The sequence below is a fragment of the Neoarius graeffei genome, chromosome 3, assembly GCF_027579695.1.
Source record: "Neoarius graeffei isolate fNeoGra1 chromosome 3, fNeoGra1.pri, whole genome shotgun sequence".
NCBI classification, from domain to species: Eukaryota; Metazoa; Chordata; class Actinopteri; order Siluriformes; family Ariidae; genus Neoarius; species Neoarius graeffei.
This window is the reverse complement of record NC_083571.1, coordinates 82,693,092-82,976,387: the sequence shown is the minus strand read 5'-3', so window position 1 is coordinate 82,976,387 and position 283,296 is coordinate 82,693,092. Positions and strand designations below refer to the sequence as shown.

Sequence of the window (283,296 nt, the reverse complement as noted above, 5' to 3'; positions counted from 1 at the left end):
CTGCGCTTCTGGATCGTGTTTAGATACGGCTTCTTCTTTGAACTATAGAGTTTTAGCTGGCAACGGCGGATGGCACGGTGAATTGTGCTCACAGATGATGTTCTCTGGAAATATTCCTGAGCCTATTTTGTGATTTCCAATACAGAAGCATGCCTGTATGTGATGCAGTGCCGTCTAAGGGCCCGAAGATCACGGGCACCCAGTATGGTTTTCCGGCCTTGACCCTTACGCACAGAGATTCTTCCAGATTCTCTGAATCTTTTGATGATATTATGCACTGTAGATGATTATGTTCAAACTCTTTGCAATTTTACACTGTCGAACTCCTTTCTGATATTGCTCCACTATTTGTCGGCGCAGAATTAGGGGGATTGGTGATCCTCTTCCCATCTTTACTTCTGAGAGCCGCTGCCACTCCAAGATGCTCTTTTTATACCCAGTCATGTTAATGACCTATTGCCAATTGACCTAATGAGTTGCAGTTTGGTCCTCCAGCTGTTCCTTTTTTGTACCTTTAACTTTTCCAGCCTCTTATTGCCCCTGTCCCAACTTTTTTGAGATGTGTTGCTGTCATGAAGTTTCAAATGAGCCAATATTTGGCATGAAATTTCAAAATGTCTCACTTTCGACATTTGATATGTTGTCTATGTTCTATTGTGAATACAATATCAGTTTTTGAGATTTGTAAATTATTGCATTCCATTTTTATTTACAATTTGTACTTTGTCCCAACTTTTTTGGAATCGAGGTTGTATACACACACACACACACACACACACACACACACACACGTGTGTGTGTGTGTGTGTGTGTGTGTGTACAGTGGGGCAAAAAAGTATTTAGTCAGCCACCAATTGTGCAAGTTCTCCCACTTAAAAAGATGAGAGAGGCCTGTAATTTTCATCATAGGTACACTTCAACTATGAGAGACAGAATGGGGGGAAAGAATCCAGGAAATCACATTGTAGGATTTTTAATGAATTAATTGGTAAATTCCTCGGTAAAATAAGTATTTGGTCACCTACAAACAAGCAAGATTTCTGGCTCTCACAGACCTGTAACAACTTCTTTAAGAGGCTCCTCTGTCCTCCACTCGTTACCTGTATTAATGGCACCTGTTTGAACTCGTTATCAGTATAAAAGACACCTGTCCACAACCTCAAACAGTCACACACCAAACTCCACTATGGCCAAGACCAAAGAGCTGTCAAAGGACACCAGAAACAAAATTGTAGACCTGCACCAGGCTGGGAAGACTGAATCTGCAATAGGTAAGCAGCTTGGTGTGAAGATATCAATTGTGGGAGCAATTATTAGAAAATGGAAGACATACAAGACCACTGATAATCTCCCTCCATCTGGGGCTCCACGCAAGATCTCACCCCGTGGGGTCAAAATGATCACAAGAACGGTGAGCAAAAATCCCAGAACCACATGGAGGGGACCTAGTGAATGACCTGCAGAGAGCTGGGACCAAAGTAACAAAGGCTACCATCAGTAACACACTACGCCGCCAGGGACTCAAATCCTGCAGTGCCCCCTGCTTAAGCCAGTACATGTCCAGGCCCGTCTGAAGTTTGCTAGAGAGCATTTGGATGATCCAGAAGAGGATTGGGAGAATGTCATATGGTCAGATGAAACCAAAATAGAACTTTTTGGTAAAAACTCAACTTGTCATGTTTGGAGGAGAAAGAATGCTGAGTTGCATCCAAAGAACACCATCCCTACTGTGAAGCATGGGGGTGGAAACATCATACTTTGGGGCTGTTTTTCTGCAAAGGGACCAGGACGACTGATCCATGTAAAGGAAAGAATGAATGGGGCCATGTATCGTGAGATTTTGAGTGAAAACCTCCTTCCATCAGCAAGGGCATTGAAGATGAAACGTGGCTGGGTCTTTCAGCATGACACTGATCCCAAACACACCGCCCGGGCAACGAAGGAGTGGCTTCGTAAGAAGCATTACAAGGTCCTGGAGTGGGCTAGCCAGTCTCCAGGTCTCAACCCCATAGAAAATCTTTGGAGGGAGTTGAAAGTCCGTGTTGCCCAGCGACAGCCCCAAAACGTCACTGCTCTAGAGGAGATCTGCATGGAGGAATGGGCCAAAATACCAGCAACAGTGTGTGAAAACCTTGTGAAGACTTACAGAAAACGTTTGACCTCTGTCACTGCCAACAAAGGGTATATAACAAAGTATTGAGATGAACTTTTGTTATTGACCAAATACTTATTTTCCACCATAATTTGCAAATAAATTCTTTAAAAATCAGACAGTGAGATTTTCTGGATTTTTTTTTCCTCATTTTGTCTCTCATAGTTGAAGTGTACCTATGATGAAAATTACAGGCCTCTCTCATCTTTTTAAGTGGGAGAACTTGCACAATTGGTGACTGACTAAATACTTTTTTACCCCACTGTATATATACACGTGTGTGTATGTTTTTATTTATTTATATATATATATATATATATATATATATATATATATATATACACTTTATTTGATTCCACATTACAAGTTAATATCAATAGGAACCAAGTATAATGAATAATCCTAACACTAAAAACATCCTGTTATGGCGATGCAGTCTCAGGGATACAGGAAGCATCTTCTCTTCCAGATGAACATGCTCCCTATAACTATTGACATGGAGCAGTATTTAGCTAGCTGTCTGGCACTTCTTTTACTTAATCCACTGATGTTAAGTCCACTGACCACCAGCCTATGTACATGGCCTAGACTCCCAAAGACAAGCACAATGAGCAAGCATTTGTAACCATAGCTCTCAATGGCAGATACTAGAGGCTGGTATTTTAGTTTTTTTGTACAGTAAGATTCCTCCATGAACAGGTCAAAAGCACAAGCTACTTCAAAGAGTCTGACTGTTTTGTTGTCATGTGACAAGCAAATGATATCCGGTGTATTTGCTATTCCTGAGAAAGGGTTTGTGGATGAGTTGAACCAATGTGGCTTTACAGAGGTGTGTTTGTAGATCTGTTCCTGTGGAGTACGGGGAATCTGGACAGCGATGAGGTCCACCAGTCTGTCATGTCTGGCAGTATACAGTCCTTTATATAATGAACAACTGTTCATAATGTGGGCTACTGACTCCAAATGTTGTGGATGATCGTGTAGTATACAGAAAGGGGAATGGGTAGAGGGGAGCCACAGAAAGAGATTATATTTAGTGGGGAGAACCTGTAAGCGAGCCTTCACACAGAAGGTGATGATCTCGTCGCTGATAGTTATTGTTGTATATGGCATATGATACAGAGTGGTCTGCACAGGTGAGTTTAGCCAGCTTTCCCTGGAGCTTCAGGCTGGACCAATACTCCATGTTGCGCTCCCTTTGAATGGACAAAAGGGTTTGCCTTGATGTTTTAGGCAGCAGGAGATAGGTAATGTTATAATGCAGCCTGGCTTGAACCATGATTCCATGGTGGTGGGTCATCCACCAGTGCATCGGTGACCTCTACAGGTTGATGGTGGGAGGTCCATTTTAATTCAGTGCCTGTTCTCCAGCACAAGTCATTTAAGTCAGGCCAGTCTCATGACGCGCCAAATCCCTGTGCCCTGGTATCCAGGACACATAGGATTAAACACATAGCGTTTATTTATATATATATATATATATATATATATATATATATATATATATATATATATATATATATATATATCCAATCAGAGCACCTGATTGCTCATATCCCAGTAAATGTGGATATAAAATTATATATAAAACACATGCACAGTAGTTAATTTTTGAAAACTATGATGAGTCACTTGCTCTGTGGCTGTGTTCTGTTTGGTGTATAATGCACTATGTCTACAATGTCATTATGTTTAAGCTTATGTAGTGAACCAAGGACCACAATGGAAACAAGCGCTGTGCGCTTTATTATGTTATCCTGGTATGATTGTTATTTTACATGTTTATACCGAATAAATATATATATATATATATATATATATATATATATATATATATATATATATATATACACACTAAGTAACTTTAAAAACGCACAATGGAATTCAACATGATATCACTTTAGATCCATGCATATATTTGAAATTTATGATATTGTATGTAATGCACACACATCTTGAAACATCGATAAAGGACATTTATTGTCAAACTCAAGAATTAATTCACAATAAAAAAAATTCAAAGTGACAGTTGGTCCATGTTCGGACCGTCATGCTGGAGATTCTGGGTCTGTGTCGTCCAGGGGTCTCAGCAGCAGTGACTGAGGGTGTCAGGAATCTGTCACGGAGGTGAGCTAGCCTGATGTGCTGATCCTGAACTGGCGTCGTGACTCGAGGCTGACCAGGGCGTGGACGATCCCTGGTGCTCCCTGTCTGTCTGTAACGCTGACTCAAATGGGAAATGGTCGAATGATGAACACCGAAGTGCCGGGCGACCTCTGTCTGTGTACTTCCGGCACGCAACATCTCGATGGCCTGTTCACGTTGATTTTGGCTTAGGTGTGGCATCTTCAATAATGACAATTTTCCCATCAGTTCCCCCGGGTATTTATAGGCAAGATTGTGTGTGTACAGTGTATGCAAAATTTGTCTGAAAATTAAAGCCTGTCCATGTCATTGACTACCCGAGTCATATTGTACGTTATTGAGTACAACTCCCTTAAATTCTGATTTGAGCACAGATTTGGAACTTATTCGGGCGGAACAAAGTTATTTTTCCATTGTGATATATTTCTTTTCTTCTTGAGATAAACTCAGCACGAATTCAGCAAGTTTTATCAATGTGCGTTTTTAAAGTTACTTAGTGTGTGTGTGTGTGTGTATATATATATATATATATATATATATATATATATATATATATATATATATGTGTGTGTGTATATATATATATATATATATATACACAACACACAAACAATACACACATATTGGGGGAGAGACAAACAAATAACTATATTCTTTTAGCTATTTCTGTTTCTTTTAAATATCTGATAATTTTTTGGGTTTTGTTTTCAAGTAGAGTTTTTATTTCCTCCTCGTTTGGTTCAGCAACACTGTCCGCCATTTTGTTTTTCTCTACTCACAGTATATGAGCTGATATCCTAGTAGTAGAGTAGCCAATCAGAGCACCTGATTGCTCATATCCCAGTAAATGTGGATATAAAATTATATATAAAACACACGCACAGTAGTTAATTTTTGAAAACTATGATGAGTCACTTGCTCTGTGGCTGTGTTCTGTTTGGTGTATAATGCATTATGTCTACAATGTCATTATGTTTAAGCTTATGTAGTGAACATCTATTAGTGGGTTTATTATAAGTATTAAATACATCAACTATTTCTGTTAAACAGCTTTACAGTGCATCTATTCACTGTTGAATATTGACTGTTGAAATGTTGAGCTAACATTGGTACCATTGGTACATTTGATCAGAGTCAGAGATCACACTTTTTTTTTCTTCATTCTGATGTTTAATGTGAAAATTGTGTTTGACCTGTATCTGCATGATTTTTTTTTTTTTTTTTACATTGTGCTACTGCACCACAACTGGTTGATTCGATAACTGCATAAATGTGCAGGTGTACAGATTTTCCTAATAAAATGGCCAGAGAATGTATATATGTGAGTGCTGTCACCTTTGAAATTTTTGTTTTATTGCTCACCAGATGATGCATATATTTGCCAGTGAATCAGACCACTTTCCTCCAATCAAAGCCCTGTTTGAGCTGGTCACCTCCGTCACCCTCACCATCTTCCAGCAAGGTACGCTTTACAGAGTTGCACTTTTCTCATTCAGTGCTGAAGTTGCAGTCCATTTTTACTTACCTTTTTTCCTAATGAACACAAACTTCACACATTTCTAACAGGTACACTTTATTACTTTCAGTGGCAGGTTGATCAGAAGAGTCCAAGATTATTTTTTTAACCTAATTTGCGAATCTCAGTTGATACAAATAAAATGAATCCTGTAAAGTTCCACACACTTCATCCTGTGTAACACGCTTGTTTGACATGCTGTTTTTCCCAGATAATGGCTGTTCATCTTCTCCTGCACCCGTCTTCTCCTCGTCTCCTTAATTGTCCTTTCAATTTTTGTTTTTGCCTCTCTGTTCACTGAGTAACATCATGTTTTTGTGCTGTTAACCGTCTGATCTCCAGCAGGTCCTTTAACTGTGGCTCTGAGAACCTGCCATGGCCTGTTTTCCTTTGACTTTTTGGGGTTTTTTTCGGGAGTGTTTCTGGACAGATCGGGGAGGGCTGTGATTGGGGGTCTTGTTTGGAGTGTGGGAACAGCTAGGGGAAGGGAGTTTTGGGTCTAGGTGTTACCCCACCCTCTCAAGCTTTTCAGTGAACCCTGGGGTGGGGCATTTGGGAAAGCATGGCTGATTTTAAGAAAAGACCACCAAGTTTTAAAAAAGAGAAACCAAAAAAGGAGAAGGAAATGTCACAGTAGCAGGTGCCTCCTGGGTTCCCACTCCAAACCCACTTTGGTTCTTTTAGGTTTGTTCTTTTTATTCTTTCTCGTTATTTCTATTTTCAGTTAGTTCTTTATCCTGACTCATAACTTTTTCTGGTTTTTTCAATTTTTTTTCCTTTCTGGAGACTGCCTTTAAAGCCTTACATGCTTCTCGTCTCCTCGTCTCCCTCTTTTTCTCACGTGCAATTATTTCAATGAGATCCTTTCTGTTGCCTTTTCTTTCCACATGACTGTTCAATCTGTTTCGTTGCTGTTTGTATATATTCTTATTATTCTTATTCTTATTATTATTCTTATTATTTCTTAAGTTACATCTTTATTATATTTTAGGGCCCAGGGATCATCCTGATATTGTTGATTCATTTATGCAACTCCAAGCTCAGGTGTGTTTTTGGTTTCTTATTTCATTCACTTTGGGTTTCTCTCTCTCTCTCTCTCTCTCTCTCTCTCTCTCTCTCTCTCTTTCTCTCTCTCACACACACACTTTTATTCTTTCTCTCCCTTCCCTTTCTTTCTGCCCTGTGATTTCGGGTCTGTGGTGACCCTTTCTTTGCTTAATCCGACAAAGGAGCACTTTTGGATGATTGACACAGTCTCTCCTTCAAAAGTCTTGGTTCTGACGAGCCTGGTCAGCCCCTCAGAAATGTGATTGGTCATTTCAGAGGAGGAATACCACCCTTACAGCGTTAGCATGCTGTGTGTGATCGGACCGTTCATGTACAGCAAACTGGGTGAACTGTGAGTTGGGGCTCTTTTGAAACGTCACTATGGCCATAACTCCAGTACAGACTCCTCCTACAAAAATGTTTTCCAGTGTGAGTGCTGTAAGAGAGCAGAGAATTTTACGAAGTAAACTAATATTTGCTTACTTTTTTGTAGAGATATAATCAGTAATATTTTTGTATTTTATTATATGAATATGTAGGGCGTATATGAAGGTGCACTCATTGTTCATCTGGAACGTGCTATAATGGATGTTTTGAAGTAAATAATTTATAAGTCTAGTATATAATTATTTCTATAGTTTCAACCAACTTAAAGGGACTTGTCAGATGAACACAATTAGCAATAAGCAATTTTTAATGTTTTTTTTTGGCACATTAAGGTGTATAATTGTTTGTATAGTGACACTTCCTGTTTGTGTAGAATCCACATCATCGCTTTTAGGTCAAGTTGTTCCTTTAAGTTTCCTGATGTTTAGGGCAGAGAACCTTGCGCTTTTGTGGTTTGTCTGCAAGAGACAGAAAAAAGAGGCTTGTATAACTTCTGTAATGTCCAGTGGTGCTTGAAAGTTTGTGAACCATTTCTGTATTTCTGCATAAATATGACCTAAAACATCAGATTTTCACACATATCTTGAAAGTAGATGGAGAACCCAATTAAACAAACGAGACAAATATTATACTTGGTCATTTATTTATTGAGGGAAATTATCCAATATTGCATGTCTCTGTGTGACAAAAGTATGTGAACCTTTGCTTTCAGTATCTGGTGTGAACCCCTTGTGCAGCAATAACTGCAACTAGGTATTTGTGGTAACTGTTGATCAGTCCTGCACATCAGCTTGGAGGAATTCATGAACATTTATGAAAGGAGACCCCTCATGTTGATTCAAACAGGGTTAGTCTCTAAGACCCCTTCTCCCAGCATCATTCCAGTCCCAAAACCAGTTAAACTCTAATTAAATTACTATTCCTATTAATACTGTCAAATTGGCACCCTTTGCCTCACATATTTGGTTTACATTGTCAGTTCTCATTGCCTCCTCTCATTTCTGCCTTTGGCTGGACCTCAGGTCCATCTGTTTATTTCTCTTTCTCTCAGTCCTTCTGTCCCTCTCTGTCCCTCCCTTCCTTGGTATCTTCTCATCCTCAATGATTTCCTTAATGCATTAGTTGTCTTTATCCGTACATGTTACTTAGATTTTTGTTGCATACTCAATCCAGCAGAGGCCAGAAATGGAAGTTTAAAAGAAAGAAATGAGGAAGTTGCAAATCATACCACCTTTAGTTTGACTTAAGTTAAATTTCAGTATTTGATTTTTTTTGCTGTTTGTTTCTTACTTACCTGATCAGTTTGCATTAAAATAAGTTGATGTACATTTAGTTGTTTTTGTTAGTCGGAATAGAGTAAGCACACCTTAGAGGAGAGGAACATAATGTCTTTGGTAGGGGTATGGGTGGGCTCTGCACGGATCCAGAGGTGGAGCTATGCAGTGTGCCATGTTGACTGACTGTGTTTGATTTGTAGGCTCTCAAACGGAAGCCCGATTTATTTTTATCCGAGAATCTTGATGTTAAAGCGGTGTTCCACTGTGGTAAGTCATTCTTGAAGCCCAAAAGTGACATAATTATAATGATTTGTCTGTAAATCATAGTTGTAAATTTAGAAACTGACAATAAAATAAAAAGAATAAAAGGAACGTGTTGTAAATTTCCTTCCTGTAGGAGTCCTGTCCCTCAAATTTCCAGAGGCCCCTACTGTCAAGTCTACCTGCCTCTTCTTTGTAAGTTAGAGGATTTACGATGTTAACAAATCAGCCAAGAAGCCTTTATTTGTCTCATGTACACTCAAGCACAGACTTAAGCACACAGTGAAATTTAACCTCTGCATTTAACCCATCTCAAGCAGTGATCACACACATGCACACACAAGTGAGCAATGAGCACACACACACATACCCAGAGCAGTGGGCAACCTTTCTGATACTTGGTGTACTATCTGAAAATGTAGCATTCTTTAATAATTGATAAACTTGATTATTTGTATTGTGTAAGGGTAAGGATAAGATGGCACATGGGTATAAAATGGTTCTTTCTGTGTGTGTGTGTGTGTGTGTGTGTGTGTCCGTGTTGAATAGACGGAGCTGCTGCCGCACTGTGCAGACGTCCCTCCTGTGGGCCAAATTGTGCAGGAAGATGGCAAACTCCTGTTGCTGGCTGTGCTGGAGGTCAGTGACCGACCTTTAATGACTTTCCTTGATTCCATCCAGCTACAAAACAGTTCTGATATGATGATTCTTGTCTCTGTCGTTTCTTGTAGGCAATCGGTGGTCAGTCTTCACGCAGCTTGATGGACCAGTTTGCAGAAGTGTTGTTCTCCATGAATAAACATTGTTTCAGTCTGCTCACTGTGTGGCTGAAAGAGGCCCTGCAGTCTCCAGGCTTTCCCTCATCCCGAGTCTCTGACTTACAGAAAGACACATTCAGACAGCAGGTCCTTAGGTATTGCTCTCTCACAGCTTAATAATTAGTACATAGTTACTATTAACTAATACCATAGGTACTATGGTGAAGTGAATAATAACTGAGATGAATCAATTATTCACTGAGCCTGAGGTGGATAATCGTTTTAGTATAAATACACAGATTATTTTTTTTTAATCAGATTAAAAAAGTCGTTTATTTCACTCTTCAAAAGCAGCATGCAAATGTAATGTGTGCAGGCTTGTCACTTATCTATGCCGAGTCACATAAAATACTTTGTTTTGAAATAGATAAAATAAATCACAATTCCACCTTACCTTTGAATAGTTTTATACTAAACTTGATAGCATCTTTAGTGCTTTTAGGAACAGCATTTCTTTCATAATTTGTAATTCTTCCTCACTTACGGTGACAAAGCGATTGGCCACCATTTTGCGTAGTCGCTCGAAGTAATTATCGAAAAACAGTCTGAATCTCTCGGCCAATCAGCATACACAATTTCCTATAATCACCTCCGTATTTATACTAAATAATAATTATTTTTAGGTATTTGAAGAATCCTTGTATCATATTGAAATGTCCCTAAATATCCTTTTGCATTTTACCATTACCATAATCCATTTGCTTTGGATTTATTTATTTGTTTATATATTTAAAGTGTGACACCTTCTAGTTATTTTAGTTGGCAACCCAGCAAGGAATGGTCATTTTCAATTAATTTTGAGGTTTGTAGAAACATTTTAGGATAACTGGAAAAAATAGGTAGCTCATCTAACCAGGAGCTCTACATAAGTTAAGGCTGATACAGGTTTAACAAAAAAATGTGCTTACTTGTGATCAATATAAAATCTACCATCCTCAAGTAAATGAATCCCAAAGAGTGCTCTATATACAGTATACTTGTTATATAGGATATCATTTTTATGGTACAGAGTCATCCACAAAACCGAAAGTCTCATTTGTTTCCATGTATCAGACCTAGAAAATAAGGTTGTGAATTTTGATGAGGTGTTTACATAAGAAACTCAATTAACTGACATGGGTTTTGGGTTTTTTTTTTTTTTTTTTTTTCAAAAATACCCCTGCTTTTAAATGTTATCCACTCAAGCGGCTCTCTGTTATACATTCATTAATTGCTACTGTGCTCAGTGAATAATAAAAATACTTTGTGCCTTGTATATGCACTACAAATTTATTGTAATCTCTCTCTCTCTCTCAGGGAGCGAGTGAATAAGCGACGGGTGAAGGACATAGTGAAAGAGTTCACTTTGGTGTGTCGAGGGCTGCATGGCACAGAGTATGCAGCAGAGTACTGAGTGCTGAAGTCCAAAGTGATCCAATTCTTAGCAGACACCCCTCCACCCCGCCCCGAAACCCATACCTGAATAATAGCATAGTGAAAGCCTGACAAATGGATTTTGTTCAGAGCATGCACTGTAAGGACCTGACGAGGGCACTATCTTTAATACTTTTTTTTTTCTTTTTTTTTTTTTTCTTTCTCTTCCTGTGTCTTGCTCTCACCAGGCTGTTTGGACCCTCTTGGAAGTGGCCTGTACTGCTTTATCTAAGCAGTATTCATATATGTCTTTCTCTCCTTTTCTCCCCTCGCCACTATTTCAGCATGTGCGTTGTTAACTTTCACCACCCCTTCACAACCCTTCTCACATTCTTGATCTTCCGTGGCTCCTAGGCTGTTTCTTTGTGAATATTTGCAAAATTTATCAACAATGGAAAAGTGGTACTTAAATGTTTTATTTTGTAATTTAAAGATGCCAATATCTAACGTAAAAATACACACACATACATGCATACACACACACACACACACACACACACATATATATATATATATATATATATATATATATATATATATATATATATATATATATAACATAAACACACACTTGTATATCTATCAGATTGTGGGAGGTGTATGGATGCTGCTGCTGCTGCTGACCAAGAGAGGGACCAATAATTTTTCTGTGGCTTTATATATACATGTCTGTATAATCCAACTAGCCTCCGCTTGTTACATAATTCGTTGGGGGGGCTGTGAACTTTGTCAGGAGTCATAGTCTTTTTTTTTTTTTATTTGTTTTGAAAATGTATTATTTTAATATATAATATAACAGCAGTGTACATAAGACACACTTCCATTAAATTGTGAAAACATGAGACTGATCATAAAACAAGTCCTGATTTTAGTTTTCTGCCCTGTGTATGATGTCCTCGGGGGAAAGCTGCTGGGAAGCCCATAATGGCTGTGAAATACACCTGTAGATGTCCTTTTGTGTCTTTTTGGACAGAAAAAATATCCAGACCATTAGATAAAGAAAGGACAGCAGTTAACTGTGAGCTGTGCACACAACACTGTACAAGTGGTGGTGATCATTTATTTCAGTCGTGAACAGACACTATTTTGTGTGTATCTTTGTACACATGCATGTGTCATTGTACACTTGCTTTTCACAATTGCAGCTTCTGTACACTGTTGAGTGCACTTATCAAGGAACTGAACACAAGCTATACTACAAGTCCCCTTGTGTTTGACATTAGAGGCCCCTGAATAAGACACTGCGGTGGCTGGGTGTCTTTCTGTCCCTGTCTACTGCCCAGCTGCTGCCTGCAAACATGTAGCATGTGTGTTGTTTTTGGGCAGGGGAATCGGGCATTCAGCAACAGAATGTGTGCATTAGGCAGGATGGGATGCTTCCTCTTCCTGCCATTTTGTTTACCATTGATGAATATATATATTAGAGAAGGGGAGGAGAAAGATAAAAGAGGAGAACTGTACATGAGTTTGTGTTTTCTTTTGTACCTTGTTTTAATTTATTAAATATATCTAAGATGGTATCTCTTGTTTCTCTTGTGTCTTAAGTGGATGAGTCTTAGTACCTGGAAGGTCCTACAGAGATTTATGAAGATTGGTAAACTGCAGGTCTGTGGTGCTCCAGGACTGGAGTTTGATGTTCCTGCGCTTAAGGATGGAGTTAACTTGGCTTTAATATAAATGCGTCTTTAGAGGTGGAAGATTTTTAAAAATCTAAAAAAAAAAAAACATTAAATGTGCAATATTTAGCTTTGTGGCCTCAGTAAGTATGTTTGGCAAAAACATAAACCATAAACAAGTTTTTAAAATGCATGACTATTCAGAAGACTATAATTTACAGCCAAATAATTGTACCAAGATTTATGCAAAACCTCATGTTGGGAAATGAATGCTGTATATACATTACCTACACCATGATTCACCTCAGATTAACCAAACACAGAAGAAGAGCATGAGATAGAGATAACATTAAGGTGCTCGTATATGAAAAGAAGTTGAGACAAACACTGTTAAAGCTACACATCACTGTCAATTAAACAGCAGTGGATTTCAATGATGATTCCAAAAAAGTTGGGACAAAGTACAAATTGTAAATAAAAACGGAATGCATTAATTTACAAATCTCAAAAACTGAGATTGTATTCACAATAGAACATAGACAACATATCAAATGTCGAAAGTGAGACATTTTGAAATTTCATGCCAAATATCGGCTCGTTTGAAATTTCATGACAGCAACACATCTCAAAAAAGTTGGGACGGGGCAATAAGAGGCTGGAAAAGTTGAAGGTACAAAAAAGGAACAGCTGGAGGACCAAATTGCAACTCATTAGGTCAATTGGCAATAGGTCATTATGCAGACATCCCAACCTGCAGAAACTCATTTCAGGGACGTGTCGTGACACTCCCTGCTGATGGGGAAAAAAAGTCACACACACACACACACACCCCAATAAATACATAAATAAATAAAGATGTACATAACAGGGGGACGATGTAACTTCAACAAATTTTAATTAACTACTAGCATGTTACAGAGCAAGCCATATAAAACACTTATATTTCCTTTAATTTTTGCTTTTACATGAATAGAACACAACTTTTTCAGTAACTATTTACATAGGTTGGACATAGCCGGAATGTAGGCCTACTTCCATGTCTTTTCCATGTTAGGATCCAATTTCCTTTCATATCTTCACATGAATAGAACACTGTTTTTTAGCCTAAATGTAGGCCTATTCCTTTTCATGTGACTTTTGCAGGGTTTCATTGTATTTTGGTGCTGCTTGCTTTGCAGACTTGAGCAATTTCCCTGAAACTTCAAGCTCATAGCACTCTGTGTCAATGAATTTGTTGATTTTACAGGACATCAGGTTCACAGTTTGGTGAGACATCTGTCACCTGAATTCAGTTTTGATGTGACGCACCAAACTGAATGCTCTCTCCACATCACAATTGGAATTAGGCAGAACCAACAACACCTTCATTGACTGGCAGAGCTCCTTGAATCTGACCTGCCCTGAGCTTACTGATTTTACCTTGGACAGCTTCCCCCAGAACTCATCGATTGACAAATTCTTGTAATTTGGGACCAGTGCTTCCAAATTGGTAGAGGACTTCCAGAACTTCCAAGTGGAGTTGTTCTCTGGCATCTGCCTTCATCACATTAGGGAATCTCTCAGCCAAAGTCAAAATCTGCTCTGGTTTCATATCATCTTGGCTGTCTGGATTAACCACTGACATTTGTCAAGATTTGGTCTCTCATTGGGAACTTTTCCTTTACTTTTTGGAAGCTCCTGACATAGAATGCTCTGGCATCTTTGAAGAATTGCTTTGTCTTGGAAGGGGGGAGGGCTTCCTCACTTAGCAAGTGCCTCCTTGTCAAGAACCCAACAAAAAGCTCTTCATCTTCACAGTGGATTTCAGGGTTACTCACATCTATCTCCTGCACTTTCTGTTCTCTCAACACCTTTGGCACAATAAATCTGCTTGCTACGGTATGTCATGCAGGAGCTCTTCAACACTGTCGTTTAATTTGAAAAGAATGGGTGCCTTGTTTTGAAAAATCAAATTAAATTTGTCAAAACACTGTGAGACATTCAGTGCGTTTACATGCACATCAAATCGAGCTACTGTCGGTAATCGAGCTAAGGGTCCCAGCAGGGGTGCCAGAGAAATCCAATCCTACATGCACACAAGTTAATCGAGCTATTGTGTGAGGTACATTGTGCACCCGAGCCACAGGTGGCGCTACACGCCCCATCGTATTGATACTCTTCCGGTTGTCGTCATGAAGAGCTGTTCAAGAGTATAAACAAAGTTATCAGCAGTGTTGCCAGATACTGCTGACGTTTTCCAGCCCAAAACATGTTCAAATCCACCAAAATGCACTTAAAACAGCCCAATCTGGCAACACTGGCAGTTCTGTGTTCACAAGTTCCGTGTTCAAGCTGTTAGGCTTGCTCTAACAGAATGTATGGCTACAAACTGTCCTGCGCAGACCACTGTTTTGTAAGACAACATCTCATCTCATCTCTAGCCGCTTTATCCTTCTACAGGGTCGCAGGCAAGCTGGAGCCTATCCCAGCTGACTACGGGCGAAAGGCGGGGCACACCCTGGACAAGTTGCCAGGTCATCACAGGGCTGACACATAGACACAGACAACCATTCACACTCACATTCACACCTACGGTCAATTTAGAGTCACCAGTTAACCTAACCTGCATGTCTTTGGACTGTGGGGGAAACCGGAGCACCCGGAGGGAACCCACGCGGACACGGGGAGAACATGCAAACTCCACACAGAGAGGCCCTCGCCGGCCCCGGGGCTCGAACCCAGGACCTTCTTGCTGTGAGGCGACAGCGCTAACCACTACACCACCGTGCCGCCCTGTAAGACAACTTATTTTGCACAATTGTATATTTTTCTAAAGTCCATTTTTTGCTTACAAAAATTTTTTTTTCTAAAGTCCATTTTTTGCTTACAATTTAACTTGTGTCTTAATAAACACACAAAGTTCAATTGTTTTTGTTTTTATTGACATTCTTCAGATGTTGGACATCTATATATACACACACAAATACAGTGACTTGTTTATGTACACAATTCACAGCTATGCAACAGCTGTACAGATGTATTTGGTGATGCAGTAAGTGAGCTAAATTTTAACAGTGCAAACAATGCCACAAAAAGAACAGATTCATGCCGTTGTCATGCCGACCGAGGCTGTTGTGTTTCCCGCTTGTGGTCTCGTCACTCGTCACTTCCGGAAGGGGCAGTGCTGAAGTAAGTAGCTCGAATACGTAGCTCAATAGGGTATGCATGCACTAAGTAGCTCGGCAGAAATCTAGGTCGTGTAGCTCGATTCCGAGAAATCAAGTTCGGGTCAATTTCAGCCGAATTAAGGTGTATACATGGCATTTTGAACTTCGATTTCAGTCGAGCAATGGCAGAAATTCGATTCTCTCTATGTGCATGTAAACGCACTGAGTGTGGAGAAAGCAAGTGTAAATTTTCATAATTGGGTCTGTCAGCCTCTTCTGAATATCACAGGACTTCTGATTCTCACTATGTGATTCAAAATAAGAAGTAAAGGCAGGCCATTGCTTAAGTAAATGGTCCAAACATTTGCCCAAAGAAAGCAATCGTGTAGGGCAGTGCTTTTGTACTCTCTGCTGGGCTACATTACAGAAGTCCTGAAACTGTTTAAGTTCCTCTCTTCTTTTTGAATTTTTCTCAAAGTAGTAGTAGATGTCAATTAGCAATTCTTCAGGTGACATTGAGAGCTCTTTAGCAGCAGTTTTGGCACATATGTTAACCAAGTGACTAGGACAGCCAACACTGTATATATGTGGGGCCTGTGCTTTCACTCTTGATAAGGCAGAGTTGTTTTTGCCAATCATAACGTTGCAGTTGTCACTGCTGAATCCTATGCAATTAGACCACTCAAGGCCTTTTTCATGCATGGATGATGCAATGCAGTTGAATATATTTTCAGCTTTGGCATCATTGCACACTGGCATATCCACAAATCCACCTGTCACCTTATCCTGTACTTCACTGTAGTACCTGACTAAAATAGCGCATTCTTTCTCACACATGTTGTCATTGCTTTCATCAACCAAAATACTGTATGGCCTTTTTTTTGTCCGGATTAATTTGTACACATCCTCTGAACATTCAGGTTCCAGTGCCAGGTTCATCATCGCTGCTGTCTTAGTGGAGGAGCAGGCATAATTTCTTGCTATTTCCGAGTCTGGAAAAATTTTCCTAAATAACTTGCCAGTGTGCCTACGCACATGGAATAGCACATTATGTTCAACAACAAAAGATGTGAAAGACACCTCAGCTGTAGTAACCTTCTCAAAGAGACTCTGCTTTTCTGATGAAAAGAACTGAGATACACTATATTGCCAAAAGTATTTGCTCACCTGCCTTGACTCATATATGAGCTTAAGTGACATTCCTAATCCCTAGGGTTCAATATGACATTGGTCCACCCTTTGCAGTTAGAACAGCTTCAACTCTTCTGGGAAGGCTGTCCACAAGGTTTAGGAGTGTGTTTATGGGAATTTTTGACCATTCTTCCAGAAGCGCATTTGTGAGGTCACACACTGATGTTGGACGAGAAGGCCTGGCTCTCAGTCTCCGCTCTAATTCATCCCAAAGGTGTTCTATCGGGTTGAGGTCAGGACTCTATGCAGGCCAGTCAAGTTCATCCACACCAGACTCTGTCATCCATGTCTTTATGGACCTTGCTTTGTGCACTGGTGCACAGTCATGTTGGAAGAGGAAGGGGCCAGCTCCAAACTGTAAAAACAGTCTGCATGCCTAGGTGCTTGATTTTATACACCTGTGGCCATGGAAGCGATTGGAACACCTGATTCCGATAATTTGGATGGGTGAGCAAATACTTTTGGCAATATAGTGTATATTGGAGCAGCCTTCCCTGCGCTTAGCCTCCCTAATATGTTGTGCTCCCTAAAAGATCTCATCTCATTATCTCTAGCTGCTTTATCCTGTTCTACAGGGTCGCAGGCAAGCTGGAGCCTATCCCAGCTGACTACGGGCGGAAGGCGGGGTACACCCTGGAAAAGTCGCCAGGTCATCACAGGGCTGACACATAGACAACCATTCACACTCACATTCACACCTACGGTCAATTTAGAGTCACCAGTTAACCTAACCTGCATGTCTTTGGACTGTGGGGGAAACCGGAGCACCCGGAGGAAACCCACGCGGACACGGGGAGAACATGCAAACTCCACACAGAAGGGCCCTCACCGGCCCCGGGGCTCGAACCCGGACCTTCTTGCTGTGAGGCGACATCGCTAACCACTACACCACCGTGCCACCCCCTCCCTAAAAGATATGAAAGCATATTATAGAGCTGGGTGATAAATCGATTTTATCGATTAATTCGAATTTACAGTTAAAGACGATGTGTTTTTATGAAAATCGGTTTTCTCTCAGTTTTAACTTCCGCCACCGACGCTCCCCTCTGCGCATGTGCAGAACGGATCGGGCAGCAGGGACGGATCGGGCACTGACACTATCGCCCTCCTCGCGTGTGCTTGCCGTAGACCCACCAGGGGCATCACTAGGCCTTTTTTACTGGGGCACGCGCCCCAGTAAAAAATCAGCTGTGCCCCAGTAAGAAAATGTTGAAAGATTTTCGTAACAAACTAGTTTCTTTGGCAGATCATTTATCTACTGTAAGTTGTAGGACAGAGTGTGTTTCAAACTTCTATCGCCTCTTCTTTCTAACTAATTTTCTGATTGGTCTGGGAGATTCTCACTGTAAACATAGCGTGCGTGCGGCATGCCATGAGTCCATTTAGCCTACTGGAGAGATGAGTCTACTCTTTGGATGAGTCAGAGAACGGGCTCTGGATGAGTTAAGGTATCGCAAAGTTTTTGCAACAAAACTAAGCAAACCATATTCTAACAGGCGGCACGGTGGTGTAGTGGTTAGCGCTGTCACCTCACAGCAAGAAGGTCCGGGTTTGAGCCCCGTGGCCGGCGAGGGCCTTTCTGTGTGGAGTTTGCATGTTCTCCCCGTGTCCGCGTGGGTTTCCTCTGGGTGCTCCGGTTTCCCCCACAGTCCAAAGACATGCAGGTTAGGTTAACTGGTGACTCTAAATTGACCGTAGGTGTGAGTGTGAATGGTTGTCTATGTGTCAGCCCTGTGATGACCTGGCAACTTTTCCAGGGTGTACCCGGCCTTTCACCCGTAGTCAGCTGGGATAGGCTCCAGCTTGCCTGCGACCCTGTAGAACAGGATGAAGCGGCTAAAGATAATGAGATGAGATGTTCTAACAAACCCATTAAACTACATCGAATTAAACGATATTAAATTACTTTTCCAGATGGATATCAGACAATCCTTCTCACGAAGCAGAGACAGGGGCAGGGAAATAGTGACAGATGAGGAGGAGGGTGAGAGAGGCAAGATTAAGGTTGTAGGCTTACAATGGTGTAAGCCTACAACCTTACAAGCTTTGTCTATGTGTCATCACAGGGCTGACACATAGACATAAAGCTTTGACCACTTTTTCAGGAGTTGCTCCCAGCCACTGGTTCAGATATGTGGATGACACCTGGGTTAAAATCAAAACCCATGAGGTGGAAGCCTTCTCTAAGCACATCAATGCAGTGGATATTAACATCAACTTCACTCGGGAGAACGTCAGTGGGAATAATCTAGCTTTCTTGGATTGTGATGTACACATTAGACAAGACAGAAGCCTGAGCATCGAGGTCTACCGGAAACCCACACACACAGACCAGTACCTACTCTTCGACTCTCACCACCCACTGGAACACAAATTGGGGCTCATTAGGACCTTGCAACACAGGGCTCAGAATATCCCTACAATGATAGAGGGAAAAGAGAAAGAGCAAAATCACATCAAGAAAGCACTTCAGAACTGCGGGTATCCCAACTGGTCTTTCCTCAAGAGCAGAAAAAGGAACATAACTGACAAGGAGGATAACAGGAACAAACCCAAGAACATTGTCATTTCCTGCATTTCTGGTCTATCTGAGAAACTCAGGAGGATCTTCTACACACACAACATTCCGGTACATTTCAGACCCAGTAACACTCTGAAGCAGAAACTGGTCCACCCTAAGGACAGAATAGCCAGACACAAACAGGACAACATAGTGTATGCCATTCAGTGCAGTGAGGGATGCACAGACTCGTATATTGGAGAGACAAAACAACCGCTTCACAGGCGCATGGCTCAACACAGGAGAGCCAGTTCCTCAGGCCAGGACTCTGCTGTCTATCTTCATCTTAACAACAAAGGACACTCATTTCAGGATTGCAATGTACACATTTTAGCCAGAGAGGATCATTGGTATGAGCGAGGAGTTAAAGAAGCCATTTTTGTCAACCTGGAACGGCCATCACTGAACAGAGGTGGTGGTCTAATGGCCCTTTTCCACTACCCTTTTTCAGCTCACTTCAGCTCGCTTCAGCTCACTTCAGCCCGACACGGCTCGCGTTTCGACTACCAAAAACCAGCACGACTCAGCTCGCTTCAGCCCTGCTTAGCCCCTAAAACTCGCACCGTTTTGGAGTGGGGCTGAAGCGAGCCAAGCCGTGCCGAGTGAGGCTGGGGGCGTGAGCAGACACTCCCCTGTGCACTGATTGGTGAGGAGGAGTGTCCTCACACGCCCCGCGAGCGCGCTGGGATCTGTAAACACCGCAAACCCGGAAGAAGAATAATTATGAATTATGAGAATTTCTGAAGCCTTATGCGCCTCGCCTCATCTATACGCTCTTGCCAGTATCTGTCCGCGTTGTCGGTGACAACAAGCCACAGCACCAAGACCAGCAACACTAACGACTCCATGTCCTCCATGTTTATTGTTTACTATTTGGGTCGTGAGACTACCGCTTAAAAGGTCACTGAATCAGTGACATACAGAGCATCGTGGACGAGTTCGCGGAGCGCAAGGCTCGTCGTATGCCCTTCAAATAATGCGCGCAGTAGGCTATTGATGTTTTATTATGAGCCATGTACAGTATGTCACCTAATGTTTTTTTTGTTTCTGAGTTACATGTTCGTTTGAAGGACTTAATGTACAAAATAACATAGTTGCACCCCGTAGTGTTGAAATTGGTAAACACAGTGCATTCAGTGAGGTTTGCACCGCCCTCCTTTTATTTCTGACTCTTCCTGTTACCGTTGCAACCTCTGAGCGCTCATTCGTATGCCCTTCAAATAATGTGCGCAGTATAGGCTATTGATGTTTTATTATGAGCCATGTACAGTATCCTAATGTTTTTTGTTTCTGAGTTACATGTTCGTTTGAAGAACTTGATGTACTAAATAACATAGTTGCACCCGGTAGTGTTGAAATTGGTAAACACCGCAGTTGCGGACATTTTGTAGCCTAAAATGATGTTATGATAAGCTTTAATAAAGGGCCCAGTCATTTGCCCCGCCCCCGGCCCGGCTCTGACTTGTTCCGCCACTGTCACTGATGTCACTGTTTGCGCTGCTTAACGACATCACATGACGTCCACCCACTTTCGCTAACTCCACCCAATGTGTCCACCCACTTCCAGCCAGCACGGTTCAGCGCGGTTGTAGTCGAAATGCAACTCCAACAGCCCCGCTCAGCCCGACTCAGCTCGACTCGGCACGGCACGGCTCAGCCGCGTTTGTAGTGGAAAAGCGGCATAAGACACCATTTATCAGCCACCTACAATTCAGTCCTTGGCACACTTCCCAGACAACTGAGGCTACATCCACACGACAATGGCAACGAGATTTTATTTAAAAAAATATCGCGTCCACATGGGCAACGGATCAGTAAAATATCAGGTACATATGGCAACGCAACGCTTGCTGAAAACGATGCAATACACATGCCACACCTCTACGTGCGCTGTAAGACGGTCCCATCGGAGACACCACAACAATAGAAGTAGGACGCATGCGCATAAACCCCTTCTTCTACCCAGCGTGAAGCACTCACAGGAACAAGCACACAACAACAAGAAGAAGACGGGTGCGACTACGCGAGGAAATCGTGCCTTCTGTGTGTACAAATTAGTTTTATTAGTGTGCATAGTTTTATATAACTTAATTTTCTTATTGTGTGAACATTTTGAAAAGCATTTTTATATAATTTATATAACTTTTTATATTGTGTGTGAACATTTTGAAAAGCAGTCTTATCCAATAAAAAAAAGAAATTCAAGAAATGGTTCAGTTACTTGTTTATTTAAAAGAAAAGCTGCATACAAAAGTGAATGCAATGCAGTGGTTCATACAAAACAGCGAGAGTGCTGCTTGTTCTAGTCATGTGGTTGTGACATCATCGTAAACAAATCCGTTCTACTCATCCAGACGACTTCGCAACGGCGCCGTTGCCAGATTTTTCCACTCTGGAACCCGTTCTCAAAAAATATCGTTTTGGGGCACCCAAAACGCCGGTGCCGTGTGGACGCCAGGCCGAAACGATAAACAATTTTATCAGATTCACCTGAATCCGTTGCCGTGTGGACAGCCTCTGAATGCACACCAAAACCCAGCTGTTTTCAGTGACTCACAGGAGGACAGAGAGAATCAGCATTCCATTGATCACCCTAACGGGCAATCCATTGATCATCCTAACGACTCTCTAGGCCGTTCACACCCAGCCCCCAGTGACCCACACCAATAGGGTATAGACCCTTTTCAGTCACGTGACCTTCGTAAACGCGACCGCCATTTTGGACATGTAGTGGACTTCGGCTCGAATCAGTTTGAATGCGAGGAAGGCGACAAATGAAAAACATAAAAGAAAAAGGAGCAAGATGCAGAAAACACCTTCACTATCCAGCGACGTAGGGCATTTACAGGGCGAGCTAGATACAGGGAGAGATATTACAGGGAAAGATATTTGCAAAAATTGAGGTTAGCAGGCTTAGAGAACGACGTTTACCTGCTTCCACCAGGATTGTTCACTGACGTACGGAAGTACACGAAGCCCTCGTCTTTACCTGACTTCGGCCCACATGATCTGTATACCTATGTCATTAAAAACCCATTGCCATACACATACACGCCAACGTCCGAGGTTCCGGAGCGCGCGCCGGCTTGCTCTCCCTCAAATTAAGCAGCGCGCGCCGGCTTGCTCCCGGAGTGCTCCGGCCGAGGTTGCCCTCAAATTAAGCAGCGCGCGTCGGCTTGCTCCAGGAGTGCTCCGGCCGACGTTCCGGAGCGCGCTCCGGCTTGCTCCGGAGCAAGCCGGAGCGCGCTGCTTAATTTGAGGGCAACCTCGGCCGGAGTGTGCTCCGGAACCTCGGCCGGAGCACTCCTGGAGCAAGCCGGCGCGCGCTGCTTAATTTGAGGGGAACCTCGGCCGGAGCACTCCTGGAGCAAGCCGGAGCGCGCTGCTTAATTTGAGGGCAACCTCGGCCGGAGTGTGCTCCAGAACCTCGGCCGGAGCACTCCGGGAGCAAGCCGGCGCGCGCTGCTTAATTTGAGGGAGAGCAAGCCGGCGCGCGCTCCGGAACCTCGGACATTGGCTCCGGCAGCTATTTACACTGGATCCGGTGTAAATAGCTGCCGGATCATAATTACAGTAAACTAGTAAATACAGTAAAGGAAAACTTGAGACTGAAAGGTTTTAACAGTCATCCAAATGACTGAACGTAAACATTGCTACAGTAACATACCAGCTACTTGTTGACATTAGCTAGTCAACAATAGCTACTACAGAAGAACAAAGAGGTTACAATGGGTTATTTTAACCTATTTGGTTACACACTCGCCGCCACAAAATGTTAACAGCAATGTAATGCCTTTTCTGGCTAATTTTATTCGTCTTACCTCCAACAAAGTGGTCACTACACAAGCGTTGGTATGCCGAGGGCTGCCAATCTTTCCTGTTAATGGTCGCTATCCATCTTCTCTGTTGGGATCCGATAAAATGATAAACCTTGCCTTGTTTGTTGATGGTTACTACATCCAGGTGCACAACAATATAGTGGCATGATGGAAGTCTTGCTGAAAGTAAAAACTTTCTTTGCTGCCGTTCCTCAATGTTGGCTGTGGTAAACTACTGGTAGTACACGTCCAAAATGGCGGCCGCGTTTGTCGTGACGTCACGTGAAAAGGGTCCATACATGCACTAAATAGCTCGGCAGAAATCGCATAATCTAGGTCGTGTAGCTCGATTCTGAGAAATCAAGTTCGGTTCAATTTCAGCCGAATTAAGGTGTATACATGGCATTTTGAACTTTGATTTCAGTCGAGCAACGGCAGAAATTCTATTCTCTCTATGTGCATGTAAACGCACTGAGTGACACCTTAGATGAGCTTTTCATCTATGAGAGGATAAATACCTGATGCTCCCTACCAGTCAGACAGAACTGAAGAAGCCTTTCGGATGAGAGGTGAAACATCTTCAAGAATCTTCAAGCAAGTCCAGTTGCTCTCTTTTACCACCCACAGATTAAGGCTGTAGGCTATGTGCTAGTCAGTCATAACTAACCAGCTAAGTTCATGAATCGTGAGAGTTGAGGTTGCATAATAGAAAACTTCAATCAAATACATAACAAAATTAGTTAGATTATTCAGCTGTTTAGCTGTTCCATGAAATGTTTGGCAGGTTTACTGCATATGAAAGACAATAGAGTATGTTTAAATAAACATCTTAATGCATTCTTGAACAGACTCTCCCTTTTTAACTTTACCAGTAGATGTATATCAGGAACGTTAAGGTGCATGGGGGGGGCATTTTGTGTGTGTGTGTGTGTGTGTGTGTGTCGGGGGGAGGGGGGGGGGTTCAGTGCCCCAGTAAACCTTAATTCCTAGTGACGCCCCTGAGACACACACAAACAGCATGGCAGCGATTGAGGGAAAGCCGCAACTTGTGCCCAAGAGAGGAGTAACTTCCTCCGTGATCTGGAATTGGTTCGGTTTTGCGGCGTCGGATGCAGACCAAACAAGTCCTCGTTGTAAGGTGTGTTTGAAAACGGTTGCTTCCAAAGGAAGCAGCACGACAAATTTATTCCAACACCTTAAACAGAAGCACGCAGCGGAGCGGGAGAAGTGCTGCTCCCAGCGGAATGAACACAGCCGCAGCACGATCGCACCATCCGCAGCAAAGCAAGCAGCCGTCCCGGACACGTTTCCCACTGCGCGCCTGATGATCAGAATGCGGCGCGGTGGAAGCTATCACAGATGCTATCGCAATGTTTATTGCAAAAGACATGGTGCCCATACATACAGTGAAAAAGTTGGGATTTTTTCCCCAATTTTGTCAGTTTTATCGAAAAGGAGAATTTAAATTATTATTTATTTTTATTTTTTCGCGGTCCGAATCCTGCGCTCTGATTGGCTGGCGAGTGGGTCCGTATCCTACGATACGGACCCCGGTGTCACGGTCTGAATTTACCACCAGTCTGAATTTACCAGGTAAATTTATACTGTAGCAGCCACGGTCTGAATTTACCACAGTATAAATTTACCAACTTGGTATAATTGGGCCTAGTCTGAATTTACCAGCCTAATATGAGATTTATGTTCATACTTGAATTATTTACACTTTTTCTTGATGAATATTGATTTGTTTAAGTAAGACTCCTCATGATTATAATAATTTAGTTATTCTCTCAAATTTACCAACTTGGTATAATCAGACTGCTGTCATTGGGCCTAGTCAGAATTTACCAGCCCAATATGATAGGAGATTTATGATCACACTTGATCCACAAATAAATTATTTTCACTTTATCTTGATGAATATTGATTTGTTTGAGTGAGACTCATCATGATTATAATATAGTTATTCTGTCAAATTTACCAACCTGGCATAATTAGACTCCTGTCATTGGACCTAGTCAGAATTTACCAGCCCAATATGATATGGGATTTATGTTCATACTTGATCCACAAATAAATTATTTTCACTTTATCTTAATGAATGAATGAATGACCCGTGTTTTAGTTCCAGTTTATGCACTAAGTAGGCTGATCAGGACCAGCCAGCAGCCAGGAATGATGAACTTTATTTTCATGAATATTGATTTGTTTAAGTATATATGAAAGAACGAAGTCAGAATGTAAAGTGTTTTGAACAACTTTATTAACTTCATTTACACATATACTAATAAAATTCAATCCAAACCATTCTTGTCTACTGATAATCAAATCTCACAATTCGCGTTCTATTAGTCCACAAATGTGTTGAAATGCTCGGTACAAAATCACAGCAAGAAATGGTAAATTTAGACTTCCTGGAAGTTGACCGGGAAAAAATCGGTCTGTGCATGGTAAATTTATACCCGCGCACGATCAGACCACAACACCGGTTACGGACCTCTGGCGACTCGCTCGGTCACAACAACAACATACATAGTAGCATTTTTTTTGTCAACATTTATCTTTATCAAAAATCTTATACATTTTTGCCAGCATTTCTCAGGAGAATAGCATTAATTTTACAGCATGGATAGCGATGACGACAGTGTTCACACTGAAAGCGAGTTTTACTACCCTGGGGAAGAAGAAATAAAATAAAACCTTTTTTTAAGTGCTTTATTAACAAAAAAAAAACATATGTACATACATTCCATTATTACAAACAAGGGTTACAACAGTGAAAAGATCAGATAAAAAAAAAACAAAAGGAAAGACAGGAAAGAGGAGAATGCTAATTATCTGAATGGGGAATTGCAAAAACCTTATTGTAATGTTTCAGCATCGTAGATGCTTTATTATTGTCCAGAGATTTACAAGTTGTAATGATTGATTCAAATTCAGCACAAAAATGAGTAATATTTGGGGTGGCTGATGCACATTTTTGTTTGTGAATATAAAATTTAGTCATCAAAATAACAAGATTACAGATAAATTCAAGACTAGGATCTTCCTTATAATTACAAAAAACAATAACATCTTTCAGAGATATCTGAAGATCTGGATAATTCTTAGAAAACAAAGAACTCACAATATCATCCCATAGCTTAGATACCACAGGACAACTGTAAAACAGATGTGTCAAGGTTTCACTGTGTTTTTTACAAAATGTGCATAAGTCTTCTGCGTCAACATATTTTGAGATCCGAGAGTTAACAGGGTAGATGGTATGTAGTATTTTAAAGTGCACCTCCTTTACCTTGTTATTTATGCAATACTTAAAGGGGGTTAACCAACTTTCACACCAATTGATGGGCCCTATAATCGCCTCCCAGAAGAATTTCCCTCTGGGAGAAATCTTATTTCTTTCTTGCAGCATAAGGCGAATATGTTTGTTTGTACATTTCTTGTCAAATATTGGAATACCATTTAATGACAGTATAGGGGCTGCCACATTAGGAGTACTGTAGCAGAGGTGACCTTTAAACAGCTGTAGTAACCCAGCTGGGATAGCACTGGTAACTTTTCTGAATTCTTTAAAAATAAAACATTTCAGGACAAAGCTAAAACCTGTAACTTGCTAACACCGAGCAAAAACATGGCTGAATCCTGAATGACTCCTATTTGTATAAATAGGGGACTACATAGGCGGCAAAATGTAGTTTTTTTCCTGCCATGGAAGTGCACTTGTATACCGAGGAGGAAGCCATTTGCATTACAGCCGTGAATGAGGATTCAAAATGGCGTCTCGGCTCGGTTTTCCATTTCGGGCGCTCTTGTTTTCTGTTAGAATTTGGTAAAGAAAAAAATAAATATATTATTTACCAGCTTAAGGTCGGTCCGTATGGTGAAATACCGTGACCTCAGCCTTGAATATTGACCTCAGCCCAGAGAGCCTCGGTCAGTACTTTCAAGACCTCGGTCACGGTATTTCACCATATGGACCGACCTTAAGCTGGTAAATAATATATTTATTTTTTTCTTTACCAAATTCTAACAGAAAACGAGAGCGCCCGAAATGGAAAACCGAGCCGAGCCGCCATTTTGAATCCTCATTCACGGCTGTAATGCAAATGGCTTCCTCCTCGGTATAAAAGACGATGATAAAAGAGCGCATAACATTTACAAACGTACTGTACACCACAGAAAGCACAGACAGCCAGTAAAGAGTCTTATGAAATCGCGCGTTATCTTGTGGTAGCGAGACTTCGTTCCACTTTTGATCATGCGCACACCGCATTGCGAGAATCCCGCCAACCGGGAAGTAACATTTTGTTTGAAACGCGTATTTCCACCTGAGCGACTTTCACTAGCGACTGAAAAGATTCTGAATGGGCACTCCGGCAAGATCAACACAGACACTTGCTGTGACATGCAGCCTAGTGAGGTATTGGTGCAGAGTGCTAAAAAAGCTGTCATGGAGTACAATTCAGAACATTAGAGTGACACTTTGTGTTTTTGTCAAACATTGGAGCTTTGTATTCATTCTGAAGGTTTATTGTTATTAATATTGAATAAAAAGTAACTGGGATATATCATTGTTAATTATCATTCAAATTTTAGGTAAATTATTTTAATTTGCATCTTATAAGGATTTTATAAGGGAAATACAGATTTTGGAGGTTGGTTATACAGGTTTGATTGACCAAAGGTTGACATGTATGAATATGGATTGGATTGGATGTAGACTAGTGGACGTAGATAGTACATAGAATGTGCTGCATCAAAGTCCTTCTAAGGCTATAAAACACTACGTTCACATTGCAGGCTGAAGTGACTCAAATCCGATTTTTTCGCCCATATGTGACCTGTATCCTATCTTTTATTGACAATATGAACGACACAGATCCGATTTTTTCAAATCCGACCCAGGCCGTTTGGATATGTGGTCCTAATTCCGATTCCTATCCGATCTTTTCATATGCGACTTCAGTCTGAACCGCCAGGTCGCATTCATCCGACTTACACGTCATCAACAAGCCACAAACGTCACTATTCTGCACTGAAGTAGGCGGCGGGTCTCTCAAAAAAAGTTACAACAACATGGCTTTGATGTTCCTTTGAACGGAGGTTGCAGTCACTACCCCGCAGAACGCCTGAGCCAAAACCCTTGCCCTCTTCCTTCTCAACCTCCTCCTTAACATCAGGCTATTGTGCATGTTCTGGCTCCGTCGCAACAACAACTGCATCATCGCCAGGTACTCCATGCTGGCTACTGTCATACACAGGAAACTTTAGGTTACTTCCGTAAACACTGGCCATGCTCACTGCGTGTGACGTCGTCGTATCCTGCAATGCGCATGCGGAACACTTTTAGGTCGCTTTTCGTTCATACTGAGGATCACATACAAGTCGCATATATTTGTTAATGTGAACGACCTCACAAAAAAATCGGAATTGAGCATTAAGCCTTGCATTGTGAACGTCTCTGGCTGCATTCTCACACAGAACGTTGGTACGAAATATTTATAAACATCTGATAAAAACCCGCCGAACTAACGTCAAACCCGCCCAATTTTTTGTCAACCAGCCCAAGCCATTTTTAGCTCGCAAAGTAGAATTCAAAACCGTCCAATCTGGCAACACTGCTGAAAACTTCGGTCCTCGAGAAAAGAGATAAAAGCCCGCCCACACTGAAAGCTGATTGGCTTATTTTGCTGAGTAAACCAATCAGGATGCTCTTTGTCTAGGCATGCGCTACATGAACAGGTACACACGCAGTCTCTCTCGCTCACTCCGTCATATGCGCGATGCAGACAGTAATGTTTCGCTTGCACGCTCTTACTCGCTTGCTCTAGATTCCGGGAGATATTCTCCAATTTGCGGGCATCAGGGAGCCACAATCAATATGCGGGAGACTCCCGGAACTTCCGGGAGACTTGGGATGTCTGCATTATGACTGGGTATAAAAAGAGCATCTTGTGCTTACACGTACCCGGGTATGTATAGAAACGGATAACCCCGCCTCTCCGTTTTCAAAAATATCCACGATTACACCAGACCGTTCTCCAGAATATCTGCATTTACACGGATCCGCGGCTAAGCGCTATTATGAGCATGCCAAACATATAGTGGCAGTATAAGGAGAAATATAAAGCCATACTAGCCTATCAGAATCGTGAAAATACAAATGACGTGACGACGGCGACGTTGCTAAGCAGCAAGCCTTTGTCTTGGTGGGAGGAAAAGTGCCTGAAAAACTGCGACCCTACTCGCAGTCCTTCTCCTCTGCTCCTCATAAAGCAGTTGTAGTCCTATTTGCAAATGCAAACAAACCAAAAGTGTTTGCAAATATGTAAAAAGGACGACCACCCGTGTTGCATCCAAGACCATCAAACCAAAATATTGAGCGCCTGACGCAAATATTGTTCTGTGACGCATATAGTGACGTCGGGAAAACCTAAAACTCCGTTTTCCACTATTTACACGCAGGCATGAAAACATATCCGTCTTCAGTGACTGAAACCTCCGTTTACGTGTAAATGAGAGGTTGGAGTGGAAGCGGCTCTCAGAAGTAAAGATGGGAAGAGGATCACCAATCCCCCTAATTCTGCGCCAACAAATAGTGGAGCAACATCAGAAAGGAGTTCGGCAGTGTAAAATTGCAAAGAGTTTGAACATATCATCATCTACAGTGCATAATATCATCAAAAGATTCAGAGAATCTGGAGGAATCTCTGCGCGTAAGGGTCAAGGCCGGAAAACCATACTGGGTACCCGTGATCTTCGGGCCCTTAGACGGCACTGCATCACATACAGGCATGCTTCTGTATTGGAAATCACAAAATGGGCTCAGAAATATTTCCAGAGAACATTATCTGTGAACACAATTCACCGTGCCATCCGCCGTTGCCAGCTAAAACTCTATAGTTCAAAGAAGAAGCCGTATCTAAACACGATCCAGAAGCGCTGACGTCTTCTCTGGGCCAAGGCTCATTTAAAATGGACTGTGGCAAAGTGGAAAACTGTTCTGTGGTCAGACGAATCAAAATTTGAACTTTATGGAAATCAGGGACGTCGTGTCATTCGGACTAAAGAGGAGAAGGACGACCCAAGTTATCAGCGCTCAGTTCAGAAGCCTGCATCTCTGATGGTATGGGGTTGCATTAGTGCGTGTGGCATGGGCAGCTTACACATCTGGAAAGACACCATCAATGCTGAAAGGTATATCCAGGTTCTAGAGCAACCTATGCCACCATCCAGATGACGTCTCTTTCAGGGACGACCTTGCATTTTCCAACATGACAAAGCCAAACCACATATTGCATCAATTACAGCATCATGGCTGCGTAGAAGAAGGGTCCGGGTACTGAACTGGCCAGCCTGCAGTCCAGATCTTTCACCCATAGAAAACATTTGGCACATCATAAAACGGAAGACACGACAAAAAAGACCTAAGACAGTTGAGCAACTAGAATCCTACATTAGACAAGAATGGGTTAACATTCCTATCCCTAAACTTGAGCAACTTGTCTCCTCAGTCCCCAGACGTTTACAGACTGTTGTAAAGAGAAAGGGGATGTCTCACAGTGGTAAACATGGCCTTGTCCCAACTTTTTTGAGATGTGTTGTTGTCATGAAATTTAAAATCACCTAATTTTTCTCTTTAAATGATCCATTTTCTCAGTTTAAACATTTGATATGTCATCTATGTTCTATTCTGAATAAAATATGGAATTTTGAAACTTCCACATCATTGCATTCCGTTTTTATTTACAATTTGTACTTTGTCCCAACTTTTTTGGAATTGGGGTTGTGTGTATATATGTAGTGGTTTAAAAAAAATAAGGCAATAACTATAAGGGCCACAGATGCTGTTCCTCTTGAACAAATGGGGGGGCATAACTGCCATAACAATGTACAGAATTTGTGCTCTTACATGTAGATGGTGATATTTACTTATTAGAAGAGGTAGCTCTAATATGTGAGCATTTATGCACAAACTGTAACACTACATTTTGAGCTTTTGGTGATCCATCCAGATTATTCAATTGTCAATTGAACACCTAAATATTAAATAGCATTTTCTAATTTATAATAAAATAACAGCATTTCTTTGTTCTGACTCTTCAAATATGACAGTTAAGGTTACTGATGGGCGGCTGTTTTTACCTTCTTGTTGATATGATTAACTTGAAATAAACAAAGGAAACGCCACATAGCAAGTCCTTTCTCTTCATCAGGATTTCTGGGGTCAGTTTCATGTTTGATGCTGATCACACCCTTTTGTGCGCTCTCATGAATTAAATCATGTTATTTTTATCCAGTGCTTCTACTGCAAAGGCTTAGTAACAAAATGTTTTGACTTGCACTGATCAGCCCAGAAAGGAAATGCGGCTATGTTGTCCCAATTACTGTGTATATACTGCAATTCATCCTGTAATATTTAATAATAATAATAATAATTATTATTATTATATCTTCAGTTCATTTTACACCAGAGCCTTATGATAAATAGATTGGTACAGATTTTCATAATATGGTTTATATCTAAATGGATTGTGGTAGTAAAATACAACCCAAAATAAGGCAGTATGGAAAGTTGGGACAGTATTGAAAATGCAAATTAAAAAAAAGAAAGCAGTGATTTTGTAAATTTACTTTGACTTGTATTTCATTACAGACCGAATGAGTCCAATATATTTTATGTTTTGTCTGGTCAACTTCATTTCATTTATTCCTGTGTTTCGGGCCTGCAATACATTCCAAAAAAAAGTTGGGATGGGGGCAATTTAGGGCTAATAATGAGGTAAAACAATCAAATAATGATGTGATTTTCAACAGGTGATTGCAATCATGATTTGGTATAGAATCAGTATCCAGGAAAGGCCTAGACTTTGAGGAGGAAAGATGGGCCGAGGATCTCCAGTTTGTCAACACGTGCGAGGGAAAATTACTGAAATGTCTAAAAACAATGTTCCTCAAAGAAAGATATGAAGGGATTTGGATATTTAACCCTTTACAGTGTATATCATCATTAAACCATTCAAGGAATCTGAAGGAATTTCGGTGTATAAGGGGCAAGGACACAAGCCTAAGCTGAACACCTGTGATCTCCGATCCATCAGATGGCACTGCGTTAAGAACAGTCATTCATCTATAGCTGATATAACCACATGGGCTCAGGATTACTTTGGCAAACCTTTGTCAAGCACTATAATATGGAGTTACAACCAGAAATGCCAGTTAATACTTTACTGTGCCAAAAAGGAAGCCTTATGTTAACTGGGTCCAGAAGTGTCGTCGACTTCTCTGAGCTCAGAGGTATCTGGGATGGACCATCACAGTGGAAACGTATATTGTAGTCAGACGAATCAGTATTACAGGTCTTTTTTTGTAAGAAGTGGATACGGTGTGTTCTGAACCAGAGATGAAAAGGACCATCCAGACTATTACCAGCAACAAGTCCAAAAGCCAGGGTCTGTCATGGTATGGGGTTGTGTTAATGTCCTTGGTAAAGGTAACTTATGCTTCTCTGATGGCAGCATTAATACAGAAAAGTACATTGAGATTTTGGAGCAACTTATGCTGCCTTCAAGACGACATCTTTTCCAGGGTTATTTCAACAAGATGATGCAAAACCACATTCCTCACACATTACAAAGGCATGGCTGTGGAAGAAGGTGGCTGTCCCCTCTGTCCCCAATAGAGAATGTGTGGTGAATTTTGAGACAAAAAATATAACAGTGATAACCCTGTACTGTTGCACACCTTAAGCCCTGTTTGTAGGAAGAATGGGACAAAATACCACCTGAAACGCTTCATCACTTGGTGTCTTCAGTCCGTAAACATCTTTTAAGTGTTGTGAGAAAGAATGGCAACATTAAAAAATGATAAATGCTTGTCCATCCCAACTTTTTTTAATGTTTTGCAAGAACCAAAATTAGAATAAGTGTTTATTTTGAAGAGAAAATAAAATTAATGAGGTAAAACCTCAAATAATGTGCTATTGTATTGTTTTGAGTGCAATGCAGGTCAAATATTTGTAATCAATAATTGTTTTCAGTTTTAATTCCAACATACCATCCCAACTTTTTCTGATTTGGGGTTGTAAGTTTGTGTAGTGATCAAAGTTTTATTGTTGTTTGATACTCCATCCATCCTGGTATATCACTACAGTAACTTGGCCACTCTGACAGCTTCAGCCATCAAAGTGCCTAGGGAACATTACAGTAGTGGCTTCTCATTGCCTTCTATTGGATTATTATAGAGGTTTTCTTCTCTCAACCATTCACACCTATGGACAGTTTCAAGTCACCAATTAACCTACTGTAACTTGCATGCCTTTGGGGGAAACCCATGCAGACAAGGGGAGAACATGCAAACTCCATATAGAAAGGCCCCCATTGGCTGCTGGGCTTGAACCCCGAACCTTCTTGCTCAGAGGCGATAGCACTAATCACTTACACCACCATGTTTGACACTACCAATCTGAAAAAAAAGAATAAAATGATAATAAAATACAAAATAAATCCCCAAATGGAAGGGCTCCCAGGCTGCAAAGTACATTCCCCTCCAAAAGTGACAGAGATATTTGTTTGACTTGTTCTTGAAACTGGTACAGAGAGTTCTGATTGCTACTTGTTTTGGTTAAGTTAAATCCTTAAGATTCATCTTTGTTCGCACATTCTGCTCTCTGCTGAATGAAGGTTATGTTGACCAGTAATGTTTTTTTCTTTTCATAAGACTATGATCCAGACAGGTAATGTAATGGTACATAGTGTGTCTCTTTTTTCATATAGTAGTGTAGTCTAAACTAGTGATGTAATGCTTCATCACCCAATTACATTATACTTGGATAACATGGCTTTGTCAATTACAACCCCGATTCCAAAAAAGTTGGGACAAAGTACAAATTGTAAATAAAAACGGAATGCAATAATTTACAAATCTCAAAAACTGATATTGTATTCACAATAGAACATAGACAACATATCAAATGTCGAAAGTCAGACATTTTGAAATTTTATGCCAAATATTGGCTCATTTGAAATTTCATGACAGCAACACATCTCAGAAAAGTTGGGACAGGGGCAATAAAAGGCTGGAAAAGTTAAAGGTACAAAAAAGGAACAGCTGGAGGACCAAATTGCAACTCATTAGGTCAATTGGCGATAGGTCATTAACATGACTGGGTATAAAAAGAGCATCTTGGAGTGGCAGCAGCTCTCAGAAGTAAAGATGGGAAGAGGATCACCAATCCCCCTAATTCTGCGCCGACAAATAGTGGAGCAATATCAGAAAGGAGTTCGACAGTGTAAAATTGCAAAGAGTTTGAACATATCATCATCTACAGTGCATAATATCATCAAAAGATTCAGAGAATCTGAAAGAATCTCTGTGCGTAAGGGTCAAGGCCGGAAAACCATACTGGGTACCCGTGATCTTCGGGCCCTTAGACGGCACTGCATCACATACAGGCATGCTTCTGTATTGGAAATCACAAAATGGGCTCAGGAATATTTCCAGAGAACATTATCTGTGAACACAATTCACTGTGCCATCTGCCGTTGCCAGCTAAAACTCTATAGTTCAAAGAAGAAGCCGTATCTAAACATGATCCAAAAGCGCAGACGTCTTCTCTGGGCCAAGGCTCATTTAAAATGGACTGTGGCAAAGTGGGAAACTGTTCTGTGGTGAGACGAATCAAAATTTGAAGTTCTTTATGGAAATCAGGGACGCCGTGTCATTCGGACTAAAGAGGAGAAGGACGACCCAAGTTGTTATCAGCGCTCAGTTCAGAAGCCTGCATCTCTGATGGTATGGGGTTGCATTAGTGCGTGTGGCATGGGCAGCTTACACATCTGGAAAGACATCATCAATGCTGAAAGGTATATCCAGGTTCTAGAGCAACATGTGCTCCCATCCAGACAACGTCTCTTTCAGGGAAGACCTTGCATTTTCCAACATGACAATGCCAAACCACATACTGCATCAATTACAGCATCATGGCTGTGTAGAAGAAGGGTCCGGGTACTGAACTGGCCAATCTGCAGTCCAGATCTTTCACCCATAGAAAACATTTGGTGCATCATAAAACGGAAGATACGATAAAAAAGACCTAAGACAGTTGAGCAACTAGAATCCTACATTAGACAAGAATGGGTTAACATTCCTATCTCTAAACTTGAGCAACTTGTCTCCTCAGTCCCCAGACGTTTACAGACTGTTGTAAAGAGAAAAGGGGATGTCTCACAGTGGTAAACATGGCCTTGTCCCAACTTTTTTGAGATGTGTTGTTGTCATGAAATTTAAAATCACCTAATTTTTCTCTTTAAATGATCCATTTTCTCAGTTTAAACATTTGATATGTCATCTATGTTCTATTCTGAATAAAATATGGAATTTTGAAACTTCCACATCATTGCATTCCGTTTTTATTTACAATTTGTACTTTGCCCCAACTTTTTTGGAATAGGGGTTGTAAATCATCATCATCCAACCACATAGCTACAACATACTCTTGAATGTGAATATATACTCATTTGTCTGACAATAAACTGGGAAACATCTCTGAGCAGCTGTGTCAGTGACTGTTTGCTCCCAGATCTACAGTATCTGTGAGGCAGAATCTCTTAGGCTGCAGAGGTCAACCTTCCTAGATCATACTTTGTCAATTCAACCTCCTTCGCTACAGACAGCTCAAAACCTAACAAAGAGGTCATTGAAAAGTAGGTTGGAGCAACAAAGGTGCCATGTTTAACACATCTACATGTAAATATCAACAAATTAAAGCTGTAATTCAGATATCTCATCATCTCTAGCCACTTTATCCTGTTCTACAGGGTCACAGGCAAGCTGGAGCCTATCCCAGCTGACTACAGGTGAAAGGCAAGGTACACCCTGGACAAGTCACCAGGTCACCACAGGACTGACACATAGACACAGACAACCATTCACACCTACAGTCAATTTAGAGTCACCAGTTAACCTAACCTGCATGTCATTGGGGAAACCAGAGCACCTGGAGGAAACCCACAGGGAGGACATGCAAACTCCACACAGAAAGGCCCTCACCGGCCACAGGGCTTGAACCCGCACTTTCTTGCTGTGAGGCGATGATGCTAACCACTACACCGCCCTAATTCAGACGTATCTCTCATATTCATCTTTTGGTCTCAAGCTGAATTGTCTTACACCAGGGACTGTCTGGGTGAAATGGGCAGGTGTCCACATACTTTTGACCATATAGTGTATATTTGGGGTATCATGCTATTAATGAATACATCTGTTGTAATCGTGAGTTATAGTACTAGTAGAATGGTAACAAAAAAAAATTGTACAATAAGTTCCAAGCCTCCCCGTCGGGGAATCGAACCCCGGTCTTCCGCGTGACAGGCGGAGATACTGTCCACTATACTAACGAGGAGTTGAAGAAACTTGAAGGAGTTTTCCTTATCTATCATCACACATTCACCCAGCCACATAATTTATTTTCTAAGAAGGTCTTATAATTTGTACCAACAAGTAACAAACAAGTAAAACCACCTTCCGTGAAAACCGCAGCTACTGGCGCATCGATACCCAATTTTTAGCTCCATCACATGCGCCAAAACAAACCGCTTGCTCGAGTCTCCTTTTCCACTAGATGGCGCATTCAGCCTAAAGGCTTTGTACAAAATGTTAACCCTGCCCATTATCATGTTAGTCAAGAGGAAAGGTGTCAAACGTCAGTTTTAACTTCCATCTTTTTTTTCAGAGTTCTGACGTTTTTACAAGATCACATGACTCATACATTGTATGGCCTAAAATTTGTGAACACCTGACCATTTAAACCTGTATGTGCACCTAATTCAAACCTGTTCCTGTGTGACAATACCCTAAAGCAAAGTTCATAAACACAACAAGGTTTGTTTGGGTTTGCGTGGAGAAACTGGAGTGTCCTGCACAGAGCCCTGACCTCAGCCCTACTGAACACTTTTGGGATGAATCGAATACGAATGCAATTCATTCTCTATATCGCTTATCCATTGTAGGTCATGGATGAACTGGAGCCAATCTGAGCTGACATTGGGAGGGAGACGGGGTACACCCTGAACAGGTCACCAGTCTATCACGGGGCTAACACAGAGAGATAGACAGTCATTCACATCTATGGGCAATTTAGAGCAGCCAGTTGATCTAATCTTCATGTCTTTGGACTGTGGGAGGAAACCTGAGCACCTGTAGGAAACCCACACAGGCACAACATCAAAGCTCCAGTCAACTGGCAGCTTCAATCCTAGAACCTGCTTGTTGTGAGGTGACAGTACTAACTGCTAAGTAAACCTCTGATTGTAATCAAAACTGTCCGTCTCCATTCAATGAAACAACACAGACTGAGTACAAAAGACTGCAGGACCAGTTTTCCGTAGTTTCAGTGTGGGTTGAAGATGTACAGAATCGATTGTTATGTAAATAAGTACAACTTTATTCATCACACACTTGTGAAATTTCCTCTCTGTATTTAACCCATCTGAAGCAGTGAACACACACATGCACAGAGCAGTGGGCAGCCATGCTAACAGCACCCAGGGAGTAGCTGGGAGTTAGGTGCCTCACTCAAGGCCGTCCCATATTAAGCTAACCAGACATCTTTGAACTGTGGGGGAAACCAGAGCACGCCCATGCAGAACATGCAAACTCCACACAGAAAGGCCCCCCACCAGCCACTGGGCTCAAACCCAGAACCTTCTTGCTGTAAGGCAAACACACTAATCACTTACACCACTGTGCCACCCCTAAAGTAACATGTCTCCCCCTTGGGGACTCAAACCCCAGTCTTATGCGTAACAGGCAGAGATACTGTCCACTATACTAACAAGGAATCTTATACCATAATCTTATAATTATACTAATGTTAAATGGTGTTCCTAGGTAATGTACTACACTGATTTATAGGATCTTTGGTTAATTGAGTACTTTGTCTCAGAATTATGATTTCTTCAGTTATACTCACACACTCTTACTCTGATCAGGGTTGCTGCTGCCATATTTAGGGTAGGATAACGAGGAAATAATTCACGCTGAAACAGCATTTGAAAGAGGTAAAGAAACATGTTTGCACACCATTGGTTACATTGAACCAGAAGAAGAACATTTTTTCTTTTTCCTCATTCAAATCAGAAGACGTCCACATTCATGATATTATCAATATGAGACCAGTCGCAAACAAGCTGCCAACAGCCTGGAAAACTAGACATAAGGTGGGGATATACCCCGACTGGGAACACTATGCACACATATATTCAGAATTAGGGGTAATTTCTTTTAGACTGTCCACCTTCTGATATGTTTTTAGAGGAGGGAACAGGAGAACCTGGAGGAAACCAACACGGACACAGGGAGAACACACATACTGCATGTGCTTGGTGATTCCAGATTTAGTACTCCCTTTGCTGATAAAACAATCTCCACTCTTCTGCGAAGGCTTTCCACTAGATTTTGGAGCGTGGCTGTGGGGATTTGTGATCATTCAGGCACAAGAGCATTAGTGAAATCGGGTACTGATGTTGGTGAGGAGGTCTGGGGCGCAGTTGCAGTTTCAGTTCATCCCAAAGGTGTTCAGTGGGGTTGAGGTCAGGGATCTGAGCAGGACACTTGAAATCTTCTACTCCAACCTTGGTACATGATGTTTTCATGGAGCTTGCTTTGTGCACAGGTGCATTGTCGTGCTGGAACAGGTTCGATCCATTCGTTCCAGTGAAGGGAAATTGTAATGTTACAGCATACAAAGACATTCTATACAACTGTGTACTTTCAACTGTTTGGGGAAGAATCACGTATGAGTGTGATAGGCAGGTGTCCACATAATTTTGCCCACATAGGAAGAACTTCTTCAAGTAAAGATCACCTTGATAGCTTGTTGGGTGGAGTGTAGACCTGGACTGTTTTTTTTTTTAAGTTGAGAGACAATAATGCATACATTTTAAATACATCATAAGTGTTAAGATAACATGGTGGTGTAGTGGTTAGTGCTGTCGCCTCACAGCAAGAAGGTCCTGGGTTCGAGCCCCGGGGCCAGCAAGGGCCTTTCTGTGTGGAGTTTGCATGTTCTCCCTGTGTCTGCGTGGGTTTGCTCCGGTTTCCCCCACAGTCCAAAGACATGCAGGTTAGGTTAACTGGTGACTCTAAACTGACCGTAGGTGTGAATGGTTGTCTGTGTCTATGTGTCAGCCCTGTGATGACCTGGCGACTTGTCCAGGGTGTACCCCGCCTTTCGCCCGTAGTAGGCTGGGATAGGCTCCAGCTTGCCTTCGACCCTGTAGAAGGATAAAGCGGCTAGAGATAATGGGGATGAGAATGTTAAGATAACAGTTTATACACCTAGGTGTCATTTCTTTGCGCATGCGCAGAGGTGTGCGGAACAAACCTGTGGCCAGCGGAAAATGTTTGTAACCACTTGTTTATTTTCCCACTAGTATTCCGACAAGTCCCGCCTTCTTCTCTGGGATTGGCTACAAGCATGTAGCATTAAGTCGGCATCCAATTGGACAGCGCTTCCCGATACTAACAGCCAATCCCTGAACGCTGTTTGAATACGGGTGGTAAAAAGTATCAGACACGTGGGTTGAGTACAGGTCTGCCTGCACTGGTCAGGAGTTCTGCATACTGTATTATACTGATCTGATCTGTCAGCTTCATTTCATACTAACTCGCCCAAACACCTGGAAGGTAAGATGTTTGCATAATTTTATTATAGAGACATAAATAGAGTTGCTTGACGCTTTGTTTAGGGAATGAGCCATAACATTGTCTTTATTTTGACTTAATGATTAGAAAGTTTAGCTGCTTGACACTTTGTTAGCCTGTGTGTAACAGTGTAAACAATACTTGAGTTTATTCATTAAATTGTAAAGTGTCACGTGATCAAATACTACATCTCTTTAGGTTAGTGGAAAAGGCAAATTCTTTTGTACTTGCGTTAAACAGAGGTTTATCAGTGAACTCAACCCTTCTGATTGGTCTGTGCTTGATGTTCAGGCCGTGGTGCAACACCAAGGGCTGTCTGTTTGACCCTGAGTTCATCCTGATCTTCTACACTTCACAGACCCCTGTGTAGTTTATGGTGACAGCTCATATGATCATCTTCATAGCTGCACAAGACTGTGGCATTCCTTACTGTTCAGCCAAGCTACAACTTCTCTGCTCACTGTTTGTTGCACATCCATATGAAGCACTGATACGTGTACATACTGGAACTATAACAATACCGAAACCTTGAATATCAACTGATATTGATACTCCTCTGATATATTTTTCTTTACAGCTGCTAAGCTTTAAAGTTATGCACAGACCACAGATAGTTCAGGCCTTGCATTCTTCCAAAGACAGGGCAAAGTACATCACAGGAATCAATCATCAATTGGGCAAGGGTCCACAGGAATCAATGTGTATGGAAGCACAAGGAGTAATACCTGTGCATTGTAGATTCTGGGCATATTGATACACTGGCCAGGCGCATTGCTCATACTGAATGTGGAAGGATGCACAGCATATTTTTGTCAGTCTAATGGTTAATTCTCATCTCATTATCTCTAGCCGCTTTATCCTTCTACAGGGTCGCAGGCAAGCTGGAGCCTATCCCAGCTGACTACGGGCGAAAGGCGGGGTACACCCTGGACAAGTCGCCAGGTCATCACAGGGCTGACACATAGACACAGACAACCATTCACACTCACATTCAATTTAGAGTCACCAGTTAACCTAACCTGCATGTCTTTGGACTGTGGGGTAAACCAGAGCACCCGGAGGAAACCCACGCGGACACGGGGAGAACATGCAAACTCCACACAGAAAGGCCCTCGCCGGGCCCGGGGTTCGAACCCAGGACCTTCTTGCTGTGAGGCGACAGCGCTAACCACTACACTACCGTGCCGCCCTGATGGTTAATTCATTAATTTTTTATATATATATGTGTGTAACCGGGCGGCACGGTGGTGTAGTGCTGTCACCTCACAGCAAGAAGGTCCGGGTTCCAGCCCCGTGGCCGGCGAGGGCCTTTCTGTGTGGAGTTTGCATGTTCTCCCCCTGTCCTCGTGGGTTTCCTCCGGGTGCTCCGGTTTCCCCCACAGTCCAAAGACATGCAGGTTAGGGTAACTGGTGACTCTAAATTGACTGTAGGTGTGAGTGTGAATGGTTGTCTGTGTCTATGTGTCAGCCCTGTGATGACCTGGTGACTTGTCCAGGGTGTACCCCGCCTTTTGCTCGTAGTCAGCTGGGATAGGCTCCAGCTTGCCTGCGACCCTATAGGACAGGATAAAGCGGCTAGAGATAATGAGATGAGATGAGATATGTGTAACCTTGGGGCCAGCCATGGTCTGAAGTTTAGAGAAGCAGCTTTGGGCTCAAAGGGCCAATGGTTTGATTCCTGGGACCGGCAGGAAAAACGTGAGGGGAGTTGACCCTCCGTCTGTATCATGGCTGAAGTGCCCTTAAGCAAGGCACCTAACTCCCAACTGCTCCCTGGGTGCTGTAGCATTACCCACTACTCTGGGTATGTGTGTGTGCTCATTGCTTACTTGTGTGTGTGTGTGTGTGTTCACTGCTTCAGATGGGTTAAATGCAGAGGAGGAATTTTGCTGTGCTTGAGTGTACATGTGACAAAAATAAAGGCTTCTTCTTCCCTACCAATAAGGAACATTTCATTTTTCTCTTGTACCAAGGAAAAAAAAATCTAATCTGTAGGTTGTATGTCCTGTGTAATGTCTTCTGAGTTCTGTGTGCTGTTGTAAAAATTTGATGCGAGTGTCGTTTCTTCTCCTTCACTTTCTGAAAAGTTCCTCATGATGCTGAAACATTTACATAGAAGCAGTTTTGCTTATGCATCTCTGGGCAAGCATAAGAAACATAAGCTTGTCCATCTAGAAAAAATTGAATATGCAACCTTGATGGGACTATGACTATGGCGACAACTGATCACTAATAGGGACATTATCTTGTAAGATAGTTAAAATGAATGTATTGATTTAAATAATGAATATTTTTAGCTTCATTATCTTTTCAGTATTAGCAAAATCAGCACATGACTCAAGTTTTTTTTTTTTTTAAAGAATGCTGGATGCCAATAGCATGTATCAGTGGTAGGTGTGAATGTAGTTAGTTTGTAGTGGTTTGTTTTTTTTCTCTTAAAAACTCTCAAACTTGTCGGTCCTTGTCCCTCTAGTTTAATTTTATGTTGAGGCAGCACAATAGTGTCTCCTAATCCTGAGTAGTAACCACTTGCTGATCATGTTTTCAGGGACTGAGGCTTTCAAACTGTTTTAACTATGTGTCTGTGTTGTGCAACATGAAAACATTTACTTGAAACTTTGTGATACCCGCTGTTTAGTTTGTGTAAGCAAAATTTTAACTTTGTGTGTGTCATTGCCAGGATCATGTCAGTCTTGCAGTTCTACAGGAGGGCAGATGCTGAAGGTGGGCGGAGCCTGCAGAGGGTCATACAGCTCTATCCACACGTCACCATAACCACTGAACTCTGCTACAATGTGGAAGTGAACGGTGAGATGAAGAACAGGACAGGGTTGAGATTTGGGTGGTGGTGCAGGGAAATAGAAAAGGATGAAACGGTAAGAAAGACAATGGCCTCAGTTCATTGTACCCATGAAGCACCTCAAATGTTTTGTCTTAAAGGAACAGTCCACCGTACTTCCATAATGAAATATGCTCTTATCTGAATTGAGACGAGCTGCTCCGTACCTCTCCGAGCTTTGCGTGACCTCCCAGTCAGTCAGACGCAGTCAGACGCGCTGTCACTCCTGTTAGCGATGTAGCTAGGCTCAGTATGGCCAATGGTATTTTTTGGGGCTGTAGTTAGATGCGACCAAACTCTTCCGCGTTTTTCCTGTTTACATAGGTTTATATGACCAGTGATATGAAACAAGTTCAGTTACACAAATTGAAACGTAGCGATTTTCTATGCTATGGAAAGTCCGCACTATAATGACAGGCGTACTAACACCTTCTGCGCGCTTCGGCAGCGCATTGATATCTGAGCTCCGTATCAATGCGCTGCCGAAGCGCGCAGAAGGTGTTAGTACGCCTGTCATTATAGTGCGGACTTTCCATAGCATAGAAAATCGCTACGTTTCAATTTGTGTAACTGAACTTGTTTCATATCACTGGTCATATAAACCTATGTAAACAGGAAAAACGCGGAAGAGTTTGGTCGCATCTACACCCCAAAAAAATACCATTGGCCATACTGAGCCTAGCTACATTGCTAACAGGAGTGACAGCGCGTCTGACTGACTGGGAGGTCGCGCAAAGCTCGGAGAGGTACGGAGCAGCTCGTCTCAATTCAGATAAGAGCATATTTCATTATGGAAGTACGGTGGACTGTTCCTTTAAAGTTTACAGTGAGTGTACATGCTATGCAAATTGGAAACACTCATGTCTTTCTGTTATTGCAAATAGCTAGCTGGTTGGTTAGCTGCTAGCAAACTAGCTTAGATTTGCCACAGGTAGACATGGTAGATTTCTCTGGGTTGTTTGCTATATTCTCAGCTATTGATTCAAAAATATGCAATAACCGCCACAGTTTAGTTCATTAATACCATTTTTAGCTAGCGTAGCACGATTATAAAAGCTCCTGGGTTACTTTAATAATTCACGTTTGGGATGTCATGGAGCCTATTTGGTAAGATCCCTAAATACATGAAGATTCCTGAAATTTTTTTCTTTGTACAGACGTACTGAGAGAGTCTTTGTTTTAAAATATAAATTTAACACCATGTTAAAAATACCAATCTGCAATTTGAAATACTCATTCAGACAAGTTAACCAATTAAAATCCATGTTTTGCATGTACTTCCAAATGGAATAGCTGCCTTCTTTCTCTATGAGAGAAGGAGGACAAATCCTCTTTGCCCTTCACAACCATATCCTTTTTTTTCCCCCTATCTGTCTGTATCTCTGTCAGGTGTTGACTGTGTGAGTGCAGAGCAGAAAGATATCCTGCGCTGGTTATTTACCCCTCAGTCTTCAGAGCTGTCTGATGAGCCCACTCTCAGAGCGATTATGCCAGGAGAGAGCCTGGTGGAAATTGGCCCCAGGTATATCAACATTGTTTAATAACTGAATGTATTGTACAGATATGTTTCCTACATCAGTACTGTAGCCAGAGAAGTAGCAGCATAAATGCCGCAGTCCTCAGTATAGTCTTTGTAAACCTCATTTGTAGCTTTTTGCTGCTCCTTACAGGCTGAACTTCTCCACTGCGTGGTCCACAAATGCTGTGTCCATCTGCCAGAGTGCAGGCCTGCATCAGGTGACCAGGGTGGAACTATCTCGCAGGCACCTCATCAAGGTCTGCACAACTGCTGCACTCCCTGAGAACTTCATCACTACCAGCTCGCACTTGCACATTGTTGCATAATAAATATTATCATCTTGTACAGTTTTAAGAGAGAAAGGAAGTACACCCTCCTTCAATTCTTTGCTTTTATTTATCAGGGCCTAAATAACAATTGTGTGGTCTTCACCAGCTTCTGTAAACCAGAGGTGGATGATAAAGTACATTTACTTGAATACTGTACTTAAGTACACTTTGAGTATCTGTACTTTACTTGAGTATTTTTTTTTTGGGCAACTTATGACTTGAACTTCACTACATTTGAAAGACAAATATCATACTTTTCACTCCACTACATTTCTATCAAGGTCCTCGTTACTGTGAAGTGACGTTGAAAGTGGATGGCCTTTTCTTTTCTAAAATGTGATTGTTTGTTTTTTTCGCAGGTGACACTGAGACAGCCTATCAGTAATCACCTATCAGGGTCACGTCTCATCCATAGACCGTATAAAATCAAGTTCAGTGATTTCTCCGCAGCATTATTTAACATGATCATTTGATGGCAGAATGGAAGGAGGCGGTTCTTCTGGGAAATGCATGCACCTAGAACCCATGTTTCAGTTTTCTGCAAGGATTAAAGATTCGTTTCGTTTTAAATGTTTGCTCTGTTTACCTAAAACAAACCACATCAAGGCCTACAAAAACTTGCCGTCCAACCTGCGGAAGCATATTGAGGTCTGTAAACATTTTATTCAAGAGAAAGCTTGCAACGAAGTTGTCTGTGCTTTTAGAGCTAACGGTAACATTGCGATAGCTATGCAGTCTGGTTAGACAAATGACTTTCTATGGATTTGCCCACCAAGTTGCCATCGCCTTGTCCACGGCTAACGTTAACACATAGCTAGTTAACTTGGACACTGTTAGTTAGCATGTAAAAATGGAGTTACGCTAACATGAATAACGTTAACTTACCCAAAGTCCTTTCAGAAATGTTTTAGCATAATCTTGCCAAATAAACAAAATGTAGAAATCTTTCTTTTCTAGTAACATTAGCTACCTAATATGATGGAGTTTGAAAAGAATTTGCTAGCATGTCAGGTGGAGCTTCACTGACTAGCTAGCTTAACGTTAAACCACCATGATGCACAGCATACATTCATTTTAAGAATTCACAAAATAATCCAGTAGGTTGCTTCAGAGGCATGAGGTATTATAAGCGTTGTGGCAATAATACAACAATGTGTTGACAGAAAATGTACTTTTAATACTTAAGTATTTTTTTAAAAAATTGACTGGACAACTTTCACTAGTATCGGAGTAAGGTTTGACCAGTGGGATCTGTACTTTGACTTAAGTAATGAAGTTGGATACTTTGTCCACCTCTGCTGTAAACAAACAAATGACAACCCCCCCCCCCCCCCCCCCAATGCTTCAATACGTAGTGATTTTTTTTTTTCCCCCCCAAAAAAGTTAACCAACATTCAGAAACCAGGAGGGGAAAACATAAGTACATCGTATAACATGTAGATCCACCTTTAGAAACAATAAGTTGAAGTAAGTGTTTGCTGTAAGCGTTTGAGTCTCACATCATTTTGGTGAAATGTTGACTTTTTTTTTTTTGATTGTGCAAAACTAAGGTCATATCATAATCTTTTTGAAGAGAAGGCCTTTTTCCTAGCCACCCTTTCCTGAAAGCCATACTTGTTCAGTCTTTTTCTGAATGTGCTGTCATGAACATAAACACTTCACGTGCTTACAGAGGCCTGTAGGTCACATGATGTAGCCCTTGGGTTTTCTTTATATTTCTGAGCATTAAATGGTCCGATTTAAGTTTGCTGGAATGCCTACTCCTGGGAAGACTAGCAACTGCCTTGGAGGCTCTGTAAACAATTTAGAGTTTATGTTTATGCCATTTGGCAAGCACCCTCATCTAGAGTGACTTACCTTTATCTCATTTATACAACTGAGCAGTTGTGAGCAAAAAGCCTTACTCAAGGGCCCAGCAGTGGCAGCTTGGAAGTGCTGGGATTTAGACTAATGACCTGCTGATCAATAGTTCAATGCCTTAACCACTCTTATTACCACTGCCCAACAACTCTTCTCACTGTAGAATGGCGAATTTCAAATTATTTGGAAATGGTCTTATAACTCTTCCCACATTGACGAGCAATAACACTTGCTTCTCTGAGGTCGTGGCTGATGTCCTTTCTTCTTGGCATGATGTAGACACACACCTGAGTGCCCCAGAAAACCAAACAGCCAAAGTTCTGCTTTTATAGAGATACTCACACTTGATGATTTAACTAATCTTGTGCGTTTCACTAGTAACACCTGACTGCTAATTACTGTCTTAATGATTATGGAAGTAGGTGGAGCGTACTTATTTTTCCCACCTGGTTTCTGAATTTGGGTTTACTTTTTGGGGAAAAAAAAATCACTACATATTGGTTATTTGTTTGTTTATAGATGTTGGTGAGGACTACACAATTGTTATTTAGGCCCTAATAAATAAAAACACAAAGGTTAGCTACTTCAGTTATTAGTAACAAGCAGTATTGATGGAAAATGACAATTGTTAGTCAGTTTAAACACTTTGGCCTTATTACTGTCCATTTAAATGATCTTAATGTTGCTCTGTTTTGAGTAAACATGTAAATAACACACGTTTATTCTGTTGAAGGATGAGCTGCATGAGCTGAGGAAAGCTAAGGAGCTGGAGAAGTTAATCAGCCTCTTGTATGACAGCATGACAGAATGTGTCTACAATAAGCCCATTGAATCTTTCTTGGTGGATGTTCAGCCTCAGAAAGTATTCGAAGTTGACATTTTAGGAAAAGGTCGTGCTGCATTGGAGAGGGCCAATGATGAGCTTGGTGAGCGAGTGTTTTTATAAAGTGCAGTTATAATTTTGTCATCGTTACTAGAATATTCTCTCACCATTCGAAACAGCAATAAAGTCCTGATTGAGAGGATGCGGATTAGAGGCACATGATATTCAACATAATTAGAAGAAGTGTAGTTGTCACAGGATGAGAGGAGATGGAATGTATTGGGTCACAAGATACGTGTGTATGTGTTGGGGGCGATGGACATACGGACATGATGAGTGAATGTGAATGGAAAAAGTAGGCCATTGCAGTCTCAAAAGTGTAGCCATACTGTGTAGAAGAAGAAACCTTTACTTGTCACATGCACACTTCATCCTCTGCATTTAACCCATCTGAAGCAGCGAACATATGCACACAGCAGAGCGCCCGGGGAGCAGTCAGGGGTCAGGTACCTTGCTCAAGGGCACCTCAGCCCAAGGCCGCCCCACATTAACCTAACTGCACGTCTTTGGACTGTGGGGGAAACCAGAGCACCCGGAGGAAACCCACACAGACACGGGGAGAACATGCAAACTCCGCACAGAAAGGCCCTCGCCAGCCGCTGGGTTCGAACCTGGAACCTTCTTGCTGTGAGGCGACCGTGCTAACCACTACGCCACCGTGCCACAATATAGCTAGTGTTGCAGGCCTCTCTGGAATAGCACAATCAACAGTTGCAACAAAAATGAAAGTGTGTTAACATGTTAGAACATCTTGTGTTCTATTCACTAATCATAAAATAAACAAAATCTAACTTCATCTGAATAAAAATTTAGTGACCAAAATCGCTATATGAAATTGTTGTCCTCTGATTGTTCATATGACCCTGGATAATTGTTTGTGAGCAGGACTAGCCTTTGACTCCTGGGATCTGGACTACTACACAGCATTGTTCCAGAGGGTGAAGAGAAATCCAACCAGTGTTGAATGCTTTGACCTTGCCCAGTCCAACAGGTGTGTAGGTTTATGGTTGAAAATGGTCATTAATTTTTGCACGTTACTTTCTACTGAGAAAAAGGTGGAAACAACTGCCCTTAGACTTCCATTATTAATACGTTTTCATTAAAACATTTTCCCTTTTTTTCCTCCATACAGGGAAATTTATGTGCAATGAATACTTGTTTGTGGAAATCTCATATACAGTACACAACATTTAAAGATTTGTTTTTAAAAAGACTGGTTTATATCTGAAATTTGTAAAAGTAAATTTCCCCTCTGATATTCCCTACAGTGAGCACAGTCGCCACTGGTTCTTCCGAGGCCGGATGGTGATTGACGGAGAGGAGCAGAAAGACACTCTGTTCAGCCTCATCATGGGCACCCAGCAGCACAGCAATCAGAACAATGTCATCAAGTTCTGTGATAACAGCAGGTGAGGGAGTGAGAGTCAGTCAGTCAGTCAGCCAGCATGATAACCATCATGAGTCACTCTGAGTGCAGCAGCAGCTTCAGTGTGTGTGTGTGTGTGTGTGTGTGTGTCTGTGTGTATATGCATGTGTGTGTATGTGCATAGTGGTATTAAAGGCATGGAGTTGGAGTGCATGTTCCCCACTGACCCTGCACAGGCCAGCTGCTACAAGACCAAACACACCACCAGACACGTCATCTTCACTGCAGAAACACACAACTTCCCCACAGGTCAGAGCATGAGCACAATTTGTGCTTTATAAAGGTTGCATCATTATTGCTGTTTTTATTTTTTTAAAAAAAGAGTTGAGTAGTAATTCCAAAAGTGGGCTCCTGAAAATAAATTTTCAGCTTTTTACCCTGCACTATTAATTAATAATACAGTATAAATAAATAACTTGATGCTATAAATGTACAAAATAACCACTCTGTTTATCATGTTACACTGCTGCGCTATTTAAGGACGTAACAATTCTTTATATGCAAAGCGAAAAGAATTGTTTCTTAAACTGAGAGTGGACAGCATGATGTGGAAGTGCCTTGAAGGATGCAATATTTACAGCATTGTCAACCCTAGTAGCTTGCGAACCCCAGGCTGAATTGACCTTTCTGACCTGACATGCACCACTGATCTGACTCTAAACTAGCTGAGAGGGATTGGTTAGTCACATGCAACCTGCGACTCTGAAAGCGCTCTTTCACACACACCACAGGTCACAATGGAATTCATTATATTCAGATTTCATTAAAATATTTTTTTTAGCTTTAAAGGAAAAACACGTGCACGTCTTCATGTCATGCCAAGTCATCTGAAAGTGTCCGTTACAGCAAAAGAAAATGAGTACATTTAACCAAAGTATATTCAGCCTGCATCTCCTTGCTGTCTGTCTCACTGTTTATTTATTTATTTATTTATTTATTTATTTATGCCCCCGCTCCGAAGGAGGGGGGATAAAAAATTTTTTTACCTCCATCCGTATTTCCGTATGTCCAAAACGCCCTTTTTCTCAGCAACCACAAAACATAGCTACTTGGTACCAAACTTCAGCTTGTGGTTCTATAGCGTGTATACTATTTTAAGGTCTGTTGCACATCGACTTCCTGTTTACCGACTGAATGTATTTATGAAACAAACAGAGTGGATCTACAAAATTTTCGTAACACTTTTCTCAGCAACTACAAATCACAACTGCTTGATATTTGGTACTGAGCTTCAGCTAGGGGTTCTATATCGTGTATACCATTTTCAGGTCTATCACACATCGACTTCCTGTTTACCGACTGAATGTATTTATAAAACATATAGAGTGGATTTTAACACTATTTCAAGAAGGAAAATGCTATTTCAAAATGAATGCTATTTGAACTCCCTGGAGAACACTGCTCTTTACGTACTTGTTTCAGGGTTAATTATTTGTTAAAGTCAACATTCATAATAATGCCGCTTTTCCACTACAAACGCGGCTGAGTCGTGCCGTGCCGAGTCGAGCTGAGTCGAGCTGAGCGGGGCTGTTGGAGTTGCATTTCGACTACAACCGCGCTGAACCGTGCTGGCTGGAAGTGGGTGGACACATTGGGTGGAGTTAGTGAAAGTGGGTGGACGTCACGTGATGTCGTTAAGCAGCGCAAACAGTGACATCAGTGACAGTGGCGGAACAAGTCAGAGCCGGGCCGGGGGCGGGGCAAATGACCGGACCCTTTATTAAAGCTTATCATAACATCATTTTAGGCTACAAAATATCCGCAACTGCGGTGTTTACCAATTTCAACACTACCGGGTGCAACTATATGTTATTTAGTACATCAAGTCCTTCAAACGAACATGTAACTCAGAAACAAAAAACATTAGGATACTGTACATGGCTCATAATAAAATATCAATAGCCTATACTGCGCACATTATTTGAAGGGCATACGAATGAGCGCTCAGAGTGGTGACAGGAAGAGTCAGAAGTAAAAGGAGGGCGGTGCAAACCTCACTGAATGCACTGTGTTTACCAATTTCAACACTACGGGGTGCAACTATGTTATTTTGTACATTAAGTCCTTCAAACGAACATGTAACTCAGAAACAAAAAAACATTCGGCGACATACTGTACATGGCTCATAATAAAACATCAATAGCCTACTGCGCGCATTATTTGAAGGGCATACGACGAGCCTTGCGCTCCGCGAACTCGTCCACGATGCTCTGTATGTCACTGATTCAGTGAGCTTTTCAGCGGTAGTCTCACGACCCGGATAGTAAACAATAAACATGGAGGACATGGAGTCGTTAGTGTTGCTGGTCTTGGTGCTGTGCTGTGGCTTGTTGTCGGTGACAACGCCAACAGATACTGGCAAGAGCGTATAGATGAGGCGAGGCGCATAAGGCTTCAGAAATTCTCGTAATTCGTAATTATTCTCCTTCCGGGTTTGCAGTGTTTACAGATCCCAGCGCGCTCGCGGGGCGTGTGTGGGTATGTGAGGACACTCCTCCTCACCAATCAGTGCACAGGGGAGTGTCTGCTCACGCCTCCAGCCTCAGTCGGCACGGTTTGGCTCGCTTCAGCCCCACTCCAAAACGGTGCGAGTTTTAGGGGCTAAGCAGGGCTGAAACGAGCTGAGTCGTGCCGGTTTTTGGTAGTCGAAACGCGAGCCGTGTCGGGCTGAAGTGAGCTGAAGCGAGCTGAAGTGAGCTGAAAAAGGGTAGTGGAAAAGGGCCATAAGTGTCCTGTTCCTTCAATTGCTTGCATTCTGATATAAGCGAGAGCAGGGGGGATACGTAAGTGAGCAGCAGCTCACAGTTGATCTTGTTACCACTGCCCTGTCCAGTCAACAGCTCCCTACAGTGGTGACTAGTGTATACGCTCATCATCTAGTCGATACAACCCTCAGTGCTTCAGAGATGTAGCCAGATTTAGAGACATTCCATAACTACCCATATTTATTGCCTCCGTTTACATTGTGTCAGCATAACAATAGTTGTCCTTTTATTTCTTATGGTAAGCTGGGGAGTGACCATGAGTATACTTCACATGCATAGTGTGTGAGAAGATATGTTGCACAAAGGCACTTAAAGGCAGGGTAAGCAATTTTGGAGAAACCAGCGAGAGTAAGCTAGATTTTGAAAGTGAAAAATCACACCCCCTCCCTTCAAAGCCACTCCAAAACCCATGAACGTGCACTGCCTGATTACTGCTGGAGGACGAGTCCACTAGCAGTATGGCTATTGTTAGTGCTCACAGCTGTCAACTAGCTTGCTAACTTTTAGCAGTATGTCTGCCATATATTTGCCTCGCCTTGTAGAAGACTCCAGTCATGCGCAATGTATGCAGGGGCAGTGTGCGCACAGGTAGGCAGGTAGACAGGCAGGTAATCCATCCAAACGTTTCATTCGGACGACATAAAATGATTGGATGAGATTTTTGCAGCCCTGCGACTGACACAAATGACAGATTTATTTTCTTTTTATCGTCAGAGCATTTTATTTATTCATTGTTGTCAGGATGTAAAGAGAATATCAAGAAATATAACAAAAATGCTTCTTAAAAAAATTACCTCCTCTGCCTTTAAGAGAGCCCAGAATATAACGTGGAACAGGTAAACATTAACAAATTGATTTTGATTTTTATAATTTTTTTTTCACTAATATAAGGTAAAGAATTATTCTAGTATAAAAATATAATCGCATGCTTATTTCCATCTTTATTACAAACTGTTTTTGTTCTAATGCAAAAGATGAAGACACAAACTAGACTATTTTTCTTTTTACCTTGTGGATGTTAATGCTAATTGTATTTTTTATTTTTTATTTTTAATTTGAATTCTAGGTGTCGCTCCTTTCAGCGGTGCTACCACAGGTACTGGTGGGCGAATCAGGGATGTACAAAGTGCAGGTCGAGGTGGACATGTGATTGCAGGGACTGCTGGGTACTGCTTTGGTAACCTTCACATCCCAGGTGGGTCTGGTTTTCAGAATACGCCGTCATTGCACTTGGATTAACTAATATAAAATGTACATGAAGGTACTAAAACCTTGGGCATGAAATTAAAGTCCTTCTATCTTCTTGGTCTTATGTGACTGCAGGTTTTGCCCTTCCATGGGAGGAGGGTGGTTGGGAGTACCCTTCGAGTTTTGCCCCTCCTTTGCAGGTGGCTATTGAAGCCAGTGATGGTGCTTCAGACTACGGCAACAAGTTTGGAGAACCAGTGCTGGCAGGTATACTGTACTGTGGTGTCTTAGCTCTGTGCTGTGTTTAAGAAACCGACCAATTGGTGAGCAGTTTGTTTTCATTTCTAGCATAAATGTTTTTGCCTTCATGACTTAAGGCTTTGCCCGGTCCTTTGGAATGCGCTTGGCCAATGGTGAGCGTCGAGAATGGATTAAGCCAATAATGTTCAGCGGTGGACTGGGCTCCATTGAGGATAAGCATGTGAAGAAAGAGGAGGCAGAGTCAGGTAGGAAATTGTGGACGGTCATGAATCATGATGGTAAAATAAATTTATTAAGACTCCTGTCTTTTTATATGAAATATGAAAACGTGTGTATGTGTGAGATTTTGAAGTGAGATGCCTTTGAATGGGTACGCAGAGTTTGAAATGGCTCATTGTGTGCATCTCCTGTCCTTGCATTTTACATTTCTCTCTGGTATTAGGTATGGAGGTGGTGAAAATAGGAGGGCCTGTGTATAGGATTGGTGTAGGTGGAGGCGCTGCGTCCTCTGTGCAGGTAGATGTTGATGTTAATCTTATCAGGTTTGAGATTTAATTGTTTGACAGACATACGGTATCTGTATCTGGATGTTATGTACCACTTTGTTAAAAGTGGTAAGATGCAAGCAGAAATCTATTTGTTTGTGTATGTGTGTTGTAGGTACAGGGTGATAACTCCAGTGATCGTGATTTGGGTGCAGTACAAAGAGGAGATGCTGAAATGGAGCAGAAGATGAATCGGGCTCTGAGGGCCTGTTTGGAGAGAGCTGCAGGAAACCCCATCTGTAGTATCCATGACCAGGGCGCAGGAGGCAATGGTAATACGTAAATACAGTATTTCATGTGACCACTATTATTTTTATGCTGATTATAACAGTTACACCAATCAGCCATACTATAAATGACCACTGATGGGTGAAGTGAATAACACTGATTATTTCATTACAGTAGCACCTGTCGAGGGGTGGGATACATTAGGCAGCAAGAGAACAGTCAGTTCTTGAAGTGGAAAAAGTTAATGCTGAAAAAATTAATGCTGACACCTTTGTGTTTTAGCCAGCATTAACTTTTTCAGCAGTTTGTGCTACAGTAGCTCTTCTGTGGGATCAGACATGGACAAAGTACCCAACTTCATTACTTAAGTCAAAGTACAGATTCCACTGGTCGGATGTTACTCTGATACAAGTGAAAGCTGTCCAGTCAATTTTTTTACTTAAGTTAAAGTACTGAAATACTTGCTTTTAAAAATACTTGAGTATTAAAAGTACATTTTCTGTCAACACATTGTTGCCACAACGCTTATAATACCTCATGCCTCTGAAGCAACCGACTGGATTATTTTGTGAATTCTTAAAATGAATGTATGCTGTGCATTATGGTGGTTTAACGTTAAGCTAGCTAGTCAGTGAAGCTCCACCTGACATGCTAGCAAATTCTTTTCAAACTCCATCATATTGGGTAGCTAACGTTACTAGAAAAGAAATATTTCTACGTTTTGTTTATTTGGTAAGATTATGCTAAAACATATATTTCTGAAAGGACTTCGGGTAAGTTAACGTTATTCATGTTAGCGTAACTCCATTTTTACATGCTAACTAACAATGTCCAAGTTAACTAGCTATTAATGTTAGCTGTGGACAAGGCTATGGCAACTTGGCGGCCAAATCCATAGAAAGTCATTTGACTAACCAGACTACATAGCTATCGCAATGTTACCGCTAGCTCTAAAAGCACAGACAACTTCATTGCAAGCTTTCTCTTGGAATAAAACGTTTACAGACCTCAATATGCTTCCGCAGGTTGGACGGCAAGTTTTTGTAGGCCTTGATGTGGTTCGTTTTAGGTAAACAAAGCAAACGTTTAAAACAAAACGAATCTTTAATCCTTGCAGAAAACTGAAACATGGGTTCTAGGTGCATGCATTCCCCAGAAGAACTGCCTCCTTCCATTCTGCCATCAACTGATCATGTTAAATAATTCTGCGGAGAAATCATTGAACTTGATTTTATACAGTCTATGGATGTGACATGACCCTAGTGGTTACTGATAGGCTGTCTCAGTGTCACCTGCGAAAAAAACAATCATGTTTTAGAAAAAAAAAAAGAAAAGGCCATCCACTTTCAAAGCCACTTCATAGTAACAAGTAACGAGGACCTTGATAGCAGGGCTTTGAACCGGTTCAAGGAACGAAAACGAAAACCGGGAACTTTTTCTATTTCACATGGAACAGAAACGAAACCAGAAACTTTATTATTTTTTATGTTCCGGAACAGAAACGCTTATTAAAAATAATGGTAACCGGTTAATACCGGTTTTTATTTCGTTCCTCAAAGTTTCCGTAGCCTACAAATAAAAAAAGTCATTCTTCTCCTGCGCAAGTTTCTATGACCCGCTGGGGTTCACTTCCTGTGTGACGTTCGCTGACTGAATGGAGAGAGCGGGAGGGTGGACTGCTATTACGTCTCCATGTGATAATAAGTGAATTACTGAGCATCTAAGCAAAGAAGAGCCTGAACGTTGCAACCTCCCTATTGGCTGTTTGTAAAAATGTATCAGTTGTTGCCCTTCCCACGGGAATCATCGCAGGCTCGAGAGACGAGACCTGACGGGTTAGTTCATTGGTAGCAGAACAAAATGTCTGGACACAAATCGGGTTTTCAGAAAAGGAAAGAAAATAAACGGAGGGTTGAAAATACAAAAAAGGAGGCAGAAAATGCAAAACGAGTTTTAAGGTAGGACAAATGGTTACTTTTCTGAGGCAGCCCGCCGTGGCTGCAGGCTTTCAGTTGTCATTGAATGGTTACTTTTCTGAGGCAGCCCGCCGTGGCTGCCTGCAGCCTTATTTATTATAGCCCATTTAGTTAAAATAGTTGATATAAAATGTTTATAGTTATGTGATGGTTGTCCTGATTTAGACTGGTGTTTTTTTTTTGGGGGGGGGGGGGTTGCGCGATGTTGCACGATGTTGCACCCGGGTCCAGATTAGGGCAGAACCGGCCCTGGCTACATTTCAGGTGTAGTTTGTTTTATGTATGTATGTACTTGCATAGATGTGTACTTGGTCTTCCAATATGGCGCCTAACAAAATCTCGCGGCACGGTGACGTCATGCGGTAGCCCTCTATAGGGCCTGACTAGCCTTTGGTAACACACTAAACGAATTATCTTTCATTTTTGGCACTTTTTCTGTTTGTGTAGATGGGAAGACATACTGAGAATCCAAATCGCCAACATTTGAAATAATAATTGTTTTGAATTATTTCTTGTCTTATTTAATGAAGGTTGTAATAGAATTAGCCTACATTTGGCTTAAGCTGGATGAGACAGAGACATAATTTTATAGCCATTTGTTAAACAGCTGACAGGGAACGTAATTAACCGTTCCGGGAACGAAATTTTTTTGTTCTAACCGGTTCGGGAACGTCTATTTAATGGTGGAACCCAAAACCGGAAACGTTAAAATTCCGTTTCTGTTCAGAACGAACCAATAGGAAAAAAATTCTGGTTCAAAGCCCTGCTTGATAGAAATGTAGTGGAGTAAAAAGTATAATATTTGTCTTTCTTTCAAATGTAGTGAAGTTAAAATCACAAGTTGCCAAAAAAAAAACAATACTCAAGTAAAGTACAGATGCTCAAAGTGTACTTAAGTACAGTACTCAAGTAAATGTACTTTGTTACTGTCCACCTCTGTGTGGGATTGGACCATATGGGCTAGGCCTCGTGCCCCATGCAAATCAATGAGCCTTCGACGCCCATGATACTGTCACCGCTTCACCGGTTGTCCTTCCTTGGACCACTTTTGGTAGGTACTAACCACTGCATACCGGGAACACCCCACAGGATGCACCATTTTGGAGATGCTCAGACCTAGTCATCTAGCCATCACAATTTGGCCCTTGTCAAAGTCGCTCAGACCCTTACGCTTGCCCATTTTTCCTGCTTCCAACATGTCAACTTCAAGAACTGGCTGTTCTCTTTCTGCCTAATATATCCCACCCCTTGACAGGTGCCTTTGTAATGAGATAATCAAATGTTATTCACTTCACCTGTCAGTGGTCATAATGTTATGGCTGATCGGTGTATATATTTATACCACAGCACTGTTGATTGCTCAATTCTGATCGAATTGTGGGTTTATATTAGTACCTGCTGAGGAACGTTATTATTCGGAGACTCACCACTTGAACAGGGATTTGTATCCTAGAGCATAATCCTTGAAGTATTCTGTAAGATGTTTATGTAGAATATTTGGAAAGAGTCTCCAATATCAGTGCTTTGTAACAGACGGAGAAATTTTCCGACATGGGAAAATCTTCAGTACTGAGGGATTTTTTTTTTTGGTTTCTCAGTGCAATTTGTTGTCTTATTAACTTAAAAAGAAAAGAGAGGCTGGTAAGGGAATGATTGTTTATAGCTGCTATAATCTATGTGATTAAACAGTAACCAGTTTGTTTTGTGGCTATTCTGCAACATTAACACAATAAAGCTAAACTATACAAATTAAAGTATGATGTCATCTTTTAAGTAATAAAAACATTTAATTGTTGGTAAATCATTACACATCGGGTCATATCACTTTCATTTACTGATATTTTATGCTAGTGGTTAAACTGTATATAAATGGGAAGTTACTTTCCTAAAGAGGGTCTGAATGTGTTCTGTACTCTAGGAAATGTGTTGAAAGAGCTGAGTGAACCTGCTGGAGCTGTCATCTACACCAGCAAATTTAAAGTGAGCTTCAATTTACGAGCGCCATGTGTGAAATTTGTATATAAATATAAAAACTGATCATAGCAAAGTTTATTATAAATATTGATAAGTCTAATAATCCACTAATTCCTCCTGCAGAGAGGTGATCCCACCCTCAGTGTTCTGGAGTTGTGGGGGGCTGAGTATCAGGAGAGTAATGCTCTGTTGCTCCGCCCATCTGACCGGAGTTTTCTGGAGAGGGTGTGCCAGAGGGAGAAATGCCCTGTTGACTTTGTGGGCAACATTACAGGTGATCGTAAGGTGAGTGTATAAACTGTGCCCCTTTGAAAGTTTTGGAATGGCAAGATCACTTCTTTTGTTTTTGATATACACTTCCATTAGGGTCTGAGATCAAAAGATGAATATGAGACAGTAGATCAGAATTTCAGCTTTCATTTCCTGATGGATTTATTAAACAATATCTATCATCTAGATTTGTTAAACAACTTAGAACATGACACCTTTGGTGGCATTTTTAGGTGAGCAAAGTATAGGAACACAGAGTCTTAAAGTGCATATCCTGGACCAAATTTGTTTTTTTTATATGAAAGAATGTCCCTTTACACACTCATCCAGAAGGGTAATTTTGCACAAGGCCATCTGTCTACAGCAGAAAAAAATAAAATAACAAAACGCGTCTGGAAAAATCCCAAGGGAGTCTGGAGCCAGATTCGTGACGTCACCTGCGGAAGCGCCAGCAGGCTGCGAGAGCTTGCACGGTTTCAGTGCACAGCCTGTGTAGACCAAGTTTAGCAGCTAGCGATTTTGCATTGAAATATGGAATTGTCACCTGAGCGCAATGTGGGAAACGATGAGTACTAATCCCATCAAGATTGGTGTTGCTACACCCTCCTACGATACATCTGTTAACAATTTTAATAATTACGTGATAACGTTGAAGAAATTTGCAGAAAACCACCAGGTTGTTTTCTCATAAACAAACCAGCGCTGATGTACGGTTCAGAGGGAGGTGTCCCGCACGTGACGTCACGAAAATCAGTATTTGCCAGGAAATCCAAATGGTAAGTTCTTTCAGAGGCAGACCAATTTGCCTCAAATGGCTTGATTTCAACTGAATTTTTCTGGTATTGCACAAGGTAAAAAAAAATTGCACAAAATGTTACAGATATTTGACCAAAGTTTAATATAAAATAGAATTACATTGATCTTGCTTCTGAATTTACCCGTGATATGCACTTTAAAGTAAATGAAAGTAAATGTTTGCTTGCATAGCTATTATTTGCAATAATTGCGTCAAGCCAGTGGCCCACTTATATCACCAAATGTTTGCATTTATTGTGATACTTTTCCAGGCTTGTACCACAGATTATTTTAGTTTTTGTTTGTTTTGGGAGGTTTCTCCCTTCAGGCTCCTTTTCAGGAGGTGAAATGCTGCTCAGTTGGATTGAGGTCTGGTAATTGACTTGGCCAGCCTAAAACCTTCCACTTTTTCCCACTGATGAAGTCCTTCGTTTTGTTGGTGGTGTGTTTTGGGTCATTGTCTTCCTGCATGAGGTGTCCATATATAGCCACATCTAATTTCTGCATGTTTATTCCTTGTAGATTGTTCTTGTGGATGATTTCTCGAACCCTGGCAGTGCCGTGATTGGTGGGCGGAATCCGGTGGATTTGGAACTTGATTGGGTATTAGGAAAGATGCCTCAGAAGGTATGTGGAAGTTTGAAACCTTCTGGAAATATTCTCCAACTCTCCGAGGCCCATGATGGGTGCTCCATAAGGCAGTTGCTGGTAATGCTTCAGCCAGATAAAAAAAACAGTGCTCTTTTTTCCACTTTATGCATGATGATTATGCAGTAATATGTATAATAATGTTTGAAATACAAACCCCATTTCCAGAAAAGTTGGGATATTTTCCCAAATGCAATAAAAACACAAATCTGTGATTTGTTAATTCATGTGAACCTTTATTTAACTAACAAATGTACAAATAAAATATTTTCAATAGTTTTACTGACCAACTTAATTGTATTTTGTAAATATAAGCGAAGTTAGAATTTGATGCCTGCAACACACTCAAAAAAGTTGGGACAGAGGCATTATTACCATTGTATTACATCACCTTTCCTTTTAATAACACTTTAATTGTATGGGATCTGAGGATACTAATTGTTCCAGTTTTGCAATTGGACTTTTTGTCCATTCTTACTTTGATACAAGACTTCAACTGCTCAACAGTCTGTGGTTGCCCTTGTCTGATTTTTCTCTTAATGATGTGCCATACATTTTCAGTAGGAGACAGATCTGGACCGGCAGCAGGCCAGTCAAGCACACCCACTCTGTGTCTATGAAGCATCCAAAATGGTGTTACTTGACTATCCTATAAACTTTTCAGTCTTATTTTGTTTCTGTCCCAACTTTTTTGAGTGGGTTGCAAGCATCGAATTCTAACTTCATTTATATTTTAAAAAAATGCAATTAAGTTGGTCAGTAAAACTATTGAAAATATTTTCTTTGTACATTAGTTAAATAAATGTTCACATGAATTAACAAATCACATATTTTTGTTTTTATTGCATTTTGGAGAAAATCCCAACTTTTCTGGAAATGAGGTTTGTAAATGTACCAAAATAAATTTGATGAAATATAGTAAAAATATCTTTGTGTTATCTTTAAGTTATGAAAGTTATTGTGATTCAACACAAAATGTGAAATATGTTGTTCTATTGCCCATTCGTAATGATCTTTAATGTGTCTCTCTGACAGATTTGATGTCTCTCTCTCTCTCTCTCTCTAGGAGTTCAGGCTGGACTATGTGCCTTCCTGTCTGCAGCCTCTCTCTCTTCCTCCAGGGTTATCTGTTTTGCCTGCTCTTGAGAGAGTTCTTAAACTTCCTTCAGTGGCCAGCAAACGCTACCTCACTAACAAGGTCTCCTGTTTCCTCCAAGTGTCTGAATTAGTCCTTAAATACACTGTTTGTTAGAGTAATCAGTCGCTGCTTCTGAAACCAGCTGAAAAAAGATCACCACAAGTTAATGCAAATTATATTATGAGTTCAAATATGGGTCACATTTAAAAGTCTCATCTCATTATCTCTAGCCGCTTCATCCTTCTACAGGGTCGCAGGCAAGCTGGAGCCTATCCCAGCTGACTACGGGCGAAAGGCGGGGTACACCCTGGACAAGTCGCCAGGTCATCACAGGGCTGACACATAGACACAGACAACCATTCACACTCACATTCACACCTACGGTCAATTTAGAGTCACCAGTTAACCTAACCTGCATGTCTTTGGACTGTGGGGGAAACCGGAGCACCCGGAGGAAACCCACGCGGACACGGGGAGAACATGCAAACTCCACACAGAAAGGCCCTCGCCGGCCCCGGGGCTCGAACCCAGGACCTTCTTGCTGTGAGGCGACAGCGCTAACCACTACACCACCGTGCCACCACATTTAAAAGTAACATGTTTAAATAAATTTATACTGGCAGAAAAATTGAATATGCCAAATATAGAACTCCTCCATGCAGAATATTTTAAGCTCCTTTACATTCTTGTATATCCTCTTTTATATGAGGTTAGGTGGCAGTAAAGTGCAAGTGACGTGCAAATGACGTTATCAACAGTGCAAATGGAATATACAGCATAAAAATGGTACAAATGGCATGATGTATGCAAATGAGTCTGGAGACAGATTACAGTATGACAGGTGCAGTTCTAAAAGCTAAAAATACTTGGGGAAGGTCAGGTGCTGCCTTTTTTTAAAAACCTCTGCCAAGGAGGGTATGTTTTCAGTGCGGTTTCTTTATCTGTCTTGTCTGTCTGTTTGCAAAACCTAATGATCTGATTTCCATGAAACTTGGTGGAAAGGTGTAGCATGGGCCAAGGAAGAACCCACTAAAAATTTTGCTTGCCATGTATCTTACATTCCACTAGGTGGCATCAGAGCTCATTAGTGACAAAATCGCTACGTTCACACTGCAAGGCTTAATGCTCAATTCCGATTTTTTTGTGAAATCCGATTTTTTTGTGAGGTCGTTCACATTAACAAATATATGCGACTTGTATGTGATCCTCAGTATGAACGAAAAGCGACCTAAAAGTGTTCCGCATGCGCATTGCAGGATACGACGACGTCACACGCAGTGAGCATGGCCAGTGTTTACGGAAGTAAAACCGCCCGGTTGCGGTATGACCCATCCAATCTAGCTTGAATAGCTGCATCCCCCCAAATGGAAATCAGCTCCCTAACCTCTGCGTCCTTCCATTGAGAAGATTCAGAACCTTCACAGCCCGAAGCGTCCCTCGCATTGATGTCATGCGCAGGGGCGCAGATACGTTTTTTGAACTGGGAGGTACAAAAAACTGGGGGGGGGCAAAGCTGCCAGCAAACCAACCCCAATATGCCTGTCAAACTTGTTAGTAACCATAGCAACCAAGCTCGAGCTCGCAACCTGTGCAGTCTGCGCAGCTCAACCAACCGAATATCAGTCTTTGTTTTATGTGAGTTGTTGCAACTATGTATACACTGCTGTGCACCTCAATAAACCGAATGGTAATTAGTCTTTTGATTTTTCCGTGAGGTTTGCCTTATGCAAAGAAAGACAGCATAGACTTTTTTCCTCCCTATAAGTGGGGGGAACCGAACGAGGTGAATTTAAATCTGGGTGGGACGAATCCCACCCGTCCCCCCCTCTATCTGCGCCCGTGATTATGCGCCATGTTGTTGTAACTTTTTTTGAGAGACCCGCCGCCTACTTCAGCACAGAATAGTGACGTTTGTGGCTTGTTGATGACGTGTAAGTCGGATGAATGCGACCTGGCGGTTCAGACTGAAGTCGCATATGAAAAGATTGGATAGGAATCGGAATTAGGACCACATATCCAAACGGCCTGGGTCGGATTTGAAAAAATCGGATCTGTGTCGTTCATATTGTCAATAAAAGATCGGATACAGGTCACATATGGGCGAAAAGATCGGATTTGAGTCACTTCAGCCTGCAGTGTGAACGTAGCCAATGTAGCCAGTGTAGAAACACGATGACTCCATAATCACAATCCACATTTACAGGTACCAGTAATCCTCTGGGTTACACATGTAGGCACATCTCATCTCATCTCATTATCTCTAGCCGCTTTATCCTTCTACAGGGTCGTAGGCAAGCTGGAGCCCATCCCAGCTGACTACGGGCGAAAGGCGGGGTACACCCTGGACAAGTCGCCAGGTCATCACAGGGCTGACACATAGACACAGACAACCATTCACGCTCACATTCACACCTACGGTCAATTTAGAGTCACCAGTTAACCTAACCTGCATGTCTTTGGACTGTGGGGGAAACCAGAGCACCCGGAGGAAACCCACGCGGACACGGGGAGAACATGCAAACTCCACACACGTTGGCCACGGGGCTTGAACTTGGACCTTCTTGCTGTGAGGCGACAGCGCTAACCACTACACCACCGTGCCGCCCATGTAGGCACATAGTTCTAATACATTTAGAAATATATCCTGACATACAGAGTGCTTGAGATTGCAGATTTGCATATCATAGAGGAGCCGACTATTGTCTGTGGCGGTCTGCATTCTCCAAGTGCCCTTGGAGTTGTTGTGTGTGTTTTTTTTGGGGGGAGGGGGTGTTCTCTCAAGAAGAGAGAACCTTTTTGCAATGCTTTCAAAAAACATGATTTAACAGTTGATTTTTTTGAGATTTAACAGCCATAAGAATCAACTGGGCAATTCTAAAACAGTGATCTTTTGGGATATTTTTCCTCTCCTGATGCTTTTTGTTAGAACAAAAATAGTTTCTTCTTTTGTTTGAATTGAATATTATTTTATTTAATGTTTACTTTATAAAACTCATTTTCATGAAGCATGCCAATAATTCAGTCACAATATTGACTCCTTTGCATATTGTTCTTATATTAGGTGGATCGCTCTGTGACTGGATTGGTGGCACAGCAGCAGTGTGTAGGACCCCTCCACACCCCACTGGCTGATGTGGCTGTGGTTGCTCTATCACCCTTCAGCCTTCAGGGGGCTGCTACAGCGATTGGGGAGCAGCCAATTAAAGGCTTAGTTTCCCCAGCAGTTGGCGCGCGAATGGCTGTAGGCGAGGCTCTTACCAATCTGGTGTTTGCACGTGTTACTGCTCTCAAGGTAAAATGTGGCACTGGTGGGAAACAATTACTTTACCAGTCACTGTGGTTGGGTAATATTATGGCGCTGCTCATCCAAAGAGTGCATTATATAATTTTATTTATTGTGTCTCCTTGAGCTCTTCAAATAGTATATCTCAGTAATTTCATAAAAGGTTATTTTTATACAGTTTATTACCTCCACCAACTTAGTTGAAAAAAAAGCTGTGTGTGTGTATGTACTGTATATATACTCTTGGAAAAGGATTTTTTTTGGGTTTGGTTTTTTTTTTGGTATTTTGACACTCCAGGAGGTGTTCTTCTGTACTGTCGCCTTCTTAAACCATCTTTGTGAGTTGTACAGAGACCGCTTATCCTGTGTGAATCGATCATAATTACAAGTTATTTCTGGAAACTTTATTCATCATACTTTTTTTGATAATTTTGTGTGTTTCTCTCAGGATGTGAAATGCAGCGGTAACTGGATGTGGGCAGCGAAGTTGCCAGGTGAAGGGGCGTGTCTGTGGGAGGCGTGTCAAGCTATGTGCAAGGTCATGGGTCAGTTGGGCATTGCAGTCGATGGTGGAAAGGACTCCCTCAGCATGGCTGCTCGTGTTGGTGAAAAAACTGTCAAAGCACCAGGTGTGTGCGTGTGCGCATGCATGCGTGTGTGCATCTGTGTGTGAGCATGCTAATTGAACGAGGCTAACCTGTCTTCATTTTTCTTTCCTAGGTTCTTTGGTCATCTCTGTGTATGCGGTGTGTCCTGATATCACTGCTACTGTCACCCCTGACCTAGATAACCCAGAGGGCAAAGGTCAGTCTGCCCTGTCAAGCATATTTAAGACTGGGGCATGTAATTATTAACGTCAATGTTGTGGGGAAAATTGAATATCTGAGTGGGTCTCAGCCCATGTTTACATTAGACCGTATCAGCGGATCATCAGATTAACGTTTTTAAAACGATTAGTGTGCACACAGCAACACCAATACACGATTCGCCTGCACACAGCAACGCCAATATACGGATACGCTCGGCTCCGCAGGCATCCTGCACTCCAAATCACTCCGCCCTGAACAGCGAGTGCCCTCTGGAGGGTGCGCACTCCGGCCCTGCGCAGCTCACACAGCGCGCGAGTGAAGCGAACAAGCTGTGATTCGGGACTGAGCCGCTGTGTGTGTGATCCCAGCGCATTTCACTTACCACTTGCAAGTGGAAGGAAGGCAAGCCTAAAGACAATCATAACTACACAATGAGCAGTATTTGCAGTATTTTCATACTTTTATACTCTTTAATGAAAGGTGATACAAGGCGGAAGTCCGCGCCGTTTTTCAGCAGTCGCGTCACATGACCAATGCCAGCGAATCAGGAAGGTGGATGTCACAGTGACGTTGTCCAATGAGACGCCAGCTAGAGCTCAGCACAGCGTATCCGCGTATTCTGAATGTTTACACAGCACCGGAGCTGACACGATCTGGATTGAATACGTGGACGCTGGCGGATTCCCGTTTCCAGGCGTTTCCAGGCGGTTTAATGTAAACGGACAGTGCATCCGCGAAGAAAACGAGACAGATACGGTCTAATGTAAACGTAGCCTCAGGGTCTCTCTCTCTCTCTCTCTCTCTCTCTCTCTCGGTCAGGTGTATTGCTGTATGTTCCTGTGAGTGTGGGTAAATACAGGCTGGGTGGCTCTGCTCTTGCTCAGTGTTATGGTCAGCTGGGAGACTGCAGCCCAGACCTGGATTATCCTGACCTTCTTTCAGCCTGCTTCAACACCACCCAGACACTCGTTGAAGGTGAAAAATGTTTATTGTTATAGTTTTTTTTTGGTAAATCTTGAGATCAGGTTTGCTCCTTTTCTTAATGCTTTTGAGAGTTTAATTGTTTGTGTGTGTGTGTGAGGTAGATCGTCTGCTAAGTGCAGGGCATGATGTCAGTGATGGAGGACTAATTTCCTGTCTGTTGGAGATGGCCTTTGCAGGAAATCGTGGGATAGAAGTTGACTTGCCTTTTGATGGAGTTGGAGGTCAGAATAACATCTGAATGTCAAAAACTGTACACTTAAAGACACTCTTTAAGATCATTCTGGCTCTTTTTTTTCCCCCCTCAGTGATGGAGGCTTTGTTCTCGGAGGAGTTGGGTCTGGTGTTGGAGGTGTGTGAGAATGATGTGGAAAGCGTGCGTCAGCGGTACACACACGCTGGGCTGTGCTGCTACAAGATTGGCACTACCTGTGGCTTTGGACCTGACGCTATGGTGAGCTGTTCTATTTCAGAACTTCTCTGCACTAATGTCTGCCTGCCTTTTCCATTTTACTAAGATATGCAATCAAATTTCAGGATTTCAAAGTCATTCAAATGTTTTGCAGTTAATGTTTAACAAATCCTTCATTTTTGATGTGTTGTACAAATCATGTATCTGACTTATGAAAAGTGATGCATTTTGCCAGCAACAACTTGTGATGAGAGATTCTGATGGAAAAGGAAGACATTACTGCTGTATACTAGTGTTTCTCAATTGGTGGAGCCCTTTAAGATTGGGTCATGGACTGCTTGGAAGAAAGAAAAAAAAAGTTGCTAAATGCAAATGATAAAGCATAACGGAACAGAAAACCATAGAAAATATGACAGTAAAGCAAATGATTGTTTCAAAATAGTAAAAACGAATGCTCTATGTAGCTATTGAAAAATTTGGTCATGTCATGTGTGTCCAATAAAATTCTCTCAGTTTTGGCACTAAGTCGTCTGTAAACACTTGGTGCTAACATTTAATAGACAGAGTGAAATTCTCTCTTCCTGTATAAAAGCCTGGGGGGAAAAAAAACAAAACTATGCAACGTAAACAAAAATATGGCAAGCATGATTTGTGCAGACCACAATGTGTAGTTAGTTATAGTCTGTGGAAACCATTGAAATGCTTAAAGGAGATACGCAGAGCCATGGCCTCACTTTCATTTATAAACACCTTGAGGCTCAAGAATGGCACAGGAATAGTTTTAAGCATTAACAATAAATTTAATATAGTAGTTTTTACGATGGGCGGCACGGTGGTGTAGTGGTTAGCGCTGTCGCCTCACAGCAAGAAGGTCCTGGGTTCGAGCCCCGGGGCCGGCGAGGGCCTTTCTGTGTGGAGTTTGCATGTTCTCCCCGTGTCCGCGTGGGTTTCCTCCGGGTGCTCCGGTTTCCCCCACAGTCCAAAGACATGCAGGTTAGGTTAACTGGTGACTCTAAATTGACCGTAGGTGTGAATGTGAGTGTGAATGGTTGTCTGTGTCTATGTGTCAGCCCTGTGATGACCTGGCGACTTGTCCAGGGTGTACCCCGCCTTTCGCCCGTAGTCAGCTGGGATAGGCTCCAGCTTGCCTGCGACCCTGTAGAAGGATAAAGCGGCTAGAGATAATGAGATGAGATGAGTTTTTACGATTAAAGTGATTTATATAGGTAGCGGTCTGAGAGAATGACCTTGACGTCCGTAACGTCACAGCAGGAAGTCTATCGGTCTCATCGCCATTTCCGCTATACTAAAACACAGAGCTGACTGCAACTCCGATCCTCCATTTTGAGCTAATTTATCGCCATGCCATATAGATGTGTTGCTGGCCGGTGCAGCAACACGACAGAAGGTGGATTTATGTTGCATTCATGGCCCAAGAATGTTCAAACTGCAAAGATTTGGACGTGTTTTGCGAGAAGTTCACGGGCACATTGGGCACGTACGAAGTGGTCTCTCCTCTGCTCTGCACATTTTACTGAAGACTCGTACAAAACCTCTGATCTGTTGAGGAGCGTTGGCTATAAGCCCATATTGAAAGAGGGTGCAGTACCAACAATTACAGTGGTGCTTGAAAGTTTGTGAACCCTGTAGAATTTTCTATATTTCTGCATAAATATGACCTAAAACATCATCAGATTTTCACACAAGTCCTAAAAGTAGATAAAGAGAACCCAGTTAAACAAATGAGACAAAAGTATTATACTTGGTCATTTATTTACTGAGGAAAATGATCCAATATTACATATCTGTGAGTGGCAAAAGTATGTGAACCTCTAGGATTAGCAGTTAATTTGAAGGTGAAATTAGAGTCAGGTGTTTTCAAGCAATGGGATGACAATCAGGTGTGAGTGGGCACCCTGTTTTATTTAAAGAACAGGGATCTATCAAATCGAAATGTTGTGGAAGGACCTGAAGCGAGCAGTTCATGTGAGGAAACCCACCAATATCCCAGAGTTGAAGCTGTTCTGTACGGAGGAATGGGCTAAAATTCCTCCAAGCCGGCATGCAGGACTGACCAACAGTTACTGGAAATGTTTAGTTGCAGTTATTACTGCACAAGGGGGTCACACCAAGTACTGAAAGCAAAGGTTCACATACTTTTGCCACTCACAGATATGTAATATTGGATCATTTTCCTCAATAAATAAATGACCAAGTATAATATTTTTGTCTCATTTGTTTAACTGGGTTCTCTTTATCTACTTTTAGGACTTGTGTGAAAATCTGATGATGTTTTAGGTTATATTTATGCAGAAATATAGAAAATTCTAAAGGGTTCACAAACTTTCAAGCACCACTGTAAAGGAAAAGAAAACTACAAGAAAAGGAAAGTATTTATTTTTTAAACAAAAAAAGGAAAGTAAGTTCAGTTGCACCAGTCCTCCTGGAGTGTGAGCCAAGAGTTGTTGGTAAAACCCGGGACGTGACGTGACATATTATTGCTCGGGCAGTGACCTCCCCATTGATTGAAAACTGCAGGTTGTTGCTAAAACCGGTGACGTCCCATCCCGGGTTTTAGTAATTGCCTGAGCCGAGCAGTAATGGCAGAGTACTCCGTAATGGAGAAAATGGAGAATGAGTGGACCAGCTGTCTGATTTCTCCACTGGATATTGCTGCCATCTCTCCCTTACATGGAAGAAGCGAATGAACGGAGAACTGAACAAACAACTGAAAGTCAGATTGTTTCAAAAACAATCGGCCACAAGATCAGCCTTCAAGAAGTGAGAACACAGACGGGTAAGCTCCGACTCTCATTTGGATATAAAACAACACGTTGTTTACCTGCATTTAGATTAATACATGTAACTTGTATTGTGTGTTTAAGTTACCAGTATAAGATTATTTGATTTGCTTCAGAATGTGATTCTCAGTTCATCTGATTTATTTAATTAGCCTTTTACGTTTTATCAGTGAAAATGCATGCATGTACATGTATGTTGCATAAGTTGTAACACCCAACCTGTTTTAATGAGAGTCAACCCACAATCAATGAAGTCAGATCAGTCTTAGTTGAGCAAGTCGGTAACGATATTTCTTACTTTCACCATAAATTTTTATTTATATGACTTTGGTCTATAGCTGTCAAAGGCCTCGGCCTTAAAACCAGTTCCCGCTGTGACGTCATGCACTCGGGGCTGGCTGGCTCAGCGAGGCAGCTCGAATACCAACTTTGTGGTCGATTTTAACTCTCAAAAATATATATATTTTTATTCCCATTTATGCAGCATACATGTCCCAACAGCTAGCCGCTGTGTTCGGGGATCAGGTCGTCGAGGCCCCTGCCTTCGACTGCCACCCAATCCACACTGCACCAGCCCCTACTGCTACCTCTGTGGGTGGTGAACCCACAGGAGGTCGGGCCCACGTCACCTCTTCGGGCTGAGCCCGGCCGGGCCCCATGGGCAAAGGCCCGGCCACCAAGCGCTCGCATGCGAGCCCCAACCCCGGGCTTGGCTCCAGGGTGGGGCCCCGGCTGCGCCATACCGGGCGACGTCTCGGTCCTTGGTTGTTGCTCCATTAGGGGTTTTGGTGAACTGCTCTTGGTCTGGCCTGTCACCTAGGACCTGTCTGCCTTGGGAAACCCTGACAGGGGCATAATGCCCCCGACAACATAGCTCCTAGGATCATTCAAGCACACAAACCCCTCCACCACAATAAGGTGGCAGTTCTAGGAGGGGTAGTAAGTCAGACCTGTTCCCGGTGCATGTTGGACTCCGGCAGGGCTGCCCTTTGTCACCAGTTCTGTTCATAATTTTTATGGACAGAATTTCTAGGCGCAGCCAGGGGCCGGAAGGAATCCTGTTTGGGAACCACAGGATTTCATCTCTGCTTTTTGCGGATGATGTTGTCCTGTTGGCTTCTTCAAACCAGGACCTCCAGCATGCACTGGGGTGGTTTGCAGTCGAGTGTGAAGCGGCTGGGATGAGAATCAGCACCTCCAAGTCCGAGGCCATGGTTCTCGACCGGAAAAGGGTGGCTTGCCCTCTTCAGGTTGGTGGAGAAGTCCTGCCTCAAGTGGAGGAGTTTAAGTATCTCGGGATCTTGTTCACGAGTGAGGGAAGGATGGAGCGTGAGATCGACAGGTGGATTGGTGCAGCCTCCGCAGTGATGCGGTCGCTTTACCGGTCCGTCGTGGTGAAGAAGGAGCTGAGCCAAAAGGCGAAGCTCTCAATTTACCGGTCGATCTATGTTCCGACTCTCACCTATAGCCGTGAGCCTTGGGTAATGACCGAAAGAACAAGATTGCGGATACAAGCGGCCGAAATGAGTTTTCTTCGCAGGGTGGCTGGGCGCTCCCTTAGAGATAGGGTGAGAAGCACAGTCACTCGGGAAGAGCTTGGAGTAGAGCCGCTGCTCCTCCACATCGAGAGGAATCAGCTGAGGTGGCTCGGGCATCTTTTTCGGATGCCTCCTGGACGCCTCCCTGGGGAGGTGTTCCAGGCATGTCCCCCTGGGAAGAGGCCCCGGGGAAGACCCAGGACACGCTGGAGGGACTATGTCTCTCGGCTGGCCTGGGAACGCCTCGGTGTTCTTCCCGAGGAGCTGGCCGAGGTGTCTGGGGAAAGGGAAGTTTGGGCTTCCATGCTTAGACTGCTGCCTCTGCGACCCGGTCCTGGATAAAGCGGAAGAAGACAAGACGAGATGCAGCATACAAGAGACAATGATGGAGATACTATCCACTCAGAAATTATTTAAAAATAAAGGTTCTGTGTATATCCTTTAAAGTATTTAGTGACAAAACACTCAAGCTATAAAGACAAACCTGTTGACTTTTTCAAAAGAAAGCAACAGGATTTGGACACGGCTCAAAAAATGATCAAAAACATATACATTGTTCAAGAACAATTACTTTGCATCATAAAGCTCACTCATAACATTTCAAAATGCAAAAAGATCCATACAGTTTTACCTGCAGTTATCGACATGACCAGAGAGAACCTTGGCACAAATTTGCCACGAATCAGTTGGGGAAAAAAAAACAAAAAAACAATGACACCATATGGAGGAGTAAACAAGACATGACAAGACGTACAGGACATAAAGCAGCAGAAAATATGCATTAAGGCAAGAGAATATTATGCACTCTAACTGAATTAACAGATTTATCTGATCACGCCATCCTGATTTTGAGACACTTATCAACATGAAAAAACATCCTCAGGTTTCCCATTGATTTGCACATGCAAGAACAGGATTTTAGCTCTGTACTTGTTAGCTGCAGTTTAATCTCATTATTATGTTTATGCATTTAATAGTTGTACATATTTCATTTTCGTGTACAATTTGTAATTCTATTTGTCCCAATCTTTGTTTTATTTTTTAGACTAGGTAAATTGCACTTGCTCAGGATGATGTGTATGCATTTATATAGTGGCTCATTTTCATATTGTCATGTGAATAATTCATTTTGCACTTGATTTAAGCATATACGTTGCATTTATGAAAATATTTTCCACTTTATACTTAAGGTACAACATTAACAACTCATTATGTAAGTTGATTTATTTCCTATTATTGAAGATAGTAAATTGCTATTATCTAACTTTATTAGGCCTGTGTAACCAATAATAGCATTATTATGCAAAATTTAATATGCATTTCTTCATTTACTTCCATATGATAAATGACTTTAGTGTAATGTTGGGTCGTGACTTGATGCCCAACATAAAATGTGGGTCCTGAAGTAAAACTAGTTGAGAACCACTGCTGTAGGCTACTATCTAGTGAATAGGTAATTGTAAGCTGATGCTATACAATCATCCAGAATAATGATGAGCAGCTTGGTTTGAGAGGTTTTAGACATACCATTGTTAAACTATGTTCAATATAGCAGGTGTGTTTCCGTCACCATTAACCACAGTTGGCAAATTTCCAGCCCAACTACATCTCACAAACCTCTCAAAACAACTGAAACTAGCACAAAACATTCAGGCACTGAAAGAGGGAGACATGTTTTTCTCCTTTTTGTCAGCCGTTGCGTGAAAAACAAGGTCACAATGGTGCACATGCATTTCTGATATATGGACATCCACTCCCTAATGTATACCCTTTATCTCTCTCAATCTTTAGAGAGTAGAAATGCTTCTGTATAGCATAGATACACTGTCTGCATTTACGCTTTGCCTTTGTCTGAGAAAACCTTTGAGCTGTAATTCTGATTTTTGTTATAAAACAAGATCTTGGTGGCCGCAGAATATTTTTAAAACTAGCTCAAGTTGGCAATCATACCATTTTCTGTCTCTCCTGTAAGCATGGGGTAGTGTGATTCCCGCCCAATGGGTCTCCATTAGAGCTTGCTACAGTTCTTATTTTTGACCACTAGGTACAATAATAACTCTTTGGCGCTAAATGGAGCAGTGAGCATAAAAAGTGATGCCCCATGATTGCCCAGCATCTAGAAAGATGACCAAATCAGTGGAACATTGGCTTATGTCTTTTTCAATAGCAATTTGGTCTTTCAAAAGAGGTAAGTTTTATCAGAATTTAAAATGTATGGAGTTGTAAATGAGAACTTTACGAAGATATCATACAACCCCAATTCCAAAAAAAAGTTGGGATGCTCTGTAAACTGTAAATAAAATCAGAATGCAATGGTCAGCTAATCATGGAAACCCTATATTTCCTTGAAAATAGTACAGACAACATGTCAAATGTTGAAACTGAGAAATTTTATTGTTTTTTGAAAAATATATGCTCGGTTTGAATTTGCTGTCAGCAGCATGTTTCAAAAAATTTGGACAGGGGCATGGTTACCACTGTGTTCCATCACCTTTACTTTTAACAGCACTCTGTAAATGTTTGGGAACTGAGGAGACCAATTGCTGTAGTTTTGAAAGAGAAATGTTGTCCCATTCTTGCCTGATCTACAATTTCAGTTTTTAAATGGGAGACAAGTCCGGACTGCAGACAGGCCAGTTTAGCACTCGGAACTTTTACTATGGAGCCATGCAGTTTTGATATGTGCAGAAAGTGGTTTGGCATTGTCTTCCTGAAAGAAGGAAGGCTTTCCCTGAAAAAGATTTTGTCTGGATGGCAGCATGTTGCTCTGAAACATGTATATATCATTCAGCATTAATGATGCCTTCCCAAATGTACAAGCTACCCATGTCATGTGCACAAATGCATCCTCATACCATCACAGATGCTGGCTTTTGAACTGTGCACTGATAACAAGCCGGATGGTCCCTCTCCTCTTTAGCCTGGAGGATGTGGTGTCCATGATTTCTAAAAAGAATTCTACTTTTGATTTGTCAGACCTCGGGACAATTTTCCACTTTGCCTCAGTCCATCATAAAAGAGCTCGGGCCCAGAGAAGGTGGCAGTGTTTCTGGATATTGTTTATATCTGGTTTTAACTTGCATTTGTGGATGCAGTAATGAACTGTTTTCACAGACAATGGTTTTCTGAAGTGTTCCTGAGTTCATGCAGTGATTTCCACTACAGACACGTGTCTGCTTTTAATGCAGTGTCTCCTGAGGGCCTGAAGATCACAGGTATCCAATGTCAGTTTTCAGCCTTGTCTCTTGCATACAGAGATTTCTCCAGATTCCCTGAATCTTTAAATGATATTACGTACCATAGATGATTTGATTCCCAAATTCGTTGCAATTGTACATTGAGGAACATTATTCTTAAATTGTTGCACTGTTTGCCCATGCAGTCTTTCACAGAGCGGTGAACCCCTCTCCATCTTTACTTCTGAGAGACTCCGCCTCTCTGGGATGCTCTTTATACCCAATCAGGGTACTGACGTCTTTGCCAAGTAACCACATGAGGTGTTTTTTTTTTGTTTGTTTGTTTGTTTGTTTTTGTTTTTTTTAGCATTACACAACTTTTTTAGTCTTTTGTTGCCCCTGTCCCAACTTTTCTGAAATGTGTTGTTGACCTCAAATTCAAAATGAGCATATATTTTTCAAAAAACAAAATTTCTCTGTTTCACCATATGATATGTTGTCTTTGTATTATTTTCACTGAAATATAGAGTTTCCATGATTTGCAAATTATTCTATTTTTTATGTTTTACACAGTGCCCTAAATTTATGGAAGTGTGTGTGTGTGTGTGTGTGTATATGTATGAGAGGGGCTCTGCACCACTTGCCTCTATGGATGTGCCACAGCTGCATTTGTCATCCAAGGCTTTCTGAAGAATACAAAATTCACTAGCCAGGCATTTTGTTTCCCTGTGTAATTAATTATATATTATATTATTAATCGTATAAGGAGGAGAAGTAAGTCATGCCCATTTGTGCTTTAGTGACTTTTTTTATAACATGGTTTCGAATGACAAATAATTAAATAATTCTTGTTCTTCAGGTCAGGGTGAGCCTCTGTGGACAGGAAGTGCTGCATGAGCGTCTATCCACTCTCAGGGCATTATGGGAGAGCACAAGCTTCCAGCTGGAGTGTCTGCAGGCCAATCCACTGTGCGTACGGCAGGAAGAGCAGGGGTTATCCATTCGCACCCAGCCATACCTCAAACTGACATTTGACCCTGCTAAAACACAGATAGCAAAAGAACTAGGTTTGTCTAAAGCCTTAACATTTTTTTTTAAATAATGAAATAGATAGCTTGTGAACTTGCTGGAAGTCAAGACCACCTTGATATATATATTTTTTTATTAATTCACTGATTTACATGATGTCTTTGTATTGTAATTTTGCATAGCTGTGGGAAAGCCTCGTGTTGCAGTTATCCGTGAGGAAGGCAGCAATGGAGATCGAGAGATGTCCGTCTCTCTGTATATGGCCGGATTCGAGGTACACAAGTACACATGCAAAACACTTCAGGTTTTAGTTAATTAGCGATTAGGCATGTTACAGTTTGAAAGTATCTTTGAATATCCTTTAATATTTACAAAAAACCCTAAAAGGAAACAAAAAGATCAGTTCAGTTCAGCATGTCCTAGCCCTAAAGAGAGCCGTAGGAGTTTCCCTTGACAGCCAGTCTCCTACCATTCTCCATCCCACTTCTCCAACTTCTGATGTTGTCCACCCATTCTGAACGTCTCCTGCCTCTCTTTCCCTTTGCACAGATCTCTCTCTCAATAGTCGCAAGGACTAGACTGTCATCTCTCCTTTTCCAATGTTTATACTTTGAATAACCGTCCATCATGAGAAAGTAGAGGCTAAATTGTCAAAGGGTCGCCACTCCACTATCAACCTGCAATGCTCAACTTACTTGCGCAAGAAATTGCCAGCTGTTGTTCCTGACGGAAAATTCCATCTGCCACAAGTTCTCTATCTACCAGTGACTCGCTACAGAATTCCTATGCTGAATAGAAATACAGCTGTGTTGCAGTCCCACAGCTGCCTATTAATCCATAGGTGGAATCCCTAACCCTATTATCCAGGGAACAACTCAGTTTTATGGTGCCGACCAAACCACCAGTCATGGAATGAATACAAGCGGCCTTTTGTGCACTTTTTTTTATAGACTTTAGCTGGGACTTACTAAACCCACGCACGGCCTCTTCACTCCACCTGGAAGCAGTTTAACGTCATACCCAGGATGTAACAAAAAGATACAATCCCATAATTATTGCAGGATATGATTTCTGGATGTATGTCTGTTAAGTAATGTTGCTGGAAGACATCTGTAATAATGACGATCGAATCGGGCAGGAGAAGTAATCCTGTAAACCACACAGGTGGGAGTGTCTTCATTAAAATTCCCAAATGTACTACATGCACCTCATTTTAATAGACTATTTGACATATTTATTATTAACCCTTGTTGTAGGGTGCATGGCTACATAAGCAGCACTTCATTAATACATCATTAATAGTTTATTTGCCTACAGCATCTCTAGGAACTTAGCAAAAATTCCCAGAAATTTAAATTCTCTGGCAAGCCCTTTTAAATGTCCTCTATATTTAACTGTTCTGCATTTTAAAATCAGCCAGTACTTTTTTCCTTTTAATTTTCATGCAAGGTGATCAAAACATGTGCTTCTTGGATTGTCTCTGTCCAGAAAAAGCATACAAATTTCCCAGAAATATAGGATATGATGGAATCAGTAACAGAAGTACAATATTTCTCTAAAATCTCTTTGTCGGTATTTATGACATTATCATTAAAAAGAAAGTGGCTTTTTTGCTGACCCCCCCCAAAAAAGAGATGGAAATGTATTTTACTTTGCATTCTGATAAGGTTACTGGTAGAGTAGCTGTTCGATTATACACCGTGGCTAACTGTGACACTGTAACAACCCTATTAGAGACCTTCAATTAAATACCAAAAATTGCATAAATTCAAGTATTACAACACAAATAGTGATATATATATTTTAATGGACTTTATGTATAACCTCATAATGTTATACAGAATGTATTTTCTTTTATATTTGCTAGAAAAACGTGCTATCATGTTTGGTTTTGTTGTTTGAAGGTGTGGGATGTCACAATGCAGGACCTGTGCTCCGGCTCCACGACCCTTGACCCATTCCGAGCTGTTGTATTTGTAGGTGGCTTCAGTTATGCTGATGTGCTGGGGTCAGCCAAAGGTGAGCCTTACACACACACACACACACACACACACACACACATCACAAAGGATCCCACACGCATGTTCACTGAAATGATAAAGTAGCTGTGTTAAAATGCCTGCACAAAAAAGTTTTAACTATGAATTTCTAGCTGTGTTTCTAATTAGGAAGCTACTTTAATATTGGAGCAATGAATGAACTACTTTTGTTCCTGCTCTGTTGAGAACTTTTAAACATGCACTTTATACGATGTGCAAATGTTGTACAAAAAAAAAAAGGACATCTCATCTCTTTATCTGTAGCCGCTTTATCCTGTTCTACAGGGCCGCAGGCAAACTGGAGCCTATCCCAGCTGACTACGGGTGAAAGGCAGGGTACACCCTGGACAAGTCGCCAGGTCATCACAGGGCTGACACATAGACACAGACAACCATTCACACTCGCATTCACACCTACGGTCAATTTAGAGTCACCAGTTAACCTAACCTGCATGTCTTTGGACTGTGGGGGAAACCGGAGCACCCAGAGGAAACCCACACGGACACGGGGAGAACATGCAAACTCCACAGTTTGAAAGGCCCTTGCTGGCCATGGGGCTGGAACCCGGACCTTCTTGCTGTGAGGCGACAGCGCTAACCACTACACCACCGTGCTGCCCAATGCAAATGTTTGCGTGTATAAATTGTGTTTCTTTTGTGCTTAAGGGTGTCATAATATTTATATTCAATTGTTCTGATTGTCTTCTCAGGCTGGGCAGCTACTGCTACCTTTAACCCCAATGCCCGGGAGGAGTTTGAACGTTTCCGGCATCGTAATGACACACTTAGTCTCGGGGTGTGTAATGGCTGCCAGCTCCTGGCTCTGCTGGGTTGGGTAGGTGGAGCACAGGATGGAGGTGAGTGGTGGTCTTAAAAGAAGGTTGTATCCAAATGAAAGCCAAGCAATAGATGCATGTGGTCATTTTTTATTAGGTATACTGGAAGTTTGATGCATGTTATTTTCTATAATGACTGTGACATGTTTTAACTTTTTTTTTTTGCATCATGGGACATGTGTGGAGATTCATATCACTTTTCTTTCTAGCTTTGTGTCTTGCTTAATTTTTCAGTGCTTCTCTCTGCATCACTCTTTCATACTCTGTTGCACTTTCTGTTGTAGGCTCTGAGGTGGCCTTGACCCATAATAAGTCCGGTCGGTTTGAGTCTCGCTTTGTGAGTGTTGGCATTCTGCCTTCTCCAGCCATTATGCTGAAGGGCATGGAGGGATCTGCCCTGGGTGTTTGGGTTGCCCATGGAGAAGGTGAGACTGTCCGTATTAAGAATATCACAGTAGCATATATTTACCTGGATGGTGCGTCTTGGCATCTAGTCATCGACTCCTTTTTATGGCATACTTTTTAAAAATATATTCACTGTTTTTTATGAAGTTGGGAAGAGTAGTCAAATATATTACTTGAGTCAAAGTACTGCAAGATTAAAAGAAAAAGAAAAGTAGAAGTAAAAAAAACCATCTAAATAGATGTTCATATGTTCAGATCACATTCATCCAAACAGAGCACAAAATAATCTAGTGATTTTTATTTTTACGTCAGGTCAGGTTTAAATTTCAAAACAAGTACTAATGATGATGATCATGAGTGTACGTAAATATTTTACATAGCATTCTCTGTTTTCTAGCTGTAGTTGACATGGCATATTAAAATTTTGCCATATTATAGCCACAAAGACAACATTCTGCAATATACACTCACCAGCCACTGTATTAAGTACACCCATACACCTACAGTTATCTAATCAGCCAATCCCTTGACAGTAGCACAAGGCATAAAATCATGCAGATACAAATCGAGATCTTCAGTTAATGTTCACTTCAAACATCAGGATGGGAAAAATTGTGATCTCAAAGTGTGACTTACACTGTGGCATGGGTGTTGGTGCCAGATGGACTGGTTTGAATATTTCAGAAACTACTGATCTCCTGGGGTTTTCACACACAACAGTCTCTAGAGTTTACACAGAATGGTGCGAAAAACAAAAAACACTGAGTGAGTGACAGTTCTGTGGGTGGAAACGCTTTGTTGATAAGAGAGATCAGAGGAAAATGGCCAGATTGGTTCAATCTGCCAGGAAGGATATAATAACTCATATAATCACTCTTTACAACCGTGGTGAGCAGAAAGACAACACTGGGTTCCACTCCTGCAGCCAAGAACAGAAATCTTAGAATCAAGAACAAGTTCCTAATAATGTGGCTGGTTAGTGTATATTATCAAGGTGATGTTTTCTCACACATTTTGTGGCACAAAGTGATGCACATAATCAGTTGTTTGGGTTTAATGCCCAAACTGATAATCTGCATCATCAGTTTTTCTTTGGCTAATCAGACACAAGGTACCACTCTTGCCGGAGTGGTTGGGGTTTAGGTCTTAAGCCAGTCCTGCTGGTCCAGGGAATCAAACCAACAACCTTTTGGTCCCAAAGCGGTTTCTCTAACCATTAGGCTATGGCTTCCCCAGATGCGCCTAATGATAGATATTATATTTAAAAGTCTGGAGGGAAAAATTATTTTGTGTGGCCAACAATGACTTGCTTCTACTTAATTACTGGCTTCCTCCATAAATGAAAGGAAATAATCTTTAGTGGTGAAAACACTCAGAACATTTATCAAATAGAAAACTGAGGAAAACATTATTTTGGGAAGAACATGAATCTATATAATTGATAAATCTAATGAGGTAATTTTTTTTTTGTCTAATTGAGGTAGAATGAATATTTCCAACCTTCCCTATACTATTAACTACTTGTACAGTTTATTATAATCTATTTAAATACTGTATACCAATGTGAATATAAGGCATTATATAGCTCTACAATCTAATAGCTAACTTAAATGCCATATCAAAGAGTGCTACATTACTCACAATTCTTATTTATAGGCTATATATAGCCAGAAAGAAAAGAAAGAAAGCACAACTTTATTCATCACACACTTGTGAAATTTCCTCTCTGCATTTAACCCATCTGAAGCAGTGAACACACACATGCCCACACACACCCAGAGCAATGGGCAGCCATGCTAACAGCGCTCGGGGAGCAGTCGGGAGTTAGGTGCCTTGCTCAAGGGCACCTCAGCCCAAGGCCGTCCCATATTAACCTAACTGCATGTCTTTGGACTGTGGGGGAAACCGGAGCACCCGGAGGAAACCCACGCAGACACAGGGAGAACATGTAAACTCCACACAGAAAGGCCCTCGCCGGCCGCTGGGTTCGAACCCAGAGCCTTCTTGCTGTGAGGCAACAGTGCTAACCACTACACCACCGTGCTGCCCAAGCAGCCTATATTTAATTACATCTACACTGATCAGCAATAACATTAAAAATACTGACATGTGACATGAATAACATTTGATTATCTCATTACAATGGCATCTGTCAAGGGGTGGGATATATTAGGCAGCAAGAGAACAGTCAGTTATTCAAGTTGATGCATTGGAAGCAGGAAAAATAGACAAGTGCAAGGATCTGAGTGATTTTTGACAAAGAACAAATTGTGATGGCTAGACGACTGGGTCAGGCATCTACAAAATGGCAAATTTTGTGAGGTGTTCCAGTATGCAGTGATTAGTATCTACCAAAAGTGGTCCAAGGAAGCACAACCAGTGAACCAGCCCAGGGTCATGAGCACCCAAGGCTCATTGATATGCTTAGGGAGTGAAGGCTAGCCTGTATGTTTTGATCCCATAGAAGAGCTTCTATAGTACAAATTGCTGAAAGTGTTAACGCTAGCTATGATAGAAAGGTGTCGGAATACACACTGCATCACAGCTTGCTGCATATAGGGCTGTGAAGCCACAGACCAGTCAGTGTGCCCACGTTGACCCCCTGTCCTCTACCTACAAAGAGCATGTGAGCATCAGAACTGGAACATGGAGCAATAGAAGAAGGTGGCCTGGTCTGATGCATCACCATTTCTTTTACAATATGTGGATGTTGTAGGGATGAGCTGCCGTGCCATAGCCATATGAACCATCTTCTCCTTTTCACTGTACAGTGTTGAACACACCAATCCCTGTACTCGATGCCATGTTCTATCTCCGCCCATTCTTCTGACTCCCTGTAATGGTATTGGATACAGAGATGATACCGGATACCAAATACAGTGATGTCACAACTATGCTTTAAACCCGCAGCGGAATCAAAATTCTTTCTCTCTGGCGGTGGGTTTCCACGCGTGAAAGAGAGGCCGTTGCATCTGTGCTACAGAAGAACAAAGGACAAAGAATGAGCTATTGATACCGGCCCTTTAGCCAAAGTTCAATGTATTTGATCTTCGCGTAGTTGCAATAACAACTGAACCAGTTAGTTACTGCAGCCCACGCAGTATTTTAAAGAGAAAAGGCGACCGGATCCCTTTTTTCCCTTTCGCAATGTCGACGAACTACAAACAAAATTCCTTCCAGATCATCGAACAACCAACGGGACCCCGAAGATCTTCAGCTGACAAGCTGTAAAAGTGAAAGGAACAGAACTGTTTCCTCCCTGGACCTGTGCTCCGCGCTGGCTTCGGATAACAGACGGTGCACTTTCAGTCGCCAAACAAGAACGATCTCAAGTAAGGCTGGCATCTGGGCAATTGTTAGTCTTAGCTGTAGCTAGTTAATGTGAAGAGTGTTGTTTATTTGAATTCATTCATGGTTTAAATGTACGCATTTTGATTCACATGAAAGTCGGTCATAAGGGGTGTTCACACGGCAACTTTTACTCCGGTGTAGCACCGGGGCTGCCCCGGTAGAGCGTTCACACGGTACAAAGTTATACCGGTGTAGCCCCTGAAAGCTGCTTAAACCGGTGCAAATCTAACCCTGCTCGGGAGGTGGTTTAAGATATTTACTCCGGAGTAAATGCTAGTTTGCGGGGCAGCACCGATATAAAATGGGACGTCTGAACGCTACAGGGGTAGACTCGCTACGCGTGAGGAGAGTTGATTACATACGAGCATTGCATAATTTGCATCCTGGTATTTTGCGCTTCCAAAATGGCGAATATCAACAACAACAGAACTGCGTGTCTTCCAGTGTTGCCAGATTGGGCGGTTTTAAGTGCCTTTTGGCGGATTTGAACATGTTTTGGGCTGGAAAACGTCAGCAGTATCTGGCAACACTGGTGTCTTAATCCACGTTGTTTTCCCGGCGCTTGGTGATGCCATGACAACCGGGAAAAGGAAGTACATTTTCACGCATGCGCATATTTCATTTCCGCATTATTACTATCGTATAGCACGATCGCAAAAACTGCCGTGTGAACGCAAGTGGGGCTGCATCGGTGCTAACACGCTTCTCTCTAGTAAGCAGGTTTGTGACGTGTGAACGCTCCACAAAATTTACAGCGGTGTAAGATATCTCATCTCATCTCATTATCTCTAGCCGCTTTATCCTTCTACAGGGTCGCAGGCAAGCTGGAGCCTATCCCAGCTGACTACGGGTGAAAGGCGGGGTACACCCTGGACAAGTCACCAGGTCATCACAGGGCTGACACATAGACACAGACAACCATTCACACTCACATTCACACCTACGGTCAATTTAGAGTCACCAGTTAACCTAACCTGCATGTCTTTGGACTGTGGGGGAAACCGGAGCACCCGGAGGAAACCCACGCGGACACGGGGAGAACATGCAAACTCCACACAGAAAGGCCCTCGCCGGCCCCGGGGCTCGAACCCAGGACCTTCTTGCTGTGAGGTGACAGCGCTAACCACTACACCACCGTGCCGCCCCGGTGTAAGATATATCGCAACAAAATACATCGGTGCAGCATCGATGCAAATATGTGCCGTGTGAATACCCCTTTAGACCACGTGTTGTTTTTGTTACTTTTACTATCTGTATTTAGTTAGCTCATGCATGCGTTCTCACTCTCTCTTTTTAACTCCCTCCGTCACACTACACCCCTCAACATTGGGATTTCAGGAGTAGCTAAGGGTTGAGTAGAAGTTTGGGGTTTAAGGCCTAGCTGGACTAGTTTAAGCTACAGATTCCTTTGTTACTCTCCCGCGCGCGCCACCTCGTTCCCTCACTTCCCCCCCTCCTTGTTGTGCGCCTGCTCACGCTCTCTCTCTCCCTAGCTCCTCCTCATCCCGTTAGTGCGCAGCCGCGCACACACACACTCACTCACACTCTCTCTCTCTCTCTCTCTCTCTATCTATCTCTCTCTCTCTCACACACACACACACACACACACACACTCTTACACACACCTACTCATACACACGCTGTCACACAGACACACAAACACGTGATTTCCCTCTCGCATTTTAACATCCACTTGCCCCTACACTGTAACACTTGCATATAGCTTGTTACTTCTGATCACCATTAGTGCCTTAGTTATCATCATATACACTACTGATTATTACCTGTATACATTGTATCACCATTTATATTGAATTATTCCTTGGCTGCTATTGTTGCTATATCTGATCAGTATTAGTTTGCTAATTCATGTCAGCTATTTCAATAAATGGCATCTTTGGAATAAACTGTGTCCTGTCTATTGCTACAACATTCACTGAGTGCCAACCTCTGCCAAACAAGTATTCTAATTGCCTTCGTCCATTTGGTTGTTAAGCCTAGGTCACAACCGGACGTACGATTTTTTGGCCGTGTGATTTTTGGCGTTTCCCAAATCGCTGCGTTTTGTTTTTGTTTTTTTGTTCGTGGAGAAAGACGCACGTTGGCCGTAAGTTTGTCTTGCAACCTGAAAAAAACGTAAGCACCCGTAGAGTTTGTTTGACATGACAAAGAACCTCTGCAGCCGGTCTGCGGCCAGTCTACGGCTTGAAAAGCAGCACGTCACACGCGCACCCTCCGTGCGTTTCTTGCGTTTTTTGCACGTAGACCGGCTGTAGGAGCACGTACGGCCGGTTGTGACCTAGGCTTTATATGAATGTTGTAGATCTAGAGTAAACGTATTGCATTAGAGCTACAATACTCACTAAAACTATAGCAACATCACCACTAAGTTATTCCATTGATTTTAATAGTTTAGCTATAAACTACTAGAGACTTGAATTAATGATTAATGAATTTATGAGACTGATCCCTTTTTACATGAGACTGATTTGACAAGCCTATTGCACCTACAAATGTGCATTGCTTACCTGGGGAAGAGGTGGCACCAGGATGCACTATGGGAAAAAGACAAACTAGCGGAGGCAGTGTGATGCTCTGGGCAATGTTTTGCTGGGAAATCTTGGGTTCCGGCATTCATATGGATGTTACTTTGACGCATACCACCTACCGAAGCATTGTTGCAGACCAAGTACACCCCTTCATGGCAACAGTATTCCCTAATGGTAGTGGCCTCTTTCAGCAGGATAATGTGCTCTGCCACACTTCAAAAGTTGTTCAGGAATTTTTTAAGGAACATGACAGAGTTGAAGGTATTGACTTGGGCTCCAAATTCTCCAGATCTCAATCTGATCAAGTATCTGTGGGGTGTACTGAACAAGCAAGTCCGATCCTTGGAGGCCTTATATCACAACTTATAGGACTTAAAGGATCTGCTGCTAAAGTCTTGGTGCCAGATTCCACAGTACACCTTCAGAGGCCTTGTGGAATCCATGCCTTGATGGGTCAGAGCTGTTTTTGTGTTGCAGGGGGATCTACACAACATTAGGCAGGTGGTTTTAATGTCAAGACTGACTGGTATTTATAATATGTGATTTGTAATACTTTTCTCTTAAAGATTAAATGTAAAGTCCCTCTTCCAGGGACTGGGAGGGCTGATCTTATCTGCTTTGGATCTTTTGTTATTATAATTTCAAAAATTTAACTAAAATTTAATTCCAAAACCCAACTCAGGTAAACGCATTTAATCATGAATGTAGACGTTGTATTCTACAATATTTCTACAATTCTTGTTAATGACACAGAACTTCTGGCACAGGTCTGATGAAGTTCTGCTCCCCTGAAGCACAGCAGAAGCTGATTAGTGCATCTTTGGCACCCCTGCGCTATGTGGATGACTCCGGAGCCCCCACTGAGACCTACCCCATGAACCCAAATGGTTCTGCCCTGGGCATAGCGGGTATCTGCTCACCTGACGGGCGCCACCTGGCCATGATGCCCCACCCAGAGCGCACAGTGCTTGGCTGGCAGTGGGCCTGGGCACCTGCACCTCTCAGAGCCTCACTGCGTGCTTCACCTTGGCTCCGCATGTTCCACAATGCTGCCGTGTGGTGTCAGAGTGAGGGGGTGTCATCATAGTAATTATGGATATGTATGTCTACTGCACTGTTACATCTGTGAAAGTATCCTGAAAGCCAGTGGTTATTTGTATGGTAGATTGAGAAGAGGTAGATTTACATAGTTGTGTAAAAATTTAAACCTATAAAAACAATTTTATACAAACATAATTAACAAGAATCAAACTGAAGATGGCTGCATTCCAAGTAAAACACAAGATATTTGGCAATCTTGTCGCTAATCTGTGTTCTCAAAATGGTGCTAAGGAAATGTTTTTGCACATCCATGGTGGCAAGGGAGCAAAATTGGCCATGCTCTCTGGGTGGGAGGCGTGGTATACGCCCCCTCCCCTGTCAATCACAGCAACAATAGCCAATCATACGTGTCTATGAACTCATATATGTGGAAGAGGGCAGACAGCACTTTCCTCCGGGTGTGTTATGCTGCCCTGTGAAGAGGCATGACAAGCAGTTGATGTAGTGTTAGCCTTCACCCTCCTTGGTTGGTAGTTGTTGTATGATAGGGAAGCACTTTCTGGTGGATGGGAATTGACAGGTGATGAAATTGGGGAGAAAATGGGGTGAAATAAATAACATTTAAAAAGAAAAAAGATTTTCTGGCTACTGTTATATTTTGTTTATTTAACAGAAGCCAGCAACTAGGACCAAATTGTGCTACATGTAATTTTGATTGATTTAAAAATTTTATTAATATCAGTATTGTAAACTCTCAGTGATTTTTCAAAAAAGTGCAAGCTTTCATCTTTCAACTGTCTGTTTTTCTGGGCCATTTCTCATCTCATCTCATTATCTCTAGCCGCTTTATCCTTCTACAGGGTCGCAGGCAAGCTGGAGCCTATCCCAGCTGACTACGGGCGAAAGGCGGGGTACACCCTGGACAAGTCGCCAGGTCATCACAGGGCTGACACATAGACACAGACAACCATTCACACTCACACCTACGGTCAATTTAGAGTCACCAGTTAACCTAACCTGCATGTCTTTGGACTGTGGGGGAAACCGGAGCACCCAGAGGAAACCCACGCGGACACGGGGAGAACATGCAAACTCCGCACAGAAAGGCCCTCGCCGGCCCCGGGGCTCGAACCCAGGACCTTCTTGCTGTGAGGCGACAGCGCTAACCACTACACCACCGTGCCGCCTGGGCCATTTCTGTATAAGTGAATATACAGGGTTAGTCAAAATTATGTTAACACTAATGGATTATTTTTTTCCTGAATGTGTGGTGCGCCTTGACCACTGCTGGCGTAATTGGGCTCTACTTTTTGACACCCCAACAGTGATGTCAGACATCTACTTACAGATGGTGCAGCAGTATGCCATTGATGAACTTCCACTACCGATCTGATTGGCGGGGTATTTCCAACAGGATGGCGCACTGCCGCGTTTTGGCCGTACTGTTTCGTGTTTATCTCGACCACACATTTCCAGGTCAATAGATGGGTCACGGTGGACCATTGCCATGGCCTCCACACTCCCCTGATTTGACACCCTGTGATTTCTGATTATTGGGTATGATGAAAGAGCATGTGCATAGCAGGAAAGTTCATGATATCGATGACCTCAGGGACAGAATAAGGACTGTGGTATCATCTATTCCCTGCGAAATGTGTGTCCGGGCTTTAAATGGTACTGTTGCTCGCTGGTTTTTGTTTGTTGAACATGATGGTGAACAGGTTGAGACCATCCTGTAAATCATCTTGCACATATGATGTATGTTTTGTGAATAAATGGTTTCTACCATTTAAGTGTTAACATAATTTTGACGAACCCTGTATTTGTCCATCAGCGCATGTTTACAAATGAACTTTGAGGAGAGGACAGGCGATGTCAATAACAAGAAGCGTTGCTGTTATGCACAGAATGAGCTGCAGAGCCATGATGAGTAATTCTGTTTCATCGAGACTTTGTGCACCAAAACTGCTTAAAAAAGTTTTGTGATTTTGGTGATGTTTTATGTGTCTCCCAGTTATGTACTTCAAGTTTGATATTTCATTACACTACTTGAAAGATGAAACAATAAAGGAAACTTTTGATAAGAACTAAAGGACAGTTGTGTGTATAATCTGGTATGATCACATACTCGTTAAAAATTTTAGGATAATTGTTTGTGTGAGAGAGAGATGGTGGTTTAGCATCTTAAATATTCCATACTGTCTGCTACCGTAAAACACTGAAAGTACAAAAATACTTTATTATATTACAACAGAAGTGTATCAGTGAGGAAAAAGAGTTATAAACAGCTATTTGAACCAATAAATGAAAATGTAGCACACACAAGACCTTCACTAAGTCTACGTTGTGAGTAGGCTGAGAATGTTTTTTTATATTCACAATCACACACCTCTTAAGCATCACCCAGTGACTCTGGCCATTCCCAGTTCCTCTTTTCAGATCCATGTGTAACACTGATAGAAGGTATAATAACTGCTCTTAGAGTTTTTTTTTTTCCTGCTTAAACCCTGTTCACTATGTTTGCTGGGTGCTGGAGTCTGATGAAGAGGATGCAGGTAGTCCCCTGTTTTTATGTCCCTTTGTGCAAGAATTTCCTCATGGTGCTTCTTGGATATCCAGTGCCCACCATTTTACAACATGTCAGATAGTATACCATGTTCCACTGTGTATGGTCTGGTTGTCCTCTCTGGTACCATCTGTTGGTGGATGTTAATGATGGCGATGAGGAGGAGGAAGACTACCACTAGGTCATCTAAAAGCCCCAATGCCCTGCTGAAGTGTCCAGGCATAGCATCTAATGGGGACACAAAGGAAGCAGCCGCCCCGAATCCACACAGTGCCACTCGTAGCAGGAAGAGCCACACCAAACCACCCATGTTTCCCAAAGCCCGGAACAAAAGCAGCAAGAAGAAAGGAGCATCAAAGAGGTAGTCGCTTATCTGAGGAAGACAAAAGTAGAATGTAAAATTGATTTCAGCTATTATCAACAAAACAACATCTCATTGTTTCTCTGGTTTTATAGTTTCTACCAGTAACCATGAGTCATTCCTCAAAGTTACAGAGGAAAATGTGTGGTGTCATGAGATCAAGTAATGCAAAAGTATAGATCTAATGAGCTTAGAAGTTAAAAAAAATTGTTTCCCTAGAGACAGATTAGTGGAAAAACAAAACAGTGGAACTCACTTTTCGTGGTGCTCCGGAATAGCGTTTATTGTAGTCTCCAATGTGACCCAGTATCTCTCTCTCCTTCCTGTCTGACCTGCTCTCATGGAACAGATGATACATAACATTCACCTAGGTGGGACAAAACAACAAATCTGAAACAACCTATAGAATACATAAAAGGGCAATGTATGCAAACAAGGAAGGAATTTTATTTTCTAGTTTAAATTTTGTACTATTTGCCAGTATAGTTGAATTAGTACTCACAAAGGGGTGAGGTTCTACAGGTTACTCTACAGGTTCTTATAAATGACATTGGCTAGTTGTACTTGGGTGTGTTATTATGTGTTTAATACCTTTTGTCTGCACAAAGGACAGCTGATAGCCTCTAAACAACAGCTGTGTTTCCAGTACGATATAAGACAAGGAGCTAGAGAGAGAGCAAGACAGAGAGAGATTATTGTCTGGAATAAATAACCACAATAACCATAGAGAACAATTGCACCATGAAAATACAACCTGTTTTCATATTTATGCACTGATCTATATAATCAAGATGGTAGATTTAAACCTGTGTTTAATACCTATGCTCTGTTCAGGTCAACTTCTTTAAATAAAAGTGAAAAATTACTACAAATGCCCCCCCATATATATATTGTGTGTGTGTGTGTGTGTGTATGTATATATGTTATTTACCAGCTGGGAGGTCCGTATAGTGAAATACCGTGACCGAGGTCTTGAAAGTACTGAGCGAGGCCCTCTGGGCCAAGGTCAGTATTCAAGGCCGAGGTCACGGTATTTCACCATACGGACTAACCTTAAGCTGATAAATAATATATTTATTTTTTTCTTTACCAAATTCTAACAGAAAACGAGAGCGCCCGAAAGGGAAAACCGAGCCGAGCTGAGGCGAGCCGCCATTTTGAATCCTCATTCACGGCTGTAATGCAAATGGCTTCCTCCTCGGTCTACAAGTGCACTTCCATGGCAGGAAAAAAAACTACATTTTGCTGCTTATGTAGTTCCCTGTTTATACAAAATTGAGTCATTCAGGATTCAGCCATGTTTTTGCTCGGCGTTGGTTGCAGTTACAGGTTTTTAGCTTTCTCCTGAAATGTTTTCTTTTATTTCTTCTTCCTCAGGATAGTAAAACTCACTTTTGCTGTGAAGACTGTCGTTATCGCTATCCATGATGTAAAATTAATGCTATTCTCCTGAGAAATGCTGGCAAAAATTTATAAGATTTTTGATAATCTTATAAATAAATCTTATTAAAAAAAGATAAATGTTGACAAAAAATGCTACTATGTTTGTTGTTGTTGTGAATGAGCGAGTTGCCAGAAGTCCGTAACTGGGGTCCGTATCATAGGATACGGACCCGCTCGCCAGCCAATCAGAGCGCAGGATTTGATGGAAACCGGACCGCGAAAAAAATAAATTAGATATATTGCATATTTTTTGAGATGCACTGGATCACTAAATCTGGAAGGACTCACATTTATTCCAAGTAGTGAACAAATCATGACGTTGAAACCTGTGTTTGGGGTCAAGGCACCAGGACAAGGTTTTCACAAAATTTTATAGACATGAATGAAAGGCCAACAAGTTGACGGTCTCAAAGGCCAGTGCTGTATAGCTGCCATTGCTAAGGTTTTGTTTTATCAGTCTCTCTGGTTAAACAACTTATCACATATAGTAGAGGATTGGGATTAGGACAAGTTGCTACGGGTTCATGTTGACCTGATTGAGCAATGATTTTAAACCTTTTGAAACATTGGCTTTTCCTCCCAGACTCTTTCAAGTCAACTATAAAATATCTAGTTTAAGAGTACATTATTGGACTTTCACTTGCTGCAAATTAGAAGTAACAGGCTTTTTCAAGGTAAACCAAGTTTATTGTATCATACTAGCACCATAGTTTCATTGCTCTTTCAGTATAAATGAAGTTGACTTTTAGTGACACTGTGTGTGACGCAGTAAAGGGTTAACTGTAGCATGCCATCAAACATTTCAGCCTAGATTCATTACTGTAGACCCATTTGTGCTATAGTGTTTGAGACGAATAGGTTTATGTGCAAGTTAGAGCTCAGCTTTATCATTCCAATATCCTTAAATAGTTTCATTAGGAGAGTATGTGACCATCATAGTGCTATCTCTCTCTCTGTACATATGTGTGTGATCAATGTCACGTGGCTATGAAAACTATTGTTGCAAGGGCAGCAGTTAAATATTAAGCTCCACAACATGTGCTGAGTGTTCTGTTTGGTGACAATTCTGTTCCATACTAGCTTACTGTTCACACAACAGCTCTCTCACTCACTCCACCCACTCACCTGAGATCAGGTCATTTTAGAGCCTGTGCTGAATCAGAGTGAACTTTTCTGTAACTGACTCTAGAACTGCATGTTTCCTTCACAAATGCAACAAACCAAGGCCATCTGATCTTATGCTTTAACCTCCAACTAACTAGTTTCTATACAAGCTACAAGGCTACTGTCAAATACAACCCCAATTCCAAAAAAGTTTGGACACTGTCTAAAACATGAATAAAAACAGAATGTGAAGATTTGCAAATCATGGAAACCCTACATTTCATTGAAAATAGTACAAAGACAACATATCAAATATTGAAACTGAGAAATTTTATGTTTTTTTTTTGAAAAATATATGCTCATTTTAAATTTGATGTCAGCAACACGTTTCAAAAACGTTAGGACAGGGGCATGTTTACCACTGTGTTGCATCACCTCTACTTTTAACAACACTCTGTAAACGTTTAGGAACTGAGGAGACCAATTACTGTAGTTTTGAAAGAGAAATGTTGTCCCATTCTTGCTAGATATACAATTTCAGTTGCTCAACAGTTTGGGGTCTTCTTTGTCATATTTTGCGCTTCAAGACAGGTCTGGACTGCAGGCAGGCCAGTTTAGCATCTGGACTCTTTTACTACAGAGCCATGCAGTTTTAATATGTGCAGAAAGTGGTGTGGCATTGTCTTGCTGAAAGAAGGAAGGCCTTTCCTGAAAAAAGATTTTGTCTGGATGGCAGCATATTGCTATGAAATGTGTATATATCATTCAGCATTAATGATGCCTTCCCAGATGTACAAGCTCCCCATGTCATGTGCCCTAATGCCCCCTCATACCATCACAGATGCCAGCTTTTGAACTGTGCACTGACAACAAGCCAGATGGTCCCTCTCCTCTTTAGTCTGGAGGATGTTGCTGCACCGTCCCAACTTTTCTGAAACGTGTTGCTGACATCAAATTCAAAGTGAGTATATATTTTTCAAAAAACAATACAATTTCTCAGTTTCAACATTTGATATGTTGTCTTTGTACTATTTTCAATGAAATATAGGGTTTCTATGATTTGCAAATCTTCACATTCTGTTTTTATTTATGTTTTACACAGTATCCCAACTTTTTTGGAATTGGGGTTTATCCCCTTATTTCATCCTAACATATAGAAATAGATTCCCAACCCAATCTAGATTGGCGCCTGTACAATGAGATGACTTATTAAACTGTTGGTTAAACTTAATATCATCTGATATCTTCATTATTGGGGTGGCACGGTGGTGTAGTGGTTAGCACTGTCGCCTCACAGCAAGAAGGTCCTGGGTTCGAGCCCAGCGGCCAGCGAGGGCCTTTCTGTGTGGAGTTTGTATGCTCTCTCCGTGTCCACGTGGGTTTCCTCCAGGTGCTCTGGTTTCCCCCACAGTTCAAAGACATGCAGGTTAGGCTAATTGGTGGCTCTAAATTGATCGTAGGTGTGAATGTGAGCGTGAATGGTTGACTGTGTCTATGTGTTAGCCCTGCGATGACCTGGTGACTTGTCCAGGGTGTACCCCACCTCTCGCCCATAGTCAGCTGGGATAGGTTCCAGCTTGCCTGCGACCCTGTAGGACAGGATAAGCGGCTACAGATAATGGATGGATCTTGATTATTCCTATTTGGATCTAGATCAGATTACCCAGTATGACTAGAGGCCGACTGTGTGTAAAATGTTCTACTCACCACAGAACAGATGCCCACAGTTTGTCTTCACAGGAAAAATGGCTACATGTAAACATACTGGACAATGGAGGTCCATGCTACCTGCAGATATGCCTGATTGAGAGTCCTGAAAAATAGAATGATAAAAAAATGCCATATTTTGAAAAATATAAATGTCATATAAGCTATAACTGAGAATCTGTGAAGAAAAGCTAACATAAAGATTTATTTCCTTATTGGGTTATAGCAGTAAAAGAAGCGTCCCATTCTCCAGTAGAAGACATTCTCTATCAATCATGTGATTATATACAGGATGCAAGGTGAAGGACTATTAATAATTGTCAGACACTAATTGTTCTGACAATTATTTCCTGTCAGTTTCCACAGTCAGTCACACGCATGCTTGAAATCTGTATCCTCATGTTAAAATACACTTACACATGACTAAATAGTGAACCATCTATTACATTCCATTACAATCAAATATTATGTGAAACTAGTAGATCTGGCCAGAGTTTCCCAATGATCACAAAGATCATCATTAAATGGTAGAACGAGCAGCATAATGAATGTTCTCTCTCCTAGTTAAGAAGCTCGTAGCGTTAAGAGGATTTTGGGAAACCCACTGGTGGACTTTTAGCTTAATGTATGTCCTTTATTGGATAATAGATACATAATTCTAATGAGAGTATAGAGAGCTAGCTAGTAATTTAATTAAATGTGTTGTCTGGTGTGTGTTCACCTCACTATTGCTTGTGTACTGGCTTTGTAGCTGATGACCTCTGCTTTCTGAAATCATCAAAAACCTACAAAAGTGGGAAAAAAACAGCTAGATCAGTTAACTCATACACACGAGTAATATAAAGGAGATTGAGAATGTTATTATCAATGAAATATTGTGTAAAAAAACAACAACAACAAAACGGTCATGTTTCTGAATTCTGAATTTCCGACATTACTCACAGTATTGTTAAGGGCTACTTAAGAACTGACCCATATTGCATCATCCTCTTAATACGTAGATTTACCAGAACATTTAATGAAAAGGAAAAAAAAAGATTGATTTCCCTGAATAACCACCAAGTTAATCCTTGCTTTGTAACAAAACCCTTTATCAATTCAGGTCAAAATAACTGATCGTGTTATTCAGTGATAAATATTTGTATTTTCCATGCTTAAATTCCAACATGTTGCTTTAAATTTATAATTTAAAGCTTTTCAGTGCATTAGATCATATTTGTATGAATTTTCCACTCAATAAGTATTAAAGTTATTATTATTATTTTACTGTTTTCACTCTCTACAAAATCCTTGACGTGATGGGTTCAGCTGCCAAACCTTCTGCAATTCATATAGGTGTGTTCCTTATTGCCTCTACAAACTATTACACAGATTCGAGTACGTGTCTCTTGATAACAACACTAACATCCGGTTGCAGACCGTTCTGACCTGCATGTGAATATATAATGTAAATCACACAACATTTAGTTCAGTTAAAAAGCTTTAAAATGCTGAACTTGATTGTGGAGATATATCGCAAGATATAGTGTAAGCAAGAGGCTATGTTTGTGTACGTATTTTAAACAGTAGTGATTTAAAAAAAAATTTCACAAAATGTGATGTCTACCTGTAAAATGATGCATTAATGTTAGACCTCATACTGTGATAACAAAAGTCTTAATGTTTGTAACTGAACACATCAAAATATGTTTGGAAATTATAGGGTTAGATATAAAACAAATACTTCTTAAACCCATTTCATAAATAATAAATAAACGTGTCTCTTACCTATTATTGGAGTTGTGACGGTTGTGCATATTTGTGTGTATTCTGTCTTGCTGTGAGAAGAGACTGCAATGCTTTCTGACTGCATCAGCATACACAATAAATTTGACAGGCGGGTGAATAATTAACTAGAGGCCTTCAGAGTGCCCCTTTTGTATGCAAGATAGCTCAAGTGTGACCCAATCAAAAAAAAAAACAAAACCAAAAAACCCCTCCTCCCATTGGATTATATGTTATAGTGTTGGCACGTTGCATTAACTTTACAGTAAAAATCTGAAGAAAAACTACTATGAAGCTTTTTTGCATTTTGGAATCATAGTAATAAAGTACAGTTAGGTCCATACATATTTGTACAGAGGCAACATTTTTCTAATTTTGGTTCTGTACATTACCACAATGAATTGTGAACAAAACAATTCAGATGCAGTTGAAGTTCAGACTTTCAGCTTTAATTCAGTGGGTTGAACAAAATGATTGCATAAAAATGTGAGGAACTAAAGCATTTTTTAAACACAATCCCTTCATTTCAGGGGCTCAAAAGTAATTGGACTAATTAAATAATTGTAAATAAAAAGTTCATTTCTAATACTTGGTTGAAAACCCTTTGTTGGCAATGACTGCCTGAAGTCTTGAACTCATGGACATCACCAGACGCTGTGTTTCCTCCTTTTTAATGCTCTGCCAGGCCTTTACTGCAGTGGTTTTCAGTTGCTGTTTGTTTGTGGGCCTTTCTGTCTGAAGTTTAGTCTTTAACAAGTCAAATGCATGCTCAATTGGGTTGAGATCAGGTGACTGACTTGGCCATTCATGAATATGCCACTTCTTTGCTTTAATAAACTTCTGGGTTGCTTTGGCTTTATGTTTTGGGTCATTGTCCATCTGTATTATGAAACGCCGACCAATCAGTTTGGCTGGATTTGAGCACAGTATGTCTCTGAATACCTCAGAATTCATCCGGCTGCTTCTGTCCTGTATCACATCATCAGTAAACACTAGTGACCCAGTGCCACTGGCAGCCATGCATGCCCAAGCCATCACACTGCCTCCGCCATGTTTTACAGATGATGTGGTATGCTTTGGATCATGAGCTGTGCCATGCCTTCGCCATACTTTTTTCTTTCCATCATTCTGGTAGAGGTTGATCTTGGTTTCATCTGTCCACAGAATGTTCTTCCAGAACTGTGCTGGCTTTTTTAGATGTTTTTTAGCAAAGTCCAATCTAGCCTTTTTATTCTTGAAGCTTATGAGTGGCTTGCACCGTGCAGTGAACCCTCTGTATTTACTTTCATGCAGTCTTCTCTTTATGGTAGATTTGGATATTGATAGGCCTACCTCCTGGAGAGTGTTGTTCACTTGGTTGGCTGTTGTGAAGGGGTTTCTCTTCACCATGGAAATTATTCTGCGATCATCCACTACTGTTGTCTTCTGTGGGCATCCAGGTCTTTTTGCATTGATGAGTTCACCAGTGCTTGCTTTCTTTCTCAGGATGTACCAAACTGTAGATTTTGCCACTCCTAATATTGTAGCAATTTCTCGGATGTTTTTTTTCTGTTTTCGCAGCTTAAGGATGGCTTGTTTCACCTGCATGGAGAGCTCCTTTGACCGCATGTTTTCTTCACAGCAAAATCTTCCAAATGCAAGCATCACACCTCAAATCAACTCCAGGCCTTTTATCTGCTTAATTGAGAATGACATAACGAAGGATTTGCCCACACCTGCCCATGAAATAGCCTTTGAGTCAACTGTCCAATTACTTTTGGTCCCTTTAAAAACAGGGTGGCACATGTTAAGGACCTGAAACTCCTAAACCCTTCATCCAATTTTAATGTGGATACCCTCAAATGAAAGCTGAAAGTCTGGACTTTATGTCCATGCCCATTATATAACTATAACTTGAATATGTTTCAGTAAACAGGTAAAAAAACAAAATTTGTGTCAGTGTCCAAATATATATGGACCTAACTGTATATACTCCCCATCCCATCCTTTGCTACAAGACGCTTTATTTTGGTCATGGGACCACATAGCTTATACAAAGACAAGGAATCACACTCTCCTACTCACACGACAGTTTGGGCTTAATTAAGGTCAGCTTATAACTCACTAATAATACTTTTCCATGAGTTTACACAGTCACCCACACATGTGCTTGAAACACACCGGTATCTTTACATGCTTAAAAAATAGTGCTCCACTTTATATAGTCCATTCTTTTCAGATGTAAAATGTAATCCTATTTTCACCTTCTTTTCTTTAAGTACATTTTGTTCACACAGGGTAAAAGATTTATGTGTATTTGCCACTCAGAGACCAATACTGTATATTAATGATGTTTGTCTACCTTATGTTCACCTAGCTGAAGGTGCATATAATGTTCCTGTAGGGTGGTACACCAGTGACAACATTTGTACTTTAAAACTCCAGGCTGGTTCTTTTTCCCCTTACACTGTCTTGCAAAAGTATTCATCCCCCTTGGTGTTTGTCCTGTTTTATCGCACTACAAGCTGGAATTCAAATAGTTTTTTTTTTTTTGGGTGGGTGGGGGGGATTTAGCACCGTTTGATTTACACAGCATGCCTACCACTTTAAAGGTGCAAATTGTTCTTTTATTGTGACACAAACAATAATTAAGATGAAAAAACAGAAATCTGGAGTGTGCATAGGTATTCAAACAACCCCCCCCCCCCCCCCCCCCCAAAAAAGTCAATATTTTGTAGAGCCACCTTTTGCTGCAGTTACAGCTGCAAGTATCTTGGGGTATGTCTCTATTAGCTTAACACATCTAGCCACTGGGATTTTTGCCCATTCCTCAACGCAAAACTGCTCCAACTCCTTCAAGTTAGATGGGTTGCATTGGTGTACAGCGATCTTCAAGTTATGCCACAGATTCTCAATTGGATTGAGGTCTGGGCTTTGACTAGGCCATTCTAAGACATTTAAATGTTCCCCTTTAAACCATTCCAATGTTGCTTTAGCAGTATGTTTAGGGTCATTTTCCTGCTGGAACTCCAGCATTGCCCTGTATTTAGTGCCATCCAGCTTTACTTCAGTCCTGACCAGCTTTCCTGTCCCTGCAGATGAAAAATATCCCCACAGCATGATGCTGCTACCACCATGCTTCATTGTAGTAATGGTCTTCTCAGGGTGTTGGGCTTGGGCCACACATGGCATTTCCCATGATGGCCAAAAAGATTTTCGTCTCATTTGACCAGAGAATCATCTTCCACGTGTTTGGGGAGTCTGCCACATGCTTTTGGGCAAACTCTAAATGTGTTTTCTTAAGCAATGGCTTTTTCTGGCCACTCTTCCATAAAGCCCCGCTCTGTGGCGTGTACGGCTTCAAGTAGTTTTATGGACAGATACTCCCATCTCTGCTGTGGCTCTTTGCAGCTCCTTCAGTGTTATCTTTGGTGTCTTTTTTGTGTCTCTGATTAATGCCCTCCTTGCCCGGTCTGTGAGTTTTGGTGGGCGACCTTCTCTTGTCAGGTTTGTAGTGGTGCCATATTCTTTCCATTTTACTATAATGGATTTAATGGTGCTCTGTGGGATATTCAAAGTTTGGGATATTTTTTTATAACCCAACCCTGATCTATACTCCTCCACAACTTTGTCTCTGACCTGTTTGGAGGCTCCTTGGTTTTCATGTTGCTTGCTTAGTAGTGTTGCAGAGTCAGGGTCCTTCCAGAATAGGTTGATTTTTACAGACATTATGTGACAGATTATGTGTGACACTTTGATTGCACACAGGTGGAGCTTAATCAACTAATTATGTGACTTATGAAGTGAATTGGTTGGACCAGCTTTTATTTAGGGGTTTCATACAAAAGGGGGTGAATACCTATGCACACTCCAGGTTTCTGTTTTTTTTTAATCTTAATTATTGTTTGTGTCACAATAAAACAACAATTTTCACCTTTAAAGTTGTAGGCATGTTGTGTAAATCAAATGGTGCTAACCCCACAAAAATCCACTTTAATTCCATCTTGTAATGCAACAAAACAGGACAAACACCAAGGGGATGAATACTTTTGCAAGACACTGTACAGTACATCAAAACATTTCATTAGTACAGTATATGAGTTACAGAACAGATATACACTACTGATCAAAAATGTAAGTACACTTGATTAAAGCTAGAGTTTAAATGACTGTGTATAAGACTATAAGAAATTTTCCACCCCTTTGCATCATCCCATTCCATATCTATTTTGGGGCCTCTTAATGAAACTTTTCCCTGGCTAATATTTACCTTTTACTTTACTTGCCAAAATGTATAAAGTCATTTCGGCTAAAAATAGTAGTTATTGATCCAACAAGACCTTGACTGCGCGTGGGTTCTCAACCGCTGAATAAACAACTTGCCACATTATACTTTTGTGCGGGGTAAAATATGGCAAAAGTCCAGTGTTAATGTTCTTCAGGAGTGTCGCAGGTCTGCTCCACATTTCATCAGCTGCTGTGAATGCCAAGTCCATGTTAAGTTTACAGGTTATTTCAGCATGTCCTGACCTGAGCTTAGATATACAGTGGTGCTTGAAAGTTTGTGAACCCTTTAGAATTTTCTTTATTTCTGCATAAATATGACCTAAAACATCATCAGATTTTCACACAAGTCCTAAAAGTAGATAAAGAGAACCCAGTTAAACAAATGAGACAAAAATATTGTGCTTGGTCATTTATTTATTGAGGAAAATAGTCCAATATTACATATCTGTGAGTGGCAAAAGTATGTGAACCTCTAGGATTAGCAGTTCATTTGAAGGTGAAATTAGAGTCAGGTGTTTTCAATCAATGTGATGACAATCAGATGTGAGTGGGCACCCTGTTTTATTTAAAGAACAGGGATCTATCAAAGTCTGATCTTCACAACGCATGTTTGTGGAAGTGTATCATGGCACAAACAGAGGAGATTTCTGAAGACCTCAGAAAAAGTGTTGCTGATGCTCATCAGGCTAGAAAAGGTTACAAAACCATCTCTAAAGAGTTTGGACTCCACCAATCCACAGTCAGACAGATTGTGTACAAATGAAGGAAATTCAAGACCATTGTTACCCTCCCCAGGAGTGGTCGACCAACAAAAATCACTCCAAGAGCAAGGTGTGTAATAGTCAGCGAGGTCACAAAGGACTCCAGGGTAACTTCTAAGCAACTGAAGGCCTCTCTCACATTGGCTAATGTTAATGTTCATAAGTCCACCATCAGGAGAACACTGAACAACAATGGTGTGCATAGCAGGGTTGCAAGAAGAAAGCCACTGCTCTCCATAAAGAACATTGCTGCTCGTCTGCAGTTTGCTAAAGATCATGTGGACAAGCCAGAAGGCTATTTGAAAAATGTTTTGTGGACAGATGAAACCAAAATAGAACTTTTTGGTTTAAATGAGAAGCGTTATGTTTGGAGAAAGGAAAACACTGCATTCCAGCATAAGAACCTTATCCCATCTGTGAAACATGGTGGTGGTAGTATCATGGTTTGGGCCTGTTTTGCTGCATCTGGGCCAGGACGGCTTGCCATCATTGATGGAACAATGAATTCTGAATTATACCAGCGAATTCTAAAGGAAAATGTCAGGACATCTGTCCCTGAACTGAATCTCAAGAGAAGGTGGGTCATGCAGCAAGACAACGACCCTAAGCACAAAAGTTGTTCTACCAAAGAATGGTTAAAGAAGAATAAAGTTAATGTTTTGGAATGGCCAAGTCAAAGTCCTGACCTTAATCCAATCAAAATGTTGTGGAAGGACCTAAAGCGAGCAGTTCGTGTGAGGAAACCCACCAACATCCCAGAGTTGAAGCTGTTCTGTACGGAGGAATGGGCTAAAATTCCTCCAAGCTGGTGTGCAGGACTGATCAACAGTTACCGGAAACATTTAGTTGCAGTTATTGCTGCACAAGGGGGTCACACCAGACACTGAAAGCAAAGGTTCACATACTTTTGCCACTCACAGATATGTAATATTGGATCATTTTCCTCAACAAATAAATGACCAAGTATAATATATTTGTCTCATTTGTTTTACTGGGTTCTCTTTATCTACTTTTAGGACTTGTGTGAAAATCTGATGATGTTTTAGGTCATATTTATGCAGAAATATAGAAAATTCTAAAGGGTTCACAAACTTTCAAGCACCACTGTACAACAGTGTTCAATACAGGAAAACTACAATCATTTGTTTGAGTAGATTATTACAATAGAATACAATGACACAGTGGCTTCACTCTTTTCCAATACTATTACAGAAGAGTTCTTCTATAACAAATTGTCTTGGTTAAACATGGAAAATCATTTATATAAATTTAAAATCTGCTGACTGAGATTCAGTGGGCACAGGCTCACCAAAACTGGACAGTTAAAACCTGATTAAAAAAAAAAAAAAACATTACCTGGTCTTTTTTCAGTGAGCCTGTGCCTATGGCAGTCTCTGATAGCACAATGCTGCCACCACCATGCTTCATTATAGGAATGTTGTTCCTTGTGTAGCAAGGTATGCTATGACTTCTCTAGTTCATGTCATGTGGTGTCGGCTCCCAACCCCTTGTGGGTAATTAAGAGCTTATTGAGGTGTGGTGTATAAAAAGGGGCAGACAATGATACCTGGGAGCTATCATTACTAGTGACTGCCCTCTTGTCGCCGAACATGGCAAGGTACCTTGAGTCAACACTTGAAATGCATGCCGATAACTGGTGGAAATAGCTGGCTGTGATTGCATTTTTTCAGCTTATTGCTCTAGTTAACCCAAGTTCTCCGTGACCTAAGATGGTAATCCACAACGAGGTGCTAAGATATTGCAGAGTACCTAAGGTAGTGGAGTCTCACAGTGTGCTGTATTCCTATCACTGGGTGTTGTGGACCATCATCTGCACTACATTGTGGGTGTGTGCTTGCGGCCACGCGTGACTGGTCTTCTGGGACATTTGTCACTCTAGCCAGTGTGAGAGAGACGTGTCTGAGACATGTGAGGGTTGTTTTGTTTTTTGTCCTTTTTTCCTCTCATACCAGTTCCTTGTCTTTTATAGTCTCAATTAAGTCATCTGTTTTTATCATGTGATTTATGATCTGGATTAATAAAGTTGTTTATTTTTACAAGGAGCACATGTCTCGTGCTCCTTTGTAGAGTGAACGTGTGACCTGCTGGGATAATGATAATGGTATCAGGTAATATTTCTCTGGGTGATATTCTCAGAGTGGCATAGTCAACTTATTATTTTATAATTGCTAGTCCATTAGTTCTAGCAACCTATCATCACTAGTTTATCACACTTGGATAATAAACTGTCTTGTTTGTGGACCAAACATATCTTTTAGAACTATGCCCAAAAAGTTCCAGATTGGTCACACTTGACCATAAGACATTTAGCCAAAACTCTGGTGGGCTTGGATGTTTTTGTTTTGTGAGAAAGGGCCTCTGTCTAGCCACATTACCCCATAGTCCAGACATGTGAAGAATATGAGAGATTGTTGTCACATGCAGAAAGTAATCAGTACTTACCAGATATTTCTGCAGCTCCCTTAATATTGTCATACATCCCTTGGCAGCCTTCCTAAGTTTTCTTCTTGTCCTGTTGTCAATTTTTAAGGGATGTCCTGTTCTTGGTAATGTCACTGTGGTGTTCCATCTTCTCTGTTTGCTGATATCGTCCTTCTTGGTGTTCCATAGTACAGCTATGTACAGCATAGTACAGCAACTTGTTTTGTACCCCTCTCCTGATTGATACCTTTCCACAATGAGATCCTGTATATGATTTATAAGGTCTTTGGCTTCAGCAGTCAGATGAAACCAAGAAGATGCCTAGAAAATCCAACAGCAACAGTGGCTCTTTATTTGGGGTTAATCACACTCACTTTATTGATGACATATGTATCATAATTACTACTGAATATGGGTTTGAATGTGACTGTTCTCAGAATGAACCAATCAGATTCTACATTATAAAAGGGTGTGCAAACTTGTACAATTAGCTTATTGTAAGTTTTTTTTCTTTCTTTCCTCAATAAAAATTGTTTGGTTTTCACTTGAATTTTGTTGGGTGCTATATCACATTAAAGTTGGAGAAAGATCTGATATGATTTATCTTGGTTTAATTTTTTTTGCATCACAAAACCTAACAGATGTATGCAGACTTTATATTTTCTATTACCTGATTCCCCCCCATTTTATTAGCTCATCTGGCCAACAGGCGATGGGCTTATCCTATTAGGTGTTGTCTGGAGTCTGTCCAGCATTGTCCACATTTCACGAAAATCACTTCTTCCCTCTCAATTCTTCACTGATTTTTATTCTTTTTGTCAGGAAGGTAGATCTGCCTGGAGTGCATATAGCTTCTACTCATAATTGCAATTAATAATGAAGATATGGAGTAATTAAACCATAACAAGCAGTTTCCACACAAATTGCTTCTTCTCTGATTTTGATTCTTTCTGGCATGAAGGTAGGGGTACCTAGGGTGCATATAACTTCTACCCAGATATGCTTAATTACAATTATTAATGAAGTTATGGACTAATTAAGCCTTAATGAGCAGTTCAACAAAAATCACTTCTTCTCGGTCAATTCCTCACCATTTTGGATTCTTTCTGGCAAAAAGGTAGGTATTCTTAGGGTGTATATAGCTTCTATATATAGCTTGTATATATCTTGTAACATTTATTGCACAAGGTGGCCCACTTTAGATCGTTCCTTCTGGACTAGACAAGGCCGGAGTGAGCTACGCCGTCGCTGATGGTCTCGTTGTATTTTGCAATATTTTTCGACACCTTGAGTTATATATTCCATTTATGTTATCCACATTCACTGGATATGAGCAATTGTGTGCTCTGATTGGCTACACTACTACTAGGCTATCAGTTCATATACTGTGAGTAGAGAAAAACAAAATGGCGGAGTGTGTTGGTGAACCAACCGAGGATGAAATAAAAACTCTACTCAAAAACAAAACCCCATGTCACGCTCCCAGGCTCACCTAACACTCTGGATTCCACTTCCCACAATCCCACTCACACACCTGACGCTACCACGTGCAGTCCATCAGCCAACCCCGAGCCACTTCCTAGGAGTGGCTCCCCTGAGTTCTAATTGTCATCACCTGTACCTTTTTGTTTATGTCTGTATTTATACCCCTCTGTTTGTTTTGTTCATTGCACAGTATTGCCTTCACATTTCCATGAGCCTACTGAGCGTTTATATTTCTGATTGCGTTTCCGTGTATGACCCTTTTTGCCTTCTGGTTTCTTCCGGTTTCGCCTAGCCCTTGTGTTTATCTGCTCGTTTCTCTTGCTTCCTGGTTTCTCGATCTTCACCTGTTTCTCGACTCCGACTGGCCTAGCCCTTGTGTTTATCTGCTTGTTTCTCGATCTTCACCTGTTTCTCTACTCTGACTTGCCTAGCCCTTGTGTTTATCTTGCCTGTGTTTTCCTGATTTCCGGTTCTTGGACTATTGCCCATTTCATGACCTCGATTTGTTTAGCCCTCATTACTTTGTTGGATTTCCCGGTATTGACCTGGCCTGGTTATTGTACATTGTCTTCTCTCACTGTGTCTATTAAAACCTTGAGTTTATTCTTAATCCGCGAGCGTCTGGTTTGTCACAGCCACGTTACACCCCAAAAAATAAAAAAAAAAGCAAGCAACATAATATGGAATAAAAGTATTTGATTGTGAGAATTATTATAGCATTAATAATGGTTTGTGGAATAACTGTTAAATATTCTGTGAAGATTCTCAGTCATCCAGGTCATAGTAAACTGTGGGTGGTAAAAGAGAGCAACTGGACTTGCTTGAAGATTCTTGAAGACGTTTCACCTCTCATCTGAAAGGCTTCTTCAGTTCTATCTGACTAATAGGGAGTATGAGGAATTTATCCTCTCATGGATGAAAAGCAATCCTAAGGTGTCGTTGAGCCATCCTGTTGGTGTGGGTCACTGGGGGCTGGGTGTGAATGGCCTCGAGATTCGTTGGGGTGATCAATGGATTGCTGGTTCTCTCTGGCCAAGTTTACATTAGACTGTATCTGTCTCGTTTTCTTCGCGGATGCACTGTCCGTTTACATTAAACCGCCTGGAAACGCCGGGAAACGGGAATCCGCCAGGGTCCACGTATTCAATCCAGATCGTGTCTGGTCCGGTGCTGTGTAAACATTGAGAATACGCGGATACGCTGTGCTGAGCTCTAGCTGGCGTCGTCATTGGACAACGTCACTGTGACATCCACCTTCCTGATTCGCTGGTGTTGGTCATGTGACGCGACTGCTGAAAAACGGCGCGGACTTCCGCCTTGTATCACCTTTCATTAAAGAGTATAAAAGTATGAAAATACTGCAAATACTGATGCAAATACTGCCCATTGTGTAGTTATGATTGTCTTTAGGCTTGCCATCCTTCCACTTGCAAGTGGTAAGTGATATGCGCTGGGATCACACACACAGCGGCTCAGTCCCGAATCACAGCTTGTGCACTTCACTCGCGTGCTCTGTGAGCTGCGCAAGGCCGGAGTGCGCACCCTCCAGAGGGCACTCGCTGTTCAGGGCGGAGTGATTTGGAGCGCAGGATGCCTGCGGAGCCGAGCGTATCCATGTATTGGTGTTGCTGTGTGCACGCAAATCGTGTATTGGTGTTGCTGTGTGCACACTAATCGTTTTAAAAACGTTAATCTGATGATCCGCTGATACGGTCTAATGTAAACATGGGCTCTGTCCTCCTGTGAGTCACTACAGCTGTTTTCAGTGACTCACAGGAGGACAGAGAGAACCAGCAATCCATTGATCACCCCAACGACTCTCGAGGCCATTCACACCCAGCCCCCAGTGACCCACACCAACAGGATGGCTCAACGACACCTTAGGATTGCTTTTCATCCATGAGAGGATAAATTCCTCATACTCCCTATTAGTCAGACAGAACTGAAGAAGCCTTTTGGATGAGAGGTGAAACGTCTTCAAGAATCTTCAAGCAAGTCCAGTTGCTCTCTTTTACCACCCACAGTTTGTTAAACATTCCTCTTTACTCTTATCTTCAATTTATGTTTTTATAACTTATTAATTTACCAGGCTAGTAATAGTTAAATTATATAAATTCTACAGAAATTAATGAGGCGACACGGTGGTGTAGTGGTAAGCGCTGTCGCCTCACAGCAAGAAGGTCCGGGTTCGAGCCCCGTGGCCGGCGAGGGCCTTTCTGTGCGGAGTTTGCATGTTCTCCACGTGTCCGCGTGGGTTTCCTCTGGGTGCTCTGGTTTCCCCCACAGTCCAAAGACATGCAGGTTAGGTTAACTGGTGACTCTAAATTGACCGTAGGTGTGAGTGTGAATGGTTGTCTGTGTCTATGTGTCAGCCCTGTGATGACCTGGCGACTTGTCCAGGGTGTACCCCGCCTTTCGCCCGTAGTCAGCTGGGATAGGCTCCAGCTTGCCTGCGACCCTGTAGAACAGGATAAAGCGGCTAGAGATAATGAGATGAGATGAGAAATTAATGATTTATTATTATTATTATTACCACCTCACCCGGGACAGAGTCCACCAGGGGGCGAGGTATTGTTTTCGGTCTGGTTTCTTTGTTTTTTTTTGTTAACGATATTATGGGAAAACAGCTGGATCAATCTTCGTGCAACCTTCAGGATAGATGGCCATTGGTCTCAAATAGAGCCTCCAACATTTTGAGGGTCATCTGATCAAGGTCACCATAAAGATCAAAATTGTTTTTGTTGTGGCTACTGTCTCATATAGAGGCGCTAGCCACTATGTCATCATGCTATAAGAATGTAAGACTAACAATCATGCACTGCGAATGCGCATACACGTGTTCAGATTAAAATGGCTGGTGAGTGTATACAGTTCAGTTCACCATTCAAAATAAATGAATTAGACTAAAGAAATCCCTTTCAGACATCCATCCATTATCTGTAGCTGCTTATCCTGTTCTACAGGGTCGCAGGCAAGCTGGAGCCTCTCCCAGCTGACTATGGGTGAGACGCGGGGTACACCCTGGACAAGTCGCCAGGTCATCGCAGGGCACACACATAGAGACAAACAACCATTCACATTCACACCTACGGTCAATTTAGAGCCACCAGTTAGCCTAACCTGCATGCCTTTGGACTGTGGGGGAAACCGGAGCACCCAGTGGAAACCCACACAGACACGGGGAGAACATGCAAACTCCCCACAGAAAGGCCCTCTTCGGCTGCTGGGCTCGAACCCAGGACCTTCTTGCTGTGAGGCGAAAGTGCTGCTTTCAGACATGTTTATGCTTATTACAGAGGGAAAGTGTGTTCCACTGAGCTCTACTGCCAGGCCATTTCTGGGAAATAAGAGTTTCGGTCATGGCGACAGCGTGTGCATGTCAGCCTTGGTTCGGAGGTTTTAGTTTCGAAAACTGTAAGAGGTTTGTTTTATCTGTAACTGCTTATCCCATGCGGGGTCACAGGAGCCTATCCCAGCTGACCATGGGCAAGAGGCAGGGTACAAGTCGCCAGCTCATCACAGGGCTGACACACACATAGAGACACAAACAACCATTCACGGTCAATTTAGAGCCACCAATTAACCTAACCTGCATATCTTTGGACTGTGGGAGGAAACCCACACAGACAACATGCAAACTCCACACAGAAAGGCCCTCGTCGGCTGCTGGGTTCGAACCCAGAACTTTCTTGCAGTGAGGCGACAGTGTTAACCACTACACCACCATGTCACTGCTGTAAGAAAGAAGGAAAGAATAAGAAAGAAAGCACAACTTTATTCATTACACACTTGTGAAATTTCATCTCTGCATTTAACCCATCTGAAGCAGTGAACACACACATGCACACCCAGAGCAGTGGGCAGCCATGCTAACAGCACCTGGGGAGCAGTTGGGAGTTAGGTGCCTCGCTCAAGGGCACCTCAGCCCAAGGTCATCCCATATTAACCTAACTGCATGTTTTTGGACTGTGGGGGACACCAGAGCACCCGGAGGAAACCCACGCAGACACGGGGAGAACATGCAAACTCCACATAAAAAGGCCCTCGCCGGCCGCAAACCCAGAACGTTCTTGCTGTGAGGCGACTATGCTAACCACTACACCACCGTGCTGCCCAGAGTAGAATAATATAAAGTACAGATACTTGGTATATTTTACTTCTCCTATTTTTAAATTGTTCATTTTTATAGCTACTACCTCATAGAGTATATATATATATATATATATATATATATATATATATATATATACAGTGGCGTGCACAGATAGACACGAGGTGGTGCTCAAGCACCTGCCCCTCTGCCCTCTGTCCAAAAAAGTGCCCTTTTGAATTTTTTTTTTACAGTTTACTGAGGCCAATGTCGACATGATCTTTTAGAAAAGCCGCGGCATTAAAAGCGTGTGTGAAAATAATGTCCCGATGTGTGCCCCCTCCGCACACACACCGGACCTCTGCCTCTCTTGCTCTGTCACGTGAACAAGCGTGCAGTGCATTCAATGTGAGGTTGCAGCAGCATAGCGTCCTGGAAGCCACGGCCTTGCCGTAGCGCAGACAACACATCGGGCAGTCAGTCAGCTCTTCCCCTGCCCCACCAGCCAGGTAACACATGAATCGAGTGAAAATGTATTGTTTGCCCTCTAAGCCCAAGCTGTAATTATTTTGTTGTGAAGTAGCCCATCGCATACAGAAACAACTGCACATAAGTATTATATTTTTTGCTAGACCATTTTCAGATTTAGGAAAACAAAAATTTATTTTTCTATTTTGTTCAACTAGAGATTCCTGGCAAAGTCAAAAAGCCTTGATGTAATAAATTAACATTAAGTGGTTGTTTTACACCTTTAAAAACTAAAACGGGTCAGTGGCGACCCGAACACAAGAGGAGGGTTAAATCTCAGACTTTTATAATAAGGTGTTCCACATGCGCAAAAAAGTGCCCTTTTTTTCCCCCAGAGCACTTGCCCCCCAAAATGTCTGTGCACGCCACTATCTATCTCTCTCTCTCTCTCTCTCTCTCTCTCTCTCTCTATATATATATATATATATATATATATATATATATGTGTGTGTGTGTGTGTGTGTGTGTGTGTGTTATATTTACTGTATGGACATGGTATCAGAAAACAATTTTATTTATAAGCAGTAGCCACATGTACCCATAGGGTACCTATTTGTTTTTTCGTCATCTTCCTTCATATTCATCATAAGTGCTACCGGGCGAGGTTTGTTTTGCCTGGAAACACTTATTATTATTATTATTATTATTACTACCTTAATGTCAGGCTTTTTCGTGCCGCATTCTGATTGGCTGTTCTGTTTTCCTGAACTCAAGGCATCATTGGCTTTTCCCTCCTCCGTCCTGTGCTTTGATCCCGTCAATCCTCCAATCCGCATCAGCAGAGCGTGCGAGCGCTGCGCCGCTCCGATTCACGAACGCTTTACGGCAGAAACGGTGCGCACTCACAGTAGACTCGGACGTGGAGCGCTGCGCCGCCGACGGTCACATCCGCCTCCAGGTGAGGTCAAACGCAGCGGAAAAGGGAAGCGCAGTGTTGACAGGTGGAAAAAAAAAATATATATATGTTCGTACTGCGACGGTGGGAAAGATGGATTTGAACAAAACGGTGTTATGTGAGAGCCTGATTATTTGGGTAAGTTTAAATTCAGTGCTGTTTATTTATCGGCTCCCTCGGGTTATTTATGGAGCCTGACATCAATGACGATGTCGTTACCTGTCACAGGTAGTCGAATGTCGTGAACCATGTTTATTTTACTCTCTGGAGCAAGCATTATGATACAGTTATAGCTTCGTGAAGACATTCACATCACAGCAGACTGCTGCATGTTCTTCTGTAGCCCACACGCAAACGTGTATTATATTATAATATTATATTATATATTATATTATTATAACTCCTGCTCTTTAGCTCATGTTGCTCGGACAGTTTGGTTGCTAGCCAAGTTGCTAAGTGCTGCAGGTGTAAACATAAGAAAAAAAATAGTTACACAAAACATTTACAGTCTTATTTGGCTGTTAACTCCCAGGCTATTTGTGGAAGGTTTGTTGTTTCTGATGTTGTGTTAATAATAATAATAATAATAATACACTGTTGTCAAAAGTATCTGGACACCTGACCATCACACCCATTTGTTTGCCTTCCCCCAAACTGTTGCCACAAAGTTGGAAGTGCACAATTGTATATAATGCCTTTTGTAACCTGTAGTGTTACAGTTTCCCTTCACTGAAACAAAGAAGCCCAAACCTGTTCCAGCATGACAATAACTCTGTACAAAGCTGCTCCATGAAGACATGTTTACCAAAGTTGGAGTGGAAGAACTCCTCTGAGATGAAGTTGAACATCGCCATGAAGTTTCGGTCATGGCGACAGCGTGTGCATGTCAGCCTCGGTTCAGAGGTTTCAGTTTCGAAAACTGTAAGACGTTTGTTTTATCTGTAACCGCTTATCCTGTGCAGGGTTGCGGGGCAAGCTGGAGCCTATCCCAGCTGACCATGGACGAGAGGCAGGGTACACCCTGGACAAGTCACCAGCTCATCGCAGGGCTGACACACACACAGAGACACAAACAACCATTCACACTCACGGTCAATTTAGAGCCACCAGTTAACCTAGCCTGCATATTGCATATCTTTGGACTGTGGGAGGAAATCCACGCAGACAACATGCAGACTCCACACAGAAAGGCGCACGAAACATATTTACAGTCTTCTTTGGCTGTTAACTCCTAACTGTTTGTGGAAGGTTTGTTGTTTCTGATGTTGCGTGAATAACTTTTGAAAAGCATACACTGTTGTCAAAAGTATCTGGACACCTGACCATCACACCCATTTGTTTGCCTTCCCCCAAACTGTTGCCACAAAGTTGGAAGTACACAATTGTATACAACCCCGATTCCAAAAAAGTTGGGACAAAGTACGAATTGTAAATAAAAACGGAATGCAATAATTTACAAATCTCAAAAACTGATATTGTATTCACAGTAGAACATAGACAACATATCAAATGTCGAAAGTCAGACATTTTGAAATTTCATGCCAAATATTGGCTCATTTGAAATTTCATAACAGCAACACATCTCAAAAAAGTTGGGACAGGGGCAATAAGAGGCTGGAAAAGTTAAAGGTACAAAAAAGGAACAGCTGGAGGACCAAATTGCAACTCATTAGGTCAATTGGCAATAGGTCATTAACATGACTGGGTATAAAAAGAGCATCTTGGAGTGGCAGCGGCTCTCAGAAGTAAAGATGGGAAGAGGATCACCAATCCCCCTAATTCTGCGCCGACAAATAGTGGAGCAATATCAGAAAGGAGTTCGACAGTGTAAAATTGCAAAGAGTTTGAACATATCATCTACAGTGCATAATATCATCAAAAGATTCAGAGAATCTGGAAGAATCTCTGTGCGTAAGGGTCAAGGCCGGAAAACCATACTGGGTGCCCGTGATCTTCGGGCCCTTAGACGGCACTGCATCACATACAGGCATGCTTCTGTATTGGAAATCACAAAATGGGCTCAGGAATATTTCCAGAGAACATTATCTGTGAACACAATTCACCGTGCCATCCGCCATTGCCAGCTAAAATTCTATAGTTCAAAGAAGAAGCCGTATCTAAACATGATCCAGAAGCGCAGACGTCTTCTCTGGGCCAAGGCTCATTTAAAATTGACTGTGGCAAAGTGGAAAACTGTTCTGTGGTCAGACGAATCAAAATGTGAAGTTCTTTATGGAAATCAGGGACGCCGTGTCATTTGGACTAAAGAGGAGAAGGACGACCCAAGTTATCAGCGCTCAGTTCAGAAGCCTGCATCTCTGATGGTATGGGGTTGCATTAGTGCGTGTGGCATGGGCAGCTTACACATCTGGAAAGACACCATCAGTGCTGAAAGGTATATCCAGGTTCTAGAGCAACATATGCCCCCATCCAGACGACGTCTCTTTCAAGGAAGACCTTGCATTTTCCAACATGACAATGCCAAACCACATACTGCATCAATTACAGCATCATGGCTGCGTAGAAGAAGGGTCCGGGTACTGAACTGGCCAGCCTGCAGTCCAGATCTTTCACCCATAGAAAACATTTGGCGCATCATAAAACGGAAGATACGACAAAAAAGACCTAAGACAGTTGAGCAACTAGAGTCCTACATTAGACAAGAATGGGTTAACATTCCTATCCCTAAACTTGAGCAACTTGTCTCCTCAGTCCCCAGACGTTTACAGACTGTTGTAAAGAGAAAAGGGGATGTCTCACAGTGGTAAACATGGCCTTGTCCCAACATTTTCTCAGTTTAAACATTTGACATGTCATCTATGTTCTATTCTGAATAAAATATGGAATTTTGAAACTTCCACATCATTGCATTCCGTTTTTATTTACAATTTGTACTTTGTCCCAACTTTTTTGGAATCGGGGTTGTATAATGTCTTTTGTAACCTGTAGTGTTACAGTTTCGCTTCATTGAAACAAAGAAGCCCAAACCTGTTCCAGTATGACGATAACTCTGTACAAAGCTGCTCCATGAAGACATGTTTACCAAAGTTGGAGTGGAAGAACTCAAGGCTTCAACCCCAATGAACACCTCTGAGACGAAGTTGAACATCAACAACACACCAGACCTCCTCACCTGATGTCTTGTAGCTGAATGACTACAAATCCTCACAGCCATGCTCCAAAATCTAGTGGAAATCCTTCCTAGAAAAGTGGAGGTTATAATAACAGCAACATGGGACTCGATCAGGAATGCGATTACATTACAGGCATTTTAGCAGACTCTCTTACTCAGAGCAGCCCAGGGAGCAGTTGGGGGCTAGATGCTTTGCTCAAGGACACTTCAGCCATTTGTGCTGGTCGAGGGAATTGAACTGATGATCTCTTGGTCCCAAAGTTGCTTTTCTAACCATTAGGCCATGGGTTTTTCTTTGTGATAATCAGCAAGTACATACAGTGTGAGTGTGGTGTCCATAAAATCTTAGCCATATAATTTGTGCATTCTCTTTTGTTATTACAATAATAATTTAAAAGCAGCATGTTAACAGCCAGTCAATAAATTGTCCTTTATCAAATTAGATTGACGTGTTATCCCCTTCCCATAACCCAAGGTAAAAAAATATAGTTTTGGACACAGTGGGTACACATACTTATTTCTGTTGCTTATCTGGATATTGCCATGTTGAGGATGTTAAGGTTTGCGATGGGAGTGACAAGGTTGGACAGGATAAGGAACGAGCACATCAGAGGGACAGCACATGTGGAGAGCTTGGGAATTAAGCTAAGAGAGATGAGACTGAGATGGTATGGGCACATCCTGAGAAGAGATGCAGAGCATGTTGGAAGGAGAATGTTGAGGATGGAGCTGCCAGGCACACGAAAACGAGGAAGGCCAAAGAGGAGATACATGGATGTGGTGAGAGAGGACACAAAAGTGGCAGGTGTGGTAGAGAAGGATGTGGAAGACAGGGAGCAATGGAGACGAAAGATCCGCTGTGGCGACCCCTAATCGGGAACAGTCAAAAGAAGAAGAAGAATCTGGATATTATGTTATTTTTAATTTATTTAACCCACTTAAATGGAAATAGATTTGTATGCCATGACCAACATGCACTTTTGAAAGAAATGCATTTGATTCCAAAAGGAAACACAAGAGTTGTGTGTTAAATGTTACAGAGAAGACAAAACAGCTTGTGTGCACCATTCTCTGAGATTGCGTTGTGAATATGTGCATCTGTATTGGCTATGATTTTGTTTTTGACTTTATATAAAATAAAACCACCTTTACCGTGGTACAAACAGTTTGATACAAATGCAGTGATTCACAGCTCTATTTGTGACTTTTCCTGTGAATGTCAGGTTGATCTATAGGTTTAACACAAGTCGAGCAGTTTCTCCATTAGCAGGGCTTAAAGTTCCATTCCACCATTGGATGTATTCTTTGGCATAAAATACAATATATTTTATGACAACATGACTAGACAGAGAAATCTTTTAGCTTCAAAATGATATATCAAACATAATTTTTTGACAACGACAAGTATATTAATTTTGCGACCAAAGTCACCTACCCTTTTAATTTCCGCGCGGTAGTGAAACGTGATGTCATCGGCAGGTTCCCCTTCTTGTGTACCACGTGTCGGTCTATTTTTAGACCAGGAAACCCCCAAAGTGAGAGAGTCATTTCTCCTCGTATATGGGGGCCAAAAAAATTGGAAAAATTGAGTTAATCTTTCAGTTAGCTAGATTTATTGGTATTAGCTAGATTTATTGGTATTATTTTTATCGCGTTCTATCCGCCATTGCTGATAATATGTGCCACGTCACATGGTACACAAGAAGGGGAACCTGCCGATGACATCACGCGCGGAAATTAGAAGGGTAGGTGACTTTGGTCGCAAAATTAATATACTTGTCGTTGTCAAAAAATTATGTTTGATATATCATTTTGAAGCTAAAAGATTTCTCTATCTAGTGATACCATTTATATATGTTGTCAAAATATATTGTATTTTATGCCAAAGAATACATCCAATGGTGGAATGGCACTTTAAATGAACTACCACAGGTTCGTGGGTTTATTGAATCAGAGTGTTATAATTCAGTGCTGACACAATATGGCACAGGCTATACTACAGTGCAATATAAGCTACTGCATTCAGTTTATACTAGAAGAACTGGCACATTACTGGGAGTTTGCTTACACAAAACCATCTACAACAGACCATACAGGTTGTGGTGTTTTTTTTTTTTTAAATTTAATTTTTTTTATTTATTTATTTATTTTAAATAAACCCTGGGCATGGCTTCAAGCTTAACTTTCTCATTACATTCAACATTCTCATTTGTTGTGAAGACATGAAGAGAACACAAGTATCAAGAATGTTTGTTTGTTTTGTAAATTTCTATCTTTTGTAACTTTTGGTTTAGTGAAGCAAACCTTTTTACTTGACTATAGCACTCTGTGAAAGTGAGGGTGGGTACTATGTAATGCACTATGGGATTTTCTTTCTTGATGAAAAATAATCAGTGGTATAATATTTTGTATGTTTTTGTATATGCCTTCAGTTGCAAACCTTTAACACTCCAGCACCATGCAAGACAGTGGAGGATTTGACCACAGGTGCAGCCATGGCACAAGCTCTACACCAGATGTAAGTGTACCTTAGATTTCCATTTATCCTTGCCTGATTCACCCATTTTAATTTCAGCATTTCCCTTCCCTACTTCACAACACTCACTGAATTGTGAATGTTCTGCAGGGCCGTATTATTTGAGCATAGATGCGCTCCGTCTTAGAAATATTTTTATGCCTTTGTCACTAGGTGGTGGAGGCGGTATGTTTCCGGGTTGTATGTGTGTCTGTCTGAGATTCTTGTTAGCGCTATATCTCAGGAATGAGTGGTTGAATGTTTGCAGGATTGATGTGGAATTATGATTGTAACCAGCAAATAAACTGATTCAATTTTGGAATTGATCCAAACAGGATGAAGGTCTCAGCAAGGTCAAAATTTCTGAAATAGATTTCCTCAATATGCTTGTCAAACAGAAGAACAACTTTATTCATCACACGCTTGTGAAATTCCTCTCTGCATTTAACCCATCTGAAGCAGTGAACACACACATATCCAGAGCAGTGGGCAGCCATGCTAACAGCGCCCAGGGAGCAGTTGGGAGCCTCGCTCAAGGGCACCTCAACCCAAGGCCATCCCATATTAACCTAACGTGGAGGAAACCCATGCAGACACCATGCAAACTCCACTCAGAAAGGCCCCCGCCAGCTGCTGGGCTCGAACCCAGAACCTTCTTGCTGTGAGGCAACTGTGCTAACCACTTACACCACCATAATACACAGAGGTATTACCTATACGTTCATGTTCAGGGACTAATGCTACCTTTTAAGTTCTGGTGAAAATATCATTATTATAATACCAGATCAGAAAAAGTTGGGATGGTATTTTGAAATTAAAACTGAAAACAGTGATTTGTAAATGATGGCACATTATTTGATGTTTTACCTCATTAATTTTATTTATAAATTTTTTTAAATAAGCATTTCAGTTTTGATATTTGCAACACATTTAAAAAAAAAAGTTAGGATGGTAAAACATTTACCACTTTTATAATGTTGCTCTTCCTTCTCACAACACTTAAAAGATGTTTAGGGACTGAAGACTCCAAGTGATGAAGTGCTTTAGGTGTTATTTTGTTCCATTCTTCCTGCAAACAGGACTTAAGCTGTGCAACAGTACGGGGCTGTCGTCATATTTTTCATTTCAAAATTCTCTGCACGTTCTCTATTCTGTCTTCTGTATGTACTTTTCTGCATTGATGGTGCCATCACAGAAGTGCAAGTTACCTTTGTCAAGGGCATTGACACAACCCCATACCATGACAGACCCTGGCTTTTGAACTTGTTGCTGGTAACAGTCTGGATGGTCGTTTTCATCTTTGGCCCGGAGCACACGGCATCCATTTCTTTCAATAAAGGCCTGTAATACTGATTCATCTGACCACAATACATTTCCACTGTGTGATAGTCCATCCCAGATACATCGGAGTCCAGGGCTGTCAACAGCGCTTCTGGACCCAGTTAATATAAGGCTTTGTTTTTGCATAGTAAAGTTTTAACTGGCATTTGTGGATGTAACTCTGTATTGTAGTGTTTGACAAAGGTTTTCCAAAGTAATCCCAAGCCCCTGTGGTTATATCAGCTATAGATGAATGATGGTTCTTGATGCAGTGCCTTCTGAGGGGTCGGAGATAACGAGTGTTCCTTAGGCTTGTGCCCTTACCCTTTACACACTGAAATTCCAATTTAATAATATTCTCATGCATTTGTTGACAAACTGGAGATCCTCAGCCCATCTTTGCTCCTCAAAGACTAGGCCTTTCCTGGATGCTGATTTTGTACCAAATCATGATTACAATCACCTGTTGACATCATTGGTTTCAAATCATACCATTACTTAATTGTTTTACCTCATTACTAGCCCTAAATTGCCCCATCGTAATTTTTGGAATGTGCTGCAGACCTGAAATGTCGGAATGGATGTACATTTTCAAATGAAACAAAGTTGACCAGACAAAACATGAAATGTCTTGGGTTCATACTGTTTGTAATGAAATGCAAGTCAAAGTAAATTTAGAAATTGGTGCTTTTTTTTTTTTTTTTTTTTTTAAATTTGCATTTTCCATACCGTCCCACCTTTTTCAGATTTGGGGTTGTAGTTAAATGGCACCACAAAGTCATAATTACAACTCAGGAACTCCTTTTTCAATATTTTTCACATTTGCCTACAGCAGTTGGTAAGATTTAAGTGGTAACTTTGCATATTATTTGTTCAGTTCTTTTTCTTTCAGTTGCGCAAAATTAGCCTCATGTCATTGATGATACAAATAAAACAATCCATTTTTTCTGAGCAAAACCACTTGTTGTAACGTTACAACTTCTGCACTTGTACACACGAACTTCTGAGGAGGCAGTATATGATTTTGTTGCCTCAGTCCTTCTGTCAGTTTGTCAGTAGAAATTAAATGCAGGATTTGTCTAGTATTTATATTTGCTGCCACCTAATGAATTGACTACATTTTGGCTTTGGTCCAAGCATGCTCAAGGTCCATGCTAGATGTGCTTGGTGGATATTCTTGTCCCTTGGTGGATATCCTGTCACCAAAACATTATATACTGTACGCTGTACATTTAAGGCTGTTTGAGGCGTACAAGTTGGTAACAAGAAGGACTAGACTTGTTGGTGTCAGGTTCTGCTTGTTTTTGCATGGCATTTTGAATGTAATGACGTGGTATGTGTCACATCAATGGTTATTAGGGTTGGAGCACTATGGCGAGAGATTAGATTCATAATTATTGAAAATTATGACTCGCAGCAAGAAGGTTCTGGGTTCGAACCTCGCAGCCGACTGGGGCCTTTCTGTTTGGAGTTTGCATGTTCTCCCCGCCCTTTCATGGGTCTCCTCAGGGTCCTCCGGTCTCCTCCCACAAATCAAATGCAGGTGGATGAAGTTAACTGGCTACTCTAAATTGCCCTTAGATGTGAAATGTGAGCGTGAATAGCTGCTTGTCTTTCTGTGATAGATTAAAGGGTAAGATAGTAGATATAAAATAAGATACAAATAAAAATATATTTTTGCTAAGTAGTACTTTAAAAAAATAAATTGTGCATATCTGTACCAAGAGTTGAATATGTTCACCTTAAGATTAAGATATATATGTTATTTACCAGCTGGGAGGTCCGTATCGTGAAATACCGTGACCGAGGTCTTGAAAGTACTGGCCGAGGTCAGTATTCAAGGCCGAGGTCACGGTATTTCACCATACGGACCGACTTTAAGCTGGTAAATAATATATTAATTTTTTTCTTTACCAAATTCTAACAGAAAACGAGAGCGCCTGAAAGGGAAAACCGAGCTGAGCCGCCATTTTGAATCCTCATTCATGGCTGTAATGCAAATGGCTTCCTCCTCGGTATACAAGTGCACTTCCATGGCAGGAAAAAAAAAACTACATTTTGTTGCCTATGTAGTCCTCTATTAATACAAAATTGAGTCATTCAAGATTCAGCCATGTTTTTGCTCGGAGTTAGCAACAGTTACAGGTTTTTAGCTTTCTCTTGAAATGTTTTCTTTTATTTCTTCTTCCTCAGGATAGTAAAACTCGCTTTCGCTGTGAAGACTGTCATTGTCGCTATCCATGCTGTAAAATTAACGCTATTCTCCTGAGAAATGCAAAAATAAATGTTGACAAAAATTGCTACTATGTTGTTGTGAACGAGCAAGTCTCCAGAGGTCCGTAACCGGGGTCCATATTGTAGGATATGGATCTGCTCGCCAGCCAATCAGAGCACAGGTTTTGATGGAAACCAGACTGCGAAAAAAATAAATAACACTTATTTCACTACGAGTATAAACATTGACAGCTTTGAGACTTTTTTTTTTCTCCTCATGAAAATATTCGGTGCATGTAGCTTAGCATGTGGGAGTGTTGACTTTCACTGGTGCTGGTGCGAACCTTTCTAGGAGTCCATTATGAAGCTATGTCCATCCGGAAATGTTGATTATTTGTTTCATGACAGCAGGTAGCCCAGTGCTGATTCAATTACAGCAGAATTCTTCACACCCTATTGTTAACCTCCTCTTATTTAGAGATCCGTCCTGGTTCAGTGACAGCTGGCTGATGCGTATTAAGGAAGATGTTGGAGATAACCTGAGACTCAAGGTAAACTACTGTACCTTCTGCTGAATAGTTAATCCTATACCTTTTTGGTACAACATTTTGTGGCATTTTTCATTCCCCCCCCCATTTATGTTTTTCTGCAGTTGAACAACCTTAAAAAGATCTTGCAGATGATTGTTGATTACTATAATGAGGTAAGTTTTAAAACTATTTAAGAACCAATAAAAGATGGAGGCTTGTAACGTTGATGGATTTGTAAGCATAAAAAGAATTAACGTGTATTCAAATAGCAGAAATCTTTTCATCTGCCTTTATGCCAAAGTGCCTTTGATACATAAAGCTTTTCTATCCAGAGAGCAGCAAGCTTTTTATTTTTTTAAATTTTATTTTATTAATTAACCTCGGCCAAGTTTTTGCTGATACACCACATCTTTCTATCGCTCTTGTTGCCTCCTTCAATGTTATTCTTCTCCTCTATATTACTTGTGTGCGTGCGTGTGGCAGGTTCTGAATCAGCAGATGTCAGGCTTCCCCCTGCCTGATGTGATGCGTGTGGCTGAAATCTGTGACCCTGTGGAGCTCGGGCGTCTCCTGCAACTCCTCCTCGGCTGTGCAGTCAAATGTGATAGGAAACAAGGTACTTGTTCTACTCACTGGGCTAATCCCATTTCTACTAGTAGTGTATATGATTACATCATAATTTAACATGTTCAGTAAATCAGCACTTTATTCAACTGCAGCTGGTATCTTACCCCTACAGTTATATACTTGTAACCATCACTGGCATGGTCTTGTGTTTTTTTTTTTAAACAATATCTCCCTTTCAATAGAGTATATCCAGATCATAATGACTCTGGAGGAATCTGTGCAGCATGTAGTCATGACAGCCATTCAAGAGGTCAGTCTGGCTTAATTTTTGCTATTTTTAAAAAATGTTTTTATAGATACAGGATTGGACAAATCATACATTTGTTATTATGCAGAAGCTCCAGCATGCACGCCCAGTCTCATATTTTTGGTACCAGTCATCTAATTTCTTAGGCTGAAAAGTGGCAGCTAAACGCTACCAGTGGATTTATGTCAATTTGGTTTATTTGTATAGCGTTTTTAACAATAGACATTGTCGCAAAGCTGCTTCACAGAAACATATACAGTGGGGCAAAAAAGTATTTAGTCAGTCACCAATTGTGCAAGTTCTCCCACTTAAAAAGATGAGAGGCCTGTAATTTTCATCATAGGTATACCTCAACTATGAGAGACAGAATGGGGGGAAAGAATCCAGGAAATCACATTGTAGGATTTTTAATGAATTAATTGGTAAATTCCTCGGTAAAATAAGTATTTGGTCACCTACAAACAAGCAAGATTTCTGGCTCTCACAGACCTGTAACAACTTCTTTAAGAGGCTCCTCTGTCCTCCACTCGTTACCTGTATTAATGGCACCTGTTTGAACTCGTTATCAGTATAAAAGACACCTGTCCACAACCTGAAACAGTTACACTCCAAACTCCATTATGGCCAAGACCAAAGAGCTGTCAAAGGACACCAGAAACAAAATTGTAGACCTGCACCAGGCTGGGAAGACTGAATCTGCAATAGTTAAGCAGCTTGGTGTGAAGAAATCAACTGTGGGAGCAATTATTAGAAAATGGAAGACATACAAGACCACTGATAATCTCCCTCGATCTGGGGCTCCATGCAAGATCTCACCCCGTGGGGTCAAAATGATCACAAGAACGGTGAGCAAAAATCCCAGAACCACACGGGGGGACCTAGTGAATGGCCTGCAGGGAGCTGGGACCAAAGTAACAAAGGCTACCATCAGTAACACACTACGCTGCCAGGGACTCAAATCCTGCAGTGCCAGACGTGTCCCCCTGCTTAAGCCAGTACATGTCCAGGCCTGTCTGAAGTTTGCTAGAGAGCATTTGGATGATCCAGAAGAGAATTGGGAGAATGTCATATGGTCAAATGAAACCAAAATAGAACTTTTTGGTAAAAACTCAACTTGTCGCGTTTGGAGGAGAAAGAATGCTGAGTTGCATCCAAAGAACACCATACCTACTGTGAAGCATGGGGGTGGAAACATTATGCTTTGGGGCCGTTTTTCTGCAAAGGGACCAGGACGACTGATCCGTGTAAAGGAAAGAATGAATGGGGCCATGTATAGTGAGATTTTGAGTGAAAACCTCCTTCCATCAGCAAGGGCATTGAAGATGAAACGTGGCTGGGTCTTTCAGCATGACAATGATCCCAAACACACCGCCCGGGCAACGAAGGACTGGCTTCGTAAGAAGCATTTCAAGGTCCTGGAGTGGCCTAGCCAGTCTCCAGATCTCAACCCCATAGAAAATCTTTAGAGGGAGTTGAAAGTCCGTTTTGCCCAGCAACAGCCCCAAAACATCACTGCTCTAGAGATCTGCATGGAGGAATGGGCCAAAATACCAGCAACAGTGTGTGAAAACCTTGTGAAGACTTACAGAAAACGTTTGACCTCTGTCATTGCCAACAAAGCGTCTATAACAAAGTATTGAGATGAACTTTTGTTGTTGACCAAATACTTATTTTCCACCATAATTTGCAAATAAATTCTTTAAAAATCAGACAATGTGATTTTCTGGATTTTTTTTCTCATTCTGTCTCTCATATGCCGCTTTTCCACTACAAACGCGGCTGAGCCGTGCCGTGCTGAGTCGAGCTGAGTCGAGCTGAGCGGGGCTGTTGGAGTTGCATTTCGACTACAACCGCGCTGAACCGTGCTGGCTGGAAGTGGGTGGACACATTGGGTGGAGTTAGCGAAAGTGGGTGGACGTCACGTGATGTCGTTAAGCAGCGCAAACAGTGACATCAGTGACAGTGGCGGAACAAGTCAGAGCCGGGCCGGGGGCGGGGCAAATGACCGGGCCCTTTATTAAAGCTTATCATAACATCATTTTAGGCTACAAAATGTCTGCAACTGCGGTGTTTACCAATTTCAACACTACCGGGTGCAACTATGTTATTTAGTACATCAAATCCTTCAAACGAACATGTAACTCAGAAACAAAAAACATTAGGATACTGTACATGGCTCATAATAAAACATCAATAGCCTATACTGCGCACATTATTTGAAGGGCATACGAATGAGCGCTCAGAGGTTGCAACGGTGACAGGAAGAGTCAGAAATAAAAGGAGGGCGGTGCAAACCTCACTGAATGCACTGTGTTTACCAATTTCAACACTACGGGGTGCAACTATGTTATTTTGTACATTAAGTCCTTCAAACGAACATGTAACTCAGAAACAAAAAAAACATTAGGTGACATACTGTACATGGCTCATAATAAAACATCAATAGCCTACTGCGCGCATTATTTGAAGGGCATACGACGAGCCTTGCGCTCCGCGAACTCGTCCACGATGCTCTGTATGTCACTGATTCAGTGAGCTTTTAAGCGGTAGTCTCACGACCCGAATAGTAAACAATAAACATGGAGGACATGGAGTCGTTAGTGTTGCTGGTCTTGGTGCTGTGGCTTGTTGTCACCGACAACGCCAACAGATACTGGCAAGAGCGTATAGATGAGGCGAGGCGCATAAGGCTTCAGAAATTCTCGTAATTCGTAATTATTATTCTTCCGGGTTTGCGGTGTTTACAGATCCCAGCGCGCTCGCGGGGCGTGTGTGGGCATGTGAGGACACTCCTCCTCACCAATCAGTGCACAGGGGAGTGTCTGCTCACGCCCCTAGCCCCACTCGGCACGGTTTGGCTCGCTTCAGCCCCACTCCAAAACGGTGCGAGTTTTAGGGGCTAAGCAGGGCTGAAACGAGCTGAGTCATGCTGGTTTTTGGTAGTCGAAACGCGAGCTGTGTCGGGCTGAAGTGAGCTGAAGCGAGCTGAAGTGAGCTGAAAAAGGGTAGTGGAAAAGGGCCTATAGTTGAAGTGTACCTATGATGAAAATTACAGGCCTCTCTCATCTTTTTAAGTGGGAGAACTTGCACAATTGGTGACTGACTAAATACTTTTTTGCCCCACTGTAGACTTTATAGGATTCTCCCTGGGTTCTGAAAAATATTCTCCACTTTTTTCCTTGAAAAATAGTCAAAGAATATTCTTCACTTTCTCTTGGTCTGTTTTTTTTTTTTCTTAGTTACCGAATTATCAAAGTGGACTTAATACATGTTTATACCAACCAAACTGGCACAGTTCAAATATTTGTACAGATACAGCAAGGCCTCTCCATTACATATAAAATTTGGACTCCACTCCAGCATCTAATAAGAGAGACTTGATTTTGGGCACCCTGCGCACCGTCAAGCTAAAATAAACCTCTTTAGTTTGAGCTTATTTAAGGTTAATTTAGCATGGAATTATTCAAAAGAGGTATTAGGACTCCCTTTAGCCTTTACTTCAACACACACGTTGATTTACAATTGAACAGAGTCAAGAAGAGTCTTGGAACAACCAGCAGTGAAGGAATCCGAGTTTCCCGTCGATTTGCAAGCCGAACGCAGAATGACCCTGCGCTTTTCATCTCTTCACTGGGGTTGGAGTTTGGCAAAAGTAGGGGTTTGTGGAGGGATTTCTAGAAAAGATGACTTATGATAAAGATGACAAATACATTCATCACTGTGACGACTGCTAGTAATTTTCTCTGTCACTGATGGATTATGTTCGTCAATGATGAGTGTGACGAGCGCCAGCGGGAACCCTGATTTTAAACATATGAATTAATAAATGTATCCTTGTATTACTATGTGCAAAAATACAGTCTAATGGAAATTAATTGTTGAGAAGGGGATGACTGTGTAGCCATTAATCTTATCCAATCCTGATAAAGTTCATGATCTAGCATATTGTGTCGGTGCCCTCAACAAATATCACCAAGTAGCTCATACAGTAGGTTTGGCTATGAGTTGTAGCTTTCTCTCGCAAGTAAAACCATTTGAGTCCATGTAGCATCTTTTATTTTTTTCTCGGTATGTTTAACTGCATGCTACTGTCATGATGTTGTTCACCGAACAGCTACAAGTAGTCAAAATCTGCTCGTTCTATGTGTAATTGATGGAAAATCACACATCATTTTGCAGCTAATGAGCAAAGAGTCCATGACCCAATTTGGGACCGAGCCACAGGGGGATGTAGAACAACAGGTAAGAGATTTGAGTGAGTGATTATATGGTGGAAGATCCTTTGCTTGACTCTGGAATATATTTTGTAAGATTATGAAATGCTAACAGCATTGCTTGTGTTTGGTGGCAGTTGAAGAAAGCTCTGGAGAACTTGACCGAGCTGATGTCAGAGAAAGATGAGTTAGCTCAACGCTGCCAAGAGCTTGATATCCAGGTGAGGAATTTGAGTACAGGCACGGCTACAAAGACATAGGTTACAGCCGGATGAATACGTTTTTATTTTAAAATGCATCACTTTTTTGCTACGTTTTTAAGCCCCAAAATTGGAGACTTTTGGAAACACTGTTGGTCTCGTTTTAACTTGAAAACTCCAGGGTAGTGTTTTGGTTCAAATGGGCAAAAACTGAGACATTTGGAAACGATGCAGACACCCATGTTCGCTTCCTGGTTGGGTCTTATCAGTCACAATGTATCGTTCCATGATTAGTCACGCTTCTCTCATATGACCTTTTTCTGGAAGAAAACAAGTTGCGTCAGCTGTTTCTACGAGCATGCACATACCCACTGATCTGTGATTCCCCTTTTTATTGCATCCCTCCAATATAAATACAAAATCCAACAAAAATACATTAATAGTTTACAGGGTTGCTGGCTCCCTGAAATAACTACAAAGCTAAACATGAATGGTCATGTGATATGTTTTTAGGAGAACGCTCATTAGGACGGAGATCATGTTTGTTGTAAAACTAAAATGTATTAATGTGGACATGGCTATACACACGTGATGACCCTGGCAGGGTTTTTTTTTTAATACACAATTTATAGAAGAAAAGATAAACCCTTGGTGTTGATACCCAACAGATGTACAAACCTGCCCAAAAGCCATGTTGAAATACCTTAACCGTCACTGATCTTATTTGTGCCTCCTTTGCCATTTGGAAGCAGACTGACTGCTTTACAGGTCAGCACTTTTTATAAACAGAGTCCTGTCCTTCATACCGGTAGATGAAGTTTTGCTGTAGAATACTGATGGTGGTGGTTGTTCCTCTCTGACTCTTGGCTAAGCATTTTAAAAGCTGAAACCAGTACTGGTTCATTCCTACAATGTTTATATTATTAAGCAGGGTGTTACTTTTGGAATACATGCAACATTCCACTAAAATATACCTAGCTCGTCAGGTTTTGTTGGATTAAGTGCTCCTATAGTTAGTTGGCTAAGGAGTTGCTAAACATGAAGCCACATTTTAAGGTTTCATCTATTTAGAAATCTACTTGGAGCACAGTATCACCTGTTAAGTTATCTTCACCCTGTTGTAAACTGATCCACTGCTGGCACTGATTTTTGACAGATTGAGTATAAACCTGTCCTTGGTGACTGAGAGGTAAGTCCAAATGCATGGCTGTTGAGCCTAACCAAAGCCTTACTAAAGCCGCACCCTAACCAACCTAACGCTGGGGAAGTACTCACAAACCTGAGCTGCAGCTGTTTATTTTATTTTAAAAAATGTATGTATGTACAGTATGTATAAATCTAATATTAAACATTTTAAGATTAATTCTGTGGTTAACATGAGCTGATATCCATGCACTTTTTTTTCTATTTTTATGTACTAATGATCCTGTTGTGACAGCTATTATTAAAAATAATTCTACTGCTTCAAAACCTTTTCAGTGGTGTTTTATATTGATTAATAGTTTTCACAAGGTGAAAAAGTCTTTCGTGCCTATACTTTGCATGGGATGCACCCATTTATCTGAATAATACAACATTGCAGTTTTTCAGTGTTTAAGGATAACGATTGCTGTTTACAAGTGACACACACCAATAGGGATCGCAGTAAAGACTACAACAGTGACTCCATCTCAATAACAGCAATGTCTAATTACAAGATCCTTTAATAAACTATTATTTACACAGTCCATTTAACCTCTGACCCTGTAAACAGGTGGCAATTCTGCAGGAAGAGCGGAATAGCCTCCTGGCGGAGAACGATGTCCTGACGGATCGAGCCAGTCAGTTGGATTCCTTTGATGATCCCAACACTCCATCAGGGAAGAAACACGGTCAGCTCCAGCTGCAGCTAGAACAGCTCCAAGAGGAGAATTTCAGGTACTGTTCAACCACAGAGCCCACCCATACTTTACCACCATCTGTGCTATACTATACGAGTGTAAAGCTATACTAGCTTTTCAAACTGATAATTACAGTTCGGATAACTCATTTTTATATGTTTTGTTCCAGTTTATATTCCTATCGCTGTTGAATTCTCAATTCTGATCACTCAGAATATGTTGAAGTAGTACTGCAAGTCAAATCACACATTTATTTGAATGCACTCGTCATGGTTTCTCTAGTAACAGTTTATGCAGGGACTTGTTATGTAAATTCTCCAAGTAAATAGATTGTTAAAAATTTAACATTTTTTTACAGTCAGAGCCAAAGCTGCAATTGTATGTTGTTGGGTCGTTCCCCCCCCCCCCCCCCCCCCCCCCCGACATGGGAAAGTCTTCAAGACAGAGGGATTTGTGGTTATCTGTTTTCCTTTTTTCCAAGCTGCATTCTTTTTTTAATCTTCAAAAAAGAAAGCTCATAAAGCAACGACTGTTCATGCTATTATACTGTAAGTATAATAGGAACTGACTTGTTTTGCAGATGTTCTACAACTTTAAGCAAATAAAATGTATGTTTGTATTTCTAATTTAAAGAAGGTTAGCATAGGCAGATTGCTGTGGGATAAGAGGAATAAAACACTGGGATGGTCTGTTATTGGAAATGTTGCCCATCATACCATCCTGTTGTTAGTTATGTTCTGATAACAGCATGCCTCACTGTGTTTTTTATGTCTTTTCTTAATCACAATTCTTGAGGCCGACAAAAGTAAAATGATGCAGAATAGCAATTAAATAATTAATTTTTGTGGAATTTATTGACTGGTCCCACACAGATCCTCATATGATTCCTAAATAAATCAGTTAACCTCTTCGATAAAAGACTTAAAATATAGTATAAAAATTTACAAAGTATAAAGAAAGCATAAAACATAATTGTCATGTAACAGTGCCTAATTAGAGTGATAAATATTTAGACATTTTCTGATTAGATTAGATCTAGACAAAATAAAGCTAAATAAAGCCATTTCTAATGCTAATGTTCACTTATGCCAATTCCTAGATCAGATTTTCAAACTTGAGAGTATTTAAAACAATGTCATTTAAACGGAAATGCTAAAGTACAGGTTGTTCAAAAACATGTGACTAGCAGTGTATATGCAAGCTGAAAATGCATGCAAGGAAGTGATATTAATTTATTTTCCTGCTTCCTGTGTGTCTTTGTATGTGATTGTAAGACTGGAGGCGGCTAAAGACGACTACCGTATTCACTGTGAGGAACTGGAGAAGCAGCTGGTGGAGCTTCAGCATCGTAATGATGAACTCACCAGCCTGGCTGAGGAGTCTCGCTCACTGAAGGATGAGCTCGACATACTGAGGTGTGTCCACTGAGAGACATTTACATTACATTACAGGCATTTAGCGGACATTTATCCAGAGTGACGTGCAGTGAGCACATACATACCCAGCCCCTGGCTGTGTTAATAATTTGGCTGCTTTTGGCAGCTTTAATTGTTCTAATGTACTCACTGAAGGTGTGTGTGTTTTAATTTTTATTTATTTATTTATTTATTTATTTTTTCTCTCCTTCAGCAAAAAAAGTGACTTTGAGGGTTGCATTCAGTTCACTTGCTCCAAATTTCTGACTTCACAGTCAGAAACACAGCTTCTTATTTGTATTTTGTTATACCAGAGATGTATCAGAGAGGAGACAAACCACTTCAAGAATCATGAATAGAAATCTGTGGGAAAAGTCCGTAATGCCAAAGATGCAAAGTTGTATGCACATATCCCGATCCTCCCCCAAAAAGCCAGCTATTTGCTTTATGATGGCCAAACTGGTAAACATATAAAGCCAATGGCGTTGTTGCACTGATGCAAGTGCCCAGTTGAGGTTCACTGTTTCAGCTGTAGTGGTGGCAGGAAGAAACAAGTACACTACAGTCTTCTAATAAGTGTTATGGACTTTTCCCCATGGATTTCTATTCATGATTCTTGAAACGGTTTGTCTCTGCCTCTGCTCAAGTGCTCTGGAGGGATGAGGCATCACATCATGGCACTCTGGATTGAGCCACAAATGAAGTTGGTGTCATGAAACCTTGCGCATATGTAGTAGAGGTGTATAATCTGCAGAGGGGTGACATTTTTAAACCTTATTTTGGGGCAAAGTCACCAAACGTTTTAGCAGTTTTTCTCAGATTTGACTGCTGATTCTGTACATGTGGTTTTTAATGTCCTGGTGTCCATTGGCTCTGTCCACATTCATTTAGATAGGGGCCTGATCTTGTTCGCCTCAAAATAACTGCATAGGGATGTTACCAAGATGGCTGCCAAGTGGTGAGACTTGCCTGTAAGGACTTTGGTTATACCACATATTTGTCAGCTGTAGGTAGCTGTTTTGGGAGAAATATAACCTTACAGTTGGAGGGAATTATGTATCCAAAAATATCTTCTAGATTTTTGTGTATCCCCTTTCAGTAAAGAATATGATCTACACCAGGGGTCACCAAACTTTTTTCTCTGGGGGCCACATTGTCGTTCCTGACTGTGATGGGGGCCGGGGTCGGGTCAGCTATATCACATAGAATTGTATAACCCAGACAAATATGACCACCAGCAGGCCTCATTGTGTAGTAGAGATTACTAGCCTGGCACGGCCATATCCACACTACTATATCCCCACTACTATATCCACACGACTATATCCCCACTACTATATCCCCACTACTATATCCCCACTACTATATCCCCACACTACTATATCCACACTACTATATCAACACTTGATTCCTGGCACATATTTGTTTATCTTTACTAGTGGTTTGCAAAAGTAGTAATCAAGTCTTCACACTTTGTTTTAATTTGAAATACCACTGATATTCCATTTATTTATTTTCTAATAAAAATAATATCAAAGCTGTCAAGGTAAGAAACATCTGCCTAGTTGAGGTGATTGACGCTGGCAAAGGTCAGTGGAAAATTATAAATTGTAGGTAGGCCTGTTGATATTATTAATAATATTAATAATAATTGTATGCAGCACTTAATAAAGGTCAAATAAATAGGCCTATAAAATAAATACATTTTAAAAAACAGTGAAATTATAATAATATGAGCAATAGATCAATAGATCACAGCAGTTGTGCTGTGTCCTGCACGTCATTGCTCTCATCCATGGCCAAAGCAAAAAACTCGAATTCTGACGCTCTCTCATTCAGCTGGTCATACACGTTGTCCCCCAAATCTTCAGTTCGCCTGGTCATAGTAGGTGCGGAGAGACTCACCGCATTGAGCGCATCCTTCTTGTCGGGACACACCTCCTCGGCCACAGCAAGCATGCATACTTTAACAAAGTCCCCATCAGTAAACGGCTTTCCATGGGTAGCTAGTAGGTGAGCTACCTTATAGCTAGCTCAGACAGCAGCCTGGTTGATCTGGGTTTGGTGAAGGAATACATTCTGTTGTGCAGCCAGTCCGCATTTCATCCTCCGAATCCTGTCTTCTCTTGTTTGCCCTCGCAAACTAGCATACTCTTTGTGGCATAGTTCGAATTACGTGGGAGCCAATGGGAGCTGAGCTCCCATTCCCTCAGGCTCCCATGAAAGAAGCAAACTTAATTTTCTGTGGAAGTCTCTCAAATACGTCATATATCACCATAATAAGCTTGAATAGCCTATATCACCATATAAATAAAACTCATTTCATTTCCGATCACCATGCAGCCATAACTTTGTATTGAACGTGTTATTAAACCGCAACATGTACGGCTGTACTTCACCACCACACCACTATGCGCGCAAACTGAAATTTGCAGCCTGCGAAATTGAATGTGAAGTTAAGTCCGAAGAAGACTTGTCCTCTATCTCACAACGATCTTCCTTTGTTTAACAATATATATAATTTTATATATATATATATATATATATATATATATATATATATATATATATATATATATATATATACAATATATATATAATTTGTTTAACAATATATATATATATATATATATATATATATATATATATATTTTATATATATATATATATATATATATATATATATATATATATATATATATATATATATTGTTAAACAAATTATATATATATTGTATATATATATATATATATATATATATATATATATATATATATATATATATATATATATATATATATGCGCAACACCGTGTGTGTGTGTGTGCGTGCGTGCATGCGCGCGCCTGTGTGTGAAAGCTGTGCACTGCAGTGCGCAAAAGTGCGCTGGTCCAGGAGAGCGAGTATGCATTGCTTTTTTTTTTTTTTTTAAATAGAGACCCCCATAGGGTCAAATTTATAATTCGAACCCTGCTTTGTGGCGGGTTTCATAGTGACGACGCAGATTATATTCTTTGAAAACCGGCACACTTTCTTTACATACAAGACAAACTGCACGGTCCTTACACTGAACGAAAAAATAATCGGTGGTCCACTGTTCTTTAAAAACTCTGCACTCTCTGTCAGCTTTTCGCTGACCGCTAGCCATTTTGCTGTCCTGAACACTGACAGTTCTCTGCGCATGCGCTGCCTGTCACTGCTTGATCGCGAGCATATGACGAAAATTCGGAAAATATGAATAGTTCATTTTATAACTAAATATCAATTTTAATTGATAAAATCAACAAAATACAAGATGCAGACATGTTATTATTTGCCAAAAAGCAATTTAAAAAAATAGGCCATGACCACTTTTGGGGATTGCCTCATAGGGCCGGTTCAAGTGATGGGGGGCAGAGGGGCTGGGGGGCCGGTCAAAGGGGGGTGGCGGGCCGGATCTGGCCCGCGGGCCGTAGTTTGGTGACCCCTGATCTACACACTCTCTAAGAACATGCTGATTGGCATGATTTTGCCCACACACACTCCAGCACCCACTACTATACATCCTGTGTTATTTATGTAGGTGAGTGATGAGAAGTCATATGATCATTGAGTATGAAACTTTCATTATGTTCTTTTCAGGACAATTATGTTGCCTACATCCTTTTATTTCTTGTTAATGTCTCCATTTCTTGGGGGGGGGCTTTTATAAAATCTGGAGAACAACGTTCCACACGCCACATATATGCAAGAGGCTGTCTGAGAGACTTCTTCCAGATGTTTTAATTTATTTGGGAAGGATACAATGTTGTGTAAATGTCACTTCAAATGTGTTGAACAAAATTTAAAAAAACCATGAGAAAGCTGAGAAATTGCAAAATACAAAATTAAGTATATGTAATTGTATTCTCATTGGATCTTGACTTGTCGACATCCTGTTGGTTCAAACACGTATAAATAAAATACATTTTCACTGCTCTTTAATATGCGATTACAAATATTACAAGTAGTTTTGGGATTGATTCATGTAATGATTTAATAACACCAAGACACTAGTTTGCTTTTTTTTGGATTTTGTTCAACCACGACATTGTAAACTTTATGGTTAATAACTCAATCTGGTTACCTTGTACTCATAAACATTTATGGTTGGCTTCCAGAGTTCTTAGTACCTGGGTCGCTTTAAATCGTAACTAATTGTGTGTGTGTGTGTGTGTGTGTGTGTGTGTGTGTGTGTAGGAGCTGCTCTGACCGGGCAGTGAAGCTTGAAGCCTCTGTAGAGACATACAGGAAGAAGCTGGAGGATCTTGGTGACCTGAGACGACAGGTGAAGGCTCTGGAAGAGAAGAATATGACTTACATGCACAACACTGTTAGTCTCGAGGAGGAGCTCCGCAAGGCCAACGCTGCTCGTGCCCAGCTAGAAACTTACAAAAGACAGGTAACCAGCAGGCTTCATCTCATCAGCACATACTTTTCGTTTAAGCCATTATAGCATACAGTTCAGCTGAATTCCAGGTGGCTTCCTGTTTACTTAGATTTCCTCACTACCCAGTCTACAAAATAATATAATTTGAGAAACTCAGTGGTGCATTATGTGTCCAAATAGAACATCATTTCAAATTCAGCCACAGAAAAATTAATCCCAATAGTACCAGTGTTTTTATGCCTGGAGTATTTTAACTACTGACGGTTTGAATTTTTTTTATATTTCGTTTATAGACGGGATGTGCTTTCATTTTTTAAGAATTATCCTATGAATGCCATATCTTGATAGGCTTAACGGTGAGACATTATACCCCTTTTCCACAAATTGAGACAGTTCTCTGAGGTCAAAATGAAATGTCTGACATGCTTTGGTCAAAATCCCACAGGGACAAAGCCCCATAGCTTCCTTTTCACTCTGTCTCAACAGCCCTATTCAAAATGCCTGATTTAAGTGCCTTTTCCTTAAAATCATAATAAGCCACTGCTCACCCCACCCCCTTTTCCACCAGCCAATCATGTAGCACTTTCCTCATGAATATTCATTTGCACAGGCAGTTCTCAAGCTGTAAGTGAAGATGCTCAGATGAGGGGGGTGTTGTAATTCTAATGATTTCCCCTTGTGACCAAGAAAGGTGGGGCAAATTTGAATGGCTTGTTGAAGCACGTGTTTTTTTGAAATATGCAAAATAAAAGAAACTGACTTGGTTGGCTTATTTCAGAGTTTGTGGGTTGGTAGCACTCTAGATACCCAAATGTATGTGCACAAGCACTGAAAAAGTGAGTCTTTCATAACATGCCCCCTTTAAATTGCATCATGAACATTTTGTCTATCTGTTTTTTTGGGGGGTTCTTGAATATGTAAATAATATGGAAAATCTTACCCAGACACTGAAATTTATTCTGAAAGTCTACCGGTACACACAAACCCAAGTGTGCAGTCGGACACAAACGAGACATTTCCGTATTTTTAAATCAGGTCCAGGAACTTCACAGGAAGCTGTCTGATGAGACTCGCAGGGCTGATAATTTGGCCTTCGAGATGAAGGGGTTTGAGGAAAAGCATGAAGCCTTACTGAAGGAGAAAGAGGTAGAAACACATGTATTGGTTATAGATGTACAGAATATAGAATTCATACTTTTGTCTGTATTTGATTGTACTGTTTTTTTTATTTATTTATTATTTTTTTTTTAAATACCAAATCTACCAGAGAATCATTGTTGAGCGAGACTCTTTAAGAGAGACCAATGAGGAGCTTAGTTGTACACAGGCTCAGCAAGACCAGCTTCTGCAAGCAGGTATGTTATTCTATAAAGATAGTGTGGCAAAAAAGCACTGTATTTGCACTGGGGAATTATTTATTTATCTAGTTGTTTCATCTATTATACTGAACCGTTAACATGCAAAATTATTATAAATACACAAGAGTTGTAACTGACATTGTGGTCGTGTACGACAAGTGTGGTTTCTTCATAATCATGATATTTCTGACAGGACTTAATTCCAGTCATAGAAGCCCAAGTAGTCTGTTCCCAAAAACACCAGATCCAAATGAGGGGTTAACAATGAGCTCATGAGTGGAATCGGGTGTATTTGGAGCAGGAAAACTTTGAACTCTGAAGGCTGGTGAATCTTTAAGACTGGTGCTGAGAAATGTGCAACAACCTTATAAATCAAAGCACAGAAATTCATTCAACTTCCTGTCCTCCGGAATTAAGGAATTAAGCTGAATTCACGTGTGTTTTTGAATTACAGAAATGTATAAGACTGGGAGTCCAAGCCGGGACAACTTGGCAGCTGAGATGTTACCCATCGAGTACAGGTTAGTGTGGTGACTTGCCTTTTTTTTTTTTTTTTAAATCATGCTGCTGTTCATTGGCTTATAATTCATGATGTATATCCTGCCAGGATTGATATATTTGATATGTGCTTTATCTCTGTGTGTTTGTATTAAGGGAGAAGTTCATTCGTTTGCAGCATGAGAATAAGATGCTGCGAGTGCACCAGGAAGACTCGGAGAACGAGCGTATTGCTGAACTCCAGATGCAGCTGGAGGAGTCACGGCGTTTACGCAGCGAGCTAGACACTGAGAACAGGTACCACACTGCAACTTGTATACATCTCAGATCAACTACATTTACATACTGGACTGCTTTTACTGACAGTCAAAATGATAGAAATCCCTGAGTGAGTATACATAGTGTTAAACTATTTGCACTTGATGTCAAGTGTAAATAAGACACATTCAGATTATTGTGTGTCATGCAGGAACCTTGATTATGACCATAAACATGCAGTGGAGAAACACAAAGTGCTGTTCTCCTTCTCATACATATGCATCTGAAATAGGGCCGCACAGAAGTCAAAATTCAGTACAAAAAGTGGTGGAGAAATGGGCAGCGTGGCTGATTACGTATTCTGTTAGAGCTAATAAACTTTGAATAAATAGTATTTACAGTATTCAGTCTGCCTCTCAAAACTAGATCTAACGGAGCTGTGTAATTATTCTTGCTAATTGTGACACACACATACAGTACACACATAAAACACACACACACATAAAACACACACACACACACACACACACACACACACACACACACACAAAAAAAATGGAGAATGTTTTAAATTCATTGATGTGAAATAAAATCTATCAAAGTATATTTGACTTGGCTAATATTACACAATGTAGTTAACTCGGTTTTTTGTACTTATTGGGGATTTCGCTGAAACATTTCAGCTGAAATGACCAATAAAATGCCACTTTTTGGCTCAGGGACACATTTTTAGCCGGGGGGGATTAGATAGGCTTACACTGGAATGTAAAATTTAACACTGTACAAATAATTTTAACGCTAATCATTCACAGAGCAAATGTGTTCAAAAAACATGGTCAAACCCACTGAGGTACAAAGTAAAGTGTGAATATATACAGTGGGGCAAAAAAGTATTTAGTCAGTCACCAATTGTGCAAATTCTCCCACTTACTGTAAGATGAGAGAGGCCTGCAATTTTCATCATAGGTATACCTCAACTATGAGAGACAAAATGAGGAAAAAAAAATCCAGAAAATCACATTGTCTGATTTTTAAAGAATTTATTTGCAAATTATGGTGGAAAATAAGTATTTGGTCAATAACAAAAGTTCATCTCAATACTTTGTTATATACCCTTTGTTGGCAATGACAGAGGTCAAACATTTTCTGTAAGTCTTCACAAGGTTTCACACACTGTTGCTGGTATTTTGGCCCATTCCTCCATGCAGATCTCCTCTAGAGCAGTGATGTTTTGGGGCTGTCGCTGGGCAACACGGACTTTCAACTCCCTCCAAAGATTTTCTACGGGGTTGAGACCTGGAGACTGGCTAGGCCACTCCAGGACCTTGAAATGCTTCTTACGAAGCCACTCCTTCGTTGCCCGGGCGGTGTGTTTGGGAACATTGTCATGCTGAAAGACCCAGCCATGTTTCATCTTCAATGCCCTTGCTGATGGAAGGACGTTTTCACTCAAAATCTCACAATACATGGCCCCATTCATTCTTTCCTTTACATGGATCAGTCGTCCTGGTCCCTTTGCAGAAAAACAGCCCCAAAGCATGATGTTTCCACCCCCATGCTTCACAGTAGGTATGGTGTTCTTTGGCTGCAACTCAGCATTCTTTCTCCTCCAAACACGACAAGTTGAGTTTTTACCAAAAAGTTCTATTTTGGTTTCATTTGACCATATGACATTCTCCCAATTCTCTTCTGGATCATCCAAATGCTCTCTAGCAAACTTCAGACGGGCCTGGACATGTACTGGCTTAAGCAGGGGGACACGTCTGGCACTGCAGGATTTGAGTCCCTGGCGGCGTAGTGTGTTACTGATGGTAGCCTTTGTTACTTTGGTCCCAGCTCCCTGCAGGCCATTCACTAGGTCCCCCCCGTGTGGTTCTGGGATTTTTGCTCACCGTTCTTGTGATCATTTTGACCCCACGGGGTGAGATCTTGCATGGAGCCCCAGATCGAGGGAGATTATCAGTGGTCTTGTATGTCTTCCATTTTCTAATAATTGCTCCCACAGTTGATTTCTTCACACCAAGCTGCTTACCTATTGCAGATTCAGTCTTCCCAGCCTGGTGCAGGTCTACAATTTTGTTTCTGGTGTCCTTTGACAGCTCTTTGGTCTTGGCCATAGTGGAGTTTGGAGTGTAACTGTTTGAGGTTGTGGACAGGTGTCTTTTATACTGATAACGAGTTCAAACAGGTGCCATTAATACAGGTAACGAGTGGAGGACAGAGGAGCCTCTTAAAGAAGTTGTTACAGGTCTGTGAGAGCCAGAAATCTTGCTTGTTTGTAGGTGACCAAATACTTATTTTACCAATTAATTCATTAAAAATCCTACAATGTGATTTCCTGGATTCTTTCCCCCCATTCTGCCTCTCATAGTTGAAGTGTACCTATGATGAAAATTACAGGCCTCTGTCATCTTTTTAAGTGGGAGAACTTGCACAATTGGTGGCTGACTAAATACTTTTTAGCCCCACTGTAGGCTCTATTCTAACCACCAAGCACTTTGGAGAAAGCTGTCACTCATCTGTGTTAGTTGTGGTGTAGACAGCATAAATGTTTACATGTATAATTTCTTATTAATTGCTATACGTAACGTTTTTCCTAGAATAGAAGAAAGTTTCCTTCTGTAAACTTTTCTACTAGAGATTAAAACCTGTATAGCAACTGGTGTTTCCTGTAAAACGTGTGTTTTCCTGTAAAAAACACACACACACACACACACACACACACCCCAGTTTCTCCCTTTGCCAAGTGATTTGTGAAATGTTAATGAAAGGCCAAAATGCAAGAACCTTTTTTTTGGGGGGGGGTTATAAGTTATCAGGCTCCTGGTAGGGCTGTCATGACCAGCAAAACAGTTGCAGCTGTTTGCTAGCAAATAAAGTTTAACACATGTTAGCAAGTTAGCTATCATCATGAGCATTAAGATTTGGTTTCCAAGCACATAGTTTGTTAATGAATTCTCTGTGACACATTTACATAATTGCCTAATTTCCAAGAACATCTGCACTGCCTCATTGCATTTTGACTGTTTGTGCTACTTATAATTAGTAGTCCTACTTCCTTGTCTCCAGACCGCCAGATGGCGCAGTTTAGACTGTGTGTGAAACCCCTTGCACTAGCTGCATCTCTTGCCGAGAATTTATACCCAAGTTGTCAACTCGTGATGTATGACGTGCCCTAAATGATAAAACAGTAGCACGCACATCTATCATTGCCTTTCGCTTTCTCGCCGTTGTCGAGATCAGACGTGGATACAACACAGCTATCTTACGGAGTTGTCTCCAACAGCTGGCTCCACAGTTTTACCCTTTGGATCGGATTGAATATATCATCAGTGGATTCCAGTTTAGAAAAGCTAGTCTTAGAAGAAGGTGAGTTATCTTTGCTGTGCAGACCCACCACACCGGTCTAGCATGCTGACTAGCATTCGCAGCTAGGTACAGTCCGATGCCCACACCCCGGCATTGGAACACCGTACCATAATCACCTCACACTCTTGTCTGAACGTGTGCTAGCGCCCAGCCCCCGCGCAACACATTTTCTTAAACCATAACCGACGCCATCCCCGGCTCGGCATCGAGAGGTAAGTTCAGTTGCGTGGTGACAGACCTCTCCACTGGTCTAGCACAATCAGTAGCGCGCTAGCGCCCAGTCCCCGGTGCAGCAGCGCAATAGCGAAACGACCACTACCTGTCCCCATTCCCCGGCGCAGCGTAGCGAAACAATAAAGAGTACCTGTTTACCCATGCCTTTTTTCCGCTTCACAAGTGCAAGGTGCTCAGCCCCCAGCACTAAAACATTTTGTATGGCCTCAAGCTTACAGTGAATCAGATTGGATTACAGCACTGTTAACAAGCAGTTCTCTTGTAAGTTCTTTCCATTACATAACGTTAACTGATTGTGTGTTAATAGGCTACAATAATTAATACAATAACATTAACACAATTGGTAAGTATGGCCTGGTGTGTTCTGTGTGGTACACCAATGGAAGTGGAAGATCCACATGATCACTGCCCCAGCTGCCTGGGAATTAATCATCTCAGAGAGGCTATGACTGATCCATGTGTGCACTGTAGCCTGCTCTCCATACAACAACGGCAGGCATTGAGGGAAAAGAGGACTGCCTTCTCTCTTCTCCAGCTCAGGAGCGTGCAGGTAAGCGCCCAGTGGCTACGCACCCAGTAGCTTCGCATGCTCCCCCAAAAGTGAAAAAGCCCAAACGGTCACAGGAGCTGACACGCAGGGTAGATCAATTGACCAAGTGTGTTGCACAGATAAGAGAGATGCTTATTAGTATGCATTCACAACATGCGTCACAGCCTGGCTCTCAGACAGAGGATGAGGCCCCTCTGCCTGCTTCACAGCCAATCCTGCCTCCATCTCCCCTACACAGAGAGGAAGATACGATTTCTCTTGCTGCCACAGATAGCCTGTTTCCTTTGGGCAGAGATTTTTCATCCCCAGACGACCATGTTGCCTTCCACTCTCCTGCTACAGAGAGTGGCAAGGAGTCAGAGGACAAACCAGAATCATCAGTGGTCAATGCCACTCTAGCAGGAACCATTCGAATGGCCCTGGCAAAGCTTAACATAGAACCTCTTCCTCAGAGTCTGGTGCAGACAAACCGTCTTTGCTGCTTATCCACACACAGCAATAATCTCTTTGTCCCTCACTGTGAGGACTTTAAGATGTTTACTGAGGCACTAAAGGAGGCAAATACCAGCAGAATGGACCATCCCACTAGACTGTTGGCTTCTATGGCAAACCCAGGCTCTGCAGGCCTGGGCCCCATGCCACCGGTGGAGTCAGCGGTGGCGTCACTGGTTGCCCCACCTGATGAAGCCCTTCGTGCTGACCCATGGTGCCCTAGCCCAGAGTGCAGATGCACTGACAATTTGGTGTGTAGAGCTTATAACACTCAGGCTACAATGGGGTGGGTCCTGAATACCATGGCCCATCTACTACTTGCTTTGCAGACAACCCTACAGCCAACCTCAGATGTGGCTGCCTCTGAGTTGATAGACACTGCTCTTCAGGGCGTGGGGGCAATGACCTAAGCAGTGTGGTATGTCTATGGGACTGCTACTCCAAGCCCGCAGGCAGATCTGGGTAGCACAGTCCCCTCTTCCTGATGCAGCTAGGAATGTCTTGCGCCAACTACCCTTGGCCCCTGGGCAGGTGTTTGGCCCAGCAGCGCAAGAGGTTCTAAACCGCCGCCAACTTGCTTCTGAAACACGCTCCCAACATGTGAAACTGGGACCTGCTTTCAGATGACCTCAGGCAATGCCACCACATACCTTTCGCGGCGCCCCTTCCTACCGCTGCCATACAACAGCAGCCTTCCAGCAGCCTCAGCGGAGGTAAACAGAACATTGGTTTTCCCCAGCGCGGAACACGTGGCAGACCCCCTACCTCTTTTCCAAGGGCGACTCACAGCCATCCCCCCAAAGCTGCACACCGCCCACAGTCACGATACTGATGGTGCGTGGCCGGCGGCAGGGCGTTTTACTCCTCAACAGCTGGAGTACTGGGGCTCAACAACGCCAAACCTGTGGGTCCTGAACACCCTCAAAGGTGGCTATCGCCTTCAATTTCGCCGCCGGCCTCCTCTAAACTTAGGGCTACGTGTCACGCGTGCTCAAAGCCCGGAAACACGTTCTGCCCTACTATCGGAAACTCAGTCCCTCTTAAACAAAGATGCCATAGAAGAAATAGACCCCCAGACACGTCGGGGTGTGTTCTTCACCTACTTCGTCATACCCAAGAAAGATGGCGGGCTCCGGCCAATACTAGACCTACGCCATCTAAACACCTACCTCAAGCAGCTGCCCTTTTGTATGCTGCGTACTTTGGACGTGCTCCACTCAGTGGAGGCGGGAGACTGGTTCATTACAGTGGATCTACGAGACGCGTATTTTCACGTACCCATTCATCCTCAACACAGTCTCTTCCTTCATTTCCATTTCGAAGGTCACTCGTTCCAGTTCAAGGTGCTTCCTTTTGGGCTATCACTGGCCCCCCGGGTCTTTACCAGGCGCATGCGCGAGGCCCTGTCTCCATTACATCGCCAGGGCATTCGCGTCCTACCCTATCTGGATGACTGGCTGCTTTGTGCATGGTCCCCAGAGCAAGCGTGTGCGAATGCTCAGATACTACTCAATCATGTTTCAGCTCTCGGTTTGATGGTGAGCTTCAAGAAGAGCACACTGGAACCGACTCAGACCATCGACTTCATAGGCATTCACCTGAATGCAATCACGCTACAAGCGTGCCTGACTCAGGGAAGAATTCGCAACATACTGGGCCTGGCCACACGAATCCGGTCGAGTCAGACCGTCCGCTATGGCCTTGCAGGCATGTTGGCGGCTGCAACACCTGTTATTACATTAGGCAGGCTTCATCTCCGGCCTTTCCAATCATGGCTGAGGGCCAAGAGACTCTCAGCTCAGACCCAAAAGCGTGTGCTGGTGTCGATGACACCAGAGGGCATTGCCTCCCTGAAACAGTGGGCACTGAGATCTTTTCTTCTGAGGGGAATCACACTGGGACCACCCCCAGCTCAGAGGGAGGTCATCACCATGGATGCCAGTCAACATGGCTGGGGCGGAGTGTGGAATCACCAGGGGATTCATGGTGTGTGGCAGGACAGGTTCCGGTCCTGCCACATAAACTACCTGGAACTGCGGGCTGTCTGGCTGACGCTACAGCACTTCAGAGGGCAGCTGGAACACAAACATGTCTTTATTCGGTTGGACAACACTCCAACAGTATATCACATCAACCACCGGGGGGGACGAGGTCCTCCTTGCTGAACACCCTAACCAGGCAGATCTGGCTGTGGGTGGATGCACACCTGCTATCTCTGAGGGCGATACATGTGCCCAGGAAGAAGAATTGCATAGCAGACACACTCTCTTGGGGCGGCCCCTCATGGGGGAGTGACGCCTGAATGAGGAGGTAGTTCAAATGATTTGGAAAACATACGGACAAGTGGAGGTGGACCTATTTGCCACCAGAGAGACGACCCACTGTCCGAAGTGGTTCTCACTGCGGGGCGAGCCTGGGTCCCTGGGGCAGGATGCGTTGGCCCATCAGTGGCCAAACCTGAGGCTGTATGCGTTCCCTCCGTTCCCACTGATATGGCGGATACTCAAGCGCATATGGACGACCAACCAACCTGTGCTTCTGGTCGCGCCATACCGTGTATACAGTCCCTGGTTTTATCTTCTGAAAGCACTGTTGACAGGTCTACCCAGCCCTCTACCAGTCAAGACAGACCTGCTGACCCAGTTGAATGTCAGTCTGTGGCACAGACACTCTCAGAGACTGAAGCTCTGGGTCTGGCCCTTGGGGGCTCATCCAGCATACTGGAATGTTCACGGGGGGTCAGGAACACACTTCTAAATGCTCGTTCTCCATCTACACACCTGTTGTATAGTGGCAGATGGAAATATTATTTAGCATGGTGTTCTGAATGCAGTATTGACCCAGTGGCAAGTACTTTGAAGAACATTTTGGAATTTCTGCAGGGCCTTTTGGAGGCTGGTCGCTCTGCATCGACCCTGAGAGGATATGTGGCTACGATGTTAGCCTACAGGGGTCCACTTGATGGGCACCCTGTCGGGGCGCATAAGATGATTGTGACCTTCCTGAAAGGTGCAAAACGTTTGAATCCACCTCGCAAATGCGTCGTACCTCAGCGGGAACTCCATATTGTGTTGAACAGTCTCTGTAGCCCTCCATATGAACCTCTGGGGAGTGCTGACATTAAGTGGCTTTCAATGAAGACTGCTTTCCTGATTGCAGTGGCCTCAGCAAAAAGGGTAAGTGAGCTGCAAGCACTCTCTGTCAGCCCACTGTGTCTGCAGTGGGGGCCAGAGATCTCACGAGTAACGTTGTGGCCAAACCCTACTTTTCTACCTAAAGTATTGGGTCCAGATTTTGTTAACAGGCCTCTGATTATTCCTGCTTTGGATCCTTCAGATAATACACTGAACATGGACCTTTGTCCTGTTAGGGCACTTAGGCAGTATGTGACAGCCACAGCAGACTAGCGAACCACTGACCAATTGTTTGTGTGCTTCAGTGACAGATGTAAAGGAGCAGCCTTGTCTAAGGAAGGTTGGCTCATTGGATTAGACACTATATCTTTACGCTTATTCTTCTACAGGCCATGACATGCCGACGGCAGTGAAATGTCACTCCACTCGTTCTGTGTCTACCTCTTGGGCTGCCCTGAAGGGTGTGAGTCTATTGGATATTTGTTCAGCCGCAACCTGGATGTTGGCCTGCGCATTTTCCAGGTTCTACAGGATAAATGTTGCTACTAGTTCTTCATCATGCATGCAGGCTATGTTTAGCGCTGCTCCATCTGTTCATTAGCTGTGGACAACAGCAGTTCCTTTCATGGGAGGTGTGAGCTTTACAGCCTCCACCAGTTCTTGATTGTTATAAATGCAGTAACTGAAGTGTAACTAACCTGACTTGTTCAGTAAAGTGAAGTCAGTAACATAACACTAGTCTGTGGTGTTTTTTTCCTTTGTTATGTCTTATGTATTAGTTGGGCCCTCGTGACAGCTTGGACATGAGTCTTCCACACAGTCTAAACTGTGCCATCTGGTGGTCTGGAGACAAGGAAGTAGAATGCTGGGTAAGTAACCGTGGTTCTACGACTGGTGGAAGACCGCCAGATAGACCAGTCACTCGGGACTCTGGTTCTGGCGAGAAAGGCTCCAGGCAATGATAGACGTGCATGCTACTGTTTTATCATTCAGGGCAAGTCATATATCACGAGTTGACAACTTGGGTATAAATTCTCGGCAAGAGATGCGGCTAGCGCAAGGGGTTTCACACACAGTCTAAACTGCGCCATCTGGCGGTCTTCCACCAGTCGTAGAACCACGGTTACCTATGTAACCAGCGTTATACTGGTATGAATTGTAACTGTACATGTTCTTATGACTGTCTTCTTGTAGGTTGAAGAAAGAGAGCATCAGTGAGCTGCAGCAGCAGATTGAAGATTTGCAGAAAGCCCTCCAGACTCAGGGAGCCAAACCCGAGGATGTGAGTGTACTGCTACAACACACTATTTGTGTGACTCACAGTATAGTCTACACCACCTTATGTCTCTACAATACACACAATATAACATCATCATCTGAATCTCTTTAAATGGACTACTTTTTTTTTTTTCTCTTTTCTCCCTAGTCTCACCTGAAGAGGAAGCTGGATGCTCATATGTAAGTTAGTCATTTTTATTTCATTTTGCACTGCGGTCTTTAATGTATTATATTAACCTTCAGAAAGTACTGCAATGGTCAGGAAGTTTCTGAGTACTGTACCAGTAAAGGAGTTTAAACATCACCACAACCTGTAGTGTGTGTGTGTGTGTGTGTGTATAGAAGAGATGGCTGCTCATGATATTAGATGGGAGAGCTATAATCTAATACAGTATCAATAGCTCAGTTCACTGATGGCATAATAAGAATGATGTCATGCAAACTAACACACGTTTGTCTCACGATCCTTGCGAGGACCTTCCACTGACATAATTATTATTGCAGTTAGTTAATGCTGTGCCTGCACCTAAACCTAACCTTAATCTCAGTGATGAAAAGGAAACTTTTTGGCTCTTTTATTATTAATTTTTTTTATTTTTGTTTAAAAAAAAAAACCCCACATCAATTTCCTTGTGGGGACTATCCAACTGTCCCCACAAAGTCGAAATTGTCAGATTTTACTATCCTTGTGGGGACATTTGGTCCTCAGTAGTATATAAAATCTCACACACACACACACACACACACACACACACACACACACACACACACACACACACACACACAGTGTTTTAAAGACTGTAATGTCTTACTGGGTTCATGCTTTTATGTTTATCATCATCATCATCATCATTATTATTTAACTGGCAGCACGGTGCTGTAGTGGTTAGCACTGTCGCCTCATAGCAAGAAGGTCCTGGGTTTGAGCCCAGCGGCTGGCGAGGGCCTTTCTGTGCGGAGTTTGCATGTTCTCCCCGTGTCTGTGTGGGTTTCCTCCAGGTGCTCCGGTTTCCCCCACAGTCCAAAGACGTGCAGGTTAGGTTAACTGGTGGCTCTAAATGTACCATAGGTGTAAAATGTGAGTGTGAATGGTTGGTTGTCTCTGTGTCAGCCCTGCGATAACCTGGCGGCTTGTCTAGAGTGTACCCCGCCTCTCAGCCATAGTCAGCTAGGATAGGCTCCAGCTTGCCTGCAACCCTGTAGAACAGGATAAGTGGCTACAGATAATGGATGGATATTATTTAACTGGTCAGTGTGTGCTTAGTGAATCTGTGTTCAGTTTCTCCTCCAGGGGCATTTTGAGGGACAAAAGGATGATGATAAAGCAAATAATCCACTTTGTTTGCGTTTTCCCTTCCCAGAATCCAGGTGGTTTTTGTTTTGAAATCGCATGACTGCTACCATGCTAGCTTTCTGGGCAGCAAAACCTCTGCAGATTCACTGTTGGTGATCCTGTTGAAATCCATCTTAAACTTTTTTCTTCATCTATGCGTCATAGGTAGAAGTTTTGAGTAGAACATACCTGATATTTTCTTTCTTTTGTGGTTGCATGTGAGACGGCCAAGTCCGGTTCTGGTCCATTAACCATACAAAAACGGAATGGATCTGTCAATGATTTAAAATATAACTACTTTTGACAAAATCTTCAATTTCACTTTACAATTAATGATCTATGGCTTGGGATGTTGCCAGATTGTTCCGGATTGTTTGTTTTTTCAAATAGTGGAATATCCATGGATGAGAGCGGAAACACACTGCTCATGCAGACGCTTCTGGGAAGGGTGAGCTGGCCCCTTTAAACCTGCGGCTGGATTTCACAGGCCTTTTCAATCACTACTGATGACATGATGAAATGCATCTCAAATCTAGGAGGTGTTTCACTCTGTGATCACATGACATGACTTGCTCAAAAATCAGCCACAGGCTTACTACTTCATACCATATGGTGTATTTTTTTGTACAACTGTTGCTGGGGGCAGCATGGTGGTGTAGTGGTTAGCACTGTCACCTCACAGCAAGAAGGTCCGGGTTTGAGCCCCGTGGCCGACGAGGGCCTTTCTGTGCGGAGTTTGCATGTTCTCCCCATGTCCGTGTGGGTTTCCTTCGGGTGCTCCGGTTTCCCCCACAGTCCAAAGACATGCAGGTTAGGTTAACTGGTGACTCTAAATTGACCGTAGGTGTGAATGTGAGTGTGAATGGTTGTCTGTGTCAGCCCTGTGATGACCTGGCGACTTGTCCAGGGTGTACCCCGCCTTTCGCCCGTAGTCAGCTGGGATAGGCTCCAGCTTGCCTGCGACCCTGTAGAACAGGATAAAGCAGCTAGAGAGATAATGAGATGAGAACTGTTGCTGGTGCTGTTGTGCTTGGTTCCACAAAAGTCTCAAAATAATAAAATGCACATTTGGTAACAGACAAAAAATATCCAGATGTGAATGACAAAATGAAAACCCATACTGATGTCCTTTTTATTTTTGAAAAACTGAGGGGTTAGCTTTGCTAGCCTGTGTATACTACAACCCCGATTCCCAAAAAGTTGGGACAAAGTACAAATTGTAAATAAAAACGGAATGCAATGATGTGGAAGTTTCAACATTCCATATTTTATTCAGAATAGAACATAGATGACATATCAAATGTTTAAACTGAGAAAATGTATCATTTAAAGAGAAAAATTAGGTGATTTTAAATTTCATGACAACAACACATCTCAAAAAAGTTGGGACAAGGCCATGTTTACCACTGTGAGGCATCCCCTTTTCTCTTTACAACAGTCTGTAAACGTCTGGGGACTGAGGAGACAAGTTGCTCAAGTTTAGGGATAGGAATGTTAACCCATTCTTGTCTAATGTAGGCTCTAGTTGCTCAACTGTCTTAGGTCTTTTTTTGTCATATTTTCCGTTTTATGATGCGGCAAATGTTTTCTATGGGTGAAAGATCTGGACTGCAGGCTGGCCAGTTCAGTACCCGGACCCTTCTTCTACGCAGCCATGATGCTGTAATTGATGCAGTATGTGGTTTGGCATTGTCATGTTGGAAAATGCAAGGTCTTCCCTGAAAGAGACGTCGTCTGGATGGGAGCATATGTTGCTCTAGAACCTGGATATACCTTTCAGCACTGATGGTGTCTTTCCAGATGTGTAAGCTGCCCATGCCACACGCACTAATGCAACCCCATACCATCAGAGATACAGGCTTCTGAACTGAGCGCTGATAACAACTTGGTTCGTCCTTCTCCTCTTTAGTCCGAATGACACGGCGTCCCTGATTTCCATAAAGAACTTCAAATTTTGATTCGTCTGACCACAGAACAGTTTTCCACTTTGCCACAGTCAATTTTAAATGAGCCTTGGCCCAGAGAAGACGTCTGCGCTTCTGGGTCATGTTTAGATACGGCTTCTTCTTTGAACTATAGAGTTTTAGCTGGCAACGGCGGATGGCACGGTGAATTGTGTTCACAGATAATGTTCTCTGGAAATATTCCTGAGCCCATTTTGTGATTTCCAATACAGAAGCATGCCTGTATGTGATACAGTGCCGTCTAAGGGCCCGAAGATCACGGGCACCCAGTATGGTTTTCCAGCCTTGACCCTTGCGCACAGAGATTCTTCCAGATTCTCTGAATCTTTTGATGATATTATGCACTGTAGATGATATGTTCAAACTCTTTGCAATTTTACACTGTCGAACTCCTTTCTGATATTGCTCCACTATTTGTCGGCGCAGAATTAGGGGGATTGGTGATCCTCTTCCCATCTTTACTTCTGAGAGCCGCTGCCACTCCAAGATGCTCTTTTTATACCCAGTCATGTTAATGACCTATTGCCAATTGACCTAATGAGTTGCAATTTGGTCCTCCAGCTATTCCTTTTTTGTACCTTTTATCTTTTCCAGCCTCTTATTGCCCCTGTCCCAACTTTTTTGAGATGTGTTGCTGTTATGAAATTTCAAATGAGCCAATATTTGGCATGAAATTTCACAATGTCTCACTTTCGACATTTGGTATGTTGTCTATGTTCTACTGTGAATACAATATCAGTTTTTGAGATTTGTAAATTATTGCATTCCGTTTTTATTTACAATTTGTACTTTGTCCCAACTTTTTTGGAATCGGGGTTGTATTCAAAGTCTTCAATGTATGTTTTACTACAAAAAGGTGAAGCTTGCTGATCGCACTAAATGTGACTGACTTCCTAACCATTCTTATGCAAAGACATCAAATTGGCAATGGATGTACAGTAGCTATGTGAGTTTGCTTCATGCTACATATAATGAAATCATGTCAGGAAAATGAATTGGGTTGTGTGTGTGACCTTCCAGCCCAAGCTTTAGCTTAAGATCTCGCATATTGCAGAATCTAACACTGTGGTCAACATGGTTTGTGCTCATTCTCACAGGGTCCAGTTGAATGAGGCACAAGATGAGATCATGAAGAAGAAGGAGCTACTGGAAGACCTACAGCCAGATGTGTCTCAAACCTGTGAGCCTGCAGTGAAATCCGTATCCCTGACATTGACATTAATTGACATTAGGGCGGCACGGTGGTATAGGGTGGCACGGTGGTGTAGTGGTTAGCACTGTTGCCTCGCAGCAAGAAGGTTCTGGGTTTGAGCCTAGCTGCCAGCGGGGGCCTTTCTCTGTGGAGTTTGCATGTTCTCCCCGTGTTTGTGTGGGTTTCCTCCGGGTGCTCCGGTTTCCCCCACAGTTCAAAGACATGCAGTTACCGTAGGTTAACATGGGGCGGCCTTGGGCTGAAGTGCCCTTGAGCTTGTATTGATGATGGAAGAACCAAACTGCTTCTCCAGCACATCCTGAAGACTTTGAATGGGGTTAAGTTCAGGACTCTGTAGTGGCCAATTAATGTATGAAAATGATCCCTCATGCTTTCTGAGCCAGTCTTTCACAGTTTGAGCCTGATGAATCCTGGCATTGTCATCCTGGAACATGCCCCTGCCATCAGGGAAGAAAAAAAAAATCCATTGATCAGATAACCTGGTCATTCAGGTACTCAGCTCATTTTATTGCCACATAACATTGCTGAGTCTCAAACCTGACCAGTTGAAGCAACATTAGATCATATCCATAACACTGTACTATGCATACACCATGCTTGATGGGTGCATCACTTCATGTGCTTCCCTTCTTACCCTGACACGCCCGTCACTCTGGAATAGAGTAAATCTGGCCTCATCAAACCACATGACCTTTTTTCAGAGTCCAATCTTTATGCTCCCTGGCAAATTGAAGCCTTTTCTTCTAATTAGTCTCTTTAGTAAGCCACACAGCTGTTTAGTCCAAATCCTGTGAGTTCTCATCACATTGTGCATATGGAAATGCTCTTACTTTCACTATTAAACATACCCTGTGTCCGAAATCACTCACTCGTTCACTACGCCCTACTCACTATATAGGGAATTACTATATCGTGAGCTCATTGGTAAAATGAAAAAACGCTTTCGGACACTAGTCTGTCGCGCTGGTCATTACTGTCGCACAATTAAAACGTGCCAGATCAGTCGGCTGGTGGGTTTTCAAAATAATAAATACATGCATGTATTTTTGTGATAAATACATATACTGAATGTATTTCCCACATTAATAAATACAAAATACCTACATCTTTCAGTTCTTTTAAATCAAGGCTGAATACTTTCTTCTTTTCCACTGCCTTTTATTAAATCAAATTTGAGACTTTTAATTTGATTTCTTTCACCGCGACTACAATGCATGATGGGATAGATTGCTTTGGTTAGTGACCACTGGTTGTACACTACTTTTCATGATGCATTGTGGGATACTTTGAGTGCACTATATAGGGTGTAATAATCCTCGCTATCATTTCGCATAGCACTACAAAATGGCATCCTCATTATATAGTGCCCTATATAGTGAGTCGGGAGCGATTTCGGACACAGGGATAGTTTTTTGTTTTTTTTAAATTTTCATTTATTTATTTATTTATTTATTTATTTTTAAATTAAATTTTTTTTTTAACAAAATCAAAAATCACCATCACCAAGCATTTTAAGTGATTTTCTGATCAGTTGGTCAAAAGTCCCCCCCCCCACGTCTTCTGTGAAGTTGACGGTTCACCACTATCCTTCCAGGTTTTAATAATGCATTGGACAGTTCTTAATCCAGTTTCAGTCATTTCAGCGATCTCCTTAGTTGTTTCCTTTGCTTGATGCAGGCTGAAACACAGTAACATCTTTTCCATGAGCACAGGATGCGTCTTCCGACATGTTTGTTTAAGAAATGAGAAGCTACTCACTGCATCAGTTAGGGTTAAAAGAATTCTTGCCAGCTGAAACACAATCACTGCAGTAATTATCAAATCAAAGGCTTATTTTTGCTTATTTAAATCCAAGCTGTGACTTTTTTGGCCAGGCAGTGTTTTTTAAAATTAAAAAATAGAAATCAACCATTTATACTGTATTCTCCATATACATCTTAAACAAATTAAACAGATAATGCAGTAATGTAGTAATTCAACTTTTATATTGGTCCAATTCGCTGGGTTCATTGTAAAACGAGGGTTATGTATATAACCGCGGTTCTATGAGTTTCGGATGACCGCCAGAGGCGGTGCTTTCAGCACATGGATATCCATCACACGAACGTGCAGGTCGAGTAATAGTAACAACAAAGTCACGTGTGACCTGGGTGACGTCACCCCGTGACCCCGGCATAAAAGACCGGTAAACCCAGGAAGTGACCTCTTGGCAAATCTTCTCGTGTACACTCCGAGTGACTGCCAAGCTCTGGCGGTCATCCGAAACTCATAGAACCGCGGTTATATACATAACCCTCGTTCTATTTCGTTTCTACTGACCGCCAGAGGCGGTGCTTTCAGCACATGGATGACTAATACCAACCAGGTCATGAGGAGTGCCTACCCGTACCCAGTGCTGCTGCGACGGGCCTGGAATGACAGCCGTCGCCACAGGATTATGTGGGACGACATTAAGACGGTAAAACCTGGTGAAAGTGCAGCTGGAAGCCCAGGAGGCTGCGCTGCATATGTCTGAAAGGGGCACGCCCTTCAGTGATGCCCATGAGGCCACCACGCCCCGTGCAGAGTGCGCCCTGACAGCCGGAGAAATCGGGAAGCCACTGTGCCTGTAGGCATGTAATATGGCCTCGACTATCCACTTGGATAGCCTCTGCTTAGAGAGCGCCAGACCCCTCGTCGGTCCTGTGTGGCACAAAAACAGGGCGTCACTCCTACGGAAGCCCTCTGTACGCGACACGTACACCCTGAGGGCGCGAACTGGGCACAAAAGTTCCGACCTCTCACCATGGCCCGCCTCGAACGCCGCAAGGCTAAGGGGCTGGTTGACGAAGGTAGCAGAGAGGGTCTTCGGGAGGAAAGAGGGGTTAGGCCACAGGGTGACCCCACTGTAGCCGGAGTGCCACTGCAGGCACTCCCCACTGACTGACAGCGCGTGTAGTTCCCCGATGCCTCGTCGATGTAATGGCCAGAAGAAAAGCAGTCTTCAGGGAGAGCCATGAAATGTCTGCCGTGAGCAGGGGCTCAGAACGGTGCGTCGCAGAGAGCCTGCAGCACCAATGAGGGTCCCATGTGGGTACCCGGCTCCATCAGGGGGGTCTCAACCGGAGAGCACCCTTCAAGAAACGTGCCACCAAGGCGTGGGACCCCACGGTCCTTCTCCCAACTCTGGCATGCTGAGCAGAGATGGCAGCTGCATAGACCTTGATGGTGGCAGGGGTAAGACCCTTATCAAAGCAGAGACTGGCGGAACAGTCGAATGGTCGGCAGGGGGCAGCATGTAGGCTCCTCCCCCCGAGTTAAGCACCAGTTGGAGAAAGGCCTCCATCTGTTGGCATAGAGGGCATTGGTGGGGGGTGCCCGAGAGCTTGCAATGGTGTTGACCACTGCCGGCTCACAAGGACCTCGCAGGGGGTCCGGCCCTTCAGCGGCCATACCCAGAGCTGCAGACGGGCTGGATCCGGGTGCCAGATCTGCCCTCCCAGCTGTGATAGGTCAGTCCTCACTGGCAGGCACCAGGGGTCGCTGTTCAGAAGTTGCAGCAACTTGGGAACCACACTCGGCCCGGCCACCGGGGGGGCGACAAGCAGCAGCCCGTGGTGGTCCATCGCAACCCTGTGTAGGGTTGGCACGATCAGCAGCAGAGGGGGGGAGGCATACAGCAGTTGCCTCGGCCAAGCATGCGCCAGCGCATCCTGGCCCAGGGGACTGGGGCCGTGGAGGCTGAACCACAGAGGGCAGTGTGTCGACTCCTGGCAGGCAAAGAGGTCCACCTCTGCCCTGCCAAAACGTTCCCAGATGGCGAGAACCACCGCTGGGTTGAGTCTCCATTCCCCGGGATCGGGGTCCTGGCGGGAACAGCAGATCTGCTGCCCTGTTGGCAGTGCCTGGCAAGTACATGGCACGCAGGCTCAAGAGATGTCGATGGGCCCACCGCAGAAGTTGGCCAGCCACTTCCAAGCACTGGAGGGACTTTGTGCCTCCCTGGTGGCTGATGTAGTACACTACCGTGGCGTTGTCCGTCCGCACCAGAACGTGTCTGCCGGTCAGGCCTGGGAGGAAGTGCTGTAGGCCGAGGAACACAGCCCGTAGCTCCAGCACGTTGATGTGCTGCGCCCGTGCAGCACCGGGTGGAGGTGGAGACCGTTGAACCACCTCTGAAGCGGCGTAAGTCCAGAAGTCCCAGCGGGACCAGAGAGGAGGCTGCCGTAAGCATGCCCAGCAGGCGCTGAAAGGTCTTCAGGGCGAGTGACCTACCCCGTCCGAAGCGGCCAAGCAGTAGGCGGATGTTGTGGATCCTGGTCTGGGAGGGAGTTACCATCAATGACCTCGAATCCAGGTGCATGCCCAAGAAAGTCGTCTCCTGGCTAGGCACCAGCGAGCTCTTCTTGTAATTCACCCTGAGCCCCAGCTCTACGACATGCGAGAGCACAGTCGCGATGTTGGTGCGGGCCTGAGCTGCTGACCGTGAACAGACAAGCCAGTCGTCCAGGTAAGGCAGGACACGCAAACCCCTTGCCTGAAGTAGTGCCGATGCCGCACACCCGGTGAACACACGGGGTGCCAGCGATATCCCAAAGGGCAGAACATTGAACTCGAAAGCCTGGCCCTCGAAGGCAAACCGCAGGAACTGCCTGTGGTGTGGCACAATGGGAGCATGGAAGTAGGCGTCTTTCAGGTCGAAGGTGACAAACCAGTCGCCCGCCTGGATGTGGTGTAAGACATCCACTGTACGCAGCATGCGGAATCTCATGGTCCTCAAGTGGGAATTGAGGGACCTCAGGTCGAGGATCGGGCGGATACCGCCGTCCTTCGGAACCAGAAAATACCTGGAGTAGAACCCACCTTGCTGTCTCTGCCTGTCGACGGGAGAGACTGCTCCTTTCTCCAGGAGGGTGGCGATTTCCTGCCGGGGGACGAGGGACTTCCCCGGATGGCTCACGGTGGTGTGTTTGACCCCATGAAACGTGGTGGACGGCGGCAGAACTGGATGCGGTAACCCTCGGTGAGGGTCACCAGCACCCAGGGGTCAACGCTCTCCAGCTTTGGAGCTGTTCGCTGGAAAAGCGGCCGACCGCCGGCGCGCTGATGTCAGCGCCGTCCAGAGCGCCCCCGTCGGTCACCATGGGGGCGACGAGGAGTGGACTGGGTGTAGGGGGCGGCACCGCGGGTCCGGGAGGTGGTGGGGCGGCGAAAGTCATCAACCCGTCTGGTCTCCTGGCGGGTGCGTGGCCGAGACAGAGTCGGTGTGGGCCCCCTGAAGGACTGGGCAGCATTGCCATGGTGGTGGGCCTGGCGGGGGCCAGCGAACTGCTGTTACGCCTAGATGACCTGGGCACTCCGATCCAGGGCTTGCTGAGTGGCTTCGCCAAACAGCTCCCCGGGGACAACAGGGAGAGAGTGCAGCACACGCCGGTCGGGCTCGGCCAGAGGGGACTGTGCCCACCATATCTGCTGGCGGCCGAGGGTGAGATACGACATCAGCCGGCCCAGTTCCCGCGACGAGTAGGCAAAGGCCTGGAGCCGCGTCACACAGCTCCCGTGATGCCGCGCTCGTCCCCTCCAGCGTCTGGGGGTCCATGACACCTGGCTGGCAGAAGGGAACTTAAATAGGGCGAGAACGCTCCAAGTAAGTAGCCCAAAATAAACTATCAGGCGGAAATAAAAAATAAACGACCGGGCGAACACACCCATGGTCGGGAATATTAACAAGGATGGTGCCGTGCGCTACAGAACTGATAAACAGCGGCGAGAAACACCGCTTTAATTTAAATGAATGAAGACCGCTTACCTGAGCGACAACAAACCGGCCTCCAGCAGCGAGGATACGCCTCGGAGGGCTAGTCAGCTAACTCCACCGAGCGAGAGCGCTCAGCTTAACGGAGTAACAACCAATACGAATATAACACACAAGACAGCCGGCCCGTGAGCAGGCCGGAGACAAGGCTACACAAAACAAGCGGTTGATAATATTAACAAGGATAGGCACTGTGCGCCACAGAACTGATAAACAGCGGTGAGAAACACCGCTTTAATTTAAATGAATGAAAGCTGCTTCTCAGTGTTGGGCATCTGCAGGAGGCCATAGGTAGGGGTGTCCTGCATTGCCGCCAGGGCCCTGCAGTCACTAGGGCCCCGCTGCTGCAGCCGACACCGTGTCCTGTCCCCCCGAGGCCCGGGGGATGTCAGATGGAGAATCCAGCCGAGCCAGCCTGGCGGTCCGCGCAGCCACGCTCAGGCACATGCAGTCTGCGCAGGCCATGTCCGTCAGCCCCTGCAGCAGGTGATCAATACCCAGGCATGAGGGGCACTCGCGGTGGCCGTCCTCCGGTTCGAGGGGGACCGGCAGTTGGCGCAGCGAGAGAAGAGGTCCATGACGCCCGGCTGGCAGAAGGGAACTTAAAAAATAGGGCGAGAACACCCCAAGTAAGCAGCCCAAAATAAACAATCAGGCGGTAATGAGAAACGACCGGGCGAACACACCCGTGGTCGGGAATATTAACAAGGATAGGCGCCGTGCGCCACAGCACTGATAAGCAGCGGCGAGAAACACCGTTTTAATTTAGATGAATGAAAACCGCTTACCTGGGCGACAACAAGCCAGCCTCCAGCGGCGAGGACACCGCCCCGGAGGGCTAGTCAGCTAACTCCACCGAGCGAGAGCGCTCAGCTTAACGGAGTAACAATACGAATACAACCCACAAGACCGCCGGCCTGTGAGCAGGCCGGAGACAAGGCTACACAAAATAAGGCGGTTAATAATATTAACAAAGATAGGCGCAGTGCGCCACAGAACTGATAAACAGCGGCGAGGAACACCGCTTTAAATTAAATAAATGAAAACCGCTTACCTGAATGAAGACAAGCCGGCCTCCAGCGGTGAGGACGCCGCCCCGGAGGACTAATCAGCTAACTCCACCGAGCGAGAGCGCTCAGCTTAACGGAGTAACAATACGAATACAACCCACAAGACCGCCGGCCTGTGAGCAGGCCGGAGACAAGGCTGAATGAGGACAAGCCGGCCTCCAGCGGTGAGGACGCAGCCCCGGAGGACTAATCAGCTAACTCCACCGAGCGAGAGCGCTCAGCTTAACGGAGTAACAAACAATACAACACACAAGACCGCCGGCCTGTGAGCAGGCCGGAGACAAGGCTACACAAAATAAGGCGGTTAATAATATTAACAAAGATAGGCGCAGTGCGCCACAGAACTGATAAACAGCGGCGAGGAACACCGCTTTAAATTAAATAAATGAAAACCGCTTACCTGAATGAAGACAAGCCGGTCTCCAGCGGTGAGGACACCACCCCGGAGGGCTAATCAGCTAACTCCACCGAGCGAGAGCGCTCAGCTTAACGGAGTAATAAATCAATACGAATACAACACACAAGACAGCCGGCCTGTGAACAGGCCGGCGGCGAGGCTACACAAAACAAGGTGGTTAATAATATTAACAAGGGTAGGCGCCGAGCGCCGCAGAACTGATAAACAGCGGCGAGAGGAACGCCGCTTAATTTAAATAAATGAAACCCGCTTACCTGAAGCGAAAACAAGCCGGCCTCCAGCGGTGAGGACACCGCCCCGGAGGGCTAATCAGCTAACTCCACCGAGCGAGAGCGCTCAGCTTACGGAGTAATAAATCAATACGAATATAACGACAAGAAGAAAAGAGTTGGTGGACTTAGCGCAGTTTCTTGGAGGGTGCATAAGCACAGCCCCAACCCTACGGGTAACGAAACTACCACAGCGCTTTGTCCAATTTTCAATCCAACTCGCAACCTGCAAACGCGAGAAGATGTAAGAGGTCACTTCCTGGGTTTACCGGTCTTTTATGCCGGGGTCACGGGGTGACGTCACCCAGGTCACACGTGACTTTGTTGTTACTATTACTCGACCTGCACGTTCGTGTGATGGATATCCATGTGCTGAAAGCACCGCCTCTGGCGGTCAGTAGAAACGAAATAGAACCAAAGGGTTCCTGAAGCCTAGGTGTGACTAAACAAAACAAACAAAACTAAAGTATATGCATAGTAAGATATTTAAATAGACATGGCACCGATCCAATACCCAGCATTGCTGATATCAGCTCAGATGATGGATTCTGTAACAGTCGGCAAAGATTGGAATTGTATTTGGAAAAGAAATTTATTTTTGGAACTGGAAAAGTTTAAAAGAGACTTAATTTTAGATTTTATTATATTTATAATTAATACTTTTGTTGTATTTATGATGTGATCAAGTGCTTTAGTTGGGGGGGGTCTTTTTAAAACTTAGTAGTTTTTAAAGAAAACAGCTTAGCTAATATTCGAAGTTTCAGTATTTATATCTGTATCGGAAAACAAAAAGTGGTATCATACTACATTTAACTGTTTTAATCTTAAGTGCTGTGTGTGACTCCTTAAATCATAACCTCAATTGCATAGCCCTAATTCCACATTTTATTCCACATTTTAAAACTGTTGATCTGAAATATCCTTCTTTGATGTTGATTTGCTTTTCCGACAGCACTGAAGGTGGATGAACTGATGGCTGCTCTGAAGAAGAAGGACGATGATATGCGAGCAATGGAGGACAGATACAAAATGTATCTGGAGAAAGCACGCAATGTAATTACACACAGTTACATACAACTGATAACTATATACTAACTCATGTAGAGAAATACAGATTTTACAGGGTTTTTTTTTTTTTCATTTTTTTTTTTATTATATGGCTACACAGAAGCCTGTCCAGTAGTTTGTGATGACATCCAGTTTTCTGTTGTACAAACTTGTATTGAACATCTAAATAAGTGTGATTAAGGAATTGAGAAACATATCAACATGCTCATTTACACCTAGGGAAAATTTAGTGTAGCATGTTTTTGCTAAGTGGGAGTAAATCTACACAGATATGGGGAGAACATAACATCCCATAGACGGTACACCGAACTCCGGATCAAGCATGGAGGTGTGAGGTGGCACTGCTGTATACTGATCGCTGGTCATGATTCTGTTTAATAGTGTGCATCTTTGTTGTGTGTTCAACAGGTGATCCGAGCACTGGACCCAAAATTGAACCCAGCCTCGGCTGAGATCCAAGCCCTAAAGAACCAGCTGTCAGAGAAGGAGAAGAAAATAATTACTCTCGAGGTCTAAATCTTGCTTTGTTTTTTATACCATACTGTTGTTGCATTATTGATTCTAACTGGTCAGAAGGTTTTGATTAATTTTCTATAACAGCATGGCTCTAACATTAGTATTATATTCATATACTCATTTTAATACATTATAATTTCTACAGTAAAGACAAACTTCTGTCATAACAGACACATGTATGGTGTCATTATCCATTTCTAATATTAAAACTATTTAAAATGGCTAATTGTCAAAAGAACGCGTCTCCAGCGTCAGCGCTTTGTCACAGTCAGAGGTGAAGCTGTTTCTTTAAGTTTCCTGCCAAGGGAAAGCAGCATTTTTGTCTTAACTTTATGAGAACTTGTGGGAACAAATGTTTATTGGTACTATAATGTAAGTGATGACCGGAAGTAACTATAAATGGATAAAAGTAAAAAAAAAAAGTTTCTAAACTCTGCTTAATCGTTTCCTCTCTCCTTGTATAACATCTCTCTCCTGTTTTGTCTTCCACAGAGAGAGTGTGAGCAGGCTAAGCTAAGAGAGTATGAGGAGAAACTGATTGTAACAGCGTGGTACAATAAGGTAAAGCAGAACTTTAGAAGGCTTTAATTACACGGTCTGTGTAAATATGTTCATATACTTGAAACTGATGTCTTTCTCTCTAATGCACATACACACTCATTGCACAGAGCCTCAATTTCCAGAAGCTGGCGATTGAGTCTCGTCTGAGCGGGTGTGCTAACTCTCTGGTGCCACCTGGCCAGTCCTTCCTGGCGCAGCAACGTCAGGTGACCAACACACGACGCACCATGTCAATCAACGTCCCTGCCAGCTCCTCCAAGTAATGACTCGACCCCCCCCCACCTGGTTTTCCCTTTTCTCAAGTGCACACTTAAGTGACCTTAAATACCTTGAACTCCTAAATAAAGGGACAAGCATGCCATAATGTGAACACTTAGGAACCTCACATATATACAGTGTATATACACAAATAATCAAGCAAAGGTTTAACACTTTACAAAAACAATACTCATTCAAGCACAATAACTCAATTTACACACTATTAACATGACTATTACACACCATGCACACTACAGACTACAACCTCTGCAGTTAGTTACATAAGATGAGCTGCAACAGCTATATTACTGACTTGATATCTAGATTATATCAGCAGTTTGAGGTATGACAATTTTGAAAGACAAATTCAGAGAAAGATATCTCATGATATTGTCCTTGGTGAGGGTTTAGAATGCATGCTGAAGGCTAAACTGGACTTCCAGTAGTATTCTATGCAGTCAGGTAATGTGTACTATAATAAGTATGAATACTACTATTGCCCTGAATGTGTGTATATAGAGACGTGCGTTTATTGACATTTTCATCATCTCTCAGTTTCATCTCTCAGCTTCCGTGCATGTTCACAAAATCAGCAACACTGAATGATATGAATAACACATCAGGAAAAATGCATACTTGGTGCTGGACACCAAATGCAAATTTTTTTTTCTACTACAAAATTACTACTTTTCTTATAATTGAATGCAAACAGTGAACAATTATCACAAAAATTTAAATGAACATAGTTGCTATAGCCAGTTTTTAATCAACTAGAACAAGCTATCTGTATAATTTAATATCAGTAATTTTATTTAATACAGAAATTGACTGACTGGACTCTTGCATGGTCTTATGAACAACAGCAGAGCCTTTTTCTGCCTCTTGTAAAGTTCATCTGGATTTAATGTGTAAAAGCATCAGATATCAGGATTAAATCACCAGCTCACGGTCATGGCATCTCAACCCAACTGTCCTATTATAGGGTGAAATGCTGTGACCTGATTTGCTTTCCTTTTCGCCAACTGGCATTTATTTATGGAAACCATTTGTGACCAATAAATGATCCGTTCCTGCAGTAAAGCTTTACAATGACTGCATGTCAGAGGGTTAGAATAATTTGGGCTTGTATCATACAAAGTTTTTGTTGGAAAATGTGTGTTCAGTGTTCCACAAACCAGATGGTCCACATGTTTTCTCCCAGCAATTAAGACCACCTGGTTAAGGTCAAAAAAGGTAGCCTGTGGTTATCACTTAACACTGGATTGGGAAACACTACTGTTGGCTTACTTTACACTCATAATGATTAGTCAAGTTTCTTTAATAGTCATAATTTCTAATTGACTTTCGATTTAATTATTGTTGTATTGAATATAGGATTTTTATCCTGTACTGGGAAATGTGATAATTGTTTTGAATGGTAAACAGATACTTATGATAAAAGAGGTAGGTTTTTAAGGTTGTATACGTCATTACTGAGTGTTATGTTTTTGTCAATCATAAAGCTTAATAAAGAGGGGAAAATGACTATGATAATCTGTGGAAACCCAAATCTTTGTCTTCTGAACAAAAAATAAAGACAAAAAGGTGTATTTTGCATGTTTGAATTATTTTCATTGAGTTGTAACTCCTCACTATTCTAGATGGTGTTTTGTATGTATATAAAAAATATATACTGTCTGTGTGTGTATGTGTGTGTGTGTGTGTATATATATATATATATATATATATATATATATATATATATATATATATATATAATATTATATTATGCATTTCTTAAAATCTCTTGTAAAAGGAGCAGATGGTTGATGACCTGCACAAGATGGGCTCTAAAAATACATAAACAAAAACATTAAAATATAAGATTATGGCTATAATGAAACAAAGTCTGGAACAGTTAACAGTTGGCCGAGCATATTTCCTGCCTGCAGAATGAGGAGGATGGAAGGAAAAGCAAAGAAGAACCCAAAGTTTTAAAATTGTACAGTTTGATGTCAAATTTCAAAATCAACTATTAGATGTGACCTCCATATTAAAAAAACTCTTTTAAACAGGCTGCACTTTCTGGCCAAATGACTTGAGGGGACAGTGTAGGTGCAATAGGCTTATCAAATCAGTCTCATGTAAAAAGGAATCAGTCTCATAACTTCATTAATCATTTAATTCAAGTGTCTAATAGTTTATGGCTAAGCTATTAAAATCAATGGAATGACTTGGTGATGTTGCTATAGTTTACTAGTGTGCTTGCCTACTATTGTTCTTAAGTTTACTTATTCTGTCTTATTCCAGCACGTTTTTTGGATCTACTACTCCTCCTAGGGCGTTCGAGATGGAGACCATTCCAACTCTGAGACGTCTGGCCCGACGTGGTGTAGTGTGCTTGTATACAGCTTTTGGATCAATGCGCCCGTTCTCTTGTTCTTGTCGTTTTTCTTTTGTTTTTTTCCCCATAGAGAATGAATAGGGCTCATGAATCGAATCGTCCTACTCGGACACGCTCCATCGCAGATGCACCAAACCTCATGTGATACTTCAGGCCAACTCCCCCGACACATACATGCAATCGGTTCTGACCCACACTCATATTTTTCCTTTCTTTTTGCTCATCCCTTTTTCCTCCATAGGCTTGCATTGATTTTTGGCCCCAGTGAAAATAAATGGTGTTTTAGGAGAGAAACTTTCACTCTCCAATTTTTTTAACCAAGTGACCAAACTTCAAGAAACTTCACTTGATGCCTCAGGCCAAGTCCCCGCACAGATCCATCCCCTCATCTGAGACCTGCACTCGTCTTTTCCGTGGTTTTCACGCATCTCTTTTTACCTCCATAGGCTTCCATTGATTTTTGGCCCCATTCAAATGAATGGAGTTTTGCTCAGTAACACTTCACCACACATCCACCAAACTTCATATGGCACCTCAGGCCAAATCACCCATCACACACATGATCTCGGTTCTGACCTGCACTTGTCTTTGTCTTGCCTTTCATCCGTCCATTTTTCTCCATTTTGCCGCTAATCAATGGAAGCTTGACTGAGTCATTCCTCCCTTCTCCCATAGGTAATGATGCATTTGGCAAGGATCTGCTCATTTGAGACTTTGACAGCAAATCAACTTCAACTCAATGGCCACTTTATTAGGAATACTTCACACACACACACACACACACACACACACACAATAGCAATTAGCATATAAGCATTCACGTGTTACCATGCTAGCTGTTAGCATGTTACCCATTACGATATCATGCCTGCTGTTAGCTCGCGAGTTGTTAGCATGTTCACCATTAGCATGTTATCATCTCATCTCTCATCTCATTATCTCTAGCCGCTTTATCCTTCTACAGAGTCGCAGGCAAGCTGGAGCCTATCCCAGCTGACTACGGGCGAAAGGCGGGGTACACCCTGGACAAGTCGCCAGGTCATCACAGGGCTAGCATGCAGTGGCGGCTGGTAGTCTTTCAAACAGGGGAGGCTGGTCGGTTACGATATTTCCAGATTTTAAAAGAAAAAAGAAAAAACATCAATTTTGCCCATACTCTTGCCTCTGATCTGGCTGATTGTTGCAGGGTCACAAACTGTGAAATAACAGGTTCTTTTGGCCCATTAGCCTACTGTCCAATATACATGATGGTGGTGTTGGGGGGCTGTATATTTTATATTTTAAAATTGTGGCATGTTGTTTAAAAACTGATCATTATTGAAAGCAGCTCTTTGTCAGGAACCTCAGCAATAACAGCAGAGTGTTCCGGAATAGGCACAAGCACTGACCTTGGGGAGCCAAACATAGAGCTGGGTGCCACACATTTAATTCCAACACACTTTCCCTATATTTTACTTATTTTGACTGAGAAATGTTTCATTGACAATTTTGATAACCCTTCACTTTTAATCCAGGTCTGTAGTGTGAAATGTTCTCGGCTGTGTTTTTGTTTAAAAATGTTTTCCAAATTGTAGCTGTGTTTAATTCATATCCAGAAAAATATATATTCCAATATAATATACTCAGCATAAACATTTTAAATAGATTCTATATTTTTGGTCCATCCATGACATATTACTGAAGTAGCCTATTTACTGTTGTTGATGTGGGTCACTTGCTGTTAGCCAATTCACTTTCTCGTACCAGGAGAGCTGAAAGGAACGAGTATTATTCCCTACCTTTTTCACCAAGTCAGTTTGAGGCGTTGGTCTACCCTGCTCTTTAATTTTAATTTTTTCCGCGAAAGGAAGACTGGCAAATGGCTTCGCCAAAATTAAATCAGCAATGCTTGGCATCCGTGCGCAGCTTTCTTACTAGCTGACTAGCCCCCTCAAGTTCAAGTTCAGTCACTCAAATAAACAAAATTTCTGGAACTAAGATAGCAAACTTGACAACACTATATTTACACTTTATTTACAATGAAAATATATACAAATTAAAAAAGCTGGTAGAAACCGTATGTAATGAATGAAATCAAAATGTAAGCTGATCTCTTACAATACACCACAGCACTCGCGAATCTGCATGGGACTGAACTGAAATTCACCGCCGCCTGTCTATATTTGAAACGAGCTGTCAATCAAAGAAAATATCCGGCCGCTTTCACCAATCACCAGTCTCCTCGCGGAAACTGCCATGTCCCTCCCACTGTGAGGCTCGGAGTCCATAGGCGGGCATTTTCGCAGTATTTGTCCAATAACCGTCTTGCATTTTGAGATTGAAAAGCGCATCGCTCCCAAATGCCATTGAAGTCCACTGAGGCTGGGAGTCCGTGAGACTCCGTGGGCGGGCGTTTTCGCAGTATTTGTCCAATAATCGTCTTGCATTTTGAGATTGAAAAGCGCATAGCTCCCAAATGCCATTGAAGTCCACTGAGGCTGCGCTGCATCGCGCTGTCGAGGGGGAAAAACTCACGCACACATTAGGCGAACTGGGGAAAGTTATAACGGAATGATTTTGCGCTGTAGTTGGGTTGAGCACATATATTTCTATGATCCTGGATCTGAAATAGCAATGTTATAAGGTCAGCTATAACATAAGCCTAGCGCAATTCATCCTACACAATGTTCATCATTTTTAGAGGAGGCTGAGCCTCCCTCGTTGTCTTAGAGCAGTCGCCCGTGCTAGCATGTTATCATGAGAGCTGTTAACATGTTAGGATTAGCAGGGCAGCATGCAGAGTTCGCATGTTTGCTGTTAGCGAGTTCGCCTGAGCATGTTAGCATGTTAACTGTTAGCATGTTAGCTGTTAGCATGTCACCCTCTGCGTGTTAGCATGCTAAAAGTTAACATACTAGCCATTAGCATGTTAGGCTGTTAGTATGATAACTGTCAACATATTAGCCTTAAAGTGTTAGAATTTTAACAAATAGCATGTTATCTATTAGCATGTTAGCATTAACATTAGTATGCTAACTGTTAGCATGTTGGTATGCTAGCTTTTAGCATGCTAGCATGATAGCTGTTCTGCTACAGCTCAGCAAGCACACTTTGCATTTTCTCTGTGGAAATGCAGTCTAGTTGAGTATTGTAGCTCTAATGTAATATGTTTACTCTAGATCTATAACATTCATATAACAACCAAATGGGTGAAGGCAATTAGAATACTTACTCGGCAGAGGTTGGCATTCAGTGGGTGTTGTAGCAATAAACAGGACACAGTTTATTCCAAAGATACCATTTATTGAAATAGCTGACATGAATTAACCAACTAATACTGATCAGATATAGCAACAGTAGCAGCCAAGGAATAATTCAATATAAATGATGATACAATGTATACAAATAAGAATCAGTAATGTATATGATAATTAAGGCACTAATGGTGATCAGAAGTAATAAGCTATATGCCAGTGTTACAGTGTAGGGGCGAGTGGATGTTAAAATGTGATAGGGGAATCACGTGTTTGGGTGTGTGTGTGTGTGTATGGAATGCGAATGGAATGCGTGAGCCCTGTGCCAGGCACCGCCTAGAGGGGAGATGGTCAACAAGGAGAGTTAAAAAAAGAAGAAACAAGGGAATCTGTAGTTTAAACTAGTCTTGGCTAGGCCTTAAACCCAAACTTCTACTTAACCCTTAGCTACTCCTGAAATCCCAATGTTGAGGAGTGGAGTGCAATGGAGGGAGTTAAAAAGAAAGAGAGCATGAACGATCTAACTAAATACAGATAGTAAACAAAGTAAATCAAACAACACGCGGTCTAAGACCGACTTTCATGTGAATCAAAATGCGTACATTTAAACCATAAATGAATTCAAATGAACAACACTCTTCACATTAACTAGCCACAACTAAGACTAACAATTGCCCAGATGCCAGCCTTACTTGAGATCGCTCTTGTTAGCGATAGAAAGTGCATCTTCTGTTATTTGAAGGCAGCGCGACGCGCAGGTCCCGTGAGAAAGCAGTCCTGTTCCTTCCACTTTTACAGCTCGTCAGCTGAAGAGCTTCAGTGTTCTGTTGGCCGTCCGATGATCTGGAAGGAATCTTATTTGTAGTTCGAGGACACTGAGAAAGGGATCTGGTCACCTTTTCTCTTTGAAATACTGCATGGGCTGCAGTAACTAATCAGTTCAGTTATTATTACAACTCTGCGAAGGTCAAATACATTGAACTTTGGCTAAAGGTCTGGTATCAATAGCTCGTTCTTTGTCCTCTGTCCTTCTGTAGCACCGATGCATGATGTCTCTCTTTCATGCGTGGAAACCCACCGCCAGAGAGAAAGAATTTCAATTCCGCCGCGAGTTTAAAGCACAGTTGTGACATCACTGTATTTGGTATCCGGTATCATCTCTGTATCCAATACCATTACAGGGAGTCAGAAGAATGGGCGGAGATAGAACATGGCATCGAGTACAGGAATTGGTGTGTTCATAAATGGTTACTATGGTTACGGGCATGGCAGTCCATCCGTACAACAGTAATTGCTTGTGTTCTTTTTCCCCCCGTATTAATCTTTGCTCATTTTCATACAAAGGGGGGGGGGATAATATTAAAGGACACTGTACAGTGGTGCTTAATTTTATGAGCACTTTAGAATTGTCTATATTTCTGCACAAATCTGACTTGAACCATCATCAGATAGTCACAACAAAGTCAAAGTCTGATCTTCACAACATATGTTTTAAGAAGTGTTTCATGGCATGAACAAAGGCGCTTCCTGAGGACTTCAGAAAAAGAGTTGTTGATGCTCACAGGCTGGAAAAGATTATAGTGTCTAAAAAGTTTGGACTCCACCAATTCACAGTCCGACAGAAATTCAAGGCCATTGTTACCCTCTCCATGACTGGCTGACCAACAAAGATCACTCCTAAAGCAAGGCGTGTAATAGTCTGCAAGGTCACAGAGGAGCTCAGGGTAACTTCGAAGCAATTAAAGGCCTCTCTCACATTGGCCAATGTTAATGTTCATGTGCCCACCATCAGGACACTGAACAACAATGGTGTGCATGGCAGGGTTGTGAGGGGGAAGCTACTGCTTTCCAAAAAGAACATTGCTGCCAACTACAGTTTGCTAAAGATCACAGGGACAAGCCAGAAGGGTTTTGGAAAAACTTTGTGGTTGGAGGAGGCCAAAATATAACTTTTTGGTTTAAATGTAAAGCATTATGTTTGAAGAAAGGAATACACTACCTTCTAGCATAAGAACCTTATCTGTGAAACATGGTGGCAGTAGTATCAGAGTTTGGCCCTCTGTTACTGCATCTAGGTCAGGGCATCAAAATGGAATTCTGAATGATTCCGGTGAATTCTAAAGGAAAATGTCAGGACATCTGTCTGTGAACTGGACATCTGTCTGTGAACTGAATCTCAGGAGAAACTGGGTCATGCAGCAAGACAACGACCCTAAGCACGCAAGTTGTTCTACCAAAGAATGGTTAAAGAAGAATAAAGTTAATCCTTTTGGAATAGCCAAGTCAAAGTCTTACTTTTATCCAGTCTGACCTCAATCCAAGAGAAATGATGTGTGGGCAGTTAATGTGAGGAAACCCACCAACATCCCAGGGTTGAAGTTGTTCTGTACAGAGCTAAGATTCCTCCAAGCTGATATGCAGGACTGATTAACAGTTACTGCAAATGCCTAATTGAAGTTATAGTGTAATAGTCTGCACAAGGCGGTCATACCAGATACAGAAAGCAAAGATTCACATACTGTTGCCACTTATACTCACATGTAATATTATATAATTTTCCTTAATAAATAAATCACCAAGAGTAATATTCTCATTTGTTTAATTGGGTTCTCTTTATTACCTCCGCCAAGGAGGTTATGTTTTCGGTAGCGTTGGTTTGTTTGTTTGTCTGTTAGCAACATTACGGAAAAAGTTATGAACAGATCGCTCTGAAATTTTTTTCCAGAGGTGTGGCTGGGCACAAGTAACAATCCATTAAATTTTGGCAGTGGGGGGCATCGTGGCTCAGGTGGATAAGGCACCATACCATAAATCCGGCGACCCGGGTTCGATTCCAGCCCGAAGTAATTTCCCGATCCCTCCCCATCTCTCTCTCCCGCTCATTTCCTGTCTCTACACTGTCCTATCCAATAATAAAGGTGAAAAAAGCCCCCCAAAAAATCTTTAAAAAAAAAAAAAATTTGCCAGTGGTCTGGATCCTGGAATTTTTTAAAAGATTCTTGATGGAGGTCTGTGCTCTCCGAGTGCTTTTTACCTCCGCCAAGGAGATTATGTTTTCGGTGGCGTTTGTTTGCTTGTTGGTTTGTCTGTTAGCAACACTACAGAAAAAGGTATGAACGGATTGCTCTGAAATTTTTTCCAGAGATGTGACTGGGCACAAGTAACAATCCATTAAATTTTGGCAGTGATCTGGATCACCTTCTGGATCCTGGATTTTTTTAAAGGATTCTTGGCGGAGGTCTGCGCTCTCCGAGTGCTTTTCTAGTCTAGTCTATTTTTAGGACTTGTGTGAAAATCTGATGGTTTTAGATCATATTTATGCAGAAATATAGAAATTCCAAAGGGGTTTGCAAACTTTCAAGCACCATGGTGCTTATGTGTAAAAACCATTGGATTAGATGTGTCCAAACTTTTGGCTGGTACTTATATGATATTACATGGTTGTGTGAAAATATGAAGTTTATATGCAGTTTATCTTCGAGTGGTGAATGTATATATTATGAGTGAGTGAAGCGAACCAGTGAAAATATTTTCAACACAGGAAGATAAACTTCACATCTTCATCCCACCATTTAATGTTCTCTATATTAAATAGAGACACACACACAAAACAAAAACAAAACAAAAAAACCAAGTTAATCAAAAGAATTTTCATTTTGAACTGGTTGGCCATTTTGACGACATGCGTCAAGTCAGCAGGAAAACACTGGGCGTGACGTCATCGGAATAAAATATCGGGTATGTCACTCAGCTCCGTGATGTGTTTTGTATGAAAAACGTGAGTTTTTCAACACGAGAAGATAAACTTCCTATTTTCAAGCCAACATATAATTTTGTTTGTTATAGACACACATTCACAAATAAAATGTGTGTAAATTTATCAAAACAATACATCGATTTCCTCACGAGTGACACTGAAAAATATCTCCCTTAATGTCCCGGATGTAGTTCATATGAAAAATGCGAGTGGCATATTTCCCAGTATAATGCTTGTGTCTATATTTCAGGCATGTGATTTGACCAAAGTGAAAAAGACTGAAAAATAGCTGGGGGTCTGGGGGCCACAGGCCCCCAGCCAGGTCCAGGGCGGAGCCCTGGTGGGGGGACAAGGGGGGGCGAAGCCCCCCGAAGCTCCTGGTTTTTAAGCAAATTACCATGGAAAAATGATCACAAACTATACAATGAACTCCCTCAGGGGTAGTAAAGTATTACAAAAAAACAAATGTGCAGTACACATAAATATTATCCTTCATCTCTTAGGTGTGTATCTTTACCCAACAGTAATGGAATTTCAAGTACTCAGAACTACAACATTCATGGACATTGAACTTGTATGTTATCAGACTCAAATGCAAGCAAGCAAAAATTGAAAATGTGTCAATCGAATCCATTCACGCTTATTTATGTTTTGAAATGAATCAACATTTCTGTAATATAAAATATTTGTTATTCAACAGTCAACACTGAAAATTGTAACAAAAAACATGCTTGCAGCTTTCATAAACATGCATTTGACAACAATGTTATTTCGTACTATAATTTTCTGTTAATAGTTACATTTCCAAAATATACAATAATTTTCTTTTTACAAATGAATTAATAAAGTAAACTCTCACCTCGTTATTAACTACCCTGTCTGCAACTGGGATGGGTTGTTTCGGTGGGTCTTTCCTCTCAATACTACCGACGGCTGTCGATGTAAACAAGGGATGAAGTCCATACGGTTTGTTCACCTTCGGTTGACATCCAAATGCACCCGCTATCGAAAAGTTCGTTTTCCTTTCTTCGAGCTTGTTCACGTGTTTTTGCTGCTTCGCGTGAGCTTCCAATGCCTTGAAACCTCGTGTTCCATAGTCAATAGTATCCTGACACCATGTGCACAATGCTTTACCGGGGTGGTCAATTTTACGAATGAAATCGCAAAAAAGAGTGGTAACTTCCTTCTTTCCAACAGTATCAACGATTTCTCTTTCCAACCAGTCCCATCGGAACTTATTCTTGATATGTTTATCAATTTCTTTGACGCGAGAGGCATCTTTCCGTTCAAGCACAGACATATTGCAACAATTGCAAATGGCGCTAAAAGCGACCTCGTATACAACAGCGGCTCTGATTGGTCAGAAGGAACAGACATTCAACCAATCAACGGAGGCGTAACTGTTTCCTTCTTGAATATAAAAGACGGATCAGAAAATGAACGAGTGGGGATTTTAACACGAATATACGATCGGCAAAAAAGCTAAAAAACGGAAATATTTTTTTTTGTTTTTATGTAGTTGAAAAAGACGGAATTCCGACTAAAGACGGAAAAATCACATGCCTGATATTTTATATATACAGTGCCTTGAAAAAGTATTCATACCCTTTCGATTACGTTCATTATGTCTTATATTGAATATTGTTAGTTTTTTCTTTTTTATCAGACATCTGATTTTTTAGGTTTGTTTACCTGACATGTTTCGATGTACGACTGTCGTCTTCCTCAGAGTGTCACTGGATGTTATTGGTGACGCATCTTTTATCAGCTGATGTTTCCGAAGGCGTGGCCTTCCTGTCTGGATTGACAGGTCGGTCACACCTTCTACTGTCAGTTCGTCCCCTGCAAGATGGCACTCCAGGTATGGGAGAGCATGTATGCTCCCTCATCTCGGTTGATGGTCCTCGGGCTTCGCTTACGGATCTCTATGGCCTCCCTGATCCAGCGCTGATGTTTATTATCTTCTGTGCGGATGACTCTGGCATTCCCCCAGTCCATAATATGATTTTCCCTTTTGCAATGATCTGTTATGGCTGACTTATAATTTTCCTGTTGTGCCTTTTCTTTTATTGTTCGGGTTTGTCTTGTAGCTGTCTCCTTTTCGCACTCTTTCTTATGTTCATTTTTTCTTGTGTTGAAACTCCTTCCTGTCTCCCCAATGTAAGTTTTATTGCATAATTGGCATGGAATCTCATTATGGTGTTGCATTTATTTTCCGGATGTATTCTATCTTTGGGATGAACCAGGATCTGACGGAGTGTTGTGTGTGGTTTGACAGGTGTGTTAATGTTGTATTTCCTCATTGCTCTTTGAATGCGCTCTGTTATTCCTCTGATGTATGGTAATGTCACTACTCCCCTGTGTTCTTGTTTGTTGGTTTGTTTTTTCTCTTTCTTCTGTGTTTTGTTGTTTTTGACCTGTTCCGCCCCTTTGGATATTGCCCACTGTGGATATTGACATGCCTTCAGTGCGTGTTGTATATGTTGTTCCTCCTGTTCTTTGTCCTGTGGATCTGTAATTATTGCTGCACGTTCATGCAATGTTCTAACTACGGATATTTTGTGCATTATAGGGTGTTCGGAAGTCCAGTTTAAATATTGGTCGGTGTGTGTGGGTTTCCTGTGTACTTTTATTTTGATATCCCCCTCTTCTGTATGATGTATTTTTAAGTCCAAAAATGCTATTGACTGCTCCGTTTCCTCTTCATGTGTAAATTTTATATTGCCGGTATTGTCTATAGTATTGAGATGGTCGGTAAGTTGTTGATTGTGTCCCCTCTTTACTTTTTCCAATATGTCGTCCACATACCGTTTCCAGAGTGTTGGCCTGTATTCCGCTGGTATTGTAGTGAGTGCTTTCTGCTCCAGGTCTTCCATGAAAAAGCCGCACATGATGGCTGATAGTGGGTCTCCCATGGCAAACCCTTCCTTTTGTCTGTAAATTGTGTTCCTGAACTGAAAGTATGTGGATGTGGCGATGAATTGAAGGAGCTGAGTGATGTCTTGTACCGTGAGGTTTGTGCGTTTCTTGAGCGTTCTATCTGTTTTTAATTTGTCTTGTACTACCTGTATGGTGCGAAAAGGAGACAGCTACAAGACAAACCCGAACAATAAAAGAAAAGGCACAACAGGAAAATTATAAGTCAGCCATAACAGATCATTGCAAAAGGGAAAATCATATTATGGACTGGGGGAATGCCAGAGTCATCCGCACAGAAGATAATAAACATCAGCGCTGGATCAGGGAGGCCATAGAGATCCGTAAGCGAAGCCCGAGGACCATCAACCGAGATGAGGGAGCATACATGCTCTCCCATACCTGGAGTGCCATCTTGCAGGGGACGAACTGACAGTAGAAGGCGTGACCGACCTGTCAATCCAGACAGGAAGGCCACGCCTTCGGAAACATCAGCTGATAAAAGATGCGTCACCAATAACATCCGGTGACACTCTGAGGAAGACGACAGTCGTACGTCGAAACATGTCAGGTAAACAAACCTAAAAAATTAGATGTCTGATAAAAAAGAAAAAACTAACAGTATTCATACCCCTTGAACTTTTTCACATTTTTCCACCTTACAACCACGAACTTAAAAGTTTTTTATTGAGATATTATGTGATAGACCAACACAGAGTAGCACATAATTGTGAAGTGAAACGAAAATGATAAATGGTCTTCAAAATTTTAAACAAATAAAAATCTGAAAAATGTGGTGTGCATTAGTATTCAGCCCCCTGTACTCTGATACCTCTAAATACAATCCAGTGCAATTAATTGCCTTCAGAAGTCATCTAATTAGTTAATAGAGTCCTAATGTGTGTAATTTACTCTCAGCATAAATACACTTGTTCAGTGGTTTGTTAGAGAACACTGAAGAACAAACAGCATCATGAAGACCAAAGAACTCACCAGACAGGTCAGGGATAAAGTTCTGGAGAAGTTTAAAGCAGGGTTAGGTTATAAAAAAAATATCCCAAGCTCTGAACATCTCAAGAAGCACTGTTCAATCCATCATTCAAAAATGGAAAAAGTATGGCACAACTGCAAACCTACCAAGACATGGCCGTCCACCTAAACTGACAGAGCAAGCAAGGAGAGCACTGGTCAGAGAAGCAGCCAAGAGGCCCATGATCACTCTGGAGGAGCTGCAGAAATCCACAGCTCAGGTGGGAGAATCTGTGCACAGGACAACTACCGTATAAGTCGTACACTCCACAAATCTGGCCTTTTTGGAAGAGTGGCAAGAAGAAAGCCATTGTTGAAAGACAGGTATAAGAAGCCATGTAGGGGACACAGCAAACATGTGGAAGAAGGTGCTTTGGTCAGATGAGACCATAGTTGAACTTTTTGGCCTAAATGCAAAGCGCTATGTGTGGCGGAAAACTAACACTGTTCATTCCTCTGCACACACCATCCCCACTGTGAAACATGGTGGTGGCAGCATCATGCTATGGGGATGCTTTTCTTCAGCAGGGACAGGGAAGCTGGTCAGAGTTGATGGGAAGATGGATGGAGCTAAATACAGGGCAATCCTGTTGGAGGCTGCAAAAGACTTGAGACTGGGAAGGAGATTCACCTTCCAGCAAGACAATGACCCTAAACATACAGCCAGAGCTACAATGGAATGGTTTAGATCAAAGAATATTCATGTATTAGAATGGCCCAGTTAAAGTCCAGACCTAAATCCCTGTAGAACAGGATAAAGCGCCTACAGATAATGAGATGAGATGAGATACAGTATATCAGATGTTTTTAGTTGCCAAACAGTGGTCACAAAAAAAAAGCACAATTTTCGGGTTCTGCATGCAGTCTATATGTGAAATTTTGGCCTTGTGTTGATTTCAGAAAATCCAACATAATCTAAAACTTGTGCACCAAATTCTTTTTTTTTATTAAAGATTTATGTTGTATAATCATTCTGCCACAGAAAAACAGATTTCAAAGAAATTGCTGTAAGCCCAATATTGCCAGTCTGTGTGCTAAACTGGCTTACCTGCAGTCCAGACCTGCCTCACATTGAAAACATTTAGTATAGCCCCAATTCCAAAACAAACAAACAAACAAACAAACTGGGACACTGTGTAAAACAAGTAAAAACAGACTGTGAAGATTTGCAAATCATTGAAACCCTATATTTCATTGAAAATAGTACAAAGACAACATATCAAATGTTGAAACTGAGAAAATTTATTTTTTTAAAAAATATATGCTCCATTTGAATTTGATGTCAGCAACACGTTTCAGAAAAGTTGAGACAAGGGCAACAAAAGACTGAAAAGGTTGTGTAATGCTATAATAATAATAATAATAATTATTATTATTATTATTATTATTATTATTATTATTATTATTATTATTATTATTATTATTTGGTTAATTGGCAACAGGTCAGTCACATGATTGGGTATAAAAAGAGTATCCCAGAGGCTGAGTCTCTCAGAAGTAAAGATGGAGAGGGGTTCACCGCTCTGTGAAAGACTGTGTGGGCAAACAGTACAACAATTTAAGAATCATGTTCCTCAATGTAAAACTGCACAGGAATTTGGGGATCACATCATCTATGGTACATAATATCATTAAAAGATTCAGAGAATCTGGAGAAATTTCTGTATGCAAGAAACAAGGCTGAAAACGGACATTGGATGCCTGTGATCTTCAGGCCCTCAGGCGACACTGCATTAAAAGCAGACACATGTCTATATTGGAAATCATTGTATGGGCTCAGGAACACTTCAGAAAACTATGGTCTGTGAAAACAGTTAATTACTGCATCCACACATTCAAATTAAAACCAGATATAAACAATATCCAGAAACACCGCCACCTTCTCTGGGCCTGAGCTCTTTTGGACTGAGGCAAAGTGGAAAATTGCTGCAAGTTCTGATGAATCAAAATTAGAAATTCTTTTTAGAAATCATGGGCACCATGTCCTCCAGGCTAAAGAGGAAGGGGACCATCCAGTTTGTTATCAGTACACAGTTCAATAGTCAGCACCTGTGATGGTATCAGGGTGTATAAATGCACATGACATGGGTAGCTTGTACATTTGGGAAGGCATCATTAATGCTGAATGATATATACATGTTTCAGAGCAACATGCTGCCATCCAGACAAAATCTTTTTCAGGGAAAGCCTTCCTTCTTTCAGCAAGACAATGCCAAACCGCTTTCTGCACATATTAAAACTGCATGGCTCCATAGTAAAAGAGTCCGGGTGCTAAACTGGCCTGCCTGCAGTCCAGACCTGTCTCCCATTTTTTTTAAAAACCTTTATTCGTCACATGCACAATTCAAGCACAGTGAAATTCATCCTCTGCATTTAACCCATCTGAAGCAGTGAACACACGCACACACACCCAGAGCAGTGGGCATTTAAAACATTTAGCGCATTATGAAGTGCAAAATAAGACAAAGGAGACCCCGAACTGTTGAGCAACTGAAATTGTATATCAGGCAAGAATGGGACAACATTTCTCTTTTAAAACTATAGCAATTGGTCTCTTTAGTTCCCAAATGTTTACAGAGTGTGAAAAGTAGAGGTGGTGGAACACAATGGTAAACATGCCCCTGTCCCAACTTTCTTGAAATGTGTTGCTGACAACAAAATCAAAATGAGCATATATTTTTCAAAAAAACCAAAATTTCTCATTTTCAACATTTGATATGTCGTCTTTGTACTATTTTCAATAACATATAGGGTTTCCATGATTAGCAGATCATTGCATTCTTTTTTTATTTACATTTTACACAGTATTCCACCTTTTATGGAATTGGGGTTTTTAAGTTCAATTTAAAACTTCCTTCAAAGACACCTACTGGATATAAGTAACTTGATAAAGTTCTATATCAACTACTTTGATTTCATACGTGTTTGTTAAACACTAACCATGTTTTCAGGTGTGCCTAGAAATCTGTCCGTGACTTCATCGTTGGGAGGCGCACAACTTATATGGCATGGGGATCTTAGTAAAGCCGAGCTGACTGTCCACACTGGGCTCTTCTCCAGGTGGAGGGTTAAATGTAAATTTCTGCAGGAGGCAGGTGAAGAAAAGGAACAGTTCCACACGAGCCAGGTACTCGCCAGGACACATCCTCTTACCTACAAGGCACAGACATATAAAGATCATGACTATTTAAATTTCAACAGTTTAATTTGGTAAATGAGGGCCTCAGAGGTTTTAACAATGCATATAGATAACTATTTCACTGTACCTGCAGAGAATGGAAGGAATGCATCTCTACTGCGGAATTGGCCCTCTGAATCCAGAAAGTGCTCTGGGTTGAAAGTATCTGGTGTTTCCCACTCATTTTTATCATGCAGCACAGAAGATAGGTTGGTAATCATTACAGTTCCCTATAAACAAGAGAGAAATAATCAAAAATAGGTATAAAATATTGGAGGTTATTAACTGAAGAAGTATATTTTAGTGTCAGTTTAATTAACTTTACTATAAATAATCAGTATAACATTTTCCTCTATATTTTAGATAAAATCTTTGATTTTGCCATGCTATAGACTGGCATTCCATTTGGAATGAATTTTCCAGCCTTGTGCCCAGTGTTCTTGGGATAGGCTTTGGATCTCTTGCAACCTTGACCAGGCTAAAGCAGTTACAGAAGATAAACGAATGACACTTTGAGTTTGACTACCAAAATGCATTCCTCCTTACCTTTGGTACCAAATATCCCCCCAGTGTAGTGTCTTTTGTGGCCACCCTGGCCATATTCAGTGGGACAATATCACCTTTCCTCTGCACTTCATGAAGGACAGCATTGGTGTAGGGCAAGTTGGCTTTGTCTGCCATAGTGGGGAAACGTGTCTGTCCAATAACACATTCAATCTCCTCCTGGACTTTCTCTGATTGGAGGGAAAGGCAATTTTATGGCTAATTACTTTTAAACCTCATACAAAATGGACAATAAGTTTAATATACACTATATGAAACTATAAGTTTGGGGACACCCAACCCTCACACCCATATCTGGGCCTTCCTCAAACTTTTATGTGTAAGCACCCAATCATATAGAATGTCTTTGTATGCTGGAGCATTACAGTATTCTTTCACTGGAATTAAGGAACCCAAACCTGTTCCAGCATGACAATGCACAAAGTGTGCAATAGGTCCATGAACACATGGTTTGCCAAAACTGGAGTGGAAGAACTCAAACGTCCTGCACACAGCCCTGACCTCAAACAGGTTCAGGGCCATTCATAAGTTGAATTGAGAATGCATGGTGAATTGCAATTAGAATGGCATGCAGCAGAATGGAAATGGAATTGGATTGGGAAATCAAATAAATTACACAAAATTCCACTTTCTCCAAGTCAAAATAATTTCACTTGATCTGCTAAATAGTGTTCATTAAATATTCCTTGGTTGTCATTCGGGTGCCAAGGAAGACTTCTGTTGTGCAAATAGTGTGTCTCGGGGGTGGGTGGGGGTGTGCACGCGGTGGATACACATGCGGCTTCTGAGGCCAAAGTCTGATGCACATATCTAGCTGCATACAGGGCAAGGAGGTCTATTCAGGTAGTTCAGGTCAGCTGCTCTACCATGTTGGCTCTCTCTCACCCCATTGCCTCTTTGGCATCGGCCTTCTTCAAATTTATTGACAGCTGCTTTGCTGATGGTGGGCCACCCACTGCAGTCAGCAGCTGCCGCCTCCAGCTGAGTTGGATTGAGGTTTGTCCAGGTCAGATGAGCTTTCAGATTGTCCTTGCATCTTTTCCTTGGTTATCCTGTCTTCCGTTTTCCTTGAGCCAGTTCACCATAGAAGAGCTGTCTGGGGATTCTGTGTTCTTTCATTCAGATAATATGGCCAGACCAACAGAGTTGCATCTTCAGGATTTTTGATTCTATACTCATTATATTGGCTGTTTTTAGGACTTTGAGGTTTGTGATGTGATCTTTCCAGTGAACACGCATGACTGATCTAATGCCCCTTTTCCACCAAAGAAGTTCCAGGGCTGGTTCGGGGCCAGTGCTTAGTTTGGAACCGGGTTTTCTGTTTCCACTGACAAAGAACTGGCTCTGGGCCAGAAAAACCGGTTCCAGGCTAGCACCAACTCTCTGCTGGGCCAGAGGAAAGAACCGCTTACATCAGTGGGGGGGCGGAGTTGTTAAGACCAACAGCAATAACAAGACCGCGAAAGATCGCTATTTTTAAGCGACGAGAAGCAGCAGCTGTACAAACGCGAAGTCATCCATTATTATTTTTATTGTTGTTGCTGCTGCTTCTTCCGTGTTGTTTTTGCTTCGATATTTGCGGCAAGGTTTATGCAAACATAGCTACGTAACTGACGTATACAGTGACGTAATGACGTATACAACGACGTAACTGACGTATACAGCGACGTAATGACGTGTCTTCCCTTAGCACCGCGAGCTATGGAAAAGCAAACTGGTTCTCAGCTGGCTCGCAAATTGAATGAGTTGTGAACCAGCACCAGCACTGGCCCCAAACCAGCCTTGGAACTGATTTGGTAGAAAAGGGGTATCTGAGATCAAGTGTGGAACTGTTCCAGGCACTTGAGGTGTCATTGGTAGAGGATCCATGTCTTGCATCCATACAGTAATGATGAGAGAACAGCTGCATTGTATACCTTCAAAGACATGCGATTGGGTTAATATGGGACAGCCTTTGGCTAAGGTGCCCTTGAGCGAGGCACCTAACTCCCAACTGCTCCCCGGGCACTGTTAGCATGGCTGCCCACTGCTCTGGGTATGTGTGTGTTCATTGCTCACGTGTGTGTGCGCATGTGTGTGTTCACTGCTTCAGATGGGTTAAATGCAGAGAGGAATTTCACAAGCATGTGATGAATAAAGCTGTTGTTGTTGTTCTTCTTCTTCTTCAGTTTGGTGGCAAGGCGGATTCCCTTCTGTTGCATGACTTTTATCCAAAGTCTACCCATTGCTTGGCTGGTTTCTGAATTCCTGCAGTGATTTCTTTGTTGAGTCATCAGTCATTGGATATGGTGCTGCCTAGGTACTTGAAACTTTCAACATTATTGAGTTGTGTGCCATCATTTGTGATGTCAGGCTGAGCAGGTGATTGGTTTGGGGCAGGCTGCAACAGCACTTCTGTTTTCCCAAGGCTGATGGCGAGCCTGAATAGTTTGGATGCTAGAGAGAATCTGTCCACAATTAGTTGGAGATGATCCTCATGATGGGTCATCAGGGCACGATCATCAGCAAAAAGCACTTCAGTAATCAGCCTCCTGCAAATTTTGATGCTTGCTCCGAGTTGTCTGAGGTCAAAGAGTGAACCGTCAAGGTGGTACTTGATGTATATTCCTTGGTTTAGGTCTCAAAGCATGTACAGAAGTACCTGGGTGAAGAACAAGTTGAATAGCACAGGGGCCAACATGCATCCTTGTTTAACACCGGTGGTGATCTCAAAAGTCTCCAACATTTCTCCATTTAAGTGTATTTCTCTCATCATGTCTTCATGGAAGAGCCAGATTAGGTTCGTGAATTTTCTCAGGCAGCCAAGTTTCCCAAGTATGATCCATGTATCAAACGCTTTTGTCAGATCAATGAAGACAGCATATAGATCCATATTCTGTTTGATACAGTACACTTTTCCTGGACTTGTCTTACAACAAAGATCATGTCTGTGGTGCTCCGGCTTGGGCGGAAGCCACATTGGGATTCGGGTAGGTAGTCGTCAGAAATTTCAGTTATTAATCTGTTCAGGAGAATGTGAGCCAGAATTTTGCCTGTGATGGACAAAATAGATATTCCTCTATAATTTCCAGAGTCTGTCCTGCTTCCCTTGTTTTTGTAGAGGGCAACAATTGTCATTCCCCTATTCAACTCAACTTGCATGTCAGTACTTACAGTGGTGCTTGAAAGTTTGTGAACCCTTTAGAATTTTCCATATTTCTGCATAAATATGACCTAAAACATAATCAGATTTTCACACAAGTCCTAAAAGTAGATAAAGAGAACCCAGTTAAACAAATGAGACAAAAATATTATACTTGGTCATTTATTTATTGAGGAAAATGATCCAATATTACATATCTGTGAGTGGCAAAAGTATGTGAACATCTAGGATTAGCAGTTAATTTGAAGGTGAAATTAGAGTCAGCTGTTTTCAATCAATGAGATGACAATCAGGTGTGAGTGGGCACCCTGTTTTATTTAAAGAACAGGGATCTATCAAAGTCGGATCTTCACAACACATGTTTGTGGAAGTGTATCATGGTATGAACAAAGGAGATTTCTGAGAACCTCAGAAAAAGCATTGTTGATGCTCATCAGGCTGGAAAAGGTTACAAAACCATCTCTAAAGAGTTTGGACTCCACCAATCCACAGTCAGACAGATTGTGTACAAATGGAGGAAATTCAAGACCATTGTTACCCTCCCCAGGAGCGGTCGACCAATAAAGATCACTCCAAGAGCAAGGCATGTAATAGTCGGCAAGGTCACAAAGGACCCCAGGGTAACTTCTAAGGAACTGAAGACCTGTCTTACATTGGCTAATGTTAATGTTCATGAGTCCACCATCAGGAGAACACTGAACAACAATGGTGTGCATGGCAGGGTTGCAAGGAGAAAGCCACTGCTCTCCAAAAAAGAGCATTGCTGCTCATCTGCAGTTTGTTAAAGATCACGTGGAAAAGCCAGAAGGCTATTGGAAAAATGTTTTGTGGATGGATGAGACCAAACTAGAACTTTTTGGTATAAATGAGAAGCATTATGTTTGGAGAAAGGAAAACACTGCATTCCAGCATAAGAACCTTATCCCATCTGTGAAACATGGTGGTGGTAGTATCATGGTTTGGGCCTGTTTTGCTGCATCTGGGCCAGGATGGCTTGCCATCATTGATGGAACAATGAATTCTGAATTATACCAGCAAATTCTAAAGGAAAATGTCAGGACATCTGTCCATGAATTGAATCTCAAGAGAAGGTGGGTCATGTAGCAAGACAACGACCCTAAGCACACGTCATTCTACCAAAGAATGGTTAAAGAAGAATAAAGTTAATGTTTTGGAATGGCCAAGTCAAAGTCCTGACCTTAATCCAATCGAAATGTTGTGGAAGGACCTGAAGCAAGCAGTTCATGTGAGGAAACACACCAACATCCCAGAGTTGAAGCTACTCTGTACAGAGGAATGGGCTAAAATTCCTCCAAGCCAGTGTGCAGGACTGATCAACAGTTATTGGAAACGATTAGTTGCAGTTATTGCTGCACAAGGGGGTCACACCAGATACTGAAAGCAAAGGTTCACATATCTGTGAAGATTCTCAGTCATCCAGGTCATGGTAAACTGTGGGTGGTAAAAGAGAGCAACTGGACTTGCTTGAAGATTCTTGAAGACGTTTCACCTCTCATCCAAAAGGCTTCTTCAGTTCTGTCTGACTGGTAGGGAGCATCAGGTATTTATCCTCTCATGGATGAAAAGCTCATCTAAGGTGTCATTGAGTCATCCTGTTGGTGTGGGTCACTGGGGGCTGGTTGTGAACGGCCTCGAGAGTCGTTAATAATAATAATAATAATAATAATAATGTTAGATTTATATAGCGCCTTTCAAGAAACCCAAGGACGCTTTACAATTATAGACAAGGGGAAAAATAAATAAATTAATAAAAAGTTAAAAGTCCACCAAGTAGGGGTCAGGATGTAATTCCCATGGTGTAGCAGCCACAGTCCCACCAAAAGGTGCACGAAAACAAGTCCCACATCTCCAGCACCGCCGCCGTGATGCCGCCAGCAACATCGCTCGAACACCATGCCATGGATCCACAAAGCGAGCACAGAAGCACCACCACGCAGAGCGCTGGTGTGTCCGAAACCGCCTGCACAGCCGTCATGACACCACCGAGCAACATCGCTCAGAACATCACGCCAAGCACTAAAGGACAGAGCGCTGGACAACCATGATGTAAAATGAGCAACAGGCTCACTGCAGTCTATAGCTGGGAGCGCAGGCATCACCCACAGCGAACCAAGGCCTGGAGGGAATCGACGCCCAAAACTGGGTCTGGAGCTACACCACCACCGGCGGACAAAACACTCAAACAAACCTCAAACTACACAAACACACACAAAATAAATAAATAAATAAATAAATAGAGAAAGAAAGGAAAAAAAAAAAGCTCTGGTGAGAAGCGGCAGCCAGAACGCACACGACGTACTCTCAACTGGAAACGGAAACAAAAAAAAAAAAGGATGATCAATGGATTGCCCGTTAGGGTGATCAATGGAATGCTGATTCCCTCTGTCCTCCTGTGAGTCACTGAAAACAGCTGGGTTTTGGTGTGCATTCAGTTGTCTGGGAAGTGTGCCAAGGACTGCATTGTAGGTGGCTGATAAATGATGTCTTAGACCCCCACCTCTGTTCAGTGATGGCCGTTCCAGATTGACAAAAATGGCTTCTTTAACTCCTCGCTCATACCAACGATCCTCTCTGGCTAAAATGTGTACATTGCAGTCCTGAAATGAGTGTCCTTTGTTGTTAAGATGAAGGTAGACAGCAAAGTCCTGGCCTGAGGAACTGGCTCTCCTGTGTTGAGCCATGCGTCTGTCAAGCTGTTTTGTCTCCCCAATATAGGAGTCCGTGCATTCCTCACTGCACTGAATGGCATATACTACGTTGTCCTGTTTGTGTCTGGGTATTCTGTCCTTAGGGTGGACCAGTTTCTGCTTCAGAGTGTTACTGGGTCTGAAATGTACCGGAATGTTGTGTTTGTAGAAGATCCTCCTGAGTTTCTCAGATAGACCAGAAATGTAGGGAATGACAATGTTCTTGCATTTGTTCCTGTTATCCTCTTTGTCTGTTCTGTTCCTTTTTCTGCTCTTGAGGAAAGACCAGTTGGGATACCCGCAGTTCTGAAATGCTTTCTTGATGTGATTCTGCTCCTTCTCTTTTCCCTCTATCATTGTAGGGATATTCTGAGCCCTGTGTTGCAAGGTCCTAATGACCCCCAATTTGTGTTCTAGTGGGTGGTGAGAGTCAAAGAGTAGGTACTAGTCTGTGTGTGTGGGTTTCTGGTAGACCTCAGTGCTCAGGCTTCTGTCTTGTCTAATGTGTACATCACAATCCAAGAAGGCTAGATTATTCCCACTGACGTCCTCCCGAGTGAAGTTGATGTTAATATCCACTGCATTGATGTGCTTAGAGAAGGCTTCCACCTCATGGGTTTTGATTTTAACCCAGGTGTCATCCACATATCTGAACCAGTGGCTGGGAGCAACTCCTGAAAAAGTGGTCAAAGCTTTATGTTCCACTTCCTCCATGTAAAGATTGGCCACAATACGGGATACCGGTGAGCCCATGGCGCATCCATGCTTGTCTGTAGAAACTTTCATTAAACTGGAAATAAGTGTTAGTCAGGCAGAGGTCAAGCAGGGTGCAAATCTGGTCCACGGTGAGGTTCGTTCTATCCAATAAGGTGCTGTCTTGAAGGAGTCATTTTCTAACAGATTCAACTGTGTTATGCCTGATGTAAAGACTCTCGTCTCTGCGAGCCTACCACACAGATTTAATACTTGTCATTTTTAGGGCATACCTAACAACGTGTTTTCTTTCTCTCTCTCTCTTCCCCCCCCCCATCTGTCCCTCTGAGTTACATATTGATCCTGGGATTGAGATGCTGGCCTCTTCTGCCCCTCGGACCTGCTTGATCCATCCTGGTGCCCTGTGTCTGGTCGGCGTTTTATCGCCCCACTCCTGTGAAGGACGGCCCCATGAGGACAGTTGAGGGTTATACCTGTTAAAACTGTTAATATTATAGTCAGGCTGTCTGTTGTTGCCCAAATGAGGATGGGTTCCCTTTTGAGTCTGGTTCCTCTCGAGGTTTCTTCCTCATGTCGTCTGAGGGAGTTTTTCCTTGCCACTGTCGCCACAGGCTTGCTCATTGGGGATAGATTAGGGATAAAATTAGCTCATGTTTTAAGTCGTTCAAATTCTGTAAAGCTGCTTTGCGACAATGTTTATTGTTAAAAGCGCTGTACAAATAAACTTGATTAAGATGATTGATTAATATGAAACTTGAACTGCTTCTGTGGTGGGAATACAGGTGAACAGAGAAGTGACGTCGTAGGAAACCATGGTTTCATCTGAGTCTAGTTTGAGGTCTGCAACTTTAGTAGCAAAATCTTGGGAGTTTTTGACGTGATGTGGCGTATTCCCAATGAGAGGAGCCAGGATGGTGGCTAGGTGTTTGGCAATGTTGTAAGTAACAGAGTTTATACTGCTGATGATAGGTCTGAGTGGAGCTCCTTCCTTGTGAATCTTGGGGAGTCCGTATATGAGAGGAACGGCTTCCCCAGGGTACAATCTGTAGTACAGAGATCGGTTGATGACTTGGTCCTGTTCTAGTTGTTGCAAGGTTCACATACTTTTGCCACTCACAGATCTGTAATTCTGGATCATTTTCCTCAATAAATAAATGACTGGGACGGCACAGTGGTGTAGTGGTTAGCGCTGTCGCCTCACAGCAAGAAGGTCCGGGTTCGAGCCCCGTGGCCGGCGAGGGCCTTTCTGTGCGGAGTTTGCATGTTCTCCCTGTGTCCGCGTGGGTTTCCTCCGGGTGCTCCGGTTTCCCCCACAGTCCAAAGATATGCAGGTTAGGTTAACTGGTGACTCTAAATTGACCGTGAGTGTGAATGGTTGTCTGTGTCTATGTGTCAGCCCTGTGATGACCTGGTGACTTGTCCAGGGTGTACCCCACCTTTCGCCTGTAGTCAGCTGGGATAGGCTCCAGCTTGCCAGCGACCCTGTAGAACAGGATAAAGCGGCTAGAGATAATGAGATGAGATGAATTGTACTTCCTGAAACTCCAATTTAGTTCAAATTCAGTTTCCTGTAGTAGTTGTTGAATTCTAAGTCCATGTCCTTGTTTGAATTGGAATTTTTGAGTTCATTCCTGAATTGACTCCAACCCTGACCTCAACACCATTGAACACCTTTGGGATGAACTGGAACGCTGACTGCACCCTGGGTCTCCTCACCCAACATTAGTACCTGACCTCACTAATGCTCTTGTGGCTGAATGAACACACATCTCCACAGCTACGCTCCAAAATCTAGTGGAAATCCTTCCCAGAAGAGTGGAAATTGCTAGAACAGCAAAAAGGGGGACTAAATCTGGAAAGGTATGTTCAAAAATTACATATACGTGTGATGGTCAGGTGTCCACAAACTTTTGGCCATATAGTGTAATTTGTCGTTTTGTGACAGTAGTCGAAAATGCATACCCTGTATCAGTGGATATTTTATCATGTAGAGCAGAGCCCAGCGTAGGGTGTTAGTTGTTGTCTCTGTTCCTCCTTCAAACAGGTCCACCATACACCATTCCAAGTTATCTGTGTTAAATTGGGCCTCCTTGTCATTTCCCCTCTGAAAATTATTTCAGAAAATGCACATTAAATAAAAAATCTAGAGGGAAATGAATGAAGAGGCATCCACATACTTTGGGCCATATAGTTTATTTTCATATTCTCTTGTCTGTTTGTAATAAACCAATACAAAATAACTATATTTTTATCATTAGCAAGTTTCACTTGCCATGCATTTTTTCCTACCTTCTCAATTTCTGTTAAGTAGGCGTGGATGTAATCTCTAGGCTCATTTGGGTCCCAGTCCTGTTTGTGTTTCTCTGTCTTCTCTCCCAAAAAGGCTGCCAGTCTGCGATAGTTTGCTATTATAGTGTGATGTGGTCCTGGTAAGATTTTCATTATGTTTGGATATGCATCATACAACTGAAAACAGTAAAGCACAGAATGCTGCTTTATAATAATGCATAACAATACACAAAATCTCCTTAAATTGAGTTGCTTATTGCTAATGAATGTTGGAGGTTGTATGGTGTATTTAAATCCAAATAGTATTTTACTCATTCATTAGCCCCAATCTGAGCTGTTGCACCTCATTTTTATTCATTAGAGTGTAAAGCTAAATCCTGTACTGTACCTCATGCCACACAGAGCCAGTGAGATACACAGACTCTGCACTCATGCGTAGCAGTTTCTGGAATTGAACGTCATCATACTCATAGCGATGCCCAAATACCAATGTGCCAATCACATTAGCTACTGCATTATTGATTTTGATGAGAGGGTCGAATGGACAACCTGCAATTGAAAAACATGTTTTTGAATGTGAGATGAGAAAAACAAAAAAGCTATACAGTAACTGATGTTGGACATACAGGAACTTGTATGTAAAACAAGAGGTCTTATTCTTTTAAAATGGGTACACTGCTGTACAGGGGTGTATGGGGTGACAGATAGGGGTGGTAGAACCTCTGAAGGGGGAACATATCATGCTCCTTGGAGTAGTTTGCCCACTTTGGTCCTCACCTGTCACTCAGCTCTCACCTGTGGCTCCTCGTAGCCCTTGCATGCATGCGACAGCGGCCACACCCTGGGCAATGGCTTCGACTGGCCGGCAGAACGAGATGCGGGCAGCTGATGGGTTTGTAACCCTTGGTGACACAGGGACTTGTTCATCCTAGCACGCAAAGACTGCATCAGTGGATCAGCCGGAGGAAATCTCTATGATTCAATGGCTGAGAAGGTGATGCAGCAGCACATTGTGGAATGCAAAGGGGCGTGACAGAGCACAGATGATGTTACGGCCATCCACTGCAGTCAAAGAAGCTTCCAGTTGTGACATTTCTCTGTACCACTGGAACCGGACTTCCAAGACCGAGAGAGTGGGATTGCCCCTGTGTAACGGCTCTACCACTATAAACAACTTCCTGTGCGGGTTCTGTGTGCAGCCAATCTTTTTTTTTGTTTTCCTCAAGTCCTGCAGTGCTGGGGAAGTAGCAAAGCGACAGGTGAAGAATAAGCACTGGGGGTCAGAATCACGAACCTGCACATGGGTGGCCTTGGACTTTGGTCACCTGTCTTTGACTCCGGGGCAGCGAAGGCATTCAGCAGCATCCATGGTGATTGGGCAGCCTTGTTTAGGATAGCACTGCTCACCCTCAAATGGGGGAGGGGGTTAGAAAATGCTGTCAGGACCAGTCTGTTGAAATCCATCCCCAACCTACCTGATGGAATCAATGAGTGCCTTATGAAGCTGCAACTCCCTCTAGACAAATAACTCCACTTAACCATCATCAGTGCCTGTACCCCTTCCCTGACTAGTACTGAAGAGGCCAAGGAACAGTTCTATGAGGATCTTGATCAATTCATAAGATCCACTCCTGCCAGTGACAAACTCCTGATATTGAGTGACTTCAATGCTAGAATTGGGAATGACAGAGATAACTGGAAAGGCATCTTAGGGCCACATGGGGTAGGAAGCCTGAACAGCTATGGCTTGCTCCTTCTGAGTAAGTGTGCTGAATACAAACTATGTATTATCAACACCACCTTCCACTAAGCTGACGAACTGAAAACCACCTGGATGCACCCAAGATCCAAGCAATGGCACCTGATAGACTACCTCAATGTCAGGCAGACAGATTTCCAGGATGTGTGCATCATACGTGCCATGTGCGATGTTGAATGCTGGACAGACCACAGACTATTTCATACAGTCCTGAAGTTATACATCGCACCCATCCATCGAAAGCATCTAAAGATCATCAGAACTGCATTCAACACAGCAAGGCTAAGGCATGAATACCATTGCCAAAGGTTTCAAGAAGCACTGGATGAAAATCTTCAGGCCAGAGCACCACTTGCTGAGGACAGCACTGCAAAGTGGGTGCAATTCAAGAACGTTATTACAGAAATGGCGAAGGCCATCCTAGGACTAAAGCAGCATGTTCATGAGGACTGGTTTGATGAAAATGATGAACAGATAACCCAGTTCCTGCAAGAGAAAAATGTTGCCTACATGGCTCCAGCTGTTTATCGAAGGCAGGTGGGTTTAAACATCTGAAAAGACTGGCCCAGAAACAATTGCATGCGATGAAAGACAAGTGGTGGGACAAAAAAGCAGAGGAAGTGCAGAAGTATGCGGACTCTCATAACTACACACAGTTCCTCAGTGCTCTGAAAACTGTCTATGGGCCTTCAAAATCAGGATCCACCCCTTTGCTATCAGCAGATGGATCCACACTTATTAAAGACCAGGAGGGACTGAAGAACTGATGAGCTGAGCACTTCCATACACTGCTTAACGGACCGTCCACAGTCTCTCCCTCAGCCCTAGACCAAGTCCCACAGCAAGTGCTCATGGATGAACTGGATCAAGCTCCTTCTGTCGAAGAACTGTCGAAGAACTGTTGAAGGCCATAAAGCAAATGAACTCTGATAGAGCACCAGTGATGTGCGTGAACGAGTTCAAAAGAACACGTTCACTGAACACGCTCATTTTTTCATGAACTTTGAACTGAACGCAACACGTTTTAATAAAGAACTTGAGCGTGAATTTGTTCACATTATGTGTCATGAACGGCAGACATCACTGTAAATGAACGTTGGAATTTGTTTTCCCTTGATAACTCGAGTGGCATTTGTTTTCTCTTTTGAAACCCAACGAGAGAAAGTCTCCCCCTCCTGTATTCTCGCAGCCGGTGCCGCTCAAATCATGTATCACACCAGACAGAAATGGCTTTGACATTGTGTGCGCAATGCATTGCGGGGAACGTAGTGTCCGGCCGAGAATAGTTGAATAACATACTGGCTTCCGCATTACGTTACCCATGATGAATTGCAGCAGGGCGGGGTAGGTGTAGCAGGCAACGATGAGAGTGAGGAGGAGAATGGGCTGGAGCGAGAGAAGGAGTGTGTGAGAGACCAATGACGAGAGTGAGAGAAAGCGTTGCAATTTAAAAAAAAATGGCTAGTGGAAGTGATGGCACGGAGAGCACAGACACTGATTATGAACATTTAAGACAATTTTACACACTGTCACACCAAGACCCCGACGGCAAAAACCTTACCTTTCTGTGTAAGATATGTCCACCTGCTCAGAAAAAACAAATAAGGACTTCAACAACTTCGTTCTTGAATTTGAAACGACACATCGAGTTGAAGCACCCATCCAGCGTTAATGCATATATGCACGTCCTCGAGGGTCAAAAGGGAGGAAAGGCAAAGAAGACACCCTCCCCCTGCCAACCCCCCCCAAACGCAAATTACACTGCCAGCTGCCTTCAAGAGGTCCGTGATCTCCCAGGAGCAGGTACGGTAGATAAACTGATTATCGACTACATTGTGGAAGATTTACAACCTCTAAGCAAAGTTGAGAAACCCTCGTTCATCAGACTAGTGACAGGTTTGCAACCAACCAGACATGTGCCTTCAAGAAAGCAAGTGCAGTTTTTTGTGCCTTTGAGCATCTTGTAACAGTTTTGCCTTCATTGCCTTCATTCAAGAGTTTTGCTCATTTCATACACACACACACACACACACACATTATATAATATATATCAAATAATTAATATATATGTATATATTAAACTATATATTATTTACTTCTTTAATTAAATGCTGGTATATTTCATTGCACTAAGTATAGAACTGGTCTACCTTGTCTGTACTGTTGCATGTTTCATCACCTGGTAAGAAACCCACAATTGCAGTGTCATGAGCAAATGTCTACAGTGAACAGTTTCAGAGAACGTATAGTGATTTTCTAGCTCGTGGTCTGAAAAATGTTTTTATTTTCATATCTCACCAAAAAGTAAAATGAACTGAACTTTGAACTAGTTCAGAATAAAAATTGTGAACTTTGAACGTGAACTGTTCACTTTGAGCATGTATGAACTGAACTTGAACTAGTTCAGAAAAGGTGTGAACTGGCACAACACTGTAGAGCACCAGGAAAGATGGCGTCCCAGTGGAAATCTAAAAAGCTTGTGTGGCAAGAGCAATGTAAGTCTTCTATGAAATTATCCAGCTTATCTGAGAACATGAAAAGATGCCAGAACACTTTCATGATGCCTTGATTGTAGCTCTGTAAAAGAATAAGGGCAACAAAGCTGACTGTGGAAATTATAGAGGTGTTTTCCTCCTATCGATTGCAGGTAAGATCTTCACCCTTATTGTCTTGAACAGACTCATCATACTATCAAAACCAACCTGTTGGAAGCTCAGTGTGGAGTCTGCTCACAAGGCAGCACAGTCTACATGATTTTCACTGTTAGGCAGGTACAGGAGAAGTGTATATAGCAGAACCATGACCTATACTTGGTTTTTATCAACCTAACCAAAGCCTTTGACGTGGTACCACTTCCGCTGCCTAAGCAAGTTTATTTGGATCATCAGTCTATTCCATGATGGCATGACTGGCCAGGTTCTTTTTAATGGCGATCAGTCAGACCCCTTCAAGGTCTCTAACAAGGTGAAACAGGGCTGTGTCCTGGCACCTATTCTGTTCAACCTTTTATTCACTTGCATTCTCAGACAGGCAATGCAGGACTTTGAGGAGGGTGTGTACATAGACTATTGCTATGATGGTTCCATCTTTGATTTGCACAGACTATCTGTAAAAACAAAGACGCTAACCAGCCTCCTTCAGGAGGTGCTCTATGCAGTTGACTGTGCACTGATAACCCACAAGGCAGAGGATCAGCAAACTTTGCTTGGTAAGAAGCCTCAAAACAGTTTGGCCTTATCATCAGTCTGGGAAAAACAGAGGTGCTTTTCCAACCAGTCCCAAACTTTGACACTTTAGAGCCAACCATCTTCATTGACGACACTGAGCTAAAAAATGTTGACCACTACAAATATCTTGGAAGTGTCATCTCCAGCGATGGCTTTCTTGGCAAGGAGATCATAGTCAGAATAAGCAAAGCAAGTCAAGCTCTGGTAAGACTGTGCCACGGGGTACTGAACAATCACAACATTACTCTATCAACCAAACTCAAGGTGTACAATGCCATCGTCCTCACATCACTCCTGTATGGTTGCAAAGCTTGGACTCTCTACCAATGACACCTGAAACAACTAGAAAAGTTCCATCAATGTGCTCTACACTCCATCCTAGGCAATAAAATGGCAAGACAGGATCACCAACATCGAAGTCTATGACAGAGCCAAGTCAGTCTCAATTGAGGCAATTCTGCTGAAAACAAGGTTCCCTTGGTCAGGCCATGCCATCAGGATGGAGGCCAATCATATTCCCAAACAGCTTCTTTTTGGAAAGCTGGCATAGGAGCAGAGGAAATGGGGTCACCTCCATAAATGCATTAAGGATACCCTGAAAGACAGTCTGAAATGGTGTGACATCAATATCAACCTGATGAACTTGCTGACACTGCACAAGACAGACTGCAGTGGCGTGATTTAACAAGTAGAGCATTTGCTTTGCTGGAAGATGAGCGCTGCAACCAGTCTCAGGATACTCGTGAATAACGCCACAGGGTAACGTTATTACCAGCAAGTTCCATGGACTTCCAGTGCCCTGTCTGCTCATGACTCTGCAAGTCCAGAATCGGCCTGCAGAGCCAGTCACACACACACAGATAGCTGCACAGCCACGTCTTCCTTAAGACCAAGGGACAACCAAGGAGAAGAGAAGGCACTGCTGTACCTGATACGCCCATAGCAGCACAACACTCATTAACATGACACGACCATGTCACTGTCATTACTGTGCTCAGAATAAATTAATACATGCTTCCTTTCCATTAATGTGTTGAGGGGGGCTGGCAAATTATGCATAGCAGCAGATACAGTCAGTAATTTTATAGTTACAAAATGACCTACATGGCAGGTGTACCTGAGTGTCTAAGTAGAGTTGTGTTAAAAAAATAGCAGTACAACATCAATAACCTGATGAACCACTATTATTATTATTAGTAATGATATTTCTGCATGGCAAATAATGTGCTTGTAGATATAATAGTATAATAAAAAAAAAACAGACCCACCTATCATGACATGCACACTGCTTATTCTGAGTAATTGACTCCTTCATTAAAAGGAGCATGTTCAAAATAATATCAGTGTGGAGTTTAATTAGAGAATTCATACATACTGTGAAAATCATTCATCCATCCATTATCTGTAGCCACTTATCCTGTGCAGGGTCATGGACAAGCTGGAGCCTATCCCAGCTGACTATGGGCGAAAGGCGGGGTACACCCTGGACAAGTCGCCAGGTCATCGCAGGGCTGACACACAGAGACAAACAACCATTCACACCTATGGTCAATTTAGAACCACCAATTAGCCTAACCTGCATGTCATTGGACTGTGGGAGAAACCGGAGCACCCAGAGGAAACCCACGCAGATACGAGAACATGCAAACTCCACACAGAAAGGCCCCAGTTGGCCAATGGGCTCGAACCCAGGACCTTCTTGCTGTGAGGCGACAGTGCTAACCACTACACCACCATGCCACCTTGTGTGAAAATCGGGAATCGTTAATTGTTCTTTATTAAGGAAGGGAAGCAAATGTTTTACTCATTGTTATAAAATACAGTTTACACAGAATGATGCTGAAAACAAAAAATATTGAGTGAGGTACAGTTCTGTGGGTGAAAACGCCTTGCTAATAAGAGAGGTCAGAGGAAAATGGCCAGATTGATTTGAGCTGCCAGGAAGGATATAGTAACTCATATAATCACTCTTTACAACTGTGGTGAGCAGAAAGGCATCTTCTGCTAGTCTGGCTAATGCGACTTCAAAGCTCTCCGAGCATTTGGTCTGGCCAAGCTATTAAGCCAAACCGTTTCCCAGAGCCCGTGGTTGACCCGCCTCCCTGAAATGCCTCAGTTTGCTGCTGGTCGAAGCCAGAAAAGGCTGGTTTAAGCTTCGTCACAATCACATCACTCTTTCCTCTGATGTATGCGACGCGACGGAAACTGCTTGAGTAACTGGTAGATTAAACTCTTACCGAAGCCGGTCGGGAGCAAGGCGAAAACGTCCTTCCTTTCAATAAATACCTCCAGGGCTGCTCTTTGCTCCATTTTCAATGAGAACTTCCCGTTGAATGCTTTCAATACAGCATCTACCGCTGTAAACAATCTATGGCTTCCGGTCGCAGTTCTACTACGTCAGTGCCTTGAACACGCCTCTACCCAGGGCAATTGGAGATGCTCAAAGTTGATTGGTTCCCGATTTTTCGGGAGCTTGGAAATGCTGTAGATAGCCTGCCTGGCCAGACTAAGCTCGGAACAGGCCCTCGTGTTGCGTCACGCTTAGGATGGGTGGGCCCAGGCTAATCTTCTGCAACAGCAGAAGACCACATTGAGTTCCACTCCTGCCAGCCAAGAACAAGAATCTTATAAGATAAAAGCAGAATGTCAATCAGAACAAAAGGCTCAGACTCATCACTGATGGAACGCAATAGCGAGACTTCACTATGAACAGGAGAATGTATAGATTATGTAAAATGGTTAGTGTGATTGGGAACAGGTATGTATGATTAGTAACCAGGGGATGATCTTGGAAAATGGTGCGTGTTATTGATTAATGCAGGGATTTTTTTTTTAAGGATCAAAGTAGGCTGAGATTGTGTTGACAGGTGAGGCTGGCAGTGATATGGTAACTCCCATCAGTTCATATCTAACTCTTTGAGAGTCAAGACTTCATTCGCTGGGGGGCACGGTGGTGTAGTGGTTAGCACTGTCGCCTCATAGCAAGAAGGTTCTGGGTTCAAGCCCAGTGGCTGACAGGGGCCTGTGTGGAGTTTGCATGTTCTCCCTGTGTCTGTGTGGGTTTTCTCTGGGTGCTCCAGTTTCCCCCACAGTCCAAAGATATGCTGATCAGGCTAATTAGTGGCTCTAAATTGACTGTAGGTGTGAATGGTTGCTTGTCTCTATGGTGGGGTTTACATTAGACCGTATCAGCGGATCATCAGATTAACGTTTTTAAAACGATTAGCGTGCACACAGCAACGCCAATACACGATTCGCGTGTACACAGCAACGCCAATACACGGATACACTCGGCTCCACAGGCATCCTGCGCTCCAAATCACTCCGCCCTGAACAGCGAGTGCCCTCTGGAGGGTGCGCACTCTGGCCCTGCGCAGCTCACAGAGCGCACGAGTGAAATGTACGAGCAGTGATTTGGGACTGAGCCGCTGTGTGTGTGATCTCAGTGCATGTCGGGCATGCGCGTCACTTACCACTTGCAAGTGGAAGGATGGCAAGCCTAAAGACAATCATAACTACACAATGGGCAGTATTTGCATCAGTATTTGCAGAATTTTCATACTTTTATACTCTTTAATGAAAGGTGATACAAGGCAGAAGTCCGTGCCGTTTTTCAGCAGTCGCGTCACACGACCAACGCCAGCGAATCAGGAAGGTGGATGTCACAGTGACATTGTCCAATGACGACGCCAGCTAGAGCTCAGCACAGCGTATCCGCGTATTCTCAATGTTTACACAGCACCGGACCAGACACGATCTGGACTGAATACGTGGACCCTGGTGGATTCCCATTTCCTGGCGTTTCCAGGCGTTTTAATGTAAACGGACAGTGCATCCGCGAAGAAAACGAGACAGATACGGTCTAATGTAAACTTGGCCTATGTGTCAGCCCTACAATGACCTGGTGACTTGTCCAGGATGTACCCTGCTTCTCGCCCATAGTCAGCTGTGATAGGCTCCAGCTTGCCTGTGACCCTGTGCAGGATAAGCAGTTAGGGATAATGGATGGATAGACAGACTTTATTAATTAATTAATTCATCTATTCACTTTTAACCTGATCAGTGTGCAGTAGAGCTGGCCTATGCTGGAAACACTGGATCAAAGGCTCTGGACACTCACCTAGGGTCAATTTACCATAGCCAGTCCACCAACCAGCATATTTTTGGGAGGTAGGAGGAAACTGGAGAACTCAGTGACAGGGGCGGATCTAGAAAAATATTTATGGTGTGGCAAGAGGGGGGCAGGAATTTTTGAGGGGTGGCAATGTATTACAGACGTATATATACTGAATTTAATCACAGTTATCACAGTTTGATGACAAATAGTATGTACACACTACAAAAGGGCACAGGCTGCCATTTACAAACTCATACAGACAAACTTAATCTCATGCTTTTATTGTTCACGAAGAACACACATTCTCAGATGAGGTCTATACCGTTTCTGGACAGTTTTATACCATATATGCAAAAGAACAGACACTAAATAACAACAATGCTTCAAGTTCAGCATGATTTAAACCATTTACACCAGTGTCACATTATAGTTTTTTTTTCTCATGCTTTGTAAAGGCTCACCAGTGAGCATAACATGAACTTGTCATGCCTACAACAGCTTAATGCGGCGATTTCCATGTTGCTCAGCAAAACGCTTCACAAATTTATCAAGATCTAATGCTTTTGTGCGCTTTGAGTCAATATTTGTATAAATAGGGGACTACATAGGCGGCAAAATGTAGTGTTTTTCCTGCCATGGAAGTGCACTTAGAGGGCTACCGCATGACGTCACCGCGCCGCGAGATTTTGTTAGGCGCCATATTGGAAGACCAAGTACATGCACTCACAATATAAAACAAACAACGAGCGAGAGTAAAGTGACACGATGGATGATAATTCTGGTTATGTGAGTACATTACCAGCTGCAGAAAGGGCACGGTATGTGGAGAAACTGGCTGTGATAGATGGGTTTGACCCATATGATAAGACTCGCGGCAAGGGAGAATGGAAACATAAGGAGGACCGGACACCAATTCTGCCATCTGTTTGCTACCCAGACATTGTAAACTATTTGTTGTTTACACCCAGTGCCTACACTCCGTGTTCGAACAATGCCGATATTTTCGGGGGGTCCCTTTTTTTCCTTTGGGGGGGGTGCTTGCGCTTGTCTCAGATCTCCAAACACATGAGAAGCCTATCTTACGCACATATCACGCGGACTCCACACCTCCACACACGCATCGCGTCTGAAGTCATAACTCATCAGGGGAAATCGTGTCCGCATTGGCATGTTAAAAAAACAACCTTGTGTCAACAATGATACCACACGCAAGAAAAAAAAACAGTCAGGCTACTCAACAACCAACCTGGCAGCAGCAGTTGTTGTCATATCGGTTTATTTTATCTTTGATGTAAACACAACACTTCGGATATGCAAATACTTCCCGTTACACACGATTTCTATGTCAATAAACATCATTTTGCCAATATTTTAGAGACCCCCCAACATTTCCCAAATCATGTTTTCAAGGGATCTCATGTCTGTTTCAGGGGATCTCGGATCCCCCGAGTACCCCCGTAGTTCGAACACTGCTGATGACTTGAAAGCCTACAAAGGGCTACAGGCTTACAATTATGTTGTTAGTGGCTTGGTTCGTGATATTACAGCTGTTGTTAAGAATAACCTACACATAGTTATGGCCAAGGTAATCTTGTTGATATTTATCTTTTAATAATATATATTTTCAGTTGAAAAATTAATACTTTTTGTTACTATTAAGGTATCCATAATTTAGGTTAATTTATCCAAATTATACATATGTATTTATGATATATGCCTACACAACAACTATGCTTTATTTATATAATAGGAGGGAGAGCAAGCCCCAAACCATCCTAAATTATTATTATTATTATTATTATTATTATTATTATTATTATTATTATTATTAAATTGTAGAAGTCTGGGAGGCTTGCTCCTCATACAGTTATCAACTTGGGGCCTATTTAGCATGTTTTAAATCTGAATTTCTTGCGTTTGCTTACCTCAAAGTGTCCGCAGATCATGCACAGACTTATCCATTATATCCACAGTTTTTTGCAATGCCAAGTCTCACACAGGTTTCTTTCAAGTCTACTGTTGGGCCAATAAATCATAAATAAAACAGCTAAGATTTGTTTGTTTAAGTCGTTTGCCACTCCACTTTATTCTCGTGGGTTCACATACCGCTGCCGTTATTTCCCCCTAATTTGTTGGTCTTCCAAAATGGCGCAGGGTCTGTTTACTTCCGGTTTCGGGTGACGTCAGTGAAAGGGGTCTATACTGAAGAGGAAGCAATTTGCATTACAGCCTTTAATGAGGATTCAAAATGGTGCCTCAGCTCAGTTTTCCCTTCCTCCTTCAGTATACAAGTGCACTTCCATGTTTATGCAGGAGGGCTGATAGAAGTGGCAAAACATTTTACTTTTTATCGTTTCTTTCACAACTTGAATGCGTTGAAGCAAAAAATTATGACAAACTAACGCTGCTTACGCTAAAATATCGAGGAAAATTTGTAATAAAAACTTTACGGTCGGCAATTTTGACGCAGAAATTCTCGATCGGTCGGGTTACCAGTGTTCTGTAAAGTTATCCTACCTCTTGGATTTGTCCTACCAAGCCTACTGCGCATGCGCGAAATCCAGGAGAGTAGGAAAATTCAACAGACTCGTCTGCTGAGCCGTGCTGCTTGTCAGGAAAATCCTACCTCAAGCTTCCAGCTGTTTTGACGCTGTTTTTTTTAATATTACATTCAAATTGTTTGATTTACTCAACCAAATAAGCTATATTCAATAATTACAATGTAGGCATATTTGCAATTCAGAAACGTATAAAATACAGGATTTATAAACAAACGAAACCTTACTGAGCATGGGCGGATCTACCGGGGTGGCATAGGGTGGCAAATGCCACCCTAAAAGAAAGCCTTGCCACCCCTGCTGCCACCCCAGTTGACAGCGACGAATTCAAAGAAAAATTACGGCCAATTTGACATTTACGTGCATGAATTTCCAATGTCCGACTGCGGCGAATGCAGCACGAGATAACGCCAGAGATTGGTTGTTTTGGAAAATTGAGAGGAGCGAAGCGAGGGAGTCGCGAGGAAAGGAGACACGGGAGGAAAGAGGTAAAAGCTGATTAACTATCTATCTATCTATCAAGAAATGAAATTATAATGAATGAACAGTGCTAGCATAGTTGCGATGCTGATTTTGAGAGGATAAAAACCAGGTTGGAGAACGTTATTTAGCTAACTATACATGTAAGGCCAAAAAAAAAAAAAAAAGTGTGTTTCCGGTGTTCTGTAAAGTTATCCTACCTCTTGGATTTGTCCTACCAAGCCTACTGTGCATGCGCAGAACACATGACGTCATATCTTGGAATTTGAACCGAGTTTCGTCCTACCGATCAGCTGGGCTGATAGAAAATCGGTGAGTATTTCACGCATTTGCCGATTTTTATGTTTTGTGCGTATTGGTCGAGTCTTTGGCCGAGTCAAATAATTTGTAATGACTTGTTTTGAATAATAAAACGGTCTGTATGAGAACTTGCTAATTCTGTCACGCAGTGGGCACTGTGCAGTCAAAGTTATGACGGGGCATCGTTTCGTTTGTTTATAAATCCTGTATTTTATACGTTTCTGAATTGCAAATATGCCTACATTGTAATTATTGAATATAGCTTATTTGGTTGAGTAAATCAAACAATTTGAATGTAATATTTAAAAAAACAGCGTCAAAACAGCTGGAAGCTTGAGGTAGGATTTTCCTGACAAACAGCATGGCTCGGCAGACGAGTCTGTTGAATTTTCCTACCCTCCTGGATTTCGCGCATGCGCAGTAGGCTTGGTAGGACAAATCCAAGAGGTAGGATAACTTTACAGAACACTGTAACCTTACTTCAAGATTGAATCAGACCCCAGGAGCTCTGAGGCAGCAATGCAACCTGCTGCACCACAATGCTATAGTTGGGAAATTGTTCCTGAAATTTCCTTATGCTGTTCTTGCTCCATTATTACATAACTCACCTTGTTCCTCATTGAATGCTTCACACAGGAAGTAGCATTCTTGCTGGATTTTCTGTTGTAGAGTCTCTCTTCTTTCTCCAAAGTTCCTGAAGTAACTAACAGCAAATTGTCGGTGCTTCTTCCATGAGTAGCCATTGGTAAATGACAGACCTTTCCCCCCCATGTTTCATGATACAGAAGAATAAAACAAGTTATATAAATCAAAAATATTGAGGTTAAAGTAAAAGTGCTAAAAATTGATAAACATGTACATTAAACCTAGAGGTGCAGTAGGTAAAGCCTTATCCTTTCATTAATGCTATTTAGTAATCTAAATGATAATGCACACTGTACACACTCAGGGATGGGCAAAGATGCATCAAAATGTATTTTAAAACAAGATACAAAATACCCTAATTGTAAGTGTATCAAAATAAACTATGAAATGCAGCAGCTACGCCATGTATGAAAATAATCTACTGCATTTTTGTATTTTAAAAATGCTAAAAATATTTTTCCAAGGGAGCAGGAAATCACTTCATAAACCTTTTACCTACCTATTTGCTCTATCCTATCACCATTACACTGACTCAGTTGATTAAGCGGACAATGTTTGAGAGCCAAAGCTTTTTTCTGCCAAATGAGGTGTCATAAATCTGACATATGCAACCAGTCAACAGATCAAATGTTCTGACCTGCCTGTTACATCACAAATCGCCCAAAGTCAGCTGGGATTGGCTCCAGCTTTACCAGTAACCCTGATGGACAAGTGATATAGAAGATGGATGGATGGATTTTGAATCGTAAATATAATAATAAATTATGTGTCAGACTGCCATTCATGCAATGGTATGCAAATGCATGATCCTGCTAAACAACTACTTCAATTAGAGATAATTTAGTAATCAATTATTTAGTTATCGACCATTGGACACCTATTTGGAAGTTGAAAACAAACATTTTAAGACTTAGTCAACAATTATTAAATGATTAATATGTTTCGATGTTAAACGTAACCAGAAACATAATCAGAATGATTACAATGTTGCAGCACAGCATTGTTAATGATAATAAAGGATAAAACGTGTACGTTTAACAAGTTACACCATCTCGTGGCATTGTAATGTTGTATAATGACCCTGAAACACTTTTTCCCCCTGCACAAGTATGTGATGAAAACTTAGCAAACAAACATGAACTATGAGGGCCGCTACTTGGGTCAAATAGTTAGCTAGAACATTCTGTAAATTGGTAAAAGATTTAGCTTAAACTACTAAAACTAACACCAAAATATAAGAGGAAATCTTAATAATTGTAGCAATTTATGTGATGGAAAGCTATCAACCGACATGCTTCCCACCTTGTGCTAGCTAGATCAATTTTCATTCTGGTCTCAACAAGCCTGAGCAAATTACTGAGTAAGCACCAGAGTCTGCATGCATCATTTTGCATCTACGGTATATGATGTCATCATGTAGACATCTCACAGAAAGTATTTTACAGTATTTTTAAACTACAAAAATACAAAATATGAAGCCATTTTCATCAACTTTATCAAATACAAATTACAAAATCCTATTTTGCATTTGAAATAGGTATTTTTAATACATGTCTCATTCATAGTGCCCATCCCTGTATACAATGAAGTGTTCAGTTCGACTTACCTTTGCCTTTGTAAATTTCATCAAATAAAGGTGAAACACAACGAGCAAAGCTATCTTCTTGAATGACAAGAGCTTCTTTCACCATCTTATATCCAGAAACATACACTATTTTGGTAGTACCTCTCCTGAGACTGAAAATATTCCCATACTTTTCTGACAACTAGGGGGGAAAAAGACAATTTATGTATTGAAATCACTATCATTTTTCCCCATGGTTACTCAGCTTTTTTTTTTTTGCAAATGAGCGTATTTTCCCCAAAGTGTTAACTCCTAAAGTTTTTATTTCAACATAGACTTATCCTTTGAAATAAATGCTATTCTGTAAATACTGATTCAACACTGGTTTAGCAAAATGTACCAACTTAATGATAGTAGAGGCAAAAGATTTACTAATATAGATTAGTGTACAAATATTTAAGTTAATTTAATATTTAGCTACAGTACAAATAGTTATCACTTTGTTTCTAAAGTCATTATTAGACTTAAAAATAAATAAAAATCTCACCTTATTCATAGTTTTATAGTCTACCCCTGTAAAGACATTTCCCAGGAAAGGCAAAGGCAGAGGTCCTGGAGGAAAGTTAGGTGAATTTTTGTTCCAAGTAATATGAATAAAAATAAAGAGCACTGCAGTAAAAATCAGCCACTCTTTAAAAGTGAACAGCTCATATAAGGAATAAAAAATCATAGCTGTCTGGGCCTGATGATAGATTATTTGGACTACTCTATATCCCCATGTATTTGGTTAGTCCTCTAGTATAGAAATATCAGCTTGAGGCACATCTGTGCACACAGTTTGGGTGCAGCAGAGTTCATGGTTACATAATCTCTTGTGGCCTCCAAGAAAAACAGATACACCCATGATTTATTTATATTCGGTCCAGGGGAAGCAAATTCCAATGCTGTTTTTCCCTACTAAAATCCACATTACCTTTTACATACAATGGTTTTGAGTAACCAAAATTATATATTGATTCACCATACACAGGACTTCATATTAAAAAGTGTTCACATTAAGTTAATTGCAGAACATTAACAGCTGCATATAGTGCTACAGAAAGACATATGTAGAACTTGTGTTGTGGCTTACGTTATGTAATATGAGGCTTATGTCTTTCATGAGTTATTGGTGGAAATTTTAAATCTAATTCCAAATGTGATAAGGTCACCAGAACTGACCCTTAGACATGTATGACATCAAACAGGAGGTGCTTTCAGTGTTCATTTTTAATGAGTCTCTTAGGCAGTCACAGCAAAAAAAAAAAAAAAGGACAATATAATGCTTATGTTATGCCTATGCTAGAATCCACACCAAACTCCACTTCCCAGAACACACAGTGGCCTATAAACCTGACCACCATGGACTATAACACCCACACGCCACACACACTTTTACATTCACATTCACCAGACTTTTAACCATGCACACCTGTTTATCATTTCACTTGATCTTGTCGTGAATGCAGAATCACTTTTACAGTCACTTGAGAAGGCAGCAAGACTCGTAGGTCTACACTGCAATTAAAGCAAAACAGAAGGTAATTGCTGAAGAGGCTGTCTGGAAAAGGTGCACAAGCAACAGGGATGACCACAACTGAGAGATAATAGTCAAGAAAAGTTGATTCAAGAACTTGGGAGAGCTTCACAAAGAATGGACTGAAGCTGGTGTCAGTGCATCAAGAGCCACCATGCACAGACATCTTCAGGAAAGGGGCTACAACTGTCACATTTCTAATATCAAGCCACTCCTGAACCAGAGGCAACGTCAGAAGCGTCTTATCTGGACTAAGAAGAGAAAGAACTGGACTGTTGCTCAGTGGTCCAAAGTCCTCTTTTCAGATGAAAGAAAATTTTGCATTTCATTTGGAAATCAAGGTCCTAGAGTCTGGCATAAGAGTGGAGAGGCACAGAATCCAAAATGTTTGAAGTCTTGTGTGAAGTTTCCACAGTCTGTGATGATTTGGGGTGCCATGTCATCAGCTGGTGTCAGTCCACTGTGTTTTATCAAGTCCAACGTCAATGCAGCCATCTACCAGGAGATTTTAGTGCACTTCATGCCTCCATCTGCTGACAACCTTGATGGAGATGACAATTTCCTTTTCCAGCAGAACTTAGCTCCTGCCCACAGTGCCAAAACTACTACCAAATGGTTTGCTGACCATGATTTTACAGTGTTTGATGATTGGCCAGGCAACTTGCCTGACCTGAACCCCATAGGGAATCTATGGGGTATTGTCAAGAGGAAGATGAGAAACACCCGACCCAAAAACACAGACAAGCGGAAGGCCACCATCAAAGCAACCTGGGCCTCAATAACACCTCAGCAGTACCATAGGCTGATTGCCTCCATGCCACGCCACATTGATGCTGTAATTTCTTGTAAAGGAGCCCCAACCAAGTATTGAATGTATAAATTAACATATTTTTCAAAAGTTGGCCATTTCTTTATTGTAAATCCTTTTTTGATTGATCTTAGGAAATATTCTAACAATTTGAGATACTGGATTTCTGATTTTCATGGGCTTTAAGCCATAATAATCAAAATTAAAACAAAAAAGAATTAAATATTTCACTTTACATGTAATGAATATAGAATATATGAATGTTTACCTTTCTGAATTAAATTCCAAAAAAAGAACTTTTTCATGATATTTTAATTGTTTAAGATGCACAGGTATATGGTGATTATAGTTAAAAAAAATATGGACAGTGATGTACACTGATCAGCCATTATGACCACTGACAGGTGACATGTTTTTATTTCTCAGGGCCTAAATGATAATTATGTGGTTCTATAAATAAACATATAACCTTATGTTTATGTACAGCTCTCTTAAGATCCCACCACAGCATCTCAGTGTGGTTGAGGTTTGGTTCAGGCTACAAAACAAGCACAAATTATCATCCCTCCACCACCATGCTTAATACTGTAGTTGGTATGAGGTGTTTGTGAAATGCTGTGTTTGGTTTTTCCAAACATGATCCTGTGCAAAATGACCAGACATTTTGCATCTGATCTCATCAGTCCAAAGGATATTGTTCCAGAACTCCTGTGGTTCGTTCAGATGAAACTTTGCAAACCTAAGTCATGCTGCCATACTCTTTTTAGAGAGAGGAGGCTTTTTCCTAGTTACCCTTCCATGAAAGCTATACTTGTTCAGTCTTTGTCTGATTGGTGCTGTCATGAACATAAGCATTAAATTTGCTTACAGAGGCATATAGGTCATGGTGTAGCTCTTGGTTGTGGTTGTTGTTTTTAAATCTCTGAGCATTAAACAGTCTGACCTTGGATTAAATTTGCTGGGACATGCACTCCTGGGAAGATTGACAACTGTCTTGAAGGCTCTCCATTTGTAAACAATCCTTCTCACTGTTGAATGGTGAGTTTCAAATTGTTTGGAGACGGCCTTATAATCCTAACTGTAATTTCACTTTTAAATTAACTGCTAATCATAGAGGTTAACATACTTTTGCAACTCACAGATATGTAATATTGGATCATTTTTCTCATTCTCATTCATCTCGTCTCATTATCTCTAGCCGCTTTATCCTGTTCTACAGGGTTGCAGGCAAGCTGGAGCCTATCCCAGCTGACTATCGGCGAAAGGCGGGGTACACCCTGGACAAGTCACCAGGTCATCACAGGGCTGACACATAGACACAGACAACCATTCACACTCACATTCACACCTACGGTCAATTTAGAGTCACCAGTTAACCTAACCTGCATGTCTTTGGACTGTGGGGGAAACCGGAGCACCCGGAGGAAACCCACGCGGACACGGGGAGAACATGCAAACTCCGCACAGAAAGGCCCTCGGGGGGGCCCACAGGGCTCGAACCCAGAACCTTCTTGCTGTGAGGTGACAGTGCTAACCACTACACCACCGTGCCACCCATCATTTTCCTCAATAAATAAATTATCAAGTATAATATTTTGGTCTCGTTTGTTTAATTGGGTTCTTTTTATCTATGTTTAGAATTTGTATGAAAATCTGATGATAGTTTAGATTATATTTCTGCAGAAATATAGAAAATTCTAAAGGGTTTACAAACTTTCAAGCACCACAGTAATTTCTCTTACAGTAAAGGGGGAATTATAGCATGGTTAAAACTAAATCATGTTGAACAATATTATGTGCATTATAGGTATTCTACACTATAATGCTGTTAGAAAGCAAAATAAATGACATCATGCATATCATTCTTACGTAAAAATGAACATAGCTGTTGGGACAGATCACAGAGGTCAAGATAAGGTTTCTTACATCAGCTAGATTAAAAAAAAAACAAACATAATTGTGTATGGACTCTTAGCGTGGGGTCACACACATGCGGTAGGGTTTGGGTGCATACGTGAAGCCCAGCTGACCCTCCAAGCTTAGCTCAGCTCCAGGACAAGGGGAGAATGTAAAGCACTGCAGCAGAGAGGTGAAGAACAGGAAGAGCTCCATACGAGCCAGCTGCTCCCCCACACATGCTCTCTTACCTGCATAATGCATAAATGAGACATCTTGATCCAAGTGTTAATATTAACTGTTATTCCATGTTTGTGTTATCCATTTTCAGATATCTATACAGCATTGCCTATTTGCTTTACCTGCTGAAAATGGCAGGAAAGCGTCTTTCTTCAGGAACTGGCCTTGATCATCCAGAAAGTGTCCTGGATTAAACGTGTCTGGTGTTTTCCACTCGTTCTTGTCATTAAGCACAGACGATAGGTTTGTAGTCACAGACGTACCCTAAAGAACAGAGAAAAATCTATCATCTGTTAAATTGTATTTGTGTACTCATAATTATTATTTTATTTGTTGATTATGGTCAAACCTTTGGTATGAAGAATCCACCCAGTACTGTATCTTTAGAGGCCATCTTGGGGAGACCCAGAGGCACAACGTTGCCCATCCTTTGAATTTCATGAATAACAGCTTCAGTGTAGGGCATGTTGGGTTTGTCAGCCATGCTGGCCTGCCGTGACTGTCCAATCACTTTGTCTATCTCTGCCTGCACCTTTTCTGGAAAAATAAGATGTCATAATTTGAAAAAATATTTGTGCAGCAAATTGAACATAGAACTGTACATGGGTAAGTCAAAAAGTTTTAAGGCAGATGTTATAATTTCAAAAGGTGTGAAAGACATCCCCCAGAATTCTGCAAAGAAGGAATTCTCCAATGGAAACACCGCTTGCAGAAGTGTTTAGACTTAAATGGAGGATATGTAGAGAAATAGCTTTGTTATTTTCATAAATAAATATTTTTTTCAATTTGTCTTAGAACTTTTTGACTTACCCTCAGTTTTCAGAATCAACAGAGTTTTTCTTCCATATTCATTTGTAAGTACTGACTGATGTTTATGAATTGGTATATGCATGTACTTACTCTGTATCTCAGGGTACTTCATCATGAAGAGAAGACCCCAGCGCATTGTAATGGATGCACTTTCTGTTCCTGCTTCAATCATGTCCAGCATTGCAATCAATAATGTCTCGATGTTAAATCCAGCTGCAGGATCACTCTTTTTCTAAATTGAATAGTGTTAAACATTGTTTATGACTGGTTCCTTGCCTTTTTTTCAAGGAACTGTGATAAAACAGACATGCTCATCATTGACCCTAAATCACTCATAAAAAAACACTTCGAACATTTCTCTTACTATTGACAATTTCACCCTGTCCCCCTCTCTGTATATCTGGAATCTTGGTGTTACTTTTGACAGCAACCTCACCTTTGAACGCCATGTCAATCTAACCATCAGAACAACCTTTTTGCATTCAAAAAACATAGCACATCTTTGTTCTTCACTTTCTTTTTCTGCTGCTGAAACTTTGATTCATGCTTTTATCACATCCCAATTGGATTACTGCAACAGCATCCTCTATGGTGCATGATCCAAAGTTCTCAATAAACTCCAATACATTCAGAACTCTACTGCACGCCTGCTCACTCACTCCTGCTCCGTGATCACATCACCCCTATTCTTCAAAAACTCCACTGGTTGCCTGTACCACAACGAATTCAGTTCAAAATTCTTCTCTTCACCTACAAAGTCCTTCATAAGCAGTCTCCCTCCTATCTCACTGATCTGCTTCACCATCATACTGCCTCTCGCAACCTCCATTCTTCTGATGCCAGACTCCTATCCATACATCTCAGGACTAAACATCAGACTTGGGGCGGCAGAGCTTTATCCATTGCTGCCCCTTCCCTTTGGAACTCCCTCCCCAAACACATCTGTGACTGTACTGACCTGTTTAGTTTCAAATCATCTTTGAAAACCCATCTCTTCAGAACCGCATAATAATTCTATAATACAATTTTGGACTTATGTTTTATATGTTTTCCTGTATTGTTTATTTTATTGTATTAACCTGTTTTAATTTTGTTTTTACTTTGTAAAGCGTCTTTGAGTATTTAAATAAGTGCTCTATAAATAAAATTTCTCATCCCATTCTCATTATCTCTAGCCGCTTTATCCTTCTACAGGGTCGCAGGCAAGCTGGAGCCTATCCCAGCTGACTACGGGCAAAAGGCAGGGTACACCCTGGACAAGTCGCCAGGTCATCACAGGGCTGACACATAGACACAGACAACCATTCACACTCACACCTACGGTCAATTTAGAGTCACCAGTTAACCTAACCTGCATGTCTTTGGACTGTGGGGGAAACCGGAGCACCCGGAGGAAACCCACGCGGACACGGAGAGAACATGCAAACTCCACACAGAAAGGTCCTCGCCGGCCACGGGGCTCGAACCCAGGACCTTCTTGCTGTGAGGCGACAGCACTAACCACTACACCACCATGCCACCTATTATTATTATTATTATTATTATTTGCAATTCAGGACAACAGTCTATTCCAGAGAAAATATAACATCTTTAACAAACCTTCTCCATTTCTAGAAGGAAAGTGTCAATGTAATCCCGAGGATTTGAGGGATCCCAGTCCTCCTTGTGTTTTCTCATTTCTTCTTTTAAGAATTCTATTATTTTTCCGTAGTTGGCAAAAATCTTCTGATGGGGGCCAGGAAGGTATTCAAAGAGGCGAGGGAAGGCATTATACAGCTACCACATGCCACAGAGGACACAAAAATAAAACAGTGGTGAATCTATTTGTGAATATATCACATAATGAAGCATCACACAATAAGTTGGTCACAAATAAGAATTTCACAATGACATTCCATGTAAGATAATCCAGGAAATCATCAAACTGTGAATAAAAATTGTTTGGTTTGCTCTAAGAGCAGAATTTCTGCCTACTGACCTGAGACTGGGCAGAACCTGCCAGAAAAACAGCTTCAGCATCCAAACGCAAGATATTCAGGAAATTTTCATCGTGATATTCAAAGCGGTGGCCAAAAACTAGCACAGAAATGATGTTTGAGACTGCATTGTTCAGGAAAAACTGAGGCTCAAAAGGACCTAAATGGGCACAAAAATATGATTTGTACACTACATATATAAATTCGTTGTGTATGTCTATTTATCATATATGATTTATAATGAATAGTCCTGATCTGAGGTACTATATCCCCTTTGGACATAATGTGGACAATTGTACACATGAAATTCCATAGCATTTTTCCTTGTGTCCAAAGGGGTTATATTTCTTAGTAATGAGGAAACCTGCTTTAAACCACCCCAAGAATCTCCTGAATAATAACTTTAGGAGTGGCCACTTACCCTGTTCCGCTTTGAAAGCATCACACAGAAAGATGCTCTCCTGCTGGATACTCAGCTCTAGGGTCTTCTTCCCTTCACCAAAGTGGCGCAGGTGTGTGAAGACAAACTTTCTCTGGTTTTTCCACAGGTACCCATTACTGAGAGCTACACCTTCAGAGCATGGCACAACAAGTCTCAGTGTATACAATTAAATTGCATTTGTAGCTGGTGTATAAAAAAGATTACATTTAATGCATGGTAAAATGTTTCACCAATCTTGAGTAGTAGAAATGCTCGAATGCTATTTTTTCTTTATTAAGTTGATGAAAGGTCACATCATGCACACATAATATTTTTCAACCTAAACACTGGTATGAATGCATTGGGTCATCTCATCTCATCTCATCTCATCTCATCTCATCTCATCTCATCTCATTATCTCTAGCCACTTTATCCTGTTCTACAGGGTCGCAGGCAAGCTGGAGCCTATCTCAGCTGACTACGGGCGAAAGGCGGGGTACACCCTGGACAAGTCGCCAGGTCATCACAGGGCTGACACATAGACACAGACAACCATTCACACTCACATTCACACCTACGGTCAATTTAGAGTCACCAGTTAACCTAACCTGCATGTCTTTGGACTGTGGGGGAAACCGGAGCACCCGGAGGAAACCCACGCGGACACGGGGAGAACATGCAAACTCCGCACAGAAAGGCCCTCGCCGGCCACTGGGCTCGAACCCGGACCTTCTTGCTGTGAGGCGACAGCGCTAACTACTACACCACCATGCCGCCCTTGCATTGGGTCATTTTATTGGGTTATGTGTATGATTCATCTTCCTTCCCTGTACTCTGTCATTACCTCTACTACCGTTGTCCTTCACGACTGCAGGGCCTGGTTTCAGTACTCATTTTAGCATGCTCTCTTTGACTTGCCCGTGGCATTATCTTTTGGGATAAGTCTGATGCGATCTGAAGGGAAGTACTTTATTAGCCCAAGTGAAGTTTGTTCGATTACCTCTTAGAGGTTAAGGGAAGAAGTGAACACAGAAGTTGCCAATAAAATATTCCAATCTATACCACAGCACAGCTGAATGCTGAAACCTGATTGGTCAGAAGCTGTGCATTATTTTTGTATAACAGCATGGCTCGGAAAGTAGTTCTGGCTGTAACATGAACAATAGATTTGTATTAATAAACTCATTCTAATACAGTACATTATTGTTTCTGTAGTAACAGTTTATACACAGGGACTTGTATGGCAGACACTGCATATAATATCAGATTAATAATAAATTCATCTTAAAAATGTTATTGTTTCACAAAGTAAAATGTATTCTCATTGCTGTGGTGTAGTTTGTTTGAGGAGACATTTATTTAACATTTATGGAAGAAGTCTCAGAGTTAGTGCTTTGCAACGGTCACATGACAGCTAATGTACAGGGAGTTGTAAGATGGACATTCATGTAAATTAAGCCTAATAATAAACTAACTTAAACAATGTACTGTTATTTACCAAAAAAAGAGTTAAACATTTTGTAAAGAGACTTTCATAGAGTCTCAAAAGTCTCCAGTGTCAGTTTTCTGCCACAGGAAATCTTCATGACAAACAATTTTACAATTTTGAAGTTTCTCAGTAATATGAAAAACTGCATGTCATGAGAGAAGAAGAGACTCTGGTGTGTTAACTATGTATAGCTGCAATATACGTAAATGGCAACAGGAGCTAAATTCTGTCAGGCTAGCCAATATTCACCTGACTAGCATTACCAATAAAGATTATGCACACTGACAGATGCATCTTAAAAACACTGCCATGTGTTAGTAGAATATAATGCTATAAAAGGGGCGGAATTATTTTCAGCATCTTGTGAATATGGTCAATTCCACTCTTAATTCCTCTTTTAATGTTTAGTGTTTTATAGCCCAGGAGTAATAGGGTTATACCCGGAACAAATTAGTAACAAGCTGAAAATTTCAGAATATGTTCAGAATACCTTTAGGAATAACATACTAAAAGTCCCCGGAAATCCCCCTTGTGCTCTCTGAGAAATTCAAGATGGCGTCCAAAATGGCCGCCAAATGGAGATCTGCCCATATCTCAGGCCCAAAACAAAATATTAATGCAATTAAAAGGTCAGAATATATGTTTTGTAGGGTAGGAGAGTAAATTCCAACATGTGTGTATTAATTACATTGTGTATTAACATTATATAATAACAATGTACACATTATTATAACAGTATATTTGTGTATAGTGTGGATCCATTGGTTACTCGTTCACTCCGTATCATCCTATTCTGTTCACAAAACAACAAACACAATTACCAGGGGTTGGAGCACTTATTTTCATTAATATTAATTAAAGTAAATTGGTGGTGTAAAATGAAAAATGGCATGTTAAAAGGTCATGCTGAGTTCAGTCATTTTTAAAAGGTCATGCTGAGTTTAGTCATTTTTTGTCCGAACACACTGGCATTGCTAGTAGTAAAGACTGGCGCTAGAAACTCAAAGATTAATTTTTTTCCACCCTTAAACAAGCTTGAATAAATTCCCTACTTCATTGATGGTACAACAAAGGTTCAAGCATTACAACTGAGGCACTGAGAAGTGTTTAAGTCTACTCATTGTTTATAAGCAAGAGCTTTTATTGAGGCAGACCTTTTTGTCATGAAAGTCGCCGGAATGTTGAAGAAGTGTACTGAAACAGCTTGCCATTGTAGTTTTAGAAGATAGAGTTCTCAAATTTAATTTCCCATTAATATTTTATCAAAGCTTAAAGATGCACTAAATATTAAGGAAATTGATGTCTAATTGTTGTCTTACATTACGTTCATGTATGTAGGTAGCCTACTAAGCTAATCTGTCAATCATGTCAACCATCAAATTCCATGTAATTTCCACATTAATGACCTTGTAATCTTGGTTAATTTTAATTTTAACAGTGTGACAATGGTGAATTTGCATTGTTTGTATGAGAGAACATAGAATTTAACATTTTAATTGCATTTATATTATGTTTTATCCCTGAGATATTGAAAAATCTCCAATCGGCGGCCATTTTGGACGCCATCTTGAATTTCTCAGAGAGCACAAGGTGGATTCCCGGGGACTTTTACTATGTTATTCCTAAGGGTATTCTGAACATATTCTGAAAAATTCAGCTTGTTACTAATTTGTTCCGGGTTGGACTCAATTTTGAGCTAATGCTCTTGGGCTATTAGATGCCAATGACTTGTTTGTTTCACATACAGAAACTACTCCAAAAGATTTTGAAGTATGGCTGAATGTATACACAGATAAGCTTACAACGTCAGTAGAACAGTTTACACTGAGCAAACCTGCCTATTTACTTCAAAGATATCAGTGATATATAGCAAAGTGTCGTTCCACAGACAACAAAGGGGAATTGGGAATGCAGTGTTTCTACCACTTGTATTTTCAATGTTTTGTTAGCATTATCATATTTATTAAATCATATTTTACAGGGGGCGGCACGGTGGTGTAGTGGTTAGCGCTGTCGCCTCACAGCAAGAGGGTCCGGGTTCGAGCCCCGTGGCCGGCGAGGGCCTTTCTGTGCGGAGTTTGCATGTTCTCCCCGTGTCCGCGTGGGTTTCCTCCGGGTGCTCCGGTTTCCCCCACAGTCCAAAGACATGCAGGTTAGGTGAACTGGTGACTCTAAATTGACCGTAGGTGTGAATGTGAGTGTGAATGGTTGTCTGTGTCTATGTGTCAGCCCTGTGATGACCTGGCGACTTGTCCAGGGTGTACCCCGCCTTTCGCCTGTAGTCAGCTGGGATAGGCTCCAGCTTGCCTGCGACCCTGTAGAACAGGATAAAGCGGCTAGAGAGATAATTAATATTTTACAGGTATTATTGAAGCATATTCCCTCATATACCAAGACAATAAGACATCATTAGCAAGCTGGTAAATATGACCCAAAATACTGGTTCATTTGTCATGTTAATGTTGGGTTAAATGGTGTGTTATATCCATAGATACCCAGCCACGTGGTTAAAAAATAAAACAAAACAAAAAACAACTCAATGCATTTTACAAATAATGTATATAGTAACAAACTACTGTCTGGTCATCAACAGTAATTTTGTTCCTTTTTTCTTTCTTTCTTTTTTGGGAAAAGTGATTCTCCTGATAATGTGGTATCAAAGGCGATGTAATGGTGAAAAGAAAATGCAATATAAATTGACAAAAGTGCATGCTCCTCCCCATATGTCACATATCACACAATATATTTTACTTGCCTAGTCCCTTAAAGACTTTGTGAAAGAGAGGGATAACAGGACGGTCTGCAAAACTGTCCAGCTGAGAAACGAGAGCTTCCTTCACCATTTTATGTCCAGAGATAAACACAGTTTTCTCACTGCCCCAACGCAGGCTGAAAACGTCTCCATACTTCTCAGCAAGCTGAGTTTATATATAAACACAAGTGAGAGTGGAGAAAAGAGTGAAAGGTGAAATAGTAATGAGAAGGGGAAAAAAGATTTTGGATTGTTCATTTTTTTTTATACATTTTCTGTACATGTATCACAAAACATTTTATTATTTTGACACAAACCTTTTTTTTTCATAAATTTTTAATTTCTGCCTACAGTTGGTAAGAAAGAAAAATGTAGATATGAAAATATAAAATATAAAAATATAGATGTTCTACACAAACCTATTTAATGATTAAAAACTAACAAAAACAAACAAACAAACGGTCTTTTTACCCTACCTTGTCTATTGTTTTGAAGTCAGGCCCAGTGAAAATGTTTCCCACAAACGGTAGGGGCCATGGTCCTGGTGGAAAATTGGGTGGATTTTTATTCCTGATGATATCAAGCAGTAGTAGGAAAAGAAAAAATCCTGTAAGACAGCTTTTTAAATCAAGGTATTCCACTAAGTAGTGTAAAAGCATTGCTGTGGTTTGTGAGGATTTGATGGTAGGTCTGCTTCTGTGTGTGAAGGTCTGTGTAATTTATCTGTTTGAGTTGTTGAGCTGTAACTGAACTGGAGCAGAGGGAGGAGATTATGTACATTACTCTGAATTGGTAGAAAGGCTGTACAGAGAAACCCGTTTCCTCTTCACTGCCCCCCCATTTCCTTTATTGCTAGGCTTCTGGTATTTGCGCGCGCACACACACACACACACACACACACCATTCACTTTGTTAGAAATACCTTACTCATACTGGGTATGAGTCAAATCAAGTCAAGTTTATTTGTATAGCGCTTTTAACAATAAACATTGCCGCAAAGCAGCTTTACAGAATAATCCCCTTTGCTCTGACAACTGCCTCAATCCTTCATGGTATGGATTCCACATATTGTTATAAACATTCCTTTGAGATTCTGGTCCTTCTTAACATGACTGCATTGCATAATTGCTTCAAATTTGTCTGGTACGCATTCATGCTGCAAATCTATCACACAAGTCTATTGCATTTTGAACTGGTGACTGGGGAGGCCAGCGATGTTCACTAAACACACTGTCATGTTCATGGAACCAGTCTGAAACAGCATGTGCTTTGTGACATGGTTCTCATCATCCTAGAAATAGCCATTATAATAAGATGAAAAATTGTGGCAATAAATGAATGCAGATGTGACAAGTGGGTCTCACTGAGTTATTTAGACAAAAGTGCATGTTTAAAATAAATAAATAACAACATTTATTTCTACAACAGAAGAACAAGACAAGCCCTGAAAACATGAAACATAAATCAATATCATACATGTAAGACTTACGTACAGAAAGAGTACATAATACGTCTTTTTATATAGAGTTTAGGACACAAAACACTTTGTTTTGCCTATAACAATGACTAGCAATATTGCAAAGATGAATTATAAAACTAAAAACATTATAAAACAGGAGTCTGTACTGCAGTACTGTCTTATCATTCAGTTTGCCACTGCATTTAGGAGAAAATTAAACAATCTGTCCTCCTCATCTACATCAGCTTCCTGTGCAGCCTCTGCAAATTGTGGCCGCCATTCACGCTGTCCCTCCGTCCACCATAGGTGGACTGCCCTCTTAGCATTATATGCATCAATATCTGGGCCCTGTAGAGCCAGGGTTCTCAACCTTTTCTGCTTTAAGGCCCACCTATTCATACTTGTACCGAGTAGGGGCCCATTAAAAAAGATCCCTAATTATTTTGGCTCATCTATTCTATTAGAATTTAATAATCTATTTTAAAGTGTGTTAATGGGATGCAACATCACTCCCTGTTCCAGATGGGAATTTAAATTAGTGCAATAAAAACAAATTTTTAGATTGTAGGTATTGTATTTAAAACTGTATGGATGTGCCAGAAGCCAAACCATGCATGCAGGGCATTCTCACTCAAAAGGGATTAATGATCTAAAAGTGGAGTCTGGTTGATTAACACAGGAACTTATTGCCATGTTTGTGTCCAGCAAACAAACAGGTTATTAAAACCAAGAAGTACACTCAAAAGAAGTGGATATAGAAACCACTCAATGGGATTAGATCCTTACACACTAACAAAGAAGGATTTTTCCTGTGAAAGAAAAATTTACCACCTAAATTTGACATTAGTAGAATAAAATTTGATCATACTGTAGCCATAACTAATTACAAAGACAATAGTTATGCATACTATTAATTAACTTAACGTGAATATAATTAACAGATAATCAACAGATTTTAAGTTTTTTTTAAAAGATTGTGTATATTTTTAGTCTTTTGTATTTGTAATTATTTGTATCTGTACATACGCGACCCCACCAGCTCTGCTGATCAACTTATTGTGTTTAAATAAAGTTATTCATTCATTATGAGTTGGAAAATTATCCATCCATTGAGTTCCTTGACATCTCAAACTACCTGCTGATGCAGACATCATTCTACACGGACACACAGATGAAAACCTGGAAGAGCGTGGAGGAGTGCAACTTTTTATATGTGACTGGGTTAAAGATCTGGGTATCAGGACACTACAAGATAAATCCTGGATCGTTTTTGCCCGGGTAAATAGGAGTTTCTGGGCTTTTTGTCTGTGTCTTTGCGATGGTTGCTAGGACGCTACAAGTTTTGGTATCGGGTATAAACAAATGACTGCCGCTTGATTCCCAATCCTCCCTGGTCTTCTCTTCCAGCAGGCATCACCGAGCCATATAATTATCCACAAATGTGTATCTGTGTGTGTGTGTGTATATACGTGTGCACGCTCTGTGTGTGTACGCGATCTCCAGTCACTCTTGATTCTTTTGACTGCTAAGAATCTCCGGTCACAGATGGTACTTGATAGGGGGATGGTTAACACTATATGCACCATTTTAAGAACACGCACACAAATGCGCACGCGTGTCTGAAGCAAGCCAATCAGAATCGCCGTTACAAATTGGGAAATAAAACACCAAAATGGTGATCACAGGGGAGGTGAGGATGCTGGTTAATACGTCTTGTTTTTTGTAATGTACTCACTCAAAAATCATTTTTGTGCTTAAAGAAACCGACCATAGGTGTTCCTGAATGGGGCTAACTCACTAAAATATTTCTGCCCGAACGTCTTGGTCGGGCAAATTGGGCATTCGGACAATGCCTGGTGTTGAGGCTAGACCTTTGATGGCGTTATTGTGTCAGCTGCTGGGTCATCAGCCAGAAGCCAGTCTTCACTGATGTTTCACGCCTCCCTACTGCCCCTTACAGCCAGTCTTAGGATCCTTGATCTCCCCATGCTTTTTTCCCCTACTCCAGAGCTAGAGCCAGAGGCTGGAAGATTCAATCTGAAGACACATCATAGCAAACACTGGGACACATTGTCAGGGGTGTTTCCAGAGTCATACAGACTGACTAAGGTTGTGGCAAGCCCCACTGGCTCTGCTAATGCATGCTCAGTGCTGTATAGATTTGCCTCACCACTGATTCAAAGATGCATAAGATGCACTGGAACACATCATCAGGAATGTTTCCTGAGATCATTGGGTGTTTCAGGTCTTTCATCTTCAAGCATCCTTGAGGTGGTGGAGCAGTGGTAGGGATGTCTGCCTGCTGTCCCCTGCAGCCAGCCATAGGATCCTTCCTCTCCCCATGCCTTGTCCTTTCTTTGGAGCCATAGCCAGAAGCTCCCTTGTTCTATTTCCTTCACCAGGTCTTTGAGAATCTTTTCACCTGACTTCCACTTTTCACCTGACTTCCACTGGCTGTAGAGAGGTTGTGGAGATCTCTTTTTTTGTGGTGAGCCCTGTTTGTGCACAGCCTGCATGCCTCCAGGATTTCAGCTAGCTTATGCAGGACCCTGTCATGGAGCCATCCATACGGTACCAGTCCTCGTCAATGCTGCTTTGCAGCCAGAAAGGATGTGTTGCAGGCTTGGGTTCTGGGAGTCACAGTGTTGGCAGGTCTTCTTTGAGCCATACCAGAGGTGCAATTTCTGGGGATTAGGAAGGGTATTCTGGCCCTGATAAGGAAGCTCAGCTTCGCATGGAGCATCCTTCACATATCCACCCAAGTAACAGTCTTGTTGATCACAGCCTCCATTGCTGCTGTTGGCTCACAGGTCTTATTTTAGAACTCTCCTCTTCCATCTTCACAACTTCAGAGATTATAAGGTCTTTCTTTTCCTTCTTTGTAGCTTTGGACCCCATCTTAGTTGTTTCCCCCCCATTTAAAAACCAGCCCTACCTGGCTGCAGCAATCCAACAATATCCTGGTGTTTCAGTTAATTGATGGTCTACTGTCTACACCACATTTCACTTGCATCCTGTGAAAACTTGAGCCTTTGTGTTTTGGACAGACAGGTCAGCCGAGTCTCTCAGCTCAAGCATGAACTTTCTCATGTTTGTTACCCAAGTTAAGGGATTTTGTTGGCCACTTCAGGGCATTTTGCCAAAACACTGTGGTGTTGGAAAGACACTGAGGAAGGCTCAGGCATTAATGGATGCAGTTGTTGGATGCAGTTGTTGGCTAAGAACCCCTACAGTGAATCCATATAAAGTAACTCTGAATTCATGAAAATCGACTAATGTTATTTCAGGTACCAACCAGCCATGAGAGAAAAAATTCTGGTGCCATACTTGTAGCAGCCTGAACAACATACACCTACACAAGTGGCATGGAAAACATGCACCACTGTGCCCTCTATTTTGTTTTTTAAAATATATGCATAATCAATTACCACTTCAAGTTAGCTTAATAAAAATACACATTAGCAAATTTTGGTAGCGGTTAAACCGTGGATATGTCTGCTGTTATTCTGTGTGGTATCAGCTAATGTAGCTAGCATTAGTTAATATTCGCATGAGCCAGACATGTACTTGCACATGAAGTTATTGTGTAATTAATTTAATTACACAGAAATTATTGCTGTTAATAGAAAATATGAACTGCGAAAAAGCAGCTGTGAGTAATGAAACCATAGCTAATACAAGTGAATAAGCATTTCAGTTGGTTAACTTACCGAAAAATTCAGAATTCAGCTTCAGCTCTTTTGTCTGGAAGTGCGCGTGCACGCGCACACACACACACACACATTAAGAATAATTATCATGAAAAGCTAAATTGATTCTAAGTGTTCAAGTTGTTAGAGCTTTTGTGGTAACAGAAGCACTACATTGTTTTGGAAATATGCAAACCAAATTACCATGCACTGATCCTCTGCAAGGGCGGCACGATGGTGTAGTGGTTAGTGCTGTCGCCTCACAGCAAGAAGGTCTGGGTTCGAGCCCAGTGGCCGGCGAGGGCCTTTCTGTGCGGAGTTTGCATGGTCTCCGCGTGGGTTTCCTCCGGGTGCTCCGGTTTCCCCCACAGTCCAAAGACATGCAGGTTAGGTTAACTGGTGACTCTAAATTGACCGTAGGTGTGAATGTGAATGGTTGTCTGTGTCTATGTGTCAGCCCTGTGATGACCTGGCGACTTGTCCAGGGTGTACCCTGCCTCTCGCCCGTAGTCAGCTGGGATAGGCTCCAGCTTGCCTGCGACCCTGTAGAACAGGATAAAGCGGCTAGAGATAATGAGATGAGATGATCCTCTGCACATGCACAGTGAAGAGGTCTGTCAGTTTACTTGGGTTTAAATTGTGTGGTTTAGTCAGGTGTGTTAAGTACTGGATCTATTTAATGTAAAACGAGTACATTGCTAAAATGATACAAGTTAAAACACTAGGTCAGCATGAAATAATTAAAGTATACTAATGTTATTTAAGAAACTAGTGGTGTTACCTTTTACAGTGTAGCTATTTCTCGGCTGACTTCACAATTATTTTAATCCTTTCATTACGGCTCTGCATCTGGGCTGAACAATTTATAATCTCTGCCATGAAAAGTACAAAGTCACTCTTATTAACAACTAAAGCTTCCTTTATCAACCTATCACATCCTCCACATTTTTTAGCATCAATACTGGCCTCGTTCTGTTTAAATACTGGCACAACTCTGGAGACCTTCTTCGCCGCTTCTGAATAGCTAATAGTACCTTGAGTAACTAACTCTTTGCACCTCTGCTCTTTTACAAATCTCACAGCCCTGATAAGCTGCACTGTGCTCCCCTCCACAATTACAGCATTTAGGCTTGGTATCTTTATCGCACTCATTATATTCATGTTCGCCACCACAATTGCTACATTTCAGTTTACCTTTAGCCGCTATATGCCCAAATCTCTGACATCTGAAGCATGGAATTGGAGTTAGAATATACAACTTAACTTCATAACACATGTACCCAACAAAGACCTTTTCTGGCAGTTTTTCCTTATCAAATGTTTGCATGACAGAAAGACTATCACAAATTTCACTGTTTCTTTTTGCCTTTAGAGGTTTGGCCTCACTCGCTTTAGTATTTCTAACATTTTCTTTCAATGCATCTGTTTTTATGTCATTTCCTCTTTACTGTCATTTCCGTTTCTGGTTGAGAGTACGCTGTGCACGTTTTGGCTGCCGCTTCTCACTGGAGCATTTTCTTTTTCTTTTTTTCCTTTGTTTTTCTTTTTGTGTTTGTATAATTTGATTTTTTTTTTTTAATGTTTTGTCCATCGGTTGTGGTGTAGCTCCGGACCCAGTTTTGGCATCGGTTCCCTTCAGGCCTTGGTCCACTGTGGGTGATGCCTGTGCCAGTATGGACTGCAGTGAGCTCGTTGCTCTTTTAACATCAGAGTTGTCCAGCGCTCTGTGCGGTGGTGCTTCTATGCTTGGTGTGGTGTTCTGAGCGATGTTGCCCGGTGGTGTTGTGGTGGCTGTGCAGGTGGTTTGGGACATACCAGGGTTCTGTGTGATGGTGTTTCTGTGCTCGCTTTGTGGATCCATGGCGCGGTGTTCCGAGTGATGTTGCCTGCCGGCGGCTGTGCAGACAGTGTGGGATTTATCTTTGTGCACCTTTTGGTGGGACTGTGGGTCGCTACGCCATTGGAATGACATCCTGATCCTCTTTTGGTGGACTCCCCTCCACCCACCCAATTGTAAAGTGACACTGGGTGTGAAAAAGGCACTATATAAATTGATCTAATTATTATTATGATTATTATTATTTACATTTATCACGATTCCTGTAATGACACCCCTGACTTTTTTTTTTTTGCTACTCACCATTGTACATAGGGCGGCACGGTGGTGTAGTGGTTAGCGCTGTCGCCTCACAGCAAGAAGGTCCTGGGTTCGAGCCCCGTAGCCAGCGAGGGCCTTTCTGTGCGGAGTTTGCATGTTCTCCCCGTGTCCGCGTGGGTTTCCTCCGGGTGCTCCGGTTTCTCCCACAGTCCAAAGACATGCAGGTTAGGTTAACTGGTGACTCTAAATTGACCGTAGGTGTGAATGGTTGTTTGTCTATGTGTCAGCCCTGTGATGACCTGGCGACTTGTCCAGGGTGTACCCCGCCTCTCGCCCGTAGTCAGCTGGGATAAGCTCCGGCTTGCCTGCGACCCTGTAGAACAGGATAAAGTGGCTAGAGATGATGAGATGAGATGAGATGAGATGAGACCATTGTACATTGAATTGATAATCTAAGTTGGCATATGTAAATTTTGAACCTGTGTTGATTTCAGAAAACCCAAAGTAAATTAATGGTTTAAGAGCATTGCTGTAGTTTGTGATGATTCTAGTGCTATGTCTGATCCTGTGTATGAAGGTTTCTGTACTTTGTCTGTTTGAGCTCTCGACCCGTAACTGAACTGAAGCAGAGGGCAGAGATTATGTAATCCACTTTGAATTGCTAGAAATGCTGTACCGAGAAACCTGTTTTCTCTTTTCAGTATTCTTACACACACACACCACTTTATTAGGAACACCATACTAATACTTATAGGGCCTCACTTTGCTTTGAGAACAGCCTCAATACCTCATGGTATGGATTCCACAAGTCATTTTAACATTCCTTTGAGATTCTGGTCCATGTTGACATAATTACATCACATAATTGCTTCAGATTTGTTGTGGCAAATTCATGCTGCAAATCTGGTCTACTGGATTCAGACCTGGTGACTGAGGAAGCCACTGATGTACACTTAGCTCACTGTCATGCTCATGGAACCAGTCTGAGATGATGTGTGCTTTTTGATATGGCACATTATCGTGCTGGAAGTAGCCATTATAAGATGTATACTGTAAGTTGTGGCAATAAAGGGATGCACATACAGTCATAGGAAAAAGAAAGTACACCCTTCAATTATATGTTTCAATATATCCTTTTTTTAATATGTTTTTATTTCTCAATGCTTAAATTATAATTATATCCTCCTGGGAACCAAGATGAAAAATGTGTCTCTCAATTTCTCTTTTGTTGTGATTTCCTTACTAGGAATTTCCCAGCAACCCTCCTAGTAATATGATATATCATTGGAAAGCCCAGGATGTACTCTTTAAAAGACACCAGGATTCAAGTGAATAGCTTGAAAGAGTAAAAGGGTGTGCATGTAAAACAAATGTCGACTACAGAGGACACAAGTCTATGGGTTGGTTCTCAGGAGGACATGGTCCTCACCAACTCCTATAAGCAAACATATAAAAATATCTTTATGTACAGCTCTGTTAAGATCCTGCCACAGCATCTCAATGTGGTTGAGGTTTGGTTGAGGCTACAAAACAAGTCCAAATTATCATTCCTCCACCACCATGCTTAATACTGTAGCTGGTATGAAGTGTTTGTAATATGTTGTGTTTGTTTTTTCCAAATATGATCTTGTGCAAGATGACCAAACATTTCCACCTTGGTCTCATCAGTCCAGAGGATATTGTTCCAGAACTTTTGGGGTTTGTTCATATGAAATTTTGCAAACCTAAGTCATGCTGCCATACTCTTTTTGGAACATTAAATTTGCTTACAGAGGCCTATATAGGTCACATGGTGTAGCTCTTTTTTTAACGTCTGAAAATTAAACAGTCTGACCTTGGACTAACTTTGCTGGAACACCCACTCCTGGAAAGATTGGCAACTGTCTTGAAAGCTCTCCATTTGTAAACAATCCTTCTCACTGTAGAATGGTGAATTTCAAATTGTTTGGAGACGGCCTTATAACCCTGACTGTAATTTCACTTTTAAATTAATTGCTCATCCTAGAGGTTAGCATACTTTTGCAACTCACAAATATGTAATATTGGATAATTTTCCTCAATAAATAAATCACCAAGTATAATGTTTTGTCTCGTTTATTGAATTGGGTTCTCTTTATCTATATTTAAGATTTGTATGAAAATCTGATGATGATTTAGGTCACATTTCTGCAGAAATATAGAAAATTCTAAAGGGTTCAAATACTTTCAAGCACCACAGTATTTTCTCTTACAGTAAAGGGGGAATTATAGCATGGTTAAAACTGAATCATGTTGAACAATATTATGTGCATTGTAATTATTCTGCACTATGATGCTGTTAGAAAGCAAAATAAATTTCATCTTGCTTATTATTCTTACATAAAAATGAACATAGCTGTTGGGACAGATCACAGAGGTCAAGATAAGGTTTCTTACATCAGCTAGATAAAAAAAAAAAAAAACATAATTGTGTCTGGACTCTTAGCGTGGGGTCACACACATGCGGTAGGGTTTGGGTGCATACGTGAAGCTCAGCTGACCCTCCAAGCTCAGCTCAGCTCCAGGACAAGGGGAGAATGTAAAGCACTGCAGCAGAGAGGTGAAGAACAGGAAGAGCTCCATACGAGCCAGCTGCTCCCCCACACATGCTCTCTTACCTGCACAATTCACAAATAAGACATCTTGCTCTAACTATTACGATTAGCTGTCATTCCATGTTTGTATTATCCATTTTTCACATATCTATACAGCATTGTCTATTTGCTTTACCTGCTGAAAATGGCAGGAAAGCATCTTTCTTCAAGAACCGGCCTTGATCATCCAGAAAGTGTCCTGGGTTAAACGTGTCTGGTGTTTCCCATATGTTTTTGTCATTAAGCACAGATGACAGGTTTGTAGTCATAGACGTACCCTAAAGAAGAGAGAAAAATCCATCATCTGTTAAATTGTATTTGTGTATTCATAATTATTATTTTATTAAGGTGATTAAGGTCAAACCTTTGGTATGAAGAATCCACCCAGTACTGTATCTTTAGAGGCCATCTTGGGGAGACCCAGAGGCGCAATGTTGCCCATCCTTTGAATCTCATGAATAACAGCTTCAGTGTAGGGCATGTTGGGTTTGTCGGCCATGCTGGCCTGGCGTGACCGTCCAATCGCTTTGTCTATCTCTGCCTGCACCTTTTCTGGAAAAATAAGATAATAGTCATAATTTGAAAAATATTTGTGCAGCAAATTGAATACGAGTGTATATTTTTTAGACTTAACAGACTCTTTCTCCATATTCATTTGTAAGTACTGGCTTATGATGTTTATGAATTAGTATATATATGCACTTACTCTGTATCTCAGGGTACTTCATCATGAAGAGAAGACCCCAGCGTATTGTAGTGGATGTGGTTTCTGTCCCTGCTTCAAACATGTCCAGCATTGCAGCCAATAATGTCTCAATGTTAAATCCAGCTGCAGGATCATTCTTTTTCTAAATTGAATAGTGTTAAATATTGTGTATGACTGGCTCATTGCATTTTTTTTTTTTTGCAATTCAGGCCCACAGTCTATACCAGAGAAAATGTGTTAACATCTTTAACAAACCTTCTCTATTTCTAGAAGGAAATTGTCAATGTAATCCCGAGGATTTGAGGGATCCCAGTCCTCTTTATGTTTTCTCATTTCGTCTTTTAAGAATTCTATTATTTTTGCGTAGTTGGCAAAAATCTTCTGATGGGGGCCAGGAAGATATTCAAAGAGGCGAGGGAAGGCATTATACAGCTACCACATGCCACAGAGGACACAAAAATAAAACAGTGGTGAATATATTTGTGAATACATCACATAATGAAGCATCACACAATAAGTTGGTCACAAATAATAATTCCAAAAGTGACATTACATGTAAGATAATACAGGAAATCATCAAACTGTGAATAAAAATTGTTTGATTTGCTCTAAGAGCAGAATTTCTGCCTACTGACCTGAGACTGGGTAGAACCTGACAGAAAAATAGCTTCAGCATCCAAACGCAAGATATTCTGAAAATTTTCATCATGATATTCAAAGCGGTGACCAAAAACTAATGTAGAAATGATGTTTGAGACTGCATTGTTCAGGAGAAACTGAGGATCGAAATGATCTAAATGGACATAAAAATATGATTTGTACACTACATACATAAATTCATTGTGTATGTCTATTTATCATATATGATTTATAACCAATAGTCTTAATCTTAGGTACTTTATATTTCTTAGTAATGGGGAAACCTACTTTACCAAAGAACTCACCCCAAGAATTACCTGAATAATAACTTTAGGAGTGGCCACTTACCCTGTTCTGCTTTGAAAGCATCACACAGAAAGATGCTCTCCTGCTGGATACTCAGCTCTAGGGTCTTCTTCCCTTCACCAAAGTGGCGTAGGTTTGTAAGGACAAACTTCCTCTGGTTTTTCCACAGGTACCCATTACTGAGACCTACACCTTCAGAGCATGGCACAAGAAGTCTCAGTGTATACAGTTAAATTAGCTGATGTATAAAAAAGTTTACATGTAAAGCATGTAAAATATTTCACCAATCTTGAGCATTAGAAACGCTTGAATGCTGTTTTTTCCTTTAGTTTTATTTATTAAGTTGATAAAAGGTCACATCATGTACACATAATATTTTTCAACCTAAACACTGGGATGAATGGGTTGGGTCATTTTATTGGTTTATGTGTACAGCGTTGGGGAGGTTTTGTGTAACCCTGCAGCTAGGTTAGTGAACTGGTTCTTTCTCAAGCACACTGTAGACAGTGCAGAAGCATCTCCCCTTATTAAAGGGGTTAAATTATTTTCAGCATCTTATGAATATAGTCGATTCCACGCTTAATTCCTCTATTACCGTGAAAGATGCCAATGACTTGTTTGTTTCACACGCAGAAACTACTCCAGACGTTTTTGAAATATGGCTGAATGTATACACAAATAAACTTACAACGTCAGTAGAACAGTTTACACTGAGCAAACCTGCCTATTTACTTAAAGATATCAGTGATATACTGTATAGCAAAATGTCATTCCACAGATAACAAAGAGCAATCTGGAATGTAATGTTTCCACCTCTTGCATTTTCAGTGTTTTGTTAGCTTTATCATATTTATTAAATCATATTTTACAGGGATTACTTAAGCAAATTCCCTCATATAGTAAGACAATAAAACATCATTAGCAATCTAGTAAATACGACCCAAAATACTGGTTCATTTGTCATGTTAATGTTGGGTTAAGTGAACAATCCAGTGTGTGTCATATCCAATAGATAACCAACCACTTGTTTAAAAATTAAAACAAAAATAAAAAACAACTCAATGCATTTTACAAATAGTGTACATAATAAACTACTGCTGTGATGACCTGGTGACTTGTCCAGGGTGTACCCCGCCTTTTGCCCGTAGTCAGCTGGGATAGGCTCCAGCTTGCCTGCGACCCTGTAGAACAGGATAAAGCGGCTAGAGATAATGAGATGAGATGAGATAATGAGATGAGATGAGATGAGATGAGATGAGATAAACTACTGTTTGTTCATCAATGTTTTGTTACTTTTTTTGGGGGGGAGAGTGATTCTTCTGATAATGTGGTATCAATGACGATGTATTGGTGAAAAAATGCAATACAAATTGACAAAAGTGCATGCTCCTCCCCTTATGTCACATATCACACAATATATTTTACTTGCCTAGTCCATTAAAGAGTTTGTGAAAGAGAGGGATAACAGGACGGTCTACAAAGCTGTCCAGCTGAGAAACGAGAGCCTCCTTCACCATTTTATGTCCAGAGATAAACACAGTTTTCTCACTGCCCCAACGCAGGCTGAAAACGTCTCCATACTTCTCAGCAAGCTTAATTTATAGATACAGAAATAACAGAGAAAAGACTGAAAGGTACAGTGAATATAAAAAGTGAATAAAAAGATTTTGAATGTTGATATGGTACAGTGAATAAAAAATATTTTTAACTGTTCATTTTTTTAACATATTTTCTACACATGTACCACAAAATATTTTTATTATTTTGACGTAAAACTTTTTTAAGGAGTTTTTCATTTCTGGATACAGCTGGTAGGAAAGAAAAATATATACATATAAAAATACAGTTGTTCTACTCAAGACTTTTTAATGATTAAAAACTAACAAAAAAGAAAGAAAGAAAGAAAGAAAGAAAGAAAGAAAGAAAGAAAGAAAGAAAGAAAGAAAGAAAGAAAGAAAATGGTCTTTTTAGCCGACCTTGTCGATTGTTTTGATGTCATGCTGCATGAAAATGTTTCCCACAAAAGGTAGGTACCATGGTCCTGGTGGAAAATTAGATGGATTTTTATTTCTGATGATATCAAGAAGTAGTAGGAAAAGAAAAAATCCTATAAGCCAGCTCTTTAAATCAAGGTATTCCTCTAAGTAGTGTAAGAGCATTGCTGTGGTGTGTGAGGCTTCTGCTGATAGGTCTGCTCCTGTGTGCAAAGGTTTCTGTCCTTTGTCTGTTTGAACTCTCGACCCATTGCTGGACTGGAGCAGCAGGAAGAGATTATGTAAGGTGAGTCTGAATTCTTAAAAAAACATTACCAAAAAAGCTGTTTCCTCTTCACTGTGTTTTTCCCACACATTAAATTTTTTTTTTTTAACTGTTGGGCTGCTAGTATTTACACACATGCCACTTTATTAGAAACACTATACTTGGGGGCATCGCGGCTCAGGTGGATAAGGCGCCATACCATAAATCCGGGGACCCGGGTTCGACTCCGACCTGAGGTCATTTCCCAATCCCTCCCCATCTCTCTCTCCTGTTTATTTCCTGTCTCTACACTGTCCTATCCAATAAAGGTGAAAAAAGCCCAAAAAATATCTTAAAAAAAGAAACACTATACTAATGCTGTGTAGAACCCTCTTTGCTCTGACAATAACTGCCTCAATTCCTTATGGTATGGATTCCACAAGTTATAAACATTCCTTTGAGATTCTGGTCAATGTTGACACGATTGCATCATATAATTGCTTCCAATTTGTCTCTTACACATTCATGCTGCAAGCCCACGGTACCTATTGGATTTAGAACTGGTGACTGGGGAGGCCATTGATGTCCACTGAACACTCTGTCATGTTCTTTGAACCAATCTGAAATTGATATGTGCTTTGTGATATGGTGCAGTTAAGGGCTTCTTAAAAATTCTTATTTCAGAATATGTGCAATTCTCTGCCTGGTGGAGAAAAACGGTGCACGTGTGTGTGCGCCCACAGTAATACTGTACTCATTCAGATCATTAAGAAAATACTTTACTCCATCACCAAAGAACAAACTTTGAATGATCAATGTCTTCAAACTGCCCTGTGCAAAGTGGAAACAATTCTCAATGCCCGTCCCATTACAGTAACATCTGGAGATTCTAAAGATCCTGAACCCCTGACTCCAACTCACCTGCTTCTTTTAAAAGGAAAACCCATTCTTCCACCTGAGCTCTTTGACAAGCAGGACTGCTATTCCAGAAGAAGGTGGAAGCAGGTTCAGTACCTTTCGGACCAGGGGCGATTTCTCAGAGACAACAAGGGAAGCCGAGCTTCCCCTAAAAATCTCTCCCCAAACTGCGGCATCTACGATGTTGAATTCTCATTAAAACAATAACTTGCATAACATAATATATGCCCAAGATTGTATTTACGTTCATAACTATCCTGTAACTTATTTGAGTGATGTCTGATGAACTTGCAGTTCGCTACGAGAATCACCTTTGCTGCCAGGCTGTAACCAGCGTTGCCAGATACTGCTGACGTTTTCCAGCCAAAATATGTTCAAAACCCGCCAAAATCCACTTAAAACCTCCCAATCTGGCAACACGCTGTAACCTTTCTTATTTCAATGGGCTCTATGCGCTGGCAGCCGGGTATCCATTGCAGTCTATGAGACGGCTCTGAACAGCCAATTTCGGCTAGTTGTTATTGGTTAAAATCGACAAAATCGTCACTTCCAGGGAAGCCGGGCTTCTCTGGGACTAAACAAGACACTCACTACGTTTACATGCACATTGAGAGAATTGAATTTCTGCCGTTGCTCGACTGAAATCGAAGTTCAAAATGCCATGTATACACCTTAATTCGGCTGAAATTGAACCGAACTTGATTTCTCGGAATCAAGCTACACGACCTAGTTTATGCGATTTCTGCTGAGCTACTTTGTGCATGTATACCCTATCGAGCTAGTTGTCGAGCTACTTCCGGAAGTGACGAGTGACGAGACCACAAGCGGGAAACACAACAGCCTCGGTCGGCATGACAACAGTAGTAGCGAGCAGCAGAAGAGGTCAGGAGGAACAAACGAAGAAGAGAAAATGGCGATGTAGAGCTCTCTGAAATGTGGGTGGAGTACAGAGGACAGCAGGACAAAGCTTCTGGTACTAATAGGCTTTTTATTGTCAGACTTTTCAGTTTAACAGCCTACTTTTATTCTTGAGAGAAAAAAAACCACACACACACACACGCGCGCGCGCGCGCGCGTGCGTGCGTGCTGTGTTCTAGTCCCGGGATGAGCTGTCCCCTCTGCTCTCCCTCTGCCTCCTTAAATAGGGCGCGGTTACTGGGAAGACACACAAACACAGGTTAATTACCATCAGGTGAAGTGATTCTGCCACTCACCTTCCCTGGCTCCGCCCTCCTGTTACAGACCGGCGCTTGACCACGCCCCCACTGCCACAGGCAAGCAGAAACGTGCACTTCTGGAGCAATGAGGAGACAGAGTTCATGCTCATTCAGCTTAAGGAGTTGAATATATTAAAATTCATGGACGGGAGAAAAACGCGCAATGGAGAACACGGAACTGATAACTTTGTTTACACTCTTGAATAGCTCTTCTTCATGACGACAACCGGAAGTGTACCAACACGATGGGGCGTGTAGCGCCACCTGTGGCTCGGGTGCACAATGCACCTCACACAATAGCCCGATTTCATTGTGTGCATGTAGGATTGGATTTCTCTGGCACCCTGCTGGGACCTTCAGCTCGATTACCGACAGCAGCTCGATTTGGATGTGCATGTAAACATAGTCAGTGGGAGGGACAAGAAGCCGGGCTGATAAAGGATTATTGGAGGTAGTGTTTGAAAGACATGAGGAGGGCGGGCTCTGTCGGCGAGGAACACGGAAGTATGATCAGTCCCTAGCGGATGTCGAGAAAGTGTAGTCGTGTGCTAAAGTGCTGTCCGAATTTCTTTTCATATAAACGGTTCTTCTCATTGATGTCTCTGTACATTATTCTGTAAATAAATGTAAATATTACTCGTTGTGCTCCGTTAACTTTCATCCATTCTATCAGTTTGATCATTCGTGAATTCACTCGTTTATTTCATTTGTAGTTCAATCTGGTTGTAGGCTAGCTTGAGCCTTATTGGGATCTGCAGTGCTAGCTGCTAACAGAAATTGGTGAAGTCTCTGGAAAGCACAAGCAGCTGGTATGACAGGGTCACAGACCATTTTCTGGAAAAGGAGCGGAGGGCAGAATTTGTGTATAAATAGTGTGCATCATATAATGTTCATGAATCTGAAGTGTGTATATTGTTCAGTAATGTTAAGAGAATGGTGGGCTCTGTGTTATAGGTTATACCTGGGTATAATATTCAAGGTTCTGTGTGTTGCATAGCCTACCTGGTTATGAATTTCCAGACTGTGTTGCAGAAGATGTTCAAGGATGTGTTGCACAGCTGGGTGTTGTGTTAAAGACTCTGTGTTGCATATCAGGGTATGATGTTCAAGGCTCTTCGTTGAATAGCCAGTGATTTTTGGATGTTTGATATTTTTGATTAAGGATATGAGGCACTAGCCTGGCAAGCCAGACTATAACATGAAATGTACAAGCAAAAATACTTTCTGCCACTAGGTAGGGTTGTCTAGTTCACTATGCTAATGGGGCACACCTTTCTATGCTTTGATATCCGGCCTACAGGTTTTACGATGAATGCGTAAAATGGGCTTCCCCTGTTTTAAAAACCAGCAGCCACCACTGATGTACAGTAACTCCTGGCCTATGGGCCGCATCATGGAAACCTTTCCTGATACAAAAGGATTTGCTCGTCGTGTCAGTGTGAAGACTCAGACAGGTATCTTCGAGAGACATATTACCAAGCTGTGTCTTATCAAAGACATGTCCTGACTGACAACTGACCTCGCTGACCGACCAGATAACCTTTTGACCAGTAAAACACCACACCTCACACTATTATAGCTTATATGCTTTACTGAAATCCCTCTCTATGACAGAATTTGAATGAATATGAATATGAATGAGTATGAATAAGAATGACTGAATACTTACCTGATTGTGTTTGTATGAAAAAAGGGATTAAAATGATGTGTGAATGTGAACCAAGGCGACTACTGAAAGGACTATTGAAATGAACTTTGATTTTTGGAAAGGACTATTTTGATTTTTGAGAAAAGAACTTTGAAATCCCCCTCATTTTTAAAAGTGGTAATATTTTGAATTTTTTTTGATGGACTATTTATGGACTATATATGAACTAATGAAACTGAAATGTGAAAAAAAAGGAAAGAAAAAAAACAATGTAACTACTGCTGCAATGGACATTGAAATGTTTGGCTTCTTGTGAATATTTTATGTTTATGAATTTCCATGTGATGGTCAATTAGGGGCCGGAGTGTTGGAGCCGATTTTGAACTCTCATCTCATCTCATTATCTCTAGCCGCTTTATCCTGTTCTACAGGGTCGCAGGCAAGCTGGAGCCTATCCCAGCTGACTACGGGCGAAAGGCGGGGTACACTCTGGACAAGTCGCCAGGTCATCACAGGGCTGACACATAGACACAGACAACCATTCACACTCACATTCACACCTACGGTCAATTTAGAGTCACCAGTTAACCTAACCTGCATGTCTTTGGACTGTGGGGGAAACCGGAGCACCCGGAGGAAACCCACGCGGACACAGGGAGAACATGCAAACTCTACACAGAAAGGCCCTCGCCGGCCACGGGGCTCGAACCCAGGACCTTCTTGCTGTGAGGCGACAGCGCTAACCACTACACCACCGTGCCGCCCGATTTTGAACTCTAAGTTTATGAATTTATTTAAATTATTTATGTTGACAAGATTCCAATGCAATGCAATTTAAGTCGACGAAATACTAGATTCATGGTTTAAAGTTGTGAACAGTGAATATGTTGCCATGTTTAGTTTGGTGATGAACGTGATTACCATGTCATAGCCAATTGTGTGGCAGCCTAACTGAAAGATTGATGGACATCTGGTTAACATGTGATATAGAGCTGGCCCACCTGGAGCAAGGTTGGCAGTGAAGTGCAAACAGTTTTCAACCGTGTGTCTGCGTCTACGATAGAGAGCTTGTTTTGAGTTGCTTGGAAAATTAACCACTCTTTATTTTTACACGCGTGTTGTCCGTAGTACTATCACTGCTCCAAGAAGCTGCAACTGAAAAGCTGCGTCTACAAACATCCTTACCCGTGTTATGGATTAAATGTTTTGAGAAAGACCTTTTTGTTGGGAAAAAACAGAATGTGAGTAAAAGTGTTGTTTTTTGGGCAGTCAGAGAGAGCGTGTCTGGGGCAGAGAGAGTCTCAGACATCACCGGTGTGCGTACATGAAGCTTCTTTAATAAAATAATCTCTCTCCTTAAGTCTTGGTATCTGCTTGCAATTCTTGATTGAAAGGTAAACTTTACTTCACAATCTAATACATCCTAGAAATAACCCTTACAAGATGGATACATTGTGACAATAAATGGATGCAGATGTGAGCACAGGTGGGTCAACCTGCTGGGCATTTCTCCCTCATGCACCTTTGATGGTGCTATTGTGTCAGCTGCAGGGTCATCAAATGAGAGCCACCCTTCACTGATGTTTCACGTCTCCCTACTGTCCCTTGAAGCCAGCCTTAGGATCCTCACTTTCCCCATGCTTTGTCCTTTCTTCAGAGCCAGAAGGTGGAAAATTCAGTTGTAGATGTATCCTAGCAAGCACTGGGACACATCGTCACGGGTGTTTCCAGAGCCATACAGAACGATCCAGTGACTAAGACTGTGGCAAGTCCCACTGGATCTGCTAATGCGTGCTCAGTGCTGTATAGATTTGCCTCACCACTGATTCAAAGATACACAGGATGTGCTGGAACACATCACCAATGTTTCCTGAGAAACATTGGTGATGTTTCTGTGGGGGAGGGGCGCTGCTCTGTGGCGACTATAGTGAGTGAGGCGTGTTGACATGACCTGTGTGTTGTTGTTTTTTATATTCTATGTTTTACGTATACCGTGTGTTTTAACCCGTCTAAACATCAACAACAGTTCCCGTCTAACAATGGCTTTACCTGCATGGATTATTATGGTTGCTCTGTTGGTCTTAAGTGCAGGGGTGTAGTGGGCGTGGTACGCGGGGGTACGCCGTCCACCCACTTCTCCCGAGGTGAGATTAAAAAAAAAAACCAAAAACTGTCATTCAATCACTGGCGGCTCGTTAATAGGGGCGATTTGGGCGACGCACTCCCAAACAGGGAGGGAGATTTTTTTTTTTATCTACTCCTACTACCAACAGTAATGTCATTGTCCAATCAGGCTAAGGTCGCGCCTGGTGTAGCCACGCCCTTTTGGGGCAATTTCTGTCAGGTTCAGATTTGCCCCAAAATCTCCCATTGACACTAATGGTACGTACGTTTTTTTAAAAAATCCTGCATTTTCTACTGGGTTTTATGTGCGCGCACAAGCAGCGTGCTTACGTCATACGCCTGTTGCGCCGCGCAAGTGTTGCCAGATTGGTTTTAAGTGCATTTTGGCGGGTTTTGAACATAATTTTGGGCTGGAAAACGCAACTTGCGCGGGAAATGTGTGAACATTCTATGAAGAAGATGGCGAGTGTTGAGTGCAACAATACGATAGCGTCTCTGAAAGAAGTTCCCTTTAGTCGTCGTACCAATGAGGAGAAAACGGCAATCAAACAGCAAGGACCTCCTAGACCGAATTTAAACATCAAGCAAGTGTCTACGAAGGGGGAGAAGACCTACTCAAGAGGTTTTAACAAGAACTGGTGCCACCGGAAAACTTGGCGAGCTGGCTGTGATGTAGTCAATGCTCTTTTTTGCTACCCTTGCGTTCTCACACCCTGGAAGTAGCACAGCAGACGGTACAGTGATATCTGATATTTGAATTTACTAGGCAAAAGTTGTTTTTGTGTGTGTTTGTTTTACCAATGGCAGTTTAACATTGCTATGCTTGGAATATTTCAGTAGCCTCAAGTTCTCTCTGACTTGGTGTAAATTAAGCACATTTTCAGTTTTTATATATTGTACAGTATATGTGTTCATTGGAGCCAGCAGCACCTTACCTTTTTTCCAACTTGTTAAGCCAAGCACTGACTACAAAACCTTGTGTAACCTTGTGTGTGTATAGCTAAATTACTAAAGCCTTTTGTGTTCATTGACATGCTTGTAATACTTTAAATTTCCTTTTAAGGCATGGCTTTCTGGAGGAATTCTTGGGAAAAAAAACTGCAGAATTTATTTAGAATTATTTGTTGTTAAAATGGTGCAATTCCATATAAAAAAAAAACACATAAGCTGCACATGTTTGTTTGATGGTTATGCTTTTCTTCATCTTTTTCAAAACTTAAATAAACACTTGTTTTGGATTTATATCCTGCCACTTTAATTGCATTCTTTAGAATTGAAGAAATTAGAATATGTTTATAATTAAGAATTTGTGTCTACTTATTATAGAATACTGGAATAATATGAGAAAATAAATGAGTAATGTAATATTAATTGATTGTGATGCCAAATGTTTTGCTTTGAAGGCTTCACAATGAATCTTCCTTAGTTTTAGCCTGGCAAGCCAGACTAAATGTGAATATTTGCCATTCGTAGGCAAAAATATTTTTGGCGCTAGGTGGGTGGGTCTAGTTTACTAGGCTACCTTAGTTTGCCACCTTTAACTTGTTTAGTGTTGCCACCTAGTGGAGAGAAGAGATATTGTCTATATTGATATCTGAATTTACCAGGCAAAAACAAGTTCGGCCAATTGATTTGCTACCTAGGTCAATTTACTTCAGTCCTGTGGACATTTACGGTCCGTGTAGACATAACGGGGGAAAATTGCCCCCCCGAAAAAAAATTCAGGAGCCGCCACTGCATTGAATGGCCTGAGTTTATACACTTTACAGTAAGTGACACGTGCCTTTGTGCTCATCATCAATGCCCCCCCCAATCGAACGTTACGTAAAACGTAGCGGCGCAAAGTAGAATAAATTCTAAACGCAGCCGAGATATTAGAATTATGTAAACGGTTGACTCCGCCATTTTAATGTTGCTTCGACCAACTAGAGAGCTTCGACAGAATAATAACAGTAATAATAATAACAATAATAATAACAGTAGGGTCTGTGTGTGTGCGCGCGTGTGATTTCCGGGCGTTCATGGTAGCAGCACCGAGAAGGCAACAGAACTGATATAATCGCCTGCCTGGTCATCCTTACGCGGATAATTTCACCACATACTGTATTATATATCTCATCTCATTATCTCTAGCCGCTTTATCCTTCTACAGGGTCGCAGGCAAGCTGGAGCCAATCCCAGCTGACTACGGGTGAAAGGCGGGGTATACCCTGGACAAGTCGCCAGGTCATCACAGGGCTGACACATAGACACAGACAACCATTCACACTCACGGTCAATTTAGAGTCCCCAGTTAACCTAACCTGCATGTCTTTGGGGGAAACCGGAGCACCCGGAGGAAACCCACGCGGACACGGGGAGAACATGCAAACTCCACACAGAAAGGCCCTCGCCGGCCCCGGGGCTCGAACCCAGGACCTTCTTGCTGTGAGGCGACAGCGCTAACCACTACACCACCGTGCCGCCCTGTATTATATATATATATGATTTGAAATTCATAATCTTTGTGGCCTTCCTGTTTAGTGTTTTGTTGTACATCCAAAAATGTGAAATTACAATAAATTTAAAGAAATACTCAAGTCTTTAAGAAGGAGTGCATGGTAGGGCGTAACCCAATGGCTGCATGTCATGTATTTTGTATACGCAGGTGCCTCGATCGCGCCAGACTAAATGCTTGATTTATTCGATTGGTGCCTTTTATAATAAATTTCAGCCCATTGCTGGTTTGTATGCGATGTGAGTGAGTGACGTGACTTTTTTTGAACTTCTGGCCACATGCTGTAGTTGCCACGGCAGTAAGTAGGCTAGTAAAAATATCGAATTCCGAATGCAGCTCGGCTCAAATGAACATGAATCGAACATGAACAGAGGTGTTTGTGTATCATAATTTCCAATATTTTGGCTTCACGCCTGATAGTCCATGTTAAACCTATGCAAGGTTTATGTTGAGTTCCAGCAGCAGAGCGGTGCTGTCTACGACGATGCATTCGGAAGGAGAAGGCGAATTTGTTCCTCTTTAGCCATTTCGGCATATTTATTGGACACAAAATAAACCGCGGCTTTTCGCCATAACAGTTGGGCTGTACTGACAAACACGAATGAAAATTGCACACATAAAAATGTCTGAAAAAAAGTGTCTTCTTGTGCCCTCTTGTGTTGTTAAAAGAACGTAACATTTATACAAATCATTCATACCAAACATAGGCGACCAAACAAAGGCTACCGCTTCTGACATGATATCAAATCGATGACGTCACGAATCGCGTACCGCCACTTTAAAAATCTCCACTACACCACTGCTTAAGTGTACTTTTTACCTGTGGACTAAACTTCGGAGACGCTGCTGGCGGCGTCATCCAGCGTATCCAGTACACGAGTGACTTTCTTCTACAGTGCAATCCTGAACGTTCTAATTTAAAATTCTTGCTGGATTACGATATACAAAAGTACCCCAGCCGCATAAAATGCAAGCGTAAGCGCGGGAAGAAAGGGGGAATTAGACAGAGACTGAAGAAAATTAAATCACGCCTCCCGTTGCCTACCTGTCTGTTAATCAATGCCCAGTTGCTGAGAGGGAAGGCAGATGAACTTGCAGCCAATGCAAGGTACATGCATGAGTACCGGGGTGCTTGCATACACTGTAAAAAAAAAATAGTTGAGAATACTTGAAATTTCAAGGCAACCGTCTGCATTAAGAATTTTATGTTTTGCCAACGATGTGCCCATGATAATCCAAACTATGATAAAACTGTTATCTTTATTAAGAATTCTTAATTAAGTCAATTTTCAATTCCTCATTCTGCCAACATAGATTTCTCTTTTTGCTGAACAGTGGCATTCACAGTAGTGCAAAAAGGCAATTGAGGTTATCACAATTTTTTTGGGGCTTTTTTCACCTCTATTTGGATAGGACAGTGTAGAGACAGGAAATGAGCGGGAGAGAGATGGGGAGGGATCGGGAAATGACCTCGGGTCAGAACCGAACCCAGGTCCCCGGATTTATGGTATGGTGCCTTATCCACCTGAGCCATGACGCCCCCAAGGTTATCACAATTTATCATTAAACTATACATGCCTTTTTTCATTGTTCTACACAATTACAAAACTTCAATATTGAAATAAAGTTTTTAAAACCCACGTTGTGGGTATGGCATTGTGGCTCAGGTGGATAAGGCGCCATACCATAAATCCGGGGACCCGGGTTCGATTCCAACCCGAGGTTATTTCCCGATCCCTCCCTGTCCTGCTCATTTCCTGTCTCTACACTGTCCTATCCAAATAAAGGTGAAAAAAGTCTGATAACCTCAATTGCCTTTTTGTACTACTGTGAATGCCACTGTTCAGCAAAAAGAGAAATCTATGTTGGCAGAATGAGGAATTGAAAATTGACTTAATTAAGAATTCTTAATAAAGATAACAGTTTTATCATAGTTTGGATTATCATGGGCACATCATTGGCAAAACATAAAATTCTTAATGCAGACTGTTGCCTTGAAATTTCAAGTATTCTCAACTATTCTTTTTTTACAGTGTAATGGCGATCACGGAGACCTGGTTGGATAATAACATCTCATCCAGCGAGGTGGAACCGACGGGTTACACGCTCTATAGAGCTGACCGCGACCCAGGCATCACAGGGAAGTCTCGCGGCGGCGGAGTGGGCCTCCTCATTCGGGATGACTGGTGCTGGAGAGGAGCAGTGGTGGAGCGGGAGAGCCTCTGCACCCCCGACATTGAATTGCTCTGCGTGTCACTCCGTCCCTTCTACCTCCCACGCGAATTCCCACAGCTGTTTTTTACAGTAATATACATTCACCCTCAAGCAAATGCTGATAAAGCGTCAGAAATAATTTTTAATCTTTCTCAGAAATTAGATACTCTTTCCCCTGATGCTCCTAAATTTTTCCTTGGCGATTTTAATAATTGCTCACTGAAGAAGAAACTACGCACGTATTATCAATATGTAACCTGCCCTACTAGGAAAAGTAAGACCCTGGATTTGTGTTATGGCAGTATAAAGGGTGCCTATTCTGCTTTGGCCCTGCCACCATGAGGGGCTTCAGACCACAATGTGGTATATCTCCGGCCTGTGTACCAACGGCTTCTAGAGAGAGAAAAGCCACAGATAAGGACAGTCAAGATCTGGAATGAGGACAGCATCATGGCACTCCAAGGATGTTTTGACTGTACCTCCTGGGATGTTTTTAAATGTCCAGACTTTAATGAGCAGGTGGATACTATATCGGATTATATTACATTCTGTGAGAATTTAGTTGTGCCTACTAAGTCCTGTAAGATATATCCCAATAATAAACCCTGGGTATCAAAAAAACTGAAATCCCTTTTAAATATTAAGAAACGGGCCCACATCCTGAACGATGAAGTTGCAAAGAGAAATGCACGAAAAGAAATCAAGAGACAGATTAAAACAGATAAGAACATCTACAAACAAAAGGTAGAGAAAAATATGACCCAGGGCAATTCCAGGCAGGCATGGCAGTCAATTAAGATAATGACCAGTGCCCCTCATAAAGGAAGAGGGAAACCTAACATCAGTGCCATGGGCAGGGAAGGATGTGACGTGGCAAATGACTTAAATGCTTTCTTCTCTCGCTTTGAAGGAAAAAATGATAAGAATACTGAGAAAGGCCAGTTTGGCCTAACATCTACTCAGTCTATAACTATCACACAGGAAGCGGTTATGAGGGTCTTTAAGAGAGTTAATACACGCAAGAGCCCTGGCCCAGATAACATTTGTGGCAGCGTACTAAAATACTGCGCTGAACAACTGTCCTCTGTTTTTACAGATATTTTTCAGTTATCTCTGGACCAGTGCACTGTTCCATCATTATGGAAAACGTCAGTCATTATCCCAATTCCTAAGGTTCCCTTACCGACTGAGCAAAATCACTATCGCCCTATTGCACTAACTTCCCTTGTCATGAAATGCCTGGAAAGAATAGTGAAAAAACACATCTTTTTACACACCCATCAGTTATTAGACCCACTGCAGTTTGCCTATCGACCCAGCAGGGGGGTTGATGACGCAATTATAACTCTCCTACATTTGGTATACACACACCTGGAAGTTTCCAAAACCCATGTGAAAATTATATTTTTTGATTTCTCATCCGCTTTCAATACAATTAACCCAAACATCCTGGCTCAGAGGCTGCATGTGGACTTTGGCTTGGATGGGGGGTTGATTCTCTGGATTTTAGATTTCTTGAGTCAGAGAATTCAATAGGTGAAAGTGGGCTCTTTTCTCTCTGATAAAATCCTCACTAATACTGGATCGCCACAAGGGTGTGTTTTATCTCCCTTATTGTTTATTTTATATACTAATAATTGTTTTAGCTCTCACCCAAATAGACATTTTATTAAGTTTGCTAACGATACAGCATTGGTCAGTTTGTTGAAAGAGGACGAACAAGACCATGGCCCTGTTTTACAAGAGTTTATTGACTGGTGTGACAAGTCCAACCTGCTTCTCAATACCGTGAAGACAAAGGAGATGTCTATTGATTTCAGAAAGGATAAGCTAACCAGCTGTACTTTCATCAATGGACAGCCCATACAGCCAGTCACAGAGTACAAGTATCTGGGGGTAGTTTTAGATGACAAGTTGCGGTGGGAGCAGCACACAGAAATGATCCAGAAAAAAGGACAACAGAGACTTCACTTTTTAAAAAAACTGGTTTCATTTCAGGTTGACAACAGAATAGCCAAGATGTTTTACAGTGCCTTTGTGGAGAGTGTTTTAACCTTTGGGATTCTTTGTTGGTTTGGCAATGCAACAGAGGCGCAAAAAGGTAGACTTAGGAAACTGGTAACAACGTCTAGCAAGCTGATGGGCATAAATCAGAAAAGTCTGGAATTCATATACAGGGAACGATCACTTGGTAAAATTGATACAATTTTAACAGATGAAAGACATCCATTATTTTATACTTTTGAGCTGCTGCCATCAGGCAGCAGATTTCGATACCCCGCTATTTTTAAAAACAGGACAAAGCAATCTTTTATCCCACAAGCCATTAGCCTTTTTAACAAATATGTGAAACAAAAATATAGATCTTAATTTGCATCCCCCTGTTCAGCTGGCCTGAGCAGGTATGCTATTTTTATAGTTTTACCATTTATTTTTTTTAACACCTTTGCAGCTTTGTACAGCTCTTGCTATGGGAATGCTATGGATAAACTGGGATTGTTGACTGATTGTTGATGGCTGACATCTGTCCAATGTCTTGTCATGTATTGGGATAAATGTGGTGTCTTGGGTATATGTGTAGCAACAAAATGGGGGTGAGTGTTTGCTTGTTTTGATTTTTTTTTCCATGTCTAACGTTTTATTTTCTGAAGGAAATTTCCCCCATGGGGGACAATAAAGTTTTACTACTACTACTACTACTCATTGGGTGTTTCAGGTCTTTCAACTTCAAACATCTGGAGGAGGTGGAGGAGTGGTAGGGATTTCTCTCTATAGTCCCCTGAAGCCAGCCATAGGATCCTTCCTTTCCCCATGCCTTGTCCTTTCTTTGGAGCTATAGCTAGACGCTCCCTTGTCCTGCCTCCTCCAGCAGGTCTCAGAAGCTGTTCACATGACTTCCACTGGAACAATGAATCAATACCCTTCTGAGCACACAGCTGACAGCTCTGTGTACTTTTCCTTCTTTCTCTTGAAGGCAGCCTCCATTCCCTCTTTCCATGGAACATTGTGGAAATTAACACGAAGGAATTTACTAGACCAATTTATATCTGGAACTATTTTCGGCCACAGCACAGGCAAAGCACCGCTGCAGGTGCAAAGACACCACGCAGCACCACAACTTCCGTCAATACACCAGTGTTACCAGGGAAACCAGGGTTTTCAGGTGCTGCATGGTGTCTTTGCGCCTGCAGCGGTGCTTTGCCTGTGCTGTGGCCGAAAATAGTTCCAGATCTAAATTGGTCTAGTAAATCCCTTCGTGTTAATTTGCATTGATATGTGTACTCGATGTGAATGTACAGGTCATGAGAAATAATTATAAAAAATCTTGAGTTATTTGATTCACTTTTGCAACGACAATGCTAGCTGGACACGCCAGATTACAGCGACAACGCTAAGCTAAAGCTAACCGGGACGTTTCCAGATCAGGACAATGGCTGGGTCGGCTACAAAACGCTTTGGCTCACTCACCCAACTCTAGGGACTGCAGGGACTGACTCAATTTCACTTGGGGGTGGCGTATTCCTTTAAATCTACCACCACAACTCATTTTTTCTTCAAAGACTCAACAGCAGCAGCAGCAGTTGTAGCTGCCGAGACCTGAAGGCAAATCTTTGCAGAGGAGCCAGTACCTATCCCAAACCCAGCATACAGGGGCTGAGTGAATTCAGTTGTCACTTTATGAATTAGGGTCATTTTATTAGAAACACTGTAGAAGGACAGAGTTCCTGCTTTTTGATCAAGATAGACCCCAATTCTTTTGGATACTGGACCAGAGACGTCAGTCTTGGCATCATTTTGCCAGAAAAAGTATTTTTTTGGATATCGAACTAATCTCCATGACTGGGCATTGTGTCCAAAACGACTCTCTTTTTCAGTTGCTCCTTTTCTATTGATGCCTTTATAAGACACAGCAATGGAAACTCCATTGTGACCATCTACCTCAACCTCCCAGTAACTACGCAGGGGCAGACTCTGCATACTAAGCACTTGTTGCCAGTTTGTAAATCTCTCAAGGTGATCAGGGTAATCATAGTGTTTATTACCACATGTTATGTGTGTGTTATCATTTGACAGCCCGAGGTAATAATGTGCTGTGTTGGGATCAAGAGATAGCTCACAAGAATCTGAAAAAAGATAAAAAGAAAACAAAATAAAAAATTATTGACATAAAGCTTACTGTGAGTTAAATGAGCATCAATATTTTAAAAAGTGGTTTAAGAACCCTTAAACGAGTAGAGGAAAATTAAACGTTAAAAATAATTTCATGTTACTTTTTAACTCAGTTAGACTTATGTAACACACCCACACACACTGTTCAGCCATAATATTAAAAACGCTGACAGGTAAAGTAAATTACATTGATTATGTTGTTACAATGGTGACAGGGTCATGGGTGTCAAAGGCTCACTGATTCGCATGGGAAACAAAGGCTAGCCCATATGGTCCAATCCCCCAGAAGAGCGACTGAAACACAAACTGCTGAAAAAGTTAATGCTGGTGGAAACAGAAAGGTGTCACCATTAACTTTTTAATCAGTTTATACTACAGAAGCTCTTCGGTGGAATTGGACTATACAGGCTAGCCTTCGTGCCCTATGTGAATCAACGAGCCTTCGACACCCATGATCCTGTCACTGGTTCAGTGGTTGTCCTTCCTTGAACCACTTTTGGTTGGTACTAACCACTGCATACCAGGAACACCCCAAAAGATGTGCGATTTTGGAGATGCTCAGGCCAGTCATCTTGCCATCACAATTTGGCCCTTGTCGAAGTTGCTCAGATCCTTCCGCTTGTCCATTTTTCCTGCTTCCAACATATCAACTTTGAGAACTGGCTGTTCTCTTTCTACCAAATATAGCCCACCCCTTGACAGGTGCCATTGTAACAACATAATCAATGTAATTCACTTTACGTGTCAGTAATTTTAATGTTATGGCTAACTGGTGTATACATAGATAATATTACATGGTGGTACAAAGATCTGAAGCTTATCTTTGAGTAGTGAATACATTTCATGAGTGAGCATGAAGTCAATGGTAAAACATTGGGAGTGATGTCATCTGAGTAAAATATTGGGAAATACATATGTCACTCAGGTCCGGGATGTATTTCATATGAAAAATACGAGTTTTTCAACATGAGAAAATAAACATCACATCTTCAAGCCAGGGCGGCACGGTGGTGTAGTGGTTAGCGCTGTCGCCTCACAGCAAGAAGGTCCAGGTTCGAGCCCCGTGGCCGGCGAGGGCCTTTCTGTGTGGAGTTTGCATGTTCTCCCCGTGTCTGCATGGGTTTCGGGTGCTCCAGTTTCCCCCACAGTCCAAAGACATGCAGGTTAGGTTAACTGGCGACTCTAAATTGACCGTAGGTGTGAATGGTTGTCTGTGTCTATGTGTCAGCCCTGTGATGACCTGGCGACTTGTCCAGGGTGTACCCCGCCTTTCGCCCGTAGTCAGCTGGGATAGGCTCCAGCTTGCCTGCGACCCTTAGCTCATGTTTTAAGTCGTTCAAATTCTGTAAAGCTGCTTTGTGACAATGTTTATTGTTAAAAGCGCTGTACAAATAAACTTGATTTGATTTGATTTGAAACTTGACCCTGTAGAACAGGATAAAGTGGCTAGAGATAATGAGATGAGATGTTACTCAGTGTCCCAGATGTTGTTTGTATGAAAAATACGAGTGACGTATTTCCCAGTAAAATACTTGTGTGTGTGTGTGTGTATACTGTATATATATATATATATATATATATATCCACATTCACTAGATATGAGCAATCGCGTGCTCTGTTTGGCGACTCTACTTCGAGGCTATCAGCTCATATACTGTGAGTAGAGAAAAACAAAATGGTAGAGCGTGTTGCTGAACCAACCGAGGATGAAATAAAAACTCTACTCGAAAACAAAACCCCCAAAATACAAAAAAAGCAACAAAATATGGAATAAAAGTATTTGATGGTAAGACCATATCCTTTTTTATTTTTCAAGAATTATTATTATAGCATTTTTCACAAATTGCTACTGTCATTTCACCAATTTGTTTGCATTCTAAGCAGAAATGAAATCCAGTGAATGTGGATATAATAAAACAGTTATTCCACTCAATCTCGTCGTACATGGGTTATAGCCAACTCAGCGCTATGCTCCTTGTCGGTTATCAGCGCATGTACGACTCGATTTCATATAAAAAAACCACCCTCAAAATTATATATTGTTAAATATTTTAGTTCATGTTGAAAGTCAACCAATTCCACATATATTTTCCAATTACTTTTTTTCAATTAAAGTATGCAACAAAATCCACCCAACCCTAGTGAATTGCAGTCATCAATCCTTAATCCTAAAACCCTCCAGAGTAACAATAAATGCATATTTTCCTTGTGTTAAAAAAAATCATAATAAGAGTGCAGCCTTTGTTCATAAATTGCAATGAATTTTGGTTTTAATAAAGAAACAGACACACAATCCATGTAGGGGACATGAGAAAAAGTTTTCACCAAATACTGGTGAACTTTGATAATTTATCAAAGTTTGTTCCATTTTGAGTATCTGGGTCACATGACTTGGTTCAATTTACCTGCGATGATTAAGTCAGCCTAACAGAAGCCATCATGGCTGCCTTAGGTGCAAACACTGCCTGTTTAAGGGTTTTAAAACACTATATTATCAAGGCTAGATTATTCACAAAAATGACAGCTTATTGCAACGCATACGACATAGCATATAGCCAAATTTTAATATCAACCTCTGATGAATTTATATAATCAATTGTACAAATGAAACTCACACTTCAGGAATTCCTCCCTTGTCTCTGGCTCAGGTATTATAATGATCTGGTCAAATATCATTGCTGAAAAAAAAATCATCAGGTCCATGAAGGAGGATTTTACAAAATATTAAATGTTTACAATCAGTTCTTTGACATGTTAGATGATACATATGTGTTAAAGATACACTATATGGCCAAAAGTATGTGGACACCTGATCATTACACCCCTAAAGTATGTACTTTGTGAACATCGCATTCCAAAACCATGGGCATTAATATGGCTTTTGCCTCCACTCTTCTGGGAAGGCTTTCCACTAGATTTTGGAGCACGGTTGTTGAGATTTGTGCTCATTCACCCAACAGAGCATTAATGATGTTATGTGAGACCTGGTGTACAGTCAATATTAAAATTTAAAGGTGTTCAAACCAGGGCTATGTGCAGATCACTTTATGCCTTCCACATCAACCTTGGCAAACCATGTCTTTATGGACCTCGCTTTGTCATGCTGAGACACGGTTGGCCTTAGCTCCTTAGTTGCAGTGAAAACTTAATGCTACAGAATACAAAAGCATTCTAGTCAATTCTCTGCTTCAATTTTTTGGTTAAAGTTTGGAGAAGACCCACATATATGGTCGTGACAGTCAGGTGTCCACATACTTTTGGTCATATAGAATATATATTTGTGTTCAATATATCTTGCAATATTCAAATGCTCACCATTTTCAGAAACTTCCTCAACCTTTTCCTTGCAGAAGTCGTCCACTTCCTTCTTTAGTTGGATGATAGATTTCTTAAAATTTTCAAATGACAACTCGTGATTGAAAGCAACCTTAAAAGTGTCAGCACTTTCCAACTCAGGACTCAGGAACTGAAATCTCTAATATAGAGAGAAAGACAAATATAAAATTTAAACAAAGTGTTCAGAACAAATTATACCACTCATCATCATTTCTCCAAACTGCCTTAGAATTCATTGCAAAAATAGTAATAATGGCCCATAATATTGCACTGGATGGTAAAAAGTAAGTGGACACCAGACCATCAGACCCATATGTGCTTGTTGAACATCCCATTCCAGACTTATTCTCCCTTTACTGTTATAATAACTTCCACTCTTCTAGGAAGGCTTTCCACGAGATTTTGGCACATGGTTATGGGGATTTTTTTCATTCAGCCACAAGAGTATTTCAGTTCATCTCAATGGTATTCAGTGGAGTTAAGGTCAGGGCTCTGTGCAGGCTACTTGACTTCTTCCACTCCAACCTTGTTACACAATATCTTCATGGACCTCATTTTGTTTACAAGGGACATTGTCATGCTGGAACATGTTTGGGCCTCTTAATTCCACTGAAGGGAAATTGTAATGCTACAGCATACAAAGAAATTCTATACAATTGTGTACTTTGAAATTTGTGGCAATAGTTTTGGGAAGAACCACATATTGAGGTGATGGTCAAGTGTCCACAAACTTTTGGCTATACAGTTTAGTTCTTTAGAAAGAGGAGTGAGAGGGAGAACTGAACATTAATCATGAATACTTTTTGTCAGGAGCTGAGTTTATAGCCCTGAGATTATTGCTCTACTTTGCCCCTAGTAGAACAAGGAGATAGCAACAGAGATCTCTCTTTTATATTTTCAATTCAGTCCAGTTACAATCCACAAAATGAGTTTAATTTAGAACTGAAATTCTAAATTCATTTGATGGGTCATATAAGAATCTGGAGCATGAGCTGGCCTAGTGGTTAGTATGTTTTCCTCTTGACCAGGAGATTGCAAGTTCTACTCACAGTTGGGTCACACCAAAGACCATTGTAAAAATGGTACCTACTGCCATCTGGCAAGGTGCGCTGCAATACAGATGTGAGCAGGGAGTCAAACTTTCATGGTTAACATAGGACTGGTCCCCCACTGTATCCTGAGCTATGTAATAGGCGATAGGATGAGGGCTATAGAAATGGAGCTTGGCGCCACCCAGGCCTGAAGGACCTGGTTAATACTGGGACAGGAGACTGCCCGGGAAGACCAGGTCCTGGCATAGGAAGGACTTTGATAAGTTAGATAGAGTTATATCTGTGAAGATACTAAGTCGTCCAGGTACATAGTAATCTGTGGTTGGTAGAAGAGAGCAACTGGACTTGCTTGAAAAGTCTTGAAGACGTTTCGCCTCTCGTCCGAAAGGCATCATCAGTTCTGTCTGTCTAATAGGGAGTATCAAGTATTTATCCTCTCATGGATCATAATAGAATCCAAATCAGAATGCTGATGGCTGCATTGAAGGTGGCTGATAGATGTCATAGACACCCACCTCTGTTCAGTGATGGTCGTTCCAGGCTGACAAAATTGAACGATCCTCTCTGGCTAAGATGTCTGCCAGTTTTCTGGAAGTCCTCTCATACTCCCGCACTAGTCGAAGGGAACTCATCCCAAAGTGTGTAGAAACATATCTGTGAAGATACTCAGTCGTCCAGGTACATAGTAATCTGTGGTTGGTAGAAGAGAGCAACTGGACTCTTGCAATGCAGCCATCAGCATTCTGATTTGGATTCTATTATGATCCATGAGAGGATAAATACTTGATACTCCCTATTAGACAGACAGAACTGATGATGCCTTTTGGACGAGAGGCGAAACGTCTTCAAGACTTTTCAAGCAAGTCCAGTTGCTCTCTTCTACCAACCACAGATTACTATGTACCTGGACGACTGAGTATCTTCACAGATATGTTTCTACACACTTTGGGATGAGTTCCCTTCGACTAGTGCGGGAGTATGAGAGGACTTCCAGAAAACTGGCAGACATCTTAGCCAGAGAGGATCGTTCAATTTTGTCAGCCTGGAACAACCATCACTGAACAGAGGTGGGTGTCTATGACATCTATCAGCCACCTTCAATGCAGCCATCAGCATTCTGATTTGGATTCTATTATGATCCATGAGAGGATAAATACTTGATACTCCCTATTAGACAGACAGAACTGATGATGCCTTTCGGACGAGAGGCGAAACGTCTTCAAGACTTTTCAAGCAAGTCCAGTTGCTCTCTTCTACCAACCACAGATTACTATGTACCTGGACGACTGAGTATCTTCACAGATATGTTTCTACACACTTTGGGATGAGTTCCCTTCGACTAGTGCGGGAGTATGAGAGGACTTCCAGAAAACTGGCAGACATCTTAGCCAGAGAGGATCGTTCAATTTTGTCAGCCTGGAACGACCATCACTGAACAGAGGTGGGTGTCTATGACATCTATCAGCCACCTTCAATGCAGCCATCAGCATTCTGATTTGGATTCTATTATGATCCATGAGAGGATAAATACTTGATACTCCCTATTAGACAGACAGAACTGATGATGCCTTTCGGACGAGAGGCGAAATGTCTTCAAGACTTTTCAAGCAAGTCCAGTTGCTCTCTTCTACCAACCACAGATTACTATGTACCTGGACGACTGAGTATCTTCACAGATATGTTTCTACACACTTTGGGATGAGTTCCCTTCGACTAGTGCGGGAGTATGAGAGGACTTCCAGAAAACTGGCAGACATCTTAGCCAGAGAGGATCGTTCAATTTTGTCAGCCTGGAACGACCATCACTGAACAGAGGTGGGTGTCTATGACATCTATCAGCCACCTTCAATGCAGCCATCAGCATTCTGATTTGGATTCTATTATGATCCATGAGAGGATAAATACTTGATACTCCCTATTAGACAGACAGAACTGATGATGCCTTTCGGACGAGAGGCGAAACGTCTTCAAGACTTTTCAAGCAAGTCCAGTTGCTCTCTTCTACCAACCACAGGTTAGATAGAGTTTTGGGAATAACTACATATGGATGCACTGGTCAAGTGTCCACAAGCTTTTGGCCATCCAGTTTAGTTTTTAGAAAGAGGCATGGTTAAACATTTTGCTTGTTAAGGGAGAACTGAACATTAATCATTAACAATTTTTTTCAGGAGCTGAGTTTATGGCCCTGACTTTATTGCTCTATTTTGCCCAAAGTGTAACAAGAAGATACAGCTGGAGATCAATTCCATCCAGTTACAGTTCACAAAATTAATTTAATTTAGATATGAGATTCATTTGATGGGCCATATAAGAACCTGGGTCGGATATGCCTTAAAGGGAAGGAGGGTCACTGCAAATCAAGGCAGTGTAATTCTGACTGGCCACCTTTATGATATGAATGAATGAATGAACCCTTTATTGTCACTTAGTCACAAGTACCAGCGAAATTAGCCGTCAACCCGTCCGTACATATACACATACATACAATTGACACAGGGGGAGTAGACAGGACAGGAAGACAGGGATGAAAAATACAGAGTAACATGAGGGGAGGGAAGGAGAAAAAAGCAACCCCCACACTATGCTCCTGTGGGGAGTACAGTGTGGGAATATTAAAAAAACACCTCAGCACATATAAGCACAAAAATAACACAGTACACTTTACAACATGAAAACTTGGGACTCGAGGGGGAAGGGGGTGAGGGAGGGGGAGATCATGGGAGGGGGGTAAGTGGGGAGGGGCAGAGGTATAGGTAACCCAGCGCAAACAAGCAGTCCGGTCCTGCAGCCGAAGACAGCGCTTACCCACTTGTCACACTGGGGGTAAAAGCGGCGACCGTGGAAGTGGGGGAAGGAATACGAGAGAGTCTCACTGCAGTGATCTTCAGGGGGAGTTGTTGTCCCAGCAACGGCCTTGGCCAAGGCCAGTGCTGTCTGAGGGAGCCAAAAGCAGATAAGATTGGGATTGTTTGGTCTTGGGGCGAGTAGATGCATTCCTTTACACAACTACTCTGTTTGTCCATTTTGGTCTCCGAATTGATCCATTTTCCTTTGCAAAACCAAAAGCTTCTCCATGATATTATCCATGTTGCGGTTCAAGTTCTGAATAGCCACAGTCTGAGTGCTGACAGCTCTGCCCACCACTTCAGTCATGTCGGGCAGCTTTATAGGGCTTTGGACAGCTGTCACCGTTTTCTGATTTCCTTGATAAACCAGGGCAATGCCTAATCCAATCAGCAAAAGTCCTGTAATCATGGTTCCGAATAGGTAGATGTCTTCAATGTCCTCCACAGAAAGAACCGCCAGGCACACGACCCGCCACCTCTCCCACGTGTCCATCATGTAGCCAGCTGCGAACGTTCCGGCAGGACAGGCTGGTTCCCCTGAACCCAGGCTTCTCGTCGAGAAGATTGTGTCAATTGAGTGAAGAGACCAGTTTATCAATTCCATGATTTTTAGTTTGGAGAGCAGTGTGGAGAGAGTCTCTCAAAAGTACAGACAATAGACAGACGAGACAGCAGAAGCAGGGAAGATAAGGGAAGGGAGAGGCAGAGAAATGTGACTGCCTTCTGTGAAAGCACGGAGAAGTTTTTGATATGATGCAACATTCCATCCACAAGACACAAGGACTCACTGAATGGATTCATGACTGTGAAAATTATGTAAATCATATGCTATGGCCTTCATATCATGGTAATCATCAGCTCACATATGAGAAATTTTGAATTTAAATGTTGGACAGCGCTCTCTACCACAATCATCAAAACCCACTGACAGAATATCTTTTGGAACAATGGTGTTCATTCCTCTCGTACAGTTCCACAGAATTGTTGAACTTGTGCCATGAAGCACTGAAGCTGTTCTGGTAGCTCAACATGTTAATAAGACCTGAAAATTTACCTGGAGGAAATGGACATATCCGTCGGTCTGTGACAACTTTTTCAGCTCAGCTTGTCTTCTCTTTAGATCAGTAATCTCCTGCTCCAGCTGTTCTCGTACTTTTGCAGTTTGAGCAAGTTCAGTTTTCTCCTGAGCTCTGATCAGTTCGGTCACCTTAGATCGTCTTTTCTCAATGGAAAGGAGCAGCTCAGTGAAGATTCTTTCACTTTCCTCCACTGCTTCCTGTGCAGACAGCTGCAAATGGAACAAGAGACAGTGGGGAGAAGGTGAGGGGAAGTTTACTGCACTAAACTTTCCAAATGTTTTCTTTGGGTAGTTTGGGGTTTGTCCTGGGCCTTTTCAGTATGAATCTCAATTTCATGGGAAATATCTTAACTTGCAAACGTCCAAGTCTCAACCAGAAGAAGACAGAAAAGATAAAGCTGTACAAACCATGGCAAAATTAATAAGCAGTGTTGTTTATTAGCTGTTTATACACTTTTGCTAATGCAGAAAAAGACACATGATGATTTACAATCTGTTATTTCTTCTTCTTCCAGCTACTCCCATAAGGGGGGTCACCACAGTGGATCATCAATTTATGATCTGCATACAGGTATTTGATTTGGCATAGGTTTTACACTGGATGCCCTTCCTGACATACCAGTAACCCTACCCAAGTATGCACTGACTTGTGCAAACCCAGTGGCTGGGTATTTCACTGAATCTGCATGTCTTTAAACTGTGGGAGGAAACCCATGCAGGCACAAGGTGTACATGCAAACGCCACACAGATAGGCCCCTGTCAGCCACAAGTTTCAAACCTGGGACCTTCTTGTTGTGAGGCAACAGTGTGAACCACTGCACCACTGTGCTGCAATGATATACAGTGGTGCTTGAAAGTTTGTGAACCCTTTAGAATTTTCTATATTTCTGCATAAATATGACCTAAAACATCATCAGATTTTCACACAAGTCCTAAAAGTAGATAAAGAGAACCCAGTTAAACAAATGAGACAAAAATATTATACTCGGTCATTTATTTATTGAGGAAAATGATCCAATATTACATATCTGTGAGTGGCAAAAGTATGTGAACCTTTGCTTTCAGTATCTGGTGTGACCCCCTTGTGCAGCAATAACTGCAACTAAACGTTTCCAGTAACTGTTGATCAGTCCTGCACACCGGCTTGGAGGAATTTTAGCCCGTTCCTCCATACAGAACAGCTTCAACTCTGGGATGTTGGTGGGTTTCCTCACATGAACTGCTCGCTTCAGGTCCTTCCACAACATTTCCATTGGATTAAGGTCAGGACTTTGACTTGGCCATTCCAAAACATTAACTTTATTCTTCTTTAACCATTCTTTGGTAGAACAACTTGTGTGCTTAGGGTCGTTGTCTTGCTGCATGACCCACCTTCTCTTGAGATTCAGTTCATGGACAGATGTCCTGACATTTTGCTTTAGAATTCGCTGGTATAATTCAGAATTCATTGTTCCATCAATGATGGCAAGCTGTCCTGGCCCAGATGCAGCAAAACAGGCCCAAACCATGATACTACCACCACCATGTTTCACAGATGAGATAAGGTTCTTATGCTGGAATGCAGTGTTTTCCTTTCTCCAAACATAACGCTTCTCATTTAAACCAAAAAGTTCTATTTTGGTCTCATCTGTCCACAAAACATTTTTCCAATAGCCTTCTGGCTTGTCCACGTGATCTTTAGCAAACTGCAGACGAGCAGCAGTGTTCTTTTTGGAGAGCAGTGGCTTTCTCCTTGCAGCCCTGCCATGCACACGATTGTTGTTCAGTGTTCTCCTGATGGTGGACTCATGAACATTAACATTAGCCAGTGTGAGAGAGGCCTTCAGTTGCTTAGAGGTTCCCCTGGGGTCCTTTGTGACCTCGCCGACTATTACACGCCTTGCTCTCGGAGTGATCTTTGTTGGTTGACCACTCCTGGGGAGGGTAACAATGGTCTTGAATTTCCTCCATTTGTACACAATCTGTCTGACTGCGGATTGGTGGAGTCCAAACTCTTTAGAGATGGTTTTGTAACCTTTTCCAGCCTGATGAGCATCAACAATGCTCTATCTGAGGTCCTCAGAAATCTCCTTTGTTCGTGCCATGATGCACTTCCACAAACATGTGTTGTGAAGATCAGACTTTGATAGATCCCTGTTCTTTAAATAAAACAGGGTGCCCACTCGCACCTGATTGTCATCCCATTGATTGAAAACACCTGACTCTAATTTCACCTTCAAATTAACTGCTAATCCTAGAGGTTCACATACTTTTGCCACTCACAGATATGTAATATTGGATCATTTTCCTCAATAAATAAATGACCAAGTATAATATTTTTGTCTCATTTGTTTAACTGGGTTCTCTTTATCTACTTTTAGGACTTGTGTGAAAATCTGATGATGTTGTAGGTCATATTTATGCAGAAATATAGAAAATTCTAAAGGGTTCACAAACTTTCAAGCGCCACTGTACAATCTGTTAGTTATAATTATATCTGTTAAATATAATTCGTCCGCTCTATAATGAAGCAGTTTAAATTAAACAAGAAAATTGTAAATAAATAAATTTGTTATTTTGTGCTTTTACTTTTGTGCTGCTATTTTATATGACCAAAGTTTTTGGGAGATTTTAAACAAGATTATTAGGACAAGACCTAATAATCAGTCATTTAAGGAAATCAGTAATCAATAATCAATCATTTGAGGAAATCAGTCTGTAAGACCATATCTCTTCTGATATGTTTTCTAAACAGGATGAGGATTTGAGAGTTTGGAGCTCATGTGATTCTGCATGGTTAATGGGAGAAATTTGTCATGCTTACCTTGTAAGCCTCTATCACATCATTTAGCTCCAGCAATGTCTTCTCTCTTTTCTCAAGTCTATCCTGATATTTTTGTTGTAGATCCCCAATGGACTTCTGTGAATGAAAAACTTATTCGGTCACCTTTGACTAAGGGTACAAAGGCAAACTTTAATCAGTCTGTACTACTCTATTTTTCTTTTTTTTGTGTGTAATTATGAAGCACTTTGGAGTCACACACAGATGGGCATTTAATACCTGTATTAAACAGAAATAACATTTTAATCACATACCTTTTTTTCCATCCACACATCTTGAACTGGAGCTGTATCATGATCTCTGTGTTTTTCCATCGAACACTGGTAGCAAATCACTCTCTGATCCTTGTGGCAGAAAATTTCAAGAAGCTTGTTATGTTGAGCACATGTTTTCTCCTGGAGGTTACTCAGGGCTGTGATAAGCCTGTGGTTCTTGAAAGCAGGAGATTCATGATGAGCATGAACATGTGTATCGCAGTATGAAGCCAGGCATGTCAGGCAGGACTTCACAGCTTTTACTTTGACACCAATGCAAGAATCACACTCCACATCCTGAGCTTCAAGGGAAATAATGTTTAAAGCTTGAGCAAAAGACGTTTGCTGCTCATTCTCCTGAAGTAGGTCAATAATCTCAGTCAGCACATTGTTTTTGCGAAGGTCAGGCCTTGGAGCAAAAGTCTCTCTGCATTGTGGACAGCTGTAGACTTTCTTTTGAGCTTCTGTATCCCAGAACCCATTAATACATACCATACAGAAACTGTGTCCACATGGAGTTGTCACTGGATTCTTCAGTAGATTCAGACAGATTGAACAATTTAAATGCCCCGGATCAACTGAAATACTAGCTTCTGCCATTTTACTGCACTCAGAGACTGAAAAAGAGAAAGCAAAGCAGGATTCTTATCAGTTTCGTTTTCTATGAAATGACTGGGAGGAGACTTCTCGTCTCTGAAGCAAAGTGAAACCAAAAGTACTGTGTCTACTGCACATATCATTTTCTAAAAGATTTTAATATAGCATATGAACATTGTCAGCTTATTCTTTTTGTGCCCTTTAAATTAAAGTTTGGTGCAAAACAACAAAAAGTTTGTATGCCTCTTTTTTTTTAAAAATATATTTGCATAAAAAGGAATTTGAAGAGGGGTTTTTTTAATCAATAAAATTAAACACAAGTGTAGAGATGTTAAATCTGGAGATTTTATATCTTTCAAAGGTTTGAGTCAAGAAATTATAGATTTATTTGTTTGCTTGCCTCTGCAGAGTTCTTTCATTAATATTGAATATAAGAACTTGTACACAATATGGTCTTGTGAAACATGCGCCCCCTGGTGTTCACTCAGTGACTAATTCATTTAACCCTTGTATGTTGTTCGGGTCTGCGGGACCCGTTTTCATTTTTTATTAAAGGAACAATGATACCATGGACGTCGTTAGGTCCATTTTAGGGGGGCTTAAGCCCCATAAAATGTTCCCAAGCCCCCCCTATAATTTTCAGTGTTTTATAATATATGCCTCTTTTTTTTTTTTTAAATATATTTGTATAAAAAGGAATTTGAAGAGGGGTTTTTTTAATCAATAAAATTAAAAAATTCTCCGGGTGCTCCGGTTTCCCCCACAGTCCAAAGACATGCAGGTTAGGTTAACTGGCGACTCTAAATTGACCGTAGGTGTGAATGTGAGTGTGAATGGTTGTCTGTGTCTATGTGTCAGCCCTGTGATGACCTGGCGACTTGTCCAGGGTGTACCCCGCCTTTCGCCCGTAGTCAGCTGGGATAGGCTCCAGCTTGCCTGCGACCCTGTAGAAGGATAAAGCGGCTAGAGATAATGAGATGAGATATATATATATATATATGGCGGCACGGTGGTGTAGTGGTTAGCGCTGTCGCCTCACAGCAAGAAGGTCCGGGTTCGAGCCCCGGGGCCGGCGAGGGCCTTTCTGTGCGGAGTTTGCATGTTCTCCCCGTGTCCGCGTGGGTTTCCTCCGGGTGCTCCGGTTTCCCCCACAGTCCAAAGACATGCAGGTTAGGTTAACTGGTGACTCTAAATTGACCGTAGGTGTGAATGTGAGTGTGAATGGTTGTCTGCGTCTATGTGTCAGCCCTGTGATGACCTGGCGACTTGTCCAGGGTGTACCCCGCCTTTCGCCCGTAGTCAGCTGGGATAGGCTCCAGCTTGCCTGCGACCCTGTAGAAGGATAAAGCGGCTAGAGATAATGATATATATATATATATGGCGGCACGGTGGTGTAGTGGTTAGCGCTGTCGCCTCACAGCAAGAAGGTCCGGGTTCGAGCCCCGGGGCCGGCGAGGGCCTTTCTGTGCGGAGTTTGCATGTTCTCCCCGTGTCCGCGTGGGTTTCCTCCGGGTGCTCCGGTTTCCCCCACAGTCCAAAGACATGCAGGTTAGGTTAACTGGTGACTCTAAATTGACCGTAGGTGTGAATGTGAGTGTGAATGGTTGTCTGCGTCTATGTGTCAGCCCTGTGATGACCTGGCGACTTGTCCAGGGTGTACCCCGCCTTTCACCCGTAGTCAGCTGGGATAGGCTCCAGCTTGCCTGCGACCCTGTAGAAGGATAAAGCGGCTAGAGATAATGAGATGAGATATATATATATAATTTATTTATCTTTATTGTTATTATTTTTATTTACTATTTTTAAATCACATACTCCTAAACACAAGTAATTTAAACATATTTACCTGTACCAACAAAATACAAAATAAACAAAATAAACAAAGTAAATAAAAATATGTGCAAAAGCCCTAGTGCTCATCCCACCCTTCTTCCTCACTGTACCTAGTAAATACCATGTGTTTGTACCGCTGTTTGAATATACTCATGCTTGGACATTGCTTCAGCCCCCCCGACAGTCTGTTCCACAATTTCACTCCACATACTGAGATGCAATGTGTTTTTAAGTTTGTGCGAGCAAAAAGATGTTTAAAGTTCATTTCCCCCCTCAAATTATATCCCCCCTCTTTCTGAAAAAAAAACAAACCAGTTTTTGAATGTAGACTGGAAGTAGGTTGTTTATTGTTCTATACATGATTTGTGCTGTTTGAAAATGAACCAGATCTGTGAGTTTTAGTATTTTTGATTTTAAGAATAAAGGATTAGTATGTTCTCTGTAACCAGTGTTATGAATTGTCATTATGGCTCTTTTCTGCAGTATAATCAGTGGTTATAATGTACATTTATAAGTATTACCCCAAATCTCTACACAGTAATTTAAGTATGGTAATATTAGTGAGCTGTAAAGAAAGTGGAGTGATTTGTAGTCCAGAAAGTGTTTTGCCTTACTCAATACTGAAATGCTCCGTGACAGTTTGGTTTGTACGTGTTTTATGTGAGATTTCCATGTTATTTTATCTTCCACAATTACACCAAGAAATGTATTTTCATATACCCTTACAATATCAACCCCATCTACCTGTATTAGTGCTTGAGTATTCCTTTTACAATTCCCGAATAACATGAATTTAGTTTTGTTAAGGTTTAAAGATAATTTGTTCCTGTCAAACCACTTCTTTAATTTAGACAGTTCTGCAGTGATCATCCCCAGAAGATCCTGTAAATTCACCCCTGAACAAAAAATATTTGTGTCGTCTGCAAATAAAACTAATTTTAATAACTTAGAAACTTTGCAGGGTGGCACGGTGGTGTAGTGGTTAGCGCTGTCGCCTCACAGCAAGAAGGTCCGGGTTCGAGCCCCGTGGCCAGCGAGGTCCTTTCTGTGCGGAGTTTGCATGTTCTCCCCGTGTCTGCGTGGGTTTCCTCCGGGTGCTCCGGTTTCCCCCACAGTCCAAAGACATGCAGGTTAGGTTAACTGGTGACTCTAAATTGACTGTAGGTGTGAATGGTTGTCTGTGTCTATGTGTCAGCCCTGTGGTGACCTGGCGACTTGTCCAGGGTGTACCCTGCCTTTCGCCCGTAGTCAGCTGGGATAGGCTCCAGCTTGCCTGCGACCCTGTAGAAGGATAAAGCAGCTAGAGATAATGAGATGAGAAACTTTGCAGATATCATTTATGTAGAGAATGAACAGTTTTGGACCCAATACTGACCCCTGGGGGACACCACAAGCAATGTCCAAGCATGAGGAAGTGTAATCTCCCAACTTCACAAACCGTCTCCTGTCCCTTAAATAACTTTTCACCCAGTGCAAAACTATCCCCCTGATCCCATACCGTTCCAGTTTATTGATTAATATATCATGATTGATTGTGTCGAAAGCTTTCTTGAGGTCGATGAATATTCCAATTGCGTACTGTTTGTGATCTATAGCGTTAGTAAGTTCCTCAACTGATTCCATTAATGCCAGTGCTGTTGAACTGTTTGATCTAAATCCGTATTGACTGTCAGAGAGTAATTTATACTGTACTTATCCAGGAGTTTGTCTAATCTGTTGTTGAATATTTTTTCTAGAATTTTTGAGAATTGTGGTAATAAAGAAACAGGCCTGTAGTTTGTGGTGTCTATCCCCAGTTTTATACAGCAACACAACTTTAGCTATTTTCATTTTGTTTGGAAATTTGCCAGTTTGGAATAAGTTACAGATGAAAGTTAATGGTTTTGAAATTCCCTCAATGACCTCTTTCACAATTTTCATATCAATATTATCACAATCAGTAGATGTTTTATGTTTACAGTTTTTTACAATATCAATTATTTCTTTTTCTTCCACTGCTGTGAGAAACATTGAGCTTTTATTTCTATCTATAAGTTTATCATTCCAATCCTGCGATGACGATGGATCAGGGATTTTTTCTGCCAAGTTTGGTCCAACACTTACAAAAAAATGATTAAAACTATTAACTATATCATCTATATTGTCTTTCTTAATGTTGTTATCTATAAAGTACTGAGGGTAACATTGTCTAGAGCCATTTTTGATTATATTATTTAATAAATCCCATATTCCTTTAATATTGTTTTTATTTTTATTTAATATTTCATGATAGTGTTCCTTTCTGCTAGCTCTAATAATATTGGTTAACTTATTTTTATATTTTTTATATTTATTCTCTGCCTCTTTAGTTTTCTGTTTTATGAATTCTCTATACAGCGTATTTTTCTTTTTACAGGCATTTTGTAATCCCTTGGTGATCCATGGTCGATCCGTGTATTTATGTTTCCTGCTATATTGTTTAATTGGACAATTTTTATTATATAGTGATGTAAATATCCTCAGAAATGTTTCATATGCATTGTCAATATCATTATTCTTGTATATAGCGTCCCAGTTTTGCACTAGCAAGTCATTCTTAAATGCATTCGTGTTTTCCTCTGTCCTCAATCATCTATATATTGGTCTTGTATCTGGATGATTTCCTTTAAAATTGCCGTCATAAACTGTAAAAACTGGTAGGTGGTCACTGATGTCAATGATAAGTAATCCGCTCACAGTATTGTTTTCAATGTCATTAGTGAATATGCTATCGATTAATGTGGAACTGTATGATGTGATTCTGCTGGGTTTGGTGATTTTTGGATAAAGACTCATACTATACATTGTATTAATGAATTCGTCAGTCATTTTATGCTTCTTAGGATTTAAAAGGTCAATATTAAGATCACCACAGATGAAAATAACTTTCTGATTCATCCTCGAAAAAGATGCCTCAATCCAGTCCTTGAATAAGTCCATACTAGAACCTGGTATTCTATATATACAGCTGATTATTACATTTTTGTTTTTTTTCCTGTACAGATTTCAATAGTTATACATTCTAACAGATTGTCAATTGCAGTTGAAATATTTTCCAATATCCTATAATCTAAATTTTTGTCCACATATACAGCCACACCTCCTCCGCCTTTGCTCTTCCTGTTTATATAGTTGAATTCATATCCATCCATCCATCTCAAAATCCATCCCCTTATCAGCGTTGATCCAAGTTTCTGATATTGCAATAATTTTGAACGGTTTTGTAAACTGACTTAAGTAGTCCTCAATGTTATTAAAGTTTGCATACATGCTTCTGCTGTTGAAATGGATTATGGATAATTTGTTGTCAGTTCTAACGGTCTGATTGTACTGTTCATTTGTGTAATAATAGCAGTTGTCATTAATGTTGAAAAAGAAGTTGTTGTCCGGATCTATATCGTTTTCTATATCCAGTAAATTATAATCGGAATATTGAAAGGTTTTTAGCTCCATATTGTTATGATCAGGAATCCTTTGAGATATGCCATCATTAACTCCAGATACAGGTGAATGAGTTATTTCCGACGATGTCATGGTTGTGTGCTGTGAAATGAGTCATTATGCCATACAGTCCAGTTTATGGTGATTATTGGTACCTGTCCAGATCCTCCATGGTCTTGATGGCCACAACCTTGGCTTGCTCTGGCGTTCCGTTAAGCTTAATGAATATTTTACAATTATTGGTCCATATGCTTTGAATCTTTCCCTGTCTTTTCAAGTTGCGTGCCTTTCTTGCAATGTCAGAGTTTCGTTTTTATGAGATGCTCATTTATGAAGATGTCTGTCCCTTTCAATTTCCTTCCCTGTTTCAGCAGTACAGTCTTGTATTTTCTGTTTATGAATCTCATGATTACGGCCGGTGTATTTTTGTCATTTCTCTGCATGGGTGCAGATCCTGGGGGGGACGGGGGGGACATTACCCCCCCCCCCCCCCCCAATTTCTGAAAAACATGAATTGTCCCCCCCCGATGAAAATCCCTTAAATTATTAAAAATTGTACAAACAAATATATTTTCAGACAAATTATTCCCTGTGCAGTACTTTTTGAATGATGTGGCGAGCCTCTACGAAGTTGTGATTTATGGTTGCATGGTATGAGTTGCATACGGGCAAAAAAAAAAATCACTTTTGTGTCCCCCCCCCAATCCTGACATCGGATCTGCACCCCTGCTCCTCCAGGGCAAAGTATGGCATGCCTCCACGGTGTTTAAATCCACTTCAGTGCCCTTTGAGTGGAGGAAAGCAGCCACCTGTTGCTCTGTCGATCGGTCATCCTGCTCACCGGGCTCCACCCCGTTGTCAGTGGTCACTGTCCGGGTATATGACCGGGGTTTGATGCGGAGCCCGGTGATAATCACATCCTTGATCCTTGAGTACTGCTCCAGATCCGCCACTCTGTTCTCCAGTTCCGCCAGACGCCGGTCTTTCTCAGCGTTCTGGATCCGGAGAGCCTTCACCTCCTCCACCAGCTCCAGGATGCCTTTCTGCTGCTGTTTAACAGCAGAAATCTCCTTAGGCCCTGTCCACACGGCAACGGATTCAGGTGAATCTGATAAAATTGTTTATCGTTTCGGCCTGGCGTCCACACGGCACTGGCGTTTTGAGTGCCCCAAAACGAAATCTTTTGAGAACGGGTTCCAGAGTGGAAAAATCTGGCAACGGCGCCGTTGCAAAGTCGTCTGGATGAGTAGAACGGATTTGTTTACAATGATGTCACAACCACATGACTGTGAGTGCTTCACGCCGGGTAGAAGTGTAACGAACTCGATGCGAGTTGTTAACAAATAAAAAGGAAAAAAAAGGAGCGATCTCACCTCTTCAGATGTTGGTTTAAGTCCGACAATACATTCCTCAAAAAGGGCGTAGAAGAACAAAGTAATCCATCAACGTGTAGCATTCAATTTATTCCGGACCATTAAAGAATTCTGGAGGATATCAGAATGTTGGCGGCTTCCATCTATCCCCATTCATTCCTCTCTCTCTCCATCTACCCCCATTCATTCCTCTTTCCGCGTCTCCATTCAAAAAACGAGCAGAAGGTGTGTGCGTGTGACAGTGAGTGCGTTTACATGCACATAGAGAAAATCGAATTTCTGCCGTTGCTCGACTGAAATTGAAGTTCTAAATGGCATGGAAACACCTTAGCTAGGCTGAAATTGAACCGAACTTGATTTCTCGTAATTGAGCTACACGACCTAGATTATGCGATTTTTGCCGAGCTAGTTAGTGCATGTATACCCTATCGAGCTACGTAGTCAAGCTACTTACTTCAGCACTGCCCCTTCCAGAAGTGACGAGTGACGAGACCACAAGCGGGAAACACAACAGCCTTGGTCGAAAAAAAAAAAAAGCAGCCTCGGTCGGCATGACACTTCACCTTAGCCGCCACTTTATTAGGAACACTTGTGTCTGGGCATGTACGCACCCATTTCCAATTAGTTGGTAAGTTATTAGCATGTTAGCAGGCTAACAGTTAATATGTTCACCATTATAGATCAACTTAGTGGCCATTTTATTAGGAACACTTCTGTTCGTACATACAAACTACAAACACTCTTCTTGTGAACACGGAACTGATAACTTTGTTTATACCCTTGAATAGCTCTTCTTCATGACGACAACCGGAAGTGTACCAACACGATGGGGCGTGTAGCGCCACCTGTGGCTCAGGTGCACAATGTACCTCACACAATAGCTCGATTTCCTTGTGTGCATGTAGGATTGGATTTCTCTGGCACCCCTGCTGGGACCCTTAGCTCGATTACCAACAGTAGCTCGATTTGGATGTGCATGTAAACGTACTGAGTGACAGGGTGAGTGACACGGAAGAAGCTAGGCTCATGCTCGCCCTGAATTTCTCTTAAAGTGAAGGCAGAAGAACGTTCAGCGCCTGGCCAGGCTTTCTATGTATTAATTTACATAGACATTTTAATATGAAATATAAATAAGTGTATTAGACAATAGATACTATTTTACGCTACTGATTAATAATCAAAACTTTATGTGGCTGATGCTACAGAAGAAGGGGTTTATGCGCATGCGTAAACCCTTTCTTCTATTGTTCTGGTGTCTCCGATGGGACCATCTTACAGTGCCCCTAGAGGTGTGGCTTGTGTATTGCATCGTTTTCAGCAAGCGTTGCGTTGCCATATGTACCTGAAATTTTAGTGATCCGTTGCCCATGTGGACGTGATATTTAAAAAATAAATCTTGTTGCCATTGTCGTGTGGATGCCTTAGTCAAAAACTCGAGGGTCGTCTTGAGTTCCTCGCCCTCCTCTGCTGTCATTGCCCTCTTTGGCGGCATGCTACCGCTAGGTAACGCTGCCCAACGCCGGGTCAGCTGTTTGCAGCTGTTTGCCTGGCTAGTTAGTTTGCAAACTAGCCAACTATTGTGCAAGTCCAAGTTCCAAATCAGCGTCGTAAACCAGGCATTGTCCACTGGCCGGAATCCAAAATCACTAGTCGAGAATCAGTAGTCAAATTCATCTCATCTCATTATCTCTAGCCGCTTTATCCTTCTACAGGGTCGCAGGCAAGCTGGAGCCTATCCCAGCTGACTACGGGCGAAAGGCGGGGTACACCCTGGACAAGTCTCAGTAGTCAAATTAATTTAGAAATATAATCCGAAGCCGAGCACCACACACAGGAAACAGTGTGTTTCATACAGTTGAGTGTCACTATTGCTTGGCACAGCGGCATGTTGTGTTACATCTAAAACTAAATAAAAAAGGAATCACAAAATAAAAAGTAAAATGCACCCATAAAGTCATTGTTGGTGATAAATTGTGTCACATTCATCTCATTATCTTAGGCAGAGCGGTGGGTTTAAAAACAGGCTGATGAATATATGGACTAGTTGTTGAATGAGGACTTATTGTTGAGTCTCTAAAATAGTCATTGAATTAAGTGACTTTTGTAGGTAAAATTAGGTGTTTAACAACCTGTTAAAAATACACCAGAATGCAGGAAATGGCATCTAATTAATTACAAATTTTCTGGGGGAGGACCCCCAGACCCCCCACCAATGTGTCCCCCCCACATTAAACATGCTTCTGACACCCCTGGTCAGAAGTCACCATATCAGCACTGATGTGCAGGCTATGAAAAAAACACCGAATTAAAAAGGAAAAAAAGACAACATGCACAGTAGGCTATCCACCTCCAGTTGAATGATATAAGAGTGAAAATAAAGTAATCCCCATATTTATATGCCTTAATCAAGCTTGGATAAAAGCAGATGGCAAGCGATGGCCCACTCAGCTGCTCTTGTCTGATCAACGCCTTTAGTGCACCTCTGTTTCTGTTGAATTAACCGTCTTGCATGGCATAAACTAGCCCCTTATTTCATATTCAGTTCTGGCCAACTTGACTTGTATTCCCTGTCTAGGCTTAGCCTATAGTCCAAACTAGTCTCATTGGATGTTAAAGATAGGCCAGCTTACATACAATAGGCCTACACAACAAAATATTTAATGAATTAATGATTATTTTATAATAATTTAATTTAATGAGAACAGTCATAGGCTACTGTAGGCCTCCTGTACATTGCCATGTCAGATAATCGGCCAATGCATTTATTTTGGTGGTAGGCTAACCCCATTCCCAACGTCATCTAGCAATCTTGGAAGATATGATTTTTATTTAACTTCAGGGTTTCATCATGTTAATTTTGTTTTTGAACTCCTTGAAGGGTGAGGCAGGAGAGGCTGAGGAGGAAAATGAGTATCAGGCAAGTTCAAGTCAGAGAGAGGAAGTGAATCCAGATTCAGAGGAGGTCGAGCAAATAGATCTAGAGAGAGAAGAAACTGAAACAGAGACAGAAGGTGAGCAAGGAGGCCAAGAGGAAGAAAAGGACCAAGAAGCTGCAGCATCTTCTCTTAGTGATTTAGGTGATATAGACACAGGGCCCAGACAGGTAAAGCTGAATAGCTATCCACAAGACATCTTTGGTACACAGAAGAGGGCATTTCACCACAGCTGGTTTGCTAAGTACACATGGTTAGAGTATTCAGTCAACCTGAATGCTGCTTTCTGCTTCCTATGCAAAGTGTTTGACAAAAACATCAAGCATGATGCTTTGGTCAGTTGTGGTTGCGGAAATTGGAAAAAAGCTTTGTCTGTCTTTAATAAGCATGACATGACACAGTCCCATAAGAACAGTGTTGTTGCATGGAAAGGATATCAGGCAACTAGCCAACAGGGAGATGTTGTACAGATGATGGTGTCTGCAAATGCACATGAGATAGCAGACAGAAGGGAGTATCTGAAGTGAATTGTTGCAGTTACCTCAATGTTAGGGGCTCAGGGACTACCCTTCCAAGTAAGACCTTAGTTTTTTTCTTTGTGTCTTAGCCCATCTCGTAAAGTAGCTCTAGCTAGCACTTAAATAATGAAAGCTGTTTTTGAGATAGGACGGAAATGGTGAGCAAATTTTCTTTCTAAACTTCACTATCAGTTTAAGCTTATTTATTTGTTTGATATTTGCTCTGAAAACTAAGTGTCCCCCAAAGGGTTAAGGTATACTGTATTCTCATTTGGCAGAATAAATGTTTGAGAAACATTCATATTTGTCTGTATTGTCAGATTTCACTAGGATTTTGAACTAAGCTAGTTGTAACTAAACTAATTAAATAAAGCACCACACCATTATGTTGTCTCCTGTTCAGTGCATGAGACTGAAATAAATAGCTTTATTTGGAATATAACCTAATTAAATTTTACCAAATGCATGGAGATATTTGCAAACATCTTTCTTCATAAACATAGCCCCAGCCTCTAATGAACTGATTTAGACTTATTTTGTTAATATAAAGATATCCTGAAGACTTAGGAGAGAAATAGCAGGGTAGAAAAAGAAAGTGATCCAGATAACAGATTCTGATAAATGTTCTTCAAATAATGAATAATTGACGAAGCCTATGTAGGAGCAATAAAAAAAATTTCAGCATGCACACGCGCATTACTGAACACACTCCTGGGGCTAAGCCCCCCCATCTCTCAATCCTAGTGACATCCATGAGGAAGATTATCCCAAAGCCTAGGGGCAACAACTGAAAAATCCCTGTTACTCCTAGATATCAGCCGAGATCTTGGGACAACGATGAGTATTTGTCTGGATGACCTCAGTGATCTCTGTGCTGAGCACAATTGAAGGTGGTTACAGATATATTTTGGTGTGAGGTCATGCAAAGCTTTAAAAACAAAGAACAAAATTTTAAAATCAATGCAGAATCTCGCTGGTAACCAGTGGAGAGAGGCTAGTACAGGTGAGATATGATCCTTTTTTCGAGTGTCAGTTAAAAATCTAGCTGCTGCATTTTGAACCAGTTGAAGGGGAGACAGAGCAGATTGGGCCAACCCACATATAAGGAGTTACAATAGTCGAGCAGAGATATGCTTCAGCTAGCCCCGGGGCCGGCGAGGGCCTTTCTGTGTGGAGTTTACATGTTCTCCCCGTGTCCGCGTGGGTTTCCTCCGGGTGCTCCGGTTTCCCCCACAGTCCAAAGACATGCAGGTTAGGTTAACTGGTGACTCTAAATTGACCGTAGGTGTGAATGTGAGTGTGAATGGTTGTCTGTGTCTATGTGTCAGCCCTGTGATGACCTGGCGACTTGTCCAGGGCGTACCCCGCCTTTCGCCCGTAGTCAGCTGGGATAGGCTCCAGCTTGCCTGCGACCCTGTAGAAGGATAAAGCGGCTAGAGATATATATATACACACACACACACACACGTATTTGATTGAAAAACTGAGTGTGTACAAGCACCGTTCGAACTACGGGGGTACTCGGGGGATCCGAGATCCCCTGAAACAGACATGAGATCCCTTGAAAACATGATTTGGGAAATGTTGGGGGGTCTCTAAAATATTGGCAAAATGATGTTTATTGACATAGCAATCGTGTGTAACGGGAAGCATTTGCATATCCGAAGTGTTGTGTTTACATCAAAGATAAAATAAACCGATATGACAACGACTGCTGCTGCCAGGTTGGGGACACAAACTAGTAGAAAGGAAGTGTGCCAACAGTGCCAACACACTTCCTTTCTACTAGTTTGTGTCCCCAGAATTTTCCCACGACTTCTATCCATGTTTCTGTAGTTGCCCCTCTTTCCCACGGTTGTTTTGCTACAATGTTTGTAGTGGGTGTGGCAGCAGGTTGAGAAAGTCTTCATCATTCAGTGCATCTTCAGATCATGCGAGTGCTAGTCTTCAGCGTTAGCCATGTCGAAAAGAAAACAAGGTACTCTTTTGAGTTTTGGATTTGTTAAGAAAAGTAAAAATTCCGAGGAGCAGCAAGACGGTTCTTCAGCAGATGACAGTGGACAACCGTCCGCAACCACCATCGCTGCACCTGCTGGGAATGCCGGGCCCGCTGTCAGCATGCAGCAGGATGAGCAAGCAGGCAGCGTGGAGCTATCTGACGGTGAGTCCACATCCACGGGCCTCTCTCACCCGAGCATCTGGAGCAGCCAGCAGTGGACAGAGTGGAAGTCCCGCAACCCCTGGCTATTTTTTGAACATGCCAAATTCAATGCGGACACGATTTCCCCTGATGAGTTATGACTTCAGATGTGATGCGTGTGTGGAGGTGTGGAGTCCGCGTGATATGTGCGTAAGATAGGCTTCTCATGTGTTTGGAGATCCGCACTCTGAGACAAGCGCAAGCTCAAGCAACCCCCAAGGGAAAAAAAGGGACCCCCCAAAAATATCGGCATAGTTCAAACACTGTGTACAAGCCTACAAGTCACTGGATGCTTACGAGTATGTTATCTGTGGTCATGTACAGAATTTAAACCAGGCTTTCCAGTGAAATGAAAGAATGAATAGATAATTATACCTGATATAAACTGGGTGCTGCAGACGCGAGCATTTTTTATTATGTTCTCATTCCAGTCAACACGTTTAATTGCTTGCAGCCACAGACACCACTGGTTGCTCTGAAACAGTTGTGATCATGTTGGAATCCTGTAAAATGTGAGTCTGCTGGTGGAATATCGATTCTGACAACCATATACGCAACAACCAGACATTTTGATGCTGAAAACAGTTTTTATTCGATTTTAAATGCTTGCTAACTCGTCTGTGTCGGTCAGAATGGCTGGGGAACAACACCACTTCCGTTGCCAAAGCGTGCGTGCAATTTTTGATGACATCAGCTGTGAAGGGATTCATGTGCTTTTTTTTCATTGTTTTACCTCATTACTAGCCCTAAATTGCCTCTGTCCCAACTTTTTTGGAATGTGTGGAAGGACTGAAATGCACAAATGGATGTATATTAACAAATTAAATGACGCTGACCAGACAAAACATGAAATATCTTGGTTTCATACTGTCTGCAATGCAATACAAGTCATAGTCTTCATTAATTTTTTTAATGACAAAATTGAGAATATCCGACAAAAAATTCGAACTACTAATTTAAGGTCAGACAATGCAAGTGACCCTGTAGTTAACAATATACTGTAACTGTATCAGATCAGCAATTAGAATGTTTTACTCCCCTTAGAGAAACTGAATTACTTTCATTAATCTCGGCATCAAAAGCCTCAGCTTGTGTACTAGATCCCTTACCTACACGTTTATTCAAACGGATAATACCTGAAGCAATTGAACTGCTTCTAAAAATAATAAATTCTTCTCTTAGGATTGGCTATGTACCCAAATCCTTTAAACTAGCAGTTATCAAACCCCTGATTAAAAAAAACTTACCTTGATCCCTGTCAGCAGTCCAATTATCGGACAATATCAAACCTCCCCTTTATCTCTAAGATCCTTGAAAAAGCTGTGGCACAGCAGTTATGCTTATATTTGCATAGGAATAACGTCCATGAAATGTATCAGTCAGGGTTTAGACCTCATCATAGCACAGAGACAGCACTGGTTAAAGTAGTAAACGACCTACTGTTGGCGTCTGATCAGGGCTGTGTCTCGCTGCTTGTGTTGCTTGACCTTAGTGCAGCATTTGATACCATTGATCATTCCATTCTTCTGGATAGACTAGAAAATGTTGTGGGAGTTAAGGGAACGGCCCTCTCCTGGCTCAGGTCTTATTTAACTGATCGCTATCAGTATGCTGATGTAAAAGGTGATTTTTCTAGACATACTGAGGTAAAGTTTGGTGTTCCACAAGGTTCTGTTTTGGGTCCACTGCTTTTTTCTTTATATATATGTTACCTCTGGGTGATATTATTCGTACAACCCCGATTCCAAAAAAGTGGACAAAGTACAAATTGTAAATAAAAACGGAATCCAATAATTTACAAATCTCAAAAACTGATATAGTATGCACAATAGAACATAGACAACATATCAAATGTCGAAAGTGAGACATTTTGAAATTTCATGCCAAATATTGGCTCATTTGAAATTTCATGACAGCAACACATCTCAAAAAAGTTGGGACAGGGGCAATAAGAGGCTGGAAAAGTTAAAGGTACAAAAAAGGAACAGCTGGAGGACCAAATTGCAACTCATTAGGTCAATTGGCAATAGGTCATTAACATGACTGGGTATAAAAAGAGCATCTTGGAGTGGCAGCGGCTCTCAGAAGTAAAGATGGGAAGAGGATCACCAATCCCCCTAATTCTGCGCCGACAAATAGTGGAGCAATATCAGAAAGGAGTTCGACAGTGTAAAATTGCAAAGAGTTTGAACATATCATCTACAGTGCATAATATCATCAAAAGATTCAGAGAATCTGGAAGAATCTCTGTGCGTAAGGGTCAAGGCCGGAAAACCATACTGGGTACCTGTGATCTTTGGGCCCTTAGACGGCACTGCATCACATACAGGCATGCTTCTGTATTGGAAATCACAAAATGGGCTCAGGAATATTTCCAGAGAACATTATCTGTGAACATAATTCACCGTGCCATCCGCCGTTGCCAGCTAAAACTCTATAGTTCAAAGAAGAAGCTGTATCTAAACATGATCCAGAAGCGCAGACGTCTTCTCTGGGCCAAGGCTCATTTAAAATGGACTGTGGCAAAGTGGAAAACTGTTCTGTGGTCAGACGAATCAAAATTTGAAGTTCTTTATGGAAATCAGGGACACTGTGTCATTCGGACTAAAGAGGAGAAGGATGACCCAAGTTGTTATCAGTGCTCAGTTCAGAAGCCTGCATCTCTGATGGTATGGGGTTGCATTAGTGCGTGTGGCATGGGCAGCTTACACACCTGGAAAGACACCATCAATGCTGAAAGGCATATCCAGGTTCTAGAGCAACATATGCTCCCATCCAGACGACGTCTCTTTCAGGGAAGACCTTGCATTTTCCAACATGACAATGCCAAACCACATACTGCATCAATTACAGCATCATGGCTGCGTAGAAGAAGGGTCCGGGTACTGAACTGGCCAGCCTGCAGTCCAGATCTTTCACCCATAGAAAACATTTGGGGCATCATAAAACAGAAGATATGACAAAAAAGACCTAAGACAGTTGAGCAACTAGAATCCTACATTAGACAAAAATGGGTTAACATTCCTATCCCTAAACTTGAGCAACTTGTCTCCTCAGTCCCCAGACGTTTACAGACTGTTGTAAAGAGAAAAGGGGATGTCTCACAGTGGTAAACATGGCCTTGTCCCAACTTTTCTGAGATGTGTTGTTGTCATGAAATTTAAAATCACCTAATTTTTCTCTTTAAATGATACATTTTCTCAGTTTAAACATTTGATATGTCATCTATGTTCTATTCTGAATAAAATATGGAATTTTGCAACTTCCACATTATTGCATTCCGTTTTTATTTACAATTTGTACTTTGTCCCAACTTTTTTGGAATCGGGGTTGTAAACATTTTATTAGTTTCCACTGTTATGCTGATGACACACAGTTGTATGTTTCTGCAAAACCTGATGAGAGACACCAGCTTAACAGAATTGAGGAATGTGTAACAGACATTAGACACTGGATGCTTATTAACTTCCTTCTGCTTAACTCTGACAAGACTGAAGTACTTGTACTAGGACCACATGCAGCTAGAAGTAAGTTTTCTGATTACACAGTAACTCTGGATGGCCTTTCTGTTTCTTCACATGCAGCAATAAAAGACCTCGGGGTGATTATTGACCCCAGTCTTTCGTTCAAAACTCACATTGATAACATTACCCAGATAGCTTTCTTTCATCTCAGAAATATTGCTAAGATAAGAAATTTAATGTCACTACATGATGCGGAAAAACTAGTTCATGCTTTCGTTACCTCTAGGTTGGATTATTGTAATGCCTTACTGTCTGGATGTTCCAATAAGTGCATAAAGCCTAGGTCACAACCGGACATACGATTTTTTGGCTGTGCGATTTTGGCGTTTCCCAAATCGATGCATTTTTTTGTTCATGGAGAAAGACGCAAGTTGGCCGTAAGTTTGTCTTGCAACCTGAAAAAAACGTAAGCACCCGTAGAGTTTGTTTGACATGACAAAGAACCTCTGCGGCCGGTCTACGGCTCAAAAATCAGCACGTCACACGCGTGCCCTCCGTGCATTTCACGCGCGCCTTCTGTGCGTTTCTTGCGTTTTTTGCACGTAGACCGGCCATAGGAGCATGTACAGCCGGTTGTGACCGAGGCTTAAACAAGCTCCAGTTAGTTCAAAATGCAGCAGCAAGAGTCTTTACTTGAACTAGAAAATATGACCACATCACCCCTGTCTTATCCACACTGCATTGGCTCCCGATCAAATTTCGTATTGATTATAAAATACTACTATTGACCTTTAAAGCACTGAATGGTCTCGCACCACAGTACCTGAGCGAACTTCTGGTCCTTTATGACCTGCCATGCCTACTTAGATCAAAAGGTGCAGGCTATCTGCTGGTACCTCATATAGTGAAGGCTACATCAGGGGGCAGAGCCTTTTCTTACAAAGCCCCATGGTTATGGAACAGCCTTCCAAGTAATGTTCGGGAATCAGACACAGTCTCAGCGTTTAAGTCTAGGCTGAAAACATATCTGTTTAGTCAAGCCTTTTGTTAATGGTATTTATGAGGTAAAGGTGTAGATCTGGAGGGTCCTCAGACATAGTGTGTTTTGATAAACTGGGATGTATGGATGATGTCAGTCCCCCACTCACTCGCTCACTCGAGTTTGTTGATGGTGTAGTGGCTGGCTGCTTTATGTCCTGGGGCTCCCTCATGCCTGTGTTACCTTCTGGCTCTCCCCTTTTAGTTATGCTGTCATAGTTAGTTGCCGGAGTCCCTGCTTGTACTCAGTGCAATATGTATACTGTTCCTACTTATTCAGGTGACATTGGGCATACCTAACAACCTGTGTTTTCTCCTCCCCCCCCCCCCCCCCCCCAATCTGTCCCTCTGAGTTACATGTCGGTCCTGGGATCGAGATGCTGACCTCTTCTGCTCCTCGGACCTGCCTGATCCATCCTGATGCCCTATGTCTGGTTGGAGTCTCATCGCATAGCTCCTGTGGAGGACGGCCCCATATGGACAGTTGAAAGTCACGCCTGAAGGACGCTCTGGACTCTTACAGTAATGCTTTTATGGCTGAGGACTACAGTTGTCATGAACAGTTTTGCACTCACGTTTCCATCAATGAAGAGTTTATAACATCAACGAAACTGACTTCATGTTAAAACTGTTAATGTTATAGCCACGTTGTCTGTTGTTGACCAAATGAGGATGGGTTCCCTTTTGACTCTGGTTCCTCTCGAGGTTTCTTCCTCATGTCATCTGAGGGAGTTTTTCCTTGCCACCGTTGCCACAGGCTTGCTTATTGGGGATAGATTAGGGATAAAATTAGCTCATGTTTTAAGTCGTTCAAATTCTGTAAAGCTGCTTTGCGACAATGTTTATTGTTAAAAGTGCTATACAAATAAACTTGACTTGCCTTGAAACTCAATTTAGACATCACTGCTTTCTGTTTTATTTGCATTTTCCATACCATCCCCACTTTTTCTGATTTGGGGTTGTAGTTTTTCTGGAGTACAATGCAGCAGACGGGTTCATTTCAGCTCCTGTCTCATTTGTTTATTTAATTTGGTTCTCTTTATCTACTGTATGTTTAGGATTTTGTGAAAATCTGATGATGGTTTAGGTCATTTATGCAGAAATATTGAAAATTTTTAAAGGTCTACAAACTTTCAAGCACTACAGTATTTTTTCTTACAGTAAAAGGAGAATTATAGCATGGTTAAAACTGAATCATGTGGAACAATATAATGTGCATTGTAGTTATTCTGAAGATCAAGTCAAGTCAAGTCAAGTCAGGTTTATTTCATCCATAAACATGGAAATTACAGTGCACATACCCATCCCATGCTCATAAAAACATTAGCATAAATATACACATCTCCTTTAAGAAACCATAAGGCCATAATAAATAAATAAATGAATAAATTTAATACACTATGGAAAAGTACGCTTAAAGTGCTTGTTGTGCTGTCTAATAGCCTGAGGAATGAAAGAGAGAGCATACCGATTTGTCCTTGTCACAGGGGGCTTTAACCTACCACTGCGCTCCATAACCCTCCCTGTCAAGTTCTCATGTAGAGGATGAGTAGGGTCCCCAATTATTTTCTTCCTCATACTTGCTAGACGGTCCTCATATATTTTATCAACAGTATTTGACTCTCCCATCATTTTTCCAACCCTCCTAGTCACTCTGTCAATCCTGGCCTTTTCAGTTGCCCCAGCATTCCCACCCCATCCCACCACACAGTAACTCCACACGCTACATATTACTGCCATAAAAAACATCCTCACAACAGCTAAATTTACCTTGAAAGACTGCAGCTTTCTCAGGCAATATATGCGTGTACTTAGTTTTTCCATCACTAAACTTAGATGGTCAGACCATGTAAGCTTGTCATTAAAAACTACGCCTAAATACCTGTATGAGTTCACTCTTTCCACTACTGACCCTTTAATTTCTACTGCTTCAGTTGTCATGCTGTTTCTCCTATAATCAATAACCAACTCTTTGGTTTTCTCAACATTGAGTTCTAGGTAATGAGTGTCACAGTATTTAACAAAAGCTTTAATCTCATTTTGGTAGTGACTATAATCATCATTTTCAATCAATCCAATGAGGGCAGTATCATCAGCAAATTTTACAACTTGACAATTTGCATTCAGTGGACGATAATCTGCAGTATAAACGGTGAACAAAAAAGGCGATAAAACTGTACCTTGAGGTGAGCCTGTGTTTGTCATAATCTTTTCTGACTTTACTTTTAAGTTTAATTTAACAAATTGAGACCTATTCTCTAAGAAATTAAGAATAAAATAAATAAATACACTCGAAACTTCCATCATCATCAGCTTGTTTACTAGAATGTGCGGTTGTATCGTATTAAAAGCTGAGCTAAAATCATAATACAGAATTCTCACACACCGCCCCCTTCTGTCCAGGTGAGCATAAACACTATCCAGTTTAAAAACAATAGCATCTTCTGCCCCTCTCCCTTGCTGGTAAGCGAATTGGCAAGGGTCAAGAAACCTCTCCACCTGGGGCCTCAGATTTTTCAACACTATTTTCTCACATACCTTCATAGCTATTGAGGTTAAAGCCACTGGTCTTAAATCATTCATACACTCAATAGTTTTCTTCTTGGGTACTGGTATTATGCATGATTGTTTCCATACATCAGGTAACACATTTTGAGAAAAACAATAGTTAAAAATACTGGAAAAAATACTTGCTAATTGGAAGGCACAACCTTTTAACACCTTTGGAGACAGTCCATCTGGGCCTGCTGCTTTAGTGGCTTTCAGTTGCACAAGCATCCCATACACCTCCTGTTTATTTGTTTGCAAGGCATAATTATCCTCTTTCCTCCCAATAGTTTCTCTTAGTCTCAATCTTTCCTCAGAAAAATCTATTTTGTCAAATCTGTTATAGAAATTATTTAGGTCATTGGCATATTTCATTGTGCCAGTTAGCTGAATTTTGTCTGTCTTCCCTTTCCCTACATATCCACTCATTAACCGCATTCCTTCCCAGACCTTCTTCATATCATTCTCTTTAAAATAATTTTCTATTTCACATTTGTATCTGTATTTTTCCTTGTTGATTTCCCTTCTGAGTTCTTTCTGAATCCCTTTCAATGTAACTTTGTCACCTTTAGCAAAAGCCTTCCGTTTTTCATTAATTAACCTTTTAATTTCAGAATTTATCCAAGGTTTAGAGTTGGCATACACCTTAACCCTCTTTTCCTCTATAACCACATCATTGCAAAAGTTTATATAATCACAAACTGACTCAGTAAGTTCGTTAATGTCCATGGCACTATTTTCAAAGACAGACCAGTCTGTTGTGTCAAACGCATCTTGTAATCTTTCGATCGCCTCCAAAGTAGTCTTTTTCACCGTTATCGTCCTCTTCTTATGTCTCTGAACCAGCGGGACATATTTAGGACACAACAGGACAAGATTATGGTCCGCCTTGCCCAAACTAGGCAGACTTCTGGATCTGTATGCGTCCTTGACCTTTGAGTAACAGTGGTCCAATATGGTTTGTCCCCGTGTGTTGCACTTGACGTGTTGGTAGTAGTATGACCCACTTATTTTCACAGCGCAGTGGTTAAAATCCCCAGACATTCCACAAACGCATCCGGCGACGCAGACTCAACCCTGTGCACAGCCGCTTGTATCTCCTCGACCGCCTCCTTAGCCAGAATCCGATCATCCGATCAGAATCCGATCATGGGGTCAGGATATGATTTCATACATCAGCTAGCTTAAAAACATACATAAATGTGTCTGGACTCTTAGCGTGGGGTCACACACATGCGGTAGGGTTTGGGTGCATTTATGAAGCCCAGCTGGCCCTCCAAGCTTAGCTCAGGTCCAGGACAAGGGGAGAATGTAAAGCACTGCAGTAGAGAGGTGAAGAACAGGAAGAGCTCCATACGAGCCAGCTGCTCCCCCACACATGCTCTCTTACCTGCATAATGCATAAATGAGATGTCTTAATCTAACTATTATGATTAACTATTATTCCATTTTTGTATTGTGCATTTGTCAGACATCTATACAGCATTGCCTATTTGCTTTACCTGCTGAAAAGGACATGAAAGCATCCTTCTTCAGAAACTGGCCTTGATCATCCAGAAAGTGTCCTGGATTAAACGTGTCTGGTGTTTCCCATACGTTTTTGTCTTTCAGCACAGATGACAGGTTTGTAGTCATAGACGTACCCTGATGATGAGAGAAAAAAAAAGTTAAATTGTATTTGTGTATTCATAATTATTATTTTATTAATGTGATTAAGGTCAAACCTTTGGTATGAAGAATCCACCCAGTACTGTATCTTTAGAGGCCATCTTGGGGATACCCAGAGGCGCAATGTTGCCCATCCTTTGAATCTCATGAATAACAGCTTCAGTGTAGGGCATGTTGGGTTTGTCTGCCATGCTGGCCTGGCGTGACTGCCCAATCACTTCGTCTATCTCTGCCTGCACCTTTTCTGAAAAAATAAGATAATAGTCATAATTTGAAAAATGTTTGTGCAGCAAATTGAATGGAAGAGTGCATATTTTTCAGACTCAAACTCTTTCTCCATGTTCATCTGTAAGTACTGACTTGTGATGTTTATGAGTAGGCATATGCATGTACTTACTCTGTATCTCAGGGTACTTCATCATGAAGAGAAGACCCCAGCGTATTGTAGTGGATGTGGTTTCTGTCCCTGCTTCAAATATGTCCAGCATTGTAAGTAATAATGTATCAGTGTTAAATCCAGCTGCAGGATCACTCTTTTTCTAAATTGAGAAGTGTTAAACATTGTGTTTTGTGTTTGTGTTTTGTGCCTTTTTTTTGCACAATTCAGACCCACATACTATTCCAGAGAAAATGTGCTAAGATCTTAAACAAACCTTCTCCATTTCTAGAAGGAAATTGTCTATGTAATCCCGAGGATTTGAGGGATCCCAGTCCTCCTGGTGTTTTCTCAGTTCTTCTTTTACAAACTCTATTATTTTCACATAGTTGGCAAAAATCTTCTGATGAGGGCCAGGAAGGTATTCAAAGAGGCGAGGGAAGGCATTATACAGCTACCACATGCCACAGAGGACACAAAAATAAAACAGTGGTGAATCTACGGTATTTGTGAATACATCACATAATGAAGCATCACACAATAAACTGGTCACAACTAAGAATTCCAAAAGTAACATTCCATGTAAGATAATCCAGGAAGTGCGCATGCGCCAGCTCGCGTGCAGCCTGCAACGAATGCTCCTGATCCTTTTTCTCTATTTTTTCTACTTGTCTTATCTTCTTTTTTTTCCGTTACCATAACACTGTAATCAAGCCACTATGAGGGTTGCAAGAGTTTTGGTGTTTTTGCTCGCAGTCGCAAAACTTTTTTTCAGCGCAGCCACGCAACAACTCCACGCCACCCACATTGTTTACACCAGGGATCAGCTGATTGAACTGAAGCCGGCCGCTCTAGCGATAAGACCGGAAGAGATCCTTGCAGAAATTTGGCGGAAAACACACAGAGGATGCAGAGGAAATAAGAAGCTACGGAGGAAGAGGGTAGCTTTGAGACAATGGAAGCTTATTGAAAAATCTTATAAGCCATGTCTCCCCTCTATCATCATGGGGAACGTGAGGTCCCTCGGGAATAAAATGGATGAGCTGACAGCACTGGCCCAGAGTCAGACGGAGTATCGGGAGTGCAGTTTAATGTGCTTCGTGGAGACATGGCTGCACCGGGATGCTCCCGATGACAATGCTACAATTAAGGGCTTTCACACGGTGCGTGTGGACAGAGACTGCTCCAGGAGCGGTAAGCGCAAAGGTGGAGGGGAGGGGAGAGAATGTAAAGTGTGTGGTTGTAACCATCCTGCAGAAGAGTGGTGGTGGTGGGTTGGGGTCACGCCATCGAATCTGTTAAAGTAGGCTTTATTAAAGTTTATGACTTTAATCATGTTAATTTGGACAAAACACTTTCCACTTTCACCCAATTTGTGAACTGTCCTACCAGAGAGGGAAGAAGCGCATCTGCAGCCTGGATGTTGAACTGTGTGCTGTCGGACTTCGTCCATATTATCTGCCCATGGAGTTTTCTAATGTTATCATGGTGGCTGTTTATGTTCCCCCCTCTGCAAACCCAAACACTGCTTGTGATACTATTCACTCTGCAATAGCCCGGCTACAGACTCAACACCCGAGTGCATTCATTGCTATCTCAGGTGATTTTATTAATTTGGACAAAACACTTTCCACTTTCACCCAATTTGTGAACTGTCCTACCAGAGATGGAATAACAATAGACCTGCTGTATGCTAATGTTAAAGAGGCTTACAGGCTTACAGGGGAGCAGGTCAAACCACAACCTGATTTACCTCTCCCCCTGCTATGTGCTTCTGGTGAAGAGACTGCCCACCACATCAAAGATAGTGAGGAGATGGACAGACGAGGCCAACAAGACACTGCAGGGATGCTTCGAGGTGACAGACTGGCAGACATTGTGTGAGCCCCACAGAGACGACATTGATGGGCTCACAGAGTGCATCACGGGATACATCAACTTCTGTGTGGACACCATTGTCCCAGCTAGGACTGTTAGCTGTTACCCCAACAACAAGCCATGGGTAACGAAAGACATCAAAGCCCTCTTAAATGAGAAGAAGAGGGCTTTCAGAGCTGGCAACAAGGAGGAGGTGCGAGGAGTACAGCATGAACTGAGAGCAACGATCAGGGAGGCCAAGGATAAGTACAGGAGGAAATTGGAGTGGAAACTCCACCAGAACAACAAGAGAGAGGTGTGGAGTGAAATGAAGACCATCACTGGTTACAAGCCAACCAACAGTGAAGGAGTGTATGGCAATGTGGAAAGAGCGAATGAGCTGAATCTCTACTTTAACAGATTCGATGGCGTGACCCCAGCCCACCACCACCACTCTTCTGCAGGATGGTTACAACCACACACTTTACATTCTCTCCCCTCCCCCACTTCTTCTTGCCCAACCTCATCCCCATTTCATGACTTCGCTCGCACCTCCTCAACAGACCCCCTGGCTGAGCACCCCCCCCCCAAGAAATACCTTCATTCCTCCCCCACCCGTCACCCCCACACTGATCATCAGCAAGGAGCAAGTGAGAAGACAGCTGAAGAGACTCCATGCAGGAAAATCAGCAGGCCTGGATGGTGTTAGCCCCAGGGCCCTGAAGACCTGTGCCCTCCAGCTAAGTGGAGTACGTCAGTATGTCTTCAGCATGAGCCTGGGTCTTCAGAGGGTCCCCGTGCTGTGGAAGACATTATGCCTCATCCCTGTACCGAAGAAGCCGCATCCCAGCGACCTCAAAGACTACAGCCCAGTGACATTGACCTCACACATTATGAAGACCCTTGGGAGACTAGAGATGAAAGTGGAGCAAAGGAAAAAACCCTGAAATGGGGGGGGCAACGTCCCCCGAAAATATTTTAATAACATAACACGCAAAACCCTGCATTCTAGTGCATTTTAGTACGTATTTTCACTAAAACAAGTTATAACTTTTAAGCCTTTTTCTTTCATGTACATTAATGATTAACATGTCAGAAATATCAAATTTAATTCGTGTTGTCGAATATATAGATCTATAGTATTATTAAAAATACACAAATCAGTTTAGATAAATGATTCGCCGTTTCTCGCGGCTTAGATGCCCGAATTCACAATCACAACTTATTAAAAATCATAGTAACTGTAAGACATCGATTGAAACCACGTGAAATAAACGTTATTATGTATACTGACTGACTTAGTACACAGTACAACTCGAACCGCTTGACTAACACTACGTTCAGACTGCAGCCTGAAATGACCCATATCCAATTTGTTGTGAAATCCAATTTTTTTGTTAGGCCATTCACATTACCAATTATATGAGACTTGTATGCGATCTCCAATATGAGCGGAAAACGACCCAAAAGTGTCCCGCATGCGCAAATTGACACGTAATAAGCACATCTACGTAATACGTAAACAAAAAAAAAGCGCACTTTTCAAGTTTGCAAGTAAAGCATGGAGATGAGGCGAGACCTGGCGATGTGGTTTTTGTGGCGGCGGTGGAACTCACACAATAATCTGATTAATGTGGGCAGCAGACTAATGAGACCGAAGGTGTCAAATTACTGGAAATTTCCAGAACAATCTTATAATCTTGTAATACAGGATGATTTAACATCCAGGTCCCTACCAAATCCACCATTAGCTTGATCAATTCTATAAAAGTCTATTTAAATTCTGAAAACTGTACAAATGTTGTTGTTTTCCACCAAAGAGGCGGGATTAGCCAATGCAGAATAGTGACATTTGTCTCTTGTTGATGGCATGTAGGTCGCATGAATGCGACCTGTCCGGTCAGACTGCAGTCACATGTGAAAATAACGGATATGCATCGGAATTAGGACCACATATCCAAGCGGCCTGGGTCGCATGTGAAAAAATCGGATCTGTGTCGTTCAGATTGTCAATAACAAATCGGATACAGGTCGCATATGGGCAAAAAAAATCAGATATGGGTCGTTTCAGGGTGCAGTCTAAACGTAGTCTAAATGTTTAAATTAAATACACTCAATATCTAATCTTATCAGTATCTATTAAAACTATTGCGGTTGTCTGATGTTAATATAATAATACCATGCTATTATTACAAAGTAATTAGATCTAATTACTTACCAGGTTTATCTAGCTTTCTGATGTAGTCAGACAAAAAAATCTCCATTCAGGTCTTTTTCTTCAAGCCAAGACCACTTGAACACATTCCTTACACCCACGTCAATGGCACGTAGGTCAGCATGCCTGTCTACCTGCTTGAACATTGTACCTGGCTGATTACAGATGGATAAATTTACACAAAGCGCTATACAAATACTCGACAATCAATGAGTAATCGCCCTTTTGTGAACACACGTGCACGTTTACGATCGGGTTTCCATTCTCGTTTACTATCGATACCTCTGAGACATCGCGAGGTCTTGAGAAAGCGAAGGGGAGGGGTGGGTGTTGTTTACAGTGGTTCAAAATGGCTGCGCTCATGCAAGCAAAACAGCGACGCGTTTTCGAGCATTTTTCATGATAACATTTCCGGATTTCTAATAAAAAAAATTGTCATTAGCGGAAAAAATCCGGAGGAATTTTTATGAAAATCTAAAAACCCGGAATTCCGGGAAAATCCGGAAAACTTTCATCTCTAAGAGACTCATCCTGGAGCAGATCCGGCCTATGGTCCAACCACTTCTTGACCCCCTTCAGTTCGCCTACCAGCCCCGTCTTGGAGTAGAGGACACAATCATCTACCTGCTCAACAAAGTCTACGGCCACCTGGACAAGCCAGCCAGCACTGTGAGGATCTTTTTTTTTTTTTTCCAATGCTTTTGACACCATCCGGCCGGCTCTGCTGGGTAAGAAGTTGACAGCAATGCAGGTGCCCCACTGGTGTCCTGGATTGTAGATTATTTGACTGGCAGACCACAGAACGTGTGCTTGCAGTGCCGTGTGTCGGACAGAGTGATCAGCAACACTGGGGCTCTGCAAGGGACGGTCCTTTCTCCTTTCCTTTTCACTCTCTACACCACTGATTTCAACTACTGCACGGAGACCTGCCACCTCCAGAAATTTTCTGATGACTCTGCAGTGGTTGGACGTATTACCGGTGGTGATGAGAGCAAGTACAGGATGGTGGTGGACAACTTTGTCACGTGGAGCAGGAAGAACCACCTACAGCTCAACGTGACGAAGACAAAAGAACTGGTGGTTGATCTGAAGAGAATCAGGGCTCCAGTGAACCCTGTTAACGTCCAAGGGGTCAGTGTGGACGTAGTGGAGGAATATAAGTACCTGGGGGTGTACTTGGATAATAAACTGGACTGGTCCAAAAACTGATTTGCTCTAAGAGCAGAATTTCTGCCTACTGACCTGAGATCGTGTAGAACCAGAAAGAGCAATAGCTTCAGTATCCAAACGCAAGATATTCTGGAAATTTTCATCATGATATTCAAAGCGGTGACCAAAAACTAATGCAGAGATGATGTTTGACACTGCGTTGTTCAGGAAAAACTGAGGATCAAAAGGACCTAAATGGGCACAAAAATGTGATTTGTACACTACATACATAATTTGGTTGTATATGTCTATTTATCATATATGATTTATAATGAATAGTCCTGATCTGAGGTACTTTATATTTCTTAGTAATAAGGAAACCTGCTTTACCAAAGAAACCACCCCAAGAATCTCCTAAATAATAACTTTAGGAGTGGCCACTTACTCTGTTCTGCTTTAAAAGCATCACACAGAAAAATGCTCTCCTGCTGGATACTCAGCTCTAGGGTCTTCTTCCCTTCACCAAAGTGGCGTAAGTTTGTGAGGACAAACTTCCTCTGGTTTTTCCACAGGTACCCATTACTGAAAACTACACCTTCAGAGCATGACAGAACAAGTCTCAGTGTATCCAATTAGACCAGGGGTCATCAAACTATGGCTCACGGGCCGACTCCGGCCCGCCACCCCCCTTTGACCGGCCCCCCAGCCCCTCTGCCCCCCACCACTTGAACCGGCCCTATGAGGCAATCCCCAAAAGTGGTCATGGCCTATTTTTTTAAATTGCTTTTTGGCAAATAATAACGTCTGCATCTTGGATTTTGTTGATTTTATCAATTAAAATTGATATTTAGTTATAAAATGAACTATTCATATTTTCCGAATTTTCGTCATATGCTCATGATCAAGCAGTGACAGGCAGCGCACGCGCAGAGAACTGTCAGTGTTCAGGACAGCAAAATGGCTAGCGGTCAGCGAAAAGTTGACAAAGAGTGCAGAGTTTTTAAAGAACAGTGGACCACAGATTACTTTTTCATTCAGTGTAAGGACTGTGCAGTTTGTCTTGTATGTAAGAGCTAGCTATAAGGTAGCTCAACTACTAGCTACCCATGGAAAGCCGTTTACTGATGGGGACTTTATTAAAGTATGCATGCTTGCTGTGGCCGAGGAGGTGTGTCCCGACAAGAAGGATGCGCTCAACGCGGTGAGTCTCTCCGCACCTACTATGACCAGGCGAACCGAAGATTTGGGGGACAACATGTATGACCAGCTGAATGAGAAAGCGTCAGAATTCGAGTTTTTTGCTTTGGCCATGGATGAGAGCAATGACATGCAGGACACAGCACAACTGCTGTGATCTATTGATCTATTGCTCATATTATAATTTCACTGTTTTTTTAAATGTATTTATTTTATAGGCCTATATTTACCTTTGTTAAGTGCTGCACACAATTATTATAAATATTATTAATAATATCAACAGGCCTACCTACAATTTATAATTTTCCACTCACCTTTGCCAGTGTCAATCACCTCAACTAAGCAGATGTTTCTTACCTTGACAGCTTTGATGTTATTTTTATTAGAAAATAAATAAATGGAATATCTGTGGTATTTCAAATTAAAACAAAGTGCGAAGACTCGATTACTACTTTTGCAAACCACTAGTAAAGATAAACAAATATGTGCCAGGAATCAAGTGTGGATATAGTAGTGTTGATATAGTAGTGTGGGATATAGTAGTGTGGATATAGTAGTGGGGATGGCTGTGCCAGGCTAGTAATCTCTACTACACAATAAGGCCTTCTGGTGGTCATATTTGTCTGGGTCATACAATTCTATTTGATATAGCTGACCCGACTCCAGCCCCCCATCATAGTCAGGAACGACAATGTGGCCCCCAGAGAAAAAAGTTTGGTGACCCCTGGATTAGACTGTATTTTTAGCTGATGTATACAAAAAGATTACATTTAATGCATGTAAAATATTTCACCAATCTTGAGTATTAGAAATGCTTGAATGCTATTATTTCTTTATTTTTATTTGTTAAGTTGATAAAAGGGGCGGCACGGTGGTGTAGTGGTTAGCGCTGTCGCCTCACAGCAAGAAGGTCCTGGGTTCAAGCCCCGGGGCTGGCGAGGGCCTTTCTGTGTGGAGTTTGCATGTTCTCCCCGTGTCCGCGTGGGTTTCCTCCGGGTGCTCCGGTTTCCCCCACAGTCCAAAGACATGCAGGTTAGGTTAACTGGTGACTCTAAATTGACCGTAGATGTGAATGTGAGTGTGAATGGTTGTCTGTGTCTATGTGTCAGCCCTGTGATGACCTGGCGACTTGTCCAGGGTGTACCCCGCCTTTCGCCCGTAGTCAGCTGGGATAGGCTCCAGCTTGCCTGCGACCCTGTAGAACAGGATAAAGCGGCTAGAGATAATGAGATGAGATGAGATGAGAAGTTGATAAAAGGTCATATTATGTACAGTAACAAAAATTCTGGGTCTTTTTTCAACTTAAACACTGTGATGAATGTATTCAGTCATTTTATTGGGTTATGTGTACAGTGTTGGGTAGGTTTTGTTTAACCCTGTAGCTAGGTTAGTGACTGATTCTTTCTCAGGCATACTGTAGACAGTGCAGAAGCATCTCCTCTCCCTGTACTCCATCACTGCCTCTACTATCGCTGTCCTCCACAACTGTAGGGCCTGGTTTCAGTACTCATTTTAGCATCCTGTCTTTGATTTGCCCGTGGCTTTGTCTGTTGGGATAAATCTGATGCCACTTTCAGGGAAGTACTCTCTTAGCCCAAGTGACGTTTGTTAGATGATCCCTTGGAGGTTAAGGGAAAGAGTGAACACAGAACTTGCCCACAAAATATATCAAATCTATACCACAGCACAGCTGAATGCTGAAACCTGATTGGTCAGAAGCTGTGCATTATTTTTGTATAACAGCATGGCTCGGAATGTAGTTCTGGTTGTAACATGAACAACAGGTTTCTATTAATGAACTCGTTCAAAGACATTACTGTTTCTATAGTGACAGCTTATACACAGGGCAGATACTGACAGTAAATTGATTTTATATTATTGTTTCACAAAGTAAAATTTATTATTGTTGTTGTGGTGAAGTTTGTTTTTAGGAGACATTTATTTAACATTTATGGAAGGAGTCTCAGAATCAGTGCTTTGCAAAAGTCACATGACCACAAATTTACAGGGACTTGTAAAATTTTGCACTTTGCAGTTTCTCAGTAACATGACAAGCTGCATGTCATGAGCGGAAAAGAGACTCTGGCACTTTAATGACTATTTATAGCTGTCATACAGTGCCTTGAAAAAGTATTCATACCCCTTGAACTTTTTCACATTTTTCCACCTTACAACCACGAACTTAAAAGTTTTTTATTGAGATATTATGTGATAGACCAACACAGAGTAGCACATAATTGTGAAGTGAAATGAAAATGATAAATGGTCTTCAAAATTTTAAACAAATAAAAATCTGAAAAATGTGGTGTGCATTAGTATTCAGCCCCCTGTACTCTGATACCTCTAAATACAATCCAGTGCAATCAATTGCCTTCAGAAGTCATCTAATTAGTTAATAGAGTCCTACTGTGTGTAATTTACTCTCAGCATAAATATACTTGTTCTGTGAAGGCCTCAGTGGTTTGTTAGAGAACACTGAAGAACAAACAGCATCATGAAGCCCAAAGAACTCACCAGACAGGTCAGGGATAAAGTTCTGGAGAAGTTTAAAGCAGGGTTAGATGATAAAAAAATATCCCAAGCTCTGAACATCTCAAGAAGCACTGTTCAATCCATCATTCAAAAATGGAAAAAGTGTGGCACAACTGCAAACCTACCAAGACATGGCCGTCCACCTAAACTGACAGAGCAAGCAAGGAGGGCACTGGTCAGAGAAGCAGCCAAGAGGCCCATGATCACTCTGGAGGAGCTGCAGAAATCCACAGCTCAGGTGGGAGAATCTGTGCACAGGACAACTATAAGTCGTACACTCCACAAATCTGGCCTTTTTGGAAGAGTGGCAAGAAGAAAGCCATTGTTGAAAGACAGGCATAAGAAATCCCATTTGCAGTTTGCCAGAAGCCATGTAGGGGACACAGCAAACATGTGGAAGAGGTTGCTTTGGTCGGATGAGACCAAAGTTGAACTTTTTGGCCTAAATGCAAAGCACTATGTGTGGCAGAAAACTAATACTGCTCATCACCCTGCACACACCATCCCCACTGTGAAACATGGTGGTGGCAGCATCATGCTTTTCTTCAGCAGGGACAGGGAAGCTGGTCAGAGTTGATGGGAAGATGGATGGAGCTAAATACAGGGCAATCCTGGAAGAAAACCTGTTGGAGGCTGCAAAAGACTTGAGACTGGGAATGAGATTCACCTTCCAGCAAGACAATGACTCAAAACATACAGCCAGAGCTACAATGGAATGGTTTAGATCAAAGAATATTCGTGTGTTAGAATGGCCCAGTCAAAGTCCAGACCTAAATCCCATTGAGCATCTGTGGCAAGACTTGAAAATTGCTGTTCACAGATGCTCTCCATCCAATCTGGCTGAGCTTGAGCTATTTTGCAAAGAAGAATGGGCAAAAATTTCAGTGTCTAGATGTGCAAAGCTGGTAGACATACCACAAAAGACTTGCAGCTGTAATTGCAGCAAAAGGTGGCTCTACAAAGTATTGACGCAGGGGGGCTGAATACTAATGCACATCACATTTTTCAGATTTTTATTTGTTTAAAAATTTGAAGACCATTTATCATTTTCATTTCACTTCATAATTATGTGCTACTCTGTGTTGGTCTATCACATAAAATCTCAATAAAAAACTTAAGTTCGTGGTTGTAAGGTGGAAAAATATGAAAAAGTTCAAGGGGTATGAATACTTTTTCAAGGCACTGTATGTGCTAATACACAAAGAAGTTTATCATGTCAATTGGTCAGATTACACTGAGCAAATCTGACTATTCACTTCAAAGATATCAGTGACAAAAATGTCATTCCATAGACAACAAAGGGCAAATTGGGATGTAATGTTTCCACCTCATGCATTTTCATTGTAAATACAAGTGCATCTCAAAAAATTAGAATATCATGAAGTTAATATTTTTTTGTAATTTAATTCAAAAAGGTAAACAAACATTCATACATTCTATATTCATTACATGTAAAGTGAAATATTTCAAGCCTTTTTTGTTTTAATTTTGATGATTAAGGCTTATGGCCTGCCAGAACTATGCTATGCTTGATTTGTGTTGTATCCAATAGACAACCAGTATCAAACAAATGAGACAAAAAAAACCCTCAAAAATTATAGTGTACATAATCTACTGTTTGGTAATCAAAGTTTTTTTTTTATAATTTGGTATCAAAGACCAGGTAATAATGGTGAGAAAAAATACAATATTTATTAATCAAGTACATGCCCCACCCCATATGTCACATATCACTTTATATATTTTACTTGCCTAGTCCCTTAAAGATTTTGTGAAAGAGAGGGATAACAGGACGGTCTGCAAAGCTGTCCAGCTGAGTAACGAGAGCTTCCTTCACCATGTTATGTCCAGAGATAAACACAGTTTTCTCACTGCCCCAATGCAGGCTGAAAACATCTCCATATTTCTCGACAAGCTTAAATATACACAGATAATGCAGAAAAGACTGAAAGGTAATGGTACACTGAATATAAAAATATTTAGAACTTTGGTTTGGTACACTGAATAAAAAGATTTTGAACGGTTAATTTTTTTTACACATTTTCTATACATCTACCACAAAGCAATATTTATTATTTTGACACAAAACTTTTTAAGGGATTTTTCATTTCTGGCCATAGCTGGTAAGAAAGAAAAATATATACATGTAAAAATGCAGTTATTCTACTCAAGAATTTTTAATGATTAAAAAAAATGAAGAAAAATGGTCTTTTTAAGTTACCTTGTCGATTGTTTTGATGTCACGCTGCATGAAAATGTTTCCCACAAAAGGTAGGTACCATGGTCCTGGTGGAAAATTAGATGGATTTTTATTTCTGATGATATCAAGAAGTAGTAGGAAAAGAAAAACTCCTATAAGCCAGCTCTTTAAATCAAGGTATTCCTCTAAGTAGTGTAAGAGCATTGCTGTGGTGTGTGAGGCTTCTGCTGGTAGGTCTGCTCTGTGTGCGAAGGTTTCTGTCCTTTGTCTGTTTGTTTGAACTCTCGACCCGTTGCTGGACTGGAGCAGAGGGAAGAGATTATGTAAGTCAGTCTGAATTCTTAAAAAAAATTACCAAAAAAGCTGTTTCCAATTCACTGTTTTACACGCATGCCACTTTATTAGAAACACTATACTAATACTGTATACATTTATGTTTTCAATTAGAAGTCGTATGTTGTCTTGAGGTGCTATGTTTATGTTGGAAATTGGGGTGGGGGGGGACGTTTGTGCTCTCACTAGTTGCCTCAGGGAATGGTAAGGGCACTTAACTGCCACTGTTTCCTCAGAGGCAGCCTGGAAAGGAAACAAGGACTGTGTTTGAAATCGCTCTCTACTCACTATATAGGGCACTATATAGTGGGGACGCCATTTTGTAGTGCTGTCCGAAACCTTAGTGAGGATTAAATTTACACCCTATATAATAGTGCCCTCAAAGTATCCCACAATGCATCATGAAAAGTAGTGTACAACCGATGGTCATTAACCAAAGCAATATATCCCATCATGCATTGCAGTCATGCTGAAAGAAATCAAATTAAGCCTCGGTCACAACCGGCCATACATGCTCCTACGGCCGGTCTATGTGCAAAAAACGCAAGAAACGCACGAAGGGCGCGGGTGTGATGTGCTGATTTTCGAGCCGTAGACTGGCCGCAGAGGTTCTTTGTCATGTCAAACAAACTCTACGGGCACTTACGTTTTTTCA

The 283,296-nt window shown here is 41.7% G+C and overlaps 9 protein-coding genes and 1 non-coding gene across 14 annotated transcripts in view; 3 read left to right on the top strand and 7 right to left on the bottom strand.

Moving 5' to 3' along the window:
• ipo13b (importin 13b) overlaps nt 1-12,536 on the top strand; it is a 113,257-nt gene extending 100,721 nt beyond the window's left edge. The window contains exons 15-21 of the mRNA XM_060917512.1: nt 5,663-5,759; nt 6,805-6,857; nt 8,725-8,791; nt 8,922-8,980; nt 9,335-9,424; nt 9,517-9,698; nt 10,900-12,536. Coding sequence (XP_060773495.1) covers nt 5,663-5,759; nt 6,805-6,857; nt 8,725-8,791; nt 8,922-8,980; nt 9,335-9,424; nt 9,517-9,698; nt 10,900-10,996 — 645 coding nt within the window. The 3' untranslated portion in view covers nt 10,997-12,536. The remainder of the gene's footprint in view (nt 1-5,662; nt 5,760-6,804; nt 6,858-8,724; nt 8,792-8,921; nt 8,981-9,334; nt 9,425-9,516; nt 9,699-10,899) is intronic.
• A 24,144-nt stretch (nt 12,537-36,680) lies between these two features.
• Nucleotides 36,681-36,752, bottom strand: trnad-guc (transfer RNA aspartic acid (anticodon GUC)). Its single transcript has one exon. It is a non-coding gene; the product is annotated as a tRNA-Asp (tRNA).
• Nucleotides 36,753-39,916: 3,164 nt separating this feature from the next.
• On the top strand, nt 39,917-87,034 carry pfas (phosphoribosylformylglycinamidine synthase). 3 transcript variants are annotated; one of them, XM_060917509.1, is made up of 29 exons: nt 39,917-40,036; nt 42,735-42,862; nt 44,283-44,415; nt 44,564-44,669; nt 47,335-47,527; nt 48,370-48,475; nt 48,753-48,893; nt 49,035-49,159; nt 52,742-52,870; nt 52,999-53,130; nt 53,241-53,369; nt 53,567-53,640; nt 53,785-53,941; nt 57,792-57,853; nt 57,971-58,132; nt 59,435-59,539; nt 60,627-60,758; nt 63,760-63,990; nt 64,430-64,610; nt 64,702-64,785; nt 65,610-65,765; nt 65,876-65,995; nt 66,080-66,225; nt 74,558-74,765; nt 74,910-75,001; nt 76,632-76,746; nt 77,477-77,623; nt 77,887-78,027; nt 84,675-87,034. In XM_060917509.1, exons 2-29 carry the CDS (start codon nt 42,739-42,741, stop codon nt 84,992-84,994), a joined length of 3,951 nt encoding a protein of 1,316 aa, XP_060773492.1. In that variant the 5' UTR covers nt 39,917-40,036; nt 42,735-42,738; the 3' UTR covers nt 84,995-87,034. The 3 variants fall into 3 exon arrangements, with proteins under 3 accessions (XP_060773492.1, XP_060773494.1, XP_060773493.1); XM_060917510.1 differs by lacking the exon at nt 39,917-40,036 and having other exon boundaries at nt 42,849-42,930; XM_060917511.1 differs by lacking the exons at nt 77,477-77,623; nt 77,887-78,027; nt 84,675-87,034 and adding an exon at nt 77,052-77,450.
• A 544-nt stretch (nt 87,035-87,578) lies between these two features.
• si:dkey-183n20.15 (RING-HC_RNF170 domain-containing protein) lies at nt 87,579-93,115 on the bottom strand. The gene is made up of 6 exons (XM_060915706.1): nt 93,102-93,115; nt 92,851-92,914; nt 92,130-92,235; nt 88,467-88,540; nt 88,132-88,242; nt 87,579-87,887 (listed from the first exon to the last, which is right to left on the bottom strand). Exons 1-6 carry the CDS (start codon nt 93,113-93,115, stop codon nt 87,579-87,581), a joined length of 678 nt encoding a protein of 225 aa, XP_060771689.1.
• A 15,209-nt stretch (nt 93,116-108,324) lies between these two features.
• hook1 (hook microtubule-tethering protein 1) lies at nt 108,325-158,294 on the top strand. 3 transcript variants are annotated; one of them, XM_060917513.1, is made up of 22 exons: nt 108,325-108,498; nt 113,926-114,011; nt 118,021-118,093; nt 118,195-118,245; nt 118,556-118,688; nt 118,882-118,949; nt 123,126-123,188; nt 123,298-123,381; nt 125,114-125,277; nt 126,515-126,655; nt 130,874-131,075; nt 132,099-132,209; nt 132,331-132,418; nt 132,876-132,942; nt 133,076-133,216; nt 142,151-142,238; nt 142,383-142,414; nt 146,629-146,711; nt 155,248-155,348; nt 155,772-155,873; nt 156,372-156,440; nt 156,548-158,294. In XM_060917513.1, exons 1-22 carry the CDS (start codon nt 108,454-108,456, stop codon nt 156,701-156,703), a joined length of 2,148 nt encoding a protein of 715 aa, XP_060773496.1. In that variant the 5' UTR covers nt 108,325-108,453; the 3' UTR covers nt 156,704-158,294. The 3 variants fall into 3 exon arrangements, with proteins under 3 accessions (XP_060773496.1, XP_060773497.1, XP_060773498.1); XM_060917514.1 differs by lacking the exon at nt 108,325-108,498 and adding an exon at nt 114,407-114,714 and having other exon boundaries at nt 113,933-114,011; XM_060917515.1 differs by lacking the exon at nt 108,325-108,498 and adding an exon at nt 114,468-114,714 and having other exon boundaries at nt 113,934-114,011.
• Nucleotides 147,145-197,991, bottom strand: LOC132883641 (cytochrome P450 2J2-like). The gene is made up of 10 exons (XM_060917519.1): nt 197,809-197,991; nt 197,304-197,463; nt 195,661-195,810; nt 183,000-183,160; nt 182,612-182,788; nt 182,285-182,426; nt 173,741-173,928; nt 173,283-173,424; nt 172,957-173,169; nt 147,145-147,181 (listed from the first exon to the last, which is right to left on the bottom strand). The coding sequence occupies exons 1-9, from the start codon at nt 197,989-197,991 to the stop codon at nt 172,994-172,996; spliced, it is 1,479 nt and encodes a 492-aa protein (XP_060773502.1). The 3' UTR covers nt 147,145-147,181; nt 172,957-172,993.
• A 3,038-nt stretch (nt 197,992-201,029) lies between these two features.
• Nucleotides 201,030-209,966, bottom strand: LOC132883640 (cytochrome P450 2J2-like). Its single transcript, XM_060917517.1, has 9 exons — nt 209,706-209,966; nt 209,233-209,395; nt 204,989-205,138; nt 204,570-204,727; nt 204,191-204,367; nt 202,682-202,823; nt 202,131-202,318; nt 201,904-202,045; nt 201,030-201,792 (listed from the first exon to the last, which is right to left on the bottom strand). Exons 1-9 carry the CDS (start codon nt 209,886-209,888, stop codon nt 201,617-201,619), a joined length of 1,479 nt encoding a protein of 492 aa, XP_060773500.1. The 5' UTR covers nt 209,889-209,966; the 3' UTR covers nt 201,030-201,616.
• An 8,858-nt stretch (nt 209,967-218,824) lies between these two features.
• On the bottom strand, nt 218,825-222,897 carry LOC132883643 (cytochrome P450 2J2-like). Its single transcript, XM_060917521.1, has 9 exons — nt 222,715-222,897; nt 222,168-222,330; nt 220,781-220,930; nt 220,429-220,586; nt 220,049-220,225; nt 219,794-219,935; nt 219,452-219,639; nt 219,224-219,365; nt 218,825-219,111 (listed from the first exon to the last, which is right to left on the bottom strand). Exons 1-9 carry the CDS (start codon nt 222,895-222,897, stop codon nt 218,936-218,938), a joined length of 1,479 nt encoding a protein of 492 aa, XP_060773504.1. The 3' UTR covers nt 218,825-218,935.
• Nucleotides 222,898-236,824: 13,927 nt separating this feature from the next.
• LOC132883639 (tripartite motif-containing protein 16-like) lies at nt 236,825-249,769 on the bottom strand. The gene is made up of 6 exons (XM_060917516.1): nt 249,153-249,769; nt 248,881-248,976; nt 246,053-246,286; nt 241,080-241,239; nt 240,380-240,442; nt 236,825-237,718 (listed from the first exon to the last, which is right to left on the bottom strand). Exons 1-6 carry the CDS (start codon nt 249,750-249,752, stop codon nt 237,138-237,140), a joined length of 1,734 nt encoding a protein of 577 aa, XP_060773499.1. The 5' UTR covers nt 249,753-249,769; the 3' UTR covers nt 236,825-237,137.
• A 20,252-nt stretch (nt 249,770-270,021) lies between these two features.
• LOC132883642 (cytochrome P450 2J2-like) overlaps nt 270,022-283,296 on the bottom strand; it is a 22,831-nt gene continuing 9,556 nt past the window's right edge. The window contains exons 2-10 of the mRNA XM_060917520.1: nt 282,330-282,608; nt 281,861-282,023; nt 276,825-276,974; nt 276,473-276,630; nt 271,436-271,612; nt 271,180-271,321; nt 270,839-271,026; nt 270,617-270,758; nt 270,022-270,504 (exon numbers count right to left, since the gene is read on the bottom strand). Coding sequence (XP_060773503.1) covers nt 270,329-270,504; nt 270,617-270,758; nt 270,839-271,026; nt 271,180-271,321; nt 271,436-271,612; nt 276,473-276,630; nt 276,825-276,974; nt 281,861-282,023; nt 282,330-282,608 — 1,575 coding nt within the window. The 3' untranslated portion in view covers nt 270,022-270,328. The remainder of the gene's footprint in view (nt 270,505-270,616; nt 270,759-270,838; nt 271,027-271,179; nt 271,322-271,435; nt 271,613-276,472; nt 276,631-276,824; nt 276,975-281,860; nt 282,024-282,329; nt 282,609-283,296) is intronic.

Coding starts and splice junctions, on each gene's coding strand:
- pfas (XM_060917509.1), top strand. CDS start 42,739: ATGTCAGTCTTGCAGTTCTACAGGAGGGCAGATGCTGAAGGTGGGCGG. Junction 53,942..57,791: donor CCAGGGCGCAGGAGGCAATG/GTAATACGTAAA, acceptor TCTGTACTCTAG/GAAATGTGTTGAAAGAGCTG. Junction 74,766..74,909: donor ACAGATAGCAAAAGAACTAG/GTTTGTCTAAAG, acceptor AATTTTGCATAG/CTGTGGGAAAGCCTCGTGTT.
- si:dkey-183n20.15 (XM_060915706.1), bottom strand. Junction 92,236..92,850: donor AGTACACAAGCAATAGTGAG/GTGAACACACAC, acceptor TCTATTTTTCAG/GACTCTCAATCAGGCATATC. Junction 88,541..92,129: donor CTGTGGGCATCTGTTCTGTG/GTGAGTAGAACA, acceptor CTCTCTCTCTAG/CTCCTTGTCTTATATCGTAC.
- hook1 (XM_060917513.1), top strand. CDS start 108,454: ATGGATTTGAACAAAACGGTGTTATGTGAGAGCCTGATTATTTGG. Junction 108,499..113,925: donor GTGAGAGCCTGATTATTTGG/GTAAGTTTAAAT, acceptor ATATGCCTTCAG/TTGCAAACCTTTAACACTCC. Junction 131,076..132,098: donor TAGAAACTTACAAAAGACAG/GTAACCAGCAGG, acceptor TTTTTAAATCAG/GTCCAGGAACTTCACAGGAA.
- LOC132883641 (XM_060917519.1), bottom strand. CDS start 197,991: ATGATTTTTTATTCCTTATATGAGCTGTTCACTTTTAAAGAGTGGCTG. Junction 173,425..173,740: donor GGGGATATTTGGTACCAAAG/GTAAGGAGGAAT, acceptor TCTTGTTTATAG/GGAACTGTAATGATTACCAA. Junction 173,170..173,282: donor ATTCCTTCCATTCTCTGCAG/GTACAGTGAAAT, acceptor TGTGCCTTGTAG/GTAAGAGGATGTGTCCTGGC.
- LOC132883640 (XM_060917517.1), bottom strand. CDS start 209,888: ATGCTTTTACACTACTTAGTGGAATACCTTGATTTAAAAAGCTGTCTT. Junction 205,139..209,232: donor CAAAGTCTTTAAGGGACTAG/GCAAGTAAAATA, acceptor CATGCTCTGAAG/GTGTAGCTCTCAGTAATGGG. Junction 201,793..201,903: donor TTTCCTGCCATTTTCAGCAG/GTAAAGCAAATA, acceptor TGCATTATGCAG/GTAAGAGAGCATGTGTGGGG.
- LOC132883643 (XM_060917521.1), bottom strand. CDS start 222,897: ATGCTCTTACACTACTTAGAGGAATACCTTGATTTAAAGAGCTGGCTT. Junction 220,931..222,167: donor CAAACTCTTTAATGGACTAG/GCAAGTAAAATA, acceptor CATGCTCTGAAG/GTGTAGGTCTCAGTAATGGG. Junction 219,936..220,048: donor TCCTTCTAGAAATAGAGAAG/GTTTGTTAAAGA, acceptor TATTCAATTTAG/AAAAAGAATGATCCTGCAGC.
- LOC132883639 (XM_060917516.1), bottom strand. CDS start 249,752: ATGGCAGAAGCTAGTATTTCAGTTGATCCGGGGCATTTAAATTGTTCA. Junction 240,443..241,079: donor TGAGGAAGTTTCTGAAAATG/GTGAGCATTTGA, acceptor TTTTTTTTTCAG/CAATGATATTTGACCAGATC. Junction 237,719..240,379: donor AAGGGAGGAATTCCTGAAGT/GTGAGTTTCATT, acceptor ATCTTTTTTCAG/ATTCTTGTGAGCTATCTCTT.